We start from the raw sequence: 272,419 nt of genomic DNA on the forward strand, positions 1-272,419 counted from the left end.
ATGATAAACAAGAAGCTCTCATATCTCAAGTGATGCATGTAATATTATCAAATATGTTCTAGAGCTGATGTGACTTGGATTATATGAATAATTAACACCACAATGTGAAATTGGTTCTTTGATTGTTGAAACTATATTGATCCCTCATCCATTTTATTGGTTCATTAATGTAATATTTCCTCCCTAGATAATATAACTGAGGAAAACCATCCAGGCCATCTTAATGTGAGGAAAGTTCACAATTAGAAATTGGTTCACTCTATTAATTTTAGTCGCAAGGCTTTTTTTTATTCAGTCACAGGATGAGGGCATCACTGGCTAGGCAGCATTTATTGTCCATCCCTAATCGCCTAGAGGGCTGTTAAGAGTCAACAACATTGCTGTGGGTCTGGAGTCACATATAGACCAGAGCAGTGAGGATGGCAGTTTCCTTCCCTAAAGGGCGTTAGTGAACCAGATGGTTTTTTCTGACAATCGGCAATGGACTCAGGGTTCATCATTAACTTCTTAATTCCAGATATTTATTGAATTCAAATTCCACCATCTATCATGGCAGGATTCGAACCTGGGTCTCCAGAACTTTATCTGGGTCTCTGGATTAACAGTCCAGCAGTACTACCACTCGGCCATCATCTCCCCAAAGGCTGAGAAGCAGAATTAATGCTGATTGGAAAAGTTTCCTGGTCAGCGGTAGACAAAAGCAAACTACTGTAATACACCAAGCATAATCATGAACAAATCCAATGGAAGTTGATGGCCGCCAATATCCTGTTCGTGCTTGGTACCTGTGGAGAGAGAGAAAAATTTTTTCTGATTATACATTAACAGTGACTGAAAAGTCAGCTTCTTTAGATCTAAATAGGCAAGTGCAAAGTTTTGCAGCAGAAGAAATGGGACAAGAAGATATGGCAATTCAAAAGTAAACATTACATTTATTTTTATCTGATATCTAATTTATTTAGGTTTACTTAGATTTTCAGTTGAAAACACTGCTCTGGTCTGTAGATGGAGATAGGATTATCATTCTTAAATCTAAACAAATACAGCTCTCAATAAAGGAGCTGCTTGTTCATTTGAAGTATTGCAATGACATCTTGCTTAAATTCTTATTTCAAGCTGAAATGCAAAAGATTGCAGTGTCTAATTCAGGCAGCTAAATTAACTCCGAGACAATGGGAACTGCAGATACTGGAGAATCCAAGATAACAAAGTGTGGAGCTGGATGAACACAGCAGGCCAAGCAGCATCTCAGGAGCATAAAAGCTGACGTTTTGGGCCTAGACTCTGGGGAGAGGGAACTGGAATAAATAGGGAGAGAGGGGGAGGCGGACCGAAGATGGAGAGAAAAGAAGATAGGTAGAGAGGAGAGTATAGGTGAGGAGGTAGGGAGGGGATAGGTCAGTCCAGGGAAGACGGACAGGTCAAGGAGGTGGGATGAGGTTAGTAGGTAGGAGATGGAGGTGCGGCTTGGGGTGGGAGGAAGGGAGGGGTGAGAGGAAGAACAGGTTAGGGAGGCGGACACAGGCTGGGCTGGTTTTGGGATGCAGTGCGGGGAGGGGACGAGCTGTTTTAACTCCCCCTTTTCAACTCCCCCCTCCCATTCCTCAGACGACATGTCCATCATGGGCCTCCTGCAGTGCCACAATGATGCCACCCGAAGGTTGCAGGAACAGCAATTCATATTCCGCTTGGGAACCCTGCAGCCCAATGGCATCAATGTGGACTTCACAAGCTTCAAAATCTCCCCTCTCCACACTGCATCCCAAAACCAGCCCAGTTTTTCCCCTCCTCCCCTCACTGCATCCCAAAACCAGCCCAGCCTGTCTCTGTCTTCCTAACCTGTTCTTCCTCTCACCCCTCCCTTCCTCCCACCTCAAGCAGCACCTCCATTTCCTACCTAACACTTCATCCCACCTCCTTGACCTGTCCATCTTCCCTGGACTGACCTATCCCCTCCCTACCTCCTCACCTATATTCGCCTCTCTACCTATCTTGTTTTCTCTCCATCTTCGGTCCGCCTCCCCCTCTCTCCCTATTTATTTCAGTTCCCTCTCCCCATCCCCCTCTCTGATGAAGGGTCTAGGCCTGAAACGTCAGCTTTTGTGCTCCCGAGATGCTGCTTGGCCTGCTGTGTTCATCCAGCTCCACACTTTGTTATCTTAGCTAAATTAACTGTACATTTTTGAAATCCTGCCTATGTGAAATTATATATGCAGCTCTTTTTGTTATTCTAAATTAACAAAATAATTGCTTGTGATGATCTGGAGACACTTTAGGCTGAGTGGGTTTTGGTTTAGCATATTGCAGCGTCGTGCTAAAGTACAATGCGCCAGATACCTGAAACTGCTTCCTTATTAATCTTGGTGTTTCAGTGTAGTCAGCTAGATTTGTTGAGCAAAAGTCAGTTAGTTACAAGGAAAGGAGCAGGTTGCTGTGTCAGGAGGTGGAGAGACCAGGCAGTTTATCCCACGCATACCTCAGATCACTGCAATTCGGAAACTGTGAATAAATTAATACATTCCATCAAGTGAAGAATTCTACAATGACATGCAAAGAGAGAGTGAATAAAAAAATCACAACCACTTTGCAATATTGGGGAGGAGCAATTAAACTGTCCATAAATAATTCATTGATTTCTCATAAGTCTTTTTACTATTGACACTTGAGCGTTGAATTAAATAGTGTATTTTTTACCTCCTCCTCATAAGAAGGAAAGATATCAACAGAAAGTCAAGTCTTACATATTAAAATGCTATTTGTTGAGCATTCCAATTTGAAGTGTAATTGACTGGATTATCATTTCAAGGTCCCAAGCCTGATATCAGGATGAATTGTGGTTTGGGATTTAAGATGTGTGCCAGGTGGCATCACGGCAGAGATTCTTGAGGCAACCAATTCATTTTGTTTTGGAGTGGTAGGTGAACAGTCAGGAGGCTCAACATGAATATGCAAGGTACTGGGAGTCCTGCAGTCTAACCAAGAGGGATGGATGCTATCAGTGTAGGGAGGAAAATGAAAGGACCCCTCACAATAGACATTATTACTGAAGAGTTTTATAGTGATAGGATACAGGTGCACCTCATAGATTATGAGGTCATTGATCAGGATTGTTAACCTGGGCCAATCAGGAAAACTCGGGCTGGTCAATATTAACAGGAGGCTAAATTCTCCTCAGTCCAGGTGACTGACTCCAAGCTGGTTGACTACAGCTAGTCAATTGTGCACAAGTAAATAAAGGCTGGCTTTGGTTCTGGTCTCCTATGAGAAGTGGTTGGTGCGGTTATCACTGATGGTAGTAAAAGATTCAGACCTGAGCCTATTTGGTTTTAACTCATTAAGAAGGATTCACCTGGATTGGCTCAACATATTTTGTTTAGAAAATGGCTGCCAGGTTGAAGTCCTAGTGAAATACCCAAGAGTTTTATAGGAAGGGCCTGGGGCTATCAAAAGAGCCAAAGCCACTTGTTGACCAGGAAGCAATTCCAAGATTTTGCAAGACCCACCTCACGGGCAAAAGCAGAGGCGGAAATCAAGAGGCTGGAGATCAAAGGAATCATCAAACCAGTGCAGTTTGTAGACTGGGCAGCACTGGCCATACTAATCATGAAGCCTAACGGCTCAGTTCACCTTTGTGGGGATTTTGAGCAAACAGTAAACCACTTCTCACAGCTGGATAAATACCTAATCCCTCACATAGAGGACTTGTACACAAAGTTAGTGGCTGTCCTTTACAAGGCTGCACGTGAGCCACACCTACCTGCAATTGCGATTGGATGTGGAACCTCAGAAATGCGCTACAATTAACACCCATAAGGGTTTATACCAATATACAAGACTGCAATTTGGGGCATCATCAGCCTATGCCCTCTCCCAGCAGACCATGGAGAACATTTTACAAGGGCTACCCCAGGTTGCCATTTATCTGGATAATACACTAATAACTGGGAATACCAATAAAGAGCACTTGGAGAACTTGGACATAGTGCTTAAATATTTCTCCAGGGCAGGTGTATGCCTCAGATGGGAAAAATGTGTGTTCCATTCACCCCAGGTGACCTACTTGGGTGACAGAGTCAACAAACACACCAGTTGGAAGGGAAAGTGAGGGTGATCAAAGGAGCTCTGGCTCCTATATCTGTGCCACAGTTTAGGTCTTTCCTCGGGTTGGTGAATTAAAACGGAAAATTCATACATAACCTGGCCTCCATTTTGTCAACCTTACATCTGCTATTGGAAAAGGGTCAGACTTGGACATGGTCATGTAGCCAAGAAGTAGCCTCCAGGGAAGTGCAAAAGCAGCTATTGTCATCTAAGTTTTTGGCCCACTATAATCTAGTGAGAAGTTGTACTGATGTGTGATGCCTACCTGTACAGTATCAAGGTAGTCTTGGCTCACTGGTAGCCCAATGGACAGGTAAATCTGATAGTGTATGCTTCCTGTACTTTGGCTGATGTCGAATGCGAGTGTGCCCAGACGGAGAAGGAAGGTTTGCCGGCCATCTTTGGTGTGACGAAGTCCGACCAGTACCTTTACAGACGGGAATTTGTCACAGTAACAGATCAAAAACCCTCATCAGGGCTACTGAAGGAAGGCAAGGCAGTGCCGCCCATAGCTTCTAGTGGAACTCAGCGTCAGGCCCTTATTCACAACATGTACAAGTTGCAGCACTGTCCAGGAAGACACGTGGCTAATGTGGATGCCTAGAGCTGCCTCCCACTGGCAGATATTCCATCGGAGGTGCCTCCCCGGAAGACTCAGTTTTGATTTTAAACTTCCTGGACACTGCTGCAGTCATGGCTGACAATATCTGACTGTGGACACAAAAAGATCCTGTCCTAGTGAAACTAAAAAAAACTGATGGTAAAGGGGCAAACAGGAGGGCCTTTGTAACTGGGTCTGAAAACTTTTCGGATCCCATGAGACGTGACCACTGTAGAGGATGGCATTTAGGGAGCAAGCGTGACTGTCACAAGTGAAGGTCATCGTTCGATACTGGCTGAACTCTACCAGTGTCATCCAGGGTTTTCCAAGATGAAGATGCTACCAAGAAACTATATCTGGTGGCCAGGGTTGGATGATGACATAGTCCTGTCGGAGGACCAGTGCCCAGAGTGCCAACAAAGACATGAATTACCCACCAGCAGCACACCACATTCATAAGAATGGCTGAGAAAACTCTGGGCTCAGTTCCATGTCAACTATGCTGGTCCTTTCATAGGCTCAATGTTACTGGTCATTGTGGACACCTATTCAAGGAGGCTGGATGTATATAAAGTTCGTTTTGCAAGCTCAGGGATGACAATTGAGAAGCTGCGAGCATCATTCACGATACATGGGCTCCCGGATGTATTGGCCATGGACAATGGGACATTATTTCCCAGCAGAGAATTTGAATATTTCCTAAAGTCAAATGACATTCGGCATTTGAGAGCAGCTCCATTCCATCCATCGTCCAATGGCCTCGCAGGAAGAGTGGTCCATTTGTTGAAGATATGCTTCAGGAAGCAGCCTACAGTGTCAATTTGTACCAAACTATTACAGTCCCTGTTTGATTCTCGGACCACCCCACACACAACAACAGGGATAGCACTAGCAGAGATGCTGATGGGGAGAAGGCTCCACACCAGATTAAACCTGATATTCCCAGACCTAGGGGCGGACGGTAAAAATGGCAGCAGGAATGCCAATGCCAGATACACACAACCTTCACGCAAGAGAGACAATTTAATTCAGGGGACAAAATTCGGTGCCGGAACCATGGAAATGGCTTTGAGTAGATATGAGGCGAGGATGATGTGAGGTCTCGTCCCATCACTTAGAAAGTTTGTGTCGGTGATGTAGTCCTGAACGAACACAGGGATCACCTTAAAGCTGTTACTTTGCAAGTGGGGTAGGAGCAAAACATACTTGCCCCCTCAGAACAGCTAGAAGGCCTCTCAGAAACTGTAGATTCTCCCTCTCCATCTAGTGTCGAGCAAACCTTAGAGTCTGAGATGCAGCCATGATACTGTTACTGCCGGGCGAAGAAGAGGAAACTGTCCTGAGACACTCTGAACGCAAGAGGCCGATATGGTCCGGTACACACCACCTGTCTCAGAGTCTGAGTCAGGGGAACCAGAGTTGGGACGAGAATGTTGCAAGAAAAGCTACAAGTGAAAGATCAGGCCTACATCCCAGGTTTGAGTTGGGGAGGGATCTAGTGATTGGAACCAGTGGAACCAGGTTGACCTTGTTGACTGGAGATAATGGGAACTGCAGATATTGGAGAATCCAAGAAACCAAAGTGTGAAGCTGGATGAACACAGCAGCATCTCAGGAGCACAAAAGCTGACGTTTCGGGTCAAGGCTCTTCATCAGAGAGGGTGATGAAGGGTCTAGGCCCGAAACATCAGCTTTTGTGCTCCTGAGATGCTGCTTGGCTTGCTGTGTTCATCCAGTTTCACACTTAGTGACCTTGTTGACTACAAGGTTGTTGACGGGGCTTGTTAACCTGGGCCAGTCAGGAAAGCACTTACTGACCAATATAAACGAGGGATTTAGAACCTCCTCAGTTCAGGTGACTGACTCCAAGCTGGCTAGTCATAGCCAGTGTATTGTGCGCGACTAAATAAAGTGATGGGATACCAGCCTCCGTGTAGTTATTTCAATTTGATAACAAATGAAGACAGAGCTGTCAGACTGTCACAACAGAGGGAAGATCCTTCTAAAGTCTGCAGCAGTGCCAGGACTCAGAATGAGGGGGAGAATTAAAAGAAGATATCATAGGTACCTTCCCCCACTACCCACCCCCCACCAATTGACTCATCTCTGCAGTTAGAGAGCCACATCTCTCCATCTGTCAGGCTGCAGCTTCAGCAAAGGCTTAATCCACAGGCAATAAAACTGCACTCACGTGTCAAAAAAATATGTTGATTGGCCTTAACTACCTCACCTGCCAGCTTCAGAAGTAGCCTCACTGAAAACAAACTGGAGGCAGTAATGGGCTGGCACACAAAAAGCCAGGAGCCAAGAATTGTCAGCACACGTGGCTTTGAATCACTGCCATCACAGAATATTGACACAGGCACAATGGGCTGAATGGCCTCCTTCAGAAATGATATAGCTCTGTGATTCTGAATGAAAACCACCCCAATCTTTTCAAATGCACAACTTTAACCACAATAGACAAATCAATCATGTAAAAATTGTGAGATTATATGGAGCAAACTAAACTTATATTATTCACTAGAGGAAATGAGCATTACTGGTGAAGTATGCATTTAATACCCATCCCTAAATGCCCTCAAGTAGAAAAACTGCCTCCTTCTTCCACAACAATCAATATTTCACAATGATTATAGTTTGTCATAGCAGCTTGGTGAATCTAAGTGGCTCGCTGAACCATTCTTGAAGGCACTGTGCCACGCCAGGTAAGGATAATTGATTTCCTCCTGTAATAGCCATTTATGGAGTTTATGGATTTTTGATGACAATTCCTGGACACCCATTATTAATACTATCTTTTACCCAAGATTTATTCAATTAACTGAGCTTTAATTCCTCAACTGCTTTGTAAGATTGAACTCCAGTCTCCAGATTATTAATTCAGGAATTTAACTACATTTTTACATTCTGGCATGTTTTACAGAAGGTTTCTCTCCCTGAGCCTGAGTGAGTTGTCTCACAGCATCTTCCCAGACTTGCATGACCAACAATGCGCTATGGTGCCCTCCATGATGTATCCTCCCATTCACTGCTGGTGGTCACTGCTCGAACCATTCTAAGGAAAGGTAACTGGACCCGAAACATTAACTCTGACTTTTTCTTCACAGTTGTTACCAGACCTGCTGAGCTTTTCCAACGGCTTCTGTTTTCGTCCCTGTTGTTCTTCCTAGGAATCCTAGCTCAGGTATCACTTGTAAAATTTAGCCATGCACCCAGTCATACACTGACAGACCAGAACTACCTCACACAATTTATTTTATTTTCCCCAGATATCTTGGACAGAAGGTAATTGGCATTCCTGTTTGCCAATAGAGAACTGGAGGTCCTGCTCGATGGTGGTGGGGGCCCTGCAAGTGGTCATTGCCCGTGGAGTATGCCCTGAAATATTAGTGGCAGCTGGAGATCCAGAGAAACAAATAGAGGACAGAATTTGTCAGGTTATCATTCCCGTTTTCATGTTGGGAATTATTTCCATCTAGTTTCTTTGCAATAGGTCAGAGGATGGATACAACATATCAATGGGGTGAAACAACAAAATGGTCAGGATATTAATGCTTACCAATGGGTGTGATCTGACTGCTCATCACTCACTGGAAAGAATCTTATCTCACTATTCAACACCTGGTTGGAAATGTGCGTTTTTGCTTTAGAAAGTAGATAGTTGTCCTAGTCTCTGAACTTTCTTGCCAATATCCACTTCATTCAATGGCTGGAAAATTCAGTCCTACACTGGCCTACACAAGATCTTGAATCAAGGCTGTGTTCTAAAAATAATTCTTGACTAACATGAGTTTTATTCTCCATTGCTAGTTCTTTTTTCCTCTAATGTCCTTTTGTTCTCTCATGAAGGTTAAACTGTTCCAGAATGTTGATTAAGAGGTGTCAATGTGTTGCCACCCCATGTCACTTTCTCTGCCTCCTTTGTGTGAAGGAACATAATGTTTAAGCAAAAGGGTTTTATGATCCTGATGTTAGTATGACTAGACAAATCAATCCCAATGTGAAATCTAGGTGGATAATTCAAATGTTTTATCTTCAAATCTACTGCTACTTCTTTCTTTATTTCTTCAAATTGTTGATTTTTGATGTCTTTAGACTTCAAGCTTTTTAATTTCTATTTACCTATCTTTTTTCTTTGCCTCTTTCTATTTTAAACTCTCTTTCTATCAAGGCTCTTTCTATTGAGCTTCCCATCTCATTTCACTGCTTTTTGTTTTTCTTTCTCTCCCTTTTTATTTTTCTGCCTTTTTTCATTTAAATCAATTTTTTTCATTCTCTTCCTCTCCATTTTTCCTCAATTTTTTTTTCCATTTCTAACCGTATCTTAGCTATTTCTAGTTGTGACATCTTAATTTCTGGTTTTCCCCCTCTAATTCTAAATTTTGGATAATTACTTCAAGAATTTCATATACTGCTTTTATTTGTACCTTCAAAATATCTTGCTAACTCTGTATCTCCAGCTTTGGTCAAAGATTTCAGATAATCCATTGTTATGTCTTCTACCTCCAAAAAAATTGCCTTAGCAACATTTAAAGCCATTTTGAAAGCCATGCTTTAAGTCCAGAATCACAACATACCTGTTTTTTTTAAAGAAACACAACTCCCCATATACTCCATGAATTCAAATCCCCGTATAAGTGTTCCCATTTGCTATGATCCCAGTTGATGATCTTGCTGGACAAGTCGGGGTCCCAGAATGAATGCTGGCTTGCTAACTCACTTTGTTTAGTTTAATTAGTACCAGTAGTCACTTAGATGTATTCACTTGAGGTTGACGATTTTCCTTGACTTCCTAACAGAAGTTTATCACAAAGAATTAATATTGAAAAGAACTTTTTAATAATCTACATATAGAAGACAGAATAATTGCAAAAACACACCACAAAATCAAAGTTTCTAGTTGTTTCCCATCATTATATGTTACAAATGGGATGACATGGTGGCTCAGTGATTAGCACTGCTACCTCACAGTGCCAAGGGTCTGGGTTCAATTCCACTCTCAGGCAACCATCTTTGTGGAGTTTGCACATTCTTCCTGCATTTGTGTAGGTTTCCTTTGGGTCCTCTGGTTTCCTCCCACTGTCTAAGGATGTGCAGTTTAGGTGGGTTGGCCATGCTAGATTACCCTTGGTGCTCAGAAATGTGTAGATTAGGTGGGTTACAGGGGGATCTGTGTGGACGGGATCCTGTGAGAGTCAGCATGGACTTGGGCTGAAGGGCCTGTTTCCACACTGTAGGGAGTCTAAGTCCAAAGAAATTATATCCCCAATTCTTCTAGGATTCTACTGACCCCTGGCAATATCTTTAGTATGGACCTGAAGAGAACTCAATGTGTCCTTTCCAAGTCTGCCAATGTGAACATTAAACAAAGCTGAGAACCTAAATTTCCTCAGTTCTATTGACCTGCAAATTTCAAACGCATTATCCTGGTTTTGAGGATTCACAAACTAAACCTTTCTGCTGAGGTGACTGGTTCCTTGAACAGCCCTGGACTCCTCCTAAGAGAAAAACTTCTTGCTGATTTTAACTCTGATATGTTCTGAACTGAGATTCCTCTGAACTGTAAACAAAGCCAGTGGTATTAAATACGTACCTCACTTGTAACTCTGATATTAGACACCACAGGAGGTGTGCAGTCACCTGATCTCAGACAAATGCTGGAGTTAAGTCACTGTTCTGGACTGACTCTGGCAATTTTTTAAAAAGTGGACCATTCATTGAAGTAACCACAAACAATTTCCCTCTAAGTTTGCAAACTAAACTCTAGAAGTGGTAGTAATATATAAGTATAGTTTGTAAACTTTTCTTAATTGTACACAAGCATACAAAGCAATCATGAAAAAGGAGTTGAAATATACATGTCATGCTTCCGCATGACAACACTCTGGGAAAAGTGTCATCTGCGCCTGACATTTTTTACCGGGAAACAAGCTCTCTTTTCATCAGGAAATGTGAATGGCACCATCAGTGGTCCAGGTTGGTAGGATTTTTTAGGGTGGAAGAGTGAAGGAGGAGAAATTACAACTGATGTTAGCAATTAAGCCAGAAAGGATACTGCTTCAGTTTGAACAGGGTGTGTGTATTATATAAGTTTGAAGTAAGGGACTTTGTGACGTCGTTTTCAGCACTGAAACGATCAGCAATATCTATCATTGTCTCTGAGAGGCAGAACATGCATTTTAAAAATGACATGGAAATTAACAATAATTATGTCTGACTCTTTTTATATTAATAAAAGATTTCTACTAATAAACACCAGTGTAATAAAAAGCTTATTGTTCCCCAGTGAAACAAATTACTGTTTACGGAAATGTGGCTCAGCAAGACAAATTGATGAACTGAATGGACTTGAAGGGGTTAAACTGATTTTGCTTGGAATCCAGGACCAGGGATGCAATCCAATTACAACTATGATGTACTGTGTGAACAAGCTGGAAAGCCAGGCATCAAACACATAGCAGCTCCTCTGTCACCCTCCCAGAACTGCCTGCTTCTTTTCAAATTTGACTCAGAGAACATTATGTGCAGTATAGCACAGGCTGAGAGCTTCTTTCAGACTCTCCACCTAATAATATTGTGATCTTTTTTAGAACAAGGTCCTTGCAACATGGCCTGCCATAGGTCAGTGTGCTGTATTGTTCATCCCGTGTAGTGACAAAATAACGTATCACCAAAAAATCCAAATGACTTAGTGCACTCGAGGGACCACTGCATTCATAACGTGACAGTCAGAGAGCAGCAGTGTTTGTTAATGACTTACCATAGCAAAAGATCAGGATCTTCCGGGTGCTAACAGACCTCCTCCCATCTGGACCCTGGACCCATCCCATTCTAGCTGTATCGAAGCACGGATCTCACTTCAAATCAGCAGCTCCCATGCTGAAGTGCTCTAGCCTGAATGAATCACAGACATCTCTTGAATTTTGCTGATAGAAGGAATCTAGCTGGAGGGGAATCATTAAGAGCTCTGCTAGCCCATAGAGTACGGTTGCTGTGAGATGCTGTGATTAACATGCCGTGAATCTTCCACAGGTAAGTTCTGATTAATTATTATGGTCATTTATTTTCCCTCCCCCACCCTCTATCAGTTCACAGCTTGCATGTCAGCTTCTATTGCTCCACTGGAGTAGAGTTGTACTGATTATTTTAGTTGGCCCTGTACGTTAGGCCAGAAATAAAGCCCCTTATCTGATGGCCTGCTTTTCTTATCCACAGTCCCAGCTGCAACATGTCTACCACAAAAGCAGGTGATACGGATGAGGTTTTTGGTGAGTAGATGCCGAGTATTTTTCATCTGAGCCTTTAACCATTTCCAGAAAGCTCAGCAGGACAGATTCCGACTAAGAGGCATGTTTCAGCTCTTGCATCCTGACTGTCCAATGGTAATTTGATCTGATTCACTCAGTAATTGAATCATTCTTAGTATATGACAAAGAAATCACTGAAAAACAAACAATTCTTATTGTATGGCACCAGACTAAAACAAAGGTTCTATAAGTATCAATGAGCTACTGATTTGACATCGAAAAGCACAGTGAATAAACTATAAACCATTTCCTGAATGAAGGCAAGACAGGATAATAAGGAGCATTTTATGAGATGCATATATGTTTGAATTAAATCTCAGAGATAATGGTTGATCTTTTAACTACTTCATGTTAAGTGGGTGATGCTGATGAATTGTTTGTGGATACGAAAGGAAACTTTATTCAGAAGGGACAATTAGGCTTCTCTGGTAGTATTGTGGCTATGCAAGTGAAACAACATGTTGTTCAACATGAAATAGCTTCTGTTTGATATGTTTGTCAGCTTCACAGCTACAAGATTTCTTCAAACATAGATACGATGAAAGTGACTGACTGATACCCATTATATAGTTCATCTCGGTAACAGACATGTGTTTGTTGAGTTGTAGAGATAGCAAATAAAAAGTAGGTGGAAGAAATCAGAAAAGAAAGAATCACGAGTTCAGAAGATTGAACAGGGAGCAGAGTTTGTCAATATTTATGTTAAATGTTTTAGCTACTGTTCACTTCTCTGATGGTGTAATGAGGATCTGTCTGTTAAACTTCACTCACATAAGAAATAGAGGCAATCATTGTGTGAAATCTTGGATGATTTTATAAAGTAACCTGAAAAATTAATCAAGCACATTGTTGCTTTAATGGATTAATGTATTACTTCTCCAACCAGTCTGTGACACTTGTTTCTCAAACATAATTTGTTATTTTCATGTGAACAACTGGCCTGCCCCCTTCAGTAGGTCCTACATTAATAAGACCATTGAAGTGTAATACGGTGACTCAGGCTGACAGGTTTCCTGTTTCATTAGCAACAGAAGAACCAGTTAAAGAGGGCCTAAATTGAATTTGGTTAATTCACAGAATATTAGCCAAACAATTGGGTAGCTGAAGTCTTCCAGCCAAGATGATATTATTTTCTATTTGGAAACTGCTGCTTATTATCTTAGCTGAGACTTATTCACATACAATAATAACTGTGCCCCCACATCATCATGATTTCCATTAAAACTTCAACATCCTAACCACCAAATAACAAATGCCATTATCATTTTGCATATTTACCAGCTGCTTTAGAACTCTCAATAGTAGTTTGCAAATACCGAATCACTCCTATAACATTATATTTGATATGATACAGCACAAGAGGATCTTTTACTTTTTCAGCCATTGGCACTTCTTGTGGCTAGTATTTTGTCGGACATGGATTGTATTATTACATCACACTTGGAATTAAGATTTTTTTAAAATGAATATTTAAATCCATGCAAATTTTCTGCCAGTCTACTATTTGTACACATCATTTTCTCTCTGCTAATGACACATTTTCCATTCCACAGTTTCTCTGATAACAGCCACTGATTAAAATGCCATCGTGATCACAAAAATGTTAATTGCCTTTCCACCAGTCAACCTTCTCTATTAATGTAATGCAGTTAATAATATGAGCCCTTTGCATGCTGGAAGTTCAGTGGCTGTCAACATAAATTGCATATGCTCAGCATGGATGATAGACCAAAATCAAAGATGTAAGGATTGAAATCAAAGCTTATCCTTGTACTTCTCAATTTTATCCACACAGCTGATGTGTATGCAATTTGTGAGTCCATAGCAAATTTGGTTGTAGTTTTGGTTGGGCAAATAAGTCCCAGGGTCAGTGAGGATATATATATGCTGTGGGTTGCTGCCCAAATCTGCAATCATGCAACTGAGCCACCTGTCCTAACTATGACAACTTAGAAGAAAATGCTAGAAGAAAATGCTAGACCAGCATTTATTGCCCAGAAGGCAGTTAAGAGTTAACTGCAATGCTGTGGGCCTGGAGTCATATGTAGGCCAGACAGGGTCAGGATGGCAGTTCCTTCCCTAAAGGACATTAGTGAATACAGAGATTTTTTCTGACAATCAGCAATGAAATCATGGTCATCTATAGACTCTTAATTACAGATTTATTTTTAATTGAGTTCAAATTCTACCACTTGCTATGGCAGGATTTCAATCTGGGTCCCCAGGACGTTACCTGGGTCTCTGGATTAACAGTCCAGTGAATATACCACCAAGCCATTGCCTCCCCCAGTTGGTTTGCTCCCTTCAGGAAAGGTATCTTACTGTGGTGATTACAAGATACCTCACTCACAATAAAGTACTTAGTTTGTTATATGTTCAGGGAAACTAGCAATGATTCTCCAAGGTACCTCCTTCTGGGAAGCACCCCCAGTTGTTCCATCCTTACCCTTCACTTATCTTAGCAAACAGAATGCCTGTCAGGGGCCAATCAAGCTATCCCGCTCATGCTCCCTATTGATATCTTTTTGGGGTCTGCATGAGTAATATTCAACTCAGCTCTCCAAAGTTTCCTTCAGGTTGCCAATTCATTCACATTTGAAGACCTTGCTACCTAGAAGTGATTATGGACTATTGTACAAATATCCTGACTTTGACTGAGCTTAATTCATGCTCATAAATTGCCTTGTTCTTCAATCACTGTATCCTGGCTTGCCTATACTTTCCAAGAGCCTCTCTGCTTAAACTGTTGTGGTGGTCTATTATCAATTTGCTCATTAGCCTTTCTTATTAATCCTCATATCTTTTTCTCTTACAAACACCTCACTCATTTCCACCCTTTACACATCTTCTACAAAATCCTCATTCTCACCTACTTTATGTCCTTTAGGGAAGGAACTGCCATCATTACTCCTTCAAGTTTCTCCCAACATATCCTCCATCCTTTCCTTGCCCAGCCATTGCAATATGACAGCTGAAGTTTGGTGGCTTGTATTTTTTTTTCATTTAAAGTCTCACCTTTGTCATTATCATCCATGCCTTGTCCTCTTTAAATCTTTTCCTCTATATAACGTAGGTTACAGGAACGATGTGGAAGCATTGGAAAAGGTACAGAGGAGATTTACCAGGATGTTGCCTGGTCTGGAGCGCAGGCCCTATGAAGAAAGGCTGAGGGACATGGGTCTGTTCTCATGGGGAGAAGGAGGCTAAGATGGAATTTAATAGAGACATACAAGATGATCAGAGGGTTAGATAGGATGGACAGTGAGAGTCTTTTTCTGAGGATGATGACTTCAGCTTGTATAAGGGGGCATAGCTACAAATTGAGGGATGATAGATTTAAGACAGATGTCAGAGGCAGGTTCTTTACTCAGAGACAATAAACAATAGGTGCTGGAGTAGGCCATTCGGCCCTTCGAGCCAGCACCACCATTCATTATGATCATGGCTGATCATCCACAATCAGTACCCTTTTCCTGCCTTATCGCCATAACCCTTGATTCCACTATCTTTAAGAGCTCTGTCTATCTCTTTCTTGAAAGTATCCAGAGAGTTGGCCTCCACTGCCTTCTGGGGCAGAGCATTCCATGTATCCACCACTCTCTGGGTGAAGAAGTTTTTCCTCAACTCTGTTCTAAAAGGCCTACAGTGTTCTCTGTATGGTTACAAATGAACTTGTCCCACAATGAAATAAAGAGAGGAATTGATAGTAATGCCAATGGTTGCAGAAGCACTTTGTAAACAAACACAACCATGAGAAGCAGTGAGTAGACCTGAGTAAATGAGTAGGAAGCTCAGTGCCCAGGAAGACCTCGTCATTTGAGAGTATGAGGTGGTTGTGAGAACCTCAATTGCACGTTGTAATACAAAGATTTGCAGATTAAGACCCTCTGTATAACAGTTATGCAATGCCAGGAGTAGAGTGAGGCATGCACCTATGTGCATGAAATTACTCTCATGGAGTGCAACATATCATTTTCTTGCAGTGTTTAGCTGGCACACTTGTGAGGACCACTGATGCTGATCTTCATTTCTATTTCAATCCTGGCCAGGTGGAATGACCTCCTGTTGCAAGCCCCTGGGGAGAGGTTTTTCCATTTGTCCTTTGCTCCACTGTAACAACGTATTCCCAAAATGCAGAGTGAGCTTTTCGGTCTTTGGAGGTAAGTCAGATAGAGTTGGGGACAAGCATCACAGGCTGAGTGGGAGCTCCTGACTTGCAGCAGGTGAAGTGGTGCCCAGCTGGCTTTTAAACTTCATGCCAGAACCTTTGACCACTGAAGGGTAAGGACTACCTGTCTGCTCATCTCATAAGATTCATTGACCCCCTCAGGCAACATTTGATTTCATAGCTACTAAGGTGAGAAAATTGTAATTGCATGGGTTAAATCTCACCAGGCCAGGACAGAAAATGGCCACCTTTAACTCAGTGAGCACCATACTTGAATTTCAAAGTGGAAAAGTCTGAAGTTGTCTCATTCTTAGCCAGTGAGGTGATTTTGAAGTGAAGTCATTGTTGTGATACAAAGCAACAGAACTGCACCCAGACAACATCAACAAGCATTAATGAGATACTGATCAAGTCACTGTTTCCTGATTCTGACTGAGGGATAAGTGTCGGTTTAAGATACTAGCGATAATTAGGGCAGTATGGTGTCTCAGTGGTTAGCATTGCTGCTTCACAGTACCAGGGTCTGGGTTCAATTCCACCCTCAGGTGACTGTCTGTGTGGAGTCTGCTCATTTTCCCTGTGCCTGTGTGGCTTTCCTACAGGTGCTCTCGTTTCTTCCCACAGTCCAAAGATGTGTAGGCCAGGTGAGTTGGCCATGTTAAACTGCCCGTAATGTCAAGAGATATTTGGGTTAGACATGGGAGAATGAATCAGGGTGGGATGCTCTTTGGAGGAATGGTGTGGACTTGTTGGGCTGAACTGCCTGTTTCCACACTGTGGGGACTCCGATAATTTCCTGCTCTTTGTCACCTATTCTATATCCAACTAACCAGACAGGTTAAGCCTCTGTTTAATATCTAATCCGAAAGCTACAACTGTAGCATACTTCCTCTGTACTGTACTGGACTGTCTGCCTTGAATTACACATTTAATCCCTGAAATGGGACATAAATCTGCAACTTTATGATTCACAGGCATTAGTGCTGCCAATTGAGCTGAGGCTAACACCATATGTAGTGAAATAATAAAAAAGATGTGTTTAATTATTGCCTGCCAATGAAGGAGAGTATTCCATGTGCCTTCTTTACTACCTTATCTACCTGTACTGCTGCCTTTCAGGTCCTGTGCACATCACATGCCAAGATCTCTCGCTTCATCTATCCCACTCATTATAGTCTCATTTATTATGTATTCATTTTTAATGTCTGACCTCCCTAAATACATTATCTCACACTTATCAGAGTTGCACTCCATCTGCTGCTTTCCTGCCCACTCCACCAACCCATCTATATTACTTTGGAGCTTACAGCTATCCTCTGCACTAGCTTCTACATGGTCAATTTTTGTGTAGTCTGCGAATTTCCCATTTGTATCCCTGAAGTTCAAGTCCAAATTGTTAACATGTAAAACAAACAGCAAGAGCCCCAACACTGAGCCCTGCAGAACACCACTTGAAACAACTTCCTATTTGCAAGCACAGACATCGATCATTACCCTTTGTTTTATGTTACTAATCCAACTTTGGATCCAGTAAAATATATTACCCTGTATCCATTGGGCTTATATTTTTTGATCTGTCATGTGGGATTTTGTCATATGCCTTACTAAAATCCACATAGATAACATCCATTACACTACCCTTATCTATCTTCCTTGTGCCTTCCTCCAAGAATTCATTCAAATTTGTAAGGCATGACCTTCCCTTAACATTGCATGCTGACTTTCCTTGATTAGTCCATGTTTTTCTAAGGGACAGGATATCCAATCTCTCAGGATTGTTTCTAACAATTTGCTTACCTCTAAAGTAAGACTAACTGGCTTATACCTGTTTGGCATTTTCTTTGTACTCTGTTTCAATAAAGGGACCACATTTGCAATCCTCCAGTCCTCTGGAAGCTCACCTGTGTCTAGTAAACATTGGAAAATAATCCCCAGAGTATGTGTTACTTCCTCTCTGATTTCCTTCAACCTCCTGAGGAACAATCCATCCAGTCCTTATCAATTTCCAAGCATTCCAACTCCTCTAACACTTCTTCTCTCATTATGATTATTTTGTACGATATTTCATACTGCTCCTCTTGTTACTATATCCACAGCATCCTTTCCCTTTATAAATACAGAGACAAAAAATTCATTTAAAATTCTAACCATATACTCGGCATCTTCATATAAGTTCTCTTCTTAATCTCTGATGGATCCCATTGCTTCTTTAACTATCTTTTTGTTCTTTGTATACTAGTAAAACATCTTTCAGTTTTCTTTACCCTCCCTGCTAATATTTTCTCATGCCCTCTCTTTGATTTTCTTATGTCTCTTTTTACTTGATCCCTGTACTTTCTGAACTCCTCTCGCGCATCTGCAGTGTCGAGTTTTCTTGTGACAATCATAAGCTTTCTTTTTCTGTTTAATCTTCCCCTGTATTTTTCTAGATAACCTTGTGGGTCTGGATTTGGCAGTTCCATTCTTATTTCTGGAGGGGACAAGTCTGCTTTGTGCCCTGAGGATCTCACCTTTTGCTCCCTACCCCTGGTTTATCACTAATTTATCCTTTAGCAGTCCTGTCTAGTCCACGTTAGCCGAGTGACCTCTTGATTTTGTAAAATTTGCCTTCCCCCAGTTTTAGACTTTTACTCCTTATTTAGATCTGTCGCTTTCCATAATAAAACTAAATCTAACTGAATTGTGATCCTTATCCTCAATATGGTCACCCACTGTCATTTCATCCACATGCCCATCTTCAATTTCCAAAACTAATCCAGAATTAATCTCCTTTAATTGGGCCTGCATGCAATGTTCTGAAAAAACCTGGGCACCGTACCTAAAGTTTTCACCCTCAATGTTACTTGCATTGTTGAAAACCCAGTTGATATTGGATAGTTAGAGTGTCCTACTATTATTGCTCTCTTATTCCTACAGGCAAAAATTTGTCTGCATAAATGTTCTTCCAGCTCCCTCTTACTATCTGGGGGTCCACAGTGTACTCGTAGTACTATGACTGGCCTATTTTTATCTCCAGGCTCAACCCATATAGCCTCTTGTTAACCTGTTAAGATTATCGTTGCTTCTCACAACTATATTTGACCTTTAACCAATACTGCTATCCAGCCATGTCCTTTTTCATCACCCACTCTATCCTGCCTGAAACTCCATATCCAAGGATTGAGATGGAGTGCCTTAATTCTTTCCCTCCCCTACCCAGCTTTCTATTATAGGAATGACATTGTGCTGCCATATGTCTATCTGTATCCTTAGTTCATCTGCCTTGTTCGCAATACTCCTTGCCTTAAATTATAAACAGCTGAATCCTGTCAACCTCCTTTGCTAGATGTTTTATAATCTCGTTCATTTTGTCTTTCTGAGTTGCTAACGACATCACTAACTAATTTTCTACCTCATGTTTCCTTACCTGAATTTGATCCATCTAAGCCCATACTTTGGTTCCCAATCCCTAACCATACAATTTTCAAACTTCACCTACAGAACTAGCAAAAGTCTCGAAAAGGATACTTGCCCCAGCTCTGCCCAGGTGCAACTTGTCACACTTGGAGAGGCCCCACCTCCCCCAGAAATGGTCCCAATGACTCAAGAATCTAAACGCGCCCCCATGTACACCATTTATAAAGCCACACATTCATCCGGTCTATTCCTGCTCAAGCTAGCACGTGGCACTGGGAGTAATCCAAAGATTTCTAACTAATCCAATGATTGCATTTTAAGTTATCATGAAGTGCTATGGCAATAAATCTGAATGTGCAAGAATCAGGCTGTGTAACTACTGATGTGAATGCTTTTAAGACCCAGCTAAACAGGAAACTCAGTACAAAGTTTCATGGGTTAAAAAAAAAGACAAAGGAATAAAATGTTTTCACTCACTAATGATTTGAAGGGTCCCCATCCAAAATGTCCTGGCGGTCTTCAATCGAGATTATACCTAGTCTGAGTCCACTGCATTAATCATGCACAGCTGAGCATCTGTTGGTAGTTACTAATTATTAGAACCACTGTGTGATCAGGATGACTGGTGTGTACCATAGAAGATGTAACGCTGTTGCAGCACAGAATGCACCACAAAAGATCATGTTGAGATCTAGCCTGTGCAGCTTTGAACTATAATAAGCTCATGTGATATCTGTCCAACGTTGTTCGGAAAGTGCAGGTGAAAGAAAATAATGCTCAGTCTTCTCTGTTAGCCTCCATTTTCCTAACAGTTTGCATTTCTCATTAGTGTAAGCTTGTAAATATTAATGCAACAGACAGGCAAACATAGAAACAGAGATAATGGGAACTGCAGATGCTGGAGAATTCTAGGATAATAAAATGTGAGGCTGGATGAACACAGCGGGGCAAGCAGCATCTCAGGAGCACAAAAGCTGACGTTTCGGGCCTAGACCCTTCATCAGAGAGGGGGATGGGGTGAGGGTTCTGGAATAAATAGGGAGAGAGGGGGAGGCGGACCGAAGATGGAGAGAAAAGAAAATAGGTGGAGAGAGTATAGGTGGGGAGGTAGGGAGCGGATAGGTCTGTCCAGGGAAGACGGACAGGTCAAGGAGGTGGGATGAGGTTAGTAGGTAGATGGAGGTGCGGCTTGGGGTGGGAGGAAGGGATGGGTGGGAGGAAGAACAGGTTAGGGAGGCAGAGACAGGTTGGACTGGTTTTGGGATGCAGTGGGTGGGGGGGAAGAGCTGGGCTGGTTGTGTGGTGCAGTGGGGGGAGGGGACGAACTGGGCTGGTTTAGGGATGCAGTTGGGGAAGGGGAGATTTTGAAACTGGTGAAGTCCACATTGATACCATTAGGCTGCAGGGTTCCCAGGCGGAATATGAGTTGCTGTTCCTGCAACCTTCGGGTGGTTTCCCCAATGTAGAGGAAGCCACACCGGGTGCAGTGGATGCAGTATACCACATTGGCAGATGTGCAGGTGAACCTCTGCTTAATGTGGAATGTCATCTTGGGGCCTGGGATAGGGGTGAGAGAGGAGGTGTGGGGACAAGTGTAGCTTTTCCTGCGGTTGCAGGGGAAGGTGCTGGGTGTGGTGGGGTTGGAGGGCAGTGTGGAGCGAACAAGGGAGTCACGGAGAGAGTGGTTTCTCCGGAAAGCAGACAGGGGTGGGGATGGAAAAATGTCTTGGGTGGTGGGGTCGGATTGTAGATGGCGGAAGTGTCGGAGGATAATGCGTTGTATCCGGAGGTTGGTGGGGTGGTGTGTGAGAACGAGGGGGATCCTCTTGGGGCGGTTGTGGCGGGGGCGGGGTGTGAGGGATGTGTTGCGGGAAATACGGGAGACGCGGTCAAGGGCGTTCTCGATCACTGTGGGGGGAAAGTTGCGGTCCTTGAAGAACTTGGACATCTGGGATGTGCGGGACTGGAATGTCTTATTGTGGGAGCAGATGCGGCGGAGGCGGAGGAATTGGGAATAGGGGATGGAATTTTTGCAGGAGGGTGCGTGGGAGGAGGTGTATTCTATGTAGCTGTGGGAGTCGGTGGGCTTGAAATGGACATCAGTTACAAGCTGGTTGCCTGAGATGGAGACTGAGAGGTCCAGGAAGGTGAGGGATGTGCTGGAGATGGCCCAGGTGAACTGAAGGTTGGGGTGGAAGGTGTTGGTGAAGTGGATGAACTGTTCGAGCTCCTCTGGGGAGCAAGAGGCAGCGCCGATGCAGTCATCAATGTACCGGAGGAAGAGGTGGGGTTTGGGGCCTGTGTAGGTGCGGAAGAGGGACTGTTCCACGTAACCTACAAAGAGGCAGGCATAGCTGGGGCTCATGCGGCTGCCCATGGCCACCCCCTTAGTCTGTAGGAAGTGGGAGGAGTCAAAAGAGAAGTTGTTGAGGGTGAGGACGAGTTCAGCTAGGCAGATGAGGGTGTCGGTGGAGGGGGACTGGTCTGGCCTGCAGGACAGGAAGAAGTGGAGGGCCTTGAGGCCATCTGCATGCGGAATGCAGGTGTATAGGGACTGGATGTCCATGGTGAAGATGAGGTGTTGGGGGCCAGGGAATTGGAAGTCCTGGAGGAGGTAGAGGGCGTGGGTGGTGTCACGGACGTAGGTGGGGAGTTCCTGGACCTAAGGGGAGAAAATGGAGTCCAGATAGGTGGAGATGAGTTCGGTGGGGCAGGAGCAGGCTGAGACGATGGGTCGACCAGGGCAGGCAGGTTTGTGGATTTTGGGAAGGAGATAGAAATGGGCCGTGCGGGGTTGGGGAACAATGAGGTTGGAGGCTGTGGGTGGGAGGTCCCCTGAGGTGATGAGGTCGTGAATGGTGTTGGAGATGATGGTTTGGTGCTCGGGTGTGGGGTCATGATCGAGGGGCCGGTAGGAGGTGGTGTCGGCGAGTTGGTGTCTGGCCTCGGCGATGTAGAAGTCAGTGTGCCATACTACCACTGCGCCACCCTTGTCTGCGGGTGAGGTTGGGGTTCGAGCGGAGGGAGCGGAGGGCTACCCGTTCTGCGGGGGAGAGGTTGGAGTGGGTGAGAGGGGTGGAGAGGTTGAGGCGGTTAATGTCTCGACGGCAGTTGGAAATGAAGAGATTGAGGGAGGGTAGGAGGCCTGGGGGTGGTGTCCAGGGGGAGGACTTGTGTTGGAAGCAGGTGAAGGGGTCAGTGGAGGGAGGGTTAGGCTCCCGGTTGAAGAAGTAGGCGTGGAGGCGAAGGCCTCCGCAGGAAATGCTACACTTGCCCCCACACCTCCTCCCTCACCCCTATCCCAGGCCCCAAGATGACATTCCACATTAAGCAGAGGTTCACCTGCACATCTGCCAATGTGGTATACTGCATCCACTGTACCCGGTGTGCCTTCATCTACATTGGGGAAACCAAGCAGAGGCTTGGAGACCGCTTTGCAGAACACCTCCACTCAGTTCGCAACAAACAACTGCACCTCCCAGTCACAAACCATTTCCACTCCCCCTCCCATTCTTTAGATGACATGTCCATCATGGGCCTCCTGCAGTGCCACAATGATGCCACCCGAAGGTTGCAGGAACAGCAACTCATATTCCGCCTGGGAACCTGCAGCCTAATGGTATCATGTGGACTTCACCAGTTTCAAAATCTCCCCTTCCCCCACCGCATCCCAAAACCAGCCCAGTTCGTCCCCTCCCTGCACTGCACCACACAACCAGCCCAGCTCTTCCCCTCCACCCACTGCATCCCAAAACCAGTCCAACCTGTCTCTGCCTCCCTAACCTGTTCTTCCTCCCACCCATCCCTTCCTCCCACCCCAAGCCGCACCCCCATCTACCTACTAACCTCATCCCACCTCCTTGACCTGTCTGCCTTCCCTGGACTGACCTATTCCCTCCCTACCTCCTCACCTATACTCTCTCCACCTATCTTCTTTTCTCTTCATCTTCAGTCCGCCTCCCCCTCTCTCCCTATTTATTCCAGAACCCTCACCGCATCCCCCTCTCTGATGAAGGGTCTAGGCCCGAAACATCAGCTTTTGTGCTCCTGAGATGCTGCTTGGCCTGCTGTGTTCATCCAGCCTCACATTTTATTATCCAAACATAGAAACACATGTTTTTCATAACAACAAAAAAAGCACATCAAAAGACAAACTAAACATCCATTTGGTTTCTGCAGACTCTTGATGGGTTAAAGGCAAAGAGGTAAGTTTTCTGCAGAAATGGAATACAGTTTGTTTTCAAAACACATAGTTCAAAAATAATTTGCACGAGTTAAAGAGATTTTTCTGTTCAGTGGGTCACGAGTCTTTGGAATTCTCTTCCCCAGAGAGTGGTAGACGTTGAGTCCTCGAATATCTTTCAAGCAGAGGTCGATAGATTGCTAACTAACAAGATACTCAAAGGTTACTGGAGCGAGGCAGAATGTGGAATTAAGACAACAATCCAATTAGCCTTGATATTATTGAATGGTGGTGCATGTTTGAGGGACCAAATGGCCACCCCTACTCTTATTCATGTTTACATGTTTACATGTTAAACAGAAATGTATAAAATCTTCTTTCCAAGGCGAAAAAATAGTGTGCAGTAGTGATTTACAAGTGTAGATAATGTTTGTCTCTCATTTGCCATTGACAGTAGCTAAAGAATGAACAATATTAGATCTTTTTGTTGCACAAATTTGAACCCAATCACAGAGCCAGAATGCAGGAGCTGAGAGCAGAGCTCAGTTGTATTGCTGGACTGAGTGCTGCTCTGAAACTGTATAGATTTTCTTAATGAAGGTTGACTGAATGAACATGGCAACATACTGTTTGCTACCAAAAGAATATAATTTGTGTCAAAACTTTAATTGCTAATTTAGTACATATTCTCTGTTTTTCACAGTTTAAGTATCATACAGTCGACAGCTGTGTCAAATTTGATAAGTAACTGGACTGAATGAAAAGTGGTCATTTAGAATATGCTGGACTGCTAATCCAGAGACCCAGATAACAGCGAGTTTTGAGAAGATTTGTAGCTCAGGTTGAGGTTTTGGATGTGAGTTTGCTCACTGAGCTGGAAGGTTAGTTTTCAGATGTTTCGTCACCATTCTAGGTAAAATCATCAGTGAGCCTCCGACGAAGCGCTGGTGTTATGTCCTGCTTTCTATTTATCTGTTTAGGTTTCCTTGGGTTGCTGATGTTGTTTCCTGTTCTTTTTCTCAGGGGATGGTAGATTGGCTCCAAATCAATGTGTTTGTTGATGGAGTTCCGGTTGGAATGCCATGCTTCTAGGAATTCTCGTGCATGTCTCTTATCTATGTCCAGATAACATTCTAGGCTCGTGTTCAAATCCTGCCATGGCAGATGGTGGAACTTGAATTCAATAAAAATATCTAGAATTAAGAATCTAATGATGACCATGAACTGATTGTCGGGAAAAATCTGTCTGGTTCACTAGTGTCCTTTAGGGAAGGAAACAGCCATCATTACCTGGTTTGGTCTACATGCGACTCCAGCAATGTGGTTGACCCTGAACTAGGGATGGGCAATAAATGCTGCCTGGCCAGCAATGCACGCATCCCATGAATAAAAAGAAACTCCTGATATTTAATTATAACGATGGTGATTGAACCAAACATCCAAAGTTCTGTATGTGTCACCAATTTTGCATACTTCTGCAACATGAATTATTTTCCAACAATCAAAAAGACCCTTGCTGGCATAGGGTCCAGAATGCTTTTAACCTGTGATTGAGCTTATTAATCATGTATTAAAGAAGTGAAGGAAAATCTGGCCTGCATCATGGATATATATTATAGTCTGGTTTAACGTAATCTTAGCAGACGGCGTGGTCTCATATCTTTACAACAGCAGCAGAATTATGAGCTTTGTCCTTAGAAAACATTAATTTTAGTAAAGTTTCCATGATCTCCCGTAATACATTTGGCCTCAAAAGAGTCTTAGCAAATTGTTGCTGTGCATTTTGTAGATGGTACACAATATTTCTTTTCTAAATTTAAACTTCAGCTCTTTCCTATTCCCGACAGTGCAGGTTAGCTCAGACGGCCATGTGGCCGAGTTGCAGTGGAGTATGATGTCACTAGCACAGGTTCAATTCCTACACTGGCTGAGGTCACCATCAGGGGCTCTCCTTCTCAACCTCTCTCATCACCTGAGGTGTGGTGACCCTCAGGTTGAACAACAACTAGTAGTCACTTTCCAATGAAAGGGTAGCCCTAGGGTCAGGTAAAGCTATGGAACCTATAACATGAAGGCTTTTTGTTTCACTCCCGAAAACGCCTCATCAAGATAGTGGTGGAGTAGGACTTCTGAACTGGTGCTCATCTGCTCCAGATGCTTTCCTTTTCTTTCTTTTTTCTTTTTTTTCTTCCATACCTAAAGTCCAATGGTGGAGATGACTGATCCCGGTTTGGGCCTCATGGTGACGGTGAGTGAGCCCACAGCAGACTCAAGTGAGTCCAGAGTGGCCTTGACTGAGCCCTTACTTACTTATTCAGGGCAAGCACATGACTTGGCATCAGAATTGGTGGCTGCTACATTGGTGGAAGCAATATCTGCGAGGTAGGCCCAGTGGAGAAAGATGGTGTTTGAGGATTGGCAACTTTCATGTTGGTTGGGTGTGGCACTGGTGGCGGTGAAGTGGTTTTTGAAAGGCATCATGGTGACATTGATGAGGTGGGCCCAGCAGTGAGAGGTACAACTCTGACGTTGGTGGGCCCGACACAGGTGGTGGCGATACAGCAGCAGAAGAGAATTGGCCCAGCAGCAAAAGATGGCACCTGAAAAGTGGCAACTTCGACATTGGTTGGGTCTATTGTAGATGGTGGTGAGATGGTGGAGGAGGGATCATGGCACAGGAGTAATTGATGATGATCTGGCTCAGGACTGTTGGACTCTCTAAGCTATAACTTTACTTTTTTTTCCTTACTCTTAAACTATTCAAAATAGTGCTGGATCATGGCAATGGTAGAAAAGCTTTTCACTGTGTTTTTCTCACTGTAAAATACACGTGACAATAAAAATCATCATTCCTCATAGAAATTATTAACCTGGTGAGACTAACCTGTTATTTCCAAACCCCTGTTTTCAGTCCCTTTACTGTCCCTAGCTGCTCCCCTTGATTCCAGCATGCAATGCCTTTTAATATGTTCCATAACACCACAGTCCACACAAAGGTATTTCCACCAAATGTTTTAAGAACTAACTTTAACACATTTTCACCATTCATTTTACAATTCAGATGAAACAAATTAGTGGTCAATATTGGAATAAATGTGATCACTTTGATGGCAAAGTTGCTCATTCTATAAGTTGTACTCTATTTTAAGTTACTTCAGAGCACGTTCAGTTTTCAGCTATTTCTCAATCCAACTTAAACTTTATCCAATTTGTAAGAATCATTCCTGAAGTTATGCTCTGAGTAAGCATTACAATAAATTTTACAGCCAACTCACTGTATGTAATTATGCCACCGAATCAAATAAACAAAATTTACTCAGTGAATTTTAGAATAAATGACTATCTTAAAAAAAATTATTTACTTTCCTCAATAACTACTTTCCTAAGTTTCCCTATTTTAATCATTTGATTTTTCTGAGCATTCACTGATCAAAATAAGAATATTAATAGCTTAAAAATTCTCAGGCTCATCGTCACAAGCAATTATTTCCATGGATTCTAATAGAGTCATATAAGTGTTTGAGAAACTTTAGCCTTGAGCTCATCTTTCTCACAGCAACCTCTCTCAGAGGAAGGGATTCAAAATGGCAGCAGCCTGTAGTCCCCATCCTATGTCAGTGCATACAAATCATTAAAGGGTGATTGGCAGCAAATCTAGTTTTGACAGAGCATGCCAGTTTTGCTGTTTGTGGACAACCTCTCTGCGACACAGCTAAATATCACAGGAAAACTGCTACAGTTGCAAACTCCAGGGAAAATATTTTTTGCAAGCAATAAAATTTTTTGATTGAAACATCCAAAGTGATGTGGAATATGAACTCTTCAACCTTTTCTGCAGTACCTTTGAAGGTAAAGGCAGTACATGTTGTATTTTTATTGATCATTGCAATTACAAATAGCAAAGGCTGGCCGTTTGGCAAATCAATAAGATTTAAGATCTAAGGTTTTGACACAAGTTCCTCGAACATGAAATGCTTTATCATATGTGTCAATTTAGGCAGAGACAGTATGATCATTTAAATTTGAACCTGACAAGTACTTGTAAAGGAAGACTAAAAACAACATAGGAAACTGTTATAGAGATAGTCCATGCTGTGATGTTCTATGTTCTATTGTAGGAACTGCAGATGCTGGAGAATCTGAGATAACAAAGTGTAGAGCTGGATAAACACAGCAGGCCAAGCAGCATCAGAGGAGCAGGAAAGCTGATGTTTTGTGTCTAGACCCTTCTTCAGAAATTTTAACCTTTTATATGTTGGGTGGCATATTCTATATAAATATAAGTCTATATTTCTTTGTTCTATTTATCTGGAACAAAAGCTGTCAAATTAAATCATAATTTATTCTCCCTTACAAAAAGTTTTTTTTATTTCTTCTCAATATTTTCAGCTGAAATGTACAAGTAGCGCCAGTTTCCACATACTGCTCATATTCCATGTCAACAATATAAACTCTGTTTTATTGTGCCATGGGAGATTTATTGCCGTTTAATGTTGCAGGTGGCATTAGAGTTGCAAGTCCCTTCCATCCTGTTTCCTTGCAGATGTGTGTAATTGTGTTTGCATCTGTGTTCCATTTTTCTTTATCAAGAATATATTAGGTGAAGAAAAAGAGGGCACTGATTCAAAAGCAATCACAGATCGAAAATGCCTAGGACCACAAAAGGTGTAGAGCTGGATGAACACAGCAGGCCAAGCAGCATCACAGGAGCAGGAAAGCTGATGTTTTGGGTCTAGACACTTCTTCTGAAAAAGGACCTCTGATGTTGCTTGGCCTGCTGTGTCCATCCAGCTCTACACCTTGTTATCTCAGATTCTCTAGCATTTGCCGTTCCTACTATCTCGAATATGCCTGGACAGTGTAGTAATATAGTCTGGACATCTGAGACATTAGATAATTTGTTTTGTGTTTTGGTTATCTGACATACTATAGAGAAGGAAAATACAAATCAAAATGATCCAATGCATCCAATGTATGGACTATGTTGGTAATACTGCCAAAATGGTCCACAACCTGTCTACTGGAAGGTATACATTCTTGAAAGTAACGGATAAGTGGGAGAAACTAAAAGGCATTGACTGAGAGACTGGTGACATCAACTGCGCTGTGATGCCTTGAATGTGAGTGCTGGGAAAAAAGTTGATTAGTGAGCAGGACTGTTGAATATTTAGACTTTCAAGAAAAATAGGGTCTTCAGTTTGTGTTTAAGCTTCTAGCATTTTTCTTTTATTTCATCTTAAAGATAACAGCCTAGGTATTAAATCCAAGATAACAAAGTGTGAAGCTGGATGAACACAGCAGGCCAAGCAGCATCTCAGGAGCACAAAAGCTGACGTTTCGGGCCTAGACCCAAACGTCAGCTTCTGTGCTCCTGAGATGCTGCTTGGCCTGCTGTGTTCATCCAGCTTCACGCTTTGTTATCTTGGATTCTCCAGCATCTGCAGTTCCCATTATCACTAGGTATTAAATCCATACTTGTGTCTTTTTGAACTTACAGTAACCAATATATCAGTGCAATGAAATGTAAGGCAAGGTATCTTGAATAGTTAATTTTTGAGTTTAATCAAATAGGATAGTGATGGCAGGATGGGTGATGTGTTGCTACTGCAACATATGGAAACTGCTGGACACCAATGTGATCCAGAGCGATGACATGTGTAGTAATTGTTCACAGCTTGAGGAACTTTGGATCTGATTTGAAGAGCTGGAGCCTGAGCCGCAGACATTGTGCGCCGCATCTGGGAAGTGGAAAGTTGTCTGGACACTTTGCTCCAGAGGGCGGACACACCCCTCAGACAAGGTAGCACAAAATTGGCCTGTGATCAGGGGCAGACGGTGTGACTGCAAGTAAGGCAAATATAAGGACACAGAGTGTAAAAGTTGAGGAGACTCAGCCAGTGCAATTGTTCGACAGTTACAAGGATTTTGCAACATGTGCGGATAAGAATGGGGACTACAGGGTTTAGGACGTCTCCTCGGGGCTGGGGAAGAACTTAGCGAGGGAGGGGAGGGAGCCAATGGTCATTGTTTTTGCTGGTACCAACAGCAATTGCAAGAATAGAAAGGAAGTGCTGCTGAAAGAGTTTGTATAGCTAGGAGCTCAGTTGAAAAGCAAATCCTCCAAGGAAATAATTTTGATATTACTACCTCAGCAATGGGTAAGCAGACATTTGGTAGATAAAGATAAGTTAAATGCATGACTCAAAGTTGATATGGGTGGAATAAGTTTCAGTTTTTGGAGCAGTGGCATATAGGACTAGGGTAGAAGAGAACTGTTCTGGTGGGATGGGCTTCACTTGAATTATCCTGGGACAAGTGTCCTTACAAGTCAAATAACTAGGACTGTATGGAGGGCATTTAACCAGTTAGGGTATTGGGAGATGGAGGGTAGGTTGGGAGGTGGTAAGTTTCAGTTTACAAAGCAAAGGGATATGGCAACATTACAGACAGCATTAATTGGATAACAATGCCCAAAGTGGCAGGAAAGGATAAAGTAAACAATGTGGTAAAACTTGAGTAAACCAGGTCCAAACAAAGGAAAATGGTAAAAAGGCAAAATTAATGTCTCTTTACTTGAATGCATGTAAAATTCAGAACAAAATAGATGAACTAACAGCATGAATACAGGTTAATGGGTACAATCGGACAGCCATTATGGAGACATGGTTACAAGGAGATCAAAGCTGGGAACCAAATACACAAGAGTGCATGACTTTTCAAAAGGAGAGGCAAGAATGAAAGTCTGATAGTGTAGCCTTGTTGGAATGGGATGGAATAAGTATGGTAGGGAGAAATGATCTTGGACTGAAACATATAGAATCCACATCGGTGGAGGAGAAGAAAAAAAGGCTAAGAAAACAATAGTAAGAACAGTCTATAGGCACCCATAGCAGTACCATTACAGTAGGATAGAAATTAGATCAGGAGATACTAAAGACATACAACAAAGAAAGTATGTTCATCACAAGTGTCTGCCATTGCTAGAGGGATGGAGTTTAAAAACAGGGAGGCTCTGCTGCAGCTGTATGGGGTCCTGGTGAGGCCACACCTCGAGTGGTGCATGCAGTTTTGGTCTCCTTACTTAAGAAGAGATATACTAGTACTGGAGGAGTGTCGAGGAGATTCACTTGGTTGATTCCAGAGTGGAAGGGTTGGATTATGAGGAGAGGCTGAGTTGACTGGGATTATACTCATTGGAATTCAGAAGAATGAGGGGAGATCTTACAGAAACATATAAGATTATGAAGGGAATGGATAAGGTGGAGGTGGGGAGATTGTTTCCACTAGCAGGTGAAACTAGGACTAGGGGGCATTGCCTCAAAATAAAGGGAAGCACATGTGGGGCTGAGGTCAGGAGGAACTTCTTCGCGCAAAGGATTGTGTATCAGTGGAATTCCCTGCCCAATGAAGCGGTTGAAGCTACCTCGCTGAATGTTTTTAAGGCAAGGCTAGATAAATGTTTGAAGAGTGCAGGAATTAAGGATTATGGTGAGTGGGTGGATAAGTGGCTCTGAGTCTCAAAAAGATCAGCCATGATCTTATTAAATGGCAGGACAGCCTGAGGGGCCAGATGGCCTGCTCCTGCTCCTAGTTTTTATGTTCTTACGTTCTTATGTTCTTATGAGTGAGTTTAATCTTGGTGTGGATTAAAATAGTCAGATTGGCAGAGGAAATCATGAGGAAGAATTCATAGTGTGTTCAGGTCAGTTTTCTCGAACAATATGTTATAGATACAACCAGGAATCAGGGTATTTTGGATGGTGATGTATAATGAGGCAGGTTTATTGAATGATCAGAATTAAATTTCCCTTATGAAACAATCACCATAAATGGTAGAATTTTGCATTGAGCTTGAGAGGGAGGAAACTGGGTCAGAAACAACTGTGCTATGCTTAAATAAATGTAATTGCAAAAGAATAAGGGCAGAGCTGACTAGAGTCAACTTGGAAAGAAGTTTACCAGCAAAGACATTGAGGAACAATGGCAAACATTTATGAAAGTAGAGAAAAAGTAAGAGAGAAATTAGTGGGGCTAAAAAGCCGATAAATCCCTTGGAACTGATGGGATATTAGATCGAGCAGCTACAGAGATAATGGATGCACTAGTAGTAATCTTCATGTATCCTTAGGTTCTGGAAAAACTCCAGAGAATTGAAAAACTGCCAATGTAACCCATTTATTTTAAAAGGGAAGGAAACAAAATATAGGTAAAATAGACCAGTTAGTTTAACATCTGTTATTGAAAAAAAAATTAAAGTCTATTGTAAAGGATGTAATAGCAGAAAACTTATAAATACAAGATATGGTTAAGCAGAATAAGCATGGCTTCATGAAGGAGAAATTATGCCGGACAAATTTACTAGAATTCTTCAAGAAAGTAACAAGCGAGGTACAGCAATGGATATAGTATACTTGGATCAGAAAACATTTGATAATTAGGCTGCATCGGCACACATTTAGCAACTTCAAAAGTTAACAGCCCATGGTGTTGAAGATACTATGTCAGCACAGATTGAAAATTGGTTAACTATTAGAAGACAAAGAACTGGGATAAAGGAGGCATTTTCAGAATGGCAACCCGTGAATAGAGTGCCAGAGGGGTCAATGCTGGCGCCACGTCTATTTTCAATGGTAGATGTGGAAAAGTTGTTTCCCCCAGTGGGACAGTTGAGGACCTGTGGTCATAATCTCAGAATTAGGAAATTTAAGACAGAGATGAAGAGGAACTTCTTCCCTGAGGTTAGTAGATTTGTATTTTTAGCCAGAGACTGTTGAGGCTAGTTGTTAAGTATATTATTGAACGTAGAGATTGACAGATTTGCAACTAGGAAGGGAATCAAAGGTTGGACAAAGGCAGGGAAGTAGAACTGAGGATTACCAGATAGGCCATGATCTCACTGAATGTGGAAGCAAACTCAATGGGATGAATGGCCTACTTCTGCTCCTCCATCTTATGGTCTTATGTGCTGCATTGATATCATTTAGCAGAGATGTCAACACACTTTAAGTGTGAACCTTTCAGCTAGAAACTGGAGGCAGGCTCTCATGTGAAAAACAAGGCTAATAGCGTCAATCTGTATTCATCATGTTGACCGTAGGGACAATAAGCTGGAATCAATGCATGCTTCTTTTCTCCTTGTCTTATTTTCTTCGCCTCACTGTGCTTCTCTCTGTTTCTAGTTTTAACGTTTCTCTTTTGTGCTTCACTACCAATCTTGCTGTTCCTCATTTACCATTTTAGCAGAAGGGTTTTTCAATATTATGAATGTCTGGGTTGTCTTAATAATGTTCTCGTGCTTTCTCTTGCCCAGCAGCAAAAGGATGTGGGGGAGGTGTTTAGAATTACCTTCATTGGTCATATCTAGCAGAGAGGAGAATGTTATGATTTCTGCAACATGAAGCTCTCAATTAATGAATAGGCCTCCCTTTATTTAATTCATTGTGATCTTATTTGTTGAATGAAGCTAAATGGAATTGACAGCTGTCATAAATATGTCAGACATAATTAAATATGTCTGATCTACTGTATGGCCAATGGAGCAGCTCAGAATGCAAAAGCAAATTAAACATTTTTTTTTCATTTGAAACATGATGATGAATCAATCAACATGTATTATGTATCCCTTTGCATTATGTTAAGAATTCCAATTCTTATAATAAGGAATGTTTCATAGTGAAGAGGATATTAGGTCCATCTGTTGGCACACAATTGATTTAGTCATGCTATTGATAATCAAGTAATAAGGTCACCATGAGTTGCATTTGTTCCTTGCCAAAGTCCTTTAAGATGTTTAAAATTTCTCCATCCAATATCTTTTAATGTTTTACATTGTGGTTTGATAGAAATTTTATAAATATAATCCTGTGGGTTACAACACAAATCCTATTATATCTGTCATAACGTTTTCCTCTCAATTTCTTTTACCTTCCTACACACTCCAAGTTTAAATCCATTTGCCTTTTAGTGACAAAGGTTTTGTGTGATGTATGATAACATTGCTGCTGATACTGACACTGGTGTCAACCCTTAGACAGACACCAAACTGATACAATGAGAGAGTGCAAGTGCAGTTCTCCAAAAGGATTATGCATCGTGTTACATTGTGAATTTTGTTTTAGGCAATTTGAAAACTGTGAGATACTTTGGGGCACCATTTATTCCAGAATAACACATAATTGAGAAAGCTGCTACTGAACTCTACAAACTTCATCATGAGCTGAAATAACTTTCCAAAGCTCCTCAACTGCCATAATTGCAGCAGAGTATGAATTCCACTATACTTGTGACGTTCATTCTCAGCCCAAACAAATGTTCTGTGTCAGAGATGAATCGGCTATGTTCAATATTTCTGACTGCTATGAACTGCACTTAGGCATCCTGTGGGGGAAATGTACAAGGATGAAACATCATTGGTAAACCACTGCGGGAGGAAGCAATCTATTTTACTAGCTTTAAAAGCCAAACAAATTTCACAAAGAGCCCCTATTCTAAAAGGGTCAATTTATAATAATCACCTTCGTGAATAAGTCACTGGCCTGGTGGTCTTGGTGGACACCATATGCACTCTACCAAGGCTCTGGCTGTTATTTCTGTCTCTTATGGAGGAATTCTGTATCACATGAAATAAAACTCTTGGCTGATTCTGTGGGATAAATGGATTATATTTTATATTGGCACAGATGTAAAAGGGCAATTTTGCATCTCTGTCTGATTGCCCAATAACTAATTCCATTTGAGCTAAGGACGTTTGCTGAGACTATACACACCAAGACTAAAAGAAATGCCCATCAGGCCTGATGACATGAGATAACATGTACATTTGTACTGGACCTGGACATCTTGAAACTTCTCCCATTAGTTAAACTCATACTGGCATATTTAGATCTTCACCCTTACTTGCCCTCAGAGATGAAGAATATGCAAACTTCAAACAGTGTAATAAGGTGTTTGGAACCTGATTGAACAGTGGGCCAATCTATTCCTTGAAACTATCAACAAGCTGGAAACTATGGTTTATTTCATCTAATATTTATAATTGACAAAATCCTGGAATCCATTGTTAAGGAAGCAGGAACAAGACTTTAGAAAAGCAGAATATAATCAAGTAGAGTCAATATGTCTTTTATGAAAAATAAATGTTTGATTTATTAAAGTTTTTTGAGGATGTTTTTAAAAAGTGGATAAAGGGGAACTAGTAAATGCAGTGTAGTTGGATTTCTAAAAGCAGATGCTACATAAAAAGCTACATTAAATGATTAGAAGTCATGATATTGGGAGAATGCATTAACATGGAAAGAGGCTTTGACTAGCTAATAGACATCCAAAGACTAGTGAAAAATGGGATAACATGGTATACAGCTGGATGAACATAGCAGGCCAGCCAGTATCAGAGGAGCAGGAAAGCTGATGCTTCGGGTCTGGACACTTTTGAAAAAAGGTCCTGACCTGAAACGTCAGCTTTCCTGCTCACTGATGCTGTCTGGCTTGCTGTGTTCATTCAGCTCTATACCTTGTTATCTCAGACTCCAGCATCAGAAGTTCCTACTAATTCCTTGTGATAAATGGGTCGTTTTCAGGTTAGCAAACTCTGATCAGTGCTGGAGGTTCCACTGCAAGTAATTTACCTCAATGACTTGAGTGAAAGCAATGAGTAGATTGTAACCAAATTTGCTAATGACACAAATTTAGCTAGGAAGGCAAGTTATAAGGCTGATACAAGATTAGAATCTGTGTACTCTCCCATCAGGAGTTTGGTAGAGATATTTAATCAGATGAATACTACATCACTTTTCTGCCTGCAAGCCATCTAAGACTCTGGTTAAAGGCCCATAAATGGTTCCCTCTGGCAATTGAGGCTCTTAAATGCCAATTAACAGGGGGAGAGTCACTCATCATGGAGTCAATGGTAGACAGGTAGTGAAGAAGACATTTGGTATACTTGTGTGTTGTGGGCAGTGCTTGAATATAAGAGTTGGGAGGTCATGGCCACTTTTGGAATACTGCGTTCAGTTCTGGTGTCCCTGCTATAGGAAGGATGTTGTGAAACTTGAAGGGTTCATAAAAGATTTACAAGGGTGTTGCCAGAGTTGGAAGGTTTGCACTATAAGGAGAATATGAATAGGCTGGGTGCTATTTTCTCTGGAGTGTCAGAGGCTGAGGGGTGATTAGATAAAACTATACCAAAGAATCTGCAAAGGGATATGGATAAGTTATATGAATGCCCATGGATGTGGCAGATGGAGCATAATATGGAAACGTAGAGGTTGTGCACATTGGCAAGAAGACAGGAACAACAGACTATTATTTAAATGCAGTGAGACTGCATAATGCTGTGGTACAGAAGGATAAGGGCATCCTTGCACATCATTAGATATGTGTCATAACAACATGATTTACAAAACATAAGCATGCAGGTTTTACAAGTAGTTTAGAAAGAAAATGGGTGTTAACTGCAAAGGGGAGATGAAAGTAAGGAAGTCTTGATAGAACCGTACAGGGGAAATACTATGTACAGTTAACAAAGTTTGAAGCTGGATGAACACAGCAGGCCAAGCAGCATCTCAGAAGCACAAAAGCTGACGCTTCGGGCCTAGGCCCTTCATCACCCTCTCTGATGAAGGGTCTAGGCCCGAAACGTCAGCTTTTGTGCTCCTGAGATGCTGCTTGGCCTGCTGTGTTCATCCAGCCTCACATTTTATTATCTTGGATTCTCCAGCATCTGCAGTTCCCATTATCTCAAATTAAAAGGTGGATTTTTTTTCATTATATTGAATAAATCCAACATTTTACACTGAAGTGGGAGGAGCTCCACTCAGGAGTGAGCTGGTTATTCTCGTATAGACAGTTCTCAACTTGTTATGTATACAGACAGGAGGAGAATGCTAAATGCTATATGGAGGGCAGACAGCAAGTTTTACCAGCATTACCTCTCAGGGTCAATAGTGCGGGCATCATATTTAAAGAGCATCCAGATGGGCATTCTCTCACTGGAGTATCAGTTCAATCTCTGTTTCTCCCATTCTCAGGGGTATCTCAGACACAATATTAAGTGGTTGCAACACCTCACTGCACTATTGTGAATAGAAGTGCATGGTTCATTTCACCTAGCCTAATATACACGTGACATAATAGATATGAACAAATGACAATGATTAAACTGTTCAGCATTTTCTTTGCAGTCCTCTCTCTGTCCCTCTCTCAAACAGAAAGAGTTTTCCTTGGTTTCAAATGTCATTGCAGCTCCCATTGTTGTTGGGATTTCAATATTGTAAATATCAGGGGCTGGAATCGTATTACTGGACAAATCAGATCCCAGACTGAAAGCTGACTTGATAGATCATGTTTTGTTTTGTTTTTAACAAAGTAGTCTCTCGCTGAAACATAAGCATGTGATGCTTCAGATTTTGCGTTAACAATATAATAGTTTATTAGCAAAAGAAATGATGATGAGATGGAATAAATCAAACTATCTACTCGTTACACAATGCAAAAATATTTAAGCACATCATAAAATTATATTTCCATTAATCCCACTATACTCCATTATATCTCAAAAAGAAACAAAACAGTTTCTGCATGCTAACTGACACATCACCAGTACCATATTCATACCAGACTCCCGCTGTACCCGTTATGGCTTCCTCTACATTGGGGAAACCAAGCAGAGGCTTGGGGATTACTTTGCAGAATGCCTACGCTTGGTTTGAAGTAAACAACTGCACCTCCCAGACGCGCACCATTTCAACACCTTCTCCTATTCCTTAGACGACATGACCATCCTTGGCCTCCTGCAGTGCCATAATGATGCCACCCGAAGGTTGCAGGAACAGCAACTCATATTCAGCTTGGGAACCCTGCAGCCCAATGGTATCAATGTGGATTTCACAAGCTTCAAAATTTCCCCTCCCCCCAACTGCATCCCAAACCAGCCTAGCTCATTCCCGCCTCCCTAACCTGTTCTTCCTCTCACCTATCCCCTTCTCCCACCTCAAGCCATACCTCCATTTCGTACCTACTAACCTCATCCCGCCCCCTTGATCTGTCTGTCCTCCCAGGACTGACCTATCCCCTCCCTACCTCCTCTCCACCTAGCTTCCCCTCTATCCATCTTCGGTCCGCTTCCCCCTCTCTCCCTATTTATTTAAGAACCCTCTCCCCATCCCCCTTTTCTGATGAAGGGTCTAGGCCCGAAACGTCAGCTTTTGTGCTCCTAAGATGCTGCTTGGCCAACTGTGTTCATCCAGCTCCACGCTTTGTTATCTCGGATTCCCCAGCATCTGCAGTTCCCATTATCCCTTTATCTAATACGTTGATAGGTTTAAGTCAATGATGAATTTAACCTGTCGGCTGGAATAGTAGGTAGATTGTTCCTGGACCCATTAGACACCTGAGTATAGACATAATCACCATTAAGTAACCTGTTCAGGATTTTATCCTGACTCTTCCTGTCTAGGAATAGCATTACTTTTTACTCCAAGGTAATCTAGTTTCATTATATCCTTGAATTCTCAGGAGCTATGGTCTATCCATTGATTTCATCCAGGGACTTCATAGAATGGTTTATGATCCAAATTAAAGCTAAAGAAAACCTCTCTCATTCTAAGCTATTAAAGGTTTCCTTTAAGTTTTAAAAAGAGTCCAGAAATATCTGAGAAAAGCCATTAATTCTAAAGCTAATCCTCAAAACATGTTTTAACAGGAATATAAGTTAATCATTAACTTTGAAACTCGTGTTTTTTTTGTTCCATTCATTTGTGGGATGTGGGTGTGACTGGCTGGGCCAGCATTTCTTACCCATCCCTAGTTACCCTTGAAAAAGTGGTGTTGAGCTGCTTTCTTGAACTGCTGAAGTCCTCCTGCTGTAGGTTGACCCACAGTGCTATTAGGGAGGGAATTCTAGGATTTTGATTCAGCTTCAACAAAACTGAACTTGCATTAAATGAGATTAAACATATGTATATATAAATTACAAATCACATCATAGTTTCATGAGATTCCTGAATCATGGAGAAACAGTGTTGCCCTTAGTCTTATTCATTGAGAGGTTCTCGTTCAAACATTCATGAATTTGCCTCTAGCTTTTAGTAGGAGTTACCATTCCAAGGAAGTTAGTGGGAAACAGTGGATTGGTAGAAGGTGGTGGTTCCTCTTCTGAAAATGATGTGCGCCATTTTACCTTTCCGTCACTCAGAATGTATTTTTTAACTGGTAGCTAACAGTTGAAATGAGAGGAAGGTCGTTGCAAGTGCAAAGAATTACTGTTACATTAAGTGCTGACTAGAGGCAAACTCATGAATGTTTGAATGAGAACCTCTCAATGAATAAGGCCAAGGGTAACACTGTTTCCCCATGATTCAGGAATCTCATGAAATTATGATGTGATTTGTGATTTATATATATGTTTAATCTCATTTAAGATGGAGAAAAGGAGGGTTTTGTATTGCAAAGAGTCATTAAACTTTGGAATTCGGCACCCTAGAGAAATTGGAGGCTGTGCCATTGAATATATTCTAAGCAGAAGTTGACAGGTATTTGATAATTGCTGGAATCAAGACAGGTAATTGGAAATAGTCATAAATGCATCCGTCATGATGTTTTAAATGCCAGAGCAGACTTGATTGGACAAGTGGTCTATGCTGCCACCAATTTTTTATGACCTTATCTTATTTATAGATTAAAGAATTGAGAACTAAAAAGAGGAAAGACTTGGGAAGTTAGGGTGAACAACTGATGTTATGACCATTCCTTGAACAAGATTCTCCAATTTATTACAGGTCCAGATAGAATACACTAAATTTTCAAGTTCCAGATGAGGAGAGAAAAATTGGTTCCCATTCTTTATCCACACAGCCTTTTGGCTGGGAACAGCAAGGTTAATATAAAAGGAATCCCTTCCCTTGTGGATATTTTTCTCCCAAACCAACAGAATTTTTGTTTTTAAAGCAGCCATTTTAACCAGTCTTTCTTGAATCACAAAAAACAGTTGATTAGCTTAGTAGTAACTAAATGTGGCAAGAAATGTTAATGCAAGATATATATATACAAACATTCTGAAAAAAAGTGATGTTTAGGGGGAAAGATAGGAGTTTAAAATGACATACCGGTCAGTCTTTGAGTCTTTCATTAAGAAATGATGGAAGAAAGTTGCAGCTGTGAGTTGCTACCAGTGATATTGAAGTTAGTTGTTGAACAGCCAACGTCAAGATTCTTGGCTTTACAAGTCGATCAAAATTGTCTTATCCTGGTTCCTTTCAAGAATGGCTGCTGGGCCCCTTCAGAGTAAGAAGTGATTTCCTTTTCATTACCAGCAGTGCAGGACCGTTTAATGTTTGCCCCAATGCCATGACCTTCACAGCATACTCGACGACACACCAGCACATCAGACCACTAACACATACAGACAAGATTTTAAATTCATGTTTTGCTTTTTTTGGATATCCTTGGAATGGTAACGTTCAAACATGTCTGCAGGAGATGGTCTCCTGTTGAGATGATTTTGGTGGTCAGCCCCTCATTACCTCTTCCATTTTAGTCTTTCTGTTTTAAATCTTCCTAACTCTCTATAGGTTACTGAATTCACATTCACAATTACTCTTAGCTATATCCATCTGCTTGTATAAAAAGATAATGAAATGTGAGGCTGGATGAACACAGCAGGCCCAGCAGCATCTCAGGAGCACAAAAGCTTTTGTGCTCCTGAGATGCTGCTGGACCTGCTGTGTTCATCCAGCCTCACATTTCATTATCTTGGATTCTCCAGCATCTGCAGTTCCCATTATCACTGCTTTTATAAAAAGCCCACTTTGGAATTAAATGTTTGTTGGTAATCTTGGCGTGTGATCAATGGTCATAACAGTATATTCAATCTCAAATGAAGAACACAAAGGGAGAGAAAGATTAGAAACAGAAATCAGAGGAAAAACATGTAAAACTGAGTTGCAAACTGGAGAAATGAGAATCCACATTTAATTGTTCAGTCTCCTGGCAAGAGACATTGCTTGGCATTCATTAACAATTGCTGCCTTGTTAAAAAGGTGTTTACATTGTTAATTGCGGTGAAGTTAATGGGAAAATCCAGCAATATGAAGACTATGAGGCCAGTAAAGTGCCTGATGTTGTTTACATAAAGCTAATAGCAAAGCAGAGCATGTTGGCCTGCAACTTATGCCAATTCACAGAGCATAGGGTATTATATGCTTACTTTGTGCTGCTGGCTGATTGACACATGATTAACAGTTGCCTGCATCAGTCAGAAATCCTTGTTCTCTTAGCAAATTCTAAGCAATCTGGTTAGAGTAATTCAGCCAGGCTAAATTAATCCATGGAAAATGGCCACTTGTTCAGGTGCTTAGTAATGCAGACCAAACAGTAGAAATTGCTTCTAGTCAGTACAATATGAACAACTACTCATCCACCACGAGAATTAAAGGAGGCAGAAAGATACATTATGGCCAAGCAAGCAACTGAAACAAAGAGAAAAAGTTGTAACATGTGAAGTTATTCAAGATAAGGAGATGGGGCTGAGGAAGAAAATTCAATTGGCATGTAAATAACAATTGCTTAGCTTTTGCACTTATTAGCATTTATGTTTGTGTTGTATCTTGAGTGTGAAGGGTAGAAATTTGTTCCACTATGAGGCTCCGCTGCCTCATAGACTTTCCACTTTCTGCTTCCTAAGCTCAGTGCTATTGAATAAGCCTGCTCATCCTTTAGTGGGCAAGTTGAAAAGAGATGCAAGTAAGGGAATTGCATCTAGTTCCTTTTGTTTATGTTGGTTAAATGCTGGCAAAAAGACATGCCAACTCCTGCACTTGCAAGCAATGCTCTTTCAAGCAGCACTGATTCATGGCTTTGTAGCCATCAGAGCACACCAAACAAGGCAACAAGCAACAGACAAACAATATACGCAGCAATCTTGACATATTGTGCACTGCAACAAACGTCTATGTACAGCAAATAAAGGTTATGGGAATTATAGGTTTCTGGCCAGTAGAGTTATTCAGTATTAATCTTTCAGGGGGTAAAGATGAGGTTCATAATGTTTCAAGAACATGTTTGCCACTATTGCAAGCAGCAGCAAAGCTCCATTAGACCTGACTCTCTGAGAGAAACCATAAGACCTCAATGTAAAATACCCAAAGCCTGAAGATCATCCATAGAACATAAATTTCAGAGAATCCTTAGAGTATGGAGACAGGCCCTTTTGCCCAATAAGTCCACACCAACCCTCAGAGCATCCCCTTAGTCTACACATCCCTGAACGCTACAGGCAATTTATCATGGCCAATCCACGTAAACTGCACATCTTTGGACTGTGGGAGGAAACCAGAGCACCCAGAGGAAACCCATGCAGACACAAGGAGAATGTGCAAACTCCTCACAGACAGTCATCCAAGTGTGGAATTGAACCTAGGTCCCTGGAGCTGGTAGGCAGCAGTGCTAACCAATGAGCCACCATGTCTTTTTAAAATTTGCTTTAGTAAAATTTTAATTCCGCTTCAAGTGTTCAGTGATCCAGTCCTCCTTCTTTCCTTCCCTCAACCCTCAAACTATCAAATGAAGGAGAGCGTCAGATTATACCTAATATGCTTACGACAGTTATGCCTTCCAATGTCAGTAAAGTTTAAAATGTTTTTTAGTTCTTGGTAACATTCAGAAGATAATTATAATTCTTCTTGGAATGCATTTGAGTAGTCTCTTTACATCTGCATCTAGTTCATTGTTATGGAGTTTTCATGTGAATGTTTCTATCTATACTCCAAGTGATAACCCAATATGAAGAAGAGCATTCTTTCTTGCATGTAGCAAAATACAATGAAGGAGCATCCAGAATATTTTGCAATATGGTAGTTGCCATCTTGACATATGGGATTTCATGAAGGTCCTGGGGAATAGTGATGGGTGAGTGCTGTGCTTATGCCAGCTGCTGGTGCAGCGTGAGGGGAAGGTTTGCATTATTCAGCTTTATTTTGTTTCAGTGAGTTCGGTATGAAGGACAGAAGAGGTCTGTTTATTCAGATATATCTGAAGAGGGATCCCAGCGACAGTGAGGGTATCCATGGTTACAGCTGGCATTTTCTGGTGCTCAGGGAGAGTACACAGCTGTCTGACTTGCATTTTCAGCTGAAAGTGAAACAAGGATTTATGAAAAAGCAATTAAAAGACAAACTTTGTGTGTTATGTTACACAAACTAATGTTGTAAGTACAATATAGTATTAATATTATAATTCATGCCAACTGCACTCAAGCACCTCCGGTTCTTCCTCAGCTAACTTAATCACCAAAACCGTCAGTTCCTTCTTCTTTGATCTGTTTGTCTAACTTTCCAGTGAGCACATCTCTATTATAATTCATCCCAATTACATCCTGTGCTGGCAAGTTCTAAATTCTCGCAATTGTTATTTTAGATGGGTTTGGATTGTGTGTGAGCTCATACTCAGCAAAATGGCAAATGTTGTTGAGCAGCTGGAACATGTTGCCACGAGGGGTTATGATATAGTTCTGAGCTCCGAGGAAGGGTCTCTGGACCAGCAACATTAACACTGATTTTTTCTTCACACATGCTGCTGGATCTGCTGAGCTTTTCCTGCACTTCTGTTTTTGTTCCTGATTTACAGCACCCTGACTTACAGGTTTTTAATTAGAGTGTGTGGCAGCATTGATCAAAGGTACAGTTATAGCCCTGCGAAGGAGTGATATGCAAGAGGGTTCACAATTGAATCAATTTGATTAAAATTAAGCAGCAGAACTGGATCTGTTACAGATCACTAAATAATGCAATTTTTTTTCAATTATTCACAGGATTGCTGGGTGTTGATGGCTTGGCTGGCATTTACTGTCTGCCCCTAATTGCCTAGAGGGTGATTAAGACTCAACCATATTGCTGTGAGTCTGCTGCCATGTAAGGATGATCAGGTAACTGTAGTGATTGGAATGAGATCAGCCAGGTGGTGCTCATAGAATGTGAGCTCCCTGATTGGGGCTGTTAACCTGGTCCTACTGGGCAGTCCTGGCTGACAGATATAAACAGGAGTGGCAGGGGCTCTGCTCACTCTAGGAGACCCCTCTGAACTAGCTGGATCAGTGTTATGCTCTATACACATGTAAAGAAAGAGTGAGGTGGTAATGAGATACTGGCCTTCATGGAGTTATTTTAGTTAGGTTGGCAGATTTCCTTCCCTGAAAGGATATTCGTGAATGAGATGGGTTTGTCCCAAACAATTAGCAATGGTTTCATGGTCATTGTTAGACTGTTTAACTCCAGATTGAATTCAAATTCCACATTGGCGGGATTCAAGTCTGTGTCCTCAGAACATCACCTAGGTTTCTGGATTAATGGTCTAGCGATAATACCATGAGGCCATCAATGCCGCCACATGGAGGAGCAACTCTGGAGGTATATTTTGGAAAGATAGGTAAACAATGGTACTTGTGGTAGTACTATTGAGGGACATACAATCCAGATGCCAAGCGGGGGAAAAAAACACTATTAAAAAGCAAGAAGAGGAAGAAATTTGTGAAATGCATACAGAAGAATTTTCTTTATCAGTATGTTCCAGGCCCATAAGAAATAAAGCAATGATGGATTTCTTTTCTTCAAAGGATGTGGGGGAGTTTGAATGGTGGGTATTCCCAGGAAAGAATGATCACAATTTCAATAATTTTAGTCTAATAATAGAAAAACTCAAAGAAAGATCAAAGTTGAAGATACTCAGTGGGAATCTGGTTAATTCTGATCCATTGAAAAGGCTGCTGACCCAGGTGAGCTGGCAATAAGGAGTGGAAAAGTTAACAGTAAATGAGCAATTGGACACCTTTAGCAATGATAGAAACACCATGCGATCACTGCCCCAACACTATGTTTGAACTTCTCATGATTGAAATGCCCATAATCTCAGACCATATGCCTCCCACAATGACAGATCATTCATGATCACCAAACCACCCCCCTATTGCAACCAACCACATTCAAGTGATTGAATTCCTTTGTAATCACTAACACCCCTGCGCATTGCTATGATCTGCCTCCCACCCTCGTTCATTCAAACTCTGACAACCTGCCTTTACATTGTCTCCATCACTAAACTACATGATCCTTATCCAAGGATTGTAAAAATGTGCCTGCTCCTAGGATGTGATAATGGGAACTGCAGATGCTGGAGAATTCAAGGTAACAAAGTGTGGAGTTGGATGAACACAGCAGGCCAAGCAGCATCTCAGGAGCACAAAAGCTGACAAAAGCTCCTCTCCGATGAAGGGTCTAGACCCGAAACGTCAGCTTTTGTGCCCCTGAGATGCTGCTTGGCCTGCTGTGTTCATCCAGCTCCACACTTTGTTATCCTGCAGCTAGGATGTTGCTTTTTCTACCGCATTTTGTCTAAGACGGAGCCAAGTCTCTAAATCAGGTTGAACTCCAGGCAAGGAGGCCCTGCTTCAAAACACACATACACATCGTATTAACACTCCAAAGTATATAGGGAAATTGGAATGCATTTTTGAAGTGAACCTCTCTCCACCTTGGAAATCCTGTTACAGTATAAAATGGGGCTTCTGGTTCTAGGATAGAGGTATTCTGTATATCCATTGAGAATAAAACATTTGTCCAAACACCACTTTTCTCAAGGCACTGAAGTATTGTAGCTTATGCTATGTATATCGGCAAGAGAAATTGTACAACTTCCTAAGTACGCCTTCTATGTTTTTGAGGATTGTTCCTTCTATTTCCATGTCTGTCAGCTTTCTATTTTATACACTGATGCAATCAAGCATCAAGGTCAATGGCTGGTTGATAAGTATAAAAGAGGTAAACAATATTCCGAACCATTAGCAAGAAATAAAATAAGATGGATGTGATTGCAGATAAATATATGCTAATGTATATTGTAACAGGAAACGAAACTGCGTACTTCTTCGTGTGATGGTTTAAAAATGGAAAGTTTGAGTTCATAATTATCGATTGTTCTCTGAGAGCATTCAATGAATGTGAAACTGTTAATATCGAAGCTAATCAAATTTAGAAAACAGCATGTGGCCATTTGACTATCAATTGAAATTCAAAATGATCTCATGATAGAACTCTTCTTTCAAAGATCATCTTGGTGTTTGAGAGGATTGAGAAGAGAGAAAAAGTTATATTTTTAGGAATTAACCTCGGAGTTGGGGGGTGGTAACAGGTTTCATTTGTTGTCATTGGAGATTAGTGGGAAGATCCTACCCTTTTAACTGTTAGGTGCACAAGTTATATGCAAGTAAACAAAAACAAAATGTAATGAATGCTGGGGATTTGAATAAGAACACAAAATGCTGAACTTACTGAGCCGGTTAAGCAATGTCAGTGTAGGGAAAAACCAAGATGAGTGGACTGGATTTTCTGAGAAGTGGTAACCTCACACAGATTACCATTTTGGTCTTTTATTTTCACAAAAGATGTGAGTTCCATATATCTGAGAGGTGTGCGTTCAGAGCCCACTGTCTACTGGTGGAAGAGAGGTTGGTGTGTGTCCTGCAGTAGGTGTTTTGGGTTAGGGTGTGGGACCAAGTGGGGTAGTGATAGGGGAGGGTCCCCAATGTAGTGCAATTGACCATGGAACACTCAGTTTCCTGAGTACGCTATGATGGCAATTCCTCAGGGTGCCTGTGCATAGCTGTCATCTATATTGGAGGAACAACCGTCTGGTCTGGTAGTGATAAAGGTAAGGTCCGACTGAGGATATTGGGTTACGTTGCGCCACAGGAAAAAGTGGAGTGCCTCAGGCAGTTTGAAAGGGCAACAGATCAGGTCTAGCAAGGAGAGGGGAGGTGGGTCAGGTCCAGAAGGATGGAGAATGGGAATCAAATACAGAGCAGGGGAAAGGGTTGGTTGGCTCCATAGCTGGGGAAAAGGGATTTGGGACTGGGGTGTTTCAATTGTGGGGTATGGGGGATATACATTATCTAAAGGAGGTGTATGCATGTGGTCAGTTGGATAGTCTCTCAGCAATCAGACTGTGTATTCAATATTTTAAATTCTCCTGAATAAATACCTACTTAGTTTCATCAGAACCGTCCGAATTTGCAGATTTAAATGGAGACTTTCGGAGGGTCCCCAATGTAGTGGAATTGACCATGGAACGTTCAGTTTCCTGAGTACGCTATGATGGCAATTCCTCAGGGTCCCTGTGCATAGCTGTCATCTATATTGGAGGAACAACCGTCTGGCCTTGGGAAAATCCCAGCAACGGTTTCAGGACATTGACATTACGTCAGAATTGGCAAATGTTGTGGATGCAATGGTTTTGAAGCAAATACAGAGATACAAAAAAGAGAGGAAGAAAGGCATGTGAAGAGAATGTAAGTGTTTGACAAAGCAATCTCAGTTTTTTGGCTCCCTACTGCAGAGATGGATGGATTCTGAATAGTGAATAACAGTATACTAGACTGAAAGAAATACAAGTAAATCCCCTGGAACTTGTGATAGGGGCCTTTATAACATGAAGGAAGAAAGTGAAAGGTCTAGTGCTTTGTCTTTACTGTAAGCAATTTTCTTGACTCAAAAGATGAGCATAGAACTAGAGTTTGAAGGTAAGTGAGATGATATTGAACAATTGGAGAAATGTTTCTTTTACACATTGTGCTGGACTAAAAAAAAATGCATGGAAAACTATTATATATTATGTTAATTCACTCAGAAGTGGTGCAAAATAAAGTTTTGGTTGTGAAGGGGAGTGAACTAATGAAGACAATTGAATACATAAAAACAACAACAACATCACATCTGAGGAAAGGTCACCAGACCTGAAATGTTAACTCTGTTTTCGCCTTCACAGATGCTGCCAGATCTACTGAGCTTTTCCAGCAAATTTGCTTTTCTTCCTGATTTACAGCATCTGGAGTTCTTTTGGTTTTTATTGAATACTTAAAAATATAGTTCCAGGGTGATGGGCCTTTATTATGGGAGGGGGCATTGGAGGAGGCTAAAATTTAATTATGGTCATGGGTGAACATCATGAGCTTTGAATATTGCGAAAGATCTGAAGATTGAAGCAAATCTGTAAATTAAATTGAGGAGATTAGATAACATAGTTTGTACATTTCAAAGGAGGACGTGTGCAAATGAAGCCAAGTGATTGTTTTTCATCCTAATGTTCCCTTACATTCTTTGTTGTGCTGAAATGAAGCATCATCCTCCAAGAATCTGCTTGTCCTATTTGATAATGAGCAATTATAAACCATTCTGGTCTGTCATAATATGACGCATCGCCTAAATTTACTAGCTCTCCCACCAAATTTGAATCTAATTGAAGTCACAGTTGCCTTTTGTTTATTATCAGGCCTCGAAATTACCACCTAAGAAAATTTTGAGCTTAAAACTTTTGCCTCCCATACCACACATTAGCATACCAAAATGCTGCATCAATGGATGACTAAACTGCAGGTTATGTAATGTGAGAATCCCATTATCATCACACCGAAAATAAACAGTTCCTATCCTGTTGGATTTACTGCTGGCAACAGAGCATTGTGAAGCTGCGAGATAGTTTACAGGTGGGAGTGTAATTAACACAGGCATTATTGTTATTAAATATGCAATGGAAATTTGAGTCACAAATCACAAGTCTTGTGCAGCAGCATCAATCATTATTCTCATACACAATTATAAGTATCCCTTCCAATGAGCTTTAGGTTCTAGAAGTATTGGTTCCTGGCCCATCTTTTGGCATTTCCAAGGCCTAATCAGTTCATTTGAAGTTCACTACTGCACACTGATGAGCTGCTGATTCTTTTAACATTAATTCAGGACCCATTATTGTGCTTTAGATGTTCTCGTTGTCTTTTCTGTATGGAATTGTTCCGATTAATGCTCCATTATTATTTTAATAAAAGGAGAAGGCTTTTTTTTGCAATGCTAATGGCATCCAGTGGTTTGCAAATATTTTATGAATTCCACAAGGAGTTGAGCTGAGAGTGGGTGGAATGGTGAATAAACGCCTGGTGGTAAAACTGCACTCTGGATTAGATTCCAATCACTTCAATTGTGCAAATGGCAAAGGAGGTAAAATCAATGCACAACCAAAGAAAAGCTTAATGTGAACACAACATCTGAAAGGAAGCACAAAGTGCACAATAACTGTACATTTGAAGCATTAAAGGCTCAATTGCCCATTAACTGGGAACATCAGCTTTAAATCTTCCATAATCAAGGCTCTGAAAGCATTTTCATTTCTAATAAAAATAAAATTTCATTTATGTTTTGTAATGTTGCAGTTTAAATTACAGTGAGGTTTGGAAAATGGGCCATTGCATGCATCCAGTCGTGTAATTTGGTCTTAATTTAACTGCTGTAATCATCTAAAATACTCAAGCACTGAAGGAGGCAATAAAATAATTGCTCTTAATTGAATAAGCAAAAATACTAATTAGCAAGTGACAAACCATGGTACCTCAGATGGTTCGGCAGAGAGATTGAAGGTGAAGTGACTTGCAGTCAGATCACTCTGATCAGAGTGGCTGTGTCCCCTGCCTCAGATGAAAAGCTTAGTAGGCACAGGCATGCCCATACCTCAATGCTTTCCATGTTCACCAGGATTGAAGGGCAGCACCAGTATTCAAGGAGAAAGGCCCAATCTCCTCCTCAGCTTCCAATTGAGGCCCTTGCATAGCCACAAAAGTGCCTGGGCTACCACCATTTTTATTAACCAGCAGCAGTGGGGACCGTCGCACACGATCTTCCCAATAGCTACTATGTTGTAGGCAGTTCGTCACCTCTGGAGGGGTTGGAAAGTGTCTATCATAGAGGCTGATCAAGATTGGAGAGCGAGCTGCAAAGTGGGAAGCACCACCCTTGCTTTTTTCACCCTAGTGTCCCCCAAACCAAGAACTCCCCACCCAACTGTACATACAGCACTTACTACATCTACGATCCTGGGTGTCTGGGGGTGCTTTTGTTTTTTGTTCATTCACAGGATGAGTAGATGCTCGGCAGTAATTTTTGCCCATCCTAATTGCCCAGAGGGAAGTTAAGAGTCAACCACATTGCTTTGGCTCTGGAGTCACATGTAGGCCAGACCAGGTAAAGGTGGCAGTTTCCTTCCCTAAAGGGCATTAGTGAACCAGATGGGTTTTTGCCCAACAATGAACAATGAATTCATCAGTATTATTAGGCTCTTAATTTCAGATATTTAGTCGATTCAATTTCCACCACTGCCATGGCACGATTTAAACCCAGGCCCCCAGAACATTATAATAAAATGTGAGGCTGGATGAACACAGCAGGCCAAGCAGCATCTCAGGAGCACAAAAGCTGACGTTTCGGGCCTAGACCCTTCATCAGAGAGGGGGATGGGGGGAGGGAACTGGAATAAATAGGGAGAGAGGGGGAGGCGGACCGAAGATGGAGAGTAAAGAAGATAGGTGGAGAGGGTGTAGGTGGGGAGATAGGGAGGGGATAGGTCAGTCCAGGGAAGACGGACAGGTCAAGGAGGTGGGATGAGGTTAGTAGGTAGCTGGGGGTGCGGCTTGGGGTGGGAGGAAGGGATGGGTGAGAGGAAGAACCGGTTAGGGAGGCAGAGACAGGTTGGACTGGTTTTGGGATGCAGTGGGTGGGCGGGAAGAGCTGGGCTGGTTGTGTGGTGCAGTGGGGGGAGGGGAGGAACTGGGCTGGTTTAGGGATGCAGTGGGGGAAGGGGAGATTTTGAAACTGGTGAAGTCCACATTGATACCATATGGCTGCAGGGTTCCCAGGCGGAATATGAGTTGCTGTTCCTGCAACCTTCGGGTGGCATCATTGTGGCAGTGCAGGAGGCCCATGATGGACATGTCGTCAAGAGAATGGGAGGGGGAGTGGAAATGGTTTGCGACTGGGAGGTGCAGTTGTTTGTTGCGAACTGAGCGGAGGTGTTCTGCAAAGCGGTCCCCAAGCCTCCGCTTGGTTTCCCCAATGTAGAGGAAGCCGCACCGGGTACAGTGGATGCAGTATACCACATTGGCAGATGTGCAGGTGAACCTCTGCTTAATGTGGAATGTCATCTTGGGGCCTGGGATGGGGGTGAGGGAGGAGGTGTGGGGACAAGTGTAGCATTTCCTGCGGTTGCAGGGGAAGGTGCCGGGTGTGGTGGGGTTGGAGGGCAGTGTGGAGCGAACAAGGGAGTCACGGAGAGAGTGGTCTCTCCGGAAAGCAGACAGGGGAGGGGATGGAAAAATGTCTTGGGTGGTGGGGTCGGATTGTAAATGGCGGAAGTGTCGGAGGTTAATGCGTTGTATCCGGAGGTTGGTAGGGTGGTGTGTGAGAACGAGGGGGATCCTCTTGGGGCGGTTGTGGCGGGGGCGGGGTGTGAGGGATGTGTCGCGGGAGATGCGGGAGACGCGGTCAAGGGCGTTCTCAATCACCGTGGGGGGAAAGTTGCGGTCCTTAAAGAACTTGGACATCTGGGATGTGCGGGAGTGGAATGTCTTATCGTGGGAGCAGATGCGGCGGAGGCGGAGGAATTGGGAATAGGGGATGGAGTTTTTGCAGGAGGGTGGGTGGGAGGAGGTGTATTCTAGGTAGCTGTGGGAGTCGGTGGGCTTGAAATGGACATCAGTTACAAGCTGGTTGCCTGAGATGGAGACTGAGAGGTCCAGGAAGGTGAGGGATGTGCTGGAGATGGCCCAGGTGAACTGAAGGTTGGGGTGGAAGGTGTTGGTGAAGTGGATGAACTGTTCGAGCTCCTCTGGGGAGCAAGAGGCGGCGCCGATACAGTCATCAATGTACCGGAGGAAGAGGTGGGGTTTGGGGCCTGTGTAGGTGCGGAAGATGGACTGTTCCACGTAACCTAAAAAGAGGCAGGCATAGCTGGGGCCCATGCGGGTGCCCATGGCCACCCCCTTGGTCTGTAGGAAGTGGGAGGAGTCAAAAGAGAAGTTGTTAAGCAGAACATTAACTGGGTCTCTGGATTAACTGTCCAGCGGTGTCTCCCATAAAGTGCATTGAGGGGGCACCCAGATTTGAACCAGGGAACCTCTTGAACTGCTGTCAAATGCTCGACCACTGAGCTATACCCGCTTTCCCATCAGCAGCTACAGTTTCCTCTGTGATTCTGCTGATTACAAAATACTGCTGGCCTCTGATTGGCCATCAGCTATTGCCAAGGCAGGTTTTCTGTTGCTAGGTTCTTGATTCCAGGAGAAGGACTATCAGTGGTTCTTACCACTTTCTTATTTGAATGTTCAGTATGCCTTGCCTGAAAAGGGAAGCTTGTGGCTTGCTGGCACTGTAGCCCCCGGGAGCTGAAGAAGATGCCACCTAATAATGGCTCGGTGGTTTGTACTGCTGCCTCACAGCGCCATGGTCCCGAGTTCAATTCGAGCCTCAGGTGACTGTGCAACTCCACTCGGACAGTCACTCCCACAGTCCAAAGATATGCACGCAAGGTGGATTGGCCATGCTAAATTGTGCATAGTGTCCAGGGCTGTGTAGGTTAGGTAGATGATCCACGGGAAATGCAGGGTTTTGAGAATAGGGTCGGGGACTGTGTCTGGGTGAGATGCTGTTCGCATCGTCAGTGTGGGCTCAATAGACTGAATGGCCTGCTTCTGCACCGTAGGAATTCAATGATTGTATGAACTCAATAGCATCTCTAATACATCACTGTCACTTGGTAGAATATCTGATTCGACTCTGCACTTGAAGGGAGCAAAATACTTGATTCTGGTTGGCAGTCATGCAAGAAGACCACTGAAAAATGAAAACGTGCATTTACAAACTAAAACAGAGCTAATAGTGTTGTTCAATGAATAACTAAAATGATATGAACCAGGTACTTTCTAGTTTCAATCCAGATTTGGACTGAATTAGTTGGTCTCAGACCAGAGCAAGGGTAAGTGTTCTGTGAGTCAAAAAAACATTATGATTAGCTGTAAAATTCCTGGCCATCGGAATAATAAAATTAAGGCCTTCCATCTTTCTTACTCCTATAAGAATCTTCCTCTAGCAGGAGAATTCTGATTTTGCACAAACCAAATAGACTCAGATTACTGCAGTGAAGTCTCAGCAGCCTAAACTCCTGGGCTCAACCCCAGGGGTGGGAATTAAATCCAGAACTGAAGACATTCTAAGCAGTAGTTATCACAAAAGATTACTACCAGTATGATGAACTAGACTTATTTCTCTCTTAAGAACCATGAGGCTGAATTTTAACTTTCAGCAGGATAGGTGCATGGAGCATCAGGAGCCAAGAGCTCCAAAATGTTTTGTCAGAATTTTCTTTTAAACCTGGTCTAGTGTCCTGGTGCATCACACACACTGGGCCATCATGAGCACACAACTTCTGCCACTACACATTCAGTGACTACTGGAGGGAAAAAGAAGCTGACAATCCCACATTTTGGATGGACAGGCCAGTTGTAAGCACAAAATAAGACTCCCGTTCCCCTGAGTGAAATTCCTGCTTTGGTTTCTCAAAATTCTCCAGCTTCTCATCATTTTTCTTTTTTTGCAAAATATTACAATGTCATATTGGCCAGAATTCTGAAATGAAAACTATCAATAAACAACCACCCCATATCAATGTTGTCCAACAACACATCCAATACTTCGTAAGAAAGTCAACTAATCATCCTTGAGGATAAAATGTGAGGCTGGATGAACACAGCAGGCCAAGCAGCATCTCAGGAGCACAAAAGCTGACGTTTCGGGCCTAGACCCTTCATCAGAGAGGGGGATGGGGAGAGGGAACTGGAATAAATAGGGAGAGAGGGGGAGGCGGACCGAAGATGGAGAGAAAAGAAGATAAGTGGAGAGAGTATAGGTGGGGAGGTAGGGAGGGGATAGGTCAGTCCAGGGAAGACGGACAGGTCAAGGAGGTGGGCTGAGGTTAGTAGGTAGATGGGGGTGCGGCTTCCCACCCCAAGCCGGACCCCCATCTACCTACTAACCTCATCCCACCTCCTTGACCTGTCCGTCTTCCCTGGACTGACCTATCCCCTCCCTACCTCCCCACCTATACTCTCTCCACCTATCTTCTTTTCTCTCCATCTTCGGTCCGCCTCCCCCTCTCTCCCTATTTATTCCAGTTCCCTCTCCCCATCCCCCTCTCTGATGAAGGGTCTAGGCCCGAAACGTCAGCTTTTGTGCTCCTGAGATGCTGCTTGGCCTGCTGTGTTCATCCAGCCTCACATTTTATCATCTTGGAATTCTCCAGCATCTGCAGTTCCCATTATCTCTAATCATCCCTGAGGTTTGGCTAAGTGCCTGGCTGGTGGGTACTTATACCGGCTAAGAGCCCTTTTGCATTGACTGATGCATCGTCCGTAGTACGCAGCTGACTTTCACTGGGCCTTACAGGAGAATCTTGACCAGCTCAGGACCCTACAGGGCCCATGTCTTTGGACTGCACCATTTCAAGGTGCCCAGTGGTAGTCTGGTCTAGCTGCCTGAAAGGAACAGCACTGGGGATTGGCTCTGGTGGGAGGACAAACATTGATATTCCAATTCAGCCGTGATGTGGAAGTGCAGGTGTTGGACTGGCGTGGACTAGGTCAGAAATCACACAACACCTGGTTATAGTACGAAAGTTGCAGACATCAGTGCATGAAGGGGCTGGTAGGGTGTTGCGGCCGACTGGAACCTACCAAACCTGATGAGTGGCAGAGATTCGACAGTATTTGTAATTGCCATCCTTTCTCAGAATAAGATCAGATATCAAATACACCAGGTTATAGTCCATGATGACAGCAACCTGCAAGGGCATCAAGCTAGACATGCATGACAAGAGGAAAAGCTTTCGGACCTCATTCTAACCTTCTGTTTCAACACTCAGATGTTGACTACCTCCATAGGAATGGAAACTGCAGAACTGATCGCACTGTGCTCATATCAGCAATGTCCTCATGCAGACAGCCATCACTTCCAATGAAGTGAAGAATGGGCACCAGGCTGTGTGTGATATCCTGTGCCAAGACTAAGTCACTGCTGTCAGGCTACTGCCTGCCTTTTCTGTACAGCCTTGTCTGAGCCCTCTGTGCTAAAACCCATGTGGCCTCACTCCTTGTGCTGTGAGCTAGTACATTTCCTTCCCCTGGACGTGGCAACAGCCCAGTTGTGCCTGTAGGCTCATCATAAGCAGATCCCATTGCTATACCCAGCTCCTCATTTGCGCAGAGTTCGAATACCTGAATCAGTGCTTGAGAATGAAATCAAATGGTTGCTTTTCTTCTCCTCAGTCTATGCTCCCTTCAATCTGCAGCCTCAGGCAACTCTCTTTGACCAGGCGACAGTCCTCCTGTATCTGAATGGAGACATTCCAAAGGGGATTACAGGGGATAAGTGAAGGTGGCATAGGAAGTAAAATGTGTACAATTATTCCACCTGCAGCTCGTGCTTCATAAGAGATTGTGGGAGGAGAGCGATTTGAGAATCTGCAGTAAGCTAGGACGTGCCATTGCCCTTCGTGCCTTTTGTAGCACCTGTAGCCATGAACTCACTGATGTTCACTTCAATTATCCCCACAACTTATCCACTGTGGAAGTCAACGCATTTAGCTGTGCCCGCCCTGTCACCACCTAATCCATCCTCCACCCCACCACCACTCTACTCCCAACCTGCCTGCTCACTGCACTGTGGCTGCCGTCATTGTCCTGGAAAAGAGAGGGAGGGGGTAAGTGAGTACAATGCCTGCCACAGTTGAATGGTTGGCACTCTGGGATATGAGTACGTGAGACATGCAGAACTGCTATGTTTATGGGAGAAGGGTGAAGCATGTGACTATGAGTTCATAGAGTCATAGTTATGCGCAACTTGAAAACAGACCCTTTGGTCCAACTCGTCCGTGCTAACCAGATATCCTACATAAATCTAGTCCCATTTGCCAGCATTTAGCCTATATCCCTCTAAACCCTTCCTATTCATATACCCATCCAGATGCCTTTTTAAATGTTGTAATTGTAACAGCTTCCACCACTTCGTCTGGCAGCTCATTCCATACATGCACCACCCTCTGTGTGAAAGAGTTGCCCCTTAGGTCACTTTTAAATCTTTCCCCTCTTAGCTTAACTCTATGCCCTCTAGTTTTGCATATTCCTAGTCTGGGGAAAAGACCCTTCTTTATTTATCCTATCCATGCCCCTCATGATTTTATAAACCTCTATAAGGTCACCCCTCAGCCTTTGACACTCCAGGGAAAATAGCCCCAGCCTATTCAACTTCTCCTTATAGCTCAAACCCTCCAATCCTGCCAACTTCCCTATAATGTTTTTCATGAACTCTTTCAAGTATAGCAGGGAGACAAGAATTGCATGTGGTATTCAAAAAGTGGCCTAACCAATGTCTTGTACAGTTCTAACATGACCTCCCAACTCCTATAGTCAATGCACTGACCAATAAAGGCAAGCATACCAAATGCCTGGATAACAAAGTGTGGAGCTGGTTGAACACAGCAGGCCAAGCAGCATCTTAGGAGCACAAAAGCTGATGTTTCGGGCCTAGACTCTTCATCAGAGGAAATACCAAATGCCTTCTTCACTATCTTATCTACCTTTGATTCCAATTCTATGGAACTATGAACCTGTACTCCAAGGTCTCTTTGTTCAGCAACACTCCCCAGGATCTTACCGTTAAGAGTATTAGTCCTGCCCTAATTTGTCTTTCCAAAACGTAGCACCTAACTTTTATCTAAATTAAACTCCAACTACCACTCCTTGGTCCATTGGCCCATCTGATCAAATCCTGTTGCACTCTGAGGTAACCTTCTTTGCTGTCCACTACACCTCCAATTTTGATACCATCTGCAAATTTACTAACCATACCTCCTATTTTCACATCCAAATAATTTATGTAAATGACAAAAAGCAGTAGATCCAGCACTGATCCTTATGGCACACTGCTGGTCACAGACCTCCAGTCTGAAAAACTGCATTATGGTTGATATAAATTGTTGGCAGGAAAGTGATGGAGTTGATGGAGCATTATTTGAGGTTATTTATATGAATTGGTCGGATTTGGGATGCAAGAATGTATTCATTGACCTTGACTGTATAAATATCACAAGCAGATTCTAGAATTCTTAGACAGATGAGGCCTGGATACCGTACGAATGCAAACTGGTAGCCACTTATTAACTGTTTACATGGGGGACATGGCATGTTTGAGCAGGTCTTCATTAGAATCTTCTTCCATCAGCTCCTGTGTGATCTGAGGTCAACTGACACCACTTATGATGCAGCCTAGTTATTAGTGCATAGCTGTTAAACCCATGTACTTCCTCGACCACTCGTGTGATCATTAACCTTCTTGCAACACAACGGATCTTGGCACCAGAATGTGGCATTAAACAATGCTAAGCTCTCATGAACTTGGGCCCCCTGCTGAGGCTGTCAGCCTCTCAAGAGTAAGGCTGCGCACTCCATCCTTGGAAATGAGCAGACAGCCTGGAGTTTCTCTGCTGCCTTTGCCACTGCGATTGACTGCTGGGTAATTCATATATCACAATCCTTGTACCAAATTTCACTGACTATCTAATTTAATTCCCAAAGCTTCCAAACTGGAAAATCATTGTATTTCTGAGCACTAACATCCTCATCTTTTATGGCTAAAGCATCACTCAAAAATTGTTTTTGAAAATAATTGAAATCCAGCCAACAGGCCATGACAAAGAATCACTAAAGTAGAGATAGCATTATGGACTGTCAAGTATGCATAATAAGACTTCACTTCTCTTTAATAGCTACTGATGTTATCTAAACCGAAAGAATGCGATTTAAATACTTTATTGGCAAAATTATACATACTCACTTTCATCTGTAATTGATACTAATGTCTCAATAGGTAAACATTTACTAATGATGGGTAAAATCACAATAAGCTTGGTGAAACTCCTCTCCTAGTCAGGATCCTCATGCTTCGGGCATGTCAATCAGAGAGTTCAACACACCATCTCCGATTTACATTATTCCATTTCCTTTTGCTGCTAGTTTAAGTTCTAGAAAATATTGAGATGACCTCCTCAATCGTTTCTCCTAAGCAAAACTGCATGCTACAAGATTCACTTTCTGGATTATACGCGACTAAGCCAAAATGGTCGCAGGTTACCTTGATCACAATTGATCTTTGTAAATCAATAGGTTCAGCCCTCGCTAGCTGATTTTCACAATTCTGAGTGCCATCCCTTAGCAAAGCTATCCAGGCTTTCAGAGCTGTCTTATTCTGTGAATCTCAAGCCTGACAGAATGGAAAGGAAAATATGAATGAGATGTTGATTTGGTGCCCCATAAAATACCAGCATTTTCATGCAATCAGCATAAATTATAGTTTTTCCCAATGCGCTTGAATGTTGATTTTTAGAATAGATTCAGCAACATTAACAGCATTGTTGAATTAGTATTGTAGTGCAACTCCAATTTTTCCCTGGAGAGGAGAAATGTGAGATTCTGCAAGGGAGGCAACCTCATACTATTTTATTTAAATTAATTGTACTGTCTGACATCACAGAAATGTCCGAACAGTCAGAAAACAATATGTAGCATTTCCTGCTTCCAGGTTAAACAATGTCAACCATGGATGACATGTTCAAGGAAGTGATCCAAATGCACACCCTTGTGAAAAACTTGGGCAGGAATACTCATAAAATCACATAAAGTCCTTGAAAATTACTTTGAGAAAGTTAACAAGGATTTAGCCCACAGATTACGGAGCATACGTGACAAGCAAATAATTGTCCATGTTATTGGGAAATTAGAATGACGGAAAAGAGCCCATGATAGATTGTGAACTTAAACAATAGGTAAGAAATAGGGATGGTTACCTCATAAAGCAAAGAACAAGTGGATTTCATTATGATTGAAGCAATTGTGTGCCAATATGGCCTCAACGTCAATTTCCTGATTTTTATGATTCATGATTCAAGACAGAATAGAACAAGTTTGATATCAAAATGACATGGATCTATCTTATGGTCTTGCGTCTAAGCATAATATGTAGTGAGTTTTATCAGGTTAAATGGCTTTTTCATCCATTGTCCCCCTTTCATATTCATTGGCAACTTATTTTTATAAGGCTGTGATTATTATTTTTGGAATTTGGATTTTAAGAAAAATGGAGGCTAATGGATCTTGAATAGTCATCTGCAAATTTTGTTTTAAAAGGTCAGAAAGTCATTTATACAGTCACATAAAGACACCATCTCTAAGAATTCATGTGGCTTTAATCAACTGTCCAGCAGACCTTTGTACTATTAATGGATAAAATGTTTACACTGTCGGGTTTAGGGCAATTGCAGTAATCTCATCAAGGCAATTAGTTTAACTTTGATGACTGAACAGATGATTCACTTTCTCAATTTATTAAACCCCGGGGTTCATTTCTGAAGAGAACAGTTTTCTTCCTAGTGGGAGGACAAAGCTTTTTAGTTTAGTTCAGGATAACCAATTGCCTTAGCAAAGTCCTGGCGAAGGGTTTCAGCCCAAAGTGTTGACTTTCTAGATCCTCAGATGCTCCCTGACATGCTGGGCTTTTCTACCTCTGCATTCACTGACCTCAGCAGAAGGGGTCTCTTGTCTGTGAAGCTTTCAAGCCAAAATAAAAATTGAATGACATTTTTCATGTTGTAAGAACAGAGAAAGTTTCAGCCAAAGGAATTGTTTGGTGTTCATGTCCATGGACTCAGAAAGGAATTGTAAATTGTCTCTGCAGTCCAAGAAAAAAGAATCTGGGACAGTCAGTTTATTTAAGATTTGGATGCTGAGGTAGGAAATCAATATGTGGAATTGAGTTTTTGTAGCAGGTACTGTTAGACACAGGTTGAAACATTGCTTTCTTTAATTGTTTTTCAAACTGTCTTATGTTTACTTTTTCTTCTTTTGTATAATTAGATTATGGTTTACAGTTAAAGAAATTCTACAGCCTCTTGTGAATATGCTCCAGTGACTAAACACCACATTAACCAACTGCAAAAATTAAATAAGATTTACCAAGCCAGGTTTTATTCTGGGGTCTGACTTGTTCTGTATTACCATCGACTGAAATCATAAAAAATAGCCTTTGTGCAGTGAGGAACTCTAAAATCATAGATTGTGATGTATTAATTGGTCATAAATCCATCCTGGCAATATCTAAATTTGGCTCACCATTAAATTTAAAGCACCAGGTTTGCACAGCAGGAAAAGCTGCAGCTATCTGCACTTCATTTGACAGATTTTTCAAATGGACCATAAGCCGTTGTTCTTTGTCCCATGTTACCAAAGACTTTGTTGTATGGGAAAAGCAGATAATTTTCCAGAGGGTCTGGAGAAGCATTGGACATATTGAAACGTGGGTTCAAACCTGAATAACTCAAAATACAATGCCATTTGTTTGTTACATGTGTCACAATTAAACCAGGGTCCTAAGGTGATTGAGTTGTTTGTTAAAATGCAGAAGGTCACAATATTTATTAATATGAATAGATAAGAAATTCAGGTTCTCTTTGAATTAAGAGAATATTTGACAATGATGTTATAAAAGAGTAATAAACAATTCTCAGGACAGAAAAGACATCTGCACAGCAGATATGAATCATTTTGTAATTCGAATTAGAATTCTGTAATTTCACATTTTGCCATGCCCTAAATATCCAACTATTAACTCACAAGGATGGTTCAAATGAAAAATAGCATTTAAGTTAATTTGAATCTTCACTTCAGAAAAGCAAACAAATTTAGTGCAGGAGTTCTAGATGAGGAGAACATGTTTCCCATCTGGTTTGTGAAGAATTTATTTTTCCAAATAGTTATTTGTAAGACCAGGATATGAGGGCTGCTGCAAAAATACATATTGAGGCAAATTTTCCACTGGGCAGTCAGTCATATTCTAGTGCAGATGAGAGTTGGCCACGGGGTCTCTGTGGAATTCCAATCATAGCAGACTCTGAACAAATTGCCTGAGTAATTGAATTTTCGTCTGGGTAAATCCTGAGTATCTGGAACCCTCAAAAATGTCCATAAAATTTAGAAATTTTGGATGGTTCTGATGATAAGTAAAATAGTTATTCAGGAGATGTTACAATATTAAATGCATGCTCTAACTCCTGAGTAACTATTAAACTGGCCTCATACTTACCTTACACACTTCCAACTACACGGCTCCCAGAAAACCTAAACCCAAGACATGAAACTCCCAGGACTGAGCAACCTACATTGGGCATCAACTCCACTCCCTCGGGACCTGACACCCACCTCTCAGTTACCTGCATCTCCCTGCCCCACATTAATACTGGGACTGCACATCCCCACTACCTGAACTGACCACTGACCATCTCCCTCACCACTACCACCATAAGATACCAGACCGAACCCCTGAACTCCCCTGATCCTACCATGGAACCCAATCCCCCTAGCCTGCTATAGGACCTGATTTCTACAGACCACTCAAACCTAACCTAAATCCTTACCTGCTCTCCATTGCCACTTTGACATCCTTCCCAGCTGACAGCCTAACTCCATACCAGCTGGCACCGAGCCCACACATTATCTGGCACCCTATTTACCTGCCAGCCATCTCTCCTCTTCATCTGGCATCCTACTACCATCTTCTCAACCAGAAATCTGTATGAGATTACCATTCCTTGGAAAATCGAACCCATTTTGTCAGAACTTTTTAATTTGACATTATCACGACATTAACATATGATCAATCTTATATTAGACACCATTGCAGATTTCCCATTCATTAACTTAAACGCTTAAAACCCACAAACAGCCATCACAGATGAACTAAGTACAAAGAACAGGAAATATGGTTTCAGCTACACAAGAATGTGGTTTAATGTTATCGGGAACACTCTGTTCAGCTTTGGGTACCACACCATCAGAAGGTTATAGGAGTGATGTGGTTTTTGAGAATTGTATCAGGATTTCAAGGGTTTTATCGCAAAGAAAGGTTATACAAACTAGTAATACAACTTACACTAGCTATACAAACTTGTCTGTCTCCTCTCCACCTATCTTCTCCTTTATCCATCTTCTATCCGCCTCCAACCTCCCTCTCTATTTATTTCAGAATCCCCTTCCCCTCCCCCATTTCTGAAGAAGGATCTCAATTCGAAATATTAGCTTTCCTGCTCCTCTAATGCTGCTTGGCCTGTTTTGTTCCTCCAGCTCTACATCTTGTTATCTCAGATTCTCCAGCATCTGCAGTTCCTACTACCTCTTACGCAAACTAGTGTTGTCATCACGGGAATTTAGGCATTAAAAGAAGAGGTTGCATTGAGTTTACAAGATAATGAGATGGCTGATTGAGTCAACAGAGAGAATCTATTTCCACTGGTGCACAGTCTATGACTAGGTAGCATAGTTAAAAATCAGAGCCAGGCTTTTCATTGGTGAAATTAACTAACATGTTTGAGACTCTCTTCCACAAACAGCAAACAGTGATGCTAATTCAATGGATAATTTTAAACCTAAGTTTCATAGGTTTTTGTTAACTTTAAAGGATGTGAGATAAATCATGGCATCACAACAGCATCGATGCGGCGGATTGAGCAGCAAGGGATGCAACTCTGACATTGGCTGCTGCAGCACAGGCAGTGGCATATTGGCCCAGGGGCAGAAATAGCACCTAAGGATTGGCGACTTCAAGGTTGGTTGGGCCTGGTGTAGCCAGTGGGGAGGCAGTGACAGAGGAATGGCAGCACAGGCATAGTTGATAGCACTAAGCTGGCTCAGAACTGATGGGCACTCCTCAAGCTGGAACTTTCTTTTTTGCCCTTATTCTGAAACTGTTCAAAATGGTGCCATATTGTGGCGACAAATGAAAGCTTTTCAGTGTATTTTATTGTATTCATACTACAAAATTCACATGGCAATATAATCAAAACCAAATAAGTGTTGGTATATGGTGTCAGGCCATTGATTAATCAGACTAAATTGCATATCCTGTTCTTAAGTTCCCATATGCCTAAGTACATATAAAGAAAAAAGTTGACGCCGATGCATTGAGTATCGGAGTTGAGAGTTCATGTTGCAGCTGTACAGGACATTGGTTAGACTACTATTGGAATACTGCATGCAATTCTGATCTCTCTTCCATAGAAAGGATGTTGTGAAACTTTGAATGGTTCAGAAAAGATTTACAAAGATATTGCCAGGGTTGGAGGGTTTGAGCTATAAGGGGAGGCTGAATAGACTGGGGCTATTTTCCTTGGAGCACCTGAGGCTGAGGGGTGACCTTATATAGGTTTATAAAATCATGAATGGCATGGATAGGGTGAATAGATAAAGTCTTTTCTCCAGGCTGGGGGAGTCCAAAACCAGAAGGCATAGGTTTAAGGTGACAGGGGAAAGATTTAAAAGGGATCTAAGGGGCAACTTTTTCACACAGAGGGTGATGCATGTATAACATGAGCTGCCGGAGGAAGTGATGGAGACTGGTACAATTCCAACATTTAAAAGGGATCTAGACGGGCATATGAATTGGAAGGGTTTCGAGGGATATGGCCCAAATGCTGGAATATAGGACTAGATTTATTTAGGTTATCTGGTAGGCATAGATGATTTGGGTTGAAAGGTCTGTTTCCATGTTATATATTGTTCTGACTCTATGGATAGTGAGGCAGAAATTAGTTTGTATTGTGCCTGTTTCTTTTTAGCCAACTTGCCCCACTGCTAAATTTGAAACAGGCATTCAAGTTGTAACGCTTGTCCCAAGATACCTTGCTGTAATCAGTTAGAATTGGACGTTTGCCATTCTGGATTCTTCTACAGACCCTGTAGCCACCAAGATAAGGGAGGTTTTTGTTTATATATTTTAAAAATACCTTCCCACAGAGCCACAGGCATTTCATAATCTGTTCCCACCCAATTCCCCTTCTCTGGGTTTACCTAGCAGCTGCTGTCAAGGAGATAGATGGTACAACATAGATAGCCCCCCTCGTTATCCCATAATATTGCATTATTAATAAAGGAAGATGCCAGATGGTGTTAAGTAGTGACAGAGATGCAATAGATCTTGATGTGGAATCTATCTGAATAAAACAAGGGATATAAGGGAAATAAGTCATGGGCGGGAGTTGTCTAGTGGTTGTGAGTGGTTGAAAAAGGTGGCTTACAATTGGGGTTGGGCAATAAATGTCAATTTTGTCAGCTACATTCATATCCAAGAATGAAATAAACTTGAAGATTTTTTTCTTAAATGCCATTAAATGAGCCACTTTCAAGGTAAATTCAAAATCCACGAACAGTTTTGAAAGAAATGTATGACATTTTAGATTTAGTGCCTATTTTGCTGACAATGTCCATGCAAACACTTTTCACTGTTGTGTAAGTCAAAGGATGTAAAATCATGCTTTGTGAATATAAGTTAGCATTTAAAAAGCCTTTGTGCACTGCTTGAAAGTAAACTTAATATCTCAGTTAAAATCATGAAAGAAATCAGTTGTGTATGAATATTTTCAGAAAAATTCAAAGCTGCAGTATGTGTTTTGGCATTGGGTTGATCAATAGTAATTCAAAGCTTTAGTCTCAGATTGCATTAAAATGAAGTAAATATCATTTAAACTTACGTTAAATTTATTTGTAGTTTCATTTCTTCTAAATTTAAATAGGAACAAGTCACAAACTGAGTATGAACTGATTTTTGAATAACAGTCTTGATTTAGATAATTGACTGCCGCAGAATTATAATTTCTAGAACGGGGATAGCATGCGATAGGCTGGAATGAAATTGCATTGAACCTGGCGCAAGAATTTGGTTCAGGTCATTGAACTTAGCATGGAAAGTAGTTTGTAGTCTATCATGGCATCTGGCACACATGCGAAATCTCGCAACTCTCATGTTAAATTGATTAGTTTAATATCTGTTGGTGAACATAATCAATTTTGACGAGTTCAACTCTGGTTAAAACATACAACTTTCTTCGTAATAATCCGACATCAGTGTACATCTTTGCTATCGGCTTACATGCTGGTTTAAAATGACAAAGGGAGATCTGTAATGTTTCAATCAGGGAGGGAACAAAGCTCCTGTGGATACTCTGGAATCACTGGAATAAGGTACATTTTTACATGTAACTTGACACCAATGATGAATGTTAGATCTGAGATTTTAAAAACTAGAAATCCATTACAACCATAAGGACCAGTTTTTAGCTGTGAAAAGCACAGAAATGTTGATGCAATGTTAAAGTTGTGCTTTAATTTGGTTATATTTATATAATTTTATGTCCGAGTTAATTCCTGACCTTAGCTGAGAATTCAGCACGTCCTTTATGAGCTTTCATCCATTTAATTCAATGGAGATGAAATGTGAGTTAATTGAATGGCCTCCATGCTGGAGGATATACTGCTTTCAGAATATAGTCCAAATTGGCACATCAGTTAGATCAGAGATTGAGTGATGGGGGCTGAAAGGCTTTCCTCTAGGAGTAGTCAACAGATGTTTTAAATTGATACAGCAGAGCTAATGGTTAATATTGAAGTGAACTTAATATGTCTGTCTACAATATATATGTGGCATGGTAGCTTAGTTGTTAGCACTGCTGCCAAGGACCCAAGTCCGATTCCAGCCTTTGGTGACTGACTGTGTGGAGTTTGCGCATTCTCCCCGTGTCTGCCTGGGTTTACTCCAGGTGCTCCAGTTTCCTCCCACATTCCAAAGATGTGCAGGTTAGGTGGATTGGCCACGGTAAATTGCCCTTGGTATCCAGTGTTGTGTAGGCTAGATGGATCAGCCATGGAAAAGGCAGGGGTAAGGTGGGGAGATGTGTGTGGGTGGGATGCTCTTTGGAGGGTCAGTGTGGACTCATTAGGCCAAATAGCCTGCTTCTACACTCTAGGAATTCTATGAAAATGCCTAATGGTAGAGGTGACATGCTATAGCAAACTAAGACGGTTATTATGCATGATTTCATTTTGATCCAAACAGTTCTGTTGCTGTTGTACAGACGCAGCAATTATCCAAATGACTCTATTGTTAGTATTTGTGTTAGGAATTCTGATAAGATCTAAATGGTCCACTACACTTCTGCCTCCCGTTTAAAGTCATGAAATTTAGCTTGTTTAGCATAAAATATATACACAGCCTTGAACTAAGTCATCCATAAATCTAGGCTCAGTGAGGAAGACAAGGTTCAGTTATTTCCTTTGACTAATCCATGCAGCTCATTTCTGATTCAGTGAGAATTAACAATCGTACCAAGAAAACAAATAAGTAATCAAAATTCATAAAGCCAGAAATCTCATTTCCAGCACCTCTAAACCAAATCCTTTGGCCTCAATGGAATCACTATCACTCTCAGTTCTATATTTGGAACTGTCTTCTTCTCTCATTTGCTTTTGATATCACCAGGAGACCAATTCCTCTCGTCTCTGGCAGTCACCTCCAACTGGCTGCTGGGCAGCTACTTCTCACCAATGGACATGGAACACATAAATGAGGCCCAACTGGTAAAATCCTTTCAACCCAATTGCTGGTTCCTGTGGGAGATATGCTGTAAGGTTTGCTGCTGGAGCAAATGACCAAAGCCGTGATGGATTCTGTATGTCTGTTTCTTTAAATCTGGACCAGGTTGATTCTCAGTTTCCCCATGCTTCAATATGAAAGACAGCATTGCTCAATCAGTTTCATCAGCCCTTTGACAACGTAAGAGATACTGCTATCCTTCAATTTTCTCATCTTTGTAAACACTACAACCCAAACAAGAGGACTACGAGACAAGACAAATTTAACCTCAGCATTTTCTGAAGTACGGTCACTAGACCCAAAACGTTAATTCTGCTTTCTTTCTACAGATATGCTGAGCTTTTCCGGCAATTTCTGGTTTTGTTTCTGATTTCTTATGTCTGCAGTTCCTGGTGTTCTTTTTTCCTCACAGTTTTCACGGTTGACTAAATTGCTTAGCTCCTAATTTCTGATAGTGAACAAAGAAATGGAGATAAATTGACTAAACACGCTGTACCCTTGAGGCCGAGGTACTAGAGAAAGCAAGACTCTCTGATGAAGGGTCTAGGCCCGAAACGTCAGCTTTTGTGCTCCTGAGATGCTGCTTGGCCTGCTGTGTTCATCCAGCCTCACATTTTATTATCTTGGAATCTCCAGCATCTGCAGTTCCCATTATCTCTAAAACTTGTTTGCTGCCTTTTTTGACATTTCATTAAAAGTCAGAAGCTGCAAACTAGTTTGTGCTATTGGCTATACATGCTGACAGAATAACCAACGTCCCCATGTACTGGCACCATAGTTCCAGAATGAAGGGCCCTAATCCAAATGTTACAAGACAATTGGTGTAGGATGGAGCAGAGGCAAAAGAGAATTTCTTGTCTCTTGGAGTTTTTACAACCTTGGTCTTGTGGATGTATCAGTGATAGTAGTGCCTGATCATTAAGAAAATAATACAAAGTCAACCTCAGATTTAAGATTGGGACCAGGGTCTGCATGCCTGAAGAAAAATTGGCATTTGAATAAGACTTTGGAGGATACCTAGGGACTAGAAAGTTGTGAAATTTGGCTCTAGAAAAGAATTTAGCGTAACAGCTGGAGCAAAGCTAAAGCAATCAAAAAGTCATCAACATGATGAAGAATAATTATTAGTGAATAGTGAATAGCATCAAGAAGAGGTGATAAGGCTGGATTTGTCATTGTCTAGAGCAGGAGAATTTGCTAATGGAAATGATTGAACGAGCATGAGAGAATTGGTTAGATATTGTCATTTTCTGAGCTGGGAGAATAATGTACATGTTGAACCTAGCAAGCCTTGTTGATCAAGCAGTGATACAGCTCACACATTCGGGCTTCACTAAACATAATAAACAGCTTGATTTGTACTCGTGCAGAGAAAAGACAAATTAACAACCTATGTGTAGTCCCTTCACTGTAACTGTAGTTTTACTTCAAGCATTTTTGATTATTTTTTGTTAGACTTGCCCTACTTCATCGATACTAGAGATGAATTAAGTCAGATATTCTCACTTAAGGGATGTACATCTGACTTTTATGCAGGGCATGCTCATAGCAACCATACCTTACGTTCAAGCCAATGGCTGAAAGCCACATTACGCTCCATTTTAATTTTTGATAACAAGAAACTTGCTTCATTTGAAGGAATTTTCCCAAGGCTTTTGAAGTGGAAGGTTAGGAAAATTGAAAGAAATGCTACCAGTCGAGATGCCCAGAGCTTTCACACCTTCTTCAGTCTTTCCAGGGCTGGCTGGTGGAAAGGTTGGGATCCTCTGTGGGTCAGACAGGATTGTAATTGAAACCATTAAGGAGGTATGCCTTTCCCATAAGGGAATCTCTCCTGTACTATGTCTCTAATCTGAAGTTTGGAAGGTAAGACTACTAGGAGGGACTGTGGAAGCGAAAGTGACAGTCTGTGACGGTTTTAACAAGTTGCAGAAACAGACAGTCTGAGAGGTTGCATTGCAAAGCTTCTTCAGCTATCAACTGGGTGCCAATGGCATGAGAGGCATTTCACCTGACCAGTAACTTAGCCAACACCAGATGCATATTTCTGCTGCCAGCCTCCACTGTGGCACTGGAGCGGTTAATGCAGCTATAACATTTATGCTACCTTCCTGAGGGCTCAGGTTAAAGGGATTTCCACTACAATATTCTCCAGCTGCAGGAGCCTTCTCCACAGCCACATGTTCATCTACTTGGACTCCACATTACCAATAGTTGCAAGTAGAAGACCCACAGGGAGAGAGCACAAACAGAGGACTTGCAAACCCAAAATTTGTAAACACCATGCCACAAGAAGCACAGTCAGTTGTGACAGATTGTTGCTGACATTTGCTTCCTTTTTCTTCTTACTTTGTTCACAGGATGTGAACATCGCTGGCTAGGTCACACATAGACCAGGCCAGCTAAGGACAGCAGTTTCCTTCCCTAAAGGGCATCAGTGAACCAAATTGGCTTTGGCTGACAATTATCATTATTAGACTCTCAATTCCAGATTTTTGTTGGATTCAAATTCCATCATCTGTCATGCAGGATTTGAACCCAGATCCCCCAAAACATTACCTGAGTCTCGAGATTAATAGTCTAGTGATAATCACTTCCCAGTCTAAACCACCTGTCCAGTGAAATGATAGGAATAGGCACACATTATCAACCAGGTGCATCTTTGGAAGGCCAACATCTCTTACAGTTTAGCATCTCCTACTGTCAGTGAGTGTCTAACCCCTCTGTAAGGAGAGAAACTGTGGAATGGGGGATGGGCTTAGATTAGTTCACAGGTCAGCGCAACATCGAAGGCCAAAGGGCCTGTTCTGTGCAGTATTGTTCTTTGTTCTATGAATTCTGCATGTTAGAAATGGCTTATGTTCAGAGTAGAAGGGTAACATTTGTATGGTGACTTTGAGGCATCAGTGTGAGAACACAACAAACTGAGGGAGATTGCAAGTGTTGGCTGTTCAGATCAGGATGTGAGGGGCCTCAAAAGAAAGAAATAAGTGAGCTCCAAGCTCTGTTGACCTAAAGCACGAGGAGAATGAGATTCCATGCATGTTCAGAGCGTTGTGGCTTACCATCTTGTATGTCTCTTGCAATTAACCAGTCATAGCCTCCTGATGTCCTTAATCTCCCTGACCCATTTCCACTGACGCCTGAATAAAGTGAAATTTCTGCTGGAAATCTGAAAAAAAAAGGGTGCTGGAAACACTCAGCAGGTTTGACAGCATTTGGGGAAAAACCGGAATTAAGATTTCGAGTCAAATATGACTCTTCCAAAGACTTTCTCAAAACCTTAACTCTGTATTTCTGTCGGTCTCTCTCTCTTTCTCTACTGATGCACAGACCTGCTGAATTTTCCAACATTTCCTGTTCACATTCCATCCAAGTCTGCATGAAGAAGATGTCCTCTTCGTTTCGCTCTAACAACCATTCACTTCACTGCAGCCCCTCATCTTCCTTAGCTGGAACTCCCGATAAAGGTGGATGACCCAGCCTTGCCATCCTTTGATACAATGGTCACACCATCCTTCCCCATTGAGAAGGAGTCAAAAAGGATGTCCTTAACTGGTTTCGAAAGAGTGACTAGGAAACCGGGGCACAAGTTTCACTGTACGAAACCTGCCTTGATGCCTGGAATAAAAAAAAAGAAAATTCCATTAACAGTCTAGTTTGGAACCCTAAGTGGTAAGAAAGAATTCAAAGCTTAGAATGTGACTATCTCCTGCAATGTTCTGAGTGTGGATTGGCTACAAAAATAATTACAACCGAAAATAAATTCTGGATGCAGTTATGGGATATCAAATTTCACTTGTGGAGGCTGATTTTTATCTACCACAGGGAGAGATGTAATTGGTTTGCCTCATTTGAGTTTCGAGCATGAACACATTAGTAGTGCTGTGGCCATAAGGAACAGCATTGTAACCCAAAACCATGAAGAATAGCACAGGACAAATCATTCTTCGTAATCATTCAAGTCAGAATTTGATCATGAATTTGTTGCTGTCAGCAGAGATTAAAATATTCATTCCACTTCTTATAAACAATTTCTGCACTCGAAAACAGAGAGCACGCCCACCTGTTTTAGAATTACCATGCGTTCACATTATAAAGTGCTATTTTATATGCCCTGTTCAAGGAAGAACTTCCATTTCCTTGGTTATAAATACAATCCATTATTGTACTTGGTAGTGATAGCATTGCAATCTATTCTATTCTCTATTTTCATTGAAAAGAATCTTCATTTCCTAGAATGTAACTGTACCATGCATGATTTATATTGTCAGACATCAGTGTGCATCACAAGTCAAAATGACTGGGTCATTCTTGTGTAAGTAACGTACCACCATTTATAGACTATAATAACTATAATATTTCACATACTTATGGAAATCTTCAGCTCAAATTTACTTTTCAAAAATTTTAGCATTTAAGCTGTGGTTGAGAAATTATACTTAAAACTGAAAGAACAAATTTTATACATTTTAAATCTTACATTACCATCATTAAATAAACTTGCACCATGTTTAGTTTAGAAAACCAGTCGATGAAGGATATACCTGACATCAATCTTGACACACATTTTACAAGCATTAATTTACACAATTACTGATTACAAACCCTAACTCAACAACCATAGTGTAAGCAGGTGTCTATTTGAGGGAGTTAGAGTCTTATGGTAGTGTCCCTGCCTTTGGGCCAGAAAGCCTGGGTTCAAAATCTCAGCTGCTCCAGACGTGTGTCATAACATGCTTGACTAGGTTGACTAAAATTGCAGGAGCAAAGTAAAAGCTGGTTACCTGCCCATAATTCAACACAATTAGTGTTCCATTACCTCACATAACCAAATGTGTATCTCCCACTAACTATCTGCTGACACATCCTAAGTCAATCTGAACATGAAAACAACATTAATAGATTAAGAATTTATTGCTTTCCTTGCAATCAAGGCCTAAACATCAATCTCTTCAAAATGATACAAATAATTCACAAATTCATTGTGAACGGGTGCTGGAAATGGGCAAAACATTTGTTTTCATTTTATTTTAAATGTCAGTGTTGTAACTCATTTCCAGTTCTTGTCCACATACCTGAGGATGCATGATGTAATTTGAGGTAAATAGCCAGACAGTACTTTGGTGTAAGTGTTTTCTTCCTTTCGATATAACAGAGGTCAGACTTCTTCTCCAATATCCACAGGTCAGGAGAAGGGAAACTGATCTGATCTGAATATTCCATATAAAGTTTCAGGTCACTTTCTTAAGCTTGACCTGAAGAATCAGCCTGTTACTTTGGAGGGTCTTATGCTTGAAAATAGGGTAAACAATTGTTTTCATACTATAAGCAATTTACATTAGGATTCATGCTTTTTTTTATCCTATGGCATACTTTATTAGTCCTACATGCTCTGAATTGATTCACCATGAAATTTTGATCCTTATCCTTCCACTATGCTTGAGAAATACTGACTGAAGTTATTTTGAAGGATCATTTCCTGCACACTGAGGAGAGCTAAATAGTTTAAATTATAGTTCCTGGACACCAAACCACTTATCATCATGACTTAGATCATTTTGAATTTTCACAAAAGAGCTATAACAAACAAAATCTTCATCCAGTAGTGCATCTACAAGTTTAAGCTGTAATTAAAGTAAAATGCAATGCACCACTCTTTTTAAACCAACATAACAAATCAATGTTCCCAAGCGTTTTTCTTAAATATCATTGGATTTCTTTTTAGTTTTCAACAAAGTTCCATTTCAATTGGTAATGAGCTTCATGAAAATTCCCCTCAGCTTGCATATATTAATGTAAAAACGGAAAGCTTGTTTCTGACTTTCACAGTGAATCTCAGAAAGTATGGCAAAGTCTACTCCAATTCTTCATAGTGGAAAGGCTTTCATGCACAATAATCACTATTGCAATGCAGAAACACAGCAGTAATTTGGCCACCTCAAACTCACACAAACAGAAATGTGATAGCAATCAGTCAATGTGCTTTCACCATATTGATTCAGGGTTATCTATTAGCCAGGACACTAGTGAGTTTCCTTTGGGTGTATCGGTTTTCTCCCACAGTCCAAAGATGTGCAGTTTAAGTGAGTTGGCCAGACTAAATTGCCCTTACTGTCCAGGGATGTGTAGCTCAGGAAATGCAGGGTTACAGGGGTAGGATAGGGTAGGGGAGTTGGTCTGGGCAGGATGCTCTTCAGAGGGTCAGTGTGGACTCAACGACCCAAATAGCTTGTTTCCACACCGCAGGGATTCTGTGATTCTATGGTTATAACTGCCCTAGTCCTCAACAGAATAGTGGATCATTCAATCCACCAAAAAGGGTGTTGCACTGGATTATCAGCCTTCAAATTGTTTCTCAGGTCCAGAATCAAACTCAGAATTGTCTGACTCAGATGTGAGTGCTACTAATTGACTCACTGCTGGCATAGAGCTCCAATCTTTTATTTTGACTAAGCCTGAGTGGTATATAGATTTTTGGAGGGATTTCTGCTGCAAGCCCTAATGAGCTTTCTCCCTGTGCCACCTCATTAACTACTTACCCCATGCCTACTGCTTCCTTCATGCCAATTTCAGCACAAGCTGATTGCATGCCGTTCCCAGACAAGTTGCCACTCAGGGGAATAGCTGCTGAAAGAACAGCATCCCTACTGCCTGTCCCACCTTGGAAAAGCCACTGTGCTTCTGGCCGAGTGTTGGCAGGTCAGCATTGCTCCTCATTGGCACAGTCGTGGCACAGCAGTTGAGAAACCACGCTGCCAATAGCACATAGCTGGTATGGTTGGCACTCGCTCATGCACACAGCCCCATTCTATTACTCTAGTTGCTGTTTACCCATCACATCACACAGTTATCTGTCTATCGTTATATTCTGCCTAACAACACTCTCTAGCTCACTGCTACTCTAATGTTTTCGAGAAGATTTGTGGCTTGGGTTGTGGATGAGGTTGTAGACTTGCTCGCTAAGCTGGTGGTTGCAAGCATTTTGTCATCTTGAGAAGTAATATTGTCAGTGTGCCTCCAGTAAAGCACTGGTGTTCTGTCCCACTTGTTATTTATATGTCCCGGTTTGCTGGGCTGGTTGGTATTACTGTGATCAGAGATAATGGGAACTGCAGATGCTGGAGAATCCAAGATAACAAAGTGTGGGTCTGGATGAACACAGCAGGCCAAGCAGCATCTCAGGAGCACAAAAGCTGACTTTTCGGGAAACATCAGCTTTTGTGCTCCTAAGATGCTGCTTGGCTTGCGGTGTTCATCCAGACCCACACTTTGTTATCTTGATTAGTATTATTTCTGGTTCTGTTTCTCAGTGATTTGTACACAGGGTTTAATTCAATGTGTTTGCTGGTAGAGTTCCGGTTGGAATACCAGGCATCCAGGAATTCCGTGGTGTATCTCTGTTTGGCTTGTGTGATTATCGATGTGTTGTCGCAGTCAAATTTGTATTCCTTGTTGTCCGTTTGTAGTGAGACAGGTGAGAATTGGCTGAAACTCTTGGAGGTTAGTTGGTGTTCATGTATTTGTGTAGTCAATTTTCTTCTGGTTTGCCCTGTGTAGTGTTTCTCACTGACCTTGCATGGTATTTTGTATATTACCCCAGTTTTGCTGGTTTTTGGTATGGGATCTTTTACATTCGCCAGTAGCTGTCTTAGGGTGGTTGTGGGCTACTCTGATACCTAGGGTCTGAGCAATCTTGTGGTAATCTCTGAAATGTCCTCGATGTAAGGTAGGATGATAATTGAGTCTGGTCATGTTGTGGTCTGTCTTGGCAGTAACGGCGAATTGTGTTTTTCGGGTATCCATTCCTCTTGAAGACTCCATCTCAGTTATACTGTTCTGTTTTGCGTGGTTGTGGGTTGCTGCGATGTGTTGTGGCTCATTTAAATAGTGTCCTGATGTGGCTCAATTTGTGGGCATTGGGCTGAACACTAGTGTAATTGAGTATCTGATATGTATGTGTGGTCTGTCTATATACACTCATCTGGAGTTCCCTGTTGTTTTTACATTCTATCATCATATCCAGGAAGGGTAGTCGGGTATTGTTCTTTTCTTCTTTTGTGAACCTTATCCTGATAAGGATGTTGTTTATGTATCAAGAGCTTTCTTCCAGTTTAGTGCATTTAATAATCACAAAGGTGTCATCTACTTATCGGACCCAAAGTTTGAGATGTATATCAGGGGAGTGCTGTCCGTTCTAATCTTTGCGTTAATGCTTCTTTTTGATGTTTTTGGTGTCCTGGATTGTCTAGTTACTTGATTTGTCTAGCAGTGTGGTAATTGTTTCTTTAGCTAAGTTGATGTTTTTTTACCTTTATTCATTCACGGGATGAGGATGTCGCTAGCTAGGCAGCATTTATTGCCCATCCTTAATTGTCCAGGGGGCAGTTAAGAGTCAAACGCATTGTTGTGGGTCTGGTGTCACATGTAGGCCAGACCAGGTAAAGATGGCAATTTCCTTCCCTAAAGGACATTAGTGAAGCAGATAGGTTTTCCAACAATCAACAATGGATTCATGGTCATCATTAGATTCTTAATTCCAGATTTTTTAAAATTCAAATTCCACCATCTGCTCTGGTGGGATTGAAACCCAGGTCCCCAGAACATCTTCTTAGTCTCTGGATTAACAGTCCAATGATAGTACCACTAGGCCATTGCCTCCCCTGTTTATGGATGTAAATAGTGCTGTTTTGTCAAAGGATACACCCATGGATGTCTACAACCTCACTGCTACTCTGTTTCCAGTGCCTAAAGAACATGTAGAGCTTGTATTGTCCAGTGGGGGAATATCACTTACAGGCAATCAGATGAATCTAACTATGAGCTTTTATTTACTACCCATGAAAGGAAGCACAAAGAAAATCAGTAGAGGCTATATTTTTCCCTCACAATTTGAACCAAATTTTGGCATCATGACCAGCAACTATTTTCCATTCCATGATGGTCTGCTGCTTCCCATTCTTCTCAATTGGAAGCAGTTGTCAGTGAGGTTTTGTCTGGTTTGCTGCATCTGAAGTACTCGATCCTGGACAAGGACAACTTCCTCCTCCTCAACATTCCATCTTCCTCCTCCTCTTCCTTCTTCAGAGATTACTGTTATTCCCCCAGTTCCTCAGCCGGTAGTACATAACCTTATTGCCTGCTTCAGCTATATAGCTCAGAGTATGATGCAGCACTCTCTGTCTGGACTATACTGGAAAGCCCTCTCAAACCAGCCCAAGCACTGGAACTACATCTTCAGCAGCCCTACCATGTGCTTCAGCACTACCTGGTCACAGTCTGGGCAGCACTAAATCTGGGCTAATCGTCACTCAGGGATTACACAATGGTGTCATGAGCCATGGTCGCAGCAGGCAGCCCTTGTCCCCAGTTACCGGCTTTGTAAAGCGTCTGGACGCTTGAATGCACCAGGCATACGAGAACAATAACTAAATGGAACCCATTCCTGTTGATGAATTCTATAACACTGTGATACAGCCTTCTCAGAGCCCATGCGTGTACACTCCATGGTATCCTGTGCCTGTAGAAGCTGGCAATGTTTCTGAATCCTACAGGTGTGTGCACTCCTGACAGTGTCACCATGAAACTGAACTAAGTCACGTGACCTTGCACAGATGGCATCAATCACTACACTGATGTATTTGTCGGTGCACAACTCAGAGATTTCACACAGATCACCCATTACTCCCTGGAAGGTGTTAACTGCAGGGAGGTTTAAACTGGCAGTAAGCCTCTCAGTGACAGGGTCTCCCACTCCTGCAGCCCATAAGCCCCCATTCAGCATTTTATTCTGAAACAATGACCCGTGCATATACAGCCTGCATTGGCACTGCACCTCGCTCAACCATAGGAAATGGAGTTGGTGCAAAAGTGTCTGGGTTTCTTGAGTATCCCAAGCAACCTAAGGGGACCTGCAACTGTGATGTCTCCCTGGGCTGGGTACTCCTGGGCTTGTTGTCAGTCCTGGTCTTCCTAAATCCATTCTAATCTTCACAAGTAGGCAATCTCAGTTCTCAACAGAGTACCGGGGTAGGGAGCACGACTCTCTGTGGCAATAACAAAAATGGGAACAGAATGTGCAAAACAGGATCTTAGCTTCCATAACTGCCATCAATGGCATACCCTGCAGATGAAGGCTGAGCATACTTCTCAATACATAAAGAAATACTGCATCCTGATAATGATGATTTCCAGAAGACCAAGGCCAAGACTTTGGATATGACTTAAGTAGGAACATCCCTGGTCTTGGATTGAGCCTGGGCATAACGTTCAAACAGATCAAGCAGATTCTTACCTCAACTCAAATGGTGGCTCATTACAACCCAGACTTTCCTACCATCACAGCAAAAGTACTTTCCGTTGGCCTAGGCCCAAACTGTTCCAAACTCAGAGATTTTCCCTGCCCTAAAATTGCGCCTGATATTTGCTGAATTTTACCTGTGGTTCACCAATCTTCACCTGCAACTGTCTACTGTGGATCTTTTCTATCTCTATTATTTTTCTCTCCTGTTTCACTGGATTGCTGCTTTATCCTCTTCTCCTGCTTTAACATGGGATTGGTGTTGCTGCTGCTCCTCTTTGTTTTAAAACTTTTGAGCTAATTCCAACTGCATTGGTTGCAGGTTCCATTTCTCTTCAAAGTGTTTTTAATGGCTTCACTGCTGTTGCCATTTTTACTACTATACATGTGCTTAAGAACTGGGCGTATAGATGGTCTTGATAACGCAAGCTGGTTATTAAATCTTAAACACTGTGTACAACAAAGCAAGAATTCTTGTATAACTATAATGGAGTGAGTCCGGCTATACATTGAGAATCACATGACTGCACATCGTTTCCTGTGATGCAATCAGAGGTAGCTGCTGCTTGATAGTACAGACAAACATGTTTCTCTTTGCAGCGATGCCACACTTAATTTTGTTTATCTTTGGATTATTCTTCTGCATAAGTGGCTCAGTGAGAGAATGTATTAGTGTAAGATGGCGTTCTATTAGCATGATATGCTTTGGGTTCACACTGGTGGTTTCTAAACAGTGGATTGCTGATATCAACTACAGTATCAAGGAGAAGCTCTGCCTGAGAGGAAGACAATAGAATGAGAGATTGACGTGCTAATTTCTATGTAAAAGGATTTTCTTCAGTTACCTGCTTAATTTTGGGCACTTCAAGAACTTCTATGGTGTGGATTAATACATTATTTGCTTATGATATTTAGTGTAGCATGATCTATGGTCTACTTTTACCTGATAAAGCTGATTGGATCAGGAAATTATCATTTCATAATTAAAAATATAAGCATTATCATGAAGAATGGAGCTCGCCATTTTCTATAACTCTTGCTTTTACTCCAAAACCAAATGTTTCAAAGATGGGACTTTTAGAGGGAAATATTTAAACTCAATCTTGGGTGAAAATATAAAATTGGAGTAATGATTTTTCTTTGTTATCTTTGTGACCAGTCCCACCAGATGGCTGCTGATTTCGATACTGATGATTTCCAAATCTAAAAGTCTGCCATTTTAAAATGGACACTAACTGCATTGAAAACACAAATCAGGATCACAAACTTGGCTTCAGGACCCTGACGCAAAACTAGTGAGCAAATGAATGGAGCAAAAGCATCTAACTTAAAAATGGATTCAGTGCAGTTTTTTCTAAATCAGTTATGATTGAAAGCTAATGCCACAATCAATGATAAATAGTGATGTAGGTACAGATGCAAATATGTTTTTAGTTTTCATTTGAATTGCACAGTGTCTTCAATAGGTTTACCAAGTAGGAAGCTTGACATTTTTAGGCCAGAAACTGTTATCTTGCAGTGTTTTTATTTGATAAGATGGACAATCAGGAGATCTTTAGACTTGACGCTTTCTGTGAACTAGTCAGTATTCTGTGAAGTTGTTAGTTTTGTTTCAGACTGAGGCATAATTCTGAAAATTCAATGTTCTTATGATTCACTTAACAGATCTGGGGAACACTGTATGCATAACTATCAAAATAACAAATGGCTCGCAGGCTTTTGCAATGCAATAAATCATACAAATTTAGTTTATGGATTTATTCAACTTAATTCTTATCATGGAGACCTGTTCAGTATTTAGCCAATTACTCTCATGGCTTTGTTGGTCTTCATTATCATATGGATCTACTCCCAATATTATGTTGTTTCTAATCAGCTCCCAGGATAATCTTCTGCAGACATTTCCGGTGATAGTGCCATGTCTGCCTGTCATCATATATTTAGCCAAAAGACAGCAAACAAGTATAATTATATAAAATGTGGCTGATAATGAGAAGTAAACAGATGTGGTTATCACATCCGCATGGATGCGCTAGAGACAGCACTTTTGATGTTCTGTCAGTCAACACCATTTGTGTCTTACTGCGGCAAATCATACATAGAGCTAATGCAGTGGGGTTTCTGAGAGCAGATGGTAATAGCAGGTTAGAGACAGAGAAAAGGAGCTGTTTGGACTCTGCGGGGATCAGTGCCTTTGGCAAGCTGAAAGGCAGAGCCAGATGTCCTGAAGTGAGGGAGAGGGCAGCTAGGTTCAGATGTCTAGTGCTTGTGGATAGGGCAGCTGGAAGTCTCTGGTGGTTGTCAGAAAACTGGCACATACCTTCTGGATAGTGAGTCAAACTGACTGGTAGACCTCAGCTTTCCCCAGCAAGACAGAAAAGGGATGTAGCAGCAAGGAGCTTCAACAGCAGTCTAAGGCTGAGGAGCTGAAGTGTAAAAGAGCCAAGACCATAAATAATGCAGACCACTCCCAATGGCTAAAGTGTTAAGCACATGTGAACCATGAAGACTACTTGAGCACAGAGCCATGAGCTAGCCATGGCATGAGAAGGATCCTCTTTCTGTCTTAGGAGCAAGTAATCTGCAGAAAGTGATCATAGGACATTAAGGCCCCATTTACTGAAAATATTACCTACCAGGAGCTAACCTCCGCCACAGTGTTCTGATGAATCTAGAACATTAGTTGACTATCCATTATATTCATTATTCCTTTAGATTCTACTTTTGCTTTAATGTTTATGAAGACTCATTACCAGTGGAACTAAAAATGCTTGTTTTATCTTTTTCATGGAGTGTGTGTGCTTAAATCACCATAAAAGCTCTTTCACAGCAAGTTGGTCCAATTCTGGACAGGTAAATAATTGCTGGATTCTCACTTTCTGGAACAATAAATTTAACCACCTTCAGGAACGCACCAAAAGTAAGGTAACAGTTATGGTTTAAATGATGAATGAATCTGGTTAGAGGTGTTGAGTGCCCATATGCTGTGGGTTGACTGTAATTTAAAAGTCCTGTTGTTGTCACAATATAAGGCAAATATAATGCGACATTTGAAATGATTGACACATTTTGTGCAAAGCACTTTAATTAATTCAATGTACCAATTTGAAGATAGCTTTGTGGCTAGAGAACATTATTTGGTTTCCTTACCGATATACCACTTAGACATGCAGTTATGTTTATTTGCTCCATATAGGTGAGCTAGTACTTCGCAGAATTCTAGAAAATGTGATAAGTCACCATTATGGTTGTTTAAATACAATAGGTCAAACCCAGTAAAGAGTGCAGAGATACAGTTTTGCAAGGAAACTGTTTCTGAAAGCTTGAAGAAAGTAAATCACTGCTAAAGAGTCAGCTGATAGAATTTAAATCTTCATTTAAGACAATAACACAGCAACACAGATTTATTTAAGTCAATGGATATCTTATCAATTTTCAGCTTGGTACAGAAGCTAGTGTCATTCTCCTTCAGATTAAATACCAAAGCTGCAAAAATTGAATTTACAGCCAATGAAGATTAAACTAAACTATTTGGTCCAAGTGGAACAACACCTAAGTTCATCCACTTTATGAACACCTTCCACCTTCCACACCAACCTTATGTTCACCTGAACTATCTCTGATACCTCTCTCTCCTTCCTGGACCTCCCTGTTTCCATCTCTGGAAACCACCTGGAAATTGATATCTATTTCAAGCCCACCGGCTACCACAGCTACCTAGAATACACCTCCTCGCACCTTACTGCAAAAATGCCATCCCCTATTCCCAGTTCCTTCACCTCTGACGCATCTACTCCCGAGATGAGGCATTTTACTCCAAGACATTCCAGATGTTCTTGTTTTACAAGGGCCACAAATTCCCCTCCACAGTGGTTGAAAACACCATCTTCTGCATCTCTCATGCTTCCCACAACTCACCCCTCACTTCCCTCCCCGCAATAACAACAAAGACAGAATCCCCCTCATGCTCACGTATCACCCCACCAACCTCCGGATTCAATGCATCATCCTCCGCCACTTCCGCCACCTGCAATCTGACCTCACTATAAAGGACATTTTATTTCCCCATCCTTATCTGCCTCCTGGAGGGACTGCTCTCTCCATGACTCCCTTGTTGGCTCCACACTCCCCACTAGCCCCTCCACACCTGGCACTTTTCCCTGCAATCGCAGGAAGTGCTACACCTGTCTCTACACCTCTCCCCTCACCTCCATTCCAGGTCCCCAAGAAAACCTTCCACATCAAACAGATGTTCACCTGCACATCCACTAATGTGGTATACTGTATCTGCTGTTCTGGATGTGGCCTCCTCTACATCGGGGAAACCGACGGAGGCTTGGAGACCACTTTGTAGAATGTCTACGCTCGGCTCATGACAAACGATTGCACCTCCCAGTCGCGAACCATTTCAACCTCCCATTCCTTGGATGACATGTCCATCCTAGGCCTCCTCCAGTACCCCAATGATGCCACCTGAAAGCTGCGGGAACAGCATGTCATATTTCGCTTGGGAACCCTGCAGCCCAATGGTCTCAATGTGGACTTCACAAGCTTCAAAATCCCCCCAACCCCGACCTCATCCCAAGACCAGCCCAGCTCGTCCCTGCCTCCATTACCTGTCCGCCTTTCTCCCATCTGTCCACTCCTACCACCTCACTGACCAGCCCCCACCCCCACTTCCTACCTACTAGCCTCATCCCCATCTCCTTGACCTGTCTTCCCTCAACTGATCAACCCCCATCCCAACTCCCTACCTACACTCACCTTTAACAACTCCATCCCCGCCTGCTTGACTTGTCTGTCTTCCCTCCACCGATCGGTTCCTTTAGCCACCTTCCACCATCGCCTTCCCCTCTCTCTAGTTATTTCAGAGTCCCCTTCCCCTCTCCCATTTCTGAAGAAGAGTCCAGAGCCGAAATGTCAGCTTTCCTGCTCCTCTGATGCTGCCTGGCCTGGTGTGTTCATCCCGTTCCACACCTCGTTATCTCAGACTCCAGCATCGACAGTCCCTACTATCTCCTAAGATTAAATGTGTGCTATGAGTAACATTGCAAACCATACAAAGAGTTGAATGCCAACTCTCCTTATTTTTAACCTGCGTGCATGCCTTGACCTCAACACCCTTGTGGTAACAGAAGGAATTTAATTAGAGTCAATAACCCAACTGTTTCGGAAACAAACTGTTGTTGATCAAGCAGTTAAGGCACAGTTGGTAGAAGATTTCATTGAGCTTCTTAGACCCATGACATAACACAAACAGTAAAAAAGTTCTAGTGAGTTTACCTTCCCTGGTACAGGAGAACTGTTTCATACTGTCAACTTGAAAATAGCCACAAAGATTACAGGACTCGCGGAAATTTTCAGTCCTTAATTTTCTAAACCGGAACAGTGCATGTGAGGACAAATATCACATGATGAGCAGCAATCTTCCAGTAACACAATTGAAGCTGTGAAAAAGTCTACTTCAGCAGTTAAACAATCACGGTGTGCAACTGAAGATGTGTAACAGATCATGAAATTGAGGGAGATGAGCTACATAAGATTCTGTGGAAGCCAGATCAACATTCTGAGATTCAGGACACAGTCAAAATGAAAGAAAGTGCCCTGGTCTGAACATCCAGGATACTGTAAAAAAGAAAATATTCGATCAAAGCAAAAAACATTTGTATAAAAACAAAGTTCTGTGGTTGCTGGAAATCTGAAATGCAAAGAGAAAATATTGGCAAACTTCAGCAGGTCTGGTAGTATATGTATGTGATGAGAGAAATAGTGTTAATGTTTTAAGACTCTTCCTCAGAACAGAAAAAAGGTGGAAATGATAGATTTTTATACTGTTGATTAGGGAAAGGAAGAAGCAAATGTTTTGGTCTGGAAATCAGAGATGCTGCAGAGTAGAAAGTATTTATTGCAACAGTCATGGAATTGAAAGTCTCATAGCTGACATTACAGGGCAACTACTTGAGTTAATAGCAAAAGATTTTTCTGTTAAAGGAATTTGGCAGGTTAGAGGATATTCCAGATAAAGTAACTGACCTTTGACTAGATCTGTCAGTACCAATGTCCTCCACAAAAAAAATCTGAGAGAAAAGGTCTTGCAGAGAAATGATGCACAGATCAGAGTCAAGGTCAACAATTCTCAGGCATAAGGTCTACCATTCTTCTCACTCCAAAAAGTGTGTTCTGGGAGAATCATAAAATGTCCAGGTTACCTGAATTTGTGAAGTGAAAGATAGCATAATGTTAAAAGTTACACAGTTACGTACATGAATTTATCATGATTAACAAAAGGGGAAAGACTTGGGCAGAGACCTTTTATAAGATCTCTGGAAGTTTGTATAAAATTTTGAAGGAGTTAATGTTCATATGCATTGGGGTTCCGCCCAAACGAAAGATGCGACGTAGGTTTGTGTGGATACATTTGAGTATGAGTACTCAAATGGAGCAGATGTATTTTATACGGGTACCAAGAGACATCAGTAATTATTCCGTGAAAGTTAATGTAAACTGTACCTATTTCTGTCGTAAAATAAGCAGTCTCATAATGTAAGATGAGTATTTCTGTTGTGAATCACCAGTGATCCATTCTCTACCACATATAATTAGACAGGCCCTAGACTCTGCACAAAGAAGAGAATTGATTTAGTGCTATTTCTGTGTGCAAGTAGAGAAATTTTCCTCAACCACAAGCCACGAGTGCACGGTTACTCTGAGCAGAGTTTCAGTTCTGGAAGCTGTTTTGCTGGTATTCTAACAGTACCACTGCTTGGATATAGCAGTTTCAGCTCAGCCAAGGCCTAGCCTGGATAATTCATTCAGTATCATCAGCAGCAATTGTTCCAGGGTGGTGCTGTTAGACCCTAGGGAGGAAACAAAATAACCAAGGTTACGTGGAACAGTCCCTCTTCTGCAACTACACTGGCCCTAAACCCCACCTCTTCCTCCGTTACATTGATGACTGCATTGGCGCCGCCTCGTGCTCCCATGAGGAGCTCGAATAGTTCATCCTCTTCACCAACATCTTCCACCTCAACCTCAAGTTCACCTGGACTATCTCTAACACATCCCTCACCTTCCTGGACCTCTCTGTCTCCATCTCAGGCAACCACCTAGAAACCGAAATCCATTTCAAGCCCACCGACTCCCACAGCTACCTAGAATACACCCCCTCCCACCCACCTTCCTGCAAAGATGCCATCCCCTATTCACAATTCCTTCACTTGCTCCGCATCTGCTCCCAGGATGAGGCATTCCACTCCCATACATCTCAGATATCCTTGTTTTTCAAGGACTGCAATGTCTCCCCCGCAGTGGTCGAGTACACCATCTACCGTGTCTCCCGCATTTCCTGCAACTCATCCCTCACATCCTGTCCCTCCAATAACAACCAAAAGAGAATTCCCCTTGTGCTCACATATCACCCCACCAATATCCAGATACAATGCATCATCGTCCGACTCTTCTGCCATCTGCAATCTGACCCTACCGCCAAAGACATTTTTCCCTCCCCACCCTTGTCTACTTTCTGGGGGGACCACTCTGTCCGTGACTTCCTTGTTTGCTCCACACTCCCCTCCAACCACACCCGGCATTTTCTCCTGCAACCGCAGGAAGTGCTACACCTCTCCCCACACCTCCTCCCTCATCCCCATCCCAGGACCCAACAAGACTTTCCACATCAAGCAGATGTTTACCTGCACATCTGCCAATGTAGTATACTGCATCCACAGTACCGGTTGTGCCCTCCTCTACATTGGGGAAGCCAAGTGGATGCTAGGGCACCGCTTTGCAGAACACCTATGCTCGATTCGCAATAAACAACTGCACCTCTCAGCTGCGAACCATTTCAACTCCCCCTTCTATTCTTTAGACGACATGTCCATCCTGGGCCCCCTGCAGTACCACAATGATGCCACCCGAAGGTTACAGGAACGGTAACTCATATTCCGCTTGGGAACCCTGTAGCCCAATGGTATCAATGTGGATTTCACAAGCTTCAAAATCTCCCCTCCCCCCACTGCATCCCAAAACCAGCCCAGCTCATTCCCGCCACCATAATCTGTTCTTCCTCTCACCTATCCTCTCCTCCCACCTCAAGCCGTACCTCCATTTCCTTCCAACTAACGCATCCAGGCCCCTTGACCTGTCCATCCTCCCTGGACTGACCTATCCCCTCCCTACCTCCCCACCTATACTCACCTCTACTGGCTCCATTCCCGCCTCTTTAACTTGTCTGTCTCCTCTCCACCTATCTTCTCCTCTATCCATCTTCGATCTGCCTCCCGTGCTCTCCCTATTTATTTCAGAACCCTACCCCCTCCTCCTTTTCTGATGAAGGGTCTACGCCCGAAATGTCAGCTTTTATGCTCCTAAGTAGCTGCTTGGCCTGCTGTGTTCATCCAGCTCCACACTTTGTTATCTTGGATTCTCCAGCATCTGCAGTTCTCATTATCTCTGATACAAGATTGCACTGCCTGCTCCTGCAATCTGGAGCTGAAAAAGAAAGAAATAGTCAAAGAAGGATTAGTGGCTACAATCTATTGAAACCACAGCATCACATGCTGGTAGCAGTTGTCTCTGGACATGTGACAGAATATCCCTACACCCCCAGGCCATTGATGATCCTTCACAATCTCTAACATTGTGCCCTCTGCACTGGCCTGCTTTCTAGGCTTTAGCGCTGTTAAGCACTCAGTAAACTCGAGAATCGTTTGCTCTGTTTACTCAGATGCCCATTCTACCTCAGGCTTCCAGTTGAGTGAAATATCAAAGAGATTCATCAGGCTAACCCAAATCTTAACGATTGCCAGAAATCACTGATGGGGATTTTGGGACAATTGCTATTTCTGTTTGCAATTCTAGGAAGGCAGATTTTGGAGGTTTTCAATTAGTTTAAGTAAAGTAGTTACTCAGGAAAATTTAGATGATTTAAATACATAGTCTAACTTCTGCATAACTACTAAGCAAACACAATACTTTCTTCACTGACACACACCCCCCCACTACTCTTCTCCATTACAAACTCCAGGACCTGACTCCTCCTTGATTCCTGCCAGATCCTGACTCGCCATCCCATACCCCCCGCTAGGACTCAAACTGCTTCCCCACCAAACCTGACCACAGCCAGTCGAATAATCAAACCTGATCAGATCACTTACTCCAGGCCCAACCACCACTCAGCCTCTCTTTCCCCCTGTTAGACCAGATCAACACTGTCCCGCACCAGACACTACCCTTTCTAATCTCCCACTAGATCTGACCACCGTTTCTTCTAACGCATCCAAATTGACAACACCCCCAGGACCAGTAGCCCTACCACAGGCCTATATCTGTACTCAACCACCCTTCCCTTCCATTGAATCACACTGCTATCAAACCTGAACATTTCTCCTATCAGACCCAACACAATGCCTCCCGTGGATCTGATCTGGGACTCCCTGCCAAACCAACAAGACCTGAACCCTTACCACCACTCCCCACCCCTGGCACAGGACCTATTCCTTTCTTCTTCCCTACCACCACCATACCGAATTTCTCCTGCCCACCATGAACAACCTTGAACACTGAATCACTTACCTGCCTCACTTGATACCTTGCAGTCTGGTATCCTACCCCTCCCCACAGTATCCTATGTGCCTGGCACCCCTACCCCAATACCCCCAAGACTCTACTTTCCCAGCATAGCCAATCCATCTAACTTTAAGTCTTTGGACTGAGGGAGGAAACCAGAACATCTGGAGGAAACACACACAGACGCAGGGAGAACTTGCAGACTACACAGAGACAGCCCAATGGTAGAGTCAAACACAGATCCCTACACTGGGAGGCAACAGTGCTAACCACTGACCCACCATGCCACCCTGTTTTTGTTCTAAACTAATCTAGCACATCACTAGATTTGATTTAATTCTTTAATTAGTGTTAATTCTACCAGCGTTAGTTGAAATTAACCCAAACTAAAGCAACTTCATGTAGCACAGTGAACAAAACCAAGATCCTATATTCAGGATAAGGCAGAAAAATAGGATTAGAGTAGACAGGCCTAATGCAGAGGTAGTAAACAGGCATTGAAATGAATGCCCCTGAGACCTGTGTAGTGCTGTGATTATAATTTGGAACCATTGAGGCTTTACCAGCAAAGCATTTTGTCACTTAACCTAGATCCAATTACATACATAACTGGTTCTCTTAATAATCTTTTCAATTTCCTGCAGCCAAAATATTTATTGTTTGCCCTTCTATGATCCATTGTTTTGGACTAAAATATTCTTTCTTCATTACTGAGGCAAACACAACATCAAATTAAAGCTATGAATTGGCTAATTAAGTAAATTGCTTCAGTGCAGCAATTAAACCGCTCTAAATTGTGCAATGGAATGTTAACAATAATTGCGATGAATAAGTAGTTTCACAAAGGAAAGATTATTGCTGCCTCATTAATCTGAAAGCAATGCCGAACATACTGTATCTTCTCAATTCTCCAGAAATATTCAGTGAATGAGTAAGAATTACTGATGTATTCATTCCTAAGCATCACCTTCGATGGGACCTTAAATGTACTTATTAACTCATGGCTGTGACATTGGGTGATATTCTAATTCGACTCTGATCAGTATGATTTACTGGTGAGACCTTATGATTTTTTGTTGTAGCTGCTTATGTTCCAGTACCACAAGAATCAGAATATAAAAATTACAACACCCACCAACATCTTACACCTTAAGTGCAAATTATATTTTGTATGAAGAGCCATCAGTTGGAGAATTTGCTTGACTACTTTTCCCTCTTCTGATGCAACTGTTTTACCTTTGCTCTCATGATGACAGAATCTCCTAAATGTCTTACAAAATAATGTGCAAGTATAACACTAAACTTGGAAAAAAAAATTCATCTTTTTGTTTGTTGGTGGTATTTTACAAATGCAATTCAGTGAGGTTAACTTATCATGATGGAAGCAAAGAAGCAAGAGAGAACGTTGTATGAATCTACTCTCGGCTTTAAAAATAGAGACATAAAGTACAAAAGTAAAGACATTATGATGAGTTTCCACAAAATATGAGTTTAATGTCTCCTGGAATCTTGTGCAGGTGATTCCTCTTGTGGAGGGACATGCACCAAATGCAGGCAAATGGGACTAGTTTAATTGTGAAAACTTGGCGGCCTGGGTAAGTTGGGCCGAAGGATCTGTTTCCATGCTGTAAACCTGTGTGACTTTATGACTTTGAGGGTTTTAGCCACTAGCCTACACTGCCTTGTTTTAAGAAGGTTCTGCTGCATCTTGTACCAATCAGGTGCCTTACCGGCCAGCTGTGGGTCTTCCCCTGGGGTGAAGGGTGCTGGGAGATATGACACAGCTGCTGGGAGTTTCTGGCCAATTCCGTACTCACTGAGCTATCAGGGAGACAGTGGGTGCTGCAGGGACCACTCGCTCAGGACTTTGGATTCAGGAGGGACCTAGGGATAGGTGAGTGATGGCAGGTGGAGATTTATGGAGCTGGGACAAAAGGGGAGGTGTTTCAAGGGTGTCACTGACAAGGACAGTGAGGTGGCTTTTGGCAGGCCTCTGTTTCTTAGGCCACATCATTCAATCAAGCTCTGAGTGCCTTCAAAAAAGTGCCACCCCACACCCACCCACACACACCAGGACCACATAGATACGTTTGTGTCCATTCTGTAGAATGAGTCTCCCACCTGCAGCAGCTGAACAAGATGTTTAAAAGGGCAATACTTGGCTACTTCAGGGTCTCAGCTGCAGGGCAGGAAAACAATTCCTGACCTATCTGCGATGAATTTAATGAGAGTCAAAGTGGGAAGATGGCATGGTCCCTTCATGCTCCCCCCCCCCTATAATGCCACCAACCACAAAGCCCATTAAGGGGTAAAACACAGCAGAGCCAGCATGGGGACAACATGCCAGACAAACCTGTTAGAGATCCTTGAGGATGTAATGAGCAAGTTAGACAAAAGAGAGCCAGTGGAAGTGGTCTATTTGTATTGCCAGAAGGCCTCAGACAAGGTACTGCACAGGAGTCTGCTAATGAAGTGAGAGTTAATGGCATTAGGGACAAGATAGGGGCTTGGGTAGAGGATTGGGTGACTGGCAGAAGGTAGAGAGTAGGGATAAAGGGTTCCTTTTCAGATGGCAGCCATTGACGAGAGGAATTCCACAGGGGTCAGTGTCAGGATCACAACTTTATGCATTATTAATCTGGATGAAGGAACTGAGGTCAATATTGCTAAGTTTGTAGATGGCACAAAAATAAGTTGACGGGGTGTTAGGTAATGATGAGCAAGCAGGCAGGCTGCAGAGGAACTTGGACATGCTTGGTGAGTGAGCAAAACAGTGACAGATGCAATACAATGTGGGAAGTTGTGGGCTATGCACTTTGGTAGGAACAAAAGAGGCAGAGACTATTTTCCAAAACAAAACGTTTGGAGATCTGAAGCGCAATAAGACGTGGGAGTCCGAGTTCAGAATTCTCTTCAGGTTAACATATCTGTTCGGTTGGCAATTAAGAAGTGAAATGAAATGTTTGCATTCATTTCAAGAGGGCGAGAACACAAGAGCAGAGATGCACCGCTGAGGTCGTATAAGGCTTTGGTCAGACATATTTGGAATATTGTGAGCAATTTTGGGCCCCACATTGAAGGAATGATCTGCTAGATTTGTGATCAACTCACATCATCCCACCACATTCCCTTTTCTCCACAAGCCTGCAAAAAGGTGCCACCCCACACCCACCCACACACACAGGACCACATAGATACGTTTGTGTCCATTCTGTAGAATGAGTCTCCCACCTGTAGCAGCTGAACAAGATGTTTAAAAGGGAATGGAAACCAGGGGAGATATACAAGAATGGTTGAGGGGATGCAGGGCTTATCATATGAAGAATGGTTGAGTACTCTGAGTCTGTAGTATGAGATGATTGAAATTTACAGAATGTTGAGAGCCTGGATAGAGTTGTCATGGACAGGATGTATCTACTACCAGAGGACACTAGGACTGAAGGACACAGCCTCAGACTGAAGGGCCAAACTGTTGGAACTGAGAATTTCTTCAAACAGAGGGTAGTTTATCTGTGGAATTCATTACTGCAAAGCCGAAGTCAATGTGTGTAATTAAGACAAACATAGATAGTTTCATGACTAGGAAGGGGATCAAGGGTTACAGGAAAGAAGGCAGGGAAATGGGTTTGAAAAACATATCAGCCATGATTGAATGGCATAGCAGCCTCGATGGGCTGAATGGTTTAATTCAGCTCCTATATCTTACAGTCTTACGGGATGGGCACAAGATTTTGCCGATTGCATTCAATTCAAGGCACTATATTTCTGGAAGGAAGTAAAGGTATTTGCGAAGGTACAACGGCATTTTTTGAGAATGGTTTGAGGAATGAAAGTTTTAGTTATCTGAATGGATTGGAGAAGTTGCAATGGCTTCCTTGGAGAACAAAGGATTAAGCAGACACTGGACAGAGATGTTAAAAATCAAAGGTCTGGGTAGAGTAGACAACATGAAACTGTTTCCATTAGCAGATGTGTCAAGAACCAAAGATTCTGACTTGAGATGAATGGCAAAATAAGCAACAGCAATGTGGCAACAATTTTTTTAAACAGTGAAACATACTGCCTGAGTATTTTAAAGATTGATCATGCAAGGTTTTTAAAAAGAAATTTGAATAATTATCTGAAGAGAAAATCTTGCAGGCTTGTGGAGAAAAGGGAATGTGGTGGGATGATGTGAGTTGATCTTGTAGATGAACAACATAACCACAGGGCTAACTGAGTTGTTTCTGTATTGTGACTGTTCTTTGATCCCATGGCTCTATAAGGAGGAATCAACATTTGACTCCAGTCAGGAAAGAGATCTAAGGCTTTAAATTGATAAATCCTTGAGATGATCAGTGCAATGCTTGTTTGCAATCAATTTTTTTGTATTCGTATAGGCGTCATTGGCTTGGCAGAATTTATTGCCCATTCCTAATCACCCAGAGGGCAGTTAAAAGTCAACCACATTGCTGTGGGTCTGGAATCATGTATAGGCCAGATCAGGTAAGGTTGGCAGTTTCCTTCCCTAAAGGACATTAGTGAACCAGACGGGAACAAGTTGTAGGAGGTCATTACCAGGGTACGATGGGTCTTTGATGATGTTGACTGCCTTTCTGCGGGGCAGTGAGTCATGTAAATGGAGCCCATGGATGGAAGCCAATCTTTCGTGATGGTTTGGGCTGTGCACACGACCTGCTGTAGTTTCTTACAATCCAGAGCAGAGCAGTTGCCATATCGGACTATTACGTACGTGGGCAGTATGCTTTCAGTGGTGTATCTGTAGAAGTTGGTGAGGGTCCTTATGGACGTATCGAATTTCCTGAGCTGTCTGAGGAAGAAGAGATATTGTTGCACCTTCTTGACTGTTGCATTTACGTTGGAAGCCCAGGACAGATCGTCAGTTATTGTCACTCATCCTTAACCCATAGCCCTCTTGCGCCTGTGTCTAACCATTAGCCTTCCCAAGTATTATTCTGTGCTGTGACTATCAATGTTGTGATCTTTTTCTCTTCCTTCAGGCTGTTTAGTCCAGGTGAGGCTGGTTGATCAGGATTCTTTTTAACCACTTTCTTGGCTGGTGGAAACAATTTTGTTTTATTTCTTTATAACATTCAGCTATAACACATCAATTAAAGCATAACTAACCTAATCAAAATGAAGGAGCCAAATTACATGGATTTTCTTTGTCTCAGGAAGAAAAGCTTTAATAGCTACTAACCCTGAAAACATCATAAAACATACACGCGCAAGCAATATATTTGAAAAGAAACCAAAGTCTGGCCTGATGGGAAGAACGGACTATGTGGTTCATTTTATAAAGTCGTTGGAGTCTTTCAGGTATTAGATTTTAAATCTGAGACCAATAGTTTATTTGTCGACTTATATTTGGCAGCAGGGCAAATTTTGTAGGTTTTGAGTTCTCGGTAAATGGTTGTTGTCTGAAGTTGCTTTTATTTTGTGCTTAGGAGAGAGACGACATAATGTGTATAGAATATTTGAATCCCTAATTTACTCACATTTCGAAAGTATGAGTTTATTAGTGCTAGGCAGCACGGCTTTGTGGAGGGAAGGCCATGTCTCACAAAACTGATTGAGTTTTTGATGAAGTGATAAAGATAATCGATGAGGGCAGAATGGTGGATGTTGTCCGTATGGGCTTAAAAAGGCCTTTGAACAATGTTCTTCATGGCAAGCTGACACAGAAGATGAAGTCACATGGGATCTGTGTTGAGCTGGTAGGCTGGATATAGAATTAGCTTAGTCAATAGAATTCGGAGAGCAGAGGTGGAAGGAAATCTGTGGCCTGTGTTGTTCTTCAGGGATCAGTGCTGGGACACCTGTTATTTGTAATGTATATAAATGATTTGGAGGAAAATGTAGGCGATCTGATTTATAAGTTTGCAGACAACACAAAAAATTGAGGTAACTGCAGATAATGAAGAGGATTGCCAGAGGGCACAACAGGATATAGATCGACTGGAGACTTGGGTGGAGAAATGGCAGAAGGAGTTTGAGTCAGACAAATATGAGGTGATTCATTTTGGAAGATATGATGCCGGTTGAAAGTATATAGTAAATGACAGAATGCTTAGTAACATCAACATAGAGAAATCTAGGTATCTAGATCCACAGTCCCCTGAAAGTGGCAACAAAAGTTGGTCAAGAAGATTTATGGCATGCTTGCCTTCATTGCTTGGGGCAGAGAGTATAAGAATTGGCAATTTACATTGCAGTTATATAAAACTTTAGTTTGGCCACAGTTGGAATATAGTGTGCAGTTTGATTGCCATCAGAAGGGTGTAAAGGCTTTGGAAGGGATACAGAAACAGTTTACCAGGATAGTGCTTAGTTTGGAGGTCACTAGCTATGAGGAGAGATTGGGCAAACTTGTTCTGCGTTCATTTGAAAGTTGAAGGATGAGAGACGACCAGATAATTGTTCACAAAATTATGAGAGCCATGTATAGAATGGATAGTTAGAGTCTTTTTCCCAGGTAGAATTGTATATTACTTGGGGATATAGGTTTCAGGTAAAAGTGGGTAAGTTTAAAGGAAATGTCAGAGGCAGATTTTTTTTCTTACGAAGAGTGGTAAGTGGCTGGAATGCACTGCCAGAGGAGCGGTGGAGGGGCTACAAATTAAGAAGCATCTTGACAGACAAAGAATAGGCAAAGAACACAGGGATCTGAACTGCATAGAGGCAAAAGTTTAGTTTAGAATGTTTTTAGCTTAGAAAGGCATCATTTGTCAGCACTGTCTTGCTGGACCAAAGAACCTGTTCCTACGCTGTACTGTATTTTACAGTTTGTTCTAATTTAAGAACAGGTAAATTGGCTAAACCAAAATAGTGCAACAGTGATGATTTTAGAAGTGACCATCAAAGGTGCCTTCTGGAAAACAGTAAATGAAAGTAATAGCATAAAGACATTGATTTGTAGACAATAATTTCAATGTTATTTCCAGCTTCAAGATGTTTTGTACAGACTGTACCAGTCTTAATATTCAGATAGGTGGATGAAAAATATTCATGTTTTTCGATATATAGCTGCACTCTGGTGGTTCTGGTTGAATAATTCCATTTATTGGCCAGAAGATGAAGTATTGACCTATGCTTTGATAGTTTTCCTCTAGTCAGGGTCAAGCTGAGAAACACATTACCAAGATTATATTTGACAGCTTGTAAATGGAACACCAAACCACAGAATTGCAGTTCCCTCTCTCCACAGATATTGATGTGCTAATCATGATCAAATTTGTTAGATCAGAAACTTCATGAACAATTTAATTGTTTACAAACACTGATGAAATAATAGCAACATGCGAAATAAAGCGCAGTGGCACATTTGATTTTGTTTCAGGAAACTAATTGAATGTGACCAAAAAGTGAAATTGAGATTGGTATTTTTTTTCAAAATGGATTGAGTCAACCTATTTGCAGATATGTATATCCTTAAAGTGATGGTTACAATGAAATACAAAGGTTGCAGTGTGTTTAACAGCTGCAGCTGAGGGATACAAATGAGTTATGTATGACAATATAAAAGTTTGTGCTCATTATTGGCTTCTGAACTCTGTTAATATGTTACTTATTGAAGTGTTCTCCAAACTGTACATACCATGCAACGTATAACACTTCTGAAGGGTGCGTGGTATGACTGACAGTGATGGATGGTGGGCTCCCAAGTTAAATCTATGATTTAATCGAAAGCACTATTACTTCATGCAATTTGAACTACAAAAATAACCATGTTTTATTCATGGGGGATTGACAGACTCTATGTATATGATAAGTTGATGTACAGTAGATTAACACAGTTATGCATAACGCCAATCATTGCAGAAGGAATGGGACAGGCAGAACATAGTTTCCAGCATGCAATAGTAAACCAGCACTTTATACGAGTATGCTGAGAAACTGCCAATGAGCAGAAAAGAGAGAAGCTGGTATTTGGGCCCCATTTGGTGAAAACACCACAGGGTTTGTGCTCATGCCTTGGGAGGACAATTATCACCTAATACATCACCTGAGTGCAAGCACCCACTTACAGAGTGACACTTACACAAGAAGTCTGTTTTGAGGACTCTTCCATTGCACAACACCAATATTTGGCTATCTTGAAGAAAGCCATGTCCATCCACCAAGGACTTGGCTGTGCTGTCTGTATTCACTTCATTTACTTACTTCTGTTACTTGCGGCGGTCTAATCAACAAGAACTTGTGTGAAAGTGATTTACAGAGAATGCAACAATGCTATAATGAGTTCTGAAGACCCAAATTACAATAAAGCCTTGATCTGCAGTTTGAGTTAATTCCTCATACTAGTTCAAACCCGAATCAATACTTCTCCAGGACTTCATATTCAGTTAACAGTCAGGGTAAAACTTCCTCCAATTTGCATAGAGAGATAGCACATAATTCCCATTTGTACATAAGCCTGATGTTGCAGCTGATGCACAAAAGTATAGCAAATGTCATTTCAGTCAAAATCTTTGCAATTTCAGACAAGACCGTCACAGATGTAACAGGTAAATGATACACATCATGTCCAAGATATTTTCCTGTTCTGATAAATAAACATTTTCAAAATTCCAACAGAGATTCAACCTGCGTAAAAAGCCGAAATGAATACAGATGTTAAAGTTCCTTTATTACCATAAAAAATAGATACCCAGACATTTTGTTCCAAAAATTGTGCTCAAAACAACTTCGACTCGCTGGACTTCAGAAGAATGAGGCGGGGGGGGATCCGACTAAAGTATATAAAATGTTAGAGGGGATTGATAAATTGGACGTTGAACAATGTTCTCCCTTGTGGGACAGTCTTGAACAATAGATCATCGAAAAGGAGTGAGAGGAAACAGCTTCAAAACTGAGTTGAGGAGAAATTACTTCTCTTAGAGGGTTGTTAATCTGTGGAACTCATTGCCCCACAACGCAGTGGAGGCAGAATCAATCAACGGATTCAAGAAACAAACAGATATGTTTCTGATTAAAAATAGAATAAAGGGCTTTGCGGAGTAGGCAGGAAAGAGGAGTTGAGACCAGGATAAGATCAGCCATGATCTTATTAAATGGTGAATGATGCTTGAAGGGCCGAATGGCCTAACCCCATTCTTAATTCCTGTGTTCCTACATTTCGAAAATGATAGTATCTATAACAATCATGCTGAGCAAGAAATTGTGGGAACATTGTAAACACATTCAGACACACACAAGGAAAGTGTAGATCATAATCTGATTATTTTTCTTGAAAAGAGCAAGAAGGCGCAGCTGCTTGTGGGAATGAAGATTTACTTGGTCCTGACAGAACTCAAAAGTCTGCTGAATGGAATATATTATAGGTTTACCAAATACTGACTTATTGAGTTGTCCCACAACGAACTAAATGGTTTCTCGATTCCACAGAGAGCTGAGAGAACGGATTTCAGGAAATAAAAATCAAAAAAAAGATGTGCCAGATTTTGAAAGAGGGTTTAAATCTTGAAGATAATGACATGAATCTGCTGTATATTTATATATTATGATCGCCTGAAAATTATATTTCTAATAATGACAATCACATCATTAAGTGCTGCATCTCTATTTCTTTATTAAGATGAAGTTAAAGTTCCTTCTACATTGATTTTTACAACCAGCTATCAACATGGAGAATGTAAACCTTTTAAGCTAAATTTAGATGACAACTTTGCTAATGGATAGGGTCTATTTTTGACTGAATGCCTAACCTGCTCATACTGTATTTCTGTGTGTGGCTTGCTGTGTTTTAAGAAAATAAGCAGACAGAGGAACTTTACATGAGTGTATTAAATGTTTGCATAGGTATAGATCATAAGGTCATAAGAAGTAGAAGCATTTGGCCCATCAAGCCAGCTCCAGCATTCAATAAAATGATATCTTATCTAATTGTGGCGTCAACTCCGCTCTCTATCTGTCCCCCATAGCTCTTAACTAACTTGTCAAGCAACAATCAAACCTGGCTTTGAATACATTTAATTGACCAACCACCACACTTCTTGTGAAAGACAATGCCAAAGACTAATGACACAGAGAGGAGGAATTCCTCTTCTTCTCTGTCTCATTGTCACAAATGAGAGACCCTTATTTCTAAACACCCCCACTTTTATTTTAAATACTTTAATTCCTTCAAGGCAGGCGATGGCCTAACAGTATTATTGCTGGACTATTGATCCAGAGACATACATGACATTCTGGAGATCCAGGCTCAAATCTCACCATAGCAGATGGTGGAATTTGAATTCAATAGCTATCTGGAATTAAGAATCTAATGATGGCTGTGAATCCATTGCTAATTGTCAGGAAGAACCCATCTTGTTCACAAATGTCTTTTAGGAAAGGAAACTGCCATCCTTACCTGGACTGGCCTACATGCAACTCTAGACCAACAGCAATGTAGTTGACTCTGAACTGCCCCCTGGGCAATAAATGCTGCCTAACCAGCAACGTCCCTCCTCCTATGAATAAATAAGGGAAAAAAATCCTTTTTCATAAAACCACCATTCCATTTGCTCTCCAAAATACCTGCTGCTCCTGCATGCTGTCTTCTTATACATGGACACCCATCCTTTGTTGCAACTTTCTTCAGACTCTCTCCTTTATTATAAATTTCTGCTTTATTGCCCTTCCTGTTAAAGTGAACAGCCTCATATTTTCCCACATTATATGCCGGCTGCCAACATTTTGCCCTCTCTATTCACCTCTTCAAATCTCTTTGAAGACTCTTTTTATACTCTTCACAACATGCTTTCTTATCTATTTTTATGCCTTCCACAAATTTGGCTACAATACAGCATTCCCTTCATTTATTACTGACCATTGATCACAAACAATAGAGGCCCCTGCACTGATGTGGCATTGTTAGAAATTGCTAGCCTGAAAATATGAACTTTGTATTATCTGGCATTTTACTGATCAGAATGCTCTAAGAACTGAAATTTCTGCAATCCCCCATCCCTATCAGCTCTGAATTTTAAAAGAGAACAGTTGATTGGAAATCTGCAAAGCTACCGGAAGGTCAGGAAGCAACAGTTACTATTTCGAACAACTGTCAGTGAAATTGACAACTCAATTTCTTTTAAGAAGCTGGTCATAATATCAATAAGAACAGTCAAACGGTCAATTTCCAAAATCCAAAGGATTTTAGAATTTATTAATGAGAATGCATGTGTTCACATTTGCATTGTTAAATCCACACCCAGAGTAAGCGTTCAAGTATCGTGCTCAAACTGTTTATCTAAATTAGTGAGAGTTGCTGTTCAGTTCCACCTTTCATGGTGGTGATGGTCTGTTTGTTTTACTTTAGGTGTGATGCCCTGCTGCAATATTTACCTTGTCAGTTGATTCCTCTTTCTTGTCAATCCCTCAAAGCAGAGCAAGTCATTAAACTGTGTTCAGAGAAATACAAACACTCGATCTCCATTCTTAAACAGGGGCAGGCAATGGCCTAGTGGCGTTATCAATAGATATTATCAAACCAGAGACCCAGGTAATGTCTGGGGCTCCATGTTTGGGTCCCAGCATGACATATGGGTGATTTTAAAAGCAAGGAAAATATCTGGAAGTAAAAGTCTCATGATGACCATTGCCCATTGTCAGGAACAACTCCTCTTGTTCACTAATGTCATTTAGGAAAGGAAACTTCCATCCTGACCTGGTCTGGACTACATTTGACTGCAGACTCACAATTTGATTGACTCTTAATTGCCCTCTGGGCAATCAGGAATAGGCAATAAGTGCTAACCTAGCCAGTGACAGCCACAGCCTGTGAACAAATCAAACAAAACAGCATTTTTGATTAATTTGCACCATGACTTCATGAAGTGTGCCAGATAAAAAAACATTTTACTGCAGTTAGCCAGTCCTTTATTCATACTAATACATCACTAATAATTACCCTTGGGTAATTATCTTTGAAGTAGGAACTTGTTGAATGCCTTCTGGGAATATAAAATATACATATCTACTGGTTCCCCTTTATGTTCCATGAGTGAAGCTTTGGAAACTCTATTCCCAGAGAGCTGTGAAAGCTCAGTCATTGAATATGTTCAAGACAAAGATTGATAGATTTCTAGATATTGAGGACATTGAACATGTGGGCTATTGTGGGAAAATAGTGCTGAGATGGTGATCAACCAGGATTTAGACTGCTGAGGAAGCTTGAGGGCTGAAATGGCCCTTTCTTTTTATTCACAGGAAGACCATATTGCTAGATAGGCTAGCATTTATTGCCTAGAGGGCAATTAAGTTTCAACCACATTGCTGTTTGTCTGGAGTCACATGAAGGCGAGGCCAGGTATGGATGGCAGATTTACTTCCCTAAAGGGCATTCCTGAGCCAGGTGGGTTTTGACAATAATCGACAATGGTTACGTGATTTCTGTTAAGTCAGTCGACTCCAGCTTCTACTCTCATTTCCACTCTGCTCATTATATTCACAAAGAACTCTAATAAATTTGTCAAATGTGACTTCCCTCTCACAAAACTGTGTTAACACTACCTGGTAGCAATGCTTAGAAAATCATAATATACAGAAAATTAGATCTTTTCTTATTTCTCATTGCCTTCCCACATACCACTATCACTGGACACAGGAAAATTAAAATGAGGCAAAGCTTCTCTCCACTGGTTATTATCCTATTCTTGGCACATATGGTTCCCTGCTATTTGTATAGGCTTCATTATTATCCTTGTTGGTGTTCATCATTTTTATGACCTCGCTTGTATATCAAAGTTTTCAGCTTTCAATGTCTGCATTGCATTGAGAGTTTTTATTAAGCATAACGGAAACATTCACTTTTAAATGGACTAACTTTCTTTTCAGCTTAATTTGTTTAGAGATGTTCTACAAAGTCCTGGATGGAAATGCATGTATAATATTGCTGAGAATGGTTTAATATAGTGAAAGTTGGAGTAAGGAGTTAATGATTGTCCCAGGCCAGAAGTGTTTAGATAAAACCCTAATGAGGTTACTTGAAGCCAAGCACATTTAAACTGAGAAATAAGCTATGAGAAGTTCCTGTTAAGGAGTTCAAATCATGATTTACTTAAATCTATCAAAGGGTTAGAGGAAGGAATTCTTGTGTGAGTATTCTACATGGATTCTTTTTAAACAAGTAAAGGAGTGTTTTTGGATTAATATGATAATTCATTTACTGTATATTTAAAACTCCTTGAATTTCAGTTGTAAGTAAATAGATTGGTTTATTTTGTTTTATCTTCATTTCTTTAGCTTAATGAACAAAGCTGTGTGTTTATGTTTCAGTGAGGGACTGCCTTGATTGAAACCAGAATGAAACAAAGTATTATCTCTCAAGCTAGGTTTCACTCTAGGATCTGACCTGCCAGTAATACAACCAGCTGGGATCATAACATGTTAGGCATAGTGTCAAGTTGTGGTCACCAACTAGTAAATCCTTGCATCTCACAAATCTGAGCCTTCACGACTTCTGATATGAAGGTACAGGATTTCATATAGCTTTGACGGTGGAGGTTGGCCAGTATGCAATTGGTGTATCATGTGCTGATCGTCTGGGCAATCAGGAAGAGCAATCGAAGTTAAAAACATTAAAAGGTCTAGTTTTCTTTCTGTAACATCACACATGTCATTGCTGAAGATAGGAGGCAGTACAAATATTACATCTAGCCTGTGGCACTTTGAAATAACATTGTGTTTGCCACAACTTGTTGTAACTCTCTTGCTCTAGAAATGAGAAAGAGGTCATTCAACTGCTAGTTAAGTAAATAACCAAGTACTGAATTAGTTTTATTCATTTTCATTTACCTTACTAAAAGTTTTAAGATGTACCTTTCATGTAAATCTTTGCAGTTTGAATTCTGTTGGATGTAGGGAAAGGAATCAATAGTATAATTTGTTCAGCAAATATAATTGCCATTTTAGTGGAATCATAGAATCCTTACAGTGTGGCAGCGCGCCATTCCGCCCATCATCTCTACACCAAACCTACAAAGAACATCCAACTCGAGACCCATCCACTCCCCCTACCCTATCCCTGTAACCCTGCATTTACCATGGCATAATCCACCTAGCCTTTACATCCCCAGACACTATGGGCAATTTAGCATGGCCCTTTCAGCTAACCTGCACATCTTTGGACAATGATGATTTGGTTGTGAAAATTGCACATTGTAAGAAGTTTTCTCTTTGACATGTATGAAGTACTTCTGATCCAAAAATCTGAGACTATTTCAACTGGGTTATAATCCTTCAGGAGACTAACAGTCAAAAATGACTGGGCATTGCTCCAAGGAACAATAATGGCTGTTCTATTTAGTTCAGTTTAACAACATAACTCTGGGAATCTGTGATAGTTCAATGAATTTATCCAGTGAATATCCAAGAATACCAAAAAGGTCTCACCTATAATTCCCCAGTGAATATTGATCTTTACTGAGCAGACAGGAGAAGTGTTACATTTCACATGAAGAGTGAATTCAATAAATACAGTTCTCATTCCTAATGCTAGAATCCTTATAGACACCAACAAGTTTTAAAAAGTGATAGGAATTTCTGAGCGATGAACTCAAAGATGTAATGTCTTAAGACATTTACTTAGACAACTAAAATCAACATTGACTAAACATGACTTAGTAAGTAACTAATACACTAACCTAGTGCCCACCAGCAATTGCTTTAAACTCTACTTTTACAAATTATATTGTGATAATTATTGTACAACTTCAGGCATTAACAGGATTCTGTTTCTGTGTTTTGTCAGGTGAATCTTGCAGTGTCCTTTTAAACAAAGTGCTCATCACTCAACCCTTTCAGTGTAATCAACTGGATTCTGTGTGGCAAGGTTCTCTCTGGTGATTTATTGGCCTCTAACCTGCTGTGGGTACACCCTCAAACATAGGTTTTAACTTAACTATTGTTGATTACCTCAAGAGTGGTCATTTCCTTCTGCTTAACAAACCAGCAAATATCATGGTTTAATATCTCCAAAATGTTTTAGTCTTTCTGCTCTGAGGGCAAAATCTTCCAAACCTGGAGATAAAAAGTAAACTGAATTAGGTGGGACAATCACATGCCAATTTAGCTGCAATTATTTCAGCTCCTATTCATTTGTGGGATGTGAGAGTCACTAACTGGGCCAGTCTTTAATTGCCCATCACTTATTGGCCTTAATCTTACACCTAACTTTAAATAGTTGAGCTGCCCCTTCTGATGACTAACAGACCACATTGGCTTGTCTTGGAGGCAAGTTCAGCACCAGTTCCCATCATCCTCCCATTCCAAGGCATTCTGTTTTACCTTAAATTGAAAGAGACAGTTTAAAGCATAAGCATCTTATTAAGCTCTGGCAGTTAAATACTCACACTACCTAATGAAACTTAGGGAGGATGTAATTCAAGTGTGAACAGATGTAAGTTTTCTGCCAAAAGAATATTGATCTTATAATGGACTGAACAATATGGCCAGAAATGAATGGATATCAAATTTTGTACTTGAGTTTCAGTATTATTACAGAGCACAGTGGAATAATTATCTATCCCTCTCCCTACTGTCATTTGTTTTTGCAGTTAAGTGTTAACATCACATTTAAGTGATGTTTGACAATAAGCTTTTTTTTTTAAAAATAGCCCTATTTTGATGTTTGATTATGAAATATTGCTTCAGTGAAATAATTGGTAAAGGTCAAAAATAAAGCAGTTAAAACAGATTACAATTTTGGATATCTAAATGATAAGTACTAAGTAACTTTGCTTATTCTCTTTCTACTTTTGCACTGGAGGTAATCTGAACTTCATCCTTCCTGAGTTCAGAAGCAATGTACATAGCACTTGTTTCAATAATTATCCTGTTACCTACTATTACCTCTTCATTATCTTAGACATTCTTTCACAGAGTAGTTCCTGTCTACTAATTTAAATTCCTGTTTGTCAAGATTCTTAGTCACACCTTATCTGACAACATTTGTCATTACAAATTGCCATTCAATTTTGCTATGTCAGCTGTCATGGTTTTGTTTTAGGTTTTGACATCCAAATGTATCTGAAATGTCTTTACTCTACACTGTCTTTAATATAATAAAATATGAACTGATCAACTGAACAAATTATATTTAAACATTGCCTGTAAAATAATAAAATGCTACATCTTAAAATCAAGATTTTATTCCCATAATTCAGTTTGAGAGAGAAATTAGGCTTCAGTGTGCAATAGTCTATTTACTTTGAAAGCCAAGGTTTCCTATAGTCTTATGACTATGTTGGAAATCTATTTTGTCATTAAATGGAATAATTTTCCATTCTGCAACATTATCAAGATTTTATTCTTTCAACTTCTTCATTAAGAAATGTCTGTTTATGTTTTTAATACATTTTGCATCTGTTACACTGGCCCAAATATTCCAATGGCCTGAAAGTTATTGTGGCAAGGTAGACTGCAGTTGTACATTGGCCCCCTGTGAAGTCCCAGTAAGAAAGTATGACTGTGAGACAGCAGACTCCATAGGAATTGCCTTAAAAAAAATAAGATTCTGAAAAGTATTCTTCCTGTATTTGGAAACATCCTAAAGAAAAGCCTTAACAATGGAGAATTTGAGTGGTTCTGCTTCCATAAAGTACAGTTGTCCAGAAAAGGCTAGACATTAAAAACCTGGTCTCCTTTCTGGATAACTATAAAACTGACTCCTCAAAGTGCCATCTCCCTTAAACCTGAAATCCCTGACAACTGGAAATTAGCCTGCTGACAAAATCACTGCCTCCCTCAATCCACATCCACTCCCTACTGTCACACTCAACCCTAGAAACCAACACCACATCTTTGCCATCTCTGATGATTCATGACATTATACATGCCTTTCCATAAATCTTCTTAGAACCTAATTTTAAGCAAATCCCTTTAAATGCTTGTCTTCTCGGTGAAATCTTTTGCTGGGCTAGCTAACAATGTTGAAGCAAAGGTTAAAGGACAGATTTCCATAGGACATCACTGTAAAGAGTATACAATCCTCATCATAAATATTTGTTATTTAAATATTCAAACCAATTTTCCAATTTCCCCTTTTGAGAAATCCTGGGTGGAGCTTTGCCAGATGGATGTGTAAATCATTTATGAGATATACAACATCAAAGAAGATTTTATCTTCAGCTAAGTTTATTTGTATCTTAACACCATTTCAATAAATTTATTGAGAATGGCCTATTCCTTCATGAGCTCAAGCTGGGTTTCATGGACTTCCCTCCCTGTTGAGGTAGCCAGTCTGTCATTTACTTGTTCATACCTTTCCCCTGGATTGAAGATTGCAGTCACATTGGCTATCACTAGTCATGCTATTTTCAAAGAATTATTGCAGCAAATTTTCTGTAACTACTGTTCTCAGGAACTACATGTACAGATTATTCTGCTGGAAGTCAGAGAGTATCCATTATTTCTAATAGGAACAAGATGTTTCCCTTTTTTTTGAAATACCGGTGATTGAAGCCAGCGTTTAACCTATTAACCCAATGGCCTGCTCATTAATCACCCATTGGTGACCTATAATCAAGTGACAACAGTCTCAGATTGTAATAACTGCTAAATCATAAACTGATGCGTGGCTTTACTGCTAAATGGATAAGGCCATTGAACTTTGTGTAATGTTCTGTATTAAATGTCAACAATTGTACACTGTTGACCTTATTTAAATCTTTTTCCACTGTAAATTATTTAATAGATTTTTTTAAAATTATAGTGCTCGGGGGTATGGTAGCTCGATATAATATTCTGATCATGTGTAGAGCATGTTTCTTATTAAGTTCAAAAGAAAACACAATAGATTTCCAGAGAATGAATCAATTGAGGGATGGTCTGGTATTCTTAGAACTTCTGGATAAACCGGACAGATTGTAAATAAATGTCCTTGTCCTTTGTTTGAATGTACTCCTTATAAATGCTGCATTTATATTTCAGAAAAGTGGTCTTTGCTTTTCTTCTGGCTATAACCATTGCCTTAAATTCCTTCATTTTCTCTGTCTTACTTCCTCCCTTTTCTTCTGAATCCACTGATATTACTTCCGAGTACACAGCTATGACTGTCTAGAATTGCACCTAAGTTTTCATTCTATCTTAGGTCTAGATAATGGGTGTGAAAAGCTAATTCCACGGTTGCAATATCGTAGCCATATTTGATGATGGATTTATTAGAAGTGCATCAGTGTATATTTTAGCCTTGACCTAGTGACTTGTAGCAGTCATTAATTTTTATTTTGAAATTCTCAAGTTTATTGTTTCAAAATAAATTGCTCTGTTTCTCCTTTGAATAGCTGTTATGCCAATCCTTATGAATAATAGCTATCTTCCACTTAACTTGACAGCTTCATATGCGCGAAATACCGAACACTGCCATAGCTCCGTCTCTTGCCTTCCTTTTGCTTACAGGTATCTTGCTGTGCAACTAATAATATCAGTATCTTGAGGGCCACAATGAATTCTAATGCCATTGGTTTATTCTTAAGATGTTTAACATAATACAGGTTGCTTTCTTGATAAAGTATTTTATCCATTCTGAGATTAATTGAGTTGAATTGTCTGATCAGTAGCAAATAAAAGACGCTCATCATTGATTATATTGATCCATATACTTTCTGAGGGAATCTGAGCTAATTTATATCAGTTTAGCCCAATAGAACTTCAGGAATAGTAGGATTCTATCCAACTGCAGTCTATAACCTCATGGCCAGGCATATCCACCACTCGACCATTGCCACCAAGCCAGTAGATCAACCATGGTTCAACGAAGTGTGCAGGAAGGCATGTAGAGCAGCTGGTAAAGCTACAGAACAGAACTGCTTGCATGCTAAATAGTGAAAGCAGCAAGTGTTGGAGCAAGTTAAATGATTTCGCAACAAAAGGTGAGATTTAAGCACTGCAGTCCTGCCACATTGAGTTGTGAATGGTGATTGACTTTAAAAAACACTAGCGAGTTTTGAGAAGATTTGTAGCTCAGGTTGAGGTTCTGGATGTGAGTTTGCTCGCTGAGCTGGAAGGTTAGTTTTCAGATGTTTTGTCACCATTCTAGGTAACAACATCAGTGAGCCTCCGACGAAGCGCTGGTGTTATGTCCCGCTTTCTATTTATCTGGTTAGGTTTCCTTGGGTTGGTGATGCCATTTCCTGTTCTTTTTCTCAGGGGATGGTAGCTTGGCTCCAAGTCAATGTGTTTGTTGATGGAGTTCCGGTTGGAATGCCATGCTTCTGGGAATTCTCGTGCATGTCTCTGTTTGGCTTGTCCTAGGATGGATGTGTTGTCCCAATCAAAGTGGTGTCCTTCCTTATCTGTATGTAAGGATACGAGTGACAGTGGGACATGTCGTTTTGAGGCTAGTTGATGTTCATGTATTCTGGTGGCTAGCTTCCTGCCAGTTTGTCCAATGTAGTGTTTGTAACAGTTCTTGCAAGGTATTTTGTAGATGACGTTCGTTTTATTTGTTGTCTGTATAGGGTCTTTTAAGTTCATTAGCTGCTGTTTTAGTGTGTTGGTGGGTTTGTGGGCTACCCCGATGCCAAGGGGTCCGAGTAGTCTGGCAGTCATTTCGGAAATATCTTTGATGTAGGGGAGAGTGGTTATGGTTTCTGAGCCCGTTTTGTCTGTTTGTTTGGGTTTATTGCTGAGAAATCGGCGGACTGTGTTCATAGGGTACCCATTCTTTTTGAATACGCTGTATAGGTGATTTTCCTCTGCTCTGCGTAGTTCCTCTGTGCTGCAGTGTGTGGTGGCTCATTGGAATAATGTTCTAATGCAGCTTCGTTTGTGGGTGTTGGGATGGTTGCTCCTGTAGTTCAGTATTTGGTCCGTATGTGTTGTTTTCCTGTAGACGCTGGTTTGAAGTTCCCCATTGACTGTTCGCTCTACTGTGACATCTAGGAATGGCAGTTTGTTGTTGTTTTCCTCCTCTTTTGTGAATGTTATGCCAGTAAAGGGTATTATTGATGGTCTTGAAGGTTTCTCTAATTTGTTTTGTTTAGTGATGACAAAGGTGTCATCCACATAGCGGACCCAAAGTTTGGGTTGGATGATTGGCAGAGCTGTTTGTTCGAGTCTCCGCATTACTGCCTCTGCTAAGAACCCTGATATCGGAGATCCCATGGGTGTACCGTTGGTTTGTCTGTAGGTTTTGTTATTGAAAGTGAAGTGGGTGGTGAGGCATAGGTCCACTAGCTTGATGATGTTGTCCTTGCTGATGAGGTTGGTGGTGTCTGGTGTATGTGTCTTCGGTTCTTCTAATAGTGTCATCAGTGTTTCTTTGGCCAGGTTGATGTTGATGGAAAACAACACATACGGACCAAATACTGAACTACTACTGAAATACTGAAAACTAACCTTAAAAAACACTCATTAGAAGGGAAGGCTGCACAATGAGAAAGGCCAGTACACTAGTGCAAAAGCGAGGGCTGAAGCATTTGCAAGTATCTTCATTCAGAAGTGCCAAGTGGACAATCCAACTCAGTGTCTTCTTGTCTCCATCATCATAGAGCTTTCAATCATTTTGATTCATACCACATCATGTCAAGAAACAGCTGAAGACACTGGATAATGCAAAGGCTATGGATCCAGACCACATTCAGGTGATAGTATTGAACACTTGTCCTCCAGAACTAACTGTAACCTTAATCAACTTGCTCTAGTAAACACACCAATAACACTCAATGGCAATGTGGAAAATTGCCAAGGTATGTCTTAGGCACAAAATGTAGCATAGATACCACCCTGCTATATTACCCCATTGGTTTACTCTTCAACTCATTAAAGTGATGGATGATGCCATTGATACAAGGCAGTATTTGAGAGTGGCATCAAGGTGTCCTGCCAAAACCAGAGTCAATGACAATAAGGGGGAAACCATCCACTAGTTGTATTCATACTTTGCACAGAGGAAGTTGGTTATGGTTGATGGAGGTCAGTCATCTGAGATCCAGGACTTCTCTGCAGGGGTTCTTTAGGCTATGTCCTAGGTACAACCATCTTCAGTTGCTTCATTAATGACTTTTCATTTATTCTAAAGTCAGAAGTAGGGATGTTTGCTGATGACTATGTAATGTTCTACTCCATTCATGGCTCCTCAGACACTGAAACAGACTATGCTCAAATGCAGCAAGGCCTCAACAGATTCCAGGTTTTCGTGGAAGAAGGGCAAGTAACATTTACATCACACAAGTACCAGGCAATGACCAATTGACCATTACGCCTTGACATTTAATGACATTACCATCATTGAATCCCCACTATCAACATCCTCGAAGTTACCATTGACCAGGAATTGAATGGGAGAAGCCTTATAAATACTGTGGCTACAAGAGCAGGTCAAAGGCTAGGAATCCTACAATGACCAGTTCACCTCCTGGATTCCCAAAGCCTGTGCACTATTTATAAAGCACTAAAGAACTAATCAGGAATGTGATGGAATACTTCTCACTTGCATGTATCTCCGAAAAAACTCTCAAATCTTGACACCATCCAGGGCAAAACAATCTACTGAACTGACAGCCAATCTAACATCCTCAAGATTCAATCCCTCCACATAGTATCATCAGTGTGTACCATCTACAAATTGCATTGCAGTAACTCACCAAGAGACAGCACCTTTGAGACTTGGGAGCTCTACTATCTAAAAGTTCAATGGAAGCAGATACATGGGAATGCCACCAATTGCAAGTTCCCATCCAAGCCACAAGCCATCCTGCTTGAAACTGTATCACTATTCCTTCAGTGTCACTTGGTCAAAATCCTGGAACTGCCTCACCAATAGTATTGTTTGTGTACTTACTGTAACTGTTCAAGTAAATAGCTTACCATCACCTTCTTAAGAGCAATTAGGGATGAAAAATAATTTCAAACCTATCCTGAAATGCCCACATCCTGTGAATGAATAATAAAACAAATCAGGATATTTCAAAATGTTTTGTAGCCAATGAACACACTTGAAGTGAAGTCACCATTCTCATGCAAGAAACATTTTTGAACTAGGATCGCATGCAGATCAGATGGTTTTTTAATTTGAAAGGGTGCAGAAAAGATTTACAAGGATATTGCTGGCATTGGGGCATTTGAGACATAAGGCATGACTCAGTAAGCTGTGGCTATTTTCTCTGGCGCGTCAGATGCTGAGCGGTGACTTTATAGATGTTTATAAAATCAGGACAGGCATGGATAGGTTGAGTAGCTAACGTCTTTTCCCCAGGGTAGGGGAGACAAAAACTAGAGGACATAGATTTAAGGTGAGAAGGGAAAGGTAGAAAAAGGAACCTAAGGGACAATATTTTCACACAAGAGGTTGATGTGTGTATATAATGAGGAAGTGGTGGAGGCTGCTACAATTACAACATTTAAAAGGCATCTGGATGGGTATATGAATAGAATGGGTTTAGAGGAATATGGGCCAAATGCTGGCAAATGGGAATATATTGTTTGAGGATATCTGATTAACATGGATGAGTTTTTCCAAATAATCTGTTTCCATGCTGTACAACTCGATTACTCTATGATTCTATTATGGAGCAGGGTTTGGTTACCTTTCTTACATTTGTGAAATAAACAGATTCCTGCAATAGTTCAATGGTGTTCATTTTTAATGTTGGCAACCTACAAATTACCATTCAATGTATTAATCTTGCAATGGTGACTTTTGAACTTCTAATCGGTAACCTATTAGTTCAGCACCGTAGCTACTTAGCTAATGACATCTCTCAATGTTTCAGGGGAAAACCTCTAATCCATGGCTTACAGTTACTTTTCACTTTAATCTGTGTCTCATAGGCAGTTATAATCCCTAAACCAAAAGGCCTATATGTATCAAAGAACCTGCATATGAAGAAATTACTAGCAACATTTCACTTTATGGAGCTTTTTTTAAACTGAGTCAGAATCAAATAAGTGACACATAAGGTAACAGGAAGATTACAGTTAAATCAAACTGTATAAAACCACATAATAACAGCTACAAGAGAGACAATCTCATTGGTTCAGTGGGCACTCCACTCTACCTATAGCGCTTCAGTTTCAACTACAGTCATACAGTTTGTTCAAACAAAGTTTCAGTCCCCTTCCTTGAAAAGTCTAGCCAATCTATATGCAACACTCCCATGTAATTATCTTGGCAGAGCATATTTCTTTCTGGCAAAAACTTTCTCAAATCTCCTTTCCTGGTCTTTGGTTTCTGCTTATTTTATGCCTATGTGCCACTAGGTTTCTATATTTTAAATTTTTTCCTGGGTGTACTGCTTCAATGTCAAGGGTTGTTAGATCACTTGAAACAGTACTTCCTAATTTCCACAAAATACAATGGGTCCATTTATAATGATGCTTGGTCTCAGAATTCCTCCACAAATAGAAGAGTAAATAAAACTGTAGTGATTGTAACGCGGTCGGCCAGGTGGACCTCATAGAATATGAGCTCCCTATTTGGGGCTGTCACCCTGATCCAATCAGGGAGCCCTGGCTGACAAATATAAACAGGAGTATCAGAGGTTCTGCTCACTCTGAAGTATTAAAAACATAAATAAAGGGTGAGTTGGTGATAGGATGCCAGTTTCTATGGACTTATTTCAAAAACAATTACAGGTTCTTTACATGTTTGACATTGATCAAAAATGTTAACTACCATAACTTGTTACAGATCAAAGACAATCATAAGAAAGCGTATTTGTCACAATTAATGTGATTATATTTTTTAATCTTTCCAGCCTTTCATAAAATGTGTTTAGTCTGGTGCCCTGTAGATAAATTTACATGTTGGTATTGTCCCTAAGTTTTCTCACTGGCATTAACACATTTTCACATCTGTGCAGATTTTAATGAAGTGATACCAGAGACTGAAAGACTTGATAGCAGCTTGCAGAAGGCTCGAGCCCAACTCTCTGTTAAGGCAAGACGGCAGCGGCCATCCAGATCTCGACTACGTGACAGCATAAGTTCCACAGAGGGAGATGACAGCCTGGAAAGAAAGGTAAATGATTTTCCTTAGCAGTTGTATGACCATAGTAGCACCAACGGTCATCCAGCCTGTCACCGGTACAAGTATTGTAGTTTTGATTTCTGCCTGATTGCTGTTCAGCAAACTCTAATGGAAAATGTCGTGCATGGACATAAGGATAGCATTAGAATTGGCCATGATACTTTCCATTAGAGGCAATTAATGCCCTATCAGTTACTATTTATGTTCACAAATGAAGAATGGGCTTTTGGGTGAGAAAGTGAAAAATGCACAGGGAACTGTACTCCAAAGGGAATGTAAACTTTCAATGAGTATTGCAAAGGTCAAGGAAAACAATAACAAACACATGATAACGAGATACATATAGATATTTCAAAGTCTGATCATGGGGTAATAAATGATTAGTAGTACAGTAATTAGATTTCAACAAATTGAACAGAATGATTGCACTTTGCTGACAGTCCGTATTGGTCTGATTTCTTCAATTTAGATTGCAGATAGTTATGGAAGTCCACTGCACAGTATGAGATCTCCTTTACATTCCTCCTTGCGGGGCTCCTCTCCATCTTCAGAATCTGCTATCTCTTCAGCATCTCCCTCACAGCGAGCCTCATCCTTCTCGTTTGATGTTAACATTGTGAGGAGGACACTTGAAGAAGGGGAGCAGGCATCAATGGTGATGACCCGGTACCAGACTCTGACTGATGCTTCCTCCCAGGAAGCACTGGGCTCGACACCTACTAGTTCCCCTTCCAAATCCTGCCACAGTTCTGACACCTCCCCAGTTCACATGAGGAGAGAGAGAAGAACAGAGAAGCACAGTGAAGGTACTGTTATTCATTTTTCCATTCATTTCTCATTGAGATATTTTTAGCTTTGTATCTGGACTGAAGTTGGAACAATTCATGAAGCATAAATACTAAGTTTAAAGTTTAAATATAGGTGGTACAGAAATTTGGCATATCAGTAAGGAAGTTTTAGAGTGAATTTGGCTGGAAGGGTTAAATAGAAAAAAAAGGTAAAGAGCAGATTACAATTCATGAACCTTGTGTGTCCTTCAAAATAGTGTCAGCAGGAATCTATAAATAACAGGACTATAAAATATTCTAGAGAGGCCTTGGAACCAGAAAAGTTTTATAGATAGTTAGGTGACAAACATCGATAAGAGATGGGACAAAACATTGCCAAACTAAATATTTCTTCACTGGACAAAGAAGACATGAATGACATTAACCTAAGACCTAGGATGGACATTTGTTCCCTCCATTTTTCTTTAAAACGTAACTGGATTTTGGACAATGAGGTCATTTGCTAATGTTCACTAATGTATTCCAAGGGTGATTTTGCAGGAACTTCTAATGGTTAAGCACAAGTGTCTGAGTACAGGTGCTTGATCATTTATTCAAGCTTATTTAGGGAGAATATATTCTAGGTCTGGCTGGAGCAACTGAAGAACAGGGGAGAAAGTATTATCTCTATACAGATTTTTACCACATGTGCATCTTATTATCATTTGACTGTAACTTACAATAGAGGGTCAGCAGTAAGTGGTAAGAGTTAAGGAGAGAAGCGAAAGAGGTGTCCTGCTAGAATTATTTGTTTAAAGCCATTCAGTATCAGGAATTAATTTTTATTCTGCTCCAGGGGATTATTTTATTATTCTGTGGTTATGTCTTAAGTGCTGGGCGAGTGAACTAGAAATCAAGCCGTACTATTCATGGAGTTATCACAAATGTGAAAATTTTAATAAATTCCTTAATTTTACAGTCATATTCATGGACAAAAAATCAGATCAGGTTATCTTTTTCCCCATTAACAAGACAAGTACAATCAAACTGTTTTTTTAACAATGACAAGAAATAGGTAAGCATAGTTAATTTATAACCATGTCACTTGAATTCTACTCCTTTCTTAAAACTCCCACATTTTTACAAATAGACAAACAAAGAGAAAAAAAAACACAAACATTATATGTGAGGAAGGAAAGAAATTTAAAGAAGCACAGCTCTGGCACCAATCAGGATCATGGACGTCAATGAGCAGTTTTCTTCTGTCTCCTTTCAATTTCTTGCAACTTTTTGCTGATGACCCAAAGTTGTGAATTCTCCATTTTTCTTTCATTAGTTGAGGATTTCCCCTTTCAGTAACCTCTACAGTTCAGCTTGGCCTCTTAACAGGCAATTTGTAGATATGTCAGATTACAGAGAACAGTTAGGGAGAGTAGCTACCTGCTAGGGATTTTCCATTAATTCTCTATATAGAAGCATGAAAGAGAGCAAGAAATGCTTTCTCTTTCCAAACTGAATGTTTCTGCTACATTTTCCCCACACAAGGCTCAGACCGCTTGCCCAGGAAGCAATCAAATGATTGTTACCTTGTGGAGCACACCTGAGCCCAGAACAACTGATGCTGATTGAGAAGCCAGTCAAAACACTGTCTTTGGGCAAAATTGCCTTGAATACACACAGGTGCTATTTTGTCTGGAATTCTCCCTCTTATTGCTGCAATAAGGCAGCATTGTGTGTACTACTCACAATTTGGACCAATAACTTGTTTTTAAAACTGCAGTGTCTTCTTGCACAGATTCTTTGGTTTAAAGAAGTATATTTTCTGGAACAAAAACAAAGCTGCTGGAAAAGCTCCAGCATCTGTGGAAGAATACAAAGAGTTAACATTTTTGGGTCTGGTGACCCTTCCTCAGAATCAGTATATTTTCCATCTTATTTTAGTCCACAGTTCAAACAAAAGTGTTTTTTATACCTAAGATCTATTTTATAGCTAAAGTTTAACATAGTATAGCAACTGGTGGTAAAATTAATAAAATATATCAAAATACAATCAATATAAAATGGAATAAAATAATTAATTTCTTAGAACATGATCAGGAGACAAGTCATGATTGGAGTGGAGCCTGTGGGAGTTCCTGGATGCATGTCTGCAATACGTATTTGAAGCCTGAGCAGCTTCAGTTCTGATGTTATGAGCTCGGTTGATCTTCAGACTCTGTGATGCATCACGGAGGGGGAAGGTAACTTGGGTCCTTTATAGTGTGAGGCAGTCACTTCTGTTTGTATTGGCTTGGCTGATCTGGTCAGTGTTCATGGAAAGAAAAATGTGAATGTAAATGAGTCACATGAGGGGACCCAGACAGCAGGAGCACAAGAGTTGCAATTGCCCAGGTTTGCGATTTCTTTCAATTTCTCTGGATGAGAGTGAGGCTGTTGACTGACCATTGAACCATGGTCAGGAAACTATTCAAAAGGGGCAAAAGAAGGAAACAAACTTGTGAGGAGAATTGATACCATTCTCTACAGCAAACAGTGTGAATCCAAATAGCAATGTTGCCTGCCTAGTGCCAAGGTCCAGGAAATCAGCTTAGAATTAGAAAAGAAGCTGCAGTCAGAGGATGTAGCCCAGTTGTTGAAGGTGCCAACGACATAGGCAGGACAAAGCAGGAAATGTCGCATAAGTATCAAAATCTAGGTGCCACATTAAGAAACTGACCCTCAAAGATCATCGTTTCATCTCTGCATTATTACCTCATTTGCAAATGGGTGTGGGGCAAACCAGATTAGAGAGATGCACGTTTAAATCAAAGACTGGTGTGGGAGAAGCGGGATCCAGTTTGTAGGGCATTAGCATCACCATCAGAGTAAGTGAGACCTGTAATGGTGGTGAAAGTCTCCACTTGAACCATATTTGGTTCGTCTTGCCAATAAAGTAACTAGGGAAGAAAATATTTTAAATTAAGTAGGAGAAAGGGATCAACTTTGGAACAGTGTGGGCAATCAAAGAGTAGAGTCAAAGCCAAAAAGATGCATTTGTATGGAAAATGAAGAAGAGTCCATGATAAGAAGGTGTTGAGAGTACAAGTTCAAGACAATCGTTGAGATTAGAACTCTCAAAGAAAGTAAAAGGATAAAACTAAAACATCTGTATCTAAGTGCACGTAGCATTCAAAGCAAATAGGTGAACTGAGATGTAAATAGAAATGAACAAGTATGATCTAATGGCGATTATGATCTAGTAACAGAGATGATAGGAACAAGACACAGATCGGGAACTTGAATCCAGAAGGCTAAGGCACATTTATTAAAGAGACAATTCTAGAAAAAGATGAACGGTGTTAAGTAATGATGATGTTATCATTATTAATATTAAGTTTGGGAAACCAACCTGTGGAAAAGGTTTGGATAGAGTTAACAAATGATAATGGCAAAAAGTTAGTTGTGGACTTGTGTACGTGCTCCGTAACATAAAGTGGAGCATAAAGAAAGAAATATGAAAGCTTTTCAGAGAAGCATAATAGGAGATTTTAATCACCAGGCTCTGCTAAGCTTTAAGATAGGATTACTGAATAATCTTATTGTGAAAGTGCCCCTAGGTGGCAGTTACCATAATGATATTGAAAATGACTATGGAATGGGAAAGGATAACGCAGAAGCTAAATGTCCAAACTGGGTGAAGGCCAATTTCAATATCATTAAACAGGATCTGGTAAACATAGACTTTGAGCAGGTACTTGCAGGCAAATCTATATTTGGAAAGTGGTAATCTTTTAATACTGGTATAGTGAGAATTCAAGGCCAGTATCTTCCTCTAAGTGTGAAGAGCAGGGCTGCAAATCCATGGAACCTGGATGTCAAATGATATTGTGAGTTTGATAGAGAAAAAGAATGAAACATACTTTAGGAAAAGTGTATTAAAAACAGAGGAAATTCTCAAAGTAGGGGGATTGAGAGTGTGTGTGTGTGGCCAAAGATGGGCCATGAATTGTCTTTGGGAGATCGGATCACATGTTGTGGATAAAGGGAAATCAGTGAATGGACTGGACATAGAGTTTCAGAAGACATTTGATAAGGCATCATATCAAAAACTATTGTGGAAAATAAAATTGCATGAAGTAGGGGTAACATATTGGCACAGAGATTGGCTGACTAAGAGAAAGCAGAGAGTAAACATAAATGTCTTTTTTTTAAACATTAACATCCCATAAGTGATATGCCACACAGAAACTGATTCTGAGACCTCAACTGTTGATCATTTATTAATGACGTTGATTCAAGGAAAGAAAGATATGGTCATCAAATTGGCTGATGACACAAAGGTAGGAAAGTAAGTGGTAAAGAGGGCATGAGGAGCTTATAAAAAGGTATAAATAAGTTGAGAAGGCAAAAATGGGGCAAATAAATATGGGAAAACTGTGAAGCTGTCCATTTTAGCAGGAAAAATAAAGCCAAGCATATTACCTCAATGGTTTGAGACAACAGACTCCGAGTTGCAGACTGATGTGGGTGACCTCGTGCATGAGCCACAAAAGGTTATTGTGCAGATTCGGCAAGTAATTAGGAAAGATGATAGAATGCTATCACTTAACACAAGAGGAATTGAACATTATGGTTGTGGAGAGTGTGGGCGGGCAGGGGGTTTGCATAAAATGAGAATTAAAAGGCCAAAGATGGACCATGAAATACCTTTGGCAGATGGGATCACTTGCTGTGGATAATGGGTGTTATGCCACAGTTATGCAGGGCACTGGTGAGCCCACATCCAGAGCACTATGCTCTAGTATTTGGTCAATTTTTTTTTAGAATAATGCTCATGCGTAAGTGCTAGTTCAGAGAAATTTACGAGACTAATACCTGGAATGGGTGCTTTGTGTTCAGAGGAAAGGCTGGACAGTCTGAGCTTATATTCACGATTGACTTACATTGACTAGTAAACACTGACTGTTTTGAAATATCTAAAATCCTAAACGATCTTGACAGAGTAGATATGGAGAGAACTTTTTTAGAACTAGGAGCCTCTGTTTAACAATAAGAGGTCACCCGTTTTAAGCAGAGATGACATGATTTCATTTTCTCTGAGGGTTGAAAGTCTTTGGAACTCTTTTTGTGAACAGATGGAAACATGCAATAACTCCTAGCAAGGATGGATTCTTTGTTTGCACTGGAGAGCCAATGACTGTTGGGAATTCTGAAGGATTTCCACACATTTCATGTTACTGCTCCGCTGTCTGCTACTTTGCTGATGATTCCCAAGGCTCATCATCTCTATAAGGATGAGCATTGTTATGAAGTTCCTCAGTCTGCTGATAGAGTGGCCACAGCTCTCACTGTCTCCATTCCCTGATAATGTGTGCCTAGTATCAGCCCTGCTGTTCTTTCTAACTACATGTCAATTTCCATTGACATGAGCATTGTTGCACAAGGTAATGGTTCTGAAGGGATTACTGATCATGTTACATTTGGCTATATCCATTCTGATGTCACTTACAGTCTGTGGGTGGAGACAGAGTTCTGCATAGGTTTTGGAGGGTATTTTCACCAGCTACTAACATCCTAGTAATTATGTCTAACCAAATGTAATTGGACTTATTGCTATCATGCACTTAATCTTGCTATCTAAGAACAGTACCTCCTCTGACTAGATGGGCCCAGGATAAAGCAAAGACAAAGGAGGACTGGTAACAGCAAACTACCTCAAAATAATCTCCTTAACCAGCACCACATACTGTCAGACGTGTTGTGCCAGCATTGATTATTTGGGAAAACACCACAAGGTTAGAGAGGAATAGACGTGACCCTACATCATGATTCAGAAGTGAAGAAAAAGCCACAAGCAAATGAGTTGACCACTTTAAGATTATTACTGCTATAAGATGACACTGGCAGTAAGTCCTAGCAGAAACATGATTACTAAATGAGAGCGACGTAGCAGTTGAGTGTGGCAGAAAGGCAAGCTCAACACTCAAAACGAAAAACCTCATGCAGCAGCTGGTAAGAGGAGCTGGGCTAAGTGTGTGGTTGAGCAAAAGAGAAAAGTTAGCCACATTTACAAAATTACAGTAGTCTTAGCAAAACAGGATTTTTAAGAACAACCATTGGGTTCAGTAGGTAAAGTTATATCCCTAAGGGGAAAAAGGAGTAACTTTATTCAAATAAAAGGCACAAAGACCAGAAAGACAAGAAAGGGGAGTGTAAAAATAGTCCTCACCTCACACAACAACTATTACTACCATTGAAACTCAGCTCCATAAGATGTAGCTACAAAGAACATCGAAAGGACCAAGGATAAAACCTAGACTGTTTAAAAAAGTGAAAGCTTCAAAATTAACTTTAGGTGTAAATAAACAAATTTGAAGAAATCCAATGCAAGTGTTTAGTAGACAAACAAAAGCTGGAAAGATTAAAGATTTGAAGGGACCAGAACTTCATAAATGTTACAATTTTCAGTGGGAAAATTTATAAAGCCTGCAACTAGAAACAAAATTTTAACATTTGTGTCAGCACAGATTCTTGGTGTTTTAAACTTTAAAAGGTATGAAAATATTCAGTTTACATAGGAATAAATGGAAGAAGGTCACCTTGGCTGCAAAATATAGGAAAATCCTGAAGTAGTAAAGAAATACAGTATTGTAGAGAAACAGAATTAAAAATTTGGAAAGCTATAAATTATCACAGGACTGCCAGTGATGCATCTTAAAGCCACATTAAACAATTCAGTGCAGAATTAAAGAAATACACAGTTATAAAGACTGGCAAAAAAAGGAAATGCTGCAATATTGTTATAGTACAGATCCTGTCAATTTCTACAGTCATTCAATATAAAACAGCATTGTTGAGTCTTTTTGTCTTTTATAAAATCACATGCATAGAGTGACTAGGATGAACACAGCAGCATCTGCAGTTCCCATTATCTCTGCATAGAGTGACTCTTGCCTTATAGTCCAGTGATGTTTGGGCTCTGTCAATTTCAATGTTTAGTATCTGGTCACTGGAAAGCCACATTTAAAGCTTGACAATGTAGTGATAACTCTGACTGACCAGTGGTCTCTTGAGTAGGCCAACTCTGCATCTCATTGTGGACATTGGTTTCTGGCAATGTATGAATTGGCCACTTTGCCTCATATCTCATGAATGCCGTTTACAACACATGAGTCTGCAAGCATGCTATCATGAATGCCATTGCCTTGCCAGACTGTACCATATCATTGAAATTCTTGTGGCACTGTCTCATTGTCATGTAACTACACTGCGACTGCCGACTTCCTCAGTCATCTCCAATCATTCCTTCTGAAAGAGACCACGTCCTCCATCCACAGGCAACTGCATCTCTCGCCATCTTCCCCACTGCCTAAAGGAACACCTCCAGGTGAGTCTTGAATCTACTCCTCTAGTGACTCCATCCACAAGACTATAAGCCATCGGACCATAATGCTCTGCCATTCAATCATGGCTGATATGATTCTCAACCTCAATCTCCTGCCTTCCCCCATAACCTTTGATCCCATTACTAATCAAGAACCGATTTATGTCTGTCTTAAATACACTCAATGACTTTTCCTCCATAGCTTTCTGTGGAAATGAGTTCCACAGATTCACCAGCCTCTGGCTGAAGCCATTTCTGCACAACCTCCCTTCTTGTGTTGTCCTTCCCAATGGCCTTTATGCCAGCAGCCTATTTCAAGACTGTCCTTAAAAAATGGAGCCTTCCTTTGCCATTGCCAGAACTCCTTCCCAAATGCTATCCATTATTGACTCCCCTGCTGCAAAGCATTAATTAGATCCTGATAGAAACTTCACAAAGAATGCACTGCTGCTTAATTACAATCCCGGCATCAATCCTGAAAATCCTGTGCCAAGTATCTGCTCATGGCAATTTAAATTGGAATAACAGGAATTTGTTCCATGCAATTTCAATGGAATAAACTGTAAAGGAGAAAAAGTGGTGTTGGAGAAGGAAGAGAATGTATTGTATCAGCAGGGATATTTGTAGACGATTTCTCAGCTCTGAAAGTGTAGAATTTATCTTTCTTCTATATCATGGGAGATCAGGTAAGGAGGTTTGGGAGGGAATATTAAGTAGAAAGTAAATGTCACCTTCACAAGCAAATGTCAATTATGTTGGAAATGAATATTTGCATTTAACTAATGGAAATCAGTGTTCTCCCATAAGACAGCATTGTATTCCCACTTCTCAAGCTTTGAGCCATGCAAAGATCGCCCAGCTTCAGCCTGTGTGAGGTAGCTAATCACAGCTGTGATGGCAGCAAGGTGCCACATCAGTGCTTCCAGCCAGGGAGCAGAGCTGAGCAGCCAAGGCTCCTGCTCCTTGATGTGAGACCTATTGTATAATAGAAGCATGTGGGTGCTGAGTGAGAACAGAAGCTATTGTGGCTGTGATTCCCCCAAAGTTTAACAGCTGGCTTCCAGTCCCAGATTACTGCTCACACATGTAGAAGCACCACTTATGAGATACTTTAAGATGTCTTTGGCCTGCACATTTCATCTCCAGCATCAAGCAGTACCGCAATGTGAAAAGACAACACAAAGTAGAAAGAAGGAAATGTTAATACTACAAACTTTTATATTCATCCATTAATTTGCCATTTTTACCACAGACCCGATTTGTTTCCTACATATTTGTTCAATCAGATTACACTACTAATTAACAAACATGTACTTTATACATAACTTTCAGATAATGTACTGTATTTATAATACATTTAAGACCTTGCTGCTACATGCACATCTGTCAATATTTTCCAAACTCCCTTTAAGGTGGAACTTGCTAATGTATACTTGCCATAATGTAACACTGGTGACACTAAAGTGCCTTGGTTTTGTGTTCCCTTTGCTCCTTGGGCTGAACTGCAGAAAGGTTCTGCCACTAGCCCTGCTAATCCTGAATATTAAAGAGAAAGATTTAAAGACTGACTACAATTAAGTTTGGAATTCACCAAACTGCAAGTTAAAACTTTAATATTGTGAACATTAATACCCTAAATGCAATATGTCATTGTCTAACAGAAAGTCATAATGTAGTCACAGTTGATTCTGGATCATAGAATACCAAAGTGTGGAAAGAGGCCATTCAGCTCATTGAGTTTGCACTAACCCTCTGAAAGGCAATTTACCCTGACCCCACATTAACCATGGCTATACCACTTGACCTGCACGCTACAGGGCAATTTAGCATGGCCAATCAACCTAACATGCACATCTTAAGACTGTGGGAGGAAACTAGGGCACCCAGCAGAAACCCACACTAACATTGGGAGAACATGCAAAGACTGCATAAACATTCATTCAAGGCTAGAATTGAATCTGGGTTCTGGGTCCTGTGAGGCAGCAGTGCTAACTACTGAGCCATCATACCATAATCATTTAGAACAACATTATGTCAAACAATCTATTCGCAAAAAGTTATATGGCACTGGGAACAACACTTTTTTTGCACTGTTTAGAAAAGGAAGAAAATGAAACAGATTACTTTGTTTTTGATGTCTGGTTTCATGTAAAGGCAGGATTTGCTTTAAATTGTGCTAATCTGTGTTGTATAATGTTTATAATTGTCAGTAATTATTTTATACAAATAGACCATCATTCATACCTTATTTCCCGAAAGTTGATAGTTTAAGAAGTTCATGCAGGATTTCGCAAGTGTTTTAATATTATAAAGGTACAGTGCATGGGAGCCATATGGTGTCCTTCCATCTGCCACATTTCATACCATTGGCCCTTGGGAAACCAACAATGTTTGAGGAAGTATGGCTGTATGAATGTGCCATCAGATTAAAGGAGTTTCATTGAATTAAATATGGCAAATCTTTTCCCTTGATGCAGCTTTTGCTTGGCTGGATTTTTGGGCAGAAAACAGCATAAGTTCCACTTGAATTTTTAAAATTCAAATGGGAAAAAGGATGTACAGAGGCTGCTTTCTCTAATCACTAGAAAAAACTGCTGAATAACATAAAAACAGGTTTTATTAGCTAAAATCTGCTTTTATTAAGTAGATTTCAGTTTCAGGTGTCAGTTAAATCTGTTTCATTTAAAATTTTGATACTTTTGACATTTTTTTCTTTTGCATGTAAAAGCCCAGCTGATCAATCTGTAAAAAAAACTTTGTTGAGAATGACGCTTTTACACACCTCGGACACTTTTGAAGACAATCTTCAAATGTCTAACTGTGGACAATCATTCACAAATGGATTGTGTTGCAGCAATAATAAAAGAAAAATTAATAAGGTATTAGAATTTTCATTCAGCTGGCTGAATAGGGAAATGGTATTTAATTTCCAAGGCATGCATCTTTCACATCACAAAATATTGTCCTTTGCACTACTTTAGTCGTGAAGATCATAAAGTACACACTACAAACTCCTCCATTGCTCCTGGACATGATTGATAGGATTAAAAAAACTCTCCATTCTGTAAAAGCGCTGCATAATTACACAAGCTTCTATTTTGAACAGCCATCAATGCTCACATCTACCTACTCTGGCTCAGTGATTTCGACATGAAAGTACACATGCAAGATTAAGGCATATCTTCCCTTGATCACAAACATGTCTCTTGACAATTTTTGCTGCTTCTTCCTTTAATATTTCAGATTTATGATGATATGGATGTGAGGTTTCCAGGTTGATAGCTATATCTGCCCTAATCAACATTTGAACAGCAGCCTAACTCAAAAATAACTGATTTTCTTCCTTATGTTCCATGAATAAAGACTTTGACAGTCAGTCAACTGAAGGATTATAATAAAACCTAAACACTCAAATCACTTGTGAATTCAACATTTAGATTCAGTGACATAACAAAAATAAGTCAACAATCACTGACCACAATTAATTAAAAACCGCCATAATGTATTACTAGAAACAAAAACATGCAGATGCTGGAATCCAAAGTAAACAAGCATGAGGTAGGAAGAGCATAGCAAGCCAGGCAGCGTCTGAAGGAAAGGGACAGTCAACATTTCAGGTATTATCCTTCTTCAGGCCTGGACCAGTTCCAAAACGTCAGCTTTTGTGCTCCTGAGATGCTGCTGGGCCTGCTGTGTTCATCCAGCTCCACACTTTGTTATCTTGGATTCTCCAGCATCTGCAGTTCCCAATATCTCTCTCCAAAACGTTGACTGCTCCTTTCTTCCAAATGCTGCCTGGCTTGCTGTTTTCTGCCAGGGTCCTGTTTGTCTACATAATGTGTTACTAATTGAGAATCCAGATTAACAGATACAGGGATGTGTGCAATCAGCTTAGACACAACATCTACTGACATATTGTCTAATCTTTAATTCTGGAATGACATAGGTTTCATGATCATTTCAGTGGGATTCACATAAATCTGAGAAAAACAAACAAATTATGCACTTTCTATTTTGTTTTCCCGAGGCATGTACACCAAAACTGTGGGAAAAGGTACCGACCAACTTTGGTTGTGGTGACAGTGTCCTTAATGTTTTATAATTCTGCATGTAATTTTGTAATCACAGGCTCAGGGGAGAGCAGAGAAACAAGTCCGGCAGAACCAGCAAGTCCCACAGTAGGCCTGGACAGAAAAACAAGGCGGAAATTTTTGGACCTTGGGTAGGTGTCATTGCAATTAAAATAAAATAATTAATGAATCTTTGCTCTTTTTATGTAACACAGCAAAGCAAAGCAGATGGAGAAATTGTATAAATCTACACATTTTAATCTGTAATTTACCATTTTAAAAATACATATAAGACAACAACGAACAATGTAGGACAATGCCCATTTCATTAAGTCATCTAACAGTTGGCGACTTTAACATTTATAACAATTATGAAAGTTTTAACATTATTGAGTTTTGGGGGTGTGACTTTAAACTTAAGGGTTTGTATAAACTGAGGTAAAACCTGCCTAAATATAAGCCTGGGTCATTTGACAATCAGATGTCAAAAAATAACATTGATTACTTCACTAGGAAGAAGGTAAAAGATATTTACACCTGTAGACAATGCCAGCTCATTTTATGTTAACATTGGAGACTTTGAGTCTCCAAAAGTCCTAGAAAGATGATGAGAATGTTACGCCATAAACAAATGTGCTTTAAACTCTCCATCTAGTTTTGAGATGAAAGTGAGTTAGGTTCTTCAGGATTTCAAAGTAGCATTTCTACCTAAATATCAGGTCTATGTGATTCATATTTACATAGGAAAGAATAAAAATGAAACCATCATAAAGATCAAATCATGAGCTTTCCTAGAACATGACGGAGTATCACAGAAACTGATTCGATACCTGCCTGGATCTAGGAGAGAGGAAGGAACTAGAGTCCAAAAGAATGCTGTGGCTCGCCTCACAGCAATGCAGGCATGTGTACAAATTGCAATGAAAATGGCAGCGGCAGAGTAGCGGCGTTGAGCCTGGGGCTTCTCTACTCCCATTTGCTTTCTTTCTTTTAAAACCAAAAGAACTGCAGATGCTGTAAAGCAGGAACATAAACAGAAGCTGCTGGAAAAGCTCAAAGCGTCTGGCAGCATCTGTGATGAAAAATCAGAATTAACATTTTGGGTCCGGATTACCTGAAGGTCACCGGACCTAAAAAGTCAACTCTGTTTTTTTCACAGATGCTGCCAGACCTGCCGAGCTTTTCCAGCATCTTCTGTTTCTGTTGCTTTCTTTCTTTTTACTTTTTTGCTCTTTTTTTCTTTTCTTTAAAGCCTTTTACGGTGATTTGGAGGCACTGGTTTGGCAGCGAGAGCGGGTTGTGCATGGCACGGCAGCAGCTTCCCAGTGGCTGGGGATGGTGGCTGGGATCAGAGGCAGCAGCTTCCCGGGCTCCTCTCAGTGATTAAAGGAGCTGGCAGCATGGCATCAGTAGTGAGGGCAGGCCTTTCGCATATGGCAGCAGCATCTTTCAGTGTTCAGGGGCAATGGTGGCAGTGGCAAAGCTGCTCCTGGTGATTGGAGGTGGTGGGAGCATCGTCAGCAGCAACAAGAACAAGGCTGCTCCCAGCAATTGATGCAAGACTCAGAGGCTGACCTATGCTTGAGGCCATGACTAGACCTGGGAGCCTGTATTGGTGGTTGACCATTCCAAACACCTTCATTGAGATAAGACTTTAGAGTTTAAGATCTGGGCATTTTCTTAACATTTGGCTGTTTTCCCAAGAACAGAAAACCTCACTTTAAAAACTGTTCTAATAATGCAAGCTACCAGCATGAGGAATGCCAAGAAATAAACTCAGAGATAATAGGAACTGCAGATGCTGGAGAATCCGAGATAACAGGAACTGCAGATGCTGGAGAATCTGAGATAACAAAGTGTGGAGCTGGATGAACACAGCAGGCCAAGCAGCATCTTAGGAGCACAAAAGCTGATATTTCGGGCCTAGACCCTTCATCAGAAAAAAGAAAAAGTTTTTCTGATGAAGGGTCTAGGCCCAAAACGTCAACTTTTGTGCTCCTAAGATGCTACTTGGCCTGCTGTGTTCATCCAGCTCCACACTTTGTTATCAAAGAAATAAACTCTTGGGTGCTAAGAATCACTTTGTATCGCTTTTGAGCAAAATTGTATATCTGCGCAAAGAATGGTACAATGTGACCCTGTGGTGTGTTTTGTTGGTTAGGCTAAGAATAAGGGGATGGTGGATATTCCATTCTGTGGTTTAAGGTCTAAGTTACCTCCAAAGATAATGTTGAATTAATGGTGTTTTGGTTGTTACGGTAAATATTTTAAAATGTGAAATCTTGATTAAATTCTTGCAGCTGTGAATGGAAGTTTGAACTTCTTTTTAAAAGTCATCAACTTCTATAGTGATTCCAATATATGTGGTTATGGTTTTGACAAACCTGAGTGAGTTGCAGCAAAAGTAATTTCCAATTTGCAGTAACTGGAATATTAGAAGATTAGAGGTGCAAAAATGCAATGGCTGCCAAATTCTTGTTGGACTCTAGCATATAACAAGCAATCAGTGACCCACCAGCCTAATGCGCATTCTGCCTGATAGTCACTTCCAATTTCAAGTGAGAAGAACATCAAGTGTAACATGGACTGCCAATTTCTTACCAGCCTTCAAAACAAGTTTATATTCCAATGAGTATTTGGTTTCAAACTTCTGGTGCCTACTATAAACTATATCCCATAGAATTAAATTGAAGACAACTCTTAAGAATCTTCCATTCTTTAAACTTATTTTTATCAGACCTGCCATGTACCAGCCGTTTATTTTGGTTTAAAGCATGTATGACAAAACTCTAGCTTTCTGGTGCAATTTTACTTTACATGGAAATGAAAATCAGAAGAAATTATAACAGGTAACTGATCAATATCACCCATTATGGTAGTCATGTAATTTCTAAATGATTTTATTTATCATAATGAGTCTGCTCACATTCCCCTGGATTTAGAAGTTGATTATTTTTCAAACTTCCTAACACAATGGGGCATAGGTAAAGCGACTCAATTTTTACCAGAGATCAGGTAAGTGTCAATGCTGGGGAGGCTCATGGAGAGTTTCTCTCTGAGTGCTAATGAGTCGTCGTCATCGTCATCATCATCATCATCATCATATCCCTACATTGTGGAAACAGGCCTTTCAGCCCAACAAGTCCACACTGACCCACAGAACATCCCATCCCTCCATCACCAACCTAATCTACACATCCCTGAACACCACGGGCATATTTAGCATGGTCAATCCACCTAGCCTGCACATCTTTGGACTGTAGGAGGAAACCAAAGCACCTGGTGGAAACCCACACAGACACGGGGGGAATGTTATGTCACATTTCACTGTTAAATATCTCACGCAATTCTTCACAGCTTATGCCATGATGTGCATCGTGCCTCTGTGGTGCTATTCTTATATTGTTACGTGTTCAGTAACAGCAGAAGTATTCACCTTTTCCTGGAACTCCCAGGATTCATGTGGCTGGTGCCATTTTTCAAGCCCAGCCATGCACTAGGTCAAGCAATGCTAGTCAACAGCGGCCCTTTATCGTGTGTGTAGTAGGGGGAATGAGAAAGATATGCCTCTGAGAGTACTTACGTGGCACTTCATTGCTAAGACAAGCTCTCATTTGTAAATGTATTGCTATTTTACATCAATACATGTCAAGGACAAATGTTATTTGAACTGAAACAGCAAGAATCAAGCTATAGAGGTCAACCATCCTTCGTGCCATATCATCTTAGAAACCTGCCTAAGGATTGTCTGCCTTTTTCCTGTTGCCCATCGTAGCATAACGTCTTCCCATTGTTCAATGTGGGAGCATCACATACTGGAGAGCCTTCAAATGGTTGAAAATGTTCACTTTTATTCAACAACTACAAAAGCAAAGCAAGAAATTAAGGAATGCTGGGAAAAGACAGGAATGGTTTGCCTTTTTATCAACAACAATTTCACAGATATTTTCTCAATCAATCCATTCAGAAATTGACTACATACCTGTGGAGCAGATGGGACTTGAACTCAGGCCTCCTGATGGCAACAGAGTAGCTGTGCTGCGTACAAGTTCCTGGTTCGGGGGTCATCCACTTCCATCTGCTTACTTTGTTTCTTTTTTTTTATTTTTTACTATTGCTTTTTGCTTAAATTCTTCTGGACCTTTTGATTTAAGGAAACTTATCGTGATGTATGCACTATAAGTTATGTCATACAATTCAGGTAGGAGATTGGAAGTAGGGTAGGATTATGAAACTTTGAGCCCTTACAGTCAGCACCCACATTACCAAAGAAAAGCAATATTGCATGTAAGGGTGTGTTGGTGAATCCATACAGTTCATCATTAGATGAAATCCGTTCCATACCGTCGTGCAGTCTGTGAGATTTTCAACTAGGTTTCTGAGTTGTGACCTGCAAGTGAAACTTCTGAGTTCGCCTACTATTACTTCTGCTTCACCATGATCATTATGACCAATCTCTAAAGACCAATGACGTGGTCGTTGTGACCAGGATTTGTGTCCCACACATTGGATATTGTGTGTACTGGGCTCATTAGATTTGAAATGTTAACCCTTTTTCTCTCTGCACAGGTGCTGCCTGACCTGCAGATTTTCTCCAGTATTTTCTGATTTTACTATGCATTTCATTCGCAGACATTGCTGCCACAAATGGGCATGCACAAGAGAAGAATTTAGGGGGAATGCTGTTCACAAGTAGAACCCACATGCTCAGAAAGGAAGAAAAACATTAACCCTGCCGCCTCCTGGTGTGGTTGTAGCCAGTTTCCATTTCTGTTGTGTAGTCACAATTTGCCTGAGGATAGAAAGCTATGCAGGTTGTGCGAAACAGCGTGAGTCACAGGGTAAGCTTCATATTCAAGGACATCCATACTCTTTCTCCCTAAGAACCTCCTCTGTTCCTTCCTTCTTTGCACCCTCTTTCAAACCCATCATTTCTGAGTTTCCACACACTCCCATCCACTCCTCCATTCATGTCTTCACCTTCCATCTGCAGCTGGGCTATGACAACAATCATGTTGCATTGTATCACCGCGCTTCCCCACCCCCCCACCCCCCACCCATTAAAGCCAGGATGGTTGGGTGGCTATGACTGTCGATGACCTCTACACCACTGCAGTAACTCATGTTCTCCGGTACACTAGTGTCTCTCCCACCATGCAATTTTGAGTTTCCCCCTTCACAATTATTGTCTCCTCTCCTTCCAGCATCCTGCCTCTGATCCTCACAAGTGACTTCTCCACCACAACAGTTGCCTTTGATAACTCCTTCTGACTTTCACTGAACTGATCATGGCCCACCACTTGATCTAATCAAACAGACAGCCCTGACTAATGAATACCCGATCCATTAACTGCCTCTGTGCAGTTCTCGAAGTGACTTACCTGGATCACCAAAAAGTGGCATTAGGTGATTTACTCATGTGAATAGGTGGTCCAATGCCTGTTATAAGCCCTTTTAAAGAATTTGGATGAGACTAGGGAGCATACAGGAGACAATCCTATTCCTCTATTGCATCTTAAAATATCACAAAGGCCAAATTAAAAATTCCTGCCAAAAGGGAAGGTTTTCTTAAATTTAAAAAATGCATCCTATGCAGCCAGGAAGAGAAGGAAATTGACCATTGTCACGCTGTCACTCCCTTACCTTCTACAAATGTATTTGTATCACACTACTGTTGAAGCATGGTAGACATAAGAAGCTCATGGAAGGAAAATATTAATGAGCCTGAGGATTAATGCTAGGCTATCCTGAGGCCTTTTTGTAGATGTGCCATTGGTGACCCAGCAATGAGCTATAAATAATTTCCCCTCCATGACCTGGTTATCGCTGCTGCTGCACAATGCCAAGGACCCAGGTTCAATTTCAGTCTCAGGTGACAGTCTATGTGGAGTTTGAACATGTTCCCAGTGTCTGTGTGGGTTTCCCTGGGTGCTCTGGTTTCCTCCCACGATCCAAAGATGTCCAGGCTAGCTGGATTGGCCATGCAAAATTGCCCATAGTGTTCAGGGATGTGTAGGTTAGATGGATTAGCCATGAGGGATGCAGGGTTGTAGGGTCAAGGGTTGAGTATGGATGGGATACTCTTTTGGAGGGTCAGTGTAGATTTGTTGGGCCAAGTGGCCTATTTACACATTGTAGTTATTCTATGGTCTATGAACATCTGCCAATTTTGCATGCAACAAAAGAAAATCTTGAAAGAAATATGAACAATACAGAAGATTGAATTACACAATGCATTCCTTTGTGTGGTAAATTGCTGCGTCCATTTTCTTCTTGTATCAAATATTCATTACTTGAAGGAAATGCTTCAGATCTTTGCAGTACCCTGTTGGTGGGAGCTGTAAAAAGGCGTCTATCTCATCTATGAGTATGCCGTAAATAATGTTATATTAATATGTGTGTGTGTGTTATTGTGAAGGACATTGAACGAAGATATTTATGAGCATCCTATTACTGACAAAAACATAAAAACTGTCCTATTTGCATAAAATCAATAATGTTGGTTTATATGCCATTTGATCATTGAAGTAGTCAAAGAAAAATTGTGACATAGTCTGTTTAGAATTTACTTTTGTTCATGACTTTTTCTGTCATTTATCAACATTTCACCATCTCACATCTGGTGTGCATGTGCATGGATCCAAGAATGTAAATGATTTATGTCTATCAGACATAAAATCTGGTGATCAGTTTCATAAATAATACTCACAAACACTCAAGATATGCCTGCTTTATTTTTAAAACCAATTACTCAGCAACTGAATGTGGTTTGCCATCTTGTAGCTTTATTCATAACATTAATCTGGTTGTCAGCATGCATGTTTTCCCTCAAGCAGTTTCATCCAAACAAATTAACTGGTCATTTATTTCATCCTAGTTTGTCGGATCCTACTGTCTGCCAATTGGCAGCTTCATTCTTTTTCTGAATTATATCTACAACTCAGGGGTTCTTGTGGCACCATGTTAGTGCCATTGCCAAGCCGCAAGCCGGAAAGCTTTGGGTTCAAGGCCCACCTATTTTAGATGTCAATTAAACATGGACAGCAGTGAATTGAGGGGGATGTAGGTTAGTTTATTTTATTTTTGGATTAGGATTATTCCACGGCACAACATCGTGGGCCGAAGGGCCTGTGCTGTGCTGTACTTTTCTATGTTCTATGTAAACAAATTGACAAAGTCTTTTAAAAGAAGAAAACAATTGAACGCTGGCTGTGAAATACTTGCAGGTATGAAAGTTACCATGTAAATATAAGTCATTTCTTTCCTTTTGGAGTCTTATGTTGGACAGAATCTTGTGCCACTCAAAGGTGTTTTAGCCAATGGCTGGACAGCCAGTGAGGCCTCCGTGATGCCTCTTTCTGGGAAGACCTGCCAGCATATGCCAAGCAGGCAGCTGATGGGCTACTACAGGGCCTTTTTTTCAAGATCAAGACCCCAGAGACAGAAGGCTTGAGATTTGTCAGTCATGGGTTTGAACATCAGGGCCAACAGAGCATAGTAGCTGGTTAAGAATGATAAGACGTAGGCCAGAGGGAGTGATGTTAGGAGTAGGTTCACAGGGTAGTGGGTAGGCACAGTCGACGGGAGAGAGCCCTGCCCAATTCTGGCACAAATCCAGCTGCAGCCCACATTGCTCAGACCCTTGCAAGTGTATACATAGTGGAAGATTCAGTAAATGGATTGTCAAAAATCTACATTTCCTGTCAGGACAATAATCGTCAATTAATGCTGAAAAGTAAATTCCATAGGTGATTGACTTTTCAAATTGCTACCACAGCACTATGATGTTACGAATAAATGTCGCTGATCCGTGTGATTGTTAAAGAGTAGCCTCTGACCCAAGCCCTGACATGGAGGCTTCCACGCATGTGATATTGAGCTGATTATAGTTAACAGGCACGAATACAAATCCGAAGCACTTTGTGTTTCAAAGCTAATGTGGTTAGTAAAATCAATAAAATCCAAGTAAACAGTGTGTATTTGGGAAACCAGTGAATCTGCGCAAAATTAATTTAGAGAATCCATCTCCTGTTGAAGACAAGTCTCAGCAAAAATCACTTATTCAAGAGGAACTAAGAATTGTTTTAAGGTGTTGCATCAGGCCTTGAAATGTAAGTCAGAAACCCGGACGACAGCGAAAAGAGAGGAACTTGCAGTGGATGTAAATATGTTGCAGCTGCTAAAATGAGTATGCACAGAGTGAAGAAAAAGATCAAATTCGTGACCAAGTAAATCCGAGGCTCCATACAGATTATGGGAGCCATGAATAAAGTAACTGAAAGCCAATTCAAATTGTCTGGTCATCTGTTGTGGAGAGAGCAAGAAAGAAGTGTGGTGAGATTACTGATGGAGATGGGACAGGAAGACAAATCTCCAAATGCCAGATGGAAAGATATGAGTGCATGTGAATTAAACAAAGTGGGATTGGAAAAAGAGTTACTGGCCGATGGGAGAAGCTGGATGAGATTGATCAAAAAGCATTCTTGTGGCCTGTAATGGTACAGTTTTTGAAGACAACATTTCGGACTACCACTGGTCTGTTCTTCAATCTTGGTTGAAAATAAATTAAGCAGCTTAAATTGAAATTAAAATAATAAGGTTATATTATAACATGATTATGTTGGAACATAGCAGGTAACATAAGTATGTTAACAGGGCTGCATTTTGGAAATTAATTACAGATGGTGTGGAAAATTGAATGCAGATTCACTCCGGTTTACTTAAACTCTACCAGCAAGAAGAAATTTCTTCTCCAAATCTTTAACTGTACTATTTCATTCTTGAGCTGCAACATTAAGAATGCCTCTATATGGTCTGATGGTATCTATTGTCTTGTGAATAGATTGGTTTGCCATTTTCAATTTCAATTCCTTGCTCAATATTGAAGCATCAATAAAATGCAGTCTGGTTAAGTGGTTCATTAGTTGCTTCAGGAATAATGAAGCGTCATTATTTAGGCATTAAAAAGTATTAAAAAATACTTTTTCGATTAAACTTACTAAATTGGAAAGACCGTCAATAAAAAATCTTGACTTCTGACTAGAATATGTGTGTGACTCAAGACAGAAAAATGTTTCAGACCATAACTGGTCAGATATAAAGCACAGAAATAAATCATAAATGGAGGTAAAGGCAGTTCATGAGGAGAATATACAATCATGTTCATGCGAAATGCTAATAATTTTAAAACCGTTTTCAATGAACATCATCATGTGATATAGTCTGCCAACAGCGATTCTGAATAAGTGAGGTTAGAATTCCCCTGTCCACAAATCAACAAAGAGACAGATTGTTTATAGATTTCAGCGTAAACTTTAGAAGGAGAAAATGCATATTAAGAAGGTTTTTTTTCAACAAAACGGCATTTTTGGCTTTACAGGTAATGGTTTTCTCCAATGCCACAGAGGAGACAGCATCAACCTAGACTGTAAATACAAACAATCCATCTGTCATATTGTGAAAATAGGATTTAAAACCAAATATTGGTATAGACAGTAAACTGCTGGGGATTCTAGCTAATAGCTTGATTGTTGATTGTCAGTCTATAATCAAAACAATGGCAGAATCCATCAGTTTAAAAATAAGGGAGTTCTGCAAAATCTTTACTAACATTGGTTGAGCCTAAGCTGCAGTACTATGTTCAATTCTGGGTACTGCAGTTCAGTAAGGATATCAAGATCTTAAAATGTGTGCAGAAGGATTTACAGATTGGACCAGGACAAGAGGCTTTCTATTTAGAAAGATCAGGGAGCTGCAAATGTTCACTTTCAAGCAGAATCAGGCAACAGGTGATTGATAGAGATGCTCAAAATGCAGAGCAGTTTTAGAAGGATAAATAAGGAATAATTGAATCCATTGGCCAAAAGATCAGAAATCAGATTTAACACAATTGCAAAAAGAGGTAGCAATTAGGTTGCAAGTTGGCATGATCTGGAATTTACAGTCTGAAATGTTGGTGAAATCAAATTCAAGAGGAACTTTGAAAAGAATTGTGTAAATACTTGAAGGAAATACCTGAAGGGCTATGAGGAAAGAGCAGGTAAATGGGTAAATAAATCTCACTCTGGAATAGCCAGCAATAGTAGAATGAACTGAGTGATATCCACGTGTGCTGTGCATTTCCATGATCCTATACTTCTGGAAAAATCAAACTCAATCAAATGGAAGCAATATATTTCTAATAGTTTGTAAAAAAATAAAAAAATCACTGATAGACTTTGAGAGAATAAAATAACAATGCTTTGGTCTTATTATAAATAATTGCACCATTTACAGGGTACAGTTAAGAAGAGCCTCCTCCTCAAAAGGAAGGAAAGCAGAGAAGACAGCTAATAGACTGTCTACTGGTAGCAGGTAAAATCAAACTTTTATTTCATGAACTGTGATAGTTTCTGACAGGTAAGGAATATCAAGGTCACAGAATGACACAAGATCCTTGCTTGGGGTAGTTTCAGTCCATGAACTTTAACATCTGACTGTCCTGTTCTTCACTCCCATCATTGATCAATCGATGTGGGAATCTTTTTAGATCAACCCACCTTCCCAAATCAGTGGGAAACAAACTCTATAGCCAATTAAGTGATCCTTGATTGTTAGTTTGCCTTAGTCCCCTCCCTATATATGAAATAAGCAAAAGAACGAGAAGAAAATGTAAAAGAAAAGCACACATTGCTTCAATGATGTTTGTCCTAGTTTGCTCACAGAATTAGTTTGGAGATTAATCTTCAATTGAAGTTTGAACATGAACAAGATTATAGGTTTGGCCATCCTAATTTACTAACAGTAGAATGGGAACCTGCTGCTGAATAGATGTCTTCATTGTCATGTTCTTAATGTTTACATGCTACAAATGTAAATGGAATGAGAGAATCAGCATTTCAATCTCATCTACTGAAAAAGCATTCATCCTTTCAAGTTTTCTATTTACTGTGCATTTCTGGTAAATAGGGTATATTAAAGTTGGGTAAATAATCTTGCATGTGATGCTGTGAATTAAAAACAAAAATGTTGAAAATAAAGTGCAACTGTATCGGAATCGGGAAAGCGAAATTGCAATTCCTGGTAATGTCTTCAGGCATTACAATCCCACATATCTGTCTTAAGCTCCATAAATGTGAACAGCTCAGTCCCCACCATTATACTTGCTGTTTCCTTGTGTAGAATATCTTATTCATAAAGTTTTAAGTTCTTAATTATTCTATTGTACAGCATAACAGAACAAAAGTGAAAATCTGTTGAAATCCAAGATAGACAGCATTATGTTGCATTCTGCCACCAGATTAATATTACACAGAATTAATAATAATAAAAAATTAATTCATCAAAGGAAAGAATAATTTGAAGAGCTAAATAATATTACTGGAGGCAACAAGGTGAATTGAAAATATTTCTGTCAAAAAGATGAAATATCATCAAATAAATAGATCAACCAGTGTTTGAAACTGTGCCAATTCATTGATCATTCCACAAAAGTAGCAGTTTACTTTCCTGCTGTGGTCTTAGACTGCTAGTCAACCAAATCTATTGGTGGATAGCGTGGGGGACATTCACAATCAAACCAATTGGATTGATTTTTAACATCCCCCATCCTATCCTCCAACAAATTTGCTTGACTGACAACCAAAAATAAAGTGACACCTCTACTCAAGAACTAGACAGGAGGATGTGAAGTTAACCTATTCAGGTTTATCCATTACCAGCAGTCATTTCTAGCCTCATGGGTTTGAAGTGTTAAAAACAGATAGTTTTGAAATTGCAGTGCAAAAGAAACAACATCTAAAAGTGATTGGAAAGGGCTAATGTTTAGATGGAAGTCTTTATCAGAAGTCAGCTTTAAGGTTTTGTTTTGATTCACAGCGATGAAACAATAAAAGGTGATGGTTTAAAATTGTTAAATTCAGTCAAGTAATTCTTTGCCAATCTTTGAATTATCAAGGTTTCCATGCATATAGATATAATTCTATGACAGCTTTGCCCTGTGAATGCAGAATGCATGGCTCGTAAAGATTATTGGAGTGGATTCTGAATGTATTGATTTGCAAGCTAATGCATTGTTTCTGAGATGGGATCCTCAATGAAATGGTATTGAAATCCACAAATGCACTGAAGCTACCACACTCCTTTCATTTTAACATTTAAATATCTGTAAACTTTCTAAAGTAAATCTTAATGCATTCAGTATCGCACTCCCCTTAATACGTTCATTTTTGCTATAGGCTTATCTTCTCTGTTTCCAATATTTCTTCTTTAACAATAACACAGCAATAATAGGAATAGGAGGAGGCCACTAAGCCCCTCAACTCACTCTGCCATGCAATTGCATCATGGCTGATCTGCCGCTAACTCCATTTTCTTCATGGAATGTTGTGGATGCTGGAAGTTTGAAACAAAAACAGAAAATGCTGGGTGCAGTCTGGTCAGAAAAGACAGAGAAAGGAAGGAAGGATCACCATATTGGTTAAGGAGAACATCACAATGCTAGAAAAAGAGAGTTCAAGGTCAGAATCAATTTGACTCGAGCGAAGGAACAACAAGGGGCAATTACATTGTTTGGTGTAGTCTTTAGATTATCATGGGAGTTGGTTAGCTCAGCTGGCTTGGTAGATGGTTTGTGATGCAGAGTGGTGCCAGTAGCATGGGTTCATTTCCTTCACTGGTTGTTGTGACTATGAAGGGCTCTCCTTCTCAATCTCTCCGCTTCCCTGAGACATGGTGACTGTCAGGTTAAACCAAATCTCTCTCAAATGCGAGAGGAGCCCCATGGTCCGGTAAGACAGTGGCAACTTTACCTTTTTTTCTTAAACAGGCTGCCAACTACTGGCGAAGATGTAGCTGAACAAATCTGCAGGAAATGACAGAGATATGCCTATTTCACAGAATAGCTATAATGGGGTGACTTTAATAATCCAAATTTATGGTCGAGTTCTGATATTGATCCTAGATTGTGTTCAGGAGAATTTCCTGCAGAAGCTTGGTCCCAGTTCAAAAAGAAAGGATACACTGATGGACCTGGAAATGAGGTGGGTCATGTCAATTAAATTACAGTGCAAGAATATTTAGGTGACAATGATCATTGTATTTTAAGGTTTGGATTGATGGTGGAAAACAACAGCAGTCAATCCAGAGTAAGATTAAAACAATTGGGAGAGATTCACTTTCAATGGAGGAAGAAAGGAGATGGGTAGGACAGATCAGAATGATTGGAATGAAAAACTGAAAAATAGGCTATATTCACAGAGGAGATGGTGCTGGGAGGGTCAAGGTGTATGCTCTCACAAGGTAAAGGTAGGACTAACAAATCTAGAGCATCTTGGATGACAAAGCAGACAGAAATTAAGACAAAGGAAAAACAGTGTGCTTATGACAGGTGTCAATCTCAAAAATACATTTGAGAACAAAGAGGAAATTAGAAGCTTTGGGGTGGGAAGGAGTGAAAATGTATATTAGAAATACAAAGAGGAATTATGAGAAAAGACTAGCAGCCAACATGAAGTCTCCTATAGGCATATATATAGTAAAAGAATTGAAAAAGCTGTCAGCTTTGGGACCAAAAAAGGGTTTTGCAGCTGGAGGCAGGTGGCATGGCTAAGGCATTAAACAAATACTTTACATCTGTGTTTGCCAAAGAAGTAGATGCTACGCAAGCCATGGTAGCAGAGAGGAATATTTGTCAGTGGAGGTGTTTAAAATTGTTAAGGAAGAAGTGCTGGAAGGATGTTGGGATTTAGCCAACTTTGAGGGCATTTAAATGGCCATTGGATAAACATATCGATGATAAAGGAATAGTGTAGGTTAGATGGGCTTCAGATTGGCTTCATAGTTCGGTGCAACATCGAGGGCAAAGGCCCTGTACTGCACTGTAATGTTCTAAGTTCTCTGTTCTAAAATTGGCAAGGCACTGGGACAGGATGGGTTATATCCAAGTACATTGATGGAAGAGAGAGTCGAAATTAAAAAGGACACTGGCCATAACTGTTCTGTTTTCCCAGGTTTCAAGGGAGGTTTGGGAAGTCTGAAAAATCACAAATGTCATACTCCTGTTCAAACAAATTTTACAAGGATAAGCCCAACAATTGCAAACTGGTCAGTTTAACTTCAGTGTTGGGAAAGCTTTTAAAAACAATTATTTGAGTTAGAATTAGTAGTTACATGGTGGTAGGGGGGGAAGCATGGGCTATTTAGGAAGAACTAACACAAATGTCTAAAGAAGAAATCATATTGAACTTGTCGGATGTTTTTGAAGAGATAACAGTAAGGGTCGATGAGGGAAATATCGTTGATGTGGTGTACATGGATTTCCAGAAGTCATTTGTTCCTGGGCCACACTATAGACTAGTGAGAAAAGTTATAGCTTCTGGAATAAAATAGAATTAGCAACGTGGATATAAAATTCTCTGATTGATATGATTCAGGGAGTAATCGTCAGTGAATATTTTTCAGGCCAGGGAAAGGTTTGTAGTTCTCCACTCATCGATATATTGGGACTGTTCATTTTCCTAATATGTATTAATGATCAAGATTTTGTGTACAGGGAAAATGTAAAATTTTGCAGATGATATAAAACTTGGAAGCATTGTAAATTCTAAGGACAATGTAGTATTTCAAAATCCATTACCAAGTTGTTGAAGTGGATGGATCGGTGGATGATGAAGTTCAATGCAGAGAAGTGTGAGATGAGGCATTTTGGTAGGCAGAACATGAAAAAAAAGCAAGATAAAATAAGGGGTAGAATTCTAAAAGGATCTAGAAGCAGGGGGACCTGAATGTGTACATGACACATCATTGAAGGAGATGTGCCAGGTAGAGCAAGCAATTAACAGTTGACTGAGTGTAATACGCACCACTTTCAGCATTTAACAGGGGCAAATCTGCTATATGTAATCTACAATCTCACTGTATGCCTCCATGTTGCATTGAGGCCTATACACAAAGTGGTATTTCCATTATGAGTTTTTCGAAGGACTACGGAAGTGCTTTTGGAATTGATTATTCATCATTTTCAAACATTTTAAACTGGCACGAAAGAAATTGTTATTGTATTGTCAGTTATGCTTTGGTAAAAGTCATTGTCCTGAATCTCATGCTTTCCTGCTTATAGGGAGTCTTTTGAAAGTCCAGTCAGTATCTTGGCCTCTGCCAAGTCTGCAGTGCCACAGTTTGTGCCTTTCACATGGTTCATGGACAGCAGCAAAGGATCAACGTCCTCAAGTGGTACAATGTCACCCACCTCCTCGTCAAGAGTGTCCTCCCAAGGACTGGTCCCGAGAAAGTCTGCTTCCCAGGTAGTGCTGTTGTTTGCTGTTAAAGTTGATTTTGGAGTTTGAGGAGAGTACAAAACATTTTCTACTGCTTTTCTTAAAGCTTCAAAAGGTGATTTTAATATTGTTACTAAGTCTGGTGCCTAACCTCTGTGCTAGGGATTTTCAGGCGAGTGTGAGAAAGCTGAAGCAGTCAGACAGACAGTACTAGTCGGACCAAATATCTTGCAATGCAACATTTGCATAATATGGTCATGTTTCATCTTGGAATGTTTGTTTTTAAATCTCAGTAACCAAAGCCCAAATATTGGAGGTCATTGCAATTTCTGCATTAAGTCATAATAAGATGTTTGAGATTTATTCTGTTCTGAATGTTTAGTAAATAAGTGTGTTCAGTAAATAACTGTTATCGGCTTCTTTTACTGCAGCCAGAGATTATTAGATAGTCATATTATTCTCTCCTCGCTAATTATGAAGATGTATTTTATTCATGAAAAATATCCTCTTGAGGAAAAAGAGAAAGAAAGTAGTTTGTACCATTTCAACACTGATAGCATAATTCCCAACGTATATGATAAGTCATATGTAATAAGTTACGAGTATCAGTAGATATAACTTAGGAGCTAAAAAATAATGACTTACTACTATCACAGACATATTATGACCCAGATCTTCTGATCTCTGTCAAAATTTCTATTCCTGACACAGACTAGACAAAATGTTATCTACTTACTGTGATTTAATTGCAAAGATTCCAGACTACACAGGCACTGTATCTTAGAGACATGAACTACAACATTCTGATATAAAGGTACTCACCTTGTCTTCAGTCTCTCTGCCACCCTCTCTCTCTCTCTCTCTCTGTCTCTGTAATGGAGGCAGTATAGTTAGTCAGTTACATGTGTCATGTACAGTCACAATAAAATCACAATAAGCGCAAAACCCAGACCTTTATACGAGTCTGTGATTGCGTAACTTTGCAAATAGTTGGTGTTGTAAATAAACTTCAAGGCATCTGTTTCAACAAGGAATCAACTATTTGTGAGATGCTGGAGTCAGAGATAACACAGTGTGGAGCTGAACGAACGTAGCAGGGCAGGCAGCATCAGAGGAGTTGAAAAGTTGATGTTTGGGTTCGGGACCGTAAACTGACGGCATGGTAATTGGCCGGGTTGAATTTGTCCTTTTTGTATATGGGGCATACGTGGGAAATTTGCGACCTTGTTGGCTAGGTGTCACTGTTGGAGCTGTACTGAAACTGCATGGCTGGGGATCCAGCAAAATCTGGATAACATGTCTTCAAAACGAAAGCCAGAATTTCGTCAGGACGCATGGCCTTTGCAGCATCTAGTGCTGGCAGTACATTCCCACAGCTGGTGGTGCGTATTACACTCAGTCAAGTGTTAACTCTTTCAGAACCATATACAACACCCACCAACATGAAACTTACAAAATCCCAACCACACAGCATTATTCTGTTGAATTTCTTCTCTCTAATAAGTACAATGTGCTTTTAAATACAGTCTAGAACTTCCTTTTAAAGAGTGCAAATAGTTTTCAGCTACATACATTGCATTGGTAAGTAATAAACCAGATAATCAGCCACCAGAGAATCTGTCCAATCAGTTATATAACTAGCATTATGAAGAGATTGTCTAAAAGAAATGGAGTTTTGCCAAAAAACAGTGTGCTGTCTTACAAATTTATACTACGCTGCACGTATTTTATATGCAACTGTACGATGTCTTATGATTGGACTTAAATGAAGAGAAAAATGGCAAAGTGCAGTGAATGTACTCAATAAATAGCCACAAATGTGCTAACATGTTCATAGGTTTCATTTCATTTTCAAAAGGAATCACTTTAACCTATTTATCCAATATTGTGGGCACATGAAGGAAACATTGGGATATGCTGTCATTAAAGCAGTTTAAGACTGAATCCAATATCCTATTGAGTGTTTGTAATTCTGTTAAAATAGATTCTGAAACAGTTAGATTTTCTACTGGACAAAGATATCAACTATTTGTGATCTTATGTTATGTGGACTAACATAAATTAATTCACAAACTGTATAATGGTGACAGAAAGTGGGCACTAAAAGCCGCTGAAAGCAAGTCATGACAACTAGTCAGTAGTGGATGCTAAATGTTGAAAAGGTGAAAGCAACAAGCAGTTGTGAAAAATCTTTCTTCTAACAATCATCATTCCCCATAACCTACCTGATTTCAGAGCTAAAGTTAACAATAAAGACTGAAGTGCTACAATGAAAAGTAAATGCTACAAAACTGTACAGAAGCACTGTGAAAACTCCTCCCCTCTCTTTAAAAACATTGTGTCCTATCTGGATTAGAGAATATAATGCAGAAGTTTAGAAATGCTGAAGGTTAGCTCTGGCCTAAATAAGGACTCCTGGAACAATATTATAATTGAAAAACATTCAAACAAAGATCTACAAAGAGGCCTTACCTGCATCCAAACATTGGACAATTCCATCATTTTCTTTTCTCAAAGGACGTCCCACATGATGGCTTCATTTCTTTTCTCATACAAAAAGCTGCTACCAACAGCCTACAACTGTTAAAGGCACAGCAAGAATGAGATAAACTAACAGCTAATTTTAAATCCACGACAATAAAAGTGAGTCATTTTTAAAGTTAACAAATATGTAAATTTGATAAAACACTGTACTGTAATACCAATTCTCAGTTTGGCGTTTAGAGTGCACAAGCTGAAAAAGATAAATGGAAAGCAACCATCCAACCATGGATTGTCATAACTTGGACATTACATACAGTTATATTCACCACACTACCAGCAAGATGTGGATGCTTTGGAGAGGGTACAGAAAAGGTTTACCAGGATTTTGCCTTGTATGGGGGATGTTAGCTATGAAGAGAGGTTGGATTGACTGGGTTAGTTTTCACTGGAACACAGGAGGTTGAGAGGCAACCTAATAGAAGTCTTTAGGATTGTGAGTGGTATGAATAGAGTGGAAAATTTGAGGCTTTTTCCCATGGTGGAGGGGTCAATTATTAGGGGACACATGTTCAAAGTGCAAGGTAGGAAATTTAAAAGAGATGTACAAAGCGCGTTTTTCACACAAAGAATGGTGAGAGTCTGGAACACATTGCCAAAGGTGGAAGCAGACTCAATAACATTATTCAAGATGCACCTGGACAAACGCATGAATATGAATGGAATACAGTAATACAGATCTTATAAGTGAAGACACTTTTAGTATGGAAGGGCAAAATGTGGCGGCACAGACATGGAAGTCCAAACGGCTTGTTCCTATGCTGAATTGTTCTTTGTTCCATCTGAATTTCAAATACTGAAAGAAAAAAATCAATCTTAATTTTAATTGATCAGCAGACAACTGTTAAAGACTGTTGAAGCTCTACATGTTTTGGGCTCCGAGGGGTTAAGAAGAATAAAATCTTCCAATATTTCTGATGATGACTGCAAAGGTCCTAACAATTTTTTTTTCAGCTTTCAGAAGATCAGTTTAAGATCATAGTAAATATCAAGATGCACTATCCTGATGAGTGCAAGGTGAAAAGCTTTGACAAAATGTGCCTTTTTTCAGCAAAATTAAAAAATAGTTAATAAAATAATCACTCATTCTACTATTTTATCTAATTGAGCTGGTTCTTAGAAAATACAGAAGACTTTGTATTTATATTAATTCAGGTGATTTTTAGTAGAATTTTGAACAAAAATGTGTCAAGCACAGTTTTAAATGCTCTTGGTTAAAATGTCCCAAATGCACACATAGTGGGATCGTTGGCTCAGTGAAGGTATAGAATTTGTAGAAGTCATTTCTGGAAACAAGCGTATAATTAGTGAGAGCTTTTCCAGAAGGTTATCTAAAATTTTACCTGAAGTTACCTGAAATTCAACAGGGTAAACCTTGATAATAAAATGTGAGGCTGGATGAACACAGCAGGCCCAGCAGCATCTCAGGAGCACAAAAGCTGACGTTTCGGGCCTAGACTCTCTGATGAAGGGTCTAGGCCCGAAACATCAGCTTTTGTGCTCCTGAGATGCTGCTGGGCCTGCTGTGTTCATCAGCCTCACATTTTATTATCTTGGATTCTCCAGCATCTGCAGTTCCCATTATCACTGGGTAAACCTTGAATTGACTACATCAAATTCACAATGTTACATTGCAGATAAGAGCTCATTTTATGGACTTAGAAAGACTGTTGTGTCAAGAGAGTTCTATAAGATAGTTTGTGTAAAACATTGAAAGGGATTTTCTCTCTGTAAGAACAGTATTGAACAACCTATTTTTGAAAGTAATGGAAGTCATCAGCAACATTTCCAGCATCTTTGTACAGAAGAAAATCTAATTGTTCCAGAATCTATTTTAAGTTAACAGAGTTACAAATGATCAATAGGGTATTGGATTCACCAGTCCTAAGCTGCTATTAATATCCCAATGTTTCCTTTATATGCCCACAATATTGCACAAATAGATTAAAATGATTCCTTTTGGGGGAAAGAAAATGAAACCTATGACCAAGTTAGCACATTTGTGGCTATTTATTGAATACATTCACTGTGCTTTGCTGTTTTGCTCTTCAGTTGAGTTCAATCATAAAACATCACACTGTTGCATATAGAATATGTGCAGAGTAGTATAGATTCGTAAAACAGCACACTGTTTTTTGGCAAAACTCCATTTCTTTTAGACAGTCTCTTCATAATGCTAGTTATATAACTGATTGGACAGATTCTCTGGTGCCTGATGATCTGGTTTATTACTTACCAATGCAGTGTATGTAGCTGAAAACTATTTGCATTCTGTAAAAGGAAGTTCCGGACTGTATTCAAAAGTGTATTGCACTTATAGAGAGAGTAAATTCAACAGGATAATGCTGTACGGTGGTTGGGATTTTGTAAGTTTCATGTTGGTGGGTGTTGTATATGGTTCTGAAAGAGTTAACATTTGACTGAGTGTAATACGCACCACCAACTGTGAGAATGTACTGCCAGAACTAGATGATGCAAAGGCCATGCGTCCTGACGAAATTCTGGCTTTAGTTTTGAAGACATGTTATCCAGATCTTGCTGGATCCCCAGCCATGCAGTTTCAGTACAGCTCCAACAGTGACACCTCGCCAACAAACTTAAAAATTTCCCACTTAAGTCCCATATATGAAAAAAGGACAAACTCAATCTGGCCAATTACCATCCCATCAGTTCACTCTCCATCATCAGTAAAGTGATGGAAAGTGCCATCTACAGTGTTATCAAGCAGCACTTGCTTAGCAAAAACCTATTCAGTGACACTCAGTTCTGGTTCTGCTAGGAGATGAGGTGAGAGTGACTGCCCTTGACATCAGGGCTACCATTATAGAATTCCTACAATGCAGAAAAGGCCATGCAGCCCATCACGTCTGCACTGACCCTTTGAAGAACATCTCTTCCAGACCCACTTAATCCCCATCATCCCATAGTTCCCATGGCTAATCCACATAGGCTGCACATCCTAGGACACTACGGGGCAATCTAGAGTGACCGATCCACCTAGCGCACACACGTTTGGACTGTGGAAGGAAATCGGAGGAAACCCATGCAGACATGGGGAGAATGTACAAACTCCAGACAGTCAGTTGCCCAAGGCTGGAATGGAGCCTGATTTCTAGCACTGTGAGGCAGTAAAGCTAATCACCAAGCCACACTACCACCTCAAAAACACCTTTTATAAAGACAAACACTTAATCACATTTGTGAGCTATGACATTAGAAAAAGTATTGCCCGAAAGATTTAACTTCAACGATAAACCAAGCAGAACTGAAAATTTGACAAATTTTAAAGAGGTATTGAAAAGCTTTGACTATTATTTCAGCACCAGAATTAATAGCAAAAAGAGCAATCATTAAAGAGTGCTGCATTCTAGTTAATTCATAAATGATTTCACACGTGATCTTTTCAGGAATAGTGGAGAGATAGAACATAGAACATTACAGCGCAGTACAGGCCCTTCGGCCCTCGATGTTGTGCTGACCTGTCATACCGATCTCAAGCCCATCTAACCTACACTATTCCATATACGTCCATATGCTTGTCCAATGACAACTTAAATGTACCTAAAGTTGGCAAATCTACTACCATTGCGGGCAAAGCGTTCCATTCCCTTACTACTCTGAGTAAAGAAACTACCCCTGACATCTGACCTATATCTTGCACCCCTCAATTTAAAGCTATGCCCCCTCGTGCTCGCTGTCACCATCCTAGGAAAAAGGCTCTCCCTATCCACCCTATCTAACCCTCTGATTATTTCATATGTTTCAATTAAGTCACCTCTCAACCTTCTTCCCTCTAATGAAAACAGCCTCAAGTCCCTCAGCCTTTCCTCGTAAGGCCTTCCCTCCAGACCAGGCAACATCCTAGTAAATCTCCTCTGCACCCTTTCCAAAGCTTCCACATCCTTCTTATAATGTGGTGACCAGAACTGTACGCAATACTCCAAGTGTGGCCGCACCAGAGTTTTGTACAGCTTCACCATAGCCTCTTGGTTCCAGAACTCGATCCCTCTATTCATAAAAGCTAAAACACTGTATGCCTTCTTAACAGCCCTGTCAACCTGGGTGGCTATAGTGGCTTGAAATAAAACTCTTTAAGACACCAGGCTTATATAATGAATTGTTTCAGTCTCTCTCTCTAGCCCCCACTTTTACAACATTGCTTTCACCCTTTCCCTCTTCCTCCTTCACATCCCTCTCTTTCGCAGCCTCCCTCCCCCACACAATTTCTGTGTTATACCTTCCCCTCTGTTTTTTCCTCTGCCTCACAGCCACTCCAGCAACTTGCACTCTCTGACCCTGGCTCCAGAACCACCTTCTCCAGCCTCTCAAATGTGCACTGTATTGGACCTACATCACTCTACCATCAGCATGTACCACCTCTGCTCTTCCAATCACACACTGGCCTACCTTGTGTTTGCTGTTGATAGGGTCAATAGGGAGCCTATTAGTAACAAGCATGGGAGAGAATCAGGCCTCCCTTAATCTTTGGCTCAGTGATCAGCATCTTGTGTACCCTCCTCTGCTGGGCTCTGGTAAAAGAATGATGGACTTAGCTTACATAGACAATCTGGAAAAGAGTAGATTGTTCACCTTAGAGTAGAGAATGTTATGGGAACATTTGAAAGAGGTATTTAAATTCACAAGTTTTTAACAGAGTAAATCAGGAAAATCCATTTCTAGTGGCAATAGTGTCTATTTTGGGATGATTTAAGCTGATCATTGAAAGAATCAGAGGCTGCCTGAGGCGTATGTTTTCACCGAGCGAGCAGTGATCTGGAATGCAAATGACTGAAAAAGTGGTGGAGTTGTATTCAATAATAACCTTCAAAAGGGAATTGGATAAATGCTTGAAAAGAAAATCTTAGGTCCATGAGGAAAGAGCTGAGAGATGGGAGTAATTGGATGGCTCTTCCAAAGAGTTAGCAAAGACACAATGGTACAAATGGCCTCCTTTGTACTGTATCATTCAGTTATTCTAAGAATATTGACAGAATTAACAGGGTAACCCTTGTTGAGACATCGGATTTTATGTGAGGAGAAATAGGAGAACAATGGGCTGAGATCAGCTATGTCAACTGAAGATGAAAATGACCACTATTGAATGTATTGTCTGTACTTGCTCACTAACTGGATTTTTTTTTTCTATTCTAATTTTCATAATGTTCCTTAATATTCCTTTCAATTCTTTTTAATTATATGTCTGTAATTTGAGATATGTTTAAGATTTTGTTTTAATTTGAAGCAATAATGGGAATATTTCAGGTTGTAGTTGGAGAAGCCTAGGGCCTAGTTAGAACATGATCAAGATCTAATCCCTGTCTGCTGTGGTCCAGGGACTGTGGAACGATTGGTTGGCAGTTGATGACTGGGCCTGTATCATTCTGTAGCATTGAGGTCTATTCTCACAAAATTAAACCTTGGCAACGGTGTGAGATGGAACTAACAGTAGAGTTTTTCCTTACCATTTGGTATAAACAATGCCAACAATCCTCATATTTCTGTGGTAACTTCAATAAAGTATGAATTCTTACATTCAAGTACTAAAGATCTGAATTTACTTTGTTTTCACCCTAGAGCAGAGAATGTTATGGGAAGATTTGAAAGAGGCATTTAAATTCACAAGTTTTTAATAGAGTGAATGAGTTTTAAAACTACAACCTCAACAAGGGTAATATTAGTAGCTCTGCTAACGCTACATTATACAGTGGAGCAAATTGTACATGGTTAGCTAATTCATCCTCACTTTGCTGGTTGGCACTTGTATCCTATATCATACCCATACAGAAATATAACTCTTCGGTCTTGATGCCTGCATGGCCACAGGCAAAGTATTAGATAACAGGATCAAATTTGAAGGCAAGTAAAATAGTAGTTCATCCACAATTCTTTTAATTGTAGAACAAAACTTTTGCACGGATGTAGTAATATTCTAAGATATTTATCTTTTGTTTTTATTTGTTAATGGGATATGGGCATCACTAGCCTGGCTAGCATATATTTCCAATTCCTGCTGGCCTACAACTGAATGGAATGCTGGTCCATTTCAGAGGGCAGTTAGGGGTCGACTGTATTACTGTTGATCTTGAAACGCATGTAGGCCAGACCAGGTAAGGATAGTAGATTTCCTTCCCTGAAGGTCATTAGTTTTTACGTCAATCAATATGGGCATTAATAGGCTAACCTTTTATTCTGACTTTTGTTTTAAATAATTGAATTCAAATGTCACAATCTATCATGGTGGGATAGAAACCCATGTCCCCAGAACATTAATCTGAGGCTCTGGATTCCTAGACCAATGACATTATCAGTACATCACCACCTCTTCTTGTGACCAGGCTATTAACTTATTAACCCAGTTACATTACCGTGAGCAAGTTGGGAGGGATAATTTTAAGTAGAGGGTTGTTAAGTTAAGACATGGAATAAGTGATTAGAAACGCTGATGGAAGCAGAATATATGAAAACTTGTAAAAGAGAAGGTGATAAATATTGGAATATATGCATTTAATAATAGAATGGTTTGGAGAATAGGAAATTCTGGTGGAAAATTCTTTCAAAGTCAACACAGATGCAATGGGCCCAGTAGCACCCTCGATATTTTGTAAATATTGATGAGTTGAATGGCTTTCTTACATCTATAGTCTGTGCTGGATGGAAGATGCATTAATTTTAACACAACTAATAGTTAGCTTTCAGCACTAAGTCAAAACATTTATTCAATGTCTCAACAAAAGAATAAAGAACAATACAGCACAAGAACAGGCCTATCAAGCGTAACGTGTCACATAACGGCTTTTTAAATTACAAGCATTTGCCCCTACACATTATCCTTTAGATCATTTAACAAATTCATATATTTTAGATTTTAATAAACCCATTAATGTAAAAGAGTTATTGGATCAATGAAGGTAATAATTAGAATGATGCATATGACTGTATAAAGGGGCCAGGGGAAGGCAGTGACATTCAATGTAGATAAGTCATGCATTTGAACTGACAGGGACTATATAGTTAACTGTATGAATATCTGAATCTTAGAATTCCAAAGTCAAAATCTCAACAGTGACTCATCGTTTTATAGTGGTCTATTAATGAAAGCAATAAGCTCAATGAGTTAAATTCCATGTAAAACCTTATGGGTCATTCTTTTTTAACTTTTATGATGTTACATTTCTGCATTACAGGATGGCTAATGATCCATAGAGAACAAGGATGCAGAGGGCTAAAAATAATTTCAGTTCATGTCTAGAGCACTGTAGCAAAGTGTTTTTCTGCTCCTGCAGCCTGAAGCACAATGACAGCTGGAGCTCCTGACTGATGAGTGACTAAACCATGATGATTACTCATTGATCTCAATTTGATGTCCAGTGAGGAAGCCAAGAGTAGGAAATCAATGTGGAAAAATAAAGCATTTAACAAGACAGGAAGATAGCTAAGGTGGAGACAATGGGAGCTGGAGAGTCCTCAAAAAGGACTGTGCACACTGGCACATTTCTCAATTTTGAAAATAAGCTTTAGAATGATTTTTCTTTAGGCTAAGTGCCTTGCTGGAAGCAGCCATGGACTCATTCTAATGGAGAGAGGGGTACAAAGGCTGATCATCCATGGTCCTCAGAGACCTGTGGGGTCAGGAGAATCCTGCACTGCTGCTCCTTGTAAAGCAAAGTCAACCCTCAAAAATGTAGCATTTTGCTGACTGCTGCTTGCTGGTCTGCATCCACACCTGGCAACATCAGTCAGAGTAAATCTGACATGTGGTCCGCTCAAGATAATCCATTTGCCGGATTAGTCTTAAAAAAAAAACAAGCACTAAACCCATAATTCCTGCATTGGTAGTCTCACTGGCTCCCTGTCTGATATATCTGAGGCATTTGTCGTGTATTGGTAGCGTCCCTATCTCTAAGCTAAAAGTCCAGTTCAAGTCCCACATGCCCAGAGATGCCTGAGCAGCTTAATTAAAATATTTTAACCCTTTATTAACAAATGCAAAACACTTAATTAACACATAGCCATATCAGCTGTCTGCAAAACCAATCTGTGATTTTGAGGTCTCTGAAATCAACTCCATGTTGCATCAATTTTATGCCTGGAAAATAGTCACAACAAGGTCTAATGTCAACTCCAATAAGGGAAAATTAAAGTAAGGAAATATTCCATTATGAATGGAAAAATTAGAAGGAGAAAATAATGAAACCATGGAGAATGCAATTAAATCATAAATGTTCAGAAGGTGGATTATTCCAAATAGTTCTAGCTGTACTATAATACCAAGAGTATTGAGAGGAAAAAAAGAGCGCTCAAAATTAATATTTGCAGTCATGAGAATGCCATAATAAGCTGTTAGTCATCCGGCTACCAATTTCAACAAGCCCATTTTCTCAGTTGAGGTGTGCTAATGTCGTGTTTTTTTTAATGTGCCTCAACAATATGTAGTATATAAAAATTCTTTTAAAATTGCAAAAAATCTGATAGCTAAAGAGCACAGACTTGGTTGAATCTATTATGAAAAATGCCTCAAGGTGGTGACTAACAAAATGAGCAGGTAAAAGATCATTATAGCGCCAAGAAGATGACACAAGACTGTTTTTCCAAAAAGAGTCTTTCATTATTAGACAAAAGCTCCCTCTCATAAGCAAGACTGTGCCTACCTTGTTTTGGTGCAATGATTTTAAAAATCCAAGTCTTATATGTTTTGTAAATTAAAGTAAAAACTCCCAACATATCCACCAATGATTCAGACCCTTATGTTCTGTACAACACAGCTGAGACAAGTTTATTGCTCATCCTTTAACACTCAATCATTGTTGTATTATGCTGCTTTCCAAGGTCTGACTGAAACCTAAGTGTGTGTGTCCATGCATTGCCATATGCAGTTTTGGCAGCATTTACATTCCCTAGAGTACCTAGCATCTCTTTCAAACCCATAACGTGTAGATATTTTCAGGCAGTTCAATTAATGGACCTGCAATATGTTCATTTTTGCTTAAGGAAAAGTTTTCGTCTTTTAATATAAGCATTTAATTGGTTTTAAAAATGATTTATTTTTAATTTAAAAATTAGCAGTCATATTTATTACTTGCAAATAAATGATATTTACATGTACCCAATTTATTTGTAATGTAGAAACTTAGTTACTATTGTTAATTATATTATAAATTGTGCACAAAAAAACAAGTTATCAAATAATATCTAATGGCTGCACCATTCAAATATTCTACAAGAGATTCAAATTCTCCTTTTTTTTTTTGGCTTCAGTAAAATGTTCCAATCAGTGATGAATTATGATGAGAATGTGCTGTGCATATTTCAACCAGGGGCCAAGTTGATAATGTTCACTAAAGATATTTTTAATGGCTATTAAATTAAGGAGTCTTTCATCCGGGCTGCCTGAGCCAGACATCGACACAAATGACTGAGGTTAACGGCACAATGTTTTACCGACTGCACTGTCTAATTTCCTGTGACTATGCTAATGTAGTGACAGTGCAAGGAAAGGGTAGGAAGACAAGATATTCCCTCAACTCCCAGTACAATACTGTCAATTTGCTGGAATTAGCATGGTTATTTAATGTTGGTAGAAATATAGAGGGCATAAGCAAGGAAATAGTGTCCTTTAGATCTCCCAATCTCTCCTCTACAGACATTTTGCTAACAGAGCTGGAATCTTTCTCAATTGATAATCTTGTCTGCAAGAAGGTGCCTTAACATTTTCTATTTCAAAATAAACTTACAATTAACAATGGCAATTTTCATTTGTAAAACAATTACAAGATTTTAAAAAATGACCAGGACATAGGTGACAGAATCAGGCCATTTAGCCTAATCAGTCATTTCTGACTTTAATGGTCCCCTTGAGCCTCCTCTTATATTTTCTTATCTAAATCTATCGTTATTACTTTCTATTCCCTTCTCCCTCAGATACCTGTCCAATTTCCTCTTATGTACGTTTATAATAATTGGACATTTGTCTAATATGAGGGTATGAATGAAGAAGTCTTAGACATCACGCTAGAGAGATGTATTTGAGTACCTTTTAAAATATATGTAAATAAAGGTATGTAACAATCAAAAAAGGGATTGAAGAGCATACTTAATGACAAGGAACAAGCAGTCTCAGGGCAGTGGATATGCAGATACCAAAACCTGAGTTACTTCAAACTGGTATCAATCCTAGTATTGGCTTAAAACAAAGAAAAAGCACTTCAGAGACTCTCCTTCTCAACCTTTCCCTTTACCTGAAGTGGACCTCAGGTTAAATCAGAAACAGTTGTCTCTCTGTAATGAGAGAGCAGCCCTTTGGTCTGGTATGACTACAGTGACTTGACCATTTACAAGGAGCACTGCAGCAATTCATCAATAATCCTCAGACAGCACCTATCAACAGAAGTGAGATGTTTCCATAATCCTGCATACAGTGGGACATGGAGGACTCTGAGAAGATATGACATGGAGTGACTGCGCATGGACCTTTGAAATAGTTGGCCTTACTCTGATGTATGAAACACAAGCCATGCAAAAAACTGTAGGAGATGGTAAGTTTAGTAGAATTACTGAAACCTGGTTCTTCCTGACTCCTCACATCCCCCAAGTGAGGCAGTATAGTTCAAGGTCAGCAGAAACCAACTCTCTTCACACCCTTATACAGGTAATGAGACTTTAGATTGGCTTTGTGTATTGCGGTTGCAGGTGATAGTTTAAATGTCACCTATGAATATTTCTGCTTCACTGAGATGACTATGATTGAGCAATGACATGGCCAAGGTTGCTTGAGGCCAGGATTTGTCTTTGACGTACTCAGTCACGTACGGTTCTCATGGAGAATTCTGTGATTACAGGTGTCTCTAACTTGTATTACGTAAGTGCCTCATTAATGTAATTGCCCCTTGAAGGTCCTCATGTCACTCACAAGTAGAGCCCACCTCCTCATATAGAAAAGCAACAACTTACTCCACCACTTCAGGTATACACTGGCAGCCTTTCTTTATTTCTCAACTGCGCATTTGCAATTTCTTCATTAGAAAATCCCTCCATACCCAGGACCAATCTAGTGCACCTCCTCTGGAATCCCTCCAGTGCCAGTATTTATTCCCTAGAAAAGGGGACAAAAATTGTTCATAGCATTCCAGGTGTGGTCTCATGAGTGCCTTGTAAAGTTTTAACAATATCTCCTTTTTTTTATATACGTCATTATCTTTGAAATAAAAGCCAAATGTCCATTTGCCTTCCTGATTATCCACTGAGCTTGGATGCTAGTTCTTTTTTTTTGTGATTCATGCATATGGTTGCCCAAATCCCTCTGTACTACAGCTTTTTGCTATTTTCCCTGATTAAATAACATTCAGTTCTTTTATTCATCTTGCCAAAGTATATAACCACATATTTTCTCACATTAGGTGCCAAGTTTTAAACCATTCATTTATTCTGTGTGTAGACTCTGTAGACTGTCAATGTCAATATCACTTCTGGCCTTCCCAGCTATTTTTGTGTCAGCCACAACCTTAGGGACAATACGTTCACTTCATTATCCAAGTGATTAATATAAATATTCATAGAGCCATACGGCATGGAAACAGACCTTTCAGTTCAACTCGTCCATGTCAACCAAGTTTCTCAAAATAAACTAAATTTATTTGCCTGCATTTGGTCCATATCCTTCTAAACATTTCCTATTCATGCATCTGAGATTCAAGTACACAATTCTTTGAGAGTTGTGTCACAGATAAACAGGCTGGTTAAGATGGTATTTAGCACACTTGCCTTCATTGCTCAGACTATTGAGTATAAGAGTTGTGATGTCATGTTGAGGTTGTATAGGACATTGGTGAGGCCAATTTTGGAGTACTGTGTACAATTCTCGTTGTCCTGCTATAGGAAGGATACTATTAAATTGGAAAGATTCAGAAAAGATTTACCAGGATTTTGCTGGGATTGGAGGGTTTGAGATATAAGGACAGGCTGGATAGGCTGAGACTTTTTTCATTGGAGGATAGGAGGTGAGGGGATGACCTTATAGAGGTTTACAAAATCATGAGGGGCATAGAACTGGTGAACAGCAAAGGTCATTTCTCTAGGGTGGGGGAGTTTAAAACTAGGGGCCATAATTTTAGGTTGAGAGGAGAAAGATTTGAAAGAGGCCTGAGGAGCAACATTTTTACAGAGGGAGGCTCATATGTGGAATGAACTGCCAGAGAAAGTGGTAGATGCAGGTACAGTTACAACATTTACAAGATATTTGGACAGGTACTTGAATAGTAAAGATTTAGAGGCTTATGGGCCAAATGTGGGCAAGTGGGACTAGTTTAGTTTGGAAACTTTGTCGGCATGGATGAGTTGGACCAAAGGGTCTGTTTTTGTGCTGTATGACTCTATGGCGGTAAGTGACGACATCCATTCCCTAGACTTCAACTGACCTATCCCTAACCATCGCACACCACATCCTTACCACAAGATCCTCTCAAAGTCAGGTCTTGCCTGGAAGAGCTTCCTGATTTTTCACATTCTTACTCCAATCTCCTCTCCATCCTTGCCTGAATTGAGAAAGTGATCAATAATACCTGGGTCTCAACATCAATCCTATGAATGCATTTCCTCTTACACTCTCCCCGCCATCACACATGGGTTAAAATTAATCCCCATTTTTTTAACATTTGATCTAGGTTGTCCACTGATACAGCACCAGGAATTTATGGCTTAGGGCCTTCGTATTTACCAAGTAAACGTACTGAGCCAATAAAAGAGGACAGCAACATTGGTTCTCTGTGTTGCACGCAGGGCATTCAATTCACAATAAGTGTGGACCCCATCTGGTAAAGATAAATAAGATCTAGTGAGAAATATTGAGTCGTGACAAAGCAAGCTGCTTACAGTGGATTTGTAACAAGAACTTGTCTACAAGTACAGAAAATAAAGATGAGATTTCACAATATTACCTGTAACAATTTTGTTGCTTTGGAATTATTAATTTATCCTCTACGCCTTGTTTTGACAATAGGCTACTGCGAGATTGCTGGCTGAACCTAGCGGATAATTATTTTGAATTATATGTTATGTAGGAAAGGAAATGTAAGAAAAAAAAGTGTTCCTTTTACTGTCACACTGAAAGCACCTTCATAAATGACTTTTATTGATGAAAACAATAAATTGTATGTTTGTAAAGAGGTTTAATGGTTTGCTGTAAGAAAAGTAGATTTTTGGAAGTGACAAACACATTCTGTGGCCTGTGACCTGAAATGCAACTTCTTGTTGCTATGTTACAATTTTCATCACAAACCACTCAGGCCTAAGGCACTGCAGCTAACACTGGATTCTTAGTGTAGATGGAAACCAGAACTCAATGCTTTTATCAATGACAGTAGATATAAAACCATATTCATGATAGAGATGAGAACACCATGAATAATTTATACAGTTACCACTTGGTCAACTCACAGTGAACAAGGAGTGAGTTCCAAGTGATTTAGCAGAATGTAAAGGCAAGAATTCTAGGGCTTTTGTGGTGCAGTGGCAGAGTCCCTATCTCGGAGCCAGGAGAGCTGGGTTCAAGTCATATCTGCTGAAGAAGTGTGTAATAATCACTCGGGAGAGATTGATTGGAAAATACTTATAAAGCCAGAATTGAAAGAATTCTTGTGGTACATTTGGTAGTGTCGCTCCTGCTGAGCCCAGAGGCCTGGGCTCAGGTGCCAGCTGTTCTAGAGGTGTCCAATAACATAGCTGGATTGGCCATGCTAAATTGCCCATACTGTCCAGGGATGTGTAGATTGGATGTGTTGTATGGGGATGGGTCTGGGTGGGATGCTCTGTGGGCCAGTGTGGACTTATTGGGCCAAAGGGCCTGTTTCCACACTGTAGGGATTCTATAAAAAATTCTTAACGGGTCTATTGGAAAATATCTCGCAAGAATTCTGATCTAAATCTCTAGACAAACAGCACACCCCACATATTAAGCATGATATCATCTGACATAGCCAGAAGGGATGTTTGAGACCTCATGAAAAGATGGGTTTCAGGAAAAGCAAGTATATGTAGGTGAAAGGAATAGATGGACATGTTGATCAAGTATGAAATCAAGGAAGGAGGATTGTGATGAGTGTAAAGGCAGATGGAGTCCTATTGGTCAATTAGTTTGGTTTTTGTGTTGTAGTACATAGAATTTATCCAGATTTTGTTTCTTGGTTCAAGACAGCCACCATTAGGTATATAGTTAACCTGCTATTAAAAATCCTTGTATAGAATTTCATTGAATTCCCTTGATTGTCCGCTCTAACCTTGAACCTCCAGAGCAATGGCTTGTACCAGCTGTCTGGGGTCACCATCACTCCTCTGACACCTGGCCGATCAAGGGACCCTCCAGAGAAATCCTGGGCTAAAGTTGTGGGAACTGCCACACATCCCAATCACATATTAAGCCAGGTTTGTTTGCTTGCCACCAAGAGGACATTAATGAAGAGGTTTGTAACCTATCCAAAAGATGAGTTCAAATGAAGACGTGATGATTTTTTAAGCTGATTTTAAGTTCTCTTTTTGATAGTTACACACTGTTTATAAAGGAGTTAAGGGCCAACTCACAGAGCTGAAACAGATTGCTCAATCCACAGGAGCTTTTGTGGGAGCTTTTCTCTGTGAGGAGTAATCCGATGAGATATATTTGAAGTTTGGCTCATAGGCTAAATTTGATTATTTGAGAGTTATAATCAATAATCCCATACATTCCATCTATCTGTAATCTTTCATTACGCACTATCTTTTCACAAGAGATTTATTTGCACTTCTGCAAGACTTGATATTAGATAATGTGTGCTACTTACTGAGATTGAATGGGGAATGAAGCCTAAGCGTTTGAGTCTGTCTTGTTTGATCATGATGTTTTGTTTGTATTTTTCAGTGATTGGACAGCAGCAAGCTGACTAAAGGTTCAGTTAAATTAGGACTTCAATGGGAGATAGTTTTGTGGCAAACCGCCATACAAATTGCAGAATCATTCCAGTGTCAGGTTAATGATCTGAGACCATTCAGAATTGACTCCAGCAGTAGGAGATTACCTCAAGTAAATCACCTCACACAATACAGGAGACAAAATGACTAAAATCAGAACAAAGAAAAACATTGTACAATCTCCAGCTGTGTTGTCTTTGTGTTGTGACTGTTAGTGGCCTCTTAATGAAAAATAGTTGCAGGCACACACAATCGAGATTCTGAGAAAAGAGCAATGGAGTAACTACCGGAGAGCTGTCATCATTCTTCTGAGTTTGCATGTAAGTAAGAATTCATTGGAGCTCCTGAGGGTCAGGCATTTATCACTCTTACATTAAGTAAAGACAGAGATGGAGCAGACTCAGAATAGGCTAAATCTAACATAATAGAATAGCCTCACTGACAGTGCAGACTGTCAATGCCAGACCTCATGGGAAGCAGAATTAATTAAGATAGAATGAAATCGGGTTGAATCCATTGAAGCAGCTCAAACAAACATTGATTGTATTCATCGATTCAGAGATAGTAGGAACTACCAATGCTGGAGAATCTGAGATAGTAGAGCTGGATGAACACAGCAGGCCAAGCAGCATCAGAGGAGCAGGAAAGCTGACGTTTCGGGTCTGGACCTTTCTTCAGAAATCTTTCAATACTCAAGAGATTTATTTGCACTTCTGCAAGACTTGATATCTGAAGAAGTGTCTAGACCCAAAATGTCAGCTTTCCTGCTCCTCTCTGATGCAGCCTGGCCTGCTGTGTTCATCCAGCCCTACACCTTGTTATCTCTTATATTCATAGATATTTGGCCAGTCATATCCAAGTGGCACTCTAATGAAGTGTATGTAGAACCTCCGTGCACCTTTCTTTAATAATGTGGTAGAAATGCTATGTGTGTCCAGAATGCTGTTCCATTGTAACCTGCAGTGGTGCAATTCAATGTTAAATGCCATTCACAATGAGCAAAATCAATCAAAAGCTCAATTTAAAAATTTGCAAAACAAGTATCATTTAGTTTTTTGACTTCTTCAGATGCAGTCACCTGCCCTCCACTGCTCAGGATGCCTCAGAAACATTTCATTTCTCTATTGTAGATCTAGGTTTACAATGTTTCTCCATGAAACAACATTGATGAATTTCATAGTGCACTGCAACTGTTCAAAGCAGTTCTCAAGTAAATGATGCGATGCTGGCAGTTGTGAGTAACCCAGACAAATTTATGATTATTCTCATTAATTATTCTGTTTCAGAGACAGTGATTACTATAGTACAAATAATTGCACACTAGTACAGAAAATAAACATTTCTGAATGGAGACAAGCAATCAAAGCTTTTTATCTTGCACTCTTTGGAACTAGGACACAGGAATTTGTCCTGAATAACAGGAATAACAATTAATACTGTGTGAGAAGAGGGTTCTGAGTGATTGGCCCATTATTGGAATAGAGATGCAGCAAAAGCAGTTAACTGTCAATCTTAATTCTTGGGCCAGACAGGTGTGCTCTGATTGGTCAGTGTGTTGCTACAGGAACACAGTCTCCAATACTCTTTTATCATTTGAAAAAGATGCAAATAAAGATGTAAATTAGTTTTGCCTATGTAAAACAGGGTTCTGTGCACTTATATGTAGATTATGCACAAATGCATTACTGCATAAAAAAACTACAGCGCAAAAAAAAATTTATAAAGACATTGCAGATTTTTTATTAGGAAAAAGAATGTTGGTGACTGCTAATCACTGCTGCATTGCCATGGCAACACCTTGGCCAATCAGAGTCTCCTACCTTGTCTGAGAAATAAAATTTGTCTCCATGCCAATGATGGCCAGTCAATCAGCACCATCTTTTTCCAGTTACGTAAATTGATGTCCCTTTTGTCAAGACTCTTTCTTAGAACCTAGATCTGAAGATTGTAATATATTAAACTTTGATGCCTTGCCTCCTTTCGTGAATGTCTAACTACAGGACAAGTATACACAACATATTCCAATTTTTTAACGTTGAGGAGAACACGGCCTATAGCTAGAATAAAGCTAAAGTATTTTGATTGAACTTTGACTTTTTTGTACTTATTGAAGTGAGATATGTTAGCTTGAGAACATGGAATACTTTTCATTGAGGCATTTACTATTAGCTTCAAGCATTACAAGTTCAACCTAATACAGTCAGTTTCACAGTATGGATTCTTATTCTGTTCCCCCACTTCTATCCCAATCTTCATCCCCAATGTGGCATCTTCTACTTCCACAACAATCATCTTCTTACCTCTCTGAATGAGTTGGCATTAATTATTACATAATTGCCAACGTCTGAGACAAACTTGTGCAATAAGCTCTTCCATCTTTCAAAATGGCTTGAGACTCCCGAAAATCATTTTGATCAGCCATGATCATAATGAATGGTGGTGCTGGCTCGAAGGCCGAATGGCCTACTCCAGCACCTATTGTCTGTTGTCTTAACTCGTTGACAGCCTTGTAACACTTTGTACATCCCAGGAATACAAATCAGATGAAATTTGATGCCATCGGGCTAGATGTTACAAACTCATTAAATAAATATTATATTGAATTATACAGTATTTATGAAGCATGCTAAATGCAAGTTAGAGAGAAGCACCATCATTCCTTGATCCTTGACTTAATGGGGGCTATTTTAATGTAGCTCTCCTAATGGAAAACTTACATCAACAGAGTCAAAATCAGGTTTCATTGTCATGTGGACTCAAGTACAGGAGAACGGTGAAAAGTGTACAAAGTCGCTATTCTCTAGCGCCATTTTAGGTGCAAAATCCTGAATTTAAAGATAACTAACCATCCTGTGCCTAATCCATGCATAATTGCACATTATGAATGTGTTCAAAAAGCTACTCAACTCAAGAGTTCCATCTAAATCATACCTATTACCTTCTCAAGAGCAATTAGCGACATGCAACAAATGCTGGCACAGCCAATGAAAGCCACAGATAAAAACTGAGCCCCTCTCCTCTCTTCAGAAGCACATTCTGAAAATAACATTTGAGTGCTTTGTGGATTGATTACATCACCATTGTTTTGTTTGTTGTACTCCCAGTAACAATCTTTACTGCTTTTGTGCACCATTATATGACAAACTCATACATTAGTTTTGTCTAAATGCTTACATCAAATGGTATGATGCTTTCAATGTTTCCTGACATCATAACACAAATCTAGGTTGATACCCAGCATAGTTCTGAAGGGGTGCTACACTGACACGGATGCTGTCCTTTGAATGAGATATTAATTCAAAGACCCATCTGCTATCTCAGATTAAAATAAATCATCCAAATGCCATTACTATGAAGAATAAGGAAGTCAGAGAGTTTTCACAAATATTTATCCCTCACTCGATTGAACGTAAAAAAAAACAGATAATCTGAAGATTATTACAATGCTATCTATTGGGACTTGATGTCAATGAATTTGTTGCTGCATTCCCCTACATTACAGTAGTAAGCCCTTTCATCTTTAAAATGCTTTGGGTGATCTTAAAGTTGTGGAAGTTGGTATAAAATGCTTTTCCTTTTTCTTTTAATAGTTGTTAATGCTACCTTAGATGGACAAGTAATATGAATATGACTTTAGTTCTTTAGAAACAGGATTGGATTTTATAAATAGTTTTGAAGGTCTGAGCTCTTTCAAGAGAGTTGGTTAAATACTTTATCAAACAAATACCATTAAAAAGCTTTACTAAAACACTGAGCACACTTCAACAACAACAAATGGCATGTGGTCTGTATTCAAATCTTAAAATGCCAAATGGTTCAGACTCCCCTCTGAGAGACCAGGAATGCCAATAAATAAGACTCAAAACGATATTAAAGAGAAAACGGGGAGCAATTTCTCGTAGGATGCAATGGTAATCTAGGAACATAGGAACATACTACGTCAATTTTGCAGCACACAACCACCTCACACTGTAATCCAGAAACAAATGAAACCAAACTGCAAACTCAATTATCTGTAGTCAGATCAAGAAAATATATTTCAGCAATTTGAGAGAACTAAATTTCAAACTAGCCACAGAAATTAACTAGCAACTCAATGAGCTATGTTGTGATCAGAAGTCTTGGTTCTGACACTGGCAGCGGCCTCTTGGTTTATGTACCAATCAACCAGTTATTTTTATTTAATAAATTTATTAACTTCACTTAAAAATCCTTATAATTATAATTTTATTAACATAAAAATATACAAAGCAAGGGCAAAAGTCGATCATCTGTCCCTCAAGCCTGTTCCTCCATTCAATACAATCTTCACTGATCAGATTTTATTTTGGATAACACATTCCCACTTACTCACAAGAACCCTCCAGTCTCTGGCCGAACAAAAATCTATTCGCCTCTCAAAAATATTCAATTATCACCACCTTCAGAGGCAGAGATTTTGAAAGTCAGAAAGGCCTCAGAGAAATATTTCCCCATATCTCTGTCCTGAAAGGGTGACCCCTATTTTTAAAATAGTGCCCCTTAGTCCCAGACCAACCAACGAGAGTCAACATCCTTTCCATGTCCATCTTGTCAAGACAATTCAGGACCTTGTATGCTTCAAATCAAGTCACTCCCCATTCTACTAAACACCAGTACACAAACTAAGCTGTCTAACCCTTCCTTATAAGACAACCCATTCATTCTGTGGCAATGTATTGAAATAAAGGTGCCAAAAGTGCATACAGTATTGAAGATCTGGTTTCTCCAATAGTCTGTACAACTGAAGCATAACATACTTTTACTTTAATAAACTCATATTCAAAGGGTTGCATCCCGTAAGCCTTCCTGATTAAGTGAGAAGCTGCATTCCAATCTTTCATGACTTTTCCAAGTGTTCACTAGCTGAACTTGCATTTATTGCCCATCCTTAGTTGCCCTTGAAAAGGAGGGGGTGAACTGCCTTCTTGAACTGCTGCAGTCCATTTGGTGTAGGCGCATCCATAATGCTGTTAGGGAGGTTGTTCAAGGATTTTAACTAAGTGACACTAAAGGAACAGTGGTATATTTCTAAGTCAGGGTGCTGATGGCTTTGAGGGGAACTTGCAGGTAGTGGTATTTTCATCTATCTTCTGCCCTTGGCCTTCTGGATGGTAGCAACCATGGGTTTGAAGGTGCTGTGTAAGGAAACTTAGAGAATTTTTGCAGCACATCTTGTAGAAAGATCACTGGCTACTGAGCATCAGTGGTAGTGTTGAGCACTTGTTCAACAATGTCAATAGGAAGTATACTAGGGCTGTGCTGAAAACAGATGGTTGATCTGATCACATCAGTATCATTAAGGCGAGTCAAGTTAATGGTCCACCACCCCAGCGGTCCTTACTCACACTGGCCAAACCCCAATTCATGGAAATTTAAAACTCTAGTTCCAGTAATGATGGGAGATGAATTAAAGCTTTTTGGATGGCCAGCTAAGGCTGACAGATTGTTGTCAGCAATGTTGAGCCAAATTACATGAATGGGATGATTAGACTTGATTCAATAGTGTGCCATTAACAGAACAAATGACTTATCACCACAGTGTGCTCAAAAAGAAAAATCATTCTCACTGTTTATGGTTTCTTTGTGCAAAATTTGGTAAATGCAAGTTGCAAATTGCACAAATTACAGCAATTGCAGGATCCATCCTGGGGTACCAAATCACTTGCCTTCACTGCAAAGAGTGATCCAGTGGTTCAAAGTTGCATGGCATTGACCAGGCAGCAGTGTGAATCTTGATTGATTTTATTATTATCGATGAATTTGGATATTGCTGATACATTAATTTCCTAGATGTTGTAATACTTTACTTGACCAACTGCTATGTTGTTTTGTGTCTAATTATAGGTCCTGATATGCAACAAAACTATTATGAAGTGAATCTGGAAAAAAAAAGCTCAATTCATCTGGTTTTCAAAGTACATTTAAGCTGATCCCAATTTTTCTCACTTACCCATTGTGAAATAAATCTGTTGTTTTTCCAAAGTGAAAGGTCGAGGTAAAACAAAATTGCTCTTTATATGAAATTTATTTACAGCATTATTATGAAAGGCTTCACACATATAGCAATGATGACTACAAATTATATTTTATGTTCAGTGTGTTAGCACAGATGAATCTATTCTTATCATGTTAGGTGAAGGAAAATGTTGCTCAGGACATTGGCAAAACATTCCTGGTCTTTCTGATGTTGAGGAAAATTGGAGAATAATAATTAGGTGACATGAAACACATTATTTATTCAAAATGTTCTCATGTCCCATTCCAGAACCTGCGAATGGTGTAACTTATCTTGATTCATATTTAAGCAAAAGGAATGGATAATTATTGAAGCTTATGCCACCGTAGCCTGCTTACAGCATGTACCACCACAACTTCTGAACCATTAAAATATTAATTAATAAGGTACCATGGTAACTCAGTGGTTAGCGTTGCTGTCTCACAGCACCAGGGACCCAGGTTTGATTCCGAGTGACGGTCTGTGTGGAGTTTGCACATTCTCCCCGTGTCTGTGTGGGTTTCCTCCGGTGCTCTGGTTTTCTCCCAGAGTCCAAATGTGTGCATTTTAGGTGGATTCACCATGGGAAATGCAGGGTTACATGGATAGGGTAGGGAGTAGGTCTGTTTAGGATGCTCTTTAAAGGGTGAGTGATGACTTGATGGGCCAAATGGTCTGCTTTCACGCTATAGGGGTTTTATGAATACGAGCAGACAGCCACAGGTCTGATGAAACTTTATGTATGTCTGATTGTAAAATCCTTGTATAAAACATCAGGAGAAATTGGACACATTTCTCTTCAAACAATGAAGGAAAGTTTAAATCAAACACTTATACCAACAAAACATCTACACACAATTACCGTAAATTCTGAAGTATATAGCTCAATGACCTGGTTGGATGTGAATAACAAAGTAGTACCAGAAGGATTTATATTCGTGAATGAGATAATGAGTCAGAATTTTGAATTAATCATTAGTATTTAAAACAAAGATATCTGTACTCCATCACAATTCTAATTTGAATTATAGAATTAACAGGGTAGAAATATGTGTGCAAATAAGACAGGGAAAGATTCCTTATCAGACCTGTGTAAAGTAAATGCAAGTTCTACATTGCTTCATGGACACGTGGAATGGGGAAGACAGCAGGGTAATGCTATCATTCCATTAATCACCACATCATGGTTCTGTCACTGGGTTAGCAATCCAGAGGACCAGGCTAATGTCCTATTGGCACAGATTCCAATCCTACATTACAGCTGATGGACTTTAAATTCAATTAAGTAAATCTGGAATTGAAAGGGAGTTTCAGTAATGGTGACCATGACGATGTTATCAGTTATTATAAAAATGCATCTGCTTCATCGAAATCTTTTAGGGCCAGAAATCATTTGTCGATACCTGGTCTAGCCTGCATTGAACTCCAGAGCCACAGTAATGGATTAAGAGTAAATACCCTCTGAAATGGCTTGACATGCTACACAATTCGAGGCCAAATAGGGATGGGCAGTAAACTCAACCTTTGTGAACAACATCCATATTCCGTGAAAGAATACATATACAACCTCAATTAAAGTTAAAAAAAATTCTACAAGCAAAACAGTTTATTGAAGAATAAAAGCAATCATCCGTCAGATTATTTCATAGAAGCTCCTTAGTCGGAGGAAATTCGAAAAAGAAAATATTAACTGATAGCAATACTTACAGTCGGAACACTGGTTCCAATACCTGTATGCATGCATTAAGGGAGGAGGTGTAATTTGTACATCTGACAAAGATTAATGTATCAAGTAGAAGGTATTTGTTTCTAGTTTAGCAACCACAGTTACAGTTGGAGAACATGTTCCCACGTCCATAATTCAAAGATTTTGCTGCAGCACAAAGAAACAAATTGTGGGGAGGAGGTTGCTGTGTAGTAACTAACAAAAAAAATCATGTAGAATTTACAAGTTCACAGAAAATTAACATGGCATAATGAAATTACAACAGTGTATTGCAACAACTTGTGAGTGGAATTTGAAACCAGTCTTAAACCTACGCAATGGCTTTCATGAGTATTCCAAAATAAATTAACATTCCTTCCTTCCATAAACCGTGCCATATAAAGCCCTCAAAATAATTGGCTAAGTGTCACACTTCCATTAAAGAATTGCAAGCAGAAGAATTACTGTTGGCAAATCTGAATGTGAATGTCTTACACTTGTATATCATAGTTTTCTTTTGCTATTTTAGAAGTGATACTTAAGTGGGTTATTGACTGCTAAAGCATCTATCTAATCATATTGTCAACAATCATTTTTGGATTAATTGATTCCAAAAATGCAACATTGGAATTATTTGTGGTTTCAATCTGTTTGTCGTTGTGTCTTCTCCATAGATAGGTTCCATGGGCTTGATTTTAACTGTGGTCCAGTTTTTAGTTTGCACTTGCTAACTGCTCACCCATCAGTGATGGGTGGCTGTGTAAATCCTCATAGTCCAGAGACCGTTCACCAAAAACAGGATCTAAACAGGTTCAATTGCATGATGTCCCTAAATTGGGAAGAGGTTGGCTGCAGTCTATGGATTTCACTGCAGTGCAGGTTTAGGATTAAGAGTCGGAATTGGAATCATTGGTTAGAGCTGACTCGGCGGCTTCTCACCCTAAAAAAGCAGTTTTTAAACAATTAAAAATATCCTGTATTGTGATCCCTCAGTTTCTGAAGTTCAGTCAATGAATTAGAATCATAATTATTTCATTGCCTTTAAATGAAACGTGGGGTTATAAAAATGGATTTTCTTCCTTCTTTTTGTCCCTTTTCCTTGCTGGTGTGGACCTGGGCGGGTTGCGGGTGTGGTGGTCGGAGGTGGGAGGTGTGGTCATTGCAATTTTACACAATCTCCACTTCGTGAAAATTTGAGTCAGGACCCAATGATGTAATCCAAACCTACTCCATGTGAGCTAAAATGAACCACTCGGGCTTTGGGTGGGTCTCCTGCACCATTTGGTGAAACGCTTAATAGCTCATCTCCTGATAGCTCCGGGTTCAGAAGGACACAGCTATTCATTTAACTGTATTTTCATTCTAAAGCTACTCCTTGTGAATACTGCTGCAACCTGGTCTACTGTATGTGAAAAACACATTGAGCAGGTCATTTTGGGTGCTGTTATTAAAAGCTGCTGTTTTTCCTTGTTTGCATAATGATGCTTGTAGTGGTCAGAGGGCTGGGGTGGTTGAGGTATGACTTTTGCTGTTATTTCACTGAGCTCAACTTGAAGTATCATGTTACATTTTAAATGCGGATTGTCCAATGGGAATGCTTTAATTTGTTGTGAAAGGAAGAGGGTGAGCTGAGGTTAAAGGAATTTGGAGTCATGCATCCCAGAAGGAGTCTCTTCCCTACGCTCTTTGTGACTTCAATGTACATGCTTGACATACAGACGATTGAATTCCCTTGCAGTTTGATGCCCTAATCTCTTTCAACGTTTAGAATGACTGGCAACAGCATATGCTGATCAATCGAAAAGCAGAGACTAAAGGTAGCCAAGCATGTGAACAAAAGTAGCTGTGATAATAGCTTTAAAATGTTAGTTTGCAATTGATGCTTTTGGCCAGTCTCTGTGTTAGTGGGATTCTTGTTTTCACTGGATTAGAAATTTTAATTTAAAATGCTTCACAGTAAAGTATAAGAAACCACCTGGCATTGCTATTGGATTTTTTTTTTGCATTATTTTGTAGTTCTAGATGTACTAAATACAGTTTCTTTTAGTTCTTTTATTTGATAGATTGAGACTCTTACTAGACAAACTATACACATTGTAAACAATCTTGTATGCTGCTAATTTTGACCCCCTGAGATGTTCAACGTATATATTATTCTTTCACGGGATGTTGATATTACTGGTAAAGCCAGGCAGCATTTATTGACCATTCTAAATTGTCCTTGGCAGTGGAGGCTTTGCGACACAATTCATAGTCTCCTTATCCCTAACCAAGCATCTCCAGGGACAGCCCCTGTCCAAGACTTCACTGTCAAGGAAGATGCATTCATAATGCAGCCAAACACATCAAGTATCAACTTGTAAATCCATCTATAATCCACCAATGACAGTTTGGTAAAAGTAGGTGAGATTCCTGCTCAGCGATGTGACAGAAAGAAATTTGGAGTGTCTACCATCTCTGCCCATCGCTCCAGCCTGCAACATGCCTGTAAACGTATGTGTTGCCACAGTAGTTCAGACTTCTGAGATGGTCTGTCGGCTGAACTGTTTGGATGCCCAGTATCAATTATTTATGTCAAGAGTATATGCTTCAATCACCATTCTAGCTTCAGTAATTCTAGGACTCACTTCCCAGCCCATCTGCGGTCCAGGTTATGGCTCTGAGTGTTGGACCTGCCTTCGGGCCAAAGAAATTGACGACAGTGGCGGTGAGCCTCATTCTTGAATATGACTAAGCTGCTTGCTAGGGCCATTTTGAAAGGCACAGATGAGTCAATAAGGACTCCAAGGTCCTTTAACGTCAGGTCTTCCCAGGCTTCGACCTCTTCACAATAAATTAAAGTATTCCCATTAGAAAATATGCATTTAAAATGTAAAGTGGTACTTTGAGTCAACAATGTTTCTGTGGGTCTGAAGTCACCAAGTGACCAAGTGAAGAGGACAGATATTGTGTCTGAAAGGATTCGAGTGAATCAAATATTTTCTAAAGTCAACCAGTCATTTCTTGACATAGTTACAATTACTAACTTTTCATTCCAGATTTAATGAATTTGAATTTAAATTTTCCTGCTATGATTTTGGATATAAGGTCTTATTTCCCAATCATGATACCATGTTTTTGAATAACCAGCCTGATGATACAAGCATATGGTCACAATTTTCTGACTGAGTGAACCAAAGATCAGAAGCAATCTGGATGTAATCTTGTAATTTCACACCAAAGATTGAACTAGGACACAATTTCAATCAATCTGAGTGATAAACTAATCATTATTTCCTACAGTAAGCATCCTCCTGTTGTCTAAAAAAATGTTACAACATTCTAAGAATTTAAATTCAGTGGCAGGGATTTAACAATACTTTGCCGGTTTCTTGGCAAATGTCGAAATGTCAAAACATGTTCTGAAATAATTAATGTGTTTCTTGTTTCAAACATCACTCATTATTAAGCCATCCCTTGAACGATATTGTTTAATGGTGTCAACAAATACAAAACTTGGCGACAAGGAAACGTATAACTATGGATTTTATACAAGTTCTCCATAAGCTTTTGTGATTGTTCTTATGTGATAGGAACTAGATGCCTGAACCTAGAAATTTGGTGGCCTGCATTCAATATAAAAGATGTAAAACAGGTGGCTAATGTGCATATTATAGTGGGAGATATATGAGCCAAATTGTGATAGAAGTGAGAGGCTACCATATAGTAGCCATATATACCAAATTTATAATAATATCTAGGCCTTCAGAGCACATACTTGAGCGTACCTTTCATCAAGTTGAACTGTAAGATAGTTTGTTTATATTCTCAGCAAAGGCAATCAATTGTTAAAGGGATGCTGCAGGCTACAAGCTGAAAGGGAAGTTATCTTTCTGTGGATTGAGGTGGACCAGGAATGCTTTCTCAAGTTCCCTATTAAAAGGTAGGTTTTGCCCTTGATAGCTTGATGCTCTTTACAGTTGTCCCACATTCCCATTAAATGCTGCCATTCAACAACACATGAGCAGCCTCTGAGATCATGAAATATATTCTAAAATGGCTTGTAATATCTTATTGAAGCCAGCAGACAAATTCACCACACTGCTGCTACGATGCTCATTAGGCATGTAACCCTGTACAAAGATTGTTCTCCAAATTGGAGGCAGTTCAATTTTCAGCTTTTGATTTCTGTATGGTTTGCTTTTCATCAGAATCTTACAGATTTTTTTTGCTGGGGCTTACTATTTCTAATAACTGCTAAGTGTGTATTTTAGCTCCTTAACTCATGTCATTCCTAATTTATTTGATATTTCAGAGCTCTGTGTTCATAATTAAGGAACTTTGAAATTAGGCAAACACTATCTATTAAACAGTGCAGCAAAAGAACTATAATAGGAATTAAATAGAACAACAAAGTCTGCGGCATTTTGTTCTTCAAGCTAATACTGTTTGGTTGGAAGAATCCATTTAACCACATAGAATTAATGTAAGGGAAATAATTTAACTTTGTTCTCCTGAATATGGTAATGTATGGTTCTTGATTCAGAGCTGTGTGAGTAGGAACAGTTTGGATAATTATGTTCAATACAGCATTGAGTCACAGCACACGGTAATGATATCTTCTATCTTTGTAATTTCGGCAATGTAGTTTGAAATCGTTCAAATTAAGTGATCTTGTGGCGATGGGCAGCAATAGTCATTTTAAAAATGCTGTGTCACAACTAATAATTTGTAACAAAGAAATATGTTGAAAGATATTACTAATCATCAAATTCTACCTTTAATTCAAGAATGCATTTGTTCGAAGTAAAATTGCAAAATAGAAATCCATTGAAGTATCTAGATAAATGATAGCAAAACCAGTATTTTTCCAATGGATTTGAAAAGTTAGGATATTGGATTACTCAGTACCATACAAATGACCTTATAGTCAATGCCATTGAGTGTGATGAAAATGAATATTGGAAAGGTGACCAACGTGATAACACCCTTGAAAAAGTTCTAACGTTTTATGTTTATTTGTTTTCAATCACAAATTAGGATTTGAAACTATACTGTGAGCCCTTATGCATGAATCGAATGTCATTTAAATACATCTTTCTACATACAGGAATCCACACTGAGTGAAGACACCAGCCCACGAAGTGCAAGCCCCAGAATTTTTAGTAGTTCGGCTGCTGAATCAAGAGCTACACCTACCCACACTTTCTCTCTGTCCTCGGATGAAGTGAGTGTTCACTTGAATTGCTGTTATGGTGTTTTATTTGCGTTCTCAACGTTGGTAGATGGGTTCATTTGTGCACCTTGGCTCCAGCTTAAAATTCCAGCTCCACATCCCTGACTGACGTTTTGCTTACTGATCTCAACAAAGCACCACAGTTCTAGGTGATAGCAACAAGTTTCACTCAAAATGGGCTATGACTGTAAGCCATCTAGTTTTATTGCTATGTTTCCTGTGGTTCATACTGTATTAATCCAGTGTTATTATTACTGTGATAGAGTTTACTTATTATGTTAATACATCACTGATATAGGCAGTGATGACAAGGACCTCAGTGCTTGTGTGTTTGCCCCCAGTTACAAGGTTGAGCAGAGTTCAGCTCCAAGCCATCATGTTTCGTGTAACAATGAACATTGACTAACAGATACAAAGACGTTTGGTCTGGGCTTTAAGGCAGAGATGAGCAGAAATTTTTCCTGCAGAATCTGTGGGATTCCTTCTCCCAGAGGGCCATTGAGACTGTGTCATTAAGGTTATTCAAGGCTGATGTGGACAGATTTTTAATCGAGAAAGGAGGAATCAAGGGTTAAGGGGAAGTAGAAGGAACGTGGAGTCGAGAATCATTAAATCATTAAATCAGTGATAACTCATTGATTGCTGGAGCAGACTTGATGGGTTGAATGGCCTCCTTCTGTTCCTATGTCTTGTGGTTTTATGAGTTTGAATCAATACCCAAACAGCCCACATGAAAACATGATCAAATATAGTAACAGTAATGGATACCCAGAGAAGACAGTGTTTTTATCCTCTGAAGAATCTGAAGATTGCGTGAGGCAAAGTTGTACTGTTAGCAAGAGGAGTTTCAGAAGATCTCCCTAAGAATGCCTCAATGGTTTACTCTAAACGAGATGAAATATTTGAAGACCTGACTGAAGGGAGGTAAAGTGAGATATAATCAGAAGTGGCAGTGCGTCCATGCTAGGTCAGTTATTTCGGGCAGTGCCAAGGCATTTCAATGTGGTTGAAAGGCTGATATAAGCAACTGGTTGGTAGGTGTAAAGCTGCAAAGTAACTCCTCCATGATTATTCATTATTTTATTCTTTTTCACTGAATTATAGAATCATACAGCACAGAAACAGTCCCTTCTGTCCAACCAGGCCATGCTGAGCATAATTCTAAACTAAGCAAGCTTCACTTGTCTGGTCCTGGCCCATATCCCTCCAGACGTTTCCTATTTATATATCCATCCAAATGTCTTTTAAATGTTGTAATTGGACCTGCATTCATCACTTCCTCAGGAAGTTCATTCCACACCATCATCCTTTGTGTAAAACATTTACTCTTATGTCATTTTTAAATCTCTCTCCTCTCACCTTAAAAATGTGCCCCCAAGTCTTGAAATCCTCATTCTAGTGAAAAGATAACTACCATTAACTCTATCTATACCTCTCATCATTTTATAAACTTCTTTCGGGTTGCCTCTCAACCTCCTATGCTCCAGTGAGAAAAGTATCAGCCCATCTAGCCCTTCTTCATAACTCAAACCTTCCCTATCTGGCAACATCCTGGTAAATCTCTTGTGAACCCTCTCCAGTTTGACAATATCCTTCCTATAAAAGGACAACTAGAACTGGACACAGTATTCCAGAAGAGGCCTCATTGATATCCTGTACAACCTCAACGTGACTTCCCAACTCCTAACCACCCTGCCTATGTGTGAAACAAACTTCCAGGAATTATGTACCAGCATCCATAGGTCTCTGATTTACAGCACCACCCAAGGCCTGACAATTGTATAAACCCTACTTTTGTTTGGTGTATCAAAATGCAATACCTCTCATTTATCCAGATTGAACTCCATCTGCCATTTTTCAGCCCATTGACCTACTTGATCAAAATTCCTTTGTAGTCTTAGAAAACCTTCTTCTATATCTACAGTGCCACCAATTTTGGAGTCATCTGCAAACATACTAACGATGCTTTCCATATTGTCATCCAAATCATTGATATTAATGACAAACAAAAGAGGATGCAGAGTCGATCTCTTGCAGCAACACAGCTTCCTGATACTTTTTTTATCTCAATTAAGTGAAAATCAGAAGGATGTACTGGCCAATGAGGTCACAGCAATTTTTAAGGTGCATTGTAATAGTGAAGATAGCTGACATTTGGGCGCTTTCAGCTGATGTTCAAGTAATAAAGTCACAGAATTATAGAATTGTTACAGCACAGACTAGGTGGCTCAGGTCATTGTGTCTGTACTAGCTCTCTGCATTCTAATTTAGTGCCAATCTGTTGCCTTTGTGCATTGTTTCAATTTAAAATATCATCTATTGCCCTCTGAATGCCTCAACTGCAAGCGGTACCATCAATTCCAAGCACTGCATTCCAAACCATAAGTACCAAAGGTTACATCACTTTAACATCCCTGAATACCTGTTTCTCTGTGTCTCTCTCATTGCAGGAGGAAAACATGCCACATTAGGGCAGAAAAAGTCAAAGTAGGTTGTGGGCTACCCGACCTTCAGTTCCTCTCCCCTCATGTGGAGACCATCCCATACAAGTAGTTGACCGACCATGTCCAAGTCTCTGGACTGGCAGTTGAGGCCGTCCTTGTCTTAATATGCCCCTGAGCAAAGACTGTGTCCCTTGACTTGATTGAAGACTGTTGACAATGTGACAAACTTCCTTGACTTTTGTTTATGCTAAATGGCAAGGCAAGACAGAAGTAATATGAGGCTATTTTGAGGCTGCAAGGGACAAAGTGCAGGAAAACAAGGCAATGCAAGGAAAGGATATTTGCACATCCAGATGTGCTCCGAGTCAATGAGCGCTATGAGAGTGAGTGAAGAGCTCATTTTGATCCAGTTTGCGAGCTGAATTTATATCACTGAGAGCACAGAGTCCTTGCAACAGCCTGACAATGATAGTTGTCAGTGCAGAAGTGTCCTGCAAATGGTTCAGATATATGCCACGAAGGTTCATAGCAGAACCAGTTCTGAGGGAGGGTCACTGCACCCAAAATATTAACTCTGATTTCTCTCCACATCTGCTGCCAGACTTGCTGAACTTTTCCGGAAATTTCTGTTGGTGTTTGTAATCAATCAACATCTATCTTGTCAAACAGTCAAAGAAATTTATGTTTCAATGAGACTGCCTCTCATTCTTCTAAACTCCAATGAGTGCAGGGCCAACCTATCCTCATGAGTCAATCCCTCCATACCTGGGACCAGCTTAGAGAATCTTCTCTGGACTGCCTCTAAGTGACAACTATATCTTACCTTAGCTAAGTAGACCAAAACTATTCACAATATTCCAATGCGCTCTGACTTGTGCTGATAGTTATAGAAAACTTTCCCCATTTTTATACAACATTCCCTTTGAAATAAAGACCTCTATTCCATTTTCCTTCATTATGACCTGCTGAACAGGATCCTAGCTATTTTATATGATTTATGTTCCAGGCTCTGCAGATTTTCTGTCTCTAAATAAGATTAGTTCCTCTATCCTTGCTGCCAAAGTGCATGACTACATATTTTCTCATATTGTCTTCAACTGACTGGTCTTTAATTGCTGGGCTGAGCCTTTCAACCTTTTTTTCAAATAGAAAACTGTAAAACAGCCACCTAGCATGTATAGCACTGGAAGAAGGAAAGAGAATCTAATTGAAGATGATTTCATCTTTAAAGCTGGCACTGAGGAAATGAATAAAGGGGAATTCACTTATTTGCAGCCAGTCAAAAGATGATGATTGCAAACAGTAACAATCAGTGTGTGCAAATATTATTAAGAAATGGATAATTCAAAATGTAGTTTGATGTTTGTTGCTGATCTCTTCAGAAGCTACAGCACAAACACAGCCAGGCGGTGGCGCCCCCATTGATGGTTATCATAACAAGTGGACGAGCATTTCCACTGGGTGGAAAATTTCAAGACTAATCTAGGCTCTGGAAAGCTCTGACCAAAAGATGCTGCAGTCTATTGGAATAGTTATGTAATTCATGGGGACAACAAAGCTTGCTGCGTCTTCACTTTCTAGCCTGATGGGAAGGTGGAGAGGTCTTTTTTGCATGTAGACTTGGAGCAGGCTAAATTGATACTGCGGGCAATTCAGAGAAACCTCCTAAAATGATGGCCACGACAGTTTGTTAGGAATATACACTTTGCCTCAAATTAACTGCATAATTTTCTTCACATTAATGCAACCATTTGGTACAGACATCACTGCATTCCCTCATGATTCCGTATTAAATTTGTAACATTTTATGCTTTGCAATCCTGGATTGATACATATTAGCTAATGAAAGACTTCCCACAGAACTGAGACACAAGATTGCGGGAAGTGAATGACCCCATCTGTGGTCACACTTCTTGCTCCCAATGATTCCCCAACACCATTTTCACCAGCTAAAGCAAACAGTAAGAGATGGTGCGGAGCTGCTGGTGTTGAAATGGGGTGGACAAGATCAGAAATCACACGACACCTGGTTATAGTCCAACAGGTTTATTTGAAAACACAAACTTTTGGAGCCTCAGTCTGAGAAACTTTTTCTCTCAGTGGGTTGAGGGCATTTGGAATTCTGTTTCTCAAAAGGCAGGGGATGCAGAATCTTTAAACATTTTTAAGTCAGAGGTAGGTAGTTTCAAGATTACCAAAGGGATTAAAAATTATCAGGGGTACACATGAATGTAAAATTGAGGTTAGAATCAGAGCACTCATGATCATATTGATTGGTGGAGCAGACTTGACAGATTGAGTGGATGACTCTTGTTACTTTATCGTATGGTCACATGATTGTTTCCTTCACACTTTCTGAAGAGTGCTGCATAGTATGAAAAAGTGCAAAAAATGAGTAGAAATTTTCTTTTAAAGATAATGGGAACTGCAGATGCTGGAGAATCTGAGATAACAAAGTGTGGGGCTAGATGAACACAGCAGGCCAAGCAGAATCTTAGGAGCACAAAAGCTCACGTTTCAGGCCGAGACCCTTCAGCAGAAAAGGGGATGGGGAGAAGGTTCTGAAATAAATAGGGAGAGAGGGGGAAGCGGATTGAACGTAGATGGAGGAGAAGGTAGGTGGAGAGGAGACAGACAAGTTAAAGGGGTGAGGATGGAACCTGTAGAGGTGAGTATAGGTGGGGAGGAAGGGAGGGGATAGGTCAGTCCAGGGAGGATAGGCAGGTCAAGGGGGTGGGATGAGGTTAGGCGGTAGGAAATGGAGGTGCGACTTGAGGTGGGAGGAGGGGATAGGTGAGAGGAAGAACAGGTTGGGGAGGTGGGGACGAGCTGGGCTGGTTTTGGGATGCAGTGGGGAGATGGGAGATCTTGAAGCTTGTGAAATCCACATTGATGCCAATGGGCGGCAGAGTTCCCGAGCGGAATATGAGTTGCTGTTCTGACAGCCTCCAAGGCGGCATCGTTGTGGCACTGCAGGAGGCCCAGGATGGACATGTCATCTAAGAAATGCGAGGTGGAGTTGAAATGGTTCACGACTGGGAGGTGCAGTTGTTTATTGCGAACCGAGCGGAGATGTTCTGCAAAGCGGTCCCCAAGCCACTGCTTGGTTTCCCCAATGTACAGGAAGCCACAACCGGGTACAGTGGATACAGTATACCACATTGGTAGATGTGCAGGTGAACATCTGCTTGATGTGGAAAGTCATCGTGGGGCCTGGGATGGGGGTGAGGGAGGAGATATGGGGGTAAGTGTAACACTTCCTGCGGTTACAGGGGAATATGCCGGGTTTGGTGGGGTTGGAGGGGAGTGTGGAGTGGACAAGGGAGTCCCAGAGAGATTGGTCTTTCCAGAAAGCAGACAAGGGTGGGGGTGGAAAAATGACTTTGGTGGTGGGGTTGGATTGTAGATGGCGGAAGTGTTGGAGAATGATGCGTTGTATCCGGAAGTTGGTGGGGTTGTATGTGAGGACTAGGGGGATTTTCTTTAGGCAGTTATTTTGGGGACGGGGTGTGAGGGATGAGTTGCGGGAAATGCGGGAGACATGGTTGAGGGCATTCTCGACCAATGCGGGGGCAAAGTTGCGGTCCTTGTAGAATGTGGACAGGGAGTGGAATGCCTCCTCCTGGGAGCAGATGCAGTGGAGGTGAAGGAATTGGGAATAGGGGATGAAATTCTTGCAGGAATGTGGGTGGGAGGGACCACCCCACCAACCTCCGGATACAACACATCATCCTCCGACACTTGCGCCATCCACAATCCAACCCCACCACTAAAGACATTTTTCCAACCCCACCCTTGTCTGCCTTCCAGAAAGACCACTCTGTCCGGGACTTCCTTCTCCGCTCCACACTCCCCTCCAACCCCACCAATCCGGCACTTTCCCCTGCAACCACAGGAAGTGCTACACCTGCCCCCACACCACCTCCCTCACCCCCATTCCAGGCTCCAAGATGACTTTCCACATCAAGCAGATGTTCACCTGCACATCTACCAATGTGGTATACTGCATCCACTGTACCGGTTGTGGCTTCCTCTACATTGGGGAAACCAAGCAGATGCTTGGGAACCGCTTTGCAGAGCACCTATACTCGGTTCGCAACAAACAACTGCACCTCCCAGTTGCGAACCATTTCAATTCCCCCTCGCATTCCTTAGATGACATGTCCATCATGGGCCTCCTGCAGTGCCACAACGCTGCCACCCGAAGGTTGCAGGAACAGCAACTCATATTCCGCTTAGGAAACCTGCAGCCCAGTGGCATCAATGTGGATTTCACAAGCTTCAAAATCTCTCCTCTCCCCACTGCATCCCAAAACCAGCCCAGCTCATCCCCGCTTCCCTAACCTGTTCTTCCTCTCACCTATCCCCTCCTCCCACCTCAAGCCGCACCTCCTAACCTCATCCTGCCCCCTTGACCTGTCCGTCCTCCCCAGACTGACGTATCCCCTCCCTACCTCCCACCTATACTCACCTCTACAGGTTCCATCCCCACCCCTTTAACTTGTCTGTCTCCTCTCCACCTATCTTCTCCTCCATACACCTTCAATCCACCTCCCCCTCTCTCCCTATTTATTTCAGAACCCTCTCCCCATCCCCCTTTTCTGCTGAAGGGTCTCGGCCTGAAACGTGAGCTTTTGTGCTTCGAAGATGCTGCTTGGCCTGCTGTGTTCATCCAGCTCCACACTTTGCTATCTAGAAATTTTCTTTTAAACTGGTAGGGGTATGAGGGGTTAGAGACAATTAAGAAAGCATATTGTTTTTCAGATGTACATGTGGTCACAGAATATTTACATCAGGTACCACGAAGTAAAGGCAGAGTGTTACAGCAAATAATTAGTTTATAACTCAGTATTTTCTCCAAATGAGCATGTGTCCTTAATAGCTCAGTCTTTCACAAAGGAATTTAAAAATAACATGATGGTTTTTCTCAGGTTTTGCCTCCACACTGAGACTGCCAAAAGCAATCCCAGACATCACCGTCACTGAGGCCGAGCCCCAGCACGTAAGAACGCTCGAACTTGATCTTAGCCAAAAGGCCGAGATCAAGGAGCAAGAAATCAAAACCAAACCTGTATAGTTTAGAGTCACTGTTGCTGGGCAACTATTTAGAGCATCTACTCAGTACAGTTTGCGTGATTTAAAACACAGGATCAGAATTTGACATGTGATTTGTGAGCACTTCAAACAGATTTCATTAACTTACAGCAGTAAACTTCGATCGAACCAATTTATTTCTGCAAAGATATATTGAATAGCTGTGAGAGTCAGACTGTTTGAAATGTAAAATTCAAATCTAGTTACATTTACGTTCCTTAATAGGTTGGTTTTGCATCAACTTTTGATGGAATGAACTTTGTGTTTTGTATTTTGACTTGAATGCATGATATTCCAGACACTTGAGTCAAATCATTGTGCCCCATTGGAATACAGTTACAAATAAATGTGATTGTTCCATGTCCTTGAGAAAGATCATAATGGACAGAGGATCACAGAGGATTAAATTCATGATTGATTCATATTTGATTTTTTTTTTTACATTGACATTTGGAGATGTTAGGTATTGGATTTGATGGTGCCTACCTAGAAAAGGTAGGCACTTTCCTTGTGCTAGTGATGTTTATCCAATGCTATCAATTAGTGGTGTGTACAAAATAGGTTAAAGGCTATAAATCTAATGGAAGGGGGACTCTATCTTCTCTTCAGCTAATTAATGCACATCACACAGTGATCTCATTTTGTACGAACAGCATTTTGTACAAATTTCTTGAAATCTCTGGGCTTGCTTTCACATCCTTTAGTCAAATATTGATCAGGAATTATTTTCAGTACAAGGAAAGTGTGTTATTAACTGCATTTTTCCACTGTTATCATGTTTTTCATTACATTGAAAGAAATCTGCTTTAGTGAGCAGGGAATCCATGAACTCAATGAAGAAAGAATCCAATTAATCAGGTTCACTGATTCAGGTTCAATCAGCCTCAGTGAGGGAAGGATCCATTGATTTGTATCCTCTCTAGATACTGTATGCCAGAACCTGATCATTATTCTACTGAATGCATCAACCTGTGTAAATGCCAATACTTTATTTAAGTGCCTTGTCATTATTCAAGCAAGAATGTTTACAATGGAGGCTACTTCAGCTCAATATTTATCTTACAAGTATTTATTTTTCAGACCACTTACACATCCTATCACATTCCAAAATGTGACACCCACATATTCCCATGACGCTCTGTAAAAAAAACACACATTTCAGAATTGATCCTATAATAAAGTATGCACTTGTCTTTTGTGAATGAGACAAGTGGTGAAATTCATTAACATACTATTGTTAGTTCACTTTTATGATGTATTCAATACCTGACTTACATACTTTTGAAGCTTATTTATCCACACTGGGTACATTTCTGAGATTATAATGTCAAATAATTGTGTGCCATTTGTTTCACATACCAGTTTCTAGATGAAGGACAGCCTTATTGCCTTGTTTCTACCTGGACAACTCAGCAAGTCTGCCAGTGGCTAACTGAGTTGAACATGGACCATTATGTATCAGACTTCACCGCTGGCAATGTTAATGGTGAACAATTATTGCACTTGGATGGAAGCAAGCTGAAGGTAAGCTGGTGGGTGTAGAGCTGAAAGTGGGACTTTGATAATCAGGGAAGGTCTTCTGCTTGTTTCTTTATGCATCACGGTCCTATACTTACCTCTTCAGATGCTTGTGGATGCCTTCTGTTTTCAATTTCAGTAAGCAATATGACTGTAGAAAATAAATAATGCAAGAGGTTGTTTCCCTGTTGCCTTTCCTGTGTGGCTAAAGGGAACATACAACTCTTCTGGGTAGACAAGAAGAACAGAGCAAGTTAGGCAGCATCTGGAGGAAAGGAGCAGCCAACAATTCGGGTATTACCATTCTTCAGGACTGGATGTGGTCGTAGAGGGAGCTGCAGATAAAGAGTAGAGGGGCGAGGGGTGGAGGCAGCATTTTGGTGATATATAGTCACTAGTGGTAGATACAACCTGGTTGGTCGATGCGAGGGATGAATTGGGTTAGGGGCTGGAAGGGACGGTCAGAAGGTGGAATGGAAAAAAGGGGTTGGTGCTGGAAGGGGAGGCAAGGTATGGGTGGCAAGGTTATTTGAAATTGGAGAACTCAAGCTTAAGTCCTCTGGGCTGTAGGTTGTCCAGGTGGAAGATAAGATTTTGTTCTTCAAATTTGCATTCCAAGTCACTGCAGCACTGGACAAGGCCAAGGATGGATACGTCAGGAGGGAGAGTGAGGCGGGGTGTTGAAATGGGTGGTTGTCAGGAGGTTAGGCTGGTTGTTACAGGCCAAGCGGAGATGTTCAGAGAAACAGTCACCTTGTCTATGTTTGGTCTCACTGACGTAGAGAAGATCACATCGGGAGCACTGGATGCAATGTATTAGGTTGGAGGAGATGCGGGTGAAGCTCTGTCTGACTTGGAAGGGCTGTTTAGGGCCTTGAATGGAGGTGGTGTCTGGGCAGTTATTGCATCTTTTATGGTTACAGGGAAAGGAACAGGGTGGGTTGGAATGGTTGGTGGAGAGTGTGGTGCAAACAAGGAGTTACAAAGGGAATGGTCCTTGCGGAAGGCAGAGAGGATGAGGAGTGGAGTGGAAGATGTTCCAGGTGGTGGGGTCTAATGGAGTTGGCAGAAGTGTTTGAGGATGATATGTTGGATGCAGAAGTTGGTGGGGTGGAAAGTGAGGACAAAGGAGACCCTCTATTTATTATGTTTGGAGGGGTGGTGATTGTGGGGAATGGAGAAGGGGCAGTGGAGGGCTGTCTGGAAGACAGAGGGGGGAAAAAAAACATTGTTTGAAAAGGGTGGACATCCAGGATGCTTGGAAGTGGAATGTCTCTTCAGCAGAGCAAATGGAATGGAGACAGACAAATTGGGAAAATAGGATGGAGATTTTGCAGGATACAGGGTGGGAGGAGGTGTAGGCTTGGTAGCTATGGGAGTCTGTGGGTTTATAGTAAATGTCAGTATGTAAGTTGTCACTGGAAATGGAATTGGAGAGATTAGGAAAGGGGAGGGAGTTGCCTAAGATAGACCAAGTGAATTTGAGGGCAGGGTGGAACTTGTTAGTGAAGTTGATGAGCTGCTCCAGTTCAACCTGGGCGCAGGATGCAGCACCAATGCAGTTATCGATGTGACGGTGGAGGAGTTGGGAACGATACTGCTGTACATACTGAAGAGGGACAGTTCAACATGACCAACAAATAGGCAGACATAGCTGTGACCCGTTCGAGTGCCCATGGCAACCCCCTGGATTTGGAGAAAGTTGAAAGAATTGAAGGAAGAGTTATTGAGGGTGAGTACTAGACCAGCGAGGCGGAGGAGGGTATTGGTGGGGGGGATTGGATGGGTCTGTTATAGAAGAAAACACTGAGGGCCTATAGGCCGTCCTTGTTGGGTATGGACGTGTGTAGGGATTGAATGTCCATAGTAAAGGTGATGTACCGGGGGCCAGGGAACTGGACGTTACCAAAGAGGTGGGAGGCATGGTTTGTGTCCTGGATGTAGGTGGGGAGTGCTTCAACCAAGGCGGAGAGAATGGAGTTGAAGTAGGAAGAGATGAGTTCAGTAGGGCAGGAGCATGCGAAGATGATGAGTTGGCCGGGGTGATTGGGCTTGTGGATATGGGGGAGCAGGTAGAACTGAGCAGTGTGGTGCTGGGGGACTATAGGGCTGGAGACAGTGGAGGGGAGGCCACCGGAAGCAATGAGGTCATGGACAGAGTGGGAGATGGTGGCTTGATGGGGTATAACAGGGTTGTGGTCAAGGAGAAGATAGGACATGGTGTAGGAGAGTTGGCGTTCTGCCTCTGCAATGTAGGGGTCTGTCCTCCAGACTACCACCCGCCACCTTTGTCAGCAGGTTTGAGAGTGAAACGAGGATTTGTGCGGAGAGAGTGGAGCGCTACACTCTCAGAAGGGGAGAAGTTTGTATGGGTGAGATGGGTAGAGAAATCAAGGTGGTTGATGTCACATTGGCAGTTAACAATGAAGAAGTCCAGTACAGATAAAAGGCTGGCAGTGATTATCCAAGAGGAGGAGGAAGGTCGGAGGTGGGAGAAGGGGTCCTCAGAAGGTGGTTGGGAATGTGTATTGAAGAAGGAAGCATGGATACAGGGGTGTTGGAAGAAGAGTTCCACATTCTGGCGGGCACAGAACTCACCAAAGTGGGGGTGAAGGGGCACAAACGTGAGCCCTTTATTAAGAACACACCATTTGCCTCAGAGAATTCAATGTCCAGGGGAATGGTGACTATGCGACAAGGTTCGTGGGTGATGTTTTGGTGGGGGGGGGTGTCTCAAGGAGGCTGAAATAGAGGAGGGGGAAGGTCAATAGCTTGTGAAGGAAGTGAGTGATTGTGGGAGGGGGAAGGAGGGTGGGACTGTTGTGTGCTGGGGAGTAGGATAGAGGAGAGGGGTGTGGGAGGGATGAGGTCGAGTGGAGAGCGGAGAGGTGGAGGGGTAGGGTGTATTGTGGGGGTAGACAGATGAGGAGGGAGGGGTGTGCTGGCTCACTGCAGGTGTGTGGTAGGACTCAGGAGTGACCCTGGGAATAGGAGCCCATGTGTTGGTTAGAGAGCAGGCTGAGTCCAGAGTGAAGGCGGATGTTTCAGGGAAGTCAAGGCAGGCCCCAGTCCTGTTGTCAGTGAAATCTGGGACAGCATTTGTGGAGTCATCCAGAGAAAAGATGGAGGTTGAAGGTAAGTTCCTGTAGATCCCAGTCGATGGTTGTAGAGGCATGGGTGCCAGATCAGAACCTGACGTGGTGTCAGACTGGTGAGGCCTAGTGCTGGATGAGGTCTGCGCCTGAGTAATGGTGGTAGCAGCATGGGGGTCCTGAAGCTGGCCGGAAACGGAGTGCAGATTGTGAATGCTGAGTGGGTTATCTGACTGGAGGTGACTAGAGGAGAACCTTGCAAACTTACGATTTTTAATGTCCGATATGAAGTAGAAAAGTCATTTGTTGAGCGTGTGGATTCTGCGTTGAATATAGAAGAGTAAAGGTCCTCTGCAAGTTTGGGAAAGTTAGACCTTGAGCTGGGGTTGGGATGAGCAGAGGTGCCGGTGCATTGCAGAGACAGTTGAGAACAGAATCCAGAGAGAGAATTGTTTCTGGAGGCAGTGAAGGTGTTGCAAATATGGAGAAACAAAGGTAGATTCAAATTTTAAAGGTTTAAAATGTACCGATAGGCCTTGAGGGATCAGGTGGTGGTGAAGACAGGAGCTGAGGAAGGTCACATGGCTGTAGTAGTGGAGAGAGATAATGGGAACTGCAGATGCTGGAGAACTCCAAGACAATAAAATGTGAGGCTGGATGAACACAGTAGGCCAAGCAGCATCTCAGGAGCACAAAAGCTGACGTTTCGGGCCTAGACCCTTCATCAGAGAGCTCTGATGAAGGGTCTAGGCCCGAAACGTCAGCTTTTGTGCTCCTGAGATGCTGCTTGGCCTACTGTGTTCATCCAGCCTCACATTTTATTGGCTGTAGTAGTGGGTTTGTTTCATGGCGAGTTTATGGTAAATGTTGGAATGTAAGCTGTACCCACACTGCCCAATTCTATCTGCTCTCCAAGATCCTCAACTCTTGAGCCACGCATTTACCTGCCTAATTTTCCTATTTTTGTACTTGCTAACTGTGAGTAATGCAGAAATTGAAACCTTTCAGTCCTGCTCTTTGATCAACTGCCTAGATCTCTAAATTCTTAATGCAAGACTTTTTCCCTCATTCTAACAAAATCATCAGTGCCAATATGTTTCATGACTTCAGTCTTATCACCTTCCCCCTACAGGATGCCCTGCAGCTGCTAGGTAGCATCTCTCACTCTGGCACCAGGGAGGGGACATACCATCCTGGGTTCAAATTTGCGGCTGCAGAAATGCCTGTATGTTCCCCTAAATAATGAATCCCCATCACTAATCATTCCTACTTTTTTCATCCTCCTCTCCTCTATAGTAAGGATGCTGTGGTGTGCCAGAAACCTGGCTCTGTCAGTCCTCCTTTGACAAATCAGCTCTCTTAAGAATTTCCAAAATGGAAAACCAATCTGTGAACAGACCCCAGGGGTCTCCTGCAATACATGCCTGATTCTCTTTGATTGCCTGGTGGTCACCTATTCCACTTTTTCATCCAGTTCCATGAGCCATAGTATGATCACCTCCCTAACATGCTATCCACATAACACTGAGCCTCATGGATGAGCCACAGTGTAACCAGCCACTGCTCAAGCTCAGAAACACAGAGCTCATTTTTCTGCAGTTGGGAGTACTTTCTGCATATCTGGTCAGCTGGGATCCTAATAGGGTCTGTTACTTCCAGATATAACAGGTCACACATTCCACTCAGCTGACCTCATCTGCCATGACTTGATCTTTACCTTAATTACTCTTATAAGGCCCTTACAAATCATAAAGCACAAAAATGACTTTACAAACTACAAACCACATCTTCTCTCTACACTGAATTCCCATTGTGCTCCAAATTCCCAGACACACACACTCACTGTGCCTGTGAGTTACTCAGGATGTGCTCCCTCCAAACTGCTCATGCAAAGCTTCCAGTGGTGCTCCATGTGAGAAGCAGGGAGAGTTGGTGGCAAAGAGCAGACTGAAAGCCTTGATTTGGGTAGATGCTAAATATCAAGGGGACTGTACATTCCCAAACAATGTTCCTTGCTTGGGGAATCAAACCTAATATTATTCATTATGACCCAGACATATACATGAGCTTTAGAATGAGGGCACAGAAGGGCAAGATTTATCCCAACTGTATAGGGAATAAGCTATAAGAGATGTTTAGAGAGAGGTCAAACTATTCAGCCCAGAAAGAAAGAATTAAGGGAGCATTTTACTGAAGTAGTAATTGCTTCCTGAAATAAGCCTAGACTGTAACTTGAAATTAAACAAAGAAAGAAAGGCCAATGATCAAAGGCGTAAAATGCTGAAGTATACAATCAAAACAGCCACTGATTATGTAGAGAAAAGAGCTTAGAATATTGCACTCAAATATGTACTGGCTTCAGAAAAAGCACAGTAGCCTGCCTGGCTGGTCCAAATGAAGACTCTGCCAATTGGCTCTAGATTGAAAAAGATTAGAGCATTTTAAAAGATAATTTAGCACTAAAATGGAAAAGTTACATTAATGGAGGGATTAGCTGAATCATCTTGCATTTAGCCCTGATACTTTTGAGGCTTGTAGTAAATTAAGCGTTCATCATGTCCTATAAACTAGAATTTGAAGATTATTTTATTTGTTTTGTCCAGGCTTTGGGAGTTATCAACTCACAGGATCGAGCGACTATCAAAAGGAAAATTAAAGACATGAACACAGCAGTTGAGAAAGAAAGAAAAGCTTTGGAGAAGCTGGAAAAAAAGAAAGAGAAGCAGAAGAGAAAGGAACAGGAACAATTGCAGAAAAAGAGTTAAGCTGGGCAGAATGACGAGGTGTAAACACACCTAAACATTTGTTTCCAGTTCTTCAGATTTTAAAACATGAGCAACAAGAAGAAGTGCAAGGAGTCAATGGAATAAACAAGACATTGTGTGGCAGATCGGTTTGTGGGATTTGTGAATGTGAAGTGCAGCTGTACTTCACACTTGGACAGTTCAGGTCTGTACTGACAACCTGTAGCATTAAAAACAAGTAATATTTCACTAGGCAGGCAGAATTCTCCTTGGTGGATTATCACTGAAAATTGTGCTGCGTTTCCTCAATAATGAACACATCCTCGCTCAGATACAAATAAAAAACATTCTGTCAGGATAATATACATTAAGAAAAACAGAATTAGACTTACCTCTGAGGACAAAATGTTCCTGAATTTTATAAAGTAATTCATAGAAGTGGTTCTGAGTGCATTTGAAGCACTGTTTACTTTTAAACAGAGAGAAGAATCAGAAAACTATCCTTTAAAAATTGAAGAAACTTTTTAAAATCCATGCCTTGTAATTGTCAAAAATACACTTTAATGGTTAAAGCAGCTATGAGAAGGATAAGGGAGAGCTAAGGATTAATCATGCCTGCATTTTGAAATATTATACCTGTTTAAGCACAAACTTCTCAAAACCCGAATTCTTCCACAATCTAGGTGGTGAAGAAGGTCTTAACTAATCAAAACAGTTTGCTGGAAATTGTGCTATCCTGGTAGAAAAACATTGTATACATGCGTGGATGGAATGCTGCAAATATGTGATAAGAATTGGGATTAAGGAAAGGGAGTCAGACAATGGGATGTACGTGCTACCTTGTCATTTCTTGATAAAGTCTTCCTTAATAGACTGTCCCAGAGAGTATGATATATGATATTTTGGTGATAAACCGTGTGCTTTCAGAAGATATCATTTTGTACATGTAATTGTACAAACTATTCAGGACTTGTAAGTGAGTTCATTACAAAAGTTTGAAATTAATCCAAAGATCTAGGAGGTGATGAACATTGTTCAGACGCGTGTAATAATAGTACCAGTTATGTGACCTTAAACAAAAATTCTGGCTTGTACTTAACAAGTATAGACCCATTGCAAGTCAAAATATTTGTAATGTGGATATATATTTTGCGCGTTGCAAATGTAGCCAATGTTTTAAATCCAAACCGTGACACTTGGTAGAGCGAACCAAATATCATAGTTATGATTTAAAGAGAATTGCGGAACACCCTGCAAGAGGCAATTTCAGAATATTTTCATAGTGTCTCTAATTCTACCTTGATATACGATTCAGGGAATTAGAAAGAAGAGATAAAAATCAAGTAATTTCTTTTTATCGGAAGCTCAATCTATTGTAAATTGTCCACCACCTCTTTATGAACTCCAGTGAATTGTTTGCCCCATGGGATGACTGTTTTCCATTCCTCTGTGCATTGTAGGAAATACAACATTAAAATAGACAGTCCTACTAGTAAAATACAGATTTTATTTACGGCTTCACACACCTGCAAATATAAGCATGGCTTTGAGAAAGCATAAATTAGTCAAGGCGACTCCTTTTCTGTTAAAAGTACTATTGAAGAAGATGCAGTTATATTATTCACATTCAATTCAAGCTAGAATTTGCCAGGCACGTACAGGTCAAAACATTAGGGGAAGGGTTTTGTTTGAATGAATTGATTTAATTTTGGATTTCTTTAGGAAAAATATAAGGCCCTTTAAGTTTGAGGTAGGTTTTGAAATCTACCATTTTAAATAATCTGCAGATAACATTTATTTTGTAAAATGTATTTTTGGATACTTGGTTTAAAACTTACTGAAGAGATTTTGCATTTGGCTCAAAATTTACATAGATATTGGAATCTCACATTGATTGAAAATCTACACAAGCTATTAAGACTTCTGTATTTGGATACTGCTGATACCAGTGAAGCCTATAAATTTTGACATCTGATATTGAGTGAAGAAACCGTAAACAATTGATAACCCTCTAGCTTGGTGAAAATACTGTTCAGATGCTTCTGACATGCTAAACAAAGACGTTAAAGCAATTGTAGGTAGCTGCTCCTGGACATTGAAGGGCAGAGTGAAACCAATAATGTCTCTGGCACAGTACCACCACTTCTGCACCTTAGACTGAGTGTCCAAGCTAGAAGATCAAGCAGAATGATTTAAAATCAATTTGTTTAAATTTTCTGGACTCATAAGACATATTTAGATCCAAATGTTGGTCATCAGCAAGAATGGAAGAGCTACCCATTTTCCACTTACAGATTTTTTTTCCCATGGTGAACTGATCTAATGTTGGTGAACTGATCTAATGTAACAAAGCCTTTTGATAATTGCTCACCAGAACACAAAGAGAAACATCCATAGGTAGAGAACGAGAGATAATGGGAACTGCAGATGCTGGAGAATTCCAAGATAATAAAATGTGAGGCTGGATGAACACAGCAGGCCAAGCAGCATCTCAGGAGCACACAAGCTGACGTTTCGGGCCTAGACCCTTCCTCTGATGAAGGGTCTAGGCCCGAAACGTCAGCTTTTGTGCTCCTGAGATGCTGCTTGGCCTGCTGTGTTCATCCAGCCTCACATTTTATTGTCATAGGTAGAGAATGGTTCTTTTGAAATGAAAGGACCATACCATTGACATTAAGTTCCTTTTCCGGTTTTGGGGTTCCTGATTTCATTTTTGAATTTGTAACTGTGCACCTGGTATGATCCCAAGTATTTCAGCTGTACATCAGGGAACACTGCTGATATACAGCAAAATTGAGTTCTTGATGTGCCTAATGCATGGAAAGTGCAATGGCTGTGAGTACCATAGACCTTTGGTTGGGACGCAAATTTTGTTTGAAAGGTAAACATGGTGCTAAATAAAACTAAGCACCTCATAATGTAAATATTCAGCACCCAATATGATTAATGCTGAAAAATATCATATTATCAGCCCTAGTTTATTATTTACACTGTTTTACATCCACAAAATAGAATTATTGAATTGTTACAGTAGACAAGGCCTTTTGACCTATTGTGAATGTTCTAGTCCTCTTACAAATAATTTGCACGCTGCCACTTGTCCCCCATTCTATTCCTACACCCCAACTTATCTCTCCCCTTCAGATATTTTGGAAATTTGAAAACTTTACAGCACCAAAGAATGCCATTCCACCATTGTGTCTGCACCAACTGAGAATCAAACTTCTCAGTTTAACACAGCACTTGGTCCAAATGTCAGAAAGTTACTGGACTTCAGCTGCATATCCAGACCCCTTGTCAATGTGTTAAAGATTTCTGCCTTTACTATCCTTTTGGGCAGTGAATAACAGATATCACCACCCAGTTAGTGAAATCATTTTCCTCATCTAAGGGAAACGTGTCATCCCTATTCACACCATCCAAGCCTCTCACAACTTTGTACATCTCGATCAAATCTCCCCTTAGCTTCCCTTTTTTCCAGGGAAACCTACCTCACTCTATCCAAATCCTTTCTTATAACTCTAATTTTCTATATCTAACAGCATCCTCGGTATCATCTTTCTTGCAACTGCATCCTTTCTGTAATGAGGACTTCAGAGCTAAACACACTATTTGTGTTGTGCAAATTATGGCCAATTTAGTGTTTTATATGGCTCCAGCATAAGCCCACTGCTCTTATATTCTATGCCTAAACTAACAAGTAGAAGTGCAGGCAACCCTCAGGTTGCAAACAGGCTCTGTTCTTGAGGCAGTCAGTAAGTCAATTTGTATGCAAGTCGGATTGCAATGCAGGACAAGATAAAATAGCTGCTTGTACATATGAGGAAGGTTCATATGTTGGATCTTTAAAAGTACACCCCTGTGTGGGATCACATTGATAATTATAAACATTTTTAAGTCAGGTGTAAATCGGGGACCCTCTGTATTCCATATGACTTCTTTATTGCCTTATTAACTTGTCTTCATACCTTTAAGCATCTGCAAACATTCACTCCAAGGTCCCTTACTTAATTATACTTCTCAGTACTCTTTCATTAATTGCAGATGCCTTTCTTTGTCTGACCACCTCAAACTTCTCCAGGTTGAATTCCATTTGCCACTTATCTGCCGACCTGACCCATTCATTAAATCTTCCTGCAGTCTCCAGATACCTTCCTCACTGTAAATCAAATGCAAAATTTTTCTGTCATCTGCAAATTTCTTGATCAGCTGCCTATATTTAAATCATTAATATTTACCACTAAAAGCAAGGCACCAAATACAGTATCCTGAGAAACCCCATTGCAAACAGCCTTCCTGCTGCAAAAATGCTGTCAACGATTACCATTTATTTCCTGCCACTGAGCCAATTTCCAATCCAGTTTGCCACATTGCCTGAGAGTTTTGAACATTTTTTAAACCAGTCTGCCATGTAAGAACTTGCCAAATGCCTTGCTGAAATCCATCCAAATTAACTAATGTCTATTCAGTAACCTCTCAGATATCTCATTCAATAAGTTACTTATTCTAGCACTCAATTTAAATGGAATTAAGTTATCAACTGAATTGACAACGTTTACACTGATTTAAAGATATGGTCGTTAAGTGGCAAAATGATCTCCTTCGGAGCTTAATGTACAATGCGCACAGATCCCCCAATCTGCATGTGTAGCTATCATGTGGCAGCTCTTATCTGCTCAAAATAAATATCTTGCTTCTGTCTAATTCTACACCTTGTGTGCAATCATTAGTGCTGAATTGACAGAGAAAGCAATGGAGGGGTCAGTTAGCTCTTCTTAAGCAAATTGGTGTCTGCACGATTAACTATGTGAGGATATGAATCAATTAAACAGATGCACCATATCTGAAGATTCATTAAAATGTACACAGAACTTTATTAAGCTGTCATAAGTAGAATCAGAATGCTGAATATGTATGACTTTCATGTTAGGATATATAGTAAAATCATTGCTAAATTTAACAATTTTGTTCTATTTTAGCGAGGGTCTAATCTGCATTCCAGTAGCTGAATCAGTCACCACAAGAAATATGGCCTAACCAAAAGCACACATAGGCTTCTTCGTCATTTTTAACTGGTAATTTTTAACTTCTTTGTGGCTATTTAAACAAACAATTCCTATTGCAAAACTTACACAAAATATTTTAACACATTCCTGAAATCTGAAGTAAGAGATGTCCCACTGAAAATATTTTGCACTTTGAATTAACTCATTTTCCTTCATTTTGTGAATTAGGACACAAAGAAAAATCATTTCTCATATCAGTCTGATTCACTGTTGAGCCAGACTTTGTCAAATTTCTCACATCATTGATCAATTTCATGATACATGTTGATTATTGTTGCATTGTTAATTCAAATTATGCCAAACAAAACAAACCTGTTAGGTTCAGGTTTCAGCTTTAGTTTAATATGCCTTATTATATTGTTTATTTTTTTGCAAGAACTATTCATAGTGAGTTTGAACAGTCGCATTATGTAGTTACAATCCTGATAAATATCCACAGTTGCAGTTTGTTTGTATGTTTGTTAATTACTTATGTATGAAAATCTTTCTATATATACATACGTCCAAGATGAAACTTAAGCATTTAGAGTTTAAATTGGAAGGTGTATTTCATTCCGTATTCAAAGGAGATTTAAAAAATATAAAACCAAAGAGGATCTAGTGCACAGTGTTTTAAAAGGTTTTTTGGCATATTCCAAAAAGAATCAGTCAGAAATAACTTATAGTACATTGTACTAACCAATTACTCAGTAAATTCAGACTTACATTCAATCAAGTCAAACAACCAAAGTTCTGAGGAAGGGTTATCAGATCTGAAATGTTAATTCTGATTTGTTCTTCACAGATGCTGCCAAACCTGCTGAGCTTTTCCAGCAACATCTGTTTTTGTTGTTAACAACCAATGTCACATTGGTTCGAAATCCAACCTTTACGTTGTAGTTGCAGTAACGTTCACGACTGTATTTCCTTCCAAGTTAACATTGCAGACAACAGATCAATTGGTTCAATGATGATTTGTTACGTTGGTAATATAGCAAATTTGGGAGCAAGATCAGCCATGCCACGCTATGTGAGCCAAAGCTGGCATCACATTGCATGGTATGATGGAATTATTCATTTAATTGAACGACCACTGAGCTGTGTCAGAAAAGTTGTAGAAGATTCAAACCCTCCCAGGATGATAGGCAATGGAAATGGGTGGCAGGAAAACAATCAAGGGACAGGCAAGGAACAATAAATATAATCCATAATCTGCAGCCGCTTTAATTGATTTGACTAACTTACATTCATTAAGTGTTTTCTCTTAAAGACATTGTTCTGGAGTAATAAAAATCCCTAAAAGAAATATTGACAGTGGGTTGCACAATTAATACAGCATGAAAACTTGCCATTAGTCAATCAGCAATTATCGTGTACATTTGTGTTTGTACAGCGATGCTGTTTCTACGCTGTATGAATAAGCTGGTCCTTTGTGGCCAGTTATTTCAGCTTATGAGTGCCCCTTGCACCAGCAACTGTACTTGCAGATCGTCTCTTTGTGCCTAAAAATAAACTCGTCAGTCAATATTCTGGGCATCAAACTGCCACAATAGCGTCCTCTACTGTCCTCGGCAGGAACTTGCTATCCTTATTTTTTTTTCTCGCCACTGGCAATGAGGCTGCCAACCCAGACATAGCTTAAATTGATGTCATCCTGTAACCAGACTTGTACTGCAGAAAAAGTTTACAATTTTGGGAACATTTGCTATTTTGCACTAAATGATTTAGCATTGAGGGAAATGTGTTAAATGTATACGAATCTTTACTTTAATGATATTATTAAAAAGTACTTACCACAAATATAAAATATGTTTCAGGAATCATGTGCTAGCTGTGCTGGTAACAATTCTCACTGACCTCAATATCTCTATAAAGTAGCTGTTATGTGTTGCTGATTAGTGAACCACAGCTTCAAATAATTAATTTTAAAATTGCATTGATTTGTACATGGGCAGCAGTGCATGCTGGCATTAAGGTCTAGTGGGTATTTTGTGATATGCTTATTCAAATAAGACCTTAAGAATTAGGAGCAGAAACAGGCCATTCAGCCATCAAGTCTGTTCCACCATTCAATGAATTCACAGCTCTGAAAATTCTTACGAAAATTCAAAAAGACAGGCCTCTACTTAAAAGTAAATTGAAATCCGTGGCAAAACACATCACTACTCGCTTAGCGGGCAAAGGTTAATATGCTGCTAATCACATGCAGCATGAAACATCAATGCCTGGTTTAGACTGAATGAGCTGATTTCCATTTAGTGTGCACAAAGTTGTATTCATTGCCTGTGCTGCTGGAAACCAAGAAGGAAAGCCAGCTTGTTGCTGCTCTCAAATACTATTAGCTGTTGAAATATTCCTGACTGCCAATATTGGGTGAAAATAGAAGTGGCTCAAATGCACGGCCACATGCCCATGCCAACCCCATCCGCTCTAAACTGCCTACTGACAATTACTGGCTATGTTCACCTAAAAATCATCATTTGGGCACTGGAGGACATTAAGTCCTCACTAATCTGTTTCAAATCTGAGCCAATTCCTCAGGAGATGAGGGGAGGTGTATGATGATGGAGCACATTCCTTGGAGGACATTCCAAATGCCATCAGCCTGGGAAAATCACATCCAGTAGTGGCAGGCTTAGGAAAATCATTTCTAACATGGACTGAACAATCAGAAAGTAGGTGAGAAAGATGGGCTAAATTTACTGACAAGTCTTTATTATATTGAGCAGGCTACTTTTATTTTAAACTTAAGGTTTAAAATGGCAATCAGACAGTGACAATGGAACATTACCCTTCTGTTACCGCTGATTGAGTACACATTTTTCACAAGACTGTCAAAGTCCTTTAATGCATATTGGAAGTGCCAGGTAATTACAATCTCAAACAAGAGAGAATTCAGCCAGCCAAGACAAAGCATCACGCTTCATTGACATCCTAACTATAACATTTACCATTTACTCCCTCCACACAGAGGCAGAAGAGCAGCAGCAGTGTGTTCCATCTACAAAATGCACTACAGCCTTGCTAACTGCAACAAAGGCTCCTGCAGAAGCATCTTCCAAACCTGCAAGGTTCCCTTCAAGGTGCATGCTGTCCTAATTTGGAATTATGTCAACCTTTTAGCCCAAAAAATGAAAAAAAAGTTACAAAAATACAGTAATACTTAGAAATGGAATGTGATGATCATACTGGAACACATTGAAAGTGTACAAGTCAAATAGGATCACTTCACACCATTCACAAGTTTTATTGGTTTTGCTTCTTTTCACTAGCGCTGAGCCAAAATCCTGGAACTCCATTCCTAACACCAGTAAATGCCCCTTCATCCCAAGGACTGCAGTACTTCAAGAAAGCAGTCCACCACCAACTTCTACAGGAATGGCCAATAAATGTTGGTCAAACACAAAGCAGCGTTCTATGAGGTGGTAGTGCCCTTTCAAAGAGACTTCTTATGTCTCGGCATTCTTACAATCCTTTCAAATGATATCGTAGAACAGCAGGATCCTGCCATATATACATTGCTTTGCCTCACTTTTATTTATAATGTTTTTGTCTGTTACAACACACACTCTTAATGTAACCAAACTGCATAATGCTGAGGTTAATATCCCTGAAGCTGAATTAATGAACTACCCTAATGAGAAAAACACAACCAAAATGCAAAACCACCAAGTGCCATTTCTTTTTTGCTGCCTCATTTGCCTGTATTTTAATCCTTCCACTGGCTAATAGTGTTTATGCAAATATTCATAGTATGAAATCAATGCTGCTTACTCCTGGGATGACTATATTTACTATTTATGACAATTCTGTTCAACCTTGCTCTTTTTTAAACCATTTTTGTTCACTCCTACATATTTGCACTTTTTACATGGGTATACTTGTTCCACAAAATGGGCTGATGTAAACATATGATTTGTTACAAAAAAAATGGAAGACAGTGTTTTATTGAAATCTGAGTGTCAGTTTACTTTGGTATAAATATTAGTAGCATAAAAACTCAGGGTTGTGAAATTATAGAAAATGTGGTCTTTTTGATTCTTGTTGACTGGCAAATATTTCCTGAAGCTTGCAGGCTTCCCTTTCAGCCCATTTATGTTGCTGTTTTTGGGATGCTCAACTCACCATCCTGTCCTTTGGCTGATTTTAATTCCCATGCACCATTCTCCTCTTGTCCAGAAAGACAAAGAAAGCAAAAATGAATTCAATTATTGGCAACAGCTTCAGAAATCCATCTAACAGTACTTTTTAAAAATATTCCCTACCTCCTGTTCCACAATTCTCTGGGGAAAATATAAGGTTTCTGAACATTTAAGCTGACTCCTTAATTATTAAATGTGACTCTTAAATCTATCTGATCCTATCTCCTCATAAACATTACTCATGTATTCACTTTGTTTTTGAACATTTTAAATATCTGGAGCAGAATCCCTATACAACAAGTCTTCAGCAGAAAGAATAAAATATTTGCTGCCAATATCCAAAGTAAGGAGCACTGTGCCAAATACAATGTTTCTTTTAAAATATTGCTATCCTGACCAAGGAGATGAACTGATTTCTGTAATAGCCTTAATGTCTAGATTGAAGTTGTGAAGCGTTGGTTACAGCCAAGTAACAGGAATTTCTGACAAAAAAACCTCCACTTGAGTAAAACAAATAGTAAATTGCTCAACTTATCAAGTAGTTCAAATTGTGGCTCAGATCAACCGTGTTTTTAATTTGATTATGTATGCTTAATCTTAAAAGTGCTGCACTAACTTTCACTGTCAGAATAAATGTACTGCACGAAAACAAACACAAGTGTGCAACTACTCACTGCATGGACTTAGATCCACAATGAAAAGACTATTGTTTCTCTGTTCGTTGAGAATATAAGATTACTGTTACGTTTCATAGCCTGGAGTAATTGTAATGTTGGGAACTGTATGTTAAAAATTATCATAGTCTACATCAACTCTTTGCTAAGGTTTTGGGTACAAATATGTATTTGCTGTTTGTTTGAAAAAGATAAAAGTACGGGTATTGGTTATAACAGGTCTTATGTCAGCAAATGTTACATTAATGTTAAAATTGCTTTAATTTCTGATGGACTGTTGCCTACCAAGCTATTTGGGATTGATTAGCAGAAAAAAGGAGATACTATCCAAAACCAAAGGGGTTTTGGTTTTCCTGTCTGTCCAAAATTCAATAAAAATGGTATAATGGTGACTTGTTTTGAAATATAAGCAATTTGTTTGTAAATGGTTTTAAAATGCAGATGTTGTTGTGTTAAATTGGATAACAAAATGGCGACTCATTTTTACTTAAATTTGATATCATTTTCTAATGAAATCGAAGCTGTTTATGTCTGAATTATCAATACATGGGTTTTGATGCTGGAATTGTAATGGACAACTGATAATCTGAAAACGGTCGACAATCTAAATCTATAGAGGATAAACCACAAAGGATGCTGAATGTAATAGCGGTCACCTATATACAGCGAGCAATAAGACATCACAAAAAAGCAAATAAGCTGATAAAGCTTAGTCATGTTACCTCTAATGATGGAGAGATTTGGCTTCCTCGTTCAAACAGAACTAAATTAATGCTTAAAATTCAAAATATCATTTGATGACTTAAATACGAATGATATAATCTGTGCCTGGAAGCAAAGAATAATTGTTTTCAGAAACTCCAGTACAATTTTCATTATTTTAGTGAACAAGTTGCATTTTACACTATTCTCTGTTTTGTAAAGAACCACATAAGAATGGCCATGCATTGTAGTACATATACTCATGCAGTATACATTCATAGCATCAAGAATAACACACTGGTGAAGGTGATACTAGGTGTTAGAGCATGTTTAGCCCAATATATAGCATCATCCTTTATATTTCTACATTACTACTTCATCCAGTCCATTTAGTCTCATGGGCATGAAGCAAGTGCAATACATTGAATGCTTTGCAATGAATTTAGCATTTTTGTAGGTATGTAAGTTATGACTGAAAACATCTATACAAATCTTCAATTATTTGATGCAAAATGATTAAAACTGAGTGTATAATGCACCATCCAGACTATAATTTTTCAGTGTGAATTTGGACATGTTGTTTTGGACAGCATGCAAAATTGAGAAGATTGTGATCCCTATATTTAATGGTTTCCTGCTATACTGAGGATCCTCTCTGTGGGATAGCTTTTCAATAATGATCCAGATTGGTGAGTGGCGAAAGTAGGCTCCTTATTGAGTGTCCGTAGTAGCACAGTTCGAAGTGGCGATGGAATCCAAAGTACAGTTTTACAGTAGCCTCTTTTATACACAGTTCTTTCATCCATTAAAATTTTCTGGTGTTACATAGTTATATCTATTGTACACAAAGCTTTGCGTGTCATCTGTCCTGGGGAAGCAGGAGATGATTTACGGACTTGTTAAATGCTGGCTGTTGCTCCTGATGGGATTAGAATGTCTGTCTGGTCTGAACATGCATAATTAAGAGGTGTTAGTCCTTTTGTCTTCAAAGTTAGTAATGTTAGTAAAAATACTAGACCTATATGATCTAAATAAGTGAGAAATTATACGTGTACTACATAAAAGTGTAGGGAACTGATCTCCCACAGCTGGGCCATGGGATTGCATTTACTATTGCCGGTTTTGATAATTCTCACACAGTCATTCATGCAGTTTCACAGAAGCACTGTTTTGACAGTAAGTTTCTTACAGGGAATTGCAGCCCTATTTACTCTGTATCTAAAAAGAACATAGTAGTGGTAGAAACTGTTCGATGTTCTGCAACCGATTCAGGTCCTGAGATACAATTGCTAAGGGCGAATTAGTATTATAATCTTTCCATAGTTTTGAGTGAATTATGGAGACACAAAGGCAGGGATGGTATTGTTCTGAGTAGGTTACAGTATTAACAGTAATTCAGGGGTAGCATTTGATACAGAAACAGATCTAACACTGCTTGCAGCATGGTCTGATAAGTATTGAATGATGTAAAGAAACAGTAATGGGTTAGAAGGGATATTTAATTAGTTTATGTTGTAAGAGTAAACATGTACTATGAAAATGCAGCTTTATGGATGAGTGAATGGAAATGTGGAATAGTAAACATAGTGCGCTTGTGAGTGAGTTAGCAAAGAGAATCATAATACAATATCTCACAGTCCCCCCTTTTGATTCTAATGAGACCTATGAAGAAAATCACTCAATTCCTATCATAACTCAAATGTAGCCCTTGGGTCTTTCAGATCTTGGAGGGGCTTGTGGAGACATGGCTTATAGTTGGCAATAGTTCATACTTTTAATAGCTTGTTGGCAACTGTGCTTCATAAAAGAGAAAACAACATACACAGTCAGAATAACAATAGCCATAACTGAGAAAATTGACTGTAGGTGCCATGGTGTTCTGTCAGTGTCTGGTTCCACTGTGTAGTAGGACGCCTGGTTGATGTGGGAGGCATGAATCCAGGCCATCTTTCCTCAGACCTTGACAGCCAGCTGGATGACCAGCAGCACCTGGTATGGTCCTTCCCACTTTGTGCCTAAAGATTCCACTTGCATCTTTTTCACAAGAACCTACTTGCGTGGTACAATGTCATGACCTCTTTCTGGCGAGTCCTTCCAGGCAACTAATACATGTGAGGACACAAAACTAACAGCGTCTGATAGTGTTTGGTGGTAAGACAATAGGCCGTCACTCATAAGAGGACATTCAGCCCTTGGTATTGTCTCAGGTAGGGACATTGACCTGCCTGTCACTATTTCAAATGGACTCAGAGCTGTTGTTTTATTGGGAGTAATCCTGACACTGCACAGAACTATTTGTAAAGCCTGGGGCCAGGGCATTCCCTCCTAGTGGTATTTAGCCAGTTGCTGTTTCAGGGTGTGATTCATTCTTACCCCCTGCCCCGATGATTGTGGATGATATGGGCAGTGAACATTCCAGTCATTCCTCAATAACTGGCAAATCTCTTGACACACTGTTTCCATGAAATGGCTTCCTAGTCCGAGTCAATGCTGGTGGGTAGCTCCTACCGGGATATGTAATCCTTACACAGTACTTTGGCTGTGTAATTGGCTGCGACCATCTTCACAGGAACAGCTTCCACCCATTTGGAAAAGCGTGGAAAAATAATCAACTTACAAGTGCTGGAACGGCCCTGGAGTAGCTGGTGCTTTCTGCTCGGGTGCTTACAGGGTTGTTTTTCTGGGAAGTGAGGCAGTGTTCCATTTACTGCTTGGGCGTACTTTTTAAAACCTTGACCCCACCAGCTGTGCTGGAACCGGGCTGTCACCTGTTCAGGCCCCAAGTGTCCAAAGGAATGGATTTGCTGTGCCAGATGTGGCACCAAGACAGTGGGCTCAACTGGTCGATTTGATTCTCAATGTCTCCAAACTCCACCGTTGCACAGCCTGTGTTCATTTTCAAACCATTCCCATTTCTCCTCTTGAGAATATTCATTTGACATTGTTTTAAGATTTTGATTGTAGTCTCAATGTCGAGCTAGCAGACATGTGCTTGTGGCTCTTGGCAAGAGTCTTTGAATGTGACTCTTTTGGCTGTTGGATCTACCCTGGGCCTCCATGGTGTTATCTTTAGCCTGGGATTTGCACTTTAATATGGACACTTCTTTGGGCAGCTGGAGAGCCTCCAGCAAATCCTTGACTTCTTTCCCATTTCTGATTGGGGTAGCCGCAGCCATTAGGAATTCACACTGCTTCCATAGTTGGCGAAAGTCATGGGCAACTCCAACGGCATTGTGAGAATCCGTGTAAATGTTGACAGACTGATACTCTGCCATTTTGCAGGTTTCAGTCAGAGCCGATAATTCTGCTTGCTGTGTCAGTGCTCTGGGTGTTAATATTCCCGATGCCATGACAGTGTGGAATGCCGTGATGGCTTTCCTCATACTATTTCCCACCAAACAGGATCTGCCTGTGTAAAGGATGAAGTCTGGGTTTTGCAATACCTCATTCATTGTTTGGTTATTGTCCTCCAATTCCTGCAGGATTCCAGCACAATCATTGTTATCTCCTTCCCCCTCTGCAGGCTTTGGTAATTGTGTGGCTGGATTGACAGGGCTCACACAAACTATTTTTGGTTAGGGACTTCTAGGACAGCTATCCACCTGGTCTACTGGGCAGCATTTACCTGGGAGCAAAGTGTGTATGGCATGCGGGCATTTAACTGTTAATCTCTGATCCGACACAAGATTTGTAGTAACTTTCACCTCTATGCACACAGCTTGCACCAATCTCAAATAGTGCCCCAATCTGAAAGCTACGTTGTCCAATTTCCCTGAGTAATACCCAACAGATTTCAACCTGCTTCTGTGTTCTTGGGCCAGCGCTGCTGCCACATAGCCCCCCTTCTCGTGGACAAATAATGTAAAGGGGTTTTCCGTTATTGGGGACCCCCTCTGCTGGTGCGGAGCGAAGCACTGTTTAGGTGCTGGAAGGCTTCTTCCTGTTCTTTTGTCAGTGCAATTTGTTCTTTTGCATTCTGTTTCCCCTTCAAGATGTCTGTCAGGGGCTGGGCTAGTTAAGTATATGAATCAAACCAACACCAGTTAAAGTTACACAGACCCAGGAAAACCCTCAGTTCTCGAGTTGTCATAGGTCATTTGGCAGCCTGTAGGACTGAAGTCTGACTTTGGGTGACCTCCCATGTCCCACGGGAAATTTTCTGTCCTTAGACTACCTCTTTCTGGGCAATCTGAGCCTTTTCAAATCTTGCCTAACTACATTTTTGTGGCAGGTCGTTTAGGAGGGTCTTACGGTCTATCTCATGTTGCTTTTCCCTTACTGAAGCTATCGGTATATCATCCACATACGGAATGACAACTGACTTGATTGGCAGCAGTTCACAGAGGTAGCTTTCTAAGGGCATACAGTAAACCATGGGGCTGTTGTGGAATCGCTGTGGGAGTTGGGTCCAATTGTATTGTTGTTGCCATACAGTAAAGGTAAGCCACGACTGTCCTCCAGGTTCTGAGGGTACTGACCAGAAGCCGTTAGCCATATGTATGAATGAGAAGCACTTGTGGTCTGGTGTTAAGGCACTGAATGTGGTAGGTGGGTCAGCTACTTGTGGGACCTTATGATCGATGCATTGATTGGCTCTCCTGTTATCTATAGTTAATCGCCATTCCTCACTTGCCTTTCACAACACCATGCTGTTAGAGGTGCTGTAGGTTTTCACCAAAATCCCATTTTCCACTCACCTCTGAAATATCAGGAAGATTCCTACAATTGATGTTGGGCTGATGGGGTACTGTTTCGTGCCAGGTGGAGATGTCCCTGTAAAAGTCACAGGTTCCATTTGCAATAACCCACAGTCATCCTTGTCTTTAGCCCAGATGGAGTGATCTTTTAATTCTTCCCTTGGTAGGGTTCTGATGGACCACATTATCTGTCCATCATCGAAATGTAAAGACAAATTTATTTGGGTAAGCATATCCATTCCGACGACCAGCTGGGCTGCAGGTCCTACCCGCACAAAAGTTACTAACCCATGGGGGCCGAATGCCATGTACATGGATTTGGTCCTTTTAATTTGACCGTGTTAGCTCCTGCTCCATAAGCTGTTCTCATTGTCCTGTCTAGTGAGAGTTTGGTCTCGTACTTCTGGGGTAGGCACATCAACTCTGCTCCTGTGTCCAAAAGGCACTCAATTGTCTAGGTTGCCCATCCTCACGATCATGCACTGTCTGTCTCCCCTGTGCTAGCATAAAGCCGGTGGGAGCGTATAGGGACACGGGGCGGGCTCTCTCAGTTTTTTTTTAATCGTCTTCAGCAGCTTCTGCTGTTGCTGGGTGGTTAGCTCCTTAAACTGTTCAGTCTTAAACTACCTAGCTCTCTGGGTCTCCTCTTATTGCTTATTGGGTGACTTCACCCCTCTCCCTTTTTCCAGCACCCTTTGGCCCAGTGACCTCCCTTCCCACAGATGTAACACTTCCCTGGGCATTTGTCTTGGTCTTTCCAGGGTTACTGGGGGTCTGTCCTATTTTTCCTGTCAGTAGTGCTCACAATTTGGAGCCCATATCTCAATCAACCTGGTGTCCTCTGTCCACCAGTTCATAATAATGAGTTTTCCTCTGGTCCTAGCCTCGTTTGGTGAGCTTTAGTATCTTAGTGAGCTTAAGTTTAAGTCTGGCTACAAAAGCAGACTTCAAGGGCCATATTCACAACCTTCAAAATCACTACTGTTCTGCACATTTGGGACTCCTGCATACTCTTTCCAGGTTGACCTAAACCTTTCCTCATATTCTGGAATTTCCTCTATAGCTGTTTGACAGCAAACCCTGACTTTCATCTAATTGGCCTTAGGTGGACTATGCTGCTGTAACCAATGTTTTATTGCTGACCAGCCCAGCTTGTAGCCTCTGCTCGCTCTCTCCAAGGCACCTTTGATTGCCTCAGGGAGAAGGCATCTTTCTCTTTTAGTGACAATGACGTTCAGAATCCGTACCCTGTCCCAGAGATGGAGCATATATATTCCCCTGAACTGGTCTAGGCATTCCCATGCATTCATTGGCCCCTTCTTTGGGTGTGAATTTCTTTGGACCACCTATCAATGTTTTCAGGGGTCTCAGGTCCATGCACGGCAAGTTTTTCAGTCCATTTTACTGGAACATCCACCTCAGTGCAACCCTCTAACCTTTCCCTTACCACTTCCTCTATTTTTACATCTAGGTTTTAAGGGGTCGTAAAAATGGTGTCAAGGACATACAGTCCTCATCGCTTTCACTGCTAGAGGACCATCATTCTGTCCCTCTGTTTCCAAAGGGCAATAGCTAGGTTTCGTTGCACCACTTCCTGAAGGTCGCGGGTAGTTGGATATAAATTCCCTGTGGGCGTGGGAACCGGGAAAGAAACTGATAGGAGTGTTATTTTGTGCTTCAGTTTCTTGTTTTCTTTCTCAAGCTCCTGATTTCTAAGTTCAGCTTTTTCTTGCTTTGATCTCTCCTTTTGTATCTGTTCATGCACTGCTTTTAATTGCTCTTTAAGATTTTTTCTTTCATGACCATGGGCTGATCAGGCATGGTTTCATTCCTTTGGCAGATTTGTCCCACTAATGCAGTGGAGCATTTAGTTCTGTACTTGTCTTTCTGTCAGGCGGTTTCTCCCCCAGAACCATTTCACATCACCTAGGGTCCACTGTCCTTTGGGAATTTATATTTCTGCCCAATTTTGGTTAGGATTTTCCCTAACGAGAGCCTGTACTTCAAGGTACTTTTGTAACTATTGCAACATTTTTAACTCAGTTATGCCAGGAGGGGCCAACCTGCCTTTGGAGTTTGTAGGCAGCTTACTGGGGTCACTCTTGGTCACCTGAATACTCGCATCGTAGGCAATTTCAGCCAATTTGGAGCGCTGGAAGTCTGGATGCGGGGAATTAGAAAAATGGCCAACTCATGGGTGGCTCAGGATCACACTCAGGGACTAAGAAAGGACTTCTATTGACGATGTTTCCTAGTATTGGAATGGTGTCCCTAATGATCCTGCCAGCTACACCAAAGTGGGGGATCATGTTTCAGTAACATTCAAAATCAGTGAGTGGCAAAAATAACTTCTTTGTTATTTGCTCAATGGAGTGTGGAGCTGAAGGAACACAGCAGGACAGGCAGCATCAGAGGAGGAGGAAAGCTAGTGTTTCGGGTCAGGACTCTTCTTCAGAAAAATGCTCTTTATTGAATATTCACAGTACCATGTTTTGAGGTGGTGATGAAATCCAAAGAACTGTTTTACAGTAGTCTCTTTTATACACAGTTCTGATGTCCATTAAAATTTTAGCACTGTGGTGTTACATAGTTGTATCTATGGTGTGAAAGGGTTAACATGACATCTGTCCTGGGGAAGCAGGAGATGGTTTAAGGACTTCTTAAATGCTGGCCATTGCTCCTGATGGGATTAGAATGTCTGTCCGGTCTGAACTTGAGTAATTAAGCGGTGTTGGTCCTTTTTTTCTTTAAAATTAGCAATGTTAGTAAAAATCCTAGACCTGTAGGATCTTAATAAATGAGAAATTATTCATGTTCCAAATAAAAATGTAAAGAATATCAAGCTGATCTCTCACAGCTGGGTCATGAGACTTCATTTACTATTGTTGGTTTTGATATTTCTTAGGCACTCATTCATGCAGTTTCACGAAGGCACTGTTTTGATAATAAGTTTCTTAAAGTGAGTAGCAGCCCTATTTACTCTGTATCTAAAAAGTACATAGTAGTTGGGAAAACTGTTTGATGTCCTGCAACCTATTCAGGTCCCAAAATATAGTTGCTAAGGGCAAATTAATATAATCTTTCCCTAGTTTCGAGTGAGTTATAGAGACTCAATGGCAGGGACAGTATTATTCTGAACAGGTTACAGTATTAACACTAATTCAGGGGTAGCATTTAATACAGAAACAGATCTAAACACTGCTTGCAGCATGGTCTGATAAGAACTGAAAGGTGCAAAGAAACAGTAATGGGTTAGAAGGGATATTTAATTAGTTTATCTTGTAAGAATAAAAATGTAATACAAAAACACAGTTTTATGAATGAGTGAATAGAAACTCAATAAAGTAAATAGTGTGCTGGTGAGTGAATTAGTAACAAGTTATGACTGAATGGAAATGTGTTTTAGTAAAAATAGAGAGCTTGTAAGTGGGATGATAAAGAATCATAATACGATACCTCACGTCTTCTTCAAGGCATGGTGAGGATAAAGTACTTTTAATGTCATATAATCTCTGCTTTTTTTTAGCATGTTTTGGCAGTGTATTCCTTATTTAATAAGCTATCCATTCTCGTCTTAAATCAACAGCTTTCTAAATTCTCAATTTCCACTTTCAATAACATGGGTAACAATTGTTTAGATTTCTTTCTTTTAAAACCTCATTGATGAAGTATTTTCATTCATTTAAAGCAAAGTATCATTCTAAAATGATCTGTTCATTTTCGGTTCAAGTCCTGATTTACGACGTCAGTTGTTATAATTCAAAGTAGTCAGTGGATTATTACTGTTAAATTTCTGGTCATCTGTTTAATGAAGAAGTTAGTCTGTGCTGATTATTTGTGTTTGAAGTTAGTCTGTGCTGATTATTTGTGTTTGATTGTTCAGTTCAACTTCAGTCTGTTCTCTCCTCTTGTTACCCAGAAGGAAAAAGTAATATCTTGTATATTGTATCTTAGTTTTGAAAACAGAACTATTGAACAATAAGCAACATACCGAACCAAAAACAACATATACACCGTTGTTTAAAAGCTACACAAACAGATGTTAATATATTCATCAGGCTATCCCTAATACCAGGAATGGCTGCTTTTAATGTCAGTAGAACTGAGGGCCCTTAGAGTACAGTGGTAATGTCCCTACTTCTCAGCCGGGAGCCCTGAGTTCAATCCAACCTGCTGCAGGGGCATATTCTAACTTCTCTGAACAGGTTGGTTTCAAAATATCTGTCGTTGGAATTCAATGTCTCTTTACGACTGTGGCCCAATAGCATAGGCATCTTAATTGTCTTTTTCTTTTGTTTCTGATATCTAGGGATGGAAATCTGCTCAAGAAATGGAGGCTGAAGGTCAACCCAAAGGCCATCGCATTTTTGATCTGTCAATGCCCTAATTTTAAGTGAAACTTGGACTTTGGTGACATCTTTGCTTTAATGGGAAGCTCACAGCAAATATTGAGAATTTGTATCATGCATGTAAAATCAGACTGGCATCATTTTCTCAAACCTCAATAATAAGCTGAACTCAGTCACTTCCTACACCCGTTATCTTGATTAAATTTTGATGCAACACACGGCTAATATCCCAGTGGCATCTTCGCTAAATTCCACTGCCATCCTTCCTAACACTGTTAGCAAATTGTCCTATCTAGCAACAGTGAAATTCCTGTTTGTCTGATCTGATTCACCTGTCTTCTGCCTACTGTCACTTTCAACTCCCTTCAATTAATTACCCCAATGATATCATTATTGTTCCTGAGGAAACGGTTATGTTTCCTCTCAAGTATAATCAGCACGAGAGCTGTCAGAAATCTCCTGGTCACTTCCCTGGGGATTTTTTTGGAGAAGTTTTTTTTTCATTTTCAGACTAGGAAGTGTTCTATGTAGTGATTGGTGTCACTTGTGCATAGACCAGATGGCACTCTGCCAAGGTTTCACAAAATAATGAAGTAATGGGCCGTCTTTGTGGTTGATAGGTAATGGTTCAAAAGCTGTAGCAGTGACCCCATGCATCAGATTGTAAAATGGTAACAAATGCAATGGGTCTGACTTTGCTTTCAACAGAGAATGAATGCCATTACATTGCAAGTGGAGTTCCTATAAGATTTAGCATTGGAGTTGAATGTAAATCAGACAGCTAAAAATGACAGTATCCACTCCAAAGTGTCTCGAAATTATAAGTGGGGCAAGCAACTGTTTATTTCCTCAACTGTTGGAGGATTGTTAATGAGCAGCAATTTAGAGACTGAACCTGGAAACTAGGTACAGAAGAAAGTACAAAGAATGGGAACGAAAGATGGGATTAAGAGTGAATGAAAGGTAATAGCAATATATATATATATTTTAAATCTACAACAATAATTAAAATTTTAAGGAATCAGTTAAATAAAACAAAACACTGTGTATGCTGGAAATGTAAAGCTAAGAATTTGCTGTTAAAACTCAGTGGGTCTGGCAGCATCTGTGAGGAGAAAGCAGAGTTAATGTTTCGGATCAAGTGACCCTTCTTCGGACTTCAGGGGCTGTCAGGCTTCTGCTCCTATTTCTTAGGTTTTTATGAGTCACTGGGTCAACTTCCTAGTAACTCACATCAAAGAACTAAAGCCAATGTGTTCGTGAAGAAAACAAATTAGGAATTCAGGAGAAACTTCTTCAACCAGAGAATAGTGAGGTTGTGGAGTTTGTTAGAACAGGGAACAATTGAATCAAATAGCATTGATGCATTAAAAGCGAGGCTCTACAAGCATGTATTTTTTCACAAGATGCGGGTGGATACTGGCTATGCCAATACTTATTGCCTTTGAGAAGGTAGTGGGAACTATTTGTTAAACTGCTGCAATCCCTATGATTTGGATGCCCCATAGTACTGTTAAGAAGGGAGGTTCAGGATTGTGGTAGTGACAGTGAAGGAACAGTGACATAGTTCCAAGTCAGGTGATGTGTAGCTCGGAGATAATGATGTTCCCATTTAGTTGCTGTCCTTGTTTGGTGAGATGGTATTTAGAAGATACTATTGAAAGATTATCCTGATGGAGTTAGATGGAAAAGAATGGAGGATGTTTGCGTGGAGTATAAAAGTCACCAAACTTGGTTTGCCTGAACATCCTATTGTGAAGCTGTATTTTCAATGTAAGTGTGTATAAGACGTATAAAAATTCTCCTTTCGTACATACCCACTTTCATCACCAGAGAAGCAGTTGGTATACATGGAGCATGTTTAGTTTGTAGATGTGGTTCAATTTTAGAAAACAAAATAAAGGTTTCATTCATTTTATAAATAAATTCTGTGAAAACTGAACTAACTGGTTGCATGTGTTTGTATTTTACAGTCCTTGTCTTTCTTTACCAATGCCAGCTGACCTGCTAAGTGTTTCCAAGCTTTTCAGTTTCAGTGTTTCACATACATAGATTTGGAGCAGTCCTCTTAGGACATCAATCACTTTTGACGAAAGGTCATCTGTAGCTTTATGAGTAATAAAGGTCACACAATAATTGTTAATTTTCTTGGGTTTACATTAGAAGAAATCCAATTATCCAACCATTTGAGTTAAACTATTTAATAATGCATTCAGAAAATGATTTTCCGTGCACAATTTCATATACAAATAACAGATTATTTGAATGAAGAAATTTTAAATTATAAGCAGACTATAATCATAATGTGAAGCTATTGATATATTAATTATTCAGCAGAATAAAGGAGCTGCACAAAGGAGCAACTTCTTCATTGTAGGATTGACCAAAAATCCCCACCACCTAAAATATTGGACCAAAACCCTAGACTTTGCAAAAACCTTTAAAAATTAAAAAAAAACAAGGCAGCTGGGCTATGCCCTGGGAAAAATACACACACACAGATATAGCTGGCTGGAACCATTGTTCAACCCAAAAATCCAATTCTCACCTGACTCTAAGAGAAAAATCAACCAGGCCTAACATTCAATACTGAAAACTAACCCTTTTACACCTCAGGCTATGGAACACAGACATCTGGGAACCTCTACAGATACCAGACATTCAACTAAAAGTAATACTAGTTTGCAGAGATATCGTGAATTCAACCTCAGTCAAGGTACATTCCTATATAACAAGGTGTAGAGCTGCATGAACATAGCAGGCCAAGCAGCATTAGAGGAGCAGGAAAGCTGACATTTTGGGACTAGACTCTTCTTCAGAAAAATGGCCCTTCTTCATTCCCATATATTCTTAACTGGTAGGAAGTCAACCACCTTCAAAGGGAACACCAGTAACACAATGGCAAGTGCAGATTTGGCGTGAAGGTAAGAGGCCCACAATTAGTATAATTGTAGGCCCCGATCTCATCCAAAGAGCAATCTCCAGCAGCTACTCCCAGGACAGGGATCCAAAAGAGCTCTCTCCCCAAGAGCTACCTGCACTGCTACCTCCGGAAGAGGGATCTGAACAACAATTCCGAAACCTACCCGACATAGGCCTGTTCCGTACCAGGGGAACCAATAGCAACCGAACACGACCAGCAGACCTAAGAAACCACACACTCCAAAAACCACTGACTTGACTGACACCACAAGGCCTCAATCACATCCTAAAGTGAAAACCAGCCAACAAAAACCACCAGTAAGTAAGGAAGACCAAGTACTCACTCGACTGAACCTAGAATGAAGGACTGCACCATCTGAAGTCTTCAACAAGGCACTAGGTACAGCAAGTGATAATGGCCAGCTGTACTTGAAGATTGCTTTTTTCCCCACTGGTGAGCTTAAACTCCTGAGACTTCAAAGTGTCTAGCCTAGCTAGCAGAGAGGTGAAGGTGGTTACTGACAGTACAGGGAACCCCCGAGGATCGGAGGCCTAACGAAAGTATCTGTGATTAAAACTACAATTTACCTTCTAATAATGTTTAACCTGTCTTTAATTTAAGAGTACATTTAATTACTGTCTCCTGTATAGCTGATTGGTGAATTTCACGGTTTATTACATTTGCCTTTATTTCTTGTATTATACTTACCTTTCATATTTAAATAAATGCAGAGATTCTTCTGCCCTGAAACACCTGTCTTCTACCTTCTTCATTTCACATTCCTAAATAAGTCTAGGGCCAGAACCAAGAATCTGGGGGTCAATTGAACCATCTAAAAATCAGCAAATTACTGATTGCAAACTAGAGCCCTACATCATATATGCTGTAATTTTACATCCCATCGGTAATTATTAATAATGAAATTATTATCCAAATCTGATTATATTGTAAATTCAAAGATTAAAGTAAGATTAAACCTTTTTCATTAATACCTTCAATTTTTTGCCAATCTTTTCCCCTATTCAACTAGAGTTGTTAATGCTTCCCCATGAAAATTGCACAGCAGTCCTCTAGTATCTGATGGGGGATTATGTTCAACATGGTGCTCCGTTACGAGTGGTGTACCACAAGGATCTGTTAAGGGCCCTGTCCTATTTGTGATTTTTGTAAATGATTTGGATGAAGGAGTAGAAGGGTGGATTAGCAAGTGCGCGGATGATACAAAGGTGGGTTGCATTGTGAACAATGCAGAGGGCTGTTCTAAGTTACAAAGGAACATTGATAGGATGCAGAGCTGGCCTGAGAAGTGGCAGATGGAGTTTAACCCTGAAAAGTATGAGGCGCTCAATTTTAGAACGACAAGTTTGAAAGCGGAATACAGGGTTAGCAGAAAGATTTTTGGCAGTGTGGAGGAGCAGAGGGATCTTAGGGTTCGTGTTCACAGTTCCCTGAAAGCTGTCACCCCAAGTGGATAGTGTTGTTAAGAAGGTGTATGGTGTGTTAGCTTTCATTAATAGAGGGATTGAGTTCAAGAGCTGTGAAGTTATGCTCCAGCTATACAAAAGCCTGGTTCGGCCACATCTGGAGTATTGCATCCAGTTCTGGTCGCCTCATTACAGGAAAGGTGTGGAAGCGTTGGAAAAGGTACGGAGGATATTTACAAGGATGTTGCCTGGAATGAAGGGAAGGTCTTACGAGGAAAGGTTGAGAGAGCTAGGGCTTTTCTCTTCAGAACAACAAAGGGTGAGAGGTGACTTGATAGAGGTGTACAAAATGATCAGAGGTATAGATAGAGTGGACAGCCAGAGACTTTCTCCTAGGGTGGAGGTAGCTATTATGAGGGGGAGACATCAGAGGTAGGTTCTTTACTCAGAGCATGGTTGGGGCATGGAATGCATTGTCAGAGAGGGTAGTGGAGTCGGCATCATTAGGGGCATTTAACCAGCTATTGGATAGGCATGTGGATGATAGTATAAGGTAGGGGTGGGGGTTAGATAGACCTTAGGATTAGGGTAAAAGTTTGGCACAACATTGTAGGCCGAAGGGCCTGTACTGTGCTGTTCTGTTCTATGTTCTACGTGGCCATTACGCAACAGAAGATAAAGAGCACTTGAAGATGCAATTTATTCCATAAAGGAAAAACTCATGCAACATACATGAGTGAAGTCTGCTTGGTCAGTTTGTTATCTTAAATGGACTATCTTCTGAACTCAGATTGGTAGTGCACAAATGATAGGATTTAGTCAAATGTGAATAATTGAAAGAGCAATGAAATTCCATCTGATGCGGAATAAAAGGAATTGAATCTTGACCTTTGAAAGGTCTGAACAGAAGATGTAAAAGATACACTGCCATTCTGACTCATTCATCAAAACCAACATGTCATTCTTTCTACTTCATATAATCATGAAACCGAAAGCTCTAAATTGTAGAGTGAGCAGTCACCTGCTCTGTTAATTTGTGAGATTTAATTTGTTAAATGTCAATAATAACTATAGTTGCCATTTCTAGTTTGACATATTCCTAGAGATTTGATCATTTGGCATTTGATTATATGATGGCATTTAAACACATGCAAACACATGACATTCAATCAGATAAATCACTCTGATCATTGTTCACTGTTAAACTAATGTTGACACAATAACATTTGTTGAGTGCTTTAGCTTCATAAAGCCGCAAATAAAATAAGTTAGATTTTGTTTTGTAATAAGGTGAATTACATAGTTATGTAACACCATCTTCAGCAGCTTCATTAATGACCCTCCTTCTATCCTAAGGTCAGAGGTAAGGATGTTTGTTGATGACTGCTCAGTATTCAGCACTGTTTACAACTATTCAGATACAGTAGCAGTCTAGGCCCAGATATAGCAAGTCATGGAATTATAATCAGTAATATTCGAACCTCATAAGAGCCTGGCAAGGACCATCTCCAACAATGGGGCGGCCTGGTGGCTCAGTGGTTAGCACTGCAGCCTCACAGTACCAGGGATACGGGTTTGATTCCAACCTCAGGCGACTGTCTGTGTGGAGTCTGCACATTCTTCCCGTGTCTGCATGGGTTTCCTCCGGGTGCTCTGGTTTCCTCCCACAGTCCAAAGATGTGCAGGCTAGGTGGATCGGCCATGCTAAATTGCCTGTAGTGTTCAGGGGTGTGTGGGTTATAGGGAGATGGGTCTGGGCGGGATGCTTCAAGGGGCAGTGTGGACTTGTTGGGCTGAAGGGCCTGTTTCCACACTGTAGGGAATCTAATCTAATCTTCAAAAAAAGAGAGAGAATCTAACAATCCTTAACATTCAATGGCATTACCATCATTGTAAGTCCCAACTATCAACATCCTGGGAGTTACCATTGATCAGAAATTGAAATGGACTAGCCATATAAATGCTGTGGCTACAAAAACACGTCAGAGGCTAGGGATCCTTCCATGAGTAACTCATCTTCTAACTGCCCAAAACCTATTCACCACCTACAAAGCATAAATTAGGAGACTGCTAGAATACTTCCCCCTTTCCTGGAGCAGTGCACCTCCAATAGTCTTCAAGAAGTTTGACACCGTCCAGGACAAAGCAATCAGCTTGACTGGCATCACATTCACAAATATTCATTAACTTCACCACCAACACACAGTAGTAGTAATGTCTGCAATCTATAAGATGCACTATAGCAATTCAACAAGGGTTCTTGGACTGCACCTTCCAAACACAGGACCATTACCATATCGAAGGCCAAGGGCAGCGCCTGCAGATGGTGATAGCCCCATGTAAGTTCTCTTCCCAGTCATTCACCATCCTGATTGAAAATACACCACTGTCCATTCATCATGGCTGAACTCCTTCTGTATTATGGATCCACCAGCAGCACATGGACTGCAGCTGTTTTAGAAAATAGTTCACCAGCACCTTCTCAAGAACAACTAGGGGCAATAAATGCTGGCCAATGCAGTGATGCCCACCTCCCAATGAATGAATAAAAACAAAATCAAAGCAAGTGCAGTAAAGATGAATTTAAGGATAATTAAGAATAAAAACTACTTCTGTGATGCAACTGTGTCTTTGATCACAGCAAGAAACATCAGGTAAATACCATTTATTCAATAGGAATATTGCAGAGCCAGCATTAAAGCAGTTTTGGGGAAGTTTAGGAGCTGAAGCAGTGTCTTATGGAAGAAGAAAGTAGGGGAGAATGATTATTGAAACCACGCTAAAGGAGGAAAGAATTCGTGAAGGCTATAAACTATGAGACTCACCTACATAGAAAAAGCACAAAGCAATGGATTTTATGTTTTATATGTGATATATTCATGACTTTGATAGATGGGTGGGTTAGTAAGATTGTAGACGATACAAAGATCGGTGAACTTGTGGATGATGTAGAACATTGTCAAAGGATACAGTGGGACATAGATCAGTTGCAGATATGGGCTATCAATGTAGGCACCCAATAACCTTCATTCTTCACCCTAGGTGTTGCATCCAGTTACCTAACTCCAATTTAGAAGGAAAGAATGGCCACTGAGGATATCCAAACCCCACACTATCGAAAATGACATCTGTTGTGGAATATAAACATTTGCTTCAAGGATGAAATGAAGAAAAGGGGCTAGGAGTTGGTGATGTTTTGGGGTGGTGTGGGTGTAGAAGATAAATACTGCTGAATATGTTGTTCAAAGTTAATTTTGCTTCTCTCTTGGTCAACATTTCCTGCTTCTTTATTGATAACTGAGTTGGATGATGGAACATGTATCAACACTTTTAGACTGATGTTTGGTGTCAATCACTCAAAGCTAAGTATACCACAGGCACAATGCAGGGTAAATCTTATCCTGTTCAAGAATTATTTTATTCTGTACAGCTTATTTCCTGTAAACTTTGGAGATCTATTCTTTCCTGATGTAAGAAATCAATCTGTTGTCTCTTGTCTCCATCTCTTTGAAGATTTGAGTGTTTCTTTTGTTCCTTAATATGGGCACAATATTCAAGTGTGGTCTGACCAGAGCAGGCTAAACAGGGCATTCTCAACTCTATCATCATGGTTGTTTTATTTCAGTATTCAATTTTCTTTGTTACAAAGAACAATGGAGTTATGGGTAATATAGAACGTTGTCAAAGGATACAGCAGGATATAGATCAGTTGCAGTTATGGGTGGGGAAATAGCAGATGGTGTTTAATCCTAGTAAGTGTTTGGTGCTGCATTTTGGGAAATCATGTGATAAGGATAAGTATACAATTAAAGGCAGTACCCCGAACAGCACTGATATATAGACAGATCTTGGGGTTCAAATTCATTGTTCCCTAAAAGTGGCCATGCAAGTAGATGGTTTGGTAAAGAAAGTGTACGGCATGAGTACCTTTATTGGTCGGCGAATTGAGTACAAGTGTCAGGGTGTCACATTGCAGCTTTAGAAGACTTTGGTTAGGCCACACTTAGAGTATTACATTCAATTCTGGCCACCATATTAAAGGAAGGATGTAGAGGTTTTGGAGAGGGTGCAGAAGAGGTTTACAAAGATGCTGCCTGGATTACAGAGAGTGAGCTTTAAGGAGAGGCTAGAAAAATTCAGGTTGTTTTCTCTGAAGTGGTGGAGTCTGAGGATAGAATTGATAAAAGTCTGTAAAATTATGAGATGCATAGAAAGGGTTGATGACCAAAATCTTTATTCCAAGGATCAAAAACCCAGGCTGTGGAGACAGAAGATAAGGTCAGGAAAATGCTTCTGACCATTTTAGGCAATCAAAACTAGCGCCAAAAATCACTCTGGCCATTAATGACTTTATACAGAATCTATTATATCAAGGAATGGATTATTATCCCAACCAGAAATGCATCAAGATTGAGTATAAAGAAATGTCACCAATTGACATTTACCACACAGCCTGGCTCCTAAAGTGATCGAAAGCCAGAATGTACCCATTCCCTACAAGCTGTACTAAAACAATGTAACAAACCAGGATTTCAGCTTAGAGGAGGTGAACATTCCAATGCAAACCATTAGTAAAGCTGAGCAAGTTTGACATAGTCTTTCCAAGCTTTTTTCCTTACTTTCCATTTCTACAGTTTAGGTAGTGATTTTCATCTTTTGTTTCTCAGTTTCACAAATTTGACAGCTGGATATGTACATCCTTCATTCACAAAAACCAGAAGGGAAATGAAAACTAGCCGAGAATCTTACAGGGTGCCAAATGCCCTTCCAAAATCAGTACATTGCGTCAATAGAAAATCGGTTTAACATGGACTTTACTTTGGTTTTCAGTTTATGATACTAATAAACAGAATGTAATTTCTTACGTTGTAATTCTTAGTAAGGAGGAAAACTCCACACTCTATTCTTCGTCATCGTTTTTTAAAACATTAAATTCATCAAGCAAATCCCAGTTTTCCCAGGAAAATTAAGTAAAGGATTAAAATAAAGGATGAAAAAAAATTTGAAATACAAATTCAATGCATTAAATCCATTCCTTCCACAGGACTAAGCTTTTCCTCCATTGCCTTTGAAGAGATGGTCAATCCGAGAAGTAAGTCAAGCTGAATGTCATAGAAACTAATGAGTCTGATATCCTGCTCTAGATACACTTGGTCAGTTCCTTCTGCATGACATTTATTGAGTATGACTAATACCATATCTACAGATGGACATTTATACAGCTTATTTAAACAAATGGCTAGGCTGTGAGATTTTACTTAATTCGCTGCATATTACAATTTAAAGTAGCTCTAAGCTCGCCAGAGGTACAGCCATCCTGTGTGAATGTTTCTAGAAACACTGAAGTGAGAAACGATTATATTCTCATTAGAAACCAATGTCCTTGTGCACTCTTATCCTAAAGCCTCTCTTAGGTGACAGCCTTTAGGTTTGGTTGAATACTTTGGGCATCCAAATGTATAAATAGAGAGGAATTTGTCCTTGTGTTTATGCTCCTGCACCAAGCATCCTTTACTTGTGGGGTAGGTGCTTTGATACAGTTACAATTTCAGGAGTTTCCTGAATGATGAACTAGTTGTATTCAAGGGCAGAAAATAAAAGAGGCAGAAAACTGCATCTGCCAACAGTTCTGAAACTGAAATATAGATGGACTTACGTTTTATCCAAGTTTGTCGATCAAAAACATTTAAAAGTATGAGATCACAATGGTGTATTTGTCAACATCAAAATAATGTGAAGGATGAGCAGTTGATGGTTAAATATCAGGTCTAACCAACAGGTGGCGGAATAGGGCAGTGGAATTTGGTTTTGCTATACTATCCTTACATAAATAATTACAAGTTGCAATAGTGATCACTGGCCAAGTCGAATTACATGTTGTTAACTATTTTTCTTTTAGGAAGCAAAAGTAGTCTAACAATTGTTTCTGTTCAGGTTCATAACACATTTTAATTAAATAAATTATTGCATCCAATTATGTTTAAATGTTGATAGGGCAATTGTATCATCCAACATGTTGTCTTTTTATTGTCTTATTACTCAAAATATTTTTCGTGTGTTGTTGCTATGCTTCACAGTCCTCACTTCAAATATCCTTTTGCGGAAAAGGCAGTGAATTTTTCTTCAGTTTCCAGAGAATTTGAAAATAAAATATTGAGGCAGTCATCTAGTAAAATGAATCAATCATTTTGCCAGTTTTAGTCATGGAATTGTAATATATTGCAAACTAAAATAATGACACAAATAATGGTTAGATAGCATATGGATCATACCTGCTTTAATTAAAAATCTTCATTAAAATATGAGATCTGTGTGAAAATTGCAACTCATTGTAGTGCTAGCATATATATTGGGCTGTGAGCCAACGTGCATAAGAATCAAAATCATGATTGGGACAATTTCAGTAACAAGGCTGTCACAAATACTTGCAATTCAATTAAAAATAAATCAATTGACATAAATTAAATGCAGTTAAGTTTAGATCAGTCATGAGAATTGATTGGATTTCTTTTTAGTGAACTCATAACAGGTTATCAACGTATGCACCCATTAATCACTTCCTGCTTCTTTACAGACCAGAGTTGGATGGTATCAACTTTCTTAAACTGATATTTGGGATCAACCACCCAAAGTTAAGTATACTACAGGCACAGTGCAGGGTAAATCTTATCCTGTTCAAAAGGTTTTTCTGTACAGCTTATTTCCTGGTAAACCCGGGAGATCTAGTCTTTCCTGATGTAAGAAGTCAATCTGTTGCCTCTTGTCCCCAATTCTTTGGAGATTTGAGTGTTTCTTTTGTTCCATAATTTGGGCACAATATTCAAGCATGGTCTGATCAGAGCAGGTTAAACAAGGCGTTTTCAATTCTACCATCACCGTTATTTGATACCAGTATTCAATTTTCTTTGTTACGTGCTTCACAGTAATTGGATTGATGCGCTTTTGTCTTTGTTGTGCCTGAAACACACTGTTTCCAAATATAACAAAAATAAAGTTATGCTCCTCACAATGTTGCATTGGGAATTCACAGATCAGTCGCTCTGAGCTTGTGGCTGCAAGTCACATACTGACTGCAATCAGAGAAGGAGTGCTTGTCCTGCAATAACATCTTGGCATGATCATAGACTACTATATATTTAAAACAAAAACATTTCACTATGTTTTTAAATAGTACAAATACCAGATATTGTGCAGAGATTCTATGGGTGTTGAAGGCAGTGGTTTTGGGGGGTTATGTGGGGAGATGGGGAGCAAGGAAGTGAAAGATATCAGCTTTTTCGTCATGAAGTCTACCCCACACCCTTCTGCTAACGTCTCCAAAACTGGCAGCAGCTTGAAGCCCTCAATGACATTTTTAGAAGCACTGACTTTTGAGGGGCCAGCAGTAGCACTGTTGTTTTTTTTCCCCTACTGACAGTGGGCCAATACTGGGAAGATTTGAGTGATTCCAAATTTGTGTTAATCTGAGCCATTTGTGTGATAGCACCCTCTTGTGGAAATTTAGAAAAGAAACTGGGTTTGTTAGAGATAATAGGAACGACAGATACTGGAGAATCCGAGGTAACAAACTGTGGAGCTGGATGGACACAGCAGGCCAAGCACCTTCTTAGGAGCACAAAAGTTGATGTTTCGAGCCTAGGCCCTTCATCAGAATGAAACGTCAGCTTTTGTGCTCCTAAGATGCTGCTTGGCCTGCTGTGTTCATCCAGCTGCACACTTTGTTATCTTGGTTTTGTTTCGAGTTGATTATGTGTGTTCTGTGAGGATATTACAGTGTGATACCAAAACTCAACAAAGCTTAATCAATGAGAGTCAACCAGAAAAATGATCTCGTTTAAAACAAGGGGAATGATGTTCAGGGAAGAAATTCCTTCCCATCTCCATCAGAAATGGAAGACACGTAGTATTAAAACTATGTCCACTAGATTCCCCCAGAAATCCCATGTCAGGGTTTATCCAATCAAGCTTCCTCATTTTTCAAGAAGATCATCTCTTGTTATTTGAAACTCCAATGAGTTTAAGCCTAAATGGCTCAAATGTCCTTCATAAAGTAACATTTCATTGTTTTCCCAAGTCTATTAATAACCCAGATCTCTTTCCAGCTCCACCCTTAGCTATCTATTTACAATACATGGAGTATCATGTCACTCATCATTTCTTCTTATTGCCAATTTTTAAATTTTGTGCGTCACTTCCGAACTTACTTATGCAGTTTACTAAATCTGGTTTTTGTAGATCTTGGGCTACCACTTCGGGCTTGTATTCAAAGACTGAATCAAAGTGACTAATATAAATTAATTGGAACAGTGACCCAATACTGATTAATACAACACTGACTATTTTTGTCTTTCTGGCTAAATCAACACGTGCCTGTGCCTCCTATCCTTGATGTAGAAATAAGATTGTCAGAGCATCAAAGCTGTGTCATCTGAAAAGACAAGGGATTGATCAAAGAATGAATACTGGTTATTATTTTCTTGTTGGCAGTTGCTTAAGTTGATCATATTATTCTTATCTTGAATTAGTATCTACCATCCCCTGAGAAAAAGAACAGGAAATGACTTCACCAACCCAAGGAAACCTAACCAGATAAATAGAAAGCGGGACATAACACCAGCGCTTCGTCGGAGGCTCACTGATGATGTTACCTAGAATGGTGACAAAACATCTGAAAACTAACCTTCCAGCTCAGCGAGCAAACTCACATCCAGAACCTCAACCTGAGCTACAAATCTTCTCAAAACTCGCTGAATTAGTGCAACATTTTAAACTTGGTTTCATCTGGACAGCTACCAAAAGCATCTGTTGTTTCAAAATCATGAATGAGGTACAGGAGACCAATATAGACCTTGGCAGATGCATGCACTCTGAAAGTCAAGCTAGATATGCAAACATATACTAGGTGCCAATTGGAAAGACCTGGAAGAAAGTCAGTTTATTTCTGAAGAGTAAGTGAGACCAGTAAGTTGGCCAACAATGGCCACCTGTAGGCCCAGTAGCTACATTGTAGAACAGGAACTGCAGGGGTTAGAGTGGATTATCATTCCTCAACTGGTGAATGAAGTAAAAATACTTCGTCTAAAAACAGTTGAAATTAAATGAATTATTATTGTGGAGGGTTTAAACTAAATTAGCTGGGGCAATTGGGAACCAGGAAGTTACATTAGAGGAAAAATAAAGTGTTCAAAGAATTGAGAGAAACTCAGTAAGGAACAGGATGGTATAAGGTGGAATCAAAGAATAGAGTATAGTAGATGTAAATTATATTTACTGTACTTGGATGTGAATGCAAAGAGTGTGGTAAATAAGGCTGGTGTGCAGATACCGAGGTGTTGCCAATTTTAATATTATGAACCTAACACTGAAAAGGGCAATAAAAACAGAAGTTGCTGGAGAAACTGAGCAGATCTGACAGCATCTAAGGAGAGAAAGCAAAGTTAATGTTTCAGGTCCAGTCACCTTTCTATTGTCTCTTTTCCACAAAGGGCAAGGTTGGTCCTAAATATTCTGGGACATAAATATATCAGGCAACATAAGAAAGGAAAGAGAGAAGGAATAGTGGCAGTAATGATTAGAAAGAATATTGAAGTACTAGAGACAGAGATGTCCCTGAGGAATCAAAGATAGTTTATTATTTAGGGCTTAGAAAGAGAGACGAAAGAGAGGCGAAAGAGCAGAGAAGAGGAAAAGAGTGCATGGATGAGAATTTTTGAGATCATATATTTGCAACACAACCAATAAAGAGAAATTGTAAGCTCTGTCTCAGGAAAATGAGTTCTGTTAAATAGATCAAGTGTCAGTCAGGGGACATCAAATGGGATGTGATCATAATATCAAAAAAACTTAAGTTAGCTCTGGCTTGATCATAGTCCTTTCCCAGACCTAAAATAACCAATTAGGAATGGGTCAACGTCAACAAGGTTCAAATGAATCACCAGCGTAGGTGTGGAAGAGGGATTGTTCCACGTAACGTACAAAGAGGCAGGCATAGCTTGGGCCTATGCGGGTACCAATGGCCATCCCCTTTGTCCGTAGAAAGTAGGAGGAATATAAAGAGAAGTTGTTGAGGGTGAAGGCAGGTTCAGCTAGGCGGATGAGGGTGTTGGTGGAGGGGGACTGGTCGGGCCTGTGGGACAGGAAGAAGCAGAGGGCCTTTAGGCCATCTGCATGGGGAATGCAGGTGTATGGGCACTGGGTGTCCATGGTGGAAATGAGGTGTTGGTGTCCAGGGAATTGGAAGTTCTGGAGGAGGTGGAGGGTGTGGGAGGTGTCACACTGGCCCTAAACCCCACCTCTTCCTCCATGACATTGATGACTGTATCGGTACCACCTATTCCCAATTCCTTCGCCTCCGCCACATCTGCTCCCAGGATGAGGCATTCCACTCCCGTACATCTCAGATGTCTTCGTTCTTCAAGGATCACAACAGTGCCCCGCAGGGGTCGAGAAAGCCCTCGATTGTGTCTCCCGCATTTCCTGCAAATCATCCCTCCCACCCCGTCTCAGCAATAACCGCCAAAAGAGAATCGCCCTCGTCCTCACGTACCACCCACCAATCTCCAGATCCAACGCATCATCCTCCGACACTTCCGCCATCTACAATCCGACTGGGGCCACCACCAAAGACATTTTTTCATCCCCACCCTTGTCTGCCTTCTGGAGAGACCATTCTCTCCGTGACTCCCTTGTCCGCTCCACACTCTCCTCCAACCCCACCACACCTGGCACATTCCCCTGAAACCTCAGGAAGTGTTACACTTGCCCCCACACCTCCTCCCTCACCCACATTACAGGCCTCAAGAATACTTTCCGCATGAAGCAGAAGTTCACCTGCACATCTGCCAATGTGGTATCCTGCATCCACTGTACCCGTTGTGGCCTCCTCTACATCAGGGAAAGCAAGCGGACACTTGGGGACCGCTTTGCAGAACACCGACGCTTGGAGTGGTTGTAACTGCACCACCCAGTCACAAACCATTTCAACTCCCCCTCCTATTCTTTAGACAACATGTCTATCCTGGGCCTCCTGCAGTGCCACAATGATGCCACCCGAAGGTTGCAGGAACAGCAACTCTTATTCCTCTTGGGAGTATTGCAGCCCAATGGTATCAATGTGGATTTCACAAGCTTCAAAATCTGCCCTCCCCCCACTGCATTCCAAAACCAGCCCAGCTCGTCCCCACCTCCCTATTCTTCCTCTCACCTATCCCCTCCTCCCACCTCAAGCCCCAACTCCATTTCCTACCTACTAACCTCATCCCGTCCCCTTGACCTGTCCGTCCTCCCCGGACTGACGTATCCCCTCCCTACCTCCCCACCTATACTCACCTCTACAGGCTCCATCCCCACCCCTTTAACGTGTCTGCCTCCTCTCCACCTATCTTCTCCTCCATCCATCTTCCTTCCACCTCCCCCTCTCTCCCTATTTATTTCAGAACCTTCTTCCTCTCCCCCATTTCTGATGAAGGGTCTAGGCCCGAAATGTCAGCTTTTGTGCTCCTAAGATGCTGCTTGGCCTGCTGTGTTCCTCCAGCTCCACATTTTGTGTTAAAAAAGGAAGTAGTTGAGTACAGTCAAATTATGTTTCCATAAGGGTAGATAGAGTAAACAAAGCCAGAGTTTGCCAAATGGTATGAGAGAAGGAAAGATGAAGTAACAGAAGGATGTGCATAAAGAATGCCAAGTTAATAATCCAGTTGGGAATTCTGGTTGAATATAGAAAGCTCAGAGGGAAACGGAGAAAAGAAAACAAGCGAAACAAAGACAGTGTGGGGATGAATTGGCAGGCAACATAAAATGAAATACAACAATCTTCTGAAGGGAAATAATTAGTAAAAGATTAGTGAAAAAAAAGGAGTGGAGCGGATTAAAGATAAAAAGGTGGATATATGCATGAGGGCAAAGAGCATGGCAGAGGTAATAAGTAAATATTTTTCTTCTGCCTTAACCAGTAAAGAAAGTGTTGCCAAAGTCAGGAACATTGGAGCAGGAGTTAGCTTTTCAGTCTTATGAGCCTACTCTGTCATTCTCGCTGATCAGCTACTTTAAATCCATTACCCCGGTACCCTAAATCCCTTTGATGGCTTTAGCATCTAGAAATCTATCAACCTCTGTCTTGAACTTGGTCAATGACTGAGATTCCACAGCCCTTGGGGATAGGGAATTCCAATGATGCACTGTCCCAAATAATGAAATTCCTTCTTATCTCAGCTTGGCCTTATTCTAAGATTGATTCCAAACACTCCAGCTGGAGCAAACATCCTTTCTTTTGATCCACTATATACAGCCTTTTAAGAATGTTGTAAATTTGAAAAAAAAACACCTCCAATTCTTCTAAACTGTGGAGAATGCGCCCAGTCTCCTCAATCTTTCTTTTAGTCTGATTTAGTCTGGTAAACTTCCATTGTACTCTCTCAATGGCAAGTATATTCTTTCTTAGATAAGGAAATGAAAACTGCACACAATACTCCATATGTGGTGACACCAAAGTTCAATAGAATTAATTTGACATCTTTATTTCTGAACTCAAATCCCCTTAAAATCAAAATCATCATACATTGTCTTCCTGATTGTTTTCAGCAGCAATATGTTAACTTTCATAATGAAAGTAAGTGGTTCAGGTGCTGGATATGCTCAAAATTGACAAAGAGTGGTTATTAAACATGCTGACACCATTTAAAATTGATAAGTCACCAGCCATTCAAGATACTGAGGGGAATAAGGGTAGAGATTTTGTAGGTGCTGTTCAAGACCTGAAAACATTTAGACATTGCGGGTGCCAGAGGTTTGAAGAACTGTAAAAGTTACACTCCTGTTCAAATAAAAAGTAAAAGGATAGGTCCAGAAACTGCAGTTGTGTTTAAAGTCAGAAGTCACATGACACCAGGTTATAGCCCAACACGTTTATTTTAAGTCACAAGCTTTCAAAGTCAGGTGAAGATGAAGGAGCAGTGCTCCAGAGGCTTGTGATTTCAAATAAACCTATTCAATTATAACCTGGTGTTGTTTTACTTCTGACTTTGTCCAACACTGGCACCTCAAGATGTTGTGTGGGAAAGCAGTGGGGAAGATTTTCAAAAGAATTGTATTCAATTGATAGCACAGAGATTGAGTATTGCTGATAAAAGACACATTTTGTTGAAGTTTTTGCCTTGCACTCATTAGGATATTCCACAAGAATATAAATTCCAGACAAAAAACAACATTTGTTTTCCAAGTTAAGAGTACTAACTTGTTGGCAAGCGGACTCTGATTGGTAGGGGTAATGACATGTACAATGCACCGCTGATGCTGATTAAAGTTAACAGTCACATTTTGTTAATTTTTAAACCAGGCAGATCAATTCTGTTTGTTCAGGGCTTTATCCTGATAAATGAACCAGCAAATGTCTGTCATCTATTTATTTGAGTTGAAACAGACACATTGAGTATAAAGAGATAGTAGGAACTGCCGATGCTGGAGAATCTGATATAACAAAGCATAGAGCTGGATGCACACAGCTGGCCAAGCTGCATCAGAGGAGCAGGAAAGCTGATGTTTTGGGTCAAGGGAAAGAGCCCACACTGTGAACCCCACTGACAATTCAAAAGCAGAATTACCAGGAAAATGTTATCTAGTTATTCAATCTCAACTAATGCTCAAGCTTTGCAAGCACAAACTAGTTAGATACAGTCAACAACTTATCATCAACAGCTGAAGGCAACATTTGCTGTAAATTTTCTTGGCACTGTGCAGACCTCAAAGTACCATGCACAACAGTGACTTCTGGAACTGGAAGTCAATGTAACAGCTCATCAATCAGTGTGAATGGAACCTCTAAGTGGCTGAACAGCTTACAGGCTGCAGGTACATGCTATTTGCTAAGATCTATCATTCTTCGGGACCTGCAGCCTATATACCTGGCATCACACCGGCACTGGAATTCATATACCATTGTATCCATCTGTGTGAGAGGCAGAACATCTTCTTGGCTTCCTGGCATCATCCTGTTGGTAGGGAGCAATTGTGCTACTATGACATAATTGCAGCATGACATACTTAGCTCCACCTGTTCTTCAAACTTTTGAGGTGCTTTACCTTTTTGAGATAGATTGGGCACTTCTCAGGAGCAAGAATGACCAACTTAGGGCCTTCCATGGATGGGCCACGTATGAAGATGAATGATTCAATCAGGTTGGCTGTTATCCCACGGCCTGGCTTTCGTGTCCCCTATTTCAGATTCAAGATTCCCTGGCACACATATGACTCATTCCTTATTATTGAGGTTTCTAATTTGACTAATCATTCAGCACATGGAAACACAGCAATCCCAATTCAATTCGACCTTGACTTTCAAAATTGATTATTGTCTGAATGAGAAAGAAAATTTCAGGAGGAAAAGCGTGTGGACTGAGACCAGCTGGGTTGTTCTTGCACCGAGTTGTCAAGGACACAAAGGCAAATTGTCATCTCCTGTGTTGCAACCGTTCCATGAATCTACTTAAGTTAGTTGTAGTCAGTCCCTTCATCAAAGCAGAAGGGCCATTGAGCATCAATTTTTAAATAACATTTTCTACAAGGCAAGCGTTTAGCACACTATGCTTAAATAAAAAGGCGCATTTAGCTTTTCTAATCTATCTCCTCATTCAAAAACTAAAACCTTTGTTTAGTGTTCTGTTATGATTTGATAGCAGAGCAAGTCAATGGTAAAATAAGTTGCATTATTTCACCAGTATTCAGGAATACTGTGGTTGCCAGCTTTGTTTGTCATATGAATGACATGTAACGTTTTGTCGCAATACCTTTCAACTCATGTTTAATCGTATATTTGATCATAGAGCATTTGCCTATTGTTAGCAAATTTGAGTGCATCCACCTTAGATTGAGTGCTTTTGCTTCACCAAACCATGAATAAAATAATTGAATTGTTTGTAGCGACATGAATACCGTTAATAAATCAAAGAAACCACATTTTAAAAATTGAAAGGTTAAAGGAAATCATAAATTGAAGCACTCCTCTTTTTGTAAGTATGATCATTTTATTAGAAGTGAAGAGAGCACTGAGCAGAGCACATATCTGTACTATACTGTCTTAACTCATGATACTGATATTAGTTACAGATTTCCTTCTTGAGCTTTTTCCATTCCTGCTGATACTCTGGAATTACAAATCTGAAAAAAAAGCTTATATTAATTTGATAAGGTGCCACAGTAAGGGTTACTACATAAAGTAAGATCCAAAAGTGTAGGGCCAACATTTTTATTTGGATAAAGGTTTTGTTAGTTAACAGGAAGCAGTGTAGGCATCAATGTTTCTTTATCAAGTTGGAAAGTTGTTACACGTGGAGTGCCGAGCTACAAATCTTCACAAGAGCCTCAGGCAACACAGTTTGGAAGTAAAAAAGTCTCTCCTTTAAGTTTGATAAAAAGAGAATGTTTCTTCTCTAGGGCTCACCAGTTTGTGGAAGTCTCCACCCCAGAAAGCAACAGAAGCCATGTTGTTGAATTTATTCAAGGAAAAGTTAGTTAGATTTTTTGATAAATGGGGAATTAAGGGTTATGTTGGGCAGGGAGAAAGTACAATTGGAGACGGCAGCCAGCTCAGTCATTAACTCGTCAAACTATGGGAAAGGCTCAAAAAGGTGAACAACCTTCTCAAGTTCCTAAACCCTCTGTTTCTATGACCTCTGAAGTCCCATGCGTGCTGAGGCAATTCCAGAACTATTGTGACTGTTCTGGCTCAGATCATTTAATTCAGTACAGGCCAGAGATTAAAGTTGGGGCCTTCTGCTCTGATACCGTCAGATGTTGTTCAATTTAATTTGAATACATTATGTACCATTAGCAAATATGTGTGGTATCCCATCTTTGTACCTTGGTGCCTGTTAGTTATCACATTCACAGGCTATCAGTAACAGCTTGGTGCAATCCATTTTGGAAACTGTTACACAAGGCTTGTCAGAAACTGTTTGCTGTCACTGCTGCGTTCACATTTGAAAGTTCAGTCAAGGAACAAACTGTTCAACGTTTTCCTCTGGTTTCTCAATTACACATGTAATTCAAGAGATCCAATTATAGAGCATTCTCAAATGTTATTTTGGCTTGTAACCAACAGAGACCATTTAATCAAGAGTTAAAGGAGAAGTTGCCAGTGTAACAGACTACATAGTTACTTCATTTTGTTCCTATAAACACTGTACTGCATGGCTGCTTTCCAAATTTTACAAAACATGAATGTTCCTAAAAGTGTCAACAATTTAGGTTTCACTATGAGGCTTGTGATAAAGATGCAAGAAAACAAGCACATATTTAAAGAAACACTGCTATTCTTTCAAATTTACACATTAATCCTCTTCTTGTTTGCCAAATATTGCAACATGAAGGTGCAATTTAAAAGACAAAGGAAATTTAATACAGAAAAGAGTTGAATTGATCCTGAAAATATTAGGAGAGGCAATATTGCTTTAATAGCACAGACCTAAAGAAAGTGAGTGATGGCGGCAGCAGCAGTTCTAAATGGACAGAGAGACAGAATCAATGTGCAAAGACCTTTGATGATGGAACAACATAGTAACTAGTGTAACGTCACTAGACTTGAAACGTTAACTCTGTTTCTTACCTACACAGATGCCGCCGACCTGCTGAGCTTTTCCAGTAACTTTGTTTTTGTTTCTGATTCACAGCATCCACAGTTCTCCCAGTTTTTAATTAGTGTAATGTGTCCAGTGCTGGTCACTACACTCTAGAAAGCACGGGGGAGTTCTTGGATGTATGCAGAGGAGGTTTGCTGGAATGTTTTGGGATGAGGAATTTTAACTAGAAGGTTAGTTTGAAAAAGCTGAGAATGTTCTCCTTGAGATAGAGGGGAGATTGAGCAATGTATATAAAGTTGATGGCAGGTTAAACAAGGGATGTGAGGAAAACCCATTCCCATTAGTTGAAAGATCAAAGATAAGGGGACACAGATTTAAGATTTTTAGCAAGAGATGTAGGAGAAAGGTGTGGATGATCTTCTTCAAACGCTACAGATGGTTGCAAGTGGGTGATAGCAGTAACAGAAATTATCAAGGCTTTCAACGAAAATTGGATGAGCATTTGAAGGAAATAAATGTATAAGGCAATGGAAGTAGATCAGTGGAATGGGACTAATCAGATAACTGTAGTGAGGCAGAATCAACTTAACAAATTTAATACTCCCCTAGGTGCCATAAATGTCTCCATGGAAGCATGTTGCTTCACAAAAATGTGACAATTGCAACAAAATGTTTAATCAATTTGTGCTGTTTTCAAATGTTTATAACAATGCTGAACATGTGTGAAGGACATTCAGCTCATTTAAATTTATTTCCCTTTTTAATACTTACCCACCCTAACATTCATCTTAGTTTGAATAACCCAAATGTTTTGATTTTGTAACTTTGCTTGATATATTAATTCTATAACTTGAGTTGTTCCAAAATGCTAATTTCATTTTCTAATCTATTCATCAGTCACCCCTGACACTTGATAACCTATATTGGCTTCTGGTCTGGCAATGCCTTAATTCTAAAATGTTCGTTGTTGTTTTCAAATGCTTTCCCTATCTTTGTAAGACCCTCAAGCCCTGCAACTTCCGATGTTTCTGCACTCTTTCAATTCTGGCCTCCTGGGCACTCCTGATTTTAAGCAGCCCGTCATTAAAAGTAATATCATCAGCTACACAGGCCCAGAAGTCATCAACTTTCTCCCAAAATATCTACAGCTCTCTAGCATCTTCATCTCCTTTAAGATGTTGCTCAAACATACCTTTTTGATTTAGGTTTGTGATGACCTATCGAATATGACGTTATGATATGATGCAGTGTGAAATTTTGCTTGATACTGTTCTCATGAAGTTTAACTGAGTAGCCTTAAAACTGCACGTTGGTGTTGTATTAACAAGTATCTTTTTAAATGGAGCAACTACAGTGTGGGAAGTCAAGCATTCCTTCTGTTTATGTTAAACGGCTGTTAAATGTCAAATGGCTGTTTATCTGGGATTTCTTTCATATGGCAATCAGAAGTTTGGATGAAAGAAATGGAATTAAAATTCTGGACTCTTAGCAGATTAGTTTTAACCCTTTCAAGAACAAAAAAAATTCAATTTAGACTTAAAAAATTATATTCTGCATTGATTGGCTTTGAAGAGAAAACACTAAATAGCTTTAACATTTCATTTGGAAATGTGATCATAATCGCATCTTTTAATTTTCCTTTATTCTTGATGTGGACGGATATGGGAAATGGACAATTTTTAAATCAAGGACTGTGGAAAGAATTGCTGCAGTTTTAAATACAAAATATCGTAGTACATTGCGAGTTGTTTTCACAGTTTTGTTCACATACTGTGGGAGAGGAGATATATAACAGTAGGCACCGGGGCGTACAAGCAGAACAAGAATTATCCTGTAAGATATTGCTGATTGGTTTGAGTAATTGTGATCAGTTGTGGATGTCAAAGTCATCAGCCTAATGACTTCTCTCCAATTGGCTCCTGGGCAGTTGAGTGCTTATGATAGAGGCGGAAAAGCCTTGAGCTGCTCAATGAGCAGGGTCTGTGGCTTTATCTCTCTGCAGTAAATTAACTGAAACCTGAAGATTATATTTTCACTCATCAGTCCCTGAACGCTTTTGTCTTTAGCCAGTGACTAACAGACTTTATAATTAATGTACCAGTCCCTCTGCGCCTCCTGCAAAGAAGTGAAAGAATCTGATAAAAGAGGTTAGGAAACAAAATGTCTTGGGAAGCAAAAGGAACATCTCATCAATCCTACAAACTGGTGCTATTGAACAATGTTGTCCTGTTTTTTTTTCCCTCCATACCTAACACTTTTTTTTATATCTACATGTGCATATAAGGATTTTGAAGGGTTACAGTTTCAATCAGCAGAGTTATATGTTGATAGCTCTTTGTTTTTTTATTTACCTGTTGCTTTTGCTTACTTATTTGTAATAAATAGCAGTTCTTGTAAACTACACTACTGGTCAGTGTTGTCTGTCAATCTACGTCCACCTGACAGGTAAATTGTAGTCTTTACATACTCAGACTAACAAGTACTCAAAACAAAGAAATTTGAATACTAGATAATAAAATGTGAGGCTGGATGAACACAGCAGGCCAAGCAGCATCTCAGGAGCACAAAAGCTGACGTTTCGGGCCTAGACCCTTCATCAGAGAGGGGGATGGGGTGAGGGTTCTGGAATAAATAGGGAGAGAGGGGGAGGCGGGCCAAAGATGGAGAGAAAAGAAGATAGGTGGAGAGAGTATAGGTGGGGAGGTAGGGAGGGGATAGGTCAGTCCAGGGAAGACAGACAGGTCAAGGAGGTGGGATGAGGTTAGTAGGTAGATAGGGGTGCGGCTTGGGGTGGGAGGAAGGGATGGGTGAGAGGAAGAACAGGTTAGGGAGGCAGAGACAGGTTGGACTGGTTTTGGGATGCAGTGGGTGGAGGGGAAGAGCTGGGCTGGTTGTGTGGTGCAGTGGGGGGAGGGGACGAACTGGGCTGGTTTAGGGATGCAGTTGGGAAAGGGGAGATTTTGAAACTGGTGAAGTCCACATTGATACCATTAGGCTGCAGGGTTCCCAGGCGGAATATGAGTTGCTGTTCCTGCAACCTTCTGGTGGCATCATTGTGGCACTACAGGAGGCCCATGATGGACATGTCATCTAAAGAATGGGAGGGGGAGTGGAAATGGTTTGCGACTGGGAGGTGCAGTTGTTTGTTGCGAACTGAGCGGAGGTGTTCTGCAAAGCAGTCTGCAAGCCTCCGCTTGGTTTCCCCAATGTAGAGGAAGCCACACCGGGTACAGTGGATGCAGTATACCACATTGGCAGATGTGCAGGTGAACCTCTGCTTAATGTGGAATCTGCCTCCCTAACCTGTTCTGTCTCTCACCCATCCCTTCCTCCCACCCCAAGCCGCACCCCCATCTACCTACTAACCTCATCCCACCTCCTTGACCTGTCCGTCTTCGCTGGACTGACCTATCCCCTCCCTACCTCCCCACCTATACTCTCTCCACCTATCTTCTTTTCTCTCCATCTTCGGTCCGCCTCCCCCTCTCTCCCTATTTATTCCAGAACCCTCACCCCATCCCCCTCTCTGATGAAGGGTCTAGGCCCGAAACGTCAGCTTTTGTGCTCCTGAGATGCTGCTTCATCCAGCCTCACATTTTATTATCTTGGATTCTCCAGCATCTGCAGTTCCCATTATCTCAAATACAAGTCTCTCCCTTTCAGAAATAAAGATAAACATGGAAAAAAATCTATTCCAATATAACACTGATTCAATGATTTTGAACACACAGGAATAACTCAAGCTGTCTTTATGGATTTAACATAAGCAACAGGTTTATTATAGGGATCGGTATGCCTCAGTGCACTGCATGAACATACTTGCAATTCTATGAACATCTAGTTCTGTACCGTTAGCAAGATACAGTCCAGCTCATTTCTAAGCGGGCAAAACTTTTCTTTCTTAATAGGTTGATGTAATTTAAATTTGAATTAATCACTGGAACAGTAGTTAGCTCTTTGTGCCCCTGATTTAGCTTTCTTCTAGTGCTATACTATCCCTGACACAGCCTCAATTCCCTTTCATTTTCTAAAAAATATACTTCAAAAGCTTAACTTCACTTTTCTCTACCAATTGTATCCTAATACTCTGGTCCGGGATAAATAACAGCTTCTCATTTTAAGTCATTTCATTCTTTAAAAGCCCTTAGAAACACTGTTTAGCACATGTTACTCCATCAAAAGACTTCTTTGGAACTTAATAAATGCTTCTCTCTTTAACAATTTACCAGCGCAGAATCAAAATGAAACTCAGAGACTGAATTGGAAAATAGAAATGTTGCAACTTGGTGCCCAATTTTCCAAGGTTTGATTTTAATGACAGCAATTAGTCAACAGAACGGTCAAGAAAACCCGACATAATTTATATTGGTACAGATTGTAGACTGTTCTTTGTGGCTAAGTCAGAATTGTATCTTGGAGGCTTTCAGTCTCGCAAAGGTAAAATGGAGCATGGCAAAGAAATAGACCTGGCCAATTTCTGACTTTTCCTTAAAGCAAGTTGCTGTTATTGTATGGAATTATGGATTCTGTTATTTTTAACTGTGTAGTGAGCATTCTCTCCTTGAGTTTTGAATATAATGTGATACATATTGCTATATTTCTGCTGAAACCCACCAGTTAGATACAGTGTAACTTGTCACTAACAAAATCCACGAAGCAATGCACATAAAAAAAATTTGATGAGAAGAAGAAATTTATGAGTAATTTTGACCCCAATGATACTCCATGTGTGTGTATATAATAGCATTAGTGATCAAACTATGTCACCTTGAAATCAATTTTCATGCAATTGTGCACGGAAGGGAAGGTTGCAACAAACCTTCACTTTTTCATGAATTCCCCTGAGAAAACAGGTCCTGCAGGATCTCAAACTTTGTTCATTCAGTTGACACATTCAGCTGAGGGCCCACAGCTTGACAAGATGCCGGTCCTTTCTTATTCTCTTGTCTTTTCACTTGTCTCTTACGTCCTCCTCAAATTCACTCAATACACAATTGGAAGTTGTTACTGCACCAATGCTAATAAGTAGAGGCTGACTTTGGATTAATGTGCATGTTTTCACTCAGTTTACGTGATGGTGGAGGAAAATAATTTGTCGTTCTAGAATTTTATCATGTCTGGTAATGTGGGTACATATGCATAATTGAGCTCATGATGGCAAGTGTGGTGCTATGGATTCTCCTACCTATTACTTAGTGGGGAAATAGTGAGGGAGTGTTGTCATCAGATCATTGACCTGAGGACATGAATTCAAAGTCCATTATGGCAGATGGTGGAATTTATATTCAATTAATGGTTCTAGAATTTGATTGGGTTTATTTGTAGTCACGTATAAATAGCTAAAGTGAAAACTTTGTTTTATGCGCAGAACAGACAGATGATGGCAAACGAGGACATGCAGATCATAGGGTGGTTAGACAGTGAGGCAGACAGGTTACACTGCACAGAAGGTGCAAAAAGCAAGATCAACATTGACAAGATCAACATTATTTGAAATTAGAGAGGTCGATTCAGCAGCCTAATAACAGCAGGGAAGGAGCTGTTCTTGAACTTGCTGGCATGCATCTTCAATCTTGTGTATCTTCTGCCTGATGGAAGAGGTTGTAGGAGAGTATTGCTGGGGTGGGAGGAGTCTCTGATGATGTTGTCAGCATTTCCGTGGCAACAACAGGTGTAATCAGAGTCCAAGGATGGGAGGTGCGCTTCTGCAATGGTCTGGGCTATGCACACAACCTTCTGTAGTTTCTTAATAGTCCTGAGCAGAACACTAGCTATATCAGGCCATTATGTACCCGGACAATGTGCTTTCTATTGTGCAGCTGTAAAAGTTGTCGAGTAATAGACGTGCCAAATTTCGTAAGCTACCTGAGGAAGAAGAAGCATTGTTGTGTCTTTTTGTCCGTTGCAACTATGTGGGAAGTCCAGGACAGGTTGTCAATTATCACCACCCTAGGAACTTGACATTCTCAATCCTCTCCACCTCCGCTCTGTTGATATAGATGGAGTTGTGCCCTCTTCCTTTCTTTCTGAAGTCAATGATCAGTTCCTTTGTTTTGCTGATATTGAGAAGGAGGTTTCACCACAAAACCAAGCCCTCTAGCTTCTTTATACATTCTGATTCATCATTATTTGATATCCATCCTACCACAGTGTGTCATCAGCAAACTTGTAAATGTCATTTGTTTGGAATTTTACTACACAGTTATGGGTGTACAGGGAGTATAATGGGAGAGGGCTGAGAATGCATCCTTTGGGGGGCTCCAGTGTTGACAGTTATCATAGAGGAGGTGCAGTTGTCTACCTTCACTGATTGCTGTCTGTGGGTCAGAAAGCTGAGGATCCAGTTGCAGAGGACGGAGCCAAGACTTGGCCTCAGAGCTTTGAGATTAGTCTGGTCAGGATTATGTGTTGAAGGCAGAGCTGTTGTTGATGAGCATGGGTCTGACATAGGTTTCCTTGTTGTCCAGACGTTCCAGGGATGAATTCAGTGCAAGGAAATGGCATCTGCCATTGGACCTGTTACATCGGTAGGCAGATTGCAGGGGATCGCAGCAGGCTGGAAGACTAAAATTGACGTGGGTCATGACCACTTCTCAAAGTAGTTCAAGATTATGGAGGTCAGAACCACTGGGCAGTTGTATGTACTTTCTTCGGTATTGGGATGATGGTGATTTTCTTGAAGAACAAAAACAGAAATAGCTGGAAAAGCTCATCAGGTCTGGCAGCATTTGTGAAGAAGCAATCAGAGTTAACGTTTTGGGTTCAGTGACCCTTCCTCAAAACTGGAAGCAGGTGGGACTTTGGCCTGTGGGAGGGATAGGTTGAAGATGTCAGTGAATACCCCTGCCAGGTGGTCCACACAGGTTCTAAGTATACGACCAGGGACTCTATCTGGGCCCATTGCTTTCATTGGGTTGACTGTCAGGAAGACCCATCTGACGTCTGCAGCGGTGATGGAGGGGCTGTTAGGACGGGTGACGCTGCATCGCTGGCATTCTGCATGAACCAAGCATAGAAAGCATTGAGCATATCAGGGAGGGATCTGTTTTTGACTGCTATCCTGCTCGACTTCTTTCTGTATTCCAATATGTTGTGTTGGTTTAGGCCTCTAACCTGGTCCAGTACTGCCTCTTGGCAGCTCTAATGGCTTTGCGGAAGTCATATCTGAATTTCCTATATAGATCTGAGTCATCTGACTTGAATGCTGGATGCCTGGTCTTCAGTAGGCGGTGGATTTCTCGGCCCATCCAAAGTTTCTAGTTGGGGAACAATTCTTTACCATACAGTCCTCCATTCACTTGCTAATGTAAGTCTATGATCTCGGTGGCATAGTCATCTATGTTTTCCACGAAGTTCTTGAATATGGTCCAGTCCGGATATTTCAAGCAGTCCTAAAGAAGTACTTCAGCTGCGTGAAACTAGCATTGTACTACTTTCTGCCAAGGATCCTCCCATTTCAGCTTCTGCTTGAAAAGCTAGCCTCTGATATAGTGACTACTGTAAGAATTAAACAAAAATCAGTAACGCCATTTGGTCCCCATTTGGCCTGTTTTAGATGTAATTTCAGTCTCTCAGAAATACGATTGGCTCGTAACTGCACTGATGTAGCTGCCACTCAGTACAAGGTGTATTTAGGGGTGGTCAATAAATGTCAGCCTTGCCACTGATGTCTACATCCCATGAAAGATCAAATTAAAAAGTCATGACTACAGCAAACAAATATCAATGAAATATATATTTTTAAAAACAGTCCATGTGTAATGTGTAGCTACATGCATGTAAGCTCTTAATCTCAACTCTTTAAAGCAGGCACCCCTTGTAAATAAATTGATATAGAAAGTATATACATGAGTTAACAAAACGTACTGTTATCAGTAGTATTTTGATGGTAAATGTTCCTCTGTTTGAATAGTCAGGCATTAAACAGGTCCTAATGAATATACAATTTGGCAGACTGATTATATTTCAATATTGTTCTTTGGAAATCCTGATGCAAACATCATTCCTTATCGAAACTGCATTTCCTGAGCTTTGAAATTTTCTTTTACATTTCTGAGTAAACATTGTACAAAAGGGATAGATCACTTCTTGCATGAACGGCTAAGAGATTTTCATTTGCTGTTCAGATCTTTTTTAAACTCCACCCACCTGGCTTCCATGTGATAATTATCTTGGAAAGTTGGCAGTGACCATGGACCTTCAGACAAGAAAACAACTTTTAATGCCAACAATATATTGCTGAGACTGCTGTTTGCTTGCTTTCTTGCTGTTAATGAAAGAAAAACAAAGGCATTGTGCAATAATCTCTTCTAGCCATTTTAGACTACTGACACAGGGAACCTCTTATGGTGTAGTGGCAGTGTCCCTACCTCTGGACCTAGGTTTAAGTCCCACTTACTACAGAGGTGTGTAATAATATCTCTGAACAGGTTGATTGGAAAACAAAAGGTAGACTTTCAGCACATCGTTTTCCCCTGATTTTATTTTATCCCCTGATCTCTTTTGTAGCAATACGGCTTTGTTTTAAATACTGGAGAGAATTGATTCACAATCATTTGGAGTGTGGATATCAAATGTGGCTTGTGACTTGAGATTAGTGAAAGGTGGAAAATAAATTGCATTGAGTTGCAAATTACATAATCCTATTAAGTCAACCTCCACATCTGATTATCTTTATTTCAATTCTTGTGAGGACACTTTGAGGTTTGGTTTGAAAAACACCTGTTGCCTTCAATTACCCTTTTCAAACGGCCAATCTATCTGTACAAGTATAGATGCAAATGCCAGACAATTAATTAGCTGTGGGATCACAGCTGAGCACAATTCTTTCCTCACCAAGTTAAGGTGGAGTAGGCAATGGTAGTGTAGTGATCTGGTTGATGGACTAGTAATCTAGAGGTCTGGAAGACAAAAGTTCAACTTCCACTGTGACAGCTTGGAGAATTTAAATTCAACTAATGAAATCTGGAATTGAAAGGTAATCTCGGGGGGGGATTCTCATTATTATGCTCTCTGAGGTAGGAAGGGCCAGTATATTGCAGGATTCCTGGCTATTTCATCAAAATAAATCAAGTAAGTATTGTGACAAATTGGTAACTACCAAGCATGACTTTAAGTGTTAAGTGCTGGCCAAACATGCATTCAGGTCAATGTGACTGTCTTGACTTTAACAAAAAAAGAGGTGAAGGAAGGTAACAAGTTAACTTTGAAAAAAACTTAAGAAAATCCCCCAGTGTGAAATTCTAACTGCTTTGGAAGTCATACTTGAAAAACACTTTGACAACTCATCAGTAACAGTTCATGCTAAGGCTTTCTAATGTTCAACTACGGTTGAGATGTTTCTGTGTAATTATAATAAGAGTTCTGTGCTCTGAGTTGACTCTTTAATTCAGAAACAACTTTATTTTGCTGAATGGCCATTTTTAAATGCAACAAGTAAAATATTTACCTGATTTCCAAAACAAGATCAGCCTTTCTTCAGGTTTATTGGTTTAACAGAGGTGTGTGTGGTCTAGATTCATGGCAGGATTAAACTGATTGTAATAATCATTGTTCAATGTTAATTTTATGTAGTTGTAAGAGTAAATAATTTCTACATAAAAGGGAATGAGGAGTATTTGATCCAGTCAATAGCAGCAACTCAAAACTTCTACCATGGATTTAAAGGGGATTTTCTACCATGGATACCTGTACACTTATTTGTTAATGAATCAATGGTTGAAAAGAAATAGAAAAGCAAGCTGAAATGAATTTGATAAAATTGGTGAGGGGGTTGGGGGGAAAGGAGACTTGGTTGAGGGAAGGGCATGATTGGCAACTAGTTGTCCCAGGATATTGATGCTCCAGGCAGGATAGAGAGAGAGGTAAAAGGGTTGGAGGAGTTGCAGTAATGGTCAAAGATGATATCACAGCTGCACTGAAGGAGGGCCCCACTGCTTGAGTCCATATGGGTAGAACTCAGAAATAGGAAGGATGCAGTAACAATGTTGGGGCTGTACTACAGGCCTCCCAACAGCAGGCGTGAGATAGAGGCACAAATATGAAAACAGATAATGGAAGATGTAGGAGAAACAGGGTGGTGGTGATGGGAGATTTTAATTTTCCCAACATTGACTGGGATTCATGCAGTGTTAGGGGTCAAGACGGAGCAGAATTTGTAATTCAGGAGGGTTTTCTAGAGCAGTATGTATGTAGCCCAACTCGGGAAGGGGCCATACTGGACCTGGTGCTGGTGAATGAACTTGGCCAGGTGGTTGATATTACAGTAGGGGACTACTTTGGAAATAACGACCACAATTCCGTAAGTATTAAATACTCATGGACAAGGATAGGAGCGGTCCTAAAAGAAGAGTACTAAACTGGGGGAAGGCCGACTATACCAAGATTCGGCAGGATCTGAGGAATGTAGATTGGGAGAAACTGTTTGAAGGTAAATCCACATTTGATATGTGGGATGCTTTTGAGGAAAGGTTGATAAGTGTGCAGGAGAGACATTTTCCTGTGAAAATGAGGAATAGAAAAGGCAAGATTAGGGAACCATGGATGACAGGTGAAATTCTGAGACTAGCCAAGAGGGGGGGAAAAAAAGGAAGCATACATGAGGTCTAGGTGACTGAAGACAGACAAAAATTTGCAAGAATATCGGGAATGTAGAGCGAATCTGAAATGTGGGATTGAGGGCTAAGAGAGGATGTGAGATATTGCTGGCAAACATGGTTAAGGAAAATCCCAAAGCCTTTTAGTCATATATAAAGAGCAAGAGGGTAACTAGAGAAAGGATTGGCCCACTTAAGGACAAAGAAGGAAAGTTATGCGCTGATTCAGAGAAAATGGGTGACCTTCTTAACAAGTGCTTTGCATCAGTATTCACCAAGGAGAGGGACATGACGGATGTTGAAGTTAGGGATAGATGTTTGCTTACACTCAGTCAAGTTGATATAAGGAAGGAGGAAGTGTTAGGTATCCTAAAAGACATTAAGGTGGACAAGTCCCCAGGTCCGGATGGGATCTATACCAGGTTACTGAGGGAAGCGAGAGAGGAAATAGCCGGGGCCTTAACAGACATCTTTGCAGCGTCCTTAGACACGGGTGAGGTCCCAGAGGACTGGAGACTTGCTAATGTTGTCCCCTTGTTTAAGAAGGGCAGCAAGTAACGATCGACCAGTGAGTCTGACGTCAGTGGTAGGGAAACTACTGGAGAAAATGCTGAGGGATAGGATCTATTCTCATTTGGAGGAAAATGGGCTTACCAGTGATAGGCAACATGGTTTTGTGCAGGGATGGTCATCTATTACCAACTTAATAGAATTCTTTGAGGATATGGCAAAGTTGATTGAGGGCAAGGCTGTAGATGTCATATACATGGACTTCAGTAAGGCGTTTGATAAAGTTCCCCATGGCAGGCTGATGGAGAAAGTGTCTCATGGGGTCCAGGGTGTGCTAGCTAGATGGATTAAAAAAACTTGCTAGGCAACAGGCGACAGAGGGTAGTAGTAGAAGGGAGTTTCTCAAATTGGAGACCTGTGACCAGTGGTGTTCCACAGGGATCTGTGCTGGGACCACTGTTTGTGATATATGTAAGTGATCTGGAGGAAGGTGTAGGTGGTCTGATCAGCAAGTTTGCTGATGACACTAAAGATTGGTGGAGTAGCTGATAGTGAAGGGGACTGTCAGAGATTACAGCAGAATATAGTTAGGCTGGAGAGTTGGGCAGATAAATGGCAGATGGAGTTCAATCTGGGCAAATGTGAAGTGATGCATTTTGGAAGATCAAATTCAAGGGCGAACAGTATAGTAAGTGGAAAAGTCCTAGGGAAAATTGATAAACAGAGATCTGGGTGTTCAAGTCCATTGTTCCCTGAAGGTGACAACACAGGTCAATAGGGTGGTCAAAAAGGCATATGGCATGTTTTCCTTCATTGGGCAGGGTATTGAGTACAAGAGTTGGCAGGACATGTTGCAGTCATATAGGACTTTGGTTTGGCCACACTTGGAGTACTGTGTGCAGTTCTGGTTGCCACATTAACAAAAGGATGTGGATGCTTTGGAGAGGGTGCAGAGGAGGTTCACCAGGATGTTGCCTGGTATGGAGGGTGCTAGCTATGAAGAGAGGTTGAGTAGATTAGGATTGTTTTCATTAGAAAGACGGAGATTGAGGGGGGAACCTGATTGAGGTCTACAAAATCATGAGTGGTATAGACAGGGTGGATAGCAAAAAGCTTTTTCCCCCAGAGTGGAGAAATCAATTACTAGGGGTCATGAGTTCAATGTGAGAAGAGGGAAGTTTAAGGGAGATATGCGTGGAAGGTTCTTGAGGGTGGTGGGTGCCTGGAATGCGTTGCCAGGGGAGGTGGTAGACATGGACACATTAGCGTCTTTTAAGATATATTTGGACAGTACACGGATGGGCAGGGAGCAAATGGACACAGACCATTAGAAAATAGATGACAAGTTAGACAGAGGATCTTGATCAGCGCAAGCTTGGAGGGCCGAAGGGCCTGTTCCTGTGCTGTAGGTTTCTTGGTTCTTTGTTTGAAACGTCTATTACTAATGGAAGGTAAAGGGGTTGCTACTGAAGGCTGAACTGAACTATTAATTGTAAGAACTCACTCACCCACACCAACTCCACTTCCTCACCTTGTGTGATCGACAAAAGAGCATTTACTCTTTCACTGTTTAAGGTTCTAAATCCTGGTCTTAGTGAGGATTTCTGGGAGGCAGAAGCTGCTTGCAGGATCTCTGTAAAATGCAGTAAGAAGTTTACCAGTCAGTTCTTAAATGGTTGACTGGAGGTTGATCAGATGAGCTTTCCTACTGGTGGAGCAGGGGAATCAGTCGGTCTGTGTACTGACTCATCCTATGCTTAATGCATTAAATCTTGTCTAATGTTCTAGGTGCATTTTCTGGATGTCCTTTTATCAGTACGTAGTGAACTCTATTTCTCTCTTCATAGTTGTTGTCTGTTGGGTGGAATTTTCCATTGAGTTTGGGAAGATAAATGGAGAAAACTTGTGGAAAGAAACATTGCTTGAAACTCACTAAAATTGACACTTACTAGGCTAAGACTCAATTCAACTTGTCTTAATTTTTCTACTGAGGAAACTGAAATATGTTCAGATCCATGCAGATGAGGCTTGAACCCAAGACTTCTCTCTTTTGGAAAAAAGATATCAGACAAGTAATAGTCCAATCCCACACTTACTAGGCCCATAATCAAAGTTAGTCCATGATTGACAATGCAGTCTAATTTCTCCTCTTTAATCAATGCATCTTATGTTCTAAGATATACGGCATATTAAAGTTGAATATTTAGTACTCTTGAACATTTAATGTAAAATATAATCAGCTTTGTTTAAATTTGGCACAATGCTCATTGCTGCATGAAGCTGTGAAGTAGCATGAAGTAATGCTCTAGAATTATAGAACGTAACAGCACAGTACAGGCCCTTTGGCCCTTGATGTTGTGCCGACCTGTCATACCGATCTGAAACTCATCTAACCTACACTATTCAATGTACATCCATATGCTTATCCAATGATGACTTAAAAGTACCTAAAGTTGGCAAATCTATGACTGTTGCAGGCAAAGTGTTCTATTCCCTTACTACTGAGTAAAGAAACTACCTCTGACATCTGTCCTATCTTTCACCCCTCAATTTAAAAAGCTATTCCCCCTCGTGCTCGCTGTCACCATCTTAGGAAAAAGGCTCTCCCTATCCACCCTATCTAACCCTCTGATTATTTCATATGTTTCAATTAAGTCACCTCTCAACCTTCTCTCTATGAAAACAGCCTCAAGTCCCTCAGCCTTTCCTCGTAAGACCTTCCCTCCACACCAGGCAACACCTTAGTAAATCTCCTCTGCACCCTTTCCAAAGCTTCCTCATCATTCTTATGTGGTGACCAGAACTGTGCACAATACTCTAAGTGTGGTCGCACCAGAGTTTTGTACAGCTGCAGCATAACCTCCTGGTTTCGGAGCTCGATCCCTCTTAATAAAAGCTAAAATACTGTATGCCTTCTTATCAGCGGTCAACCTGGGTGGCAACTTGAGGATCTGTGTACATGGACACAGATCTCTCTGCTCATCTACACTACCAAGAATCTTACCATTAGCCCAGTACTTTGCCTTCCGGTTACCCCTAACAAAGTGCATCACCTCACACTTGTCTGCATTAGACTCCATTTGCCACCTCTTAGCCCAGCTCTGCAGCTTATCTATGTCTCTCTGCAACCTACAGCATCCTTCATCACTATCCACAACTCCACCGACCCTGGTGTCGTCTGCAAATTTACTAACCCATCCTTCTACGCCCTCATCCAGGTCATTTATAAAAATGACAAACAGCAGTGGACCCAACACTGACCCTTGCAGTACACCACTAGTAACTGGTCTCCAGGATGAATGTTTCCCATCAACTACCACCCTCTGTCTTCTTTCAGCAAGCCAATTTCTGATCCAAACTGCTATATCTCGCACAATTCCATTCCTCTGCATTTTGTACAATAGCCTACTGTGGGGAACCTTATTGAATGCCTTGCTGAAATCCATACACACCACATCAACTAGTTTACTCTCATCTACCTGTTTGGTCACCTTAAAGAACTCTAGGTTCGTGAGGCACGGCCATCCCTTCACAAAACCATGCTGACTATCCCTAATCAATTTATTCTTTTCTAGATGATTATAAATCCTATCCCTTTATAACCTTTTCCAACAACTGAGGTAAGACACATCTGGTCTATAATTACCAGGGTTGTATCTACCCCTTCTTGAACAGGGGAACCACATTTGCTATCCTCCAGTCATCTGGCACTATTCCTGTAGACAATGACGAGTTAAAGATCAATGCCAAAGGCTTGGCAATCTCCTCCTTGGCTTCCCAGAGGATCCTAGGATAAATGCCATCCGGCCCAGGGGATTTATCTATCTTCACCCTCTGTAGGATTTCTAATACCTCTTCCTTGTGAGCCTCAATCCCACCTAATCTAGTTGCCTGTATCTCAGTATTCACAACATTGTCGTTTCTCGAGTGAATACTGTTAAAATATTCATTTAGCGCTTCCCCTATCTCCTCTGGCTCCACACAACTTACCACTACTATCCTTGATTGGCCCTAATCTTGCTTTCGTCATTCTTTTATTCCTCTCTTTAATTCTAAGCAACCACTGCATAAGATTATTTACCTAAAGAAAGAACAATGAGCAAGAACCAGAGCATTGTGTTTTTTTTTAAGTCTAGTTGATATTCATAATGTGCTTAGCAATTTACTGGCTTGACTCTGCAAATATCATGATTTATATACTCAAACATCAACTATGCCAGAGGGGTTTCTTCCTCACAGCACAGATCAATTCTATGTGTACAATTGTTAGGATCGGATTCCTACCCGCCAGATCTTTCTTCTTACCTGAAAATTCAAACTCCTTAATTTCATTAGCATGGGCTGTTCTTATAAAGACCCAAGTTTCTGTTCTTCCAGTTTGAAGAAAGCTAAGTATACGTCGATATTATCACCCTCATAAGATCAGTGTTCAAAAATCAAGATTTTTTTCTAGCTTCTGCTACCTTAAAAATAAGTTTAGTAATTGATCTGGTTAAGGCATCAGAGACTGGCAGTAGTTTCAATTGGGTCATGTTACATACACTTTAAAGATTGTGATTTGAAGTAGGCAGTATATTTAAAAAAAAATGCCAACTTGTTGCTAGAAAATTAGTAATATTGAATTGTTGTACATGGAATATCTTCTTTAAAAATTAAAACAGGCATTATAAATAAACTTTTGTATGTAAACCACAGTCTGTCATTAATTCACACATTACATTAAGATCATGATTTGTTCTGCTTGGTGTATTCAAAGAATAGGATCAGAAAACTGTTTTGCAAGAAATCTTTTATGGGCAGAGTTGCACCCAACCCACAAAATAAACAGCAGTGACTGGAATCTCCAGCAAGGAAGACAGTATAAAGCAATTTGCCAAATAACATTCAACAAAAAATTCTATATTCTCCAGGTCAGGAAAAAGTTGCCATGTTTTTCTTGTATAATAATCAGATCATAATTTTATTGTACACTGTACAAAGTCTGAGGGTTTCTCTGTCACTTATTTCAAAGTGCAATCACTAAACTTACATATGATGGATTACTTTTTGCTTGACTCAACATACTGGAAGTTATGAACTTTGTACAGTTGGCACAGCAGCCACACCCTTTTTGCTGACAGTTGCTGTTACCAATCTCATTAAACACATGAAAAGTAGGACCTGAAGTGTTTTTTCAAAAGCATAACTGTCATGTCAACAAAACTATAAATAAAAGTACATAATGTGGATGAGATATTTGTAGAACTTGATTGAATATTTCATTTCTAAATAACTTAATAGAAACAGAACCAGAATCTAACTCATGTTTAAATAACCAGTTTCTAATCAAGTAAATGAAGCATCCAAAAAAAAAGGGGGAGGTAGGGGAAATCGAGAAATTAACTAGGAGCAAGTTACTGCAGATGCAAAACAAAACAAATGCTGTAGGTCAGAGGGTCAAGCAGCATCCATGGAGTAAAAGCAAAATAATATTTTGAGTCTAGATTACTCTTTTTAAGAGCAGATGAAGAAAAAGAAAATTCTGGTTAAATGAATCTACTTAAAGTTTGTTCAAGTGATCCAGTTTATTGCTTACTCATTTAGATACATTATAAAATTGCCAACAGTTACTTTTCATTTTTACATTAATACTTCAGGATTTATAGAAGCCAACATTGGGTACGTTTTCATTCCTGCACATTAAAAGTATAGAAACATCAAAACACAGTAGTCCACTCTTTGTATACATGTTCATCCCATGAATAGTGTGTGAAGCTTCCATTAGTGAAATCCCAATCTGAATCAATTGGTGCCATTATTTAATTCTTTTAAAAAAGAAACTCTGTTGCATCTACAATAAATAGTGTACTCAAACCTTTGAGTTTTGCTTAAATAAATCACCCTTGTTACAGCACATTCAGCCCTTCAAGCTTGCACTAGTTCTATTAACTAGTGCCTTTCCCCCCCATAATCCCTGCGCACCATTGTAATTGCGACTATTCAAAGCTTGCACTTTTCAGAAATAATGGCCAGACCAGATAGTTATTAATTTTAATTTAAATGCTTTCTGCAAGTTTGAATTTAACCAAATTTGGAAAGTTGAAGTTTGAGGAAAAATTGTCCTTGAAACAATTATTGATATGATGTATTTCCAAATACACACAATGCTGATGAATATGAATATACAATGATGACCATAGTATTGTGCAGAATAAAGTCAGAGCAGATAGTAATTGCACACAACCAAAAGGTGGCAGTCATGCATTACGTAAATTCACACTAAAATGAGATGTATTTTAATCTTCTCAAAACTAATTATTTTAAATCAAAAACAACATTTAGGTTTAAATCAATCAATCATTTTAGGATCTACAACAGTTGTGCTCCTTTTTTCAAAAGGTATTCATTTATTGCAACAGATGAACAACTTTAAAAACTAACAATTCACTTTTTGTTAATAAACATCTTTGGCACTTCTTACATTCAGCACATATACAGATTTACACACAATGTATATACAGATAAAAGAAACAGCATTCCAACAGTACACTAACAAAAAAAGAAATTGGGATACAGCATCCACAGTTGATACAAAGAGGTAGTGTAAATTTAAGGGAGCAGACTGTTGTAAAGCTGAAGGGCAGTTGAAATTTAAAAAAAAATAAATTTAGAAAGCATTAGGTCGGATTATAAACAGCAAAGCCCTGGGGAGGGGATATTGGCAAGGCAAAGGAAGAAGAGGAAAAGAAAGGAAGGGGACTAGGGGTCTAATGGTCAAAACAAAAATAGCTTAAATGGCCAAATTCATTATGTAAAGTGTTGTGACACTGAACTTCATCACAACAATTTAGAATGTTAAAAAGAAATGTTCAATCATATATAGTACTGGTCAAAATATCAGACAAAACCGAACAGAATAAGATTTCTGGCTTTGGAAAAATTCCAGCATTGAATGACCAGGAAGATATTAAGGTTGAAGGGGCTGAGCCCCTTGAAATAAAAGTAGTAATGTGAATAGAAGCAATTAACAAAGAATGTTCCCTCTACTAGAAAAATGCAGAACAAGATATAGTCTAATAATTGAAGCCAGGTTAACTTAGGAAATCCTTTTTCCCCCATGAAAAGGATTGCATGCACAGAGTTTGGTCAATATGTCACTGATGCAAAGTCAACACTTGAAATTAAAGGACCTGAAGGCGGAAAAAACCAGAGCTAAAAGGCCTTAAGAAAAAAATAACAAAAGGTAGCAAGACAAACCGAATTTCGGAACTATTTTCTACATTTCAAGGTTTAATTCTAACTGAACTCAAAAGTAGTCTAAGAGTCAGTGATGGATACAGGCCATATGATTTTAGAATCACCTATTCATAGAAAGTAGACATATACGCTTAAAAAAAAACAGCAAATTTAACTCACTTAATTATACTAAGGTATTTTAAATGCATCTTAGCTTATTGGTTTGTTATGTCATTATTTAGATCAATAACGTGCATAGTATATGGCTGCATTTTAAGTTTAAAGTTTGGGATATTTCTCCTTTGTAATATATGGCTCAATATTTGAATTTTCATAGTTGTTTTTACTGGTGAGAAGCAACCCGGAATTCTCTGAACTACTTTACCTCTGATAACTTTACCTAGTCTTAGCTTAGAACTCAAACTGGAATCTTTAATGTTACCCAATGTGCTTTTTCTGTAATTTGACACTTGAAGCTTAAACTCTAAACAATGCCACAATGAATCAATAAAGATCTCTCGACTCTCAAAAGGAATACAGAATTCCGCAAAAATAAAACGAGACAAAAGCTTCTTTAGAATCAACTCTAGGTTAATCATTTGAGAAGATTCCTCGTTTTAATTATTGCTTCTGTTTTCAAATGCTCGAAAGAGCCATTCTAAAGTCTAAAAATTCCATGTCATGACTGACTGACTTTGTAAAAAATAGAGTCATTTTTACTCTTTTCTGTACCAGTGAACCGATGAGCTTGTGCATCATTGCTGAATCTTGTGTGCAGCCATGTTCTTTGGATCACTGCTAGGTACACACCAATCATCAGCCTCATGACTATGTTGGTAATGTCGCCAAGCAGATTTGTTATAAACTGGTAGCCTCTCTACTGAGTCTTTTGATAGAGCCTGAAAGGGATGTAACAATACTAATTAGTAAACATGCAATCAGAATAAGCATGCAAATTATGCACCAAAAATCCACTTAAACTAATTGTAATAAACAACAGGAATCAAAAACGTCCATCCTCGATCTTTTTTTCCTGGCAGGGAATTGTGAACTTTAAAACTCAACATTTGTCTAATTTGCTTAAAGTAGTCAAATGTTGACAGTGCAAGGGGACTAAACAGTGTCATTAGGGTGTTCACCTATTGCAGACCGATGGACTGGAAAAAAAAATTTGCCTCTTTCCTCAGAACAAGACATCATTGGCAGTCTCAGTCAGCCCCTGACCGGGAAACAGATGGAGAAAAATGAATCACCGCACATCACCCCAAATTCGAAGTATGACAGATCCCTCAAGAATTTATTCCAAAAATGAAAAGCTGTACCAATACATTTAAAAAGGTTGCTCACTATGACTGAATTACCTTCGACATAGTATGAAAGTAGTAATTTGGAATTGTTAGAAATGATTGAAGTATGGTTGAATAATCAGCTGTCACTAAATACAGAAAGATTTGGGAGAAAATGTGTCACGATTGTTGTTTCTCTTATCTGATGCTTTTAGCTAAGCTTGAGTAATTTATGCATGACCAATTTGCCTCGAGACAAGCTATGACAGTTAAACCATAAATGGGTTACAATTCTCACTTTTTTTGGATAGATGTCACAGTGGCTGCACTCTCAAAATTTTAACTTTACAAAAGGACTTCGGACTTATCTAGATAAAGCTAGACTCTGTTCTCCGAAAACAATGCAATGGTGAAACCAATTTAAATTTATCACCATGCACAGCAGTCAATTTTAATAATTCTTGATACAAGATCAAGTCTTAGTTAAAAATGTGACACTGTCACCACACCACAACTATATTAAGTACAGTCAGAAGGATGCAGCAAGGAAAAGTTGTCAATTCACATTTATCCAGAGTTATACAGTTATGGTTATGCTCGAGAAGCATTCAAGAAACTGGCCTCAATTATATGCAGATCTGATTTGTTGTGCTGCAAAGAGGCGAAGCTAAAACGTTTACAATTCATTACTGAACTGGTAGTATAACGCTGTTGCGCAGATAATTTTGTCAGTATCTGAACACAAGCATCAGTGTTCAGAACCTGCCTGATTTAGAAAATACTCAAGACTTGCTCCAGTTTAATAGTTCTGTCCTTGCTGTTGTGCTAATTGTTTGCAATTGAGGCCAACATTTGATTAGTTTGCATTCTGAAATCAAACACTGATTTCATCTTAAATTCAACATTTATTAAAATTAGATAAAAAGACGACCTAGCCAAAAGCAGAAAAGGTTTTCATCTGATTCGAGTAATCCAAATTTTGGAAACAGTTCTAGATCTATTCATTACAAGTTCAACTTTTTTGCACCAAAGCCATGCCCTCTGCCATCAAGAACTTTCTCCCAGTTATTTACATAGTCACAGGCAAATTTCTGATTGGAATACAAATATTGTTTTGCAGCAAAATCTTATCATTTCTTTAATGGAGAAAGTGATAAGATTTTGCTGCAAAATATGAAAAAGATGTAGCAAGGGACAATTTTTTTTGTTTTTTTTTAAAACGCAGAAGGTGGTGCGTATCTGGAATGAGCTGCCAGAGGAAGTGGAGGAGGCTGGTACATTACATTTAAAAGGCATCTGGATGGGTACATAAATAGAATGAGTTGAGGGATATGGGCCAAATGGGACTAGATTTATTTAGGATACTGGCTGGCATAGGCCAGTTGGACCAAAGGATCTGTTACCATGCTGTATGACTAATAGAAAGTAGATACTATTGGACCAGTTATTATAGCACCTAATAACTTGCTGCATGGCCTAGAATAACCCACATCTGATTCATAGTTGCTTTGCAGAAAGCTTGCTCCATATCCCACTAGAGCACCATCTCCGAATGAGGGATCAATTTCTCATGTGACAATGCCTGACTAGGGCTGTGTGAATTTCATAAGTACTCTAACACTAGCCTTTAAATTTACTAGGTGCAAAAGCTTTGGATTTGGGAAAAGAAGAGAGCCAAAAACATTCCACAGACTAAAGTCCACGTAGGCCAACTTTTACTGCTTGTTAACCTAAAATATTGAGGCCAACCTGCTGCCATCTGTACAACCAAACCTTCACACAAAAGCTTGCCACTTTAGAGATTTTAGAAATAAGCTGTTATTGGAACTCTACTCTGCCTTTTCAATCTTGATTTAGATCATCTTACTCAAATTCTCTCCACCTACCTAATAATGATGAGTAGCATAATTTCCCATTATTTAGGTCTTATTGTATGCAATTCAGAGAGCTGAAAAGGTGCCATGAAATGTCTGTCAAATAGGATTAAGGAAAATCCCAAGGCATTTTAGGATAGCTAGGGAACGGGTTGGCCCGTTCAAGGACAGAGGAGGGAACTTATACATGAAGCTGGAAGAAGTGAATGAGGTATTTTCATCAATATTCACAAAGGAGAAAGTATGGTGGATGGTGAGTTTCAGTAGAGTTACATTGATATTCAATATAAAATTGGAGATACTGGGTGTTTTGAAAAGCATTAAGATAGACAAGTCCCTAGGACCTTATGGAATATATCCCCAAATGCTGAGGGAGGCAGATGAGGAAATTGCTGGGGCCTTGTATGAAATTGTTGTATCCTCCTTAGCAACAAGAGAGCTCGGAGGAATTCAAAATAGCTAACGTTGTTCCTTTCTTTAAGAGCAGCAGGGATAATCCAGCAAGTCACAGGCTGGTAAATCCTACATCAGCGGTAGAGAAATTATTGTAGAAAATTCTTAGGGATAGATTTCGCACTTAATTTGGAAAAATATGGAATTATTAGAGAGAGACAGCATGGCTTTGTACAGCAAGGTCATATCTCACAAACTTGGTTGAATTTTTGAGAAGTGTCAAAGATGACTGATTACGGGGAGAGCAGTAAATGTTGGTCTACGTGGACTTTAACAAGACCTTTGACAAGATCCCTTGTGACAAGCTGATAAAGGGTGAAGTCAATGTGAACTGCTAAGATAGATACAGAACTGGCTTAGTCTTTTCTTAAAAAAAAAAAGGCAACAGCTGTGGAAGGATGTTTTACAGATTGGAGATCTATGGCCAGTGGTGATCCGCACAGATCGATGTCAGGGCCCCTATTGTTTGCAATACAGATAAATGATTTGGAGGAGAACGTAGGTGGCCCGATTAATAAGTTTGCAGATGACATAAATATTGCGGGAGCAACGACAGTGAGTAGAATTACTAGAGGACACAGCAGGGTATACATAGGCTACAGACTTGAGCAGGGAAACGGCAGATGAGTATTAATAGGACAAGTGAGGTGATGTATTCTAGAAGTTATAACGCAGATTGGAAGTATATAGAACCTTTAGCTGCATCAAATGTACGGAGGGATCTAGGCACACAGGTTAATAAGTTCCCCGTAAGTGCTAAAGCAAGTGAATACGATAATATGCCTGCCTTCATCAATCGGGACATACTGTATAAAGATTGGTAAGTCACATTGCAATTGTATATAATTTAAGTCACACTTGGAATATTGCATATAGCTGTGGTCACCACACTACTAGAAGGTAATGGAAGCTTTGGAGAGTGTACGGAGAGTTTATCAGGATGCTTCCTGGTTTGAAGGGTATTAGCTATGGGGAAGAGATTGGAAAAACTTGACTTGTTTTCACTTGAACGTTGAAGGAGAAGGGGCAATTTGATAGAAGTTTACAAAGTAATAAGAGGCCCGGATGGAATCAATATTCAGAAGCTTTTTCCTCACATTAGAAGTGAGAATGACTTAGATTACTAGGGGAAAAAACCGTGTAAGATTAAAGGAGATGACAGGCAGTTTTTTTTTCAAAAAAACACAAGGTGGTAAGCATCTGGAATGCTCTGCCAGAGGCAGTGGTGGAGGCAGATATAATAACAACGTTTTAGAGGCCCTTGACAGATGTATGAACAACCAAGGAATAGAGGAATACAGACAGCATAGAGGCGAAAGGTTTTTAGTTTAGAAAGGCATTGTGTGTTAGCACAGTCTTGGTGGGCTGAAAGGTCTGTTCCTGTACTGTACTGTTTGCAGTCAGATGTACAGCATGGAAACAGACAGTTTGGTCCAACTCATCCATGCCAACCAGACATCCTAAATTGAATCTGGTCCATTTGCCAACATTTGGCCCATATCCCTCAACTGTTCCTATTCATGTACCCATCCACGTGACTTTTAAATGTTATAATTTTACCAGCCTTCACCACCTCCTCTGGCAGCTCATTCCATACACACATCACCACCTGTGTGTTCTCCCTCAAGTCCCTTTTAAATCTTTCCGCGCTCACCTTAAACCCATGCTTTCAAATTTTGGGCTTCCCTACCCGGGGAAAAGGACCTTAGCAAATTCACTATATCCACGCCCCTCGTGATTTTATAAATCGCTACAAGATCACCTCTCGGTCTCCACAGAAAACAGCTCCAGCCTATTCAGCCGCTCTCTAGTTCAAATCCCCAAATGCTGGTAACATCCTCACTTTCTGAGGAAGGGTCCTGACCCAAAACATCAGCTTTCCTGCTCCTCTGCTGCTTGGCCTGCTGTGTTCATCCAGCTCTACACCTTGTTATCCCACATGCTTGTAAATCCTTTCTGAACCATTTCAAGTTTAACAACATTTTTCATAAAGCAGAGAGACCAGAACTGAAAGCAGTATTCCAAAAGTGGCATAACCAGTGTCCTGTACAGCCTCAACATTACCTCGCAACTCCTGTACTCAATAGACCAATAAAGGCAAATATATAAAGGCTTTCTTCAGTATCCTGTCTACCTGCAGCTCCACTTTTAAAGAACTATGAACCTACACACAATAATCTGTGTTTGGCAACACTCCGCAGGTCCATACCAGTAAATGTCTAAGTCCTGCCCTGATTTGCCCTCCCAAAATGCAACACCTCACTTATCTAAATTAAACTCCATCTGCCCATCTTCGGCTCACCTAGTCAAGGTCCCATTGTACTTTGAGGTAACCTTCCTCACTATCCATTACACCACTAAATTTGGTGTCATCTACAAATTCTTACCATACCTCCTATATTCACATCCAAATCAATTTTTTATGACCAAAGTAACCCTTTGTATGCAATGCCTTAACTGACCTTGCTGTCTTTACTCTTCAACTCTGCGAGTATGAAAACAAAACCTTAAAATCTTCTTGACTCTGTATCCAACTCATTCCTTTAATTCACAATGCATTTGTGTTTCGTTATACGAAGGCAAGTGTAAAAAGTGTAGTTTGCCACTGTTGACAACACAGTTCTATCAAAACGTGCAACGAGTTGCACATTTTACCTCAACAGATTTTGCCCAGTTCAACTAATACTTAAAAATACATAATTTAAAACTTCTGTATTCAAAATTAGATTTACATTGTACTTTTGCAATTAATATTCACATAACCTTTCAACTATTTGTCACAGCTCAGAAGGAACACTACTGTAATTGAAATTAAGTTTGTGACTTCAAACCATACTTAAAACTCAAGCACCTCATTTGGACAACACCGCAGCATAGTACTGAGGGCTGGTTGCAGTGTTGGAACTGCTGTCTTGCAGATGAGAATTTTAATCAAATTTCTCTCATTAGGTGGTAATAAGGGAGCACATGAACACCCTTTAAGTGGTGTCATGTAGTTAATATTTACCCCTCTACTTGAATTTCACTTTCATAATCTACTATTGAACTGCATTAAGTAGTGTCTTTGCATATAGTAACCACTTACTGTTTGCATTTCAATGTGAAGTATCAAAACAGAACAAAATTGATACATATTTTATGCCGCCAAAACATATGTTCACCTTTAGGTAAATGACTGCATCAGTTCCATAACCCTCCATGGAATACAGCTGAAGATCTCCCTGAAAGTACTTGGCATAAAGTCTTGAAATAGGCAGCCCATAGCCAAAACCAGCCTGAAATGTAATAGTGCTGAATGAGTAGACTACACTTGCAAAACAAAATTCATCAACATTGATTAAAACAGCATAGCAAACAGAATGTATTTACAAACAGAAATTACGTGTGAATAAAACATACCAGTGGTGTGCCTCTTGAGCTTTCCAAGTGTGGTGTGGGAGCTGTGCTATACATGTAACTAAACAGCCGGTCTATCTTACTCAGGGAAACACCACCTCCTTTATCACTCATCTGAAAGAAACAAAGAAGGCCGATGATTAAAAGCAAATGCTTCTCACTAAAGATTTTATATTCATGATGAACATGCTACATCCATGGGTTAACTAGAATAAGAATAAACCACGACAGCATACTTCAAAGGAAATGCATTGTTTTTCATTACACATAGTACACTACTTTTTAGAAGGTGAATTGTCAATTTGGACAGTGTCTGCTGTCTTACAAAGTGCCAAGATAAAGTAATTCCAAAAAATGTAAAACAAAGTATTTTCACCTTAATTGTGACATCTTCACCACCCAGTGCAACTTTCACTTTGATAGATGGAAGGCAAGGACTGGATTCATGACTTTCTACAGTAGCTCTCATAGCATTCTTGAATAAAAAGACATGTCACTGAATGAATTGTGCTTCCAAAAAGTAAAAACATTGAGGCAGAGAAGTAGTAAAAATCAACAGATTAAACACAAGATGGTCACACTATTGAAAAGAACTTCTAAAATAATTGCTTAATAATGTTACTAAATGCAAAATGAATGTATGAGAACATTTTCCTAGATATATGTAAGCAATGCTTTCCAACAGGAATACTGGTTTATTAATACAAACAAAGTACTGTGGAAACTCAGCTGGTATGGCAGCATCTATGCGCAGAGAAACAGAGTTTTGAGTACAAGAAGATTCCAAAGAACATTAACTGGACTGGAAACATGAACCCTGGACTTGAAACCATTAACTGTTTCTCTCCACAGATGCTGCCAGATCTACTGTGTTTCTCCAGCATCTTGTGTTTTTAACTTCACATCTCCAGCATCCACAATACTTTTATTTTTTAATACTATAGTTACAGTAATGGTTAGTAAGTGAGGTACTAACATTCACTGCAACAAGAAACACAACATTACTGAACTTTGGGAGTTACAATGTAGATCTTTACACAAATTGTACTTTTTAGTATACAGTCCATGAACAAATAGACAAACCATATTGATTTGTGTTGTCCTTTGTATCGTAGTAGTCATGGTCTAATCCCATGTAACATTTCAGTGTTGACTCATTACCTCCTGAAGCTATTGTTCTCATCTGAATCTTAAGTTGCACCTCCAATTTGCTTATGTTTCACCCTGTTCTTGCTCACTTTCTCTTATGGACAAAGTAGTGAAAAGGATTTAAATCATATGGGCTATCAGATCATTGTAGCACAAATCTGATTAAATTTGCACTTTAATAATACATCTTATTAAGAAAGGAGACACTTTGCTCAATGGCCACGAGACTAAAAATTTTATAAAAGCAAATAGCTCTCAGTTAAGAGTTTTCTCTCACCAGGCTTCAGCACTGAACGCACTTATGTAAAAATGGAAGAAGATTTTTTTTAAAAAAGGATAAATAAGCAATAATAAACAGACAACCCTTAGCTGAGTATCTTGGATAAGAATGTATTTTGCATACATGGTCTTTAGCAAGTTCGTTTATATTGTAAATATTTTAACTTTAGACACTATATACTTAAACTTCTTTTCAAAGGAAAATGGAGAGATATTTCTTCTGGAATATGATAATATTTTAACAATATTATTGCACAACATCACATTGCAATATATAAAAGTTTAACAGCTGGTTTCTTACTTTGAAAAGTTCAAACAGCATATGGTAAAGATGAGATGGTACATAAACAATATGGACAGGTCCTGAACCATTCACTGTTGGAACAAAAGAAATATTTCAGAAGAGATTATCTTTCAAGTAGTGGCAGCGTACTTAAGACAGCACCTGGTGCATGGCAAACAGTTCAAGATAAATAGCTTTGGAAGGAGTATAGGGCAGATTTATAGAATTATAGCCAGACTTATTGGCTAAACAACAGATTACATGAAATAAGATTGCATATCATGTAGTTTAGAAGGTTAAGGGATGATTGGATGGATATTTAAAAGATATCTAGGGGAAACACATGGGAGAGCGACAGTAATTATTTCTTTGGGATGGGAAGTCTAGCACCAAGACTGCTAAATATTAGTGCTAGACCTTTTCAAGTTAGGAGGGGAAAGCACAACAACATGAAAAGTAAAAATCATAAAACTAGAAGGAGGTAATGAGCGAGTTAGACAATGGAGAGCCAGTAAGCGTGATCTATTTGAATTTCCAGAAAGCTTCAGACAAGGCATCACATGGGAGGCTGCTAAATAATATAAGGACTGTGGTGTTAGGGGCAAGGTAGTGGCACGGATGGAGGATTGGCTGACTGTTAGAAGGCAGAGAGTAGGAATAAAGGCAACTTTTCAGGATGGCAGCGGTCACTACTTCTGCAGGGATCAGTGGTGGGACCAAAACGATTCATGCTACACATTAGCAATCTGGATGAAGGAACTGAGGGCATTGTTGTTAAATCTGCAGACAACACAAAGATAAGCAGAGGCGCTGGCAGTGTTGGGGAAGCAGGAAGATTACAGAAGGGCTTGGACAAACTAGAAGAAGAGTAGACAAAGAAGTTGCAGATGGAATACGAAATGGTAAAGTATGACGTTTTGCACTTTGTTAGAAAGAGGAGGCACTGACTATTTTCTAAACAAAGGCAGGCTTCGGAAATCTGAAGCACAAAGGGATTCAGGAGTCCTAAGATCTGATCTTAAGGTTAATATGCAGATTCAGTTGGTAGTTAGGAAGGCAAATACAGTGCCAGCATTCATTTCAAGAGGGCTAGAATTCAAGACATAGATGTACTGCTGAGGCTGCATAACGATCTGGTAGAACACATTTGGAATATTACCAGCAGTTTTGGAATTCACATATAAGGATGGATGTGATGGCATTAGAGGGGGTTCAGATGAGGTTTATAGGAATGATCCCAGAGATTAAGGGCTTGTCATTGTCACAGACAGCTGTGGAGGCCATGTCATTGTGTGTATTTAAGATAGAGATGGGTAGGTTATTGGCAAGTATAGGGATCAAGGATTACAGGGAGAAGGCAGTTGAATGGAGTTGAAAAACATATTAGTCATAATCAAATAAAGCGTAGACTTGATGGGCCAAATGGCCCAATTTTGCTCCTTTGTCTAATGGTCTTATGGAATAGTCTCATGCAAACAATAGCTCGTATCACATGAATTGTTAATTTCAAAACCAAACTTGATGGATTTTAATTGACCAATGTTATTAAAGAGATGCGAGACAAAAGTAGGTGTATGGGGTAGGGGGTTGTTCATCCATCAAATTCCTACAATTGCACTGCATCCAATGCATCAAAGAGGTAGAAGGGGGGAGAAACAGGAAAAAAGTTACACATTCTTCAATGAGACAGTGATAAAGAAATTAATAAAAACAAACAAATATAGCTGCCGTATCAAGGGTGAACAGTATACAGGTCACAGCATAAATGAGGTGTTAATAACTGCCAAGAAACAGCAATTTCAGAAGGTTTGTACACTTTGATGGGTACAGTTACTTTGGAAAAAGGAACAAACAGCACAAATGACAGGTTACAATATGCTGTGATCTGATCAACATCTTCAGCATTGAGTGTTATAAATTAATTCATGCAACTTTACCGTTGTATTGGTCCACTTCCAGTGCAGGGGAGTCCATGTAATATTGGTCACAAAGGAGTTTAGCTGTTTCGTATGCATCTGTAAACAAGAGAATAGTGTCAATCCATAAAGCAAGAGCAATCATTTTCAAAGCAAAAATGCACATCTCAACATAGAACTGCTTTATGCAAAGCTTCCACATCTCAAATTACCGCTACATGTGCTTTATGATACCTGTGGAACATGGAACTTCAGCAAAAAGACTATTAACAAGTAGAATCCTAATAGTGACCATTCATTTCGGTGAAAGTGGAGACAAGAAGCATCAAATGTTTTCTTTGTCAGAAAATGTTGAAATAAAGGCAGATGAATCAACAAAATCCATGTGTACAATGCTTTAACTGGTTGCTGCACTAGCAACATAGGACAGGGTATGGAAATCATTAACTGGTTTCTTATCAAGAAACAAAAAAAAAGTAAGTCAATTTTCATGACCATCTAAAATCTTGGAAACAATTTATTTTTATGTACCGTACATTAGATATTGTAGTCTTAGTCACAGATTTTTAAAAAATGTATTTTGGTATTAAAAAAACTGAAGAACACTTGCTCACTAAATAGAAGTTTTGAAAAATGACACTGCCACTTTTGAGGAATTAAAAAAAACTGACTTTAAAATATTGAAATCACCATTTTGCTCAAGACATTAAAATGTGAGGCTGGATGAACACAGCAGGCCAAGCAGCATCTCAGGAGCACAAAAGCTGACGTTTCGGGCCTAGGCCCTTCATCAGAGCCCTCTCTGATGAAGGGTCTAGGGCCGAAACGTCAGCTTTTGTGCTCCCGAGATGCTGCTTGGCCTGCTGTGTTCATCCAGCCTCACATTTTATTATCTTGGAATTCTCCAGCATCTGCAGTTCCCATTATCTTTGCTCAAGACATACCTGGTTGATTCCAAATGTTACAAAAATGAAAGATTTACGATTTACATTCATCAGGGCTGTGGTACAGGCTATTCCAAACAGACTTGGAAAAACAGGATATCAATTTACGTAGCACGAGAAAAGGAGCTTTAACTGGCATGGAGATGCAGCCAGAATAGATCTCAGTTCTCAGACTTACCTACCTGGTCTGAGAGTTAGATTGACAGTAGATTGTTCCTGCTGGATCTCTCTGCTAATGTTAGCCCAACCAATCAGTGCTCACTTATTCTGCTGTATAAATGTGTCTGTTTCTTTTTACAATAGTCTTGTTTCTGTCCTAGACCCGAGAGTGCAAGGCAAAAGTTTATTTCCTTTCAGTGACGTTCATGACATTAGAAGTTGATGTTTCCTAGATACTTAAAAAGAACTGCTTGTGAATTGACAGATGTTGTTCACAAAAGCAGGGCATCATTGTCTGATTATAGCAGCAGCCAATCATTATACAATACAAATGGTTATTCTGTTTGTTTTAAAACGGTCACAGGTTAATATTAGCAGCAAAAATGGTGGTGTTATGGGCATGTAAACACATACACATGAAAACATTAGCAGCACAAGCCTTTAATGCTGACTTAGTCACAGATTCTAAATTATCTGCATATTAATGAAAGAACCAGTGTACAGGAGCAGGGATAACACTGTGTAAAGCTGGTTGAACACAGCAGGCCAAGCAGCATCAGGAGCAGGAAAGCTGACGTTTCAGGCCTAGACTCTTCAGATAAGGAGAGGGGAAGGGATTCTGAAATAAATAGGGAGAGAGGGGGAGGCAGAAGATGGATAAAAGAGAAGATAGGTGGAGAGGAGATAGACAGACAGGTCAAAAAGGAGGGGTTGGAGCCAGTGAAGGTGAATGTAGGTGGGGAGTTGAGGGAGGGGATAGGTCAGTCCAGGGAGGACAGACAAGCCAAGGAGGCGGGATGAGGTTGGTGGGTAGGAAATGGGGGTGGGGCTTTAAGTGGGAGAAATGGTTAGGGAGGCGGGGTCTATTTCCCTTTCCCTTCCAACACCCACCCCCAGCCATTTCTGAAGAAGGGTCATAACCCGAAACATCAGCTTTCCTGCTCAGCCTACTGTGTTCCATCCAGCTTTACACCACGTTATCTCAGATTCTCCAGCATCGGCAGTTCCTACTATCTCTACAGGAGCAGGGATGTTTTGCTGCAATCTTGCAGGGCTTTGGTGAGACCACACTGGAATACTGTTTGCAATTATAGTCTCCTGATCCGAGGAAGGATCTTCTGGGTATGGAAAGAGGCATTGAAGGTTTACTAGACTAATTCCTGGGATGGCAGGACTGCTAGGAAAAGATACTGGATCAGTTATGACAATATTCATTGAGGTTTAGAAAATGGGGACTGGTGGTGGTACAGAAATCTTAAACCAATAAAATTCTAACAGGACTAGACAGGATAAATGCAGGAAGGACATTACTGGTGACTAGGGAATCCAGAACCAGTGGTTATAGTTAAGGCATAGCATGCATCATTTAGGACAATATGTCTTCACCTACAGAGTGGCAAGCCTATAGAACTCTCTGCAACAGAAACCAGCTGAAGTCAAAACAAATGAAGATTTAAGGATTTAGATATGGGTTTTCGGACTAAAAAGATCAATGGGTATGGGAAGAAAATGGGAACAGAGTATTGAGTTGGATGATCAGGTCATACTGAGTGGCAGAGTGGGCTCACAGGGCTGAATGGCCTATGCCTGCTATTTTCTACATTTCTCCTCCACTAAAGAGTATGAATATGAAAATGCAAACAGAGTCAAAAAACAGATTCTGATTGTGGATTTTAACTGATTTAGGAATTATAAAATGACCACATCAATATATGAAAGTACTTCACAGTGCAAAAAAAATACTTACCCCTGATGACATTTACAACTTCACAGTCTGGATCAATACTGCCTATGTGCTTGGGATGAGCTGGGTTTGTTGTACCATCAAAAATTAGTGCTTGGAAAAGAAGAAAATATTAAATATTAGCACAATAGATTTTGATAATGTGACAAAAATGATTAAGAACTTGATCATAGTAACCCTGTCATTCATTGCAGTACAATCATACATATGCCATCGTTCATCATGCACAGCACTGGTTACCTTTAACAAAAGCTGTTAAATACATTGGAGGCAGTTCAGAGAAGGTTTACCCAAGCTAATACTGGGAAAGATTAAAGATTGGAAAGGTTAGACTTGTATATGCTGGAGTTTTGAAGAGTGAGACAACTTGATTGAAACAAACAAGATCCTGAGAGATCTTAACAGAATAAAGATAGAGAAAAGGTTTCCTCCTGAGACAGCATCTACATCTAGGGGTCACTGTTTAAAAATTCGGGGGTCAACATTTAAAACAGGGAAGGGATGAAATTTTGTTTTAGCAGGTCAAAAGCCTTTGGAACTCTATTCCTGAAATGCTAACATAAGGCAAACAGACATTTTTGTGAAGTAAGGTGGAAGGTCATCAGGAATAGATGGGAATGAAGATATGCCAAAGTCTTAATGAATGGCAGAGCAGGTTTCAGAAGCTGAGTGGCCTACTCCTATTCGTAGATGTGTATTAGATTATTCAATTCTTTACAAAGTAAACAAGGTTGTTTATGAAATGAAAACTCACTCATTAAAGACAACATGGGTTTTTTCACAAACTTTTCACTTACTATGCTGATTGATGAGCATTCTGATGGAAATACGGCTCATGTAAAATCGATCCAGAAAGTACTGTACATTTTGACTAGTAATGCTATCTTCCAAGTAAGATTCCTTGTACTCAATAACACCTTGTGCCATTGTTGGAACAACATCATTATGTCTATTTCGGATTGTGACTAAAGCATCTGTAAATCTAAGATCATGCAAAAGAAAAAAGCCTTGAGATATATTACATATGAAAGCTCCACAAGTTATTAGAAGATTAGATTGACTTTATATCTAACCTTTCAACAGAAAGAAAATTTAACAGACAATACAAATAGCTGCCTCGATGTCAAGCTTCCAAAAACTAATGTGAAAAACCAATATTAAAATATCTAAAAAAAAGTTGCCCAAAGAATATACTGATATTTTCTTCCTCAAACTGCACTTAGCACTCCAAATGATATCAATTGTGAAGTTTATAAGCATTGGAATGCACAAATATGTTGTAGTAAACTGAAAGCATAATGCTTGCTTTTTCTTGTCATCAACAGTGCAGTTGACAATTCAAATTTCAATACCTTAGGCTCCTGTGAGCTCAGAAGCAGGTCACTGTCAACAAAAATGAATTTGAGACCTTTAAAAGGTCTTAAAGTACTACAAAAAAATCATAGGTGGCGGCTCAGTGGTTGGCAGTGCTATCTCACAGCACCAATTTCAGCCTTACGCAACCGTCTGGTGTGGAGTTTGCACATTCTCCCAGTGTTTGCATGGGTTCCTCTGGGTGTTTTTTTTTGTCAAAGTCCAAACGATTTGTAAGTGACTGGCCATGCTGAGTTGCTCCATACTGTCCAGGGACGTGCAGGTTTGGTGGATTAGGCAGCTGATATGGGGCTGCATGGGATGCTCTTCAGAGAGTAGGTGTAGACCCAATGGGCCGAATAGCAGAATCTCTCCACTGGAGAGAATCTATGATTACCTTAAACTGGTCTTACTGTTAATATCTCATGCCAATTTAACATATTTGAAGATGCTACCTCAAAGCCAAACATTGTCATGACAACCAGCAGTGGTTAACAGGGCTTTTATTTCACAATCAGGGAACAACACACCTTCAAAAAGGGACTACCACACACAACACCAATAGCTGATTTTTTTGGCTAGGGCTGGATGAGGCTGTCCTGTGGTTCAATATGTAGGAGCCATGCTTGTGTCAAAAGGTCCAGGTTCAAGAATCATTCTGGAAAATGATGGTTTTGAAAAATGATGTGTTTATTATGCAGACTAGCAGGTAATGATGAATCCCTCCCAATTTACTTGTACCGACTGCCTTTGCCTTTAGTAAGAAGGGGATTGCAGGTTAAGAGCTCAACAAGAAAAATAGTTGAATATTCTACCAAAAATAAATAAGCAAATAAAAGAACTACAGTAAGTCTAATTATTTCAAATTTAAAATATATACCTTGATAAAACTCTCAGGTCGTCAGGGTTCTGGTCATAAAACTCAAGAATATCCAAGAGACTTTGAACATACCTAGATAAAAAGAAAATTGGCATGTGTGAAAGTCCAATTTATCATGCAATGTACAAAACACAAGGACCAATATAATCAGTCAAGCAATTTAAGAATTAAATTGAAGACAACAATGGAGATATGTAAATCGATTTAAAAATATGCTTGTGAGGGTACTCTTCTGGAAAGAAGCATTTAGAGCAGCTTCATGGAGCTCACAGGGCTCCGTGCTTTTTTTAAAAAAAGGTTCTAGACCATAAGATCAAGATACAGCAGAGGTTTTGGCTGTCTAGTTGATGCAGTATCACTGACTACCACCACACTGTTGTACAAGTACATTAGTTTAATAGCAAATTGCCAAATTTTCTTAATTAACAACTGATGATCTTCAACTTTACTGCAGTTGTTCTCATCTGCCTCAACAGGGTCATCACTTGATGAGACTGTAGTCAGAGAAACTGCCTTCACCAGAATAAAATTATTTTACTTTGAGTTCAAAACGTAAAACACAATGATCTCAAGTGCTCAAAATCATCCAAAACAAATTCTTTAAGTGTAAAGGGAGTGAAGTAATTCATTTGACTTCAAGTTTTCAATTTTGATTTAAGATATTTTCCTTTCCTTTTATTAGGGAGCAGCAGCCCTCCAAATACTAGCAACACATGCAAGTCTATTCAGATTACTATTGTACTGTTGACTTCACAACAAACCCAGTCATAATTCAGGAACAATGTCCTTACATTTGTGCCATGTATAGTGATCAAGCACAAACAATATCTAATATTTATTCTTGCTAGATTAGTCACAGTGAGCAATAATGGCACTTCAACAATTTCCAGCTAAAATCCATTAGCTCAGCACAAACTGGTGCCTGGAACTGGAAACTTCCAGACCTGTTAATTCAATTACACATTAGGTTTTTTCTTGTCAGTTTGTGTGGTTGGATTATACACTATACTGCAAGACTCTGTATGGGTCAGAATCAATGGCATCCACTGTCAATTATACTTGACTGACTGGTGCCTAATGCAACACAAGTACCTGTGCTCTGAAAAAGCTCCAAGATGTTTCACCATTTAACATTAGTTTCTAATACTCTTTTAGTAAAAAATGAATGCTGTTCTTCAAAACCATTTAACTTTGAAATCTTGACTGGCTCAGTGGCTAGCACAGCGCCAGGGATCTGGATTCAATTCCACCCTTGGGCGATTTTCCGTGTGGAGTTTGCACATTCTCCCCTGTCTGCGTGGGTTTCCTCCAGGTACTCTGGTTTCCTCCCACAGTCTAAAGGTGTGCAGGTTATGTGGATTGGCCAGGCTAAATTGCCTGTAGAGTTCAGGGATGTGTAGCTGAGGTGCGTTACAAGGGGATGAGTCTGGGTGGGATGCTCCAATGATCAGTGTGGACTTGTTGGGTCAAAGGGTCTGTTTCCACACTAGGGATTCTATCTTTCGCTCCCGTCTAATAGGATAAATTTATCCTTCACAATAATTGTAACGATCTTAAAGAAAATAGACTTGAGCAGGCCAATTAGTTTACTAGCATTTGTGATCTCTCTCATATAAACTCACTTTTTGCATCTTGACAATCTGGCAGCCAACTCACAAGACAGCCATACATGGGCATGAAAATGACATTAGTGCAGTAGTATATGGTCACAATCAAAATCAAAATTAATTATTCACATAGAATTTAGAGAATGTCATGGAATGATCAATATAAACACAAAATACACAGCAAAAATGTTCATGTTCCTGTAACTAGTTAGCAGGTCTGCACACAAAGTTCAAAGCCAGATCTGCAAAGCAAATCCAATGGGGCCTCTCAAGACATACTTTTACTTTAAACTCAACTTTTAGATTAAAAAACAAGGAATTTACCCTTCCACTCTCCTATAAAGTACAACTTTGAGTGATACAGCTGTCTAGAAAGTTCAGGTGTCAATGCAGGAAATAAAAAAACTACTTACTACTTCCACACAAAGTTTAGAAATTAAAAAAAAACCAATTGATTTAATAGTGACTGGAAATTAAAACTGCTTTGAGTTCTAGAGATACAGAATTCACTTAAGCAGGCTGTAGGGCACAATAATGACTAACATGTAAAAGTAATGCTCCTTTTGTTTTAAAATACTAAGACAGACTAATTGTGAAATTATGTATAACAAACTACAATGAAACAATTGCAATCAAATTTGCTAGTAACTTAATGATAATGAGTGGGATTAATAGGATATCTTACATTTCACTACCCATAAAATGTATTACACTGGCTTTTACAATCAAGATAGGAATGATCTAAGTGTAAGAAGGTACAAATAAACAAGACTCATAACTGAAGTGGGGGAAAGTTCACAGTATAGTTGGCAGTTCCAGTTGGATAACTGTAACAGGATACATCAGCTTATATAGGTCAACTATACAAGTCAACTCCTATCATTACTGAACATATTATTAGACGGCCAGTTTTAGTAACACCTTTCTAATACTGTCACAAGCATAAAGGGAGTATCACTGAAGTGGATGGAAAACATGTCAGTACTGCACAATATTATTTTCCTGCATTGAAAATTTACTGCTTTGAATAAGCCACACATAAGAGACACATTATTCGAAGAGGAGATTCTCTCACTTGTATGACCATCTTCTGTGTGGCTACTCACCAGCTTTGGACTAACTGAACAGAAGGTGTGCCAAGTAGCCGGTCTGGGAGAAGATTGATTTCCTTCATAATATTAGAGAGTCTCACAGGCAGCTCTTGCCTCAGAAACATAAAGGAGGTCTTCTCACAGGCATTTGTTGAGCCTAAGTGGATAAGAATGCAACACTGTACTTAAATGTGAAGTTTCAAAAACTTCCACTCAATTTTCTTCCCTTCCACAAATAAAGAATTATGCTACAATTCAGTTCCAATGTGCTTGCAACTCAGTAATAACACACCTGATGTGTGCAATGTAATATCACCTTCACTTGATGTCCAAACACACACAGGAGGCAATGATTTATTTTTCATTACACTTGCTTAATTCTGTTTTCTCTCCTCATACTACTTTTATTCCAACTCTTGTTCCATGCGTGGAGCTGGTTTCTTGGCACCTGAAGTATCAGCACATGATTTAATTTGGATATAGTGTAAACTAAATTCCACTTTTGAATTCCACGGGAAAGGCATGTGACACAGGAAATCTCAAGAATCAAATAAATACTGGTAACTGAGTAGTACTGAGTTTTCCGGCTCAAACTATCAGTATTTAGTATCCATTGTCAAAAATCTGTAACACTATATAATGCTTTTTGCTTTAAGGCTGATGTTAATAAAGTGTCAATGAAAGAGGACTAATCTCCTAGAAAGGATGAAACAGACTATTACTGAGAATATCTCCTAGGAATGTAGTTGACCTTCCTTATTAAATTTTTCTATATGCACATGTGATAAAGATAAGCGTGTGTACTTCATAGTGAGAAAAACAACATCTGCAATGGATTGCTTATTGGGAAAATTGCAAGGCAAGATTCTGGAAGAAGTGTCGAGCTGATAGCTGCTGTAATCACAGAAACAAGTTTGCCTGTGGCTAACGAACAAGTTATATTTCCTATTACCAAACGTGTTTTTGCAAGCCTTAATAATCAAATTATAGCTAATTCTGCACATTAACGTCTATATCGAAAGGAAAGATCTGCACACTCAGTGAAGGGTTTCGGCAAGCGATACAGGTATAGGTCTGGAAGCTCCTATCTCTCCCACTGCCATAATTACATGGACTAGTATTCAATATTCAAATAAAATTCCTAAACCACTGAGTCATTGCTCCCTATCTGTTATTCATTCAGGGTTTAATGACCATAAACTAAAAAAGAAGAAAAACAAATTGTATGTTTCAAATTTCTGATATGCTACCTTATGGTAGGAGATGGCTGTGATCTATGCCATGTTGAAGATAGAGACAACAGTGTGGAGCTGGAGCAGCACAGCCAACCAGCCAGCAGAGGAACAGGACAGTTGATGTTTTTGGTCAGGAAAGGTCCTGATCTGAAATGTCAACTGGCCTGTTCCTCTGATGCTGCCTGGCCAGCTGTGTTGCTCCAGCTCCACAGTGTTGTCTGTGACTCCAGCGTCTGCAGTTCTTGCTATCTTCTACATTTAAGATAGTTCATTTACATAATACTGCATACAACTTTAATTTATGTGGTCCAAACATCCTAAAAACATTCCACAGCACCCAAATACTTACTACATAGCACTGTGCTGCAGGAAACAGCAGTAGTTTGCACGAGGAAAATTCAAACAAGGGAGCAACCAGAACATGAGCCTGTAGAGGAATGAAAACTATCTATCTTGACAGATCAATGACTACCACACCTGGGCGGCAAGAGATAATTAATGATGCAACTCTAAATCAGTACTGCCAATATCATCGTACTAGTACCTGAATCAAATCTCTGTCCTGCTGTATTCTTTGTTCTTGAATGGAATGTGTTTCTATTTTCAGCAGCTTTCTGGTTAAAACTACACAACTGTGGAGACTGCCACGTATCTCATACATCACTACAGTTCATGCACTCGAGTCAAAACGGTTTGGTGCAGATGCTGGAAAAAGCCCCTCCCCCTCCAAATTAGGGTTCAACGGTCTTAGAATGATAAGTTGGCTGATTAGGATTGAGATGAAGATAAATTTCACTCAGTGGATTGTGAATTTTCAAAATTCTGTACCTCAATTACTATATTCAAAAGGAGGAAAAATAAAAAGTTAACAGATTTTTTGATACTAAAGGAATCAAGGGATAGGGAGAAAGTCTAGGCCCTGGAAATAAAAGGGACAGCAGCAATGTGGATGCAAAACTAGCTGAGTGATAGGAAAAGGAGAGTTAAGGATAGATTGAAGATGTTGGATTACTCTCTTTGGAGAGAAAGCAGCCAGCGGATCTGACAGAAGTTTTCAAAATCATGAATGGGTTGGATAGAGTGGATAAGGAGAAACTCTTAGAAGGTGTAAATGAGAGGGTATAGATTTAAAACAATTTGTAAAAGAAGCAAATGTTATAGGAGAATAAAACTTCTCTACACAGTAAGTAGTTAGGATATGGAACGCACTGCCTTGAAGTGTGGTGGAGGTAGGTTCAATTAAAACATTCAAGAGGACATTAGACAATTATTTGGAGAGAAATGATTTGCAAGGCTTTGGGAGGCAAAGCAGGAGACTGGTACAATGTAATGAAGCTAATTTGAAGATTATGCGGTTATGTTGGGCCACTTGGGCTCCTTCTGCACCATAACACTCCTGGGATTCTGTGAAGCACAAGAGAAATGTGCTGTAAAAATGCAGCTAACCAAACATTTAAAAGACAGCAAGAGGAATGGAAAGTCATACAATACGTTAAAAGGAAATGTTTACAGGCTGTAACAGAGGTACAAACAAATGAGATAATATAGGTAGCTCAAGCACAGCAGAACAAACAATGCTGAATTCTTCACTTATATCATTCTATGAATTTAATCTGTGTTTATTCAGTTAATATGCTGAATTAGAAGCAGTCTTAGGAAATTATTTTTTTTAAAAGGTGGCAATCAAATTTAATTAAAGTACACAAACTTCTTTTCAAAATCGAAACTGTTCAAACATGTTATGACAAATCTCTGGGACAGATCCTCTGGCTCAGCTGCAGGGTACATTAAGAACTGTACCACAAAATCTTGACCGGAACATAAATACCAGCATTAAGCACGCAGAATCGGCTGATCAGGACCAGCCAGTCTGAATGTTTGAATTTCTTGATCTTTTGTGATCTTAAAGATATGCCAACCTTTAGAACATGTTTTCAGGAAACTCCTAGGTCAACTGAAAAATTAGTGAGACCTACACTATCTCTGATGCAAGACAGCAAAGTGTGGAGCAGGCCAAGCAGCATCTTAGGAGCACAAAAGCTGACGTTTCGGGCCGAGATCGTGTATTCACTTTTACTTAAATTGCATTTTAGATCAGGCAAGCAGATGTAATGGTTGCTATTTTTTTGCAATATGCCTAGCTATCCAAAACAGGCAGTTCGATGGTGATATTTATTAATATCAATTTTAAGTTGCAGTGTTGCTTTAATACTGATAAACCTGATAATGCTTTATAATTTCCAAATCGATAACTGTGTGGTCTAAATGGCTTGAAGCAATGAATTCCTGAAAGCCAAGTGGCACAGGTTTTGTCTGATAACTATTTTGATGTACGGGAAAAGGTCCAAAATTTGAATCTGCAACAACGCGCAAAACATTAACATCACGAGAGTCAAATTTCGAAACACTATAACTTGATACGACTTTGGGAGCTCATTTGCACACACACAAAAACAACAGCACGCACATTTCCGTAAAGGAGCCCTGCTCAGTGGCTTGTCAAAAATAAGATCAATACCATAAACATTAGTTTGACTAAATACGTCAGATAAAAACGGATATGGGCTGCATTTCCCTGTTGCCCTTCAACACAAACAAAAATCGTTCGATCAAACTCGAATTGCGTCCCATTCTTCTCCCTCTGGCAGGACGAGCCTATTACCGGATAACATTATGTCCCGTTCAAGACCAAGAACCTGAATTGGGAAAGATTAGTCGCCTACACTCTCATCTCCCCCACCCCACTGTAAGCGGAGGGTGGGGAGGATGGTGCGGACAATGCAGCCCCCAACTCTTCACAAACAAAGCGTTACCTCCACTACCTTAACATATGAAAAAAAACTCACCAAAATCCAAAAACTGCTTAATGGAGAGCGGGGATGGCGAGAATTTGGAAAAATGATCGATATGTTTCGGTACGTTGGCCAAGGCCGAGTTCTTCATAAGAAAGCGAACGAATTTCATAGTTGCTGCTGTTATTGCAGCAGTCTCCTGCTGTAAGGACTCACTCCACACTCTCTGCTTGTACTCTCACTCTCACTAACCCTTATATCCAGGGCCTCTCTCTCCCTACCCTCACAGTCCCCCTACACCCGGAAATCGTTCACTCTACAGCCTTTAACCAGGACCTCTCTCTTGCGTATGGACGGCGCTCGGAGCTGAGCACAACAACCAGCCGTTTCACCAATCAGCAGCCTTCACTACGTCATGGTGACGAAGTTGCACCAAACCGTTAACGTCTTTCCCGGCGCCAGGTTTTGTTGTTCTCCTTGGATCGTCCCCTTTCACTGCTTTCCTATCCCCACTCCGCCTGCGCCCCTTCCTTGCTTCCCCCATCACTCCGAATTTCCCACCCCTTTTCTCACCCCTCCCACTCCCGCCTCAACCCTTCCCCCTCCCCTTCACTCCCCTTTCCCCTCACGCCCTTCCCCTCTCCCTCTCCCTCCCCCTCACCCCTCCTGCTCCCCTTCCCTATACCTCTCCCCATTTCCTCTCCCTCACCCCCTACACGACCTCTCCCCTCCCCTCCCCCCAACACCACCTCTACCCTCCCCTCCCCCACCTCCCAATCCTTCTCTCCCTTTCTCAGTTCTTTTAATTCAGTATATGATATTTGCTCATAGTGTGCTATGTTCAGTATTGGGAGGATTAACTCACTTCCCACTGTCTGTGCCCTTTTGTGGCAATCATTTTCTGGAATAAGAGGAGGGGAATGATTGAGAGAGAGGACAGTGGATGATATAGCTGTTAGTACTGGTGCAGTTGGGGGAAAGGTGGATATATACTTAAGACAAGGGCTTTCAAGACTATGGGGCACATTTTTAGGATGAGAGGAGAGAGATTTAAAAAAAGACTTGAGGGACAAATTTTTTGCATAGGGTGGCTTACGTGTGGAATGAACTTCCTGAGGAAATGGTGAATGTGGGTACTGAGACTGCAATCTCACTGGTGATGACCTCAGGCCAGGCTGGCAGGGTCTGTTGTCATGGCCACCTTTGCAAGTCCTGTGGGAACAGGACATTCCCTTCTCTGCAACAGCCAGTTTAGCAGAACCTTCAGGTCTTTGTCAGCAAATCTGGGCACCAATTTCCCCTTAGCTACCATGTCTGAGTAATGTCACAACTCTGCAGGATAACTCCAAGTTGCCAGTGGCTCATTGTGTGCCCAGCACCCTTTTAAAGATGGTGCCAGGAATTTTGGGATATGCTAATAGGAGCGTGTATTTCTGGCAATGGCAAGTAGAAGGATTGGCTGAGCATTGACCGAGAGGGGTGCCATTGGGTCAAGTTACAGTTACTGAGGTAAGTTTGGGATGATAATGTGAGAAAACCCACGTAGAGAAATGTTCATGAAGCAGTAAAAGGTGATGCTTTGCCTAAATATGATAAAAGATTCAGCCTGATAAAACAGCCTAGTTTCATGTATGTTCTTAAGTTGTTCTTATCCTCCACCTTGTTGGAGGGGATACCTGCTTGACACACTGTTTCGAAATGTTAGCCTTGTTCTTCAGAATGGTTGACAAATTTGATGGTGGAATGTCCCACTCTGTGGCAATCTCTGATTTTCACTTTACACCGGTTTTACAGCGATTTTGTGCTTCAGCATGGTCTACCTCCACACTAATTGATTGACACGAGTTCAGTTAATTTGGAGTTACCAGTCCAGAACTTTGACTTATCATGGGCATTCTTGGCTGATTTCTTCACTACAACTAGAGTTTCAGACTATCTGAATCAAAACTTCACTGTAACTACATTTTAGTTGCTTGAATTGTATTCATTTGTGAGACCTGAAATTATCTAAAGTTAAGGTCCATTTGACTGGTGGCCTGAAAAAAAGTTGTTGGAAGGTGATAAATCGTCTATAGATAAGAGAAGAAAAGTAGCAAAAGTGTTCACAGGAGATAAAATAAAGCCGAAGAATGTGTAGTGTTAAATGAATAAGTCTCTCAAGTGCTAAGAAAACACCGGATAATGGAAAAGGCTGCCTTATGACACTTTAAGTAAAATGGAAATACAAAAAACCTAAGATGACAAACCACTGAAAACATGCCCTAGAGTATTAAAAAAAATTCACCGTCATTGGACCAGATCAAAGATCTGAACCCATGTCATATCCAAGTGTGAACTGTGTGAATTGTACAGCAGCTAACTAGTGGACGACCCACAATCATCCCCCTTCCTCAATAATGGGAGTATTCTGCACGTTTGTGCAAAAAGCAAGATCAAACTATTTGCAATTATCTTGTGTAGAAGTGTTGAATGGGTAATTCTTCACCTTCCAAATGAGCTCACTAGCCTCACAGCTGTCAGTTTTCAGCCCATTCAGTCCACCCCATGTGATGTTAAGAAATAGCTACAGGTACTGGATCCAGATGGATCCAACACACCACGCTTCTACGGACTACCAAAAATTCACAAACCAGGAGCCCCCCTCAGACCCATTGTGTCGCTACCTGGAACACCAACCTACAGATTAGCCAAGGAACTATAGCAAAGACTAAAACACCTAGTAGAAGACTCCCACCACTCCATTCGCTCCACCCAAGAATTCCTGAACACCATCAAAGACACCAAGATAGAAGAGGGTGAAATAGTGGTCTCCTTTGACGTAACAGCCCTGTTCACATCCATCAACATCAACCTGGCCAAAGAAACACTGATGACACTATTAGAAGAACCGAAGACACATACACCAGACACCACCAACCTCATCAGCAAAGACAACATCATCAAGCTAGTGGACCTATGCCTCACCACCCACTTCACTTTCAGTAATAAAACCTACAGACAAACCAACGGTACACCCATGGGATCTCCGATATCAGGGTTCTTAGCAGAGGCAGTAATGCAGAGACTCAAACAAACAACTCTGCCAATCATCCAACCCAAACTTTGGGTCCGCTATGTGGATGACACCTTTGTCATCACTAAACAAAACAAATTAGACAAAACCTTCAAGACCATCAATAATACCCTTAATGGCATAACATTCACAAAAGAGGAGGAAAACAACAACAAACTGCCATTCCTAGATGTCACAGTAGAGCGAACAGCCAATGGGGAACTTCAAACCAGCGTCTACAGGAAAACAACACATACGGACCAAATACTGAACTACAGGAGCAACCATCCCAACACCCACAAACGAAGCTGCATTAGAACATTATTCCAACGAGCCACCACACACTGCAGCACAGAGGAACTACGCAGAGCAGAAGAAAATCACCTATACAGCGTATTCAAAAAGAATGGGTACCCTATGAACACAGTCTGCCGATTCCTCAGCAATAAACCCAAACAAACAGACAAAACGGGCCAGAAACCATAACCATTCTCCCCTACATCAAAGATATTTCCGAAATGACTGCCAAACTACTCGGACCTCTTGGCATCAGGGTAGCCCACAAACCCACCAACACACTAAAACAGCAGCTAATGAACTTAAAAGACCATATACAGACAACAAGCAAAACGAAAGTCATCTACAAAATACCTTGCAAGAACTGTGACAAACACTACATTGGACAAACAGGCAGAAAGCTAGCCACCAGGATACATGAACATCATCTAGCCACAAAATGACATGACCCACTATCACTCGTATCCTTACATACAGATGAGGAAGGACACCACTTTGATTGGGACAACACATCTATCCTAGGACAAGCCAAACAGAGAGACACACGAGAATTCCTAGAAGCATGGCATTCCAACCGGAACTCCATCAACAAACACATTGATTCGGAGCCAATCTACCATCCCCTGAGAAAAAGAACAGGAAATGACATCACCAACCCAAGGAAACCTAAACAGATAAATAGAAAGCGGGACATAACACCAGCGCTTTGTCGGGGGCTCACTGATGATGTTGCCTAGAATGATGATGAAATGTCTGAAAACTAACCTTCCAGCTCAGCGAGCAATCTCACATCCAGGTACTGGATCTTGCAAAGGCTGTAGTTCCTGACAATACCCTTCAAAAGTATACCTTATGATGTTACTGAGATAATGGGAAGTGCAGATGCTGGAGAATCAGAGATAATGGGAACTGCAGATGCTGGAGCTTTTCTGATGAAGGGTTTAGGCCGGAAACGTCAGCTTTTGAGCTCCTGAGATGCTGCTTGGCCTGCTGTGTTCATCCACCTCCACACTTTGTTATGCCTTATAATTTTACTGACTGGAAAGCATTTTTACAGCTGTTCTGGGGTTAGAGCCTTCAAAATATTTTGATACAGTGGTTCACAAGATATAGAGGCTATTTAATATTTTCCTTTTGTTTAATCCCAGCCTCAAAAATGATTTGTAAAAATCAATTTGACTTCATTGAGTCTAGGCCCGAAACGTCAGCTTTTGTGCTCCTAAGATGCTGCTTGGCCTGCTGTGTTCATCCAGCTCCACACTTTGTTATCTCACTTCATTGAATGCATGCCTTAAGCAGGAATTCCATCTTGATACAAGCAAGAATGTTTTAGTTTATAATTTAACGCTTCAAGTACTTAGTAGATTCACGTTCTTCATTTAATTTCTGCAATGGACTGTTATGTGCTTTGGAAGGCTAATTTTGTTCAATTGATACCAGTGAGTGGAAAGCCTATTGTTGGAATACTAATTCATTTGATCCTATTTTTGTTCTCAACAGAAGTTTAAAATAAAACCTACATTGGCCAGTATATAAGTAAAATTGCTTATTTTTCTGCAATTTTTGACACATTAAATCACATTTAGTAAACTAAATACAGCACTGCTTTATACAGTATTTAATTTTAAATTCTACATGATCTGATGATGCACTTAATAGTACATTAGATGAGGGAGAATAGGTTTAATGTCAGATTTCTGCAAATAAGGAGTTCCTTTATTCATTAATGGGATGAGGGCATCGCTGGCCAAGCAGCATTTATTGCCTATTCCTAACTGCCCAGAGGGCAGTTCAGAGTCAACTGCATTGCTTATGCAGTCATATGTAGGCCAGACCAGGTAAGGATGGCAGTTTCTTTCCCTAAAGGACATTAGCGAACCAGATGGGTCTTCCCCGACTATCGACATGGATTCACAGTTATCATTAGATTTTTGATTCCAGATTTTTTAAAATTGAATTCAAATTCCACCCTCTGCCATGGTGGGATTCGAACCCTGGTCCCAAGAAGATTATCTGAGTCTCTAGATTAACAGTCCAGCATTAGTATCACTAGGCCATTGCTTCCCCCATGATCATCCTCCAGACAATATTGTTGAATGGAATAAATTCTCTGAAAATGTAGTAAGTACAGGTGATTTTTTTTTTGATGAAGACAGGACATTTTAAGATGGCTATGTTTTTAACTTTTTTACATTTAAAATGAAGTAGAATGTTCTGGATGGGGGCATGGTGATTCATAAACTGCCCAAAAGAATCCAAATACATCAGGAATAAGATAGAACAGAGATAATAGACCTTTGTGCCAATTGCCGCTGCAGAATGCCAATGTAATCAGTACAAAATGGCACTGATTTGGGAATGAGACAATGTAAACCTAAGAATGGAACAACGCGAACAACATCTTCCAGTTGCAAATCATTTTAACTCCTCCTCCCATTCCCTGGGTAACATGTCCATCCCGGGCCTCCTCCAGTGTCGCAATCATGCCACCCGCAAACTGGAGGAGCAGGATCTCATATGCCACCTTGGGACCCTACAGCCCAATGGCCTAAACACAGATTTCACCAGTTTTAAAATCTCCCCATCCCTGGCCTCATCTCAAGTCCAACCCTCATCTCATTCCTGCCTGCTTGACCTGACACAACCTGTCCATCTTTTCTTCCACCTATCCACCCCTCCCACCTCAGTCACCAAACCCCACTAGTCCCTACCTGTACTCACCTATCACCATTCCACCTACTTTCCCCAGCCCCCCTCTATTTAGAGCTCCCTTCCCCCTCCCTATTTTTGAAGAAGGGTACCGACCTTAAACGTCAACTTTCCTGCTCCTCTGATGCTGCTTGGCCTGCTGTGTTCCTCCAGCTGCACACTGTGATTTCTCTGACTCCAGCATGTGCAGTTCTTGTATCTCTGTCCATAACAAAAATCTACTAATGATGATGTAGATACTCAGTTGTTATAGATGGCAAAAAGCAATTTGCAGCAAGTTCACCCTTTGCCTCTGAAGATAAAATGAACCATTTGAGTTATGATCCCATCATTGTCTTGCACCCTCCACCAATACAGAGATGTTCACTTTGGTGGTTTTGATTTCATAGATAAACTCGGGATCACAATTTGTTCAACATACTACTGAGATAACTGCACATCTGAGGTCCCCAGTAATCAAATGATATTTTGAAACCAAGTTCATGCTTGGACCCAATTCTGGAAACAGTTGTAAGAAACCTGATAAAGAAGCAGTCAAGGGAACAGCTAGTAGAGATGTAGAGGCCAGGCACAGCCTTGAGCAAATGTTGAAGTAGTCCATTCATGTCCACAGTTCTCTAGTTCCAGCATGTGAGAACATGGCGTACTTCCTGGAATGGTTGGTGAACATCAGGGAGTGTCTAGTCTAGCTGAGCACTCACTGGGTGCTGTGCTCTGGTCATGGGGTTTAAACAGAAGTGACTAGATATGAAAGGGATGAAGCACCTTGATCTGTCTCCATATTGCTTTGCTGCATCAGGCATTTGTGAGGTGCCATGATGCACCAGAGATGATCCAGGGGTGAGCTGCTGCTCCTTCTTCACTCTTCTGGCGACCTCATCATTGAAGAAGGTGCAATTGCACATATACAGGAAACCCTCAGCAGGCTGGAGACCTATCTCTGAGCCACTGGAGGATGAGAGTCAAGGTCATCTCACGCAGTAGGACTAAGTAACCAGCAGGATGCTTCCACCTTAGTTGCAGATATAGAGGCATCATCAATGTGTACTATTGGGAAACTAAGCTGAAAAAATCCAATAGCATAAATATTGCAGTGTTGACTTTTCTATGAATACTTTATGTCACACAATTTTTGGTTTAAATTTATTCATGTATATTGAATGGAATAGTTATGTTGGGATTTGTACAAATTGATGGGTATGCCAGTGGACAATCAATGATGGCTGTATGGAAAATCAATTATTATGTAAAATCAGAAGTGCTGGGATTAGAAGTCATTTCACATGTGGATTTCACTTTTAGGTACCCTTTCTCCAGTTGCAGTTTAGAAGTTGGTTGATAAGCCAGCTCATACTTTTCAACTGCTTATCATCCATCAGAAGCTAATATCTACACAGCATATGTAGCTGTGGCATTCTTATATTTCAGATGAATACATGAATGTAAAGAGTTTGTGCAAAGCATTGAGTCATGCACAACTTCCTTCCAACTCTCACACGTGGCTTTGATGAAAACATGCAAGGGGACCTGCAGCACTCTTCCTTCTAGGTACCAGAGATCACAGTTTTGTCCAAACAAAATGTGCCAGGTCCACAAGCACTTCCCCACAACTTCTGGAGGAAAAGATAGAATGATGTAGCCCTTTGGTCTACCTGGAATGTTTCATTGACCTGGCATCTGCAATATCGCTATGTTATGCACTCTTCAGAGGATAGTCCTTTTTCCATAGAGCATCCCTTATTGTTGCTGAGGGCAACGTAGTACCTGACTATGACAGAGGAAGTAAGTTTCATGAGAGAGAATTGCAAAGCAAGCACATTTGGGAATGTTCGTGATCGCCACACATGAACAGCACATATTTTCTCACATTCATTTAATTCGTGAAGGCGACTAGATGATCCCAAGCAGCTCAGAGTTCAACACATCTAGTCAATTGCTTCTCATACCTTTGGAAATCAGTGATGTAGAATCTAACCAGTTGGCTCTACGTCTGCTTTTCACAAATTTACTGGCTCTTTTAAACAAGGCATTATATGACTTTGCTAATATAGCTGTGAATGGTTAATTTTAAGATTCCACCCATCCTCAGTGGAGCCCAGACATGATCTGATGATTTTGAAATTAAATACTTCAGTGATTCTAAAATTTGCTGGAATTGGATTGCTTCCGAATTCATAATGAAAAATATCTTCCTGAAGCAGGTGAGTAACAGAATCCTTTGACATCTCTGATATTTGCATATTGTTGCTATGCCAACAATATTTTCAATTACACGATAATGCTTGGCATTTCATTGGCTGCTGGTGTCCTTTGTTGGCATTCTGGCCAGTGATGCGCACAGTCCTTATGTCACCCTT

At 40.3% G+C, this 272,419-nt stretch overlaps 2 protein-coding genes across 3 annotated transcripts; one reads left to right on the forward strand and one right to left on the reverse strand.

The window, feature by feature from the left end:
• The first annotated feature begins 11,475 nt into the window (after positions 1-11,475).
• samd14 (sterile alpha motif domain containing 14) lies at positions 11,476-183,109 on the forward strand. Its single transcript, XM_048560424.2, has 10 exons — positions 11,476-11,737; positions 11,921-11,973; positions 109,793-109,950; positions 110,429-110,765; positions 122,218-122,311; positions 132,435-132,512; positions 137,257-137,440; positions 167,699-167,815; positions 176,725-176,886; positions 182,576-183,109. The coding sequence occupies exons 2-10, from the start codon at positions 11,934-11,936 to the stop codon at positions 182,735-182,737; spliced, it is 1,332 nt and encodes a 443-aa protein (XP_048416381.1). The 5' UTR covers positions 11,476-11,737; positions 11,921-11,933; the 3' UTR covers positions 182,738-183,109.
• Positions 183,110-239,893: 56,784 nt separating this feature from the next.
• On the reverse strand, positions 239,894-264,500 carry LOC125466268 (pyruvate dehydrogenase (acetyl-transferring) kinase isozyme 2, mitochondrial-like). Of its 2 annotated transcripts, none has more exons than XM_048560562.2 (11): positions 264,059-264,500; positions 259,993-260,134; positions 257,280-257,351; positions 255,844-256,028; positions 255,050-255,139; positions 252,221-252,298; positions 250,302-250,375; positions 248,949-249,047; positions 248,576-248,686; positions 248,338-248,451; positions 239,894-242,462 (listed from the first exon to the last, which is right to left on the reverse strand). In XM_048560562.2, the coding sequence occupies exons 1-11, from the start codon at positions 264,174-264,176 to the stop codon at positions 242,319-242,321; spliced, it is 1,227 nt and encodes a 408-aa protein (XP_048416519.1). In that variant the 5' UTR covers positions 264,177-264,500; the 3' UTR covers positions 239,894-242,318. The 2 variants fall into 2 exon arrangements, with proteins under 2 accessions (XP_048416519.1, XP_059494884.1); XM_059638901.1 differs by lacking the exon at positions 264,059-264,500 and adding an exon at positions 261,757-261,868.
• Between the last annotated feature and the right edge of the window lie 7,919 nt (positions 264,501-272,419).

Source organism: Stegostoma tigrinum, chromosome 31 (assembly GCF_030684315.1).
Source record: "Stegostoma tigrinum isolate sSteTig4 chromosome 31, sSteTig4.hap1, whole genome shotgun sequence".
NCBI lineage: Eukaryota > Metazoa > Chordata > Chondrichthyes > Orectolobiformes > Stegostomatidae > Stegostoma > Stegostoma tigrinum.

What these genes read in the sequence shown, in the direction of transcription:
- samd14 (XM_048560424.2), top strand. Translation starts at nt 11,934, where the DNA reads ATGTCTACCACAAAAGCAGGTGATACGGATGAGGTTTTTG. An exon ending in AACAGAGAAGCACAGTGAAG is followed by an intron (nt 110,766 to 122,217) that starts GTACTGTTATTC and finishes TTGTAATCACAG; the next exon opens with GCTCAGGGGAGAGCAGAGAA. An exon ending in TGGATGGAAGCAAGCTGAAG is followed by an intron (nt 176,887 to 182,575) that starts GTAAGCTGGTGG and finishes TGTTTTGTCCAG; the next exon opens with GCTTTGGGAGTTATCAACTC.
- LOC125466268 (XM_048560562.2), bottom strand. Translation starts at nt 264,176, where the DNA reads ATGAAATTCGTTCGCTTTCTTATGAAGAACTCGGCCTTGGCCAACGTA. An exon ending in TGCTGTTTGAACTTTTCAAA is followed by an intron (nt 249,048 to 250,301) that starts GTAAGAAACCAG and finishes TTTTTATTCAAG; the next exon opens with AATGCTATGAGAGCTACTGT. An exon ending in GTGAAGATGTCACAATTAAG is followed by an intron (nt 248,687 to 248,948) that starts GTGAAAATACTT and finishes TGTTTCTTTCAG; the next exon opens with ATGAGTGATAAAGGAGGTGG.